Here is a 288,358-nt window from a genome sequence, read left to right on the forward strand (position 1 = left end):
GACGAAGTATACTAGTGTCAAGTTACTGATGTACCACTCCAGCCAAGGCAGTTTAAGGTCATTAGTCACCAGAGTCTGCCCACTGGGTCGTGTAACTACTGGAGCTCCTCGGAAGAGACTGTGCCGTCACTGCTAGTGCTTTTGAGAGCACAGGATAAGACACGCAGAAAAGAAACAGGAGAATGGGAGGGGAGCTGGGGCCAAAATGCAACAAAATGGGGGAAGGGTTCTGCTTACCAAGACAAACACAAAATGTGATTGTTGCTGTTCTGTTCTGTCTCCTTATTAGTGTTTTAAAACATCATTATTACAATTTCAGCTCTAATAAAACCTGGCTATGTAGTTGTCATGGGTACAACTGTTTTATTTCCTGAAAAAATGTGTCTAGGATGCAGAGCCTTCATCTGGCCAAAAGTATGTGGAAACTGTAAGAAAAAAATGAGAAACTCCACCTTCCTTCAGAGCAATCTTGAAAACTTTGCAGAGGGCAGTATAAAACAAATATAAGAAGGGGAAAAGAAAATACAGGAAGAAGGAAGATTTTAGTATGGCAAAGACTGGGATATTGCTAAGGAGCACCAGAAGCAGGCACAGACCTTCAGGTCTGAGAGAAAGATGGGACAATGTAGAGTTGTCTGTGGCTCAGGAAGCCAAAAAAAAAAACAAACCTGAGAAAAAAGCCTGAAGGAAACAACACACTCTACAAGTCAACAGTGGATTGAAGGGAGAAAAATCTTTGGTCCTTTTTACTTCTCTTGGAATATTCTGTTCATAACATCTGCTAAAATAAAATCTGCCTATTGAGTGTAAACATTGTTGGTTTTGTTTGGGGTTTTTTTGTCCTTTTGAGCTGCTCAGATTATTTTGGAAAGGCCTGTAACATTCATCTTCAACCAAGACCCAGTTTAAGGTTTTAGCAGTCTTCAGTAATCTTCGTGTGCTTTAAAAAAGGATACGGTTAGATCTGCCTCAATGCTCCAGCCTGGACTTCTGTCATCACTCTCATGCCAAGAAAATTTAGTGAAAAACAATAAATGACCCTCAAAGACAGGAGGAGGGGAGAAAACATTCTATTCTTGTTTTCCCGATATCTCTGAACCTTTTCTGTCACTATGAGGAACATTACAAGAACCACCTCAAGACTTTCTAATCCCACTTCTTGAGTCAGAGTATATTGCCTGTTTCATAATAAGCTGCTTCTGACCTGAGATGTGGCTTTGTGTTTGTACAAAATGTCTTTTTCGCTTCAGACTTGGCAAGATTTCAGGCCAACAGTACAGGCACTGAGAATCTAGTCCTATGCGTGACCTTATTTGAGAAGCTTGATTAACCTCCGTTTCCACAGTTACACTGCCAATAAGGCAAGTGGAGTCCTGAGAATAAAAGCATACCACTCCAATAACTGTACAGGGCACAAATCAGAGTATAAAGCTCTCTTCCCTTCTGCCAAAAGAATGTAATCTTTAGTATGCTGTGATGACTTGCATACATTTGAAGCTTGCTTTATAACTGTCAGAGGAAGACACGTGATGGGCCAAGGTTCACATTCAGTTTTGTGAAAATATACAATTGTTCCTAAGGTGATCAGTTAGAGAAGTGTAAGAGACTGATCCCAGGCTGCAGTGTTACCAAGATTAGAAATAGTGCATTAATTAAACAGTAAGGCTTTTTATAGGGATATAACTGAATTGAAGGTTACATAAACTACAGCAACAGCAACACACCTGTGCAAGTACAGAGCAAAAGGGAGCGCATGCAGCCATCCCTAACAGAGCTGACTCTTGTGTTCGGCTCATAAAGGCCATAACATAGATCAGCTATCAGATAGAAAGGCAACAGATAAAAGCTTCTGAAATTTCATTGTTCTTAAGTGACAATAGGAGGATAATGCCAAGAAATCCAGGGTTGGGTTAGCAGAAAGGAAAATGGCTTCTATGGAAATGTAGTGATAAGGTCAGTTTGAAGCCTTTGGTGGGTGCAAAGGAAAATGACCCAGGAGGGCAATGAGGAAGGAATTCAGATTCCCTGGAAATATGACGAACCTATGAACTAGATGTATATGCTGTTGCTATGTATGAAATTGCAAGATTTTTAGGTGCTTTCTGTCTCAAAACCCTCTTAGGGTTATTTGTTTATAAAAATTTACCAACATGGAAAAAATAGATCAAAATAAAATTTATTCCACTCATCATTGGAAACAGCGGAAATACAAGACTGTTCTCTATTGAGAATTGGGAAGGCAAGCTATTCTGAAGTCTGTACTTTGAGTTCAAAATGTTAAGTAATACTGGTCCTTTTTCTTGAATTCAAGAAAAAATGTCATCAGGATACTGAGGCTGAACGAAACTGTGGTCTCACAGATATGGACCTCTTAAGGTTGACCAGCTGTTCTAGATGTCTTTCTGCATTGCATGTAAAAATGTAGTTTGTTTGGCATCAGACACAAAGAACTCATATAGTCAGAGCAGAAACATGTATGAATGTATTTAGTTTGTGTGGAAATACTCAAAGCAGGGTTTGATTGTGAAACTGTGTGTATTCACACAGTGTAAGTGTAATTCACATTGTGCAAATGCAATCACCCAAGCCTACCTTATCAAAAAAACCCCACAGAGTTGAAACAAACAAGATTTTCAAAGGTGGTGTTCTAAATTTGGGATTCTTTTTAAAATAAAAAAACAAAAGGGGGAGGGAAGGGGGGAACCTTTCATACTACACTGGAGTTTTTGAAAATAAGATGTGGAGGTTTTCCCCAGACAATTTCAAAGTAGTAAAACAGGGAGAGACAATGACTTTTTGGAAATAATTTTTCTAAAGTTGTAATATGGATGGGATATTGATGAATCGAATGCATGGCTTGAATATCATGTTCTGCCAGTACGGCATTGCCTTTTAGTGGCATTCATAGGTGGCCCTCATGGTACACATTTACCACAGGCTTATTAAGAACAGAAGTTCTGCAGAAATATCCAGGGAGGGCAGGAAAGCAGGAAAGGGTTGTGTGGGAGTGGTTTTGTGTTCTGTGTGAAATGGGTAGAAGAAATCAGGCTTGTCGCCAGTAGTTATTATGCATATTTTTATAAAATCTCAAATTTGAAGCAGCTGTTGGGCATGAATACACCAGTGTGAGCTTTCTTTTCACTGACCTAGTCTATTGGTAAGTGTCAAAAGGCAGCAGAGTGAAGCTGACTGAATAGTTTTCTTGCCTGATTTTGTTTGTCTGTCCCAGCTAACCAGCCATAAGAAAGCTAAAAACCAGTCATTTTTCTAAAAGGACTTAGTTTTAGGATTCAGAAATCCGTGCAAAAAATTCTGGAACAGTTGAATTTCTGTGAACAGAAAATAAGTTGAGGTTTATGTTCTGTTATTGTTGCAATTAAACATACTGCCTGGAGTGATTAAACGTGGAATTTAATGCAGAGTATTCAACAGCAGGAAACTGGAGTAACTTTGGTCAGTGTGAACCATTGGTTAATAGTATACACTACATTTTTAGCATTAATTATTGTAACTATTATACTTGCTATGGAAATTTAGAAATGTTTTTCTTGTAGTGTCAAGCATCACAGATAGATGTTAAACTTAATAAACAGTCTATTTATCTGGATATGTACCTAAGTAAACTTTTTCTAGAATTTTAATCTCTTGATTTCCAACAGCATATATTCACTGTAAATGTTTTACATGTAACCGTTAGAATGCTGTGAAATATTAAATGCAATATTCACATAATTGATAGAAACAGGGAAACAAAAAATATTTTCTTCTCAGTTTTTCTCTCATCATATGTATATAATCAGGAAAAAATATATTCTATAGAATATGCAAATAATGAGCATTAATAACTTGCTATTTATAGAGGGTTGATACATGAAAAGCTTCAAGTATCGTGGTTATGAAGACTATCATCATCCATTGTAAAAGGCCGATATTCCATATTCCACAAATCTGTATAATAATGTAATATGGCATAAATAGGACCTTCATTCTCTATTTTCTCCCAACAATTTAAAGTGCTTCATCATCATAACGATTTTGCCGAGAAGATGATTTGCTGACAGACAGGAGAAAGTATGGCTGGGTTGGGTCTGTTTTGTGAAGAAATGCATTTGCCACCTGGAAAAGAAGGTCTTGCTTTCTCCTTCTGGCTTGAGACACACACCTAGCCTATGATTTCAAAATCTTACTACTACCTTTAGTCTGTGAACTTCTGTTAGCATTCATCCATGCAGCTGGTGTGCGAGTGTGTTGGAATTCTGGCTGAACCGAGTCAGGTACTTGATGGCATCTTTCCTATCACCTGGCAATATACAGACGTTTCCTCTGAATGTATGGAGGATTTCTGTACTGCTTGTCATTTGATCATCTTTGTGCATAACTTTTCTCCTTTGCCTATGTGCATGTATTGTGAAATATTTTATTGTATTTCTGGCAGCTATTATTCATGAAGCAACCCTATGTCATGGTACTACAAAGAGCAGTCCTACTCTGGACAGCGGGTCTGAGGCAACTCGTCTGTAATGAACGCTTTCTCAGGCATTCTTTGAGTATTATCTGATTACCTTACAAGCGCTGATAGTTTTTTCTTCCTAATCTGCCAGAAACAGGGTCATACACTGGGGTTGGGACAATTCTCATTATCAATACAGGCTGGGGGATGATGTGATAGAGAGCAGACCTGTAGAAAAGGACTTGGGAGTACTGGTGGATGAAAAGCTGGACATGAATCAACAATGTATGCTTGCAGCCCAGAAGGCCAGTCACATCCTGGGCTGCATCAAAAGAATCGTGGCCAGCAGGTCGAGGGAGGTGATTCTGCCCCTCTACTCTGCTCTGCTGAGACCCCACCTGGAGTACTGTGTCCAGCTCTGGAGTCCTCAGCACAGGAAGGACATGGACCTGTTGGAATGGAGAGGCCATGGAGAGCCATGAAGACGATCCGGGGGCTGGAGCACGTCTGCTATGAGGACAGGCTGAGAGAGTTGGGGTTGTTCAGCCTGGAGAAGAGAAGGCTTGGGGGACACCTTACAGCAGCCTTCCAGTACCTGAAGAGGGGCTACAAGAAAGCTGGGGAGGGGCTGTTTGCAAGGGCATGTAGCGATAGGACGAGGGGCAATGGTTTTAAACTAGAGCAGGGCAGGTTTAGATTAGACATTAGGGAGAAGTTCTTTACAATGAGGGTGGTGAGACACTGGAACAGGTTGCCCAGAGAGGTGGTGGAGGCCCCATCCCTGGAGACATTCAAGGCCAGGCTGGATGAAGCTCTGAGCAACCTGATCTAGTTGAAGATGTCCCTGCTTACTGCAGGGGAATTGGACTAGATGGCCTTTAAAGGTCCCTTCCAACCCAACACATTCTATGATTCTATGATTCTACGATCCTATGATTGTGAAGTATCATTTATTTCCATTTTACAGAAGGACAAATAAAGGTTAAAGTGAATTAATTGCCAATAACCATGCCATAGAATATCTCTGGGGTTCTCCTGAGGTGAGGAAATGCCAAGGCGGCAGCAGAGAGACTGGCCAGGAGCCGGCAGCTCTGGCGGGAGACGCTGAGGAGGCCGGGGCCTTGCCAGAGCAATGGCGGGATATTTGTACATGGCGTAACAGGAACCAGCAGACAATGTCTGAGGGGACCTGTTCCAGAGCCAGCCCAGCCCGCAGCAGGGTGGCAGGTCTCGGCGCACAGGGGGGTTTTCCTGAGGCAGGGAAATTCCAGGGCAGTGGAGAGACACAACAGGAGCCGGCAGCTCTGGCAGGAGCTGCAGACGAGGCCTCCACCCCTGTAAAAAGAACCCCAGGCAGCGCGAGCGACCAGAGCCAGTAAAAGGGGTGTGGGACGGCAGTTTGCCTGGCAGGTCCAGCAGGGAGGGCGTAGTCACCCCACCAGCTCAAGAGGTGACTTCAATTGATGGCTGACACCCTCTCAGAAGGAGCTTCTCTATGGTATCCGCCTGGCAGAAAGCGGTGTCCTCTGCACTCGCCAGAATGGACGTGGCAACCCAGACAGATCTCCCACAGAAACATGCAGCCATCCTGCTCTTGGGCTGCAGGGAGCGCCAGAGCCTTTCACTGGTAGCAGGTAGTAGTGAGAACCGTTAGAGGTAACAGGCACGAACCTGAGCATAGGCAGTTCCCTCTCACCATGAGGAGGAACTTCTTTACTTTGAGGGTGGCAGAGCACTGGAACAGGCTGCCCAGAGAGGTGGTGGAGTCTCCTTCTCTGAAGACATTCAAAACCCACCTGGACGCGTTCCTGTGCAACCTGCTCTAGGTGACCCTGCTCTGGCAGGGGGTTGGACTAGATAATCTCCAGAGGTCCCTTCCAACCCTATCATTCTGTGATTCTGTGTAACAGCTGTGTGAGGTCTGATCAAGTGGATGATCTGCTCAGCCTGGTGGCAGAGCTATGAGAGGAAGCTAAGGAGTCTGAGAAAGAGATAGACTGGTGGAACTGTACTCTTCCCTCCCTGAGACAGAAACAGGAACAGCCACCAGAAAAAAGCCAAGATCAAGGGGATCCTGTACCCTCCCCTGCCAGGTAGAAGGCAGTAGCTTAAAGGAAAGGAGTGAATGCGTGAATGGAGGCAAGTCCATGCTCGGGACACCAGGCAAACCCCCTCCTTGCCCCGCTCACCTTCCCAGGTCCTTCTGTACAACAGGTACAAGGCTCTGGGTGTGCAAGGCCAGTGAATGGATGACGTGGATGGTGGTCCAGAGGTGTTGCCAAGGTCAGAAAGGCCTACCCCCTGTATCAAGACCACCTGCACAAGGAAAAAAGACAGGTTATAGTTGCCTGCAACTCCTTTCTGAGGGGAACAGAGGGTGCAACATGCTAGCCAGACCCTCCTCTTAGGGAAGTCTGCTGCCTCCCTGGGGCCCAGGTTAAGGACATCACTAGGAAACTTCCTAGCCTGGTAAAGCCCGCAGACTACCATCCATTACTGCTCTGCCGAGTGGGTGGCAAAGAAGCACAATGTGCAGTCCGAAGGCGTCAAAAAAAACTTCAGGGTCCTGGGATGGTTGGTAAAGGGATGTGGAGCACAGGTTATTTTTCTCTCTCTACTTCCAGTGGTGGGCAGCAACACTGGAAAAAAAAGATGATCCCAGTCTATTAATACATGGCTCCATGGCTGGTGTCACTGACACAATTTTGAGTTTTTTAATAATGGCCTTATAATTTTAATAAATAACCATTTAATAATGTTTTTTTAATAATGGGCCTTTTAATAAAGCCCATGGCTCTGGGCTTGCTGGTATCAGATGGGATTCATCTTTCTCAAAGGGGAAAGAAGGTCTTTTCTCACAAGTTAGCAGGGCTCATTGGCAGCGCTTTAAACTAGACTTGAAGGGGGAGGGAGATAATGTCAGATTTGCCCATGACAAGCTCTGGGATGACACACCAAGGTTAGAGAGATGGGGTGCTAGCAAGGGCCCTCAGCCTGCTGCTCTGAGACATGCTGGCTACACTGCAGCACACTTGAAGCCTTACAGAGATGATCCAGGGGCTCCTGAGGTAATCTAAGCCAACAGGGAAACACCAGTGAAATACCTCAAAGGAATTAAGGGATGTTCCTCTAAGAAGGTGACACAGCCAACAGCCCAGATGAAGGGCCTCTACGCCAATGCACGCAGCAAGGGCAACGAACAGGAGGAGCTGGAAGACACCATGCTGCTAGAAAGATACAACCTAGTTGCCATTGCTGAAACTTAGTGGGACGAATCCCATGACTGGCATGTGGCTGTAGATGGCTACAGGCTGCTCAGAAGGGACAGGCGAGGAAGAAGGGGCGGAGGCGTTGTCTTCTACATCAATAAACGTATAGAGTGTGAAAAGCTGTTTTGAAAAACGGCCATGAGGAGGTTGAAAGCTTATGGGTGAGAATTAGACACTGAGGCAACAAAGCAAACCTCGCGGTTGGTATCTACTACAGGCTGCCCAATAAAGGGGAGCCTATTGATGAAGGCTTTTTACTCCAGCTGCAGGAGGTATTGAGCTTGCAGGCTCTTGTCCTGCTGGGGGACTTCAACCACCCTGACATCTGCTGGAAAAGTAGCACGGCAAGCTGTGGGCAATCCAGGAGACTCCTGGAATACATCGAAGATAACTTCTTAAGTAAGGTAATAGACACCAGATGGGATGCAATACTGGAACTGCTGGTCATCAACACAACTGAGCTAATTGGTGACATCAAGACTGGAGGCAGCCTGGACTGCAGTGATCATGAACTGGTGGAGTTTACAGTTCTGAGGGATACTGGTCAGGTGAAGAGTAAAGTCAGGACCTTGAATTTTAGGAAAGCAAAATTCCAGCTGTTGAAGGAGTCAGACAATAGCACCCCCTGGGAAAGTGCCCTCAGGGACAAGGGAACAGAACAGAGCTGGCAGATCTTTAAGAATGCTTTCCATAGAGCGCAAGAGCTCTTGATCCCCACATGTAAGAGATCAGGAAAGGAAGGCAAGAGACTCGTATGGCTGTGTTGAGACCTGCTAGTCAAACTAAAAGGCAAGAAAGAAATGCCCCAGCAGTGGAAGCAGGGACAGGTATCCTGGGAAAGGTATAGAGATGCTGCCTGGTTGTGTAGGGATATGGTCAGGAAGTCAAAGGCTTAGCTGCAGCTGAACTTGACAAGGGATGCAAAGAATAATAAGAAGAGCTTCTACAGGTATGTCAGCCAGAAAAGGAAGGTCAAAGAAAGCATACCATCTACTGATGAGCAAGACTGGTAACAATGGACGAAGAGAAGGCTGAGGTACTCAACAACTTTTTTGCCTCAGTCTTCACTGGCAATCTCTCTTCCCACACCGCTCGAGTGGATGGACTGCAAGACAGAGACTGGGGAGAAAAGTCCCTCTCACTGTAAAAGAAGATCAGGTTCATGACCACCTGAGGAACCTGAACATACAGAATTCTCTGGGACCTGATGAGATGCATCCCAGAATCCTGAAGGAATTGGCTGATGTAGCTGCCAAGCCACTTTCCATGATAGCTAAAAGTCAGGTGAAGTCCCCAGTGACTGGAAAAAGGGAAGCATTGCAGTCATTTTTTTCAAAAAGGGTAGAAAGGAGGACTCTGTGAAGTACCAACCTGTCAGCCTCACCTCTGTGCCTGGGAAGATCATGGAACAGATCCTCCTAGAAGCTATGCTAAGGCACATGGAGGACACAGAAGTGATTTGAGACAGCCAACATGGCTTCACCAAGGGCAAGTTCAATGCCTGACCAATGTTGTGGCCTTCTATGATGGAGTGCTTACATCAGTGGGTAAGGGAAGAGCTACACATGTTGTCTACTGGACTTCTGGAGGGCCTTTGACATGGTGCCCCACAACATGGGGGATTTGATGGGTGGATTGCTCGGTGGATGAGGAACTGGTTGGATGGTCACATCCAGAGGGTATGTCCAGATGTCCGAAGTCCAGGTCAATGTCCAAAAGGAGATTGGTGACAAGTGGTGTCCCTCAGGGGTCTGTATTGGGACCGGTAGTGTTCTATATCTTCATCAATGACATAGGCGGTGGGATCGAATGCACCCTCAGCAGGTGTGCAGACAACACCAAGCTGAGTGGTGCAGTTGACATGCCTGAGGGACATGATGACATCCAGAGGGACCTGGACAAGCTCAATAAGTGGGCCCATGTGAACCTCATGACAACAAGGCCAAGTGCAAGGTCCTGCACCTGGGTCAGGGCAACCCCCAGTATCAATCCAGGCTGGAGGATGAAGAGATTGAGAGTAGCCCTGCTGAGAAGGACTTGGGGATACTGGTGGATGAAAAGCTGGACATGAGCCAACAATGTGTGCTCACAGCCCAGAAAGCCAACTGTATCCTGGTCTGTTCAGCCTGGAGAAGAGGAGGATCCAGGGATACCTTATTGTGGCCTTTCAATACTCAAAGGGGGCTTATGAGAAAGATGGGGACAAACTTTTTAGCAAGGCCTGTTGTGATAGGATGAGGGGTAATGGTTTTAAACTAAAAGAGGGCAGATTCAGGCTAGAAATAAGGAAGAAATTTTTTACACTGGGGGTGGTGACAGGTTGCCCAGAGAGGTGGTAGATGCCCCATCCCTGGAAACATTCAAGGTCAGGTTGGACGGTGCTCTGAGCAACCCGCTGTAGTAGATGTCCTTGCTGATTGCAGGATGACTGGTTGGACTAAATGACCTTTAAAGGTCCCATCCAACTCAAACTGTTCTAAAATTCTATTCTGTAATTCTGCCTCTGAAAATCAGTGGATGATTCTAGATCTGCCAAATCTCAGCCAAGTGCCCTAGTCATCTCCTTTTCCAGGACAACTCTGAGAAATGATTGTAGAGTTTTCAATGTTATGGAAAAGTCACTTTTGTGTTTTGTGGGAAATAAGAAAAAGAGAGCCTTTCACTTTTTAAAAATACTAAGAAAGTTCTCACAAAAACAACTTTAGATCCTAGTGTGAATGGCTTCGGAGATTCCAAAAAACTCAATAGTTTATCTACAAATTGCCAGGTGCCTGTGCTCAAATAGCAACATCTGAGAAATCTGGCCTAAATCTGGCCTCTCACATTCAACAATGCTATGAGGTTGATCTGCCTCTGTATTCTTCTATTGACCTCCCTAAAGAGAATGAAAAGGCATAGAAACTCAAAGACAGTTTTTATTAGATCATAAATTAAGTTCATTAGCTTTTGTTATAGAGAAATATGAAGAAAATTCAAAGTGCGTAAATGAGAACAGAAATCAAAAGAAGTTATAAATAACTTCCCTACTGCCCGTTGTGTCCTTGCGGGGCAAGTGCTTGCATTCCAGCAAGGTTTCAAACAACTCAGTGGCTTTCTGTCTTTTTCCAAGTTCTGCTCACTTCTTTCTGGTTGTGGGAAGATTCTTCCCATGAGGTCTGGCTGTCTGCACCCTGCTCAGCAGTTCATAGGTTCTGCATGAGTTGCAGGCTCGCAGGACCTTGCTGATGCTCTTGCTCCTCTTCTGCTGTTCTGTCACTCTCTGGGAAAGACCCATTTCCCTCCCTCCTTTAGGGGACTCCCAAACTGGCAAACTGTCTAGTGAATGGCTGATGTTAGTTCTAAGGGCACTGAAGATCATCATTATCACTGTCTTCATTCATAGTGGTAGCTCTAATGGACAGACTTACAAATAACACTTTTCAGAGTCATTTACTTTCTGAATGGGATCAAAATAGAACAGTCCCTTGCAGTGCAAAACACAAACCCATGAGGTCTGTTTCTCAAACCCAATTCCCCCACACATTAGGCCTGTGAAAAAATTATGCTTTGCTTGAATAGCAGCCTGCTCTTGGATTGCTACTGAAATCCAGGATGCTTGAGGTTTAGAGCTTTGCTTCCCTAACAGGGATCAAGCCAAGGTAAAGGGGGTCAAAAAAAGGGACTCCCAGGAGTGATTCCCAGGAGTGATTTTTGGGAACCAGTGACAGGGTTTGAGTTGGAGGAGCTGGGACTGCTGTTGTAGAGAGGAGTCACAGAAAGGCTCAGACTGGTGTGACTGGAGGATGATGGGGGCTGTTTGGGTGTGGAGGCACCAGCAGAAAGGACCCAGCAGGGACAGCACCATCAGCCGGACGGTGGTTACAGCACCTGGATTAGCAGGTCTTCAGGACCTGCAGCCTCATGGCTGCTGCTCAAAGGGCACCTGTCCTGGTGCTTGGAAGGGAAGGCTGGGAGAATAGAATTGATGCCTGCTCTCTGGCAGCACTTAGGTTAAATAACGTGACTGCTCCCTCCAGGGAATTCTCCTACATTGTTGGGACAACACTGGAAAAGTATTGCCTGCAATGGGATATTCATAGAATCATAGAATAATAGAATGGTTCGGGTTGGAAGGGACCTTAAAGATCATTGAGATCCAACCCCCTGCCCTGGGCAGGGACACCTCCCACTAGACCAGGCTGCTCAAGGCCTCATCCAGCCTGGCCTGGAACACTTCCAGGGATGGGGCATCCACAGCTTCTCTGGGCAACTTGTTCCAGTGCCTCACCACCCTTACAGTAAAGAATTTCTTCATGATGTCTAATCTATGCTCTTTCAGTTTGAAACCGTTACCTCTCATCCTATCATTACACTCCCTGTTAAAGAGTCCCTCCCCATCTTTCCTCTAGACCCAGTTTAGGTACTGGAAGGCCGCTATAAGGTCTCCTCAGAGCCTTTTCTTCTCCAGACTGAACAACCCGAACTCTCTCAGCCTGTCGTCATAGCAGAGGTGCTCCAGCCCTCTGATCATCTTCAGGGCTCTCCTCTGGACCCGTTCCAACAGGTCCATGTCCGCCTTCTGCTGAGGACTCCAGAATTGGACGCAGTACTCCATGTGGGGTCTCAACAGAGCAGAGTAGAGGGGCAGAATCACCTCCCTCGACCTGCTGGCCACGATTCTTTTGATGCAGCCCAGGACACAATTGGCTTTCTGGGCTGCAAGTGTGCATTGCTGACTCATGTTGAGCTTCTCGTCCACCAGCACCCCCAAGTCCTTCTCCTCAGGGCTGCTCTTAAGCCACTCTCCACCCAACCTGTATTTGTGCCTGGGACTGCCATGACCCAGGTGCAGGACCTTGCATTTGGCCTCATTGAACTTCATGAGGTTCACACAGGCCCACCTCTCAAGCCTGTCCAGGTCCCCCTGGGTGACATCCCTTCCCTCCAGCATGTCGACCGTGCCACACAGCTTGGTGTCATTGGCAAACTTGTTTAGAGTGCACTCAATCCCACTGTCCATGTCTCTGACAAAGATGTTGAACAGCACTGGTCCCAGTACTGACCACTGAGGAACACTACTCATCACTGGTCTCCACGTGGACATTGAGCCGTTGACCACAACCCTTTGAGTGTGGCAATCTAGCCAGTTCCTTATCCACCAAGTGGTCCATCCATCAGATCCATGCCTTTCCAATTTAATGACCAGGATGTTGTGCAGGACAGTGTCAAACGCTTTGCATAAGTCCAGGTAGATAACGTCAGTTGCTCTCCCCTTATCTACCAATGCTGTGGCAACATCATAGAGGGCCATCAAATTTGTTAGGCACAATTTGCCTTTGGTGAAGCCATGTTGGCTGTCACCAATCACCTCCTTATTTTCTATGTGCCTTAGCAGAGATTCCAGGAGGATCTGCTCCGTGATCTTGCCAGGCACAGAGGTGGGACTGACCGGTCTGTATTTCCCTGGGTCTTCCTTTTTTCCTTTTGAAAATGGAGTTATGTTTCCCCTTTTCCAGTCAGCGGGAACTTCACCAGACTGCCACGACTTTTCAAATACAATGGAAAGCAGCTTGGCGACTTCATCTGCCAGCTCCCTCAGGACCCATGGACGGATTTCATCTGGTCCCATGGACTTATGCACCTTCAGGTTCCTCAGATGGTCTCGAACCTGATCTTCTCCTACAGTGGGCAGTTCTTCAGTCTGATAGACCCTGCCTTTGCATTCTGCAACTTGGGCGGTGTTGTTGGAGCCCTTGTCGGTGAAGACACAGGCGAAAAAGTCATTCAGTACCTCAGCCTTCTCAATATCCTGGGTGACCAGATCTCCTGTTTTCTTCCAGAGAGGGCCCAGATCTTCCCTAGTCTTACCTTTACCCCTGATGTACTTATTGAAGTGTCTCTTGTTATCCTTGATGTCCCTAGCCAGATTTAATTCTATCTGGGCTTTAGCTTGCCTAATCTGGTTCCTGGCCACTCACACAGTTTCTCTGTATCCCACCCAGTCAACTGGTGCTTGCTTCCACTCTCTGTAGGCCTCCTTTTTTTTTTTGAGCTTGTCCAGGAGCTCTTTGTTAATCCATGCAGGCCTCCTGGTATTTTTGCCTGACTTCTTCTTTCTTGGAATCACCGCTCCTGTGCTTGGAGGAGGTGATCCTTGAACACTAACCAACTTTCTTGCCCCCCTCTTCCCTTCAGTACTTTTTCCCATGTTACCCTGCCAAGCAGGTCCGTCAAGAGACCAACGTCTGCTCTCTTGAAGTCCAGGGTAGTGAGCTTTCTGCGTGCCCTCCTTGCTGCCCAAAGGATCTTGTATTTTACCATTTCATGATCACTGCAGCTGAGGCTACCTTGAGCTTCACACTCACCACCAGCCCCTCCTTGTTGGTAAGGATAAGGTCCAGCAAAGTTCCTCTCCTCGTTGGCTGTGGGACCTCTCCATGGCCATGTTCCTCTGGAAGCAGGCAGGAGACCCTGTCCTCTTCCTCCTCGTCATCTGCTGGTAGCACCTGCAGAACACGATCGAAAGGCCACCTGCAGAATGGACACAGAGCTCTCCTTGCAGCCCACGCTGGATGCAGCCAAAGCAGAAGTGATGGAAGCACAAGGTCATGCAGGATGCGTTGTTCACTGCTCCTATGCAGATGGGGCATGGGTCATCTTCTGATGCCTCCAACTGCCTTGCCCGCTGCAGCTGGCTCCCACTTGCCATCACGGCAGAGCTGCTCTCCTCCGGAGCTTCCTCAACATACAATACCATGTCCTGCACAGACAGACATGCAACGTGCCTGATCTTTCCTCTCACAGGTGGTACCTGAAGACAGGGAAGACAGAGGAACTCACTGGGAGTCTTCAGCAGGGACCACATTCCTGGGACAACCACTGAGTGGGACCCCCAGCACCCCAGGGCTGGGCAGTGGGGAGAGGAGCACGGGAATGGGTGACCTCAGCTCAGTGCCCAGAACTGCTGCGCTCCCCAAAGTCAAGACTCAAGCCAAAGACCACGGTCCTTGTTGAGTCTGCATGCCATGTGTGTGTACCCACAGGAGCCCTGAACACAGTGTACTGGGACAGTGACGGGGGCTGCTAAAGAGCAGTGAGGTCACAGACAGTCTCAGGTGCTCTGCAGTGACATCACAGGTGTCTCTGGGGCTGCCCCTCAGCCACTGCCCAGTGAGGATGACAAACATCTTAAGGGTGAAAACTCTGCTTCACAGGATGTTTGACATCTTCATGTGGCCTTGCCTTGTGGTGGGGCAGGGGTTTTACCTCAAGCTTTTCAAGTCCTGTGATGAGAGGCTGGTGCCCCTGAGAACAAGGGCCCAGCAATGGGCAGCCCAGCAATGCAGGTGGGGAACCCTGGTGACCTCCTTGTGGCAAAGAGAGTGCTCTGACTCTGTTCCTCCAAGGGCTTTCAGGGGAGAAGGACTCACCCTTTGACAGCACTGGGAAAGCCCCAGAGATGATCGAATCGTTGACATTGTCAGGGACCTTTGAAGATCATCTGGCTCAAACACCTTGCTCAAGCAGGACCACATAGAACCACTTGCCCACAACCATGTCCAGTTTTGAGGATCTTCAAGGATGGAGACTTCACAGCCTCCCTGGGCATAATGGGTTCCTGTGCCTATTAACCCTCACAGGGAAAAAAGTTTTCCTTATGTTCAGGAGGGACCTCCTGTGTTTCAGTTTTTGCCAATTACCTGTCAGTGGACACTACTGGAAAGAGCTTGCTTCTGTCATCTTTGCACCCTCCCTTCAGCTCAATGAGATCTGCCCAAGATTTCTCCAGGCTGAACAGTTCCAGCTCTCTCAGCCTTTCCTCTTATGGGAGGTGTTCCAGTCCCTTCATCATCTTAGTGTCCTTCTGACTCCATCTCCAATATGTTCATCTCTTACATTGGGGATCCCAGAACTGGAAGTGCTGCTCCGGAGGTGGCGTCAGCAACGTTTGAAAGAGGGGAAAGATCCCTTCCCTGAACCTGCTGGCAACAGTCTTCCTAATCTACCCATCTACAAGAAGGGTTGGAAGGAGGGTCTGGGGAACTACAGGCTTGTCAACCTGACCTTGGTACCAGGAAAGATCATGGAGAGGTTCATCTTGAGTGAGCTCTCACGGCAAGTGCAGGGCAGCCAAAGGATCAGGGCCAGCCAGCATGGGTTTAGGAAAGGAAGGTCCTGTTTAACAAGCCTGATCTCTTTCTATGACCATGTGACCCGCCTTCTGGATGTGGGGCAGGCTGTGGACGTTGTCTATCTGGACTTTGGTAAGGCCTATGACACCGTCCCCCACAGCATTTTCCTGGAGAAGCTGGTGAATCAGGGCATAGACAAGTGTACTATTCACTGGGTAAAAAACTTGCTGGATGGCCATGCCCAGAGAGTTGTGATTAATGGAGTGAAATCTTCTTGGCAGCCGTTCACCAGTGGTGTCCCTCAGGGCTCAGTTTTGGGGCCAGTTTTGTTTAATATCTTTATCAATGATCTGGATGAGGGGATTGAGTGCACCCTCAGTAAGTTTGCAGATGACACCAAACTAGGTGGGAGTGTTGATCTGCTTGAGGGTAGGAAGGGAGGGACCTTCCTGTAGGACCTTCCCCCTACAGAGGGACCTGGGCAGGCTGGATCGATGGGCCAAGGACAATTGTATGAGGTTTAATAAGGCCAAGTGCCAGGTCCTGCATTTCGGTCACAACAACCCCAAGCAACACTACAGGCTTGGGGAAGAGTGGCTGGAAAACTGCCTGGCAGAAAAGGACCTGGGGGTGCTGGTGGACGGCCAGGTTAACATGAGCCAGCAGTGTGCCCAGCTGGCCAAGAAGGCCAACAGCATTCTGGCTTGTATCAGGAATAGCGTGGCCAGCAGGAGCAGGGAAGTGATCGTGCCTCTGTACTCGGCACTGGTGAGGCCCCACCTCGAGTACTGTGTTCAGTTCTGGGCCCCTCTGTACAAGAGGGACACTGAAGTGCTGGAGCGTGTCCAGAGGAGAGCTACCAGGCTGGTGAGGGGTCTGGAGACCAGGTCATATGAGGAGAGGCTGAGGGAGCTGGGCATGTTCAGCTTGGAGAAGAGGAGGCTGAGGGGAGACCTCATTGCCCTCTACAACTACCTGAAAGGAGGGTGTAGAGAGGTGGGTGTTGGCCTCTTCTCCCAGGTGAATAATGACAGGACCAGAGGAAATGGTGTGAAGTTGTGGCAGGGGAGGTCTAGATTAGATATTAGGAAGAATTACTTTACTGAAAGAGTGGTCAGGCACTGGAACAGCCTGCCCAGGGAGGTGGTTGGGTCACCATCCCTAGAGGTATTTAAGAAACGTGTAGATTTGGCACTTCAGGGCATGCTCTAGTGACAGAGATTGTAGGGGGTTTTTTTGTGTGTGTATGGTTGGCCTCAATGATCTCAAAGGTCCTTTCCAACTATGAAGATTCTATGATTGTAACTTAGGGCAAGCAGTACTTGAGGTCGTTACTTAAGAACTCTAGCCGTTACTTAACAACTCTAAGAGAAAAGAGAAACCAAGGGATAGAGAAAGGAAAAGATGGAGAAAAAGGCAGAGATAAAGAGATCAGTGGTCCTGGTTCCAGCGTCTTTTTTAGGGAATCTTCCCAGGCATAATCTTCTTCTTTCTGGGGAAAAATCTTCCCAGGTACAGTCTTCTTTCTTGGGAAGAATCTTCCCAGGCATGATCTTCATTTGTTTCTTCTTCTTTGTTCCCTCTCCAGGGGCACTTGTTTTCCCCTTTCATGTTTGCTTAATTAGCACAGTCCACCCGCCTTGCCAAGGACAACCTCATCTCAGGTTTCTCCCTTCTCCCAGGTGATGTGTAGCATGATTTGTGTGGAGAGATGAGTGCCACAGTCATACATGTTTAGCACGATCTCTATAATCTTCATTAGCATATGCAGGGTATGCGCTTTCATATGCATTTCCTGGATAATGAAGGAAAGGTCACTTATTGGACACAATGGCCTCGAGAACAGAGAACTGGCAAGCTCACCACATGAGTGGCAGAACTATTTTTTCTTCACAAGACAGTTCTGCCACACTTTCAGGCACCTTAACTGATAAGGTGTTAGCCTTATCAGTTCTTTGAAAGCCAGGCCTGCATTATTTATTTCCTTGCAAATGCTTGAGGCATTCCATTGAAGGCTTGGAGGACCTTCTGCCTCTTGTCAGGAAATTTACAGTCCATCTCTTATATCACCCCAGGATGTCTCGGGGAAGGCACAAAGGTGGGAGGAATAAGATGGGCCCAGCTGGATGGGAGAGGAAGCAGTACGGGAAGAAGTCTTCTCAACAATGTCTTTTCATAAAGCTTGGATCAGAACAACCTTCAGATATGTTATGGGTTCTGTATTTGCTGTGATAGCATCTTTAGATTATAATGATAGGATAACTGAGATAGGAAGGGATCTTTCACAGTCATTTAGTCCAACCTTTGCTTAAAGCAAGACTTACTTCTGCATCTTACTATGTATGTTACTCAGGGCCTTGTTCATCTGAGTTTTGACTGTCTCCAATGATGGACTGTCCTTAGTCTTTCTTCTCTCTTTTTTACTAAGTTTCCTTTATCTGTCCTGGGCTGCATCAAACGAAGAGTGGCTAGCAGGTTGAGGGAGGTGATTCTAAACCTCCACTCCACTCTGGTGAGACCCCACCTGCTGTATTGCATCCATCTCTGCAGCCCTCAGCACAGGTTGTTCAGCCTGGAGAAGAGGAGGCTCCAGGGAGACCTTATTGTGGCCTTTCAATACTCAAAGGGAGCTTATGAGAAAGATGGGGAAAAACTTTTTAGCAAGGCCTGTTGCGAAAGGATGAGGGGTAAGGTTTTAAACTAAAAGAGGGCAGATTCAGACTAGAAATAAGGAAGAAATTTCTTACATTGAGGGTGGTGAAATACTGGAACAGGTTGCCCAGAGAGGTGGTAGATGCTCCATCCCTGGAAACATTCAAGGTCAGGATGGATAGGGCTCTGAGCAACTTGCTCTAGTTGAAGAAGTCCCTGCTCATTGCAGGGGGTTTGCACTAGATGACCTTTAAAGGTCCCTTCCAACCCAAACTATTCTGTGATTCTGTGATACTCTTATTTCTCTACCATTGTATGTAATAATTACAAATAAGAATGGCTATAAATCCATATTGGTGAGTGATGTTAATTATCTAATTATTTGTATGTGCTTAGCTCTTAATTAATGATAAGGATCTGAAATTGCATTTTCTCAGGTTATTAATTGCAGTACCTCAAGGCTAACAATAATTTAATCAGAGATTGTAGAGACTTAATGAAAATATCAGAAGTGTGAGAATCAAAGGTATAGACAATTTGGAAGGAATGTAAAGTGCAGACTGAAAAAGCAAATATGTCATTTCAGAGCCTGAGAATTTTCTCACATCATTCTTTAAATTGTCCAAGTGTCGTTATTTTAAACAGAAACCAAAACAAAAAAACAAAACAAACCTAACAAACAAACAAAAAAGTCCAAACGTAACAATGCCTAGAAATTCAATGACAATTAGTGCTGATGAATGAGTAACTCCTTAATATCGTACTCTAATGGGACATTCTCTCCCTATAGCACAAATTCTCCAGAAACCTGTCTGTTATCGTTGATTTTTGTGTATGGACTCAGGAGGTGGTGGAAATGATACAGCACAGTAAATGCTTATACTATAGTAACGAATAGTAACACCGAAAACTTATTTTTGCTTCACCTTTTCCATTTCTTCAGAAAACTTTAAGCTTTTTTTTGACTGCACCTAAGTGCCTATACCATAGGGATTTCCTCCATTTATAAATCATGTTGTATGGTTACTGGGATTAAATATAGGAAGTAACATATTTAAGATCTATACAGTTGTTTCTAGATCCACTGCCTTCTGAAACTGACAGATCTAAAAGAAGACATTTGTAGAAAAACTACTAATGGTAATTTCTAAAGACACCTCAAACATACTAAAGGATTTCCTCTTATTTATTTTATGTCTGAAATAAATAGTGGTACAAGGCACATGGTTTATAAGGAGATGAAGCTTTGTAGTAGAAAGAACTACAAAATCTTGGAAAGGAAGCAATCCTCTAGTAATGGTAAGTGTCTTCAATATCGGCATATGGGGTACACTGGCACATCACCCCATTTTTACCTGGAACACAGTGCATTGTACTGATGATTAAAGCACAGCAGAGCACATATATCTATCAGGAAGGTTAAAATTGAAAATAGGTCATGTGACATTTAAGGGAACGTGAAGTAATTTCTTGTGGATCTTACGATAGGCCCTAATATATTTGAACCACCTGAAACCATTTCAAAGGCAATAAAAGAATGCATAAACATTTTATATCTACCTTCAGTAGAGTTATTACAAATAATGAGACTGCTGTGCATGATTTAGCAATGATATAAAGCCCGCAGCACTCTATATTCTGCATGCAAAATGACTGAGGATAACGTAGTAGTTTCCTTTTTTAATCTTTTTACTTGTCTCGCTTTGAGAGAGTAAGAAGCATAAACTAGACAGACAGATAGTGAAGACTTACTGCCCCCAGGCGTCTGTATGAGGATTCATTTGATTAGGAGGCAGCAATATCCCTCAAGGAAACATCTTCCTTTTTCTGTCAGAGAAACTGGATTCTAGCCTTCTATCTTAGGTATCCAAAGACTTTCACTTTGTTTTAGGATGTACAGTATCATTGCGAGAGTTAGAAATAGTTGAAATCATGTCTCGGGCACTGACCAAATACCTGAGTTGATTTTTATCTCAAGAAATAGTTTGTTTCTGTTCTAACTGGGAATGTCCAAACTTTGAATACATAATCTGCATATATCTATGTGAATATATAATCTGTGCTCTCTGGAAGCCTCATGCAAAGGTAGATTTTAATGCCAGCTGCACTTCACTACCTCAGGACTACTCCCCTGTCATCTGGAGGCACATCTGCTGTATCCAGACCCAGCGTGCCAGCAGTCTGTCCCACCTTGTGTGGTATCTTAAAGGTCCATAAATTGAAGTGCCTTTACCTGCGCTCATGCTCATAGGCTCCACTAATTACTCAAATAACACAAGCTTGTGCTGTGCGGTGTCGAGGGTCTCTGCCAGTCCCATCTTGCCATCTTGATAAAAGAGCAGTAAAGCACTTTCTTAAATTAATATACATGTATATTTATTAAAGATTGCAAAAGCATACATGAGTAATGCTATTCCAGATTACTTTAGGACAAGTTCTTTGTGATGCTCACAGGACAGCCCAGCTGGCACAGGACTTGAATGGAAAGGCATAGTTTGCAGGAAGCTGTGATATATCAGGTGGCATTCTTCCCTTGAGATATACAAAACCTAAAATGCTCACCAGCATAAGACAGGGACCCATACGTAATTCACTGTTTTTTGGGTGATAGATTAATCTACGCTCTTTAACACTTGAGGTTACTAAAGATTTAGATATTTTAAGGTTGGGTAACTGTTAAATCATGTTTTCTAACCTATGAGAATGTGTTACTCTGACTATGATCCTGTTCGCAAAATTTATAGTACTTGTCATAATGACCTGACCGAATTACACATGGAGTGTTTACACTCTATTTAGCAATTTATTGGCAGTTTCAAATGGGTACAATAGTCTTAGTTAATTATTTAACTAAACTATTAAGAAGTCTTTCATAAGAGCTGTGCTATATTCATTCTAGAGGTATTTCCACTTAAAGAATCATTAAATCTATCCTGTATAGGGCTAATTTGAGATTTCCCTGGGATGAAAGGTACTGCCTATACTGAAGATTTTATTCCCTAGTATCTCTAAATCTAAATAAGAAATGATACATACATATTTAATTCTAGATGAGAAAAGTGAAGGCAGTAAGGTTAGTAGAGGATAAATCCCTACTCCTAAATTTTTAAAACGAGAGAAACAAAAAGAAACTCTATATTGACTAAATACAGTATTACAGCTCTGACGCCTTTATTTGCCAGCACTTTTCTGCTTTCATCATCCAATTCAGGACTTCTGTAGCTCTTTTTAAGTGCATGAAATTAAAGCTCTAGCATTAAAAATAGAACACAACAGATTATACAAGTCCTTTTTATGAAGTTCACAGAATCATGGAATGATTAAGGTTGGAAGAGACCTCTGGAGATCATCTTGACCAACCCCCTGCTCAAGCAGGGCCACCTAGAGCCACTTGCCTAGACCATGTCCAGACAGCTTTGGAGGGTCTTCAAGGATGGAGACTCCACAGTCTCCCTGGATAACTTCTTCCTGTGCTCATTCACCCTCACACAAAAAAGTGTTTCCTAATGCTCAGGAGGACACTCCTGTGTTTGTGCCCATTACCTCCTGCCATGTCAGTGGACACCACTGGGAAAAGTCTGGCTCAGTTGACTTTGCACTCTGTCTTCAGATATTTGTACAGCTTAATGAGATCTCCCCTGAGCCTTCTTTTCTCTAGACTGAACAGTCCCAGCTCTCTCAGCCTTTCCTTGTACAGGAGATGTTTCAGTCCCATCATCATCTTAGTGGTCCTTCTCTGGATGCTCTCTCCAGTAATTCCATCTCTTGTATTGGGGATCCCAGAACCGGACATGCTGCTCCAGAGGCGGCCTTACCAGTGCTGAGGAGAGGGGAAGGATCACCTCCCTTGATGTGTGGTTAAGACTCCACCTAATGCAGCCCAGTTTACCAGTGGCCACCTTTGCCACAAGGGCACATTGCTGGCTCATACTCAACTTCATGTCCACAGGGCTCCCTGAGTACTTATCTGCAAAGCTGCCTTCCAGCTGTTAGGACCCTAGCACATACTGGTACCTGGGGTTGTTCTTCCTCAGATGTAGGACTTTGCATGGTCTTTTGTTGAATTTCTTGGTGTTCCTGTCAGCCCATTTCTCCAGCCTGTCAAGGTCCCTCTGGATAGCACAACAACCCCCTGTTGTATCAGCTACTTCTCCCATTTTTGTATCATCAGCGAACTTGTTGAGGGCACACTTCGCACCATCGTCCAGATTATTAATGAAGATATTGAATAGCATTGGACCCAGGATGCACCCCTACAGTACCCTGCTAGTTACTGTCCCCCAACTAGACTTCATGCCACTGATCAGAATCCCCTGGGACCATCTATTCAGTTTTCAGTTCACCTTGCTGCCTGCTTCCCTAGCCCATACTTCAGCAGCTTCTCTGTGAGGATCTTATAGGGACAGTGTTAAAAGACTTAATGAAGTCTAGGTAGTCAAGTGGGCAATATCCACTGCTCTCCACATATATGTGTTGTTAAGTTGGTCAAGCATGACTTCTTCTTTGTGAATCCGTGCTGACTAGTCCTGATCAGCTTCCAGCTCTTCATGTGACTGGAAATGGCTTCCAGGATTTGCTATTTCATCACCTTCCAAAGTGTTCCCAGGAGTTGTTTAAGTAAGCATAACCTAAAGATTGGTGTATGTCTGGGTGCAGATATGAAATTTGTGTACAATAGCTAAATTGCACCATAATTTAAATGTGGGGAAACTGTGCTGAAAGTAAAAGCCCCAGTCCCTAGCAGGTAGTCAAAAGTGCTGTCACACTTTTTAGTAAAAAAAAAACAAAACCCAATTGTTTATGTCTAATAATCTTGCCTTACTAGATGAATAACATTCCCAAATGGGCTTTCTTCTAAGGATTCCAGCATTGCTTAAATGGGTGTAGACAGACACGTGCTGGGTGTGCACAGGAGCAGCCATTTGGAATGTGGTTTGTTAAAGACAATAGGTGCTGTCTGGAGGCTGGTGGGGAACAGCAGATCAACCATTCTTGGACGGCCTCACAGGAGTCAGTGACAGTTTCTGTGGATGAAAGGCAGTGAAGGGATCTTCTGACAGCAATTCAGCTGGCCTTTGCCCATTCGGCCTTCCCCTGTCAGCTCTTCATTTTGTGGATTTTTTCACGTTTTGTGAGCTCTGTGGTATAGAGGGAATTTAACTGTAGAGTGATATTAGGGATCAGTGACAGATCTTTCCATGATTCATTACAGACACTGGAAATAAGACAACATGCTTGCAGAAAGATTTGTGATCTCTCACACATTCCACTGTTATTCTGCCGTATATTGTACAGAAGGAACTGCATCGGAAGACTAAGACAGTCGCTCACTCCTTGTTTTTCCTTCATATATCTGTATATTGTATACCTTCAGGATATTGTACTTAGGAATAGGGATTTAAGTCTTATCACAGTATGTAACAAATTAAATTGAGTCATTCACCCTCCCTATCTTTCCAGCAGGAATTTTGGAAAACGCCCAGTCCACAGGGTATCAGGATATGCATTTTTTTTGTCCTTTGTACAGAGGCAATGAGTTTTTACATTTTGCATGCATCAGACTAGACAGAGAGAGTAAAACAGCACATTTTTGCTGACTGAACTAGAGATTTGCTGGTGATTTGTGTGTGTGTGTGTGCACTCACATGTGAAGTTTCCAATACTTGTACCTGCAAAAGTTAAAATTTCTTCTCTGGGTTTTGGCAATTGGTTTGAGATGTTTAGCAATCTTGCAGTCAGAATTACATAATCTAATGATGGTTTCAAATGATGGTTGAAATGGTTTACATAAGATGGCTATTAAAAAAGTCTTATTCCAATGATACAGAACAGAATATATAGATAGATTTTAACATATATCAGATTGCCCTCTGTGCATAAATAGACTAGTCAGTTAAAAAAAAAGGGAATTAGGAACGTAACAGATCAATGTGCCTGTAAGAGAGTTTTTGTGCTTACAAAATACATGATTTTGACTTGATTTTTTGTTTGCCACAATTGTGTTCACAATAAATGCTTCTCTTTCTAAGTTTGCCACCAGTACCAATTGCTTGTTACAATATCTAATATTTTAGCATGGCTTTGTGACATTTTTTCACTTACTTTAAAAGAACTTGAAAATATTAGTATCTTTAGTTAAAATGGTTGTGAGCTAAACAGAAATATCACTGAGAACTATGTGAATTTGTGACCAAGCTTTCTTAGTATTAGATGAATATCTCAGAATACTCTTGAGAATACGTGAGACTATTTTTTAAACACAGTCATACTTCCTTATTTCTCTTGAATACATGTAACCTGGTTTATTCAGAGTTGACCTTTGACTTTTCCAGACCTTTTTTGTCACCTGATCTGAAGTCTTTCCTCCTCTTTCTTACTTTCAAGATCCCAATTTTTTTAGTCCCTATGTGCACACCCTCATACTTTATCATACAACCTTTATGTTACTTCATTTCTAAAGATCACTCAGTTCTTCTGTATTCCAGAAATATTTGAAGTTATGCTATCTTTCTAGACAAAATCTTCCACCTTTACAGTCTATTTCTGTATGGCTGATTCTAGCAGAAATTTCATCCTATTTACCTTTGAGCATTAACCTATCCAGTGTACATCATGTTCTTTTTATCACAAGCTATTAATGTGATTATTACAAATTAATTTTGTCTTGTCTCCTATCAGAAAAACCTGTTCAATATAATTTGCATTATGTGCCACAATTTTGCCTCTGAATAAATTAAGTCACTGCTTATACCTAGACAATTTACCTATAGCTTATGATAGAGAAACTATGGAAGGGAAACTCTTTACTTACTATGAAACAATTTATTTTCTTGTGATTTATCTAAACTTCTTTCTGAAGTGGCCCTCTCATTTCATTTGTTCATGTAAGATTATAATTCAAGAGTCTTTGCAAGGACTTTTAACCATCAGTAATCTTCCTCTAAGATTTCTTACCGCATCATCTTATAATTCCTAACAAAAGATTTGCAACACGAGAGTCCTATTAAAAAATTTAGTTCTGCAGAACCACCAGACATATTCCTAGTACATTCTAGCTGCTTCTCAGAAAACAGACAAAAAGTATGACTCAGCTTCTACAGCTCATCAGCTTTTAATTAGATCTTTGAGTTGAAGTAGTTGCTTCTGCTTTTGAGCTTGAGTCACACAGTAGTTCTAAAAGAGATACAGAAAAACTAAAAATGTCTAAACAATTTACTGTCCTAGTTGAAGAACTATAAGGAAAGAGAATCTGAAAATTAGCCTTTTGTTTGTTTGTTTCTGCAAGACCATCAAAGTATTGTCTCTCCAATAAAGCATATTATGCTAACCTTCATATCAAAATGAATTTTTTTAAAAAATTGAAAAATAAAATGAAAAAGAAGACTAAAGGACTATGTTTACATTCCTTATTATATACCTCTCTACTATCAATCAGTGCAAGAACTATGTGGTGTCCTAATGACTCAGTAGGTGTATATAAAGAGTGAGCTCTGACATAATCCCTTCTAGGAAGGAAAGACCTCCCTCCTGTTGAGATAAACTAGACAAGAAACAAAATATACCATAGACACAACAGTTTTCAGCTTATTTACTATTTTTTGCTCACCACAAATGATCAAGAAAATTATGATGCATTAGGCCCTTTATTGCTCTTAATAAGGTTATTTTTACTTTTACTCCATGCCTGCCTTGGTTTAGCATATTTTGGTTTAGGAAAGCAAGAGAAAAATGGTAAAAGTAAATCACTATTTAGCAAACTCATATGACTCATTCAAAATTAATTGAGGCCCCAAAGAGCCCAAAACCCTGTAACACAGGTTATCAAAAGGTATTTCTTTCTCAAAAGAAATAATTGTTTGAGAGAACCAGGCAGACAAGTAACCAGAGAAGATACAACATGTATAGCTTTTTGCGTTAGTATTTTTTTTTCCTTTGAGAAAGCAGTAAATCCTAGCTCAACAGCAAATCCTGAAGGGACCAAAGAAGAAACAAGATGAAGACTGGGTAGCAATTCCCCAGGATACATTCCCAGTGTTTCGTAACTAAAGGTCTGTTTGATTCACATGTTGTATCTTCATGGATTTTTATTGACTAAATATTTATTCAGTTGTTACAGATCCTGCATAAGGTTTTAGCATCTACAATATCTTTCATCAAGAAATTTGAAAGCTTGACTACAATTACACAATGACTCTAATTTTGATACTGTAAGAAACTATGAATAGTTCTGTATTTGCCTGCTTTATGCCACTCACAATTCAAGTTTCACATACAAGGCTCCATCAAATCCTTCTTACAGTCACTTCTGGACTGAAGAACCCTAGTGTAAACACTCTCCTTTGTTAGAAATCCAGGAATGGGTATACCAGGGACAAATACGTAGACTAAAACTCTCCAGCCTATGGAGACCATATTGTGGGATGGTGAAATCATGAGAGAAAATGAATAAGGAATGACTGTACATTTTATTTTCCAATGTACACGCTAGGAAACATTGAATGAAGCTATTGTGAAAAGGATGAAAACAAACCAAAGGAGGTGGTCTTTTGCATAACGTTACGTTAAACTGTGGGATTTTACTGCCACGAGCTGCCATGGACAGTGAAATTTTGCATGGATTCAAAAAGCTTATGAATAAAACAATGGGGAGAAAATCCCCTGCAAGCTATGAATACAGACACATTGTGTTCAGTCAGTAAGCCCTAGACCTCCATGTTTTTGAAGGTTACAAAAGCATTTGGAAAAAAATACTGTATGCTCATTCTGTTCTAATTTTCCTCCTTAGGCTTCTACTACGGTCAGCTATTAGAGCATGTATAATGGGTTAGATGGACCCCTGATTTATGCAGGCCTTTGGATCAGCACTCTGATGATTTTAATTTGGCATCATTTTAGCTTCTTCTGGCTTTACTTTCTGTAAGCTTTTGCCAAAATTAAGAAAACGTGAAAACTCAGATTAGCATCATAGTCTTTTATCGGGAACATCTAGAGTGACGATTGCCTTCTAAAGATTGCAGAATTGTTTTGGTCTGTTGACCCATAAAGTGGGCATAGTCTTCCAGCTGATGTGGGAGCTGCCAGCACAGTTAATTTGAGGTCTTTTAACTGAAAAAACCCTTTAGCAACATGCGCTCCCCTCTCTGCCAGGTCACTTGCCTATGAAGCGTGGATGCTGACAGTAATATCTTTGAAACCAAACTGCCCTTCGGAATTACTGCAGCAAACGTTGTTGTTTCTTATAATGAAATTTTCCACACTAGAAAGTCTCATCTGGCAAATACAGCTCAAATGCAACTTGCTGTTAGTGATTATTTCTCCCAAGATTTTAAAATTAATGGTGTGCATTTTATTTATAGGTTTAGCAAGAACTAGAATGCGTACAAATGCAAATAGAGATGCTGGTTTCTCAATATACAGAAAAGTCCCTTTTTCTTTCAAAATGACATTCATAAAATACTATGAAGCCATCACATAGATTTGGACATATTATGTCTTCGTAAAACTGCAATTTGTAAGGTGATTCCTCCAGTGCAGGTATTAAGTATAACTCGGGAAGATAACATTGTTAAGCATTGTTTCATTGTCCATTTTAAATTAGATATCTGATGCTGTAACTATAGTCGGCACTCTGACTGTAGTAGATCCAGACCAGAGAGGAGCGGATGACAATGCCCAAATTGTCACATGCCAATGTCTGAAAGCTTGAAGAAAACAAACATCAATATTTTAATATAAGGGTGCATTTAAAAACTTGTTTACATAAATACCATTAAAATCTTTGAATTACCTGTTACAGTCTTTTATGCTAGCACAGTTTAAGAGTCTGCGATTCCCACGTCTGTCAAGATATTCCCTTAGAGGTTATTGCCTCTGAGAAGTCTGCCATTCAAAAAGTCAAGGCCATGGATGTGACTTTTTTTTTTTCATGCTGTTAACCTCATTAATGAGAAAAGGAAGTGGTAGAAAACTATCATGACTGGGGACTGATTTGGTGCAACAAAGCTGACCTTCTAGCCAGCTACTATCAAGAGGGGTTCCAACCCCTTTGTGTGGGCTGCACCCTTATTCCCCTGATTTTCACCAACTGTCTGACTCTCAAATGCACTAGTCTCCAAACTTTTTTGATGGTGGACCCCATCAGTAAAAAATTTTTGAGCACATCCCCTGATACATGTATGTATGTATGTATATATATATACATTTACTACTGTATTTATACACTATGTACACTATAAAGCATGCACAAAGATAGAGATTAGAGAGGATGAGACTAAGAGGAAATAAACACTTATTTTGAAATAAATTTTTAAAAACTTTTTAATTAAGATTATAAAAAATATTTTATTCACAAAACTCAATGGACTTGCCTATGCACGCACCCCACTTTGGAGACCATGCCCTTGTGAGTCAGTTCACAGAGAGACTTTTAGAAAACTGCCCTTGCAAAACAAGTGATTGATTTTTTTTTTTTTGCTGGATGAACTCTCTGAACGGGCTGGCTGAGAGCTCAGAAAAGCACCAGTGGGATAGGAAGGGTCATGCCAGAATCCCAGAGGTGTGACCATGCCATTTGTGGTAGCTAGGTCACCGCAGCCAGAGCACCAGCCTGCACCCTACCTAACTGCAGGGACTAAGCCCAGAGTTTTAGGCTCTCTTCCCATTTTCTTCTTATTTGCAAATTCACTCTAGTTAACTCTTCTCAGGAAAAATTTAATTCCCCAAGGACAGCACCCTGTGTCAGCCTTAGTCCTTGAACCTTGGCAGAAGCACGTCTTGCAGATTTGCAGGCACTCAAAAAACTGGGATTCACATTGAGAATGATACGGTATATCTTTATGTCCTGATCTCCCTAAGAAACAAAGCTGTGTATCACAGACAAGGTTTAAAAGCATAACATTAATTTTTTCTATTAAGGTAAAGGTTAAGAACATCATTCCTCATTATAAGGCTAGAGTATACAGAGACTCCTTTCACTGGTTTCTGTCACCTTTCTTTGCACCTTCCTGCATAGAGAAGTGTATCATCATTCAAGCCAGAACTCCTCTTTTCCTTCTATCTATACTTTTATGAGCCTTCCACCTGGCCACAGGGACAGAGTCAGAGCCACAGGACATGGGCTGATGAGCAGGAAAGGGCTTCTCCTCATGGTTGCACTTCTGTTGTGTCTCAGCATGCCCCCACCACCACATACACAGTAGCACTTCCAGGTGTCACTACTTCTGCTGGATTTGTTACAAAGGTGCAGTCAGCAGTCTGAGCCTACCTGGAAGCTTAGACCTACAGGCACTGCATGTTGCAATGTCTCCTTTTTAGCATTGACATTACATCCCTCAAAGAAATTCACAGGAAAATTCATCATGCTGAGTTAGGAACCACTTGCACCACATAGGTCATATTAAGCTTTCTACTAGGAAATACTGAGGACAGTGGTATTTGGAAACCTGCTGCTACCGTATTCAAAATGCGTAACTGCAAGAACTGTCAGTGAGATGAACTCAGACATACATATAAACTAAGCTCATCTGTTTAATTTCGGCAGAAGCAAATTGGAAAAAGGAACCTCTGTCTTTGGAAATTGACACTGTCCACAACCTAATTCTACTTCCTGACCTGTAACAAGACATATCTGTTCTTACGGCCTTATCTACACTGAAACAATATAAACTTTCCCATGGAGACAAAACTCCAGTTTTGAAGGACTGGAAAAGATAATGTCAAAATGGAAGTACAAACATCTTAAAAACAGACAGACAATTTCATCTGTAAACTTAGAAAATTTCTACCTGCACCCTTTTTTATGAAATTAATTTCTGTCTTCTGATCTTGCTACTTCAGTTCTGCAGTCAGAAAATAATGTCCTTGTTCCGATATTTCAACTTCCCGTCTTTGTTCGTTCTTTCCAGATTCATCTGTTTGGATTGAGAAAGCTATCAATCATGCAGCTTAATCCATGTATGCTACTCCTTGCAGCTGTCAGTGCTAACCGAAGTGAGTCTCATGCATATTAATGTTGTAATTTTATTAAAGCTTTTGAACAAATAATATGATACCTGGTGGGACACTGAGGAAGAGAATATAAGACATCAGGACTAATAAGTGAGAGTGGTGTCTACTACAGAATGGTGGTGAAAGTCCTTTAATCATTGTCCAATTTCTATTTCCTCATAGAGAAACAACAGTACAAAAAAAAACCCCACTCAAGCCTGTGAGTAACTTCAGCTTCTCTTCAATAAATCATTACCAATTTGATATTTCCCTGTTTAATTGCTGATGCACCACATAAAATATTAATTACTGTTCCTGCATATTAGGCTGGACAGCTGTGAGTCCCTTAAAAACATACTGCTGTAAGACTTGGGTCATTTTGAAAAGGTGTCTCTGGGGACATGGAGGAGTTTTCCTAAACTGCTGGTAAATTGGAGAAGACAGTAGGCAGCAGAGTGATTTCATTGGTTAAGTCAGCAGAGAGAGGTGGCTTGCAGGCTGCACTCCAATATCTACGCTGCCTTCAGGTCTGTCAGCTAAAATTAATGATTCGCTGCAAACTAGAAAGGACTGTTTTCTGTGAGCTGCTAGGGGATAAAACAGCTTTGCAAGGTCACATTTTGTGCACGCTGTGTTCCTCATTAACCTCCGCCTGGCCTAATCATCAGTGAAAAACAAAATCCCAGTGTAGACATACGATAAAAGGCAGTAATAACTGATTAGATCTGGGAGACCAACAGGAGGTAAGTGAGCTTACTCTACAAACAACATATTTAGCTAGACAAGACTTTGGCAGGCAAACCTGGGTTTTAGTAGAATAAAAGGAAGCAAAATACAAATATATTCCACAGCTAACAACAAAATATGGTCCTATAATATTCACTTTATAACATGCATTTCTTTTTTTAAAACACATATTCCGTATGTATTTTAGCTTGTTTTCAATATTAGCTATACATAAAAGTTTTCTTTATCTAAAATGATAGTCATATAAATTATCTAAATTGTTAAGACAACCACTTTTGTTGTGTTAATTTTATGTGGGTTTGACCATTGAGATGGCTGAAAGAGAGTTTGTAATTGGAGGAAAGAGAGGAAAAAGAGCAGAGCCTTTAGATTATTTGCCAGAAGAGAGTATATTTTGACCTTTAGCCAGGACAGTTGTCCCAAACTGAGTCAAAAGCTGTATTCAAAAAAAGCATCACGCTGTGTCTTCATTTCTTTCAGAAACTTAAATTTGGTGTAAAATTTTTTCAAATAAGAAAAGAATTGTGTTTCTCTCAAGGGACTGAGAGAAGCTCATAAAGCAAACTTTAAAAAAATTCCATAAACGTTTTACAACTAAAGATATTGCAGACTAAAAGAAAAAGCTTGAATAAAGCTAAAATAACCAAGATTTATTTCAAATAATAACACATGCTTAGCCAACGAACTAGAACACTTACATAGTTCACACGATAGACATTGGTATAATGATGGTACACTATTTGTCAGCAAATTATGCCAGGCACTGTACACACAGTAACACAGTCTGTCTTCCAGTGAGCTTAGAGAGCTGCGGAGCGGCCAGGTTTTGGCAGCCCCTTGGAGCTGCTGTCTTTCTCGGAAAGGAAGAAGCTCCCGAGAGTTCCTCAGGAGTGTGTGGCTTTCTCGTTTTACAGTCTCCCTGGCGGAATGCTGTGGGGTCAAAATACATTTTGATTATGCTAATATTTTTCAGACTTCACCTACCATACCTTAGGAAATAGATACACTAAACTAAGCTTGAGGTATTACATGGTTCTCTCCAGAAAAAAATCATAAGAACCTGATATTTAATATACTGCATAAAGACAATGCTTTCCTTGTATATTTTCCACACCTTTTAACATTTCCATAAAGCATTAGACATTAGGGAGAAGTTCTTTACAATGAGGGTGGTGAGACACTGGAACAGGTTGCCCAGAGAGGTGGTGGAGGCCCCATCCCTGGAGACATTCAAGGCCAGGCTGGATGAGGCTCTGAGCAACCTGATCTAGTTGAAGATGTCCCTGCTTACTGCAGGGGGGTTGGACTAGATAGCCTTTAAAGGTCCCTTCCAACCAAACACATTCTATCATTCTATGATTACTTAAGATAAATAGCGAATTACAAGAGCTCTCTGATATTCTTTTAATATAGGTATGAGCCAGAGAAAGAATTTGACACTTTCTTTAACACACTGGACGGGAGCATGCGTACTCAAAAGAAGTTTATTGTTGTTCCTAAATTGAAATATAGGGAGCCATTTTGTTGTTAGTTATCATAAAGAGCGAAAGCATACCAAGTAGCAGTTTTTCTGCATATATTGTACAGTATATGCTACACATTTCTGCTTTTATAGAATGAGTATGCTTTGCCTAATGCTTTGTTAGCTCCATTCTGGAAGGTCATGTCTGTTATATTAGCACAGCACATCATGAACTAGCATGGCTAGTGACAGTGTGTTATAATGTTGGAATAACACAGTGCTGGTATTCACAATGATTCTAATCGGATCTGACAGGGACAGTGTGTGAAGGCGGTGCAGAAGGTGACTATCTAAAAACCGCTACTCCCCAGAATATTTGCAAGGGAGTTTGCTCAGATCTGGTACTTGCAGTTTCCTGCTGAGTACCCATGTTCCTTTTGGATAAAATCTGTGATGCTGGAAAAGTTGTGGAAGCATGTAGAGCCTTGCCAGGGAAAAAGAGGTGTGCACCTTTTATGACTGATGTAAGTTGATGTTTCAAGCCTTGCATCCTTGTCCTTCCTTGTTTAAAAGGGCCAGCGAAGAAAAGATGGTTCTGATTCATCACAGTGCTAACGTCCAGCATCTTACTGTGATGCCAAACGAGAAGTCCTTTAACTCAGGCTGCTTTATAGACAGAGGGCAATTTTAAGGCTATCTTAAATTTGAATTGCCACTGGAGGCATTTCTCTCTGTCTCTCCATAAAATGCAGAGGGAGTAAGGTGAAAAGATGGCTAAGTGGGGAGGCTGAGTTAAGTGCCTGGTCAGGAAAGAAAACTTCTGGTCTGAGAACACTCTGCCGCTGTTGTGCTTCTCTAACATCCCGCTCGCTTCTCAGTGGCATTGCTGTCTTTGGTCACACGCTTCCCTGACATCTGTTAGCTGCCAAGAGCAACACTGTCTCTTGTCTTTTACAACAAAATAAAATGATCCAGGAATTTAAGTGACTGAATTCTTTGTACAGAAAGCAAGCACTATATCTCCTGTGATGTGTGTGTGTGCGTGCGTGCGCGCAAAGTCAACAGCAGTCTCTGAACGCTTGCAGAACGAAAACTGAGTACTAAAATGGTATAGAAAATTGGGCTTACTATGTAATTCTCAGGTCAGAAAATGAAAGAGAAAACTATCAGAACCGAAAACGATGGGCACGCTTGCAGTGTGAGTGCCATTTCGCCTTCGCTGTCAGAGGCCCGTCTGTGTGCAGGCGGTGGGTGGCCCTGCGCTGGGGGCATCCCGGTGCTGGGGGCAGCTGTGCTCTGGAGTCGCTGGGGCCAAACACCGCGGGGCACCGCAGGCCGACACCGGCTCGTCCTCGACCTGAAAGGGCTGCAAACGACGGTGGGAAAGTGACACCTTCCGGCCAAAGAAGAGATTTGCACAAACACTTTCCTAGCTGGGGTGGTGCAGAGGTGGCTACGGAGTAATTATTGCCTCTTCTGCAGTCTCCGTTTGCTTTTAAAATATTAATACCTAATTGCTTTCCACTGATATCATTGAACTGCCTAATGCCGGCAATCTTAATGGTGTACTGCTGCTCTTTGGACACTGATGTTTTAGAACTGGGCTGAACTAAATGAATGTACTCTTGAGAAGGGAAAAACACCTTTTTCAACCATTTTTACTTTAAAAAAACACAACAAAACCACAAAACAACAACACAAACAAACAAACAAACAAAAACACAAAAAAATCCCACAAAACTAAAAAAAACCCTAAACTCCTAACAAATATTCAATACCTAAGGGAATGAAGAGAGTAATATATCTCTAGTGACGCATGGTAACAGTATCTTCATTACCTTCTTCTAATGCTGTGTGGCAACCAAATAAGTGCTCAGTGACACAGAGACTGAACTTCTCACACAATGTGGGTTTTCATAGATTATGACAGCGATGGCAAATTCCAACACCCAATTTCTTTCACTGTCTGAAAATGGATGGAAAAGTTAGGCTGCTGGGTGTCTGAAGTGTGCCAGGATACTCTAGTTCAGACAACCTTTATATTATTCTTTCTACATACTGAATTTACCGTAAGTCTTTAGAAAGTCACCATAAGATTTCCTTGATTGAAGGGTTACCTATCAGTATAGACACCGATGTATAGAATTGGTGGTGAAAGCAGAGGGAATAGAATAACCGTGGTTTTTGTTGGTTGACTCTGCTGATGTGTCAGTTCTGTACCTTTAGATCAACTGAGACTTTATGAACTGCTGAAAAGACTTGCTCTCAAAAATGGCCTGGCACTTAATAACTTGGGCAAATTGTTGATTTTCTTTAGAGTACTTGGCCTTAAGGTGTGACACCAGAAAAAGGGAAAACGAAATTGATCAGCACCTCATTTTTTCACAAGTAGGGTGGTTGGGGATGTCAGTGATTAAAAAAATCACCCCAAAAGAAAAAGAAAACCATTCCATTTTACTAGTATATTGATAAGCAAATAACAAACCTTGTTTATGCTCCTAGTTAGGTATGTTGATGCTTTGCCATTGCCCTTAATTTAGGCAAGGTGTGCTTTATATACCTTTCCCCTTGAGGATCTTAATTTATTCACCAAACCACTGTACAGAAATCTCACTTCTCCTTATAGGATTTTTTTCAAATGCTGTGTTAATATTGACTGCTTCCAGAAATATTTTCTGCTGTAGTCTTCTCAGCAACAATCTCTATCTGCTCTCTTTCACTAAGATCACTGTACCACGTCTCATCCTAGGCTGTGTTTTTGTTTGTTTCTCTGGTTCCTTCCATTCAATGATAAAGATGATGATGAGCAAGTCTTTAAGTGACATTAGATGGTTTCAGTGAGAAATTGGGTGGCAGTATATGTGCAAGTGAAATTTCATCAGCTTTTTCTTCACCATTATTATTGTTACAGTAATAACAAAGAAGCAGCGTTTTTACTTCAGTTACCAGGTTTTGATAAACAGGATGTAGGTTTTCCTTCATTGGTATTTCTCCTTTAGTTTTCCAACACTTTAAATGATTTCCTGACAAATTCACATCAAGTGCCATATCATATTTCTTGACTGGCTTCACCCTGTCAAAGTAACTTCTCAGCTGGTCCCTGCAGTTTGGGAGTGCACAGTTTGCAGCACTCAGCATTGTGCCACCTCTTCAGAGGTTGGGAGTCACCTGTTACTCAGATTCAGGCTCACAGGGGCAAGGCGTGAGAAGAGAAAGACCTGCTTCTATTTACAAGTGAATTTTTGTGGGCTTTTTTGGCAATTGCAGAAATAGTTCTTCTCTGATTTATGCAAAACAACAATACTTTTTTTTTCTGGATAAATATATTCAAACATAGGTTACCATGGCCATTGAAATCATTGGATTGACAAATGAATCTCTAGAGTTACACCACCCAGCTCCAAGCCTGAATTTATCTTTTGATGCCCAAGATCTAGTAAGCAACTGATGACCAAACACATATTGCACCACTGCCTCAGGTGCCTTTTCTGTGATCTAATTATCATCAGATAGGAAAATCCACTTACATCTTCAAAGCACTGTGCAACGTGAGGTAATTTACTTTTATGCATAATTTTGTTAAAGGAAATTACAATCTTGTATTCCCATCTGCGGAGCACAGAATTATGAGAATTTTATTTTCCTTGATTCCCTCCCACATATATAGATGATAATCTAGCTCTTTTCCGTGCAACTGACTGGCAGGAAGGTACTTGGGAAATACGGCATTGCAAGATGGACCACAGATCGATCTCCCAGTTGGGCCCTAAACTTAAAGCAGAAGATCATATTTAATCTTCTGCTAAGGTTTGTAGAAGAAAGATGAAAAAGCAAGTAACAGGCTTAAATCCACTATATCTATGCTTCATCTTGGACGAAAAGTGTTTAGTTGTAGAAATCCCCCAAATCTTGAAAACTATCAGTAGCAAATACAGATTATTTGAAAAACTGTAAAATCCCAAACGAAGCATGTTTGTCTTACCTATTGCCAAATATTGAATGACTTATGCCTGAAAGAATGATAAATTTCATGGTCAGTGTTTTCAGGGGGAGGAATATTCATTGTATTTCTTAAATACTTGTTCTCATTACTTAGACCACTGGGGTTTTGACTGCTGCTAGAAATTCAGAATCAATTAACTTGGACAGCAAGAAGCTTTGTAAGTTTATGAGTTATATGGGAAGGAAGAGATTTTGTGGTCTGCTTCAGGGCCAGCGTTGCAAAGGAGGCTCGTCACTGTAAGACGCTGGTGTACTGGGTCTGGCCGGGAGGGAGTTAATGTCCTCCATAGCAGCCCGTATAGTGCTGTGCTTCAGAATTTTGGCTGAAGTGTCAATACACAGCAGTATTTTGGCCACTGCTGAACGGCGCCTGCACAGCGCCAAGGCTTTCTCTTCCCTGCTCTGCTCCCCCAGGGAGTACACTCGGGGTGGACAAGACCTTGGGAGGTCACCTAGGCAGGACAGCTGACCCAAACTGACCAAAGGAATGTTCCATCCATACAGCATCCTTCTCACCCATGAAAGCTCAGGGAAAGGAGGAGGAAGGGGGGGACACTTGTGGTTATGGCATTTGTCTTCCCAAGCAGCTGTTAGACACGCTGGTCCCTGCTTCCCAGGAAGCCTTTGGACATCTGCCTGCCAATGGCAGGTCGCGAATGAATTCCTCTTTCCGCTTTGCTTGCACACACAGCTTTTGCTTCCCCTATTAACAGTATCGCTGACTTGATTTGAGAGTCTTTTTGCCTGCCTTCCATTTCCTCCCGGTCTCACCGGGGAGCGGAGTGAGTGGGCAGCTGTGTGGGTGGGTGTTTGGTTGTTGGCCAGGGTCAAACCACCCCCGCAGCTGGCTACCTACCAACATGAGAAGCATAGACTTCGGGGCCACGTACCCCTAATACAGCCCTTCTAACATAGGAAAGATAATTGAAGAAAAGAAGATCAATAGCATTTTAACCGTCTCTTCTGAAATATTTAGTGTACCACTTACCTTTGCATGAAAAACCCACTGAAATCATAGAGCAAATATGGCTAAAGACTCATACTTACACTAGTAAAAACACTGGTGGCTCAATCAAGTACATAAATGATTGCTAGATGGTGTTTTTCATAGGGAAAAATTAAAAAATGAGCAAAGTGTACCTCAGTTTTGCTTGATCTCAAGTCTTTTTTAGTCCTATGCAGTGATAAAACACAATCTTGAAACAAACAAATCAGTATTATGCAGTTATTCTATAATTATTGCAGTATTAATGCATAAGTGAGAGAACAACCAAAAATTCAGCATGTTTCTGCTCGCAGCCCTTAGCAGATGGCCAGGAAAGGGTGTGACAGAACAGCAGGCAAACAGTGATATGCTTCAGGGATATCTGCCACGATTTGAACCATCCTTGGATCAGACCGTCCTTGAGACAAAGGCTGTAATCAGTACTTCTTACTGGCAGACTTTTCATTTGTGAATTTACATAATTACTTTTTAATCTTTGATATTCACAATATGCTGCAGCAGTTAGTTCTCAGTTTAATGACATCTCATGGGAAAATTACAACCTAACAACAACTAGCTGTTGTTTTGCTTTTATCAACTTCTGTTATCTGCCACTTAATCTTGTTTAAAATGTTATTCTTCCACAATTATGAGAACTCATTTTCAGATTCATAGTTAGGAACTATCAGCAAACTTCCTCATCTGACTAAGCACCCTATTTGCTTTTATTAACCTGTTGAAAAACATGGATCTTAGCATTGATCCCTCCTTACACTGTGAAAGCTGAACATTATGCATGTTTCTTCGTTTCTTGTTAAAACAGCTATTGGTCTACAATAGGCCTGTTGCTTTTCCCCCTGCTCTTTTCAGACATCACTGGTATAGTACCTTGTCAAAACATTTTTGAAGGCCAGGTACATCATTTCACTCTTTCCACAAGTTTATTGATTCCTTCAAATAACTCCTACAGATTTGTGTGGTGACACTACTCCCATGCTGACTCTTCCTCGTTATATCATTTATACTTGTATCTGCTAATGTATTTACTGCTGATTCTTTACTGATGTATCAACCAATTTACACATGAAGACTTAAGACATCAATCACCTGAAAGATTTCTTTCCAGACATTTTCCAAACTTTAATAATGAACAGAGCAGGCTCTGATCTGGAGGACAGGTTTTCCTGTATCTGCCGCGTATGTCTCTTGGAGAGAGATGCGCTGCTTAGATGCCTTACCTGGTTTATTCCTTTTTGCACTCCTGAGCTTGCCTGGTACCAGGGAGGAGCACTTTTCTAAAGGAAGTGTGCTTGAATTCACCACCTATGTCAGCTTTTGCCACCTATCTCCCTAGGAATTCATCAAACACCTTACGCTTCTTTGGCACACATCTTTGTCCATGCCCGTTCTCTCAGGCTCTTCTTCTTGACATCCTGTCACTTCTGCCCTTCTGCCCACTTAACGATGTCCTAAGGTCCGCCTTCATTTTCCTCTCTTCTCCTGAAGGTTATGCTCTCTTGCTTGCCTTACCTATCTGCTGAGAGGATGGCCAGCAGCATGGTTCAGCTGTAGCATGGTTTATCCGTGCTGTGATGGATCAACATCACAGAGTATACTTTCCATACACGTTTTTTTAGAAGAGTCACTACAAGGACAAGATCAAAGGCACATTATTCAGCTTTCATACAGGGTATCTGTGATCTTGCAGAAGCGTACATAAAGTCTCTAGATTTGAAGGAAAAGTCAAACAATCCACTGCCGTTTTGTTTGGTTTTCTGTCACTCAATGTACATATTGCAGGCATGATCTTAGAAAAGGACATTAGGATGTGCAAAGAGCTTTTCCTAATGAACTGTGTAACTGTCACCTAGTGTATGTTGTAACTGTACATCTAGGATGTGGCAGAAAAATTATTAGCCTCATTGTCTAAGTCTGATATCTATTTCATCCAGCAGTAAACCATCACATGTCTTCTGCGGTAAAATTTTGCACAGAAGTGATGGCTGCACAGTACCTAATAGAGAACTTTTCCTTCTCTATAAAGCCACAATTCTTCCCATTATCCCCCCATTTTCTAGGACCTTTTTCTTTGTATGCAGGCTTTCCTTTGCTCTAAAGTAGACAGATAACTTGACATAATGTCTATGCTCCTGTTGAATGAACAATGAGCATGTCATCCTTTACTAGGTCTGATGTACTCCATTACCAATACAAGCTGAAATAGCAGATGTCATTCCTTCTAAAATGTGAGTTTGGAGAAACCTTGTTCTCCCTTCTCTGCACACACTTTTGTTACTTAATACCAATGCCAGAAAACAGCCAAGCAATGTAAAACTCTTCCAAAGGTGTGTAAGTCTAAAGGGTTACTGGAAGCAACTTGGAATATTCATTAGTCCATATGCCTGCATTGGCAATAACTGAGTCTTGGTAGAAGTGAAAATCACCTGAACTGCTTCCAGCCATAGTATTTTATTTCTTCATGATGGCAGTTCCTTCTGTCCAGCCTGACATAAGAAACATCGATCAGGAAGCTAGTTTCCCCAAGTTAACTGATCTGACAGTAATGCTTTTATTTACTTCTCCAAAAGCAGGCTGTGTCAAATTGCATCATATTTTCTCAGTAATATCTATACATATTTGGATGGAAAAAGGCCAGTAAAAACTTTAATATACACTCTACTTTTCTGAATTGGCGGTTATATCTTCTGGCATTTCTTTCTTCAAAGCATTTTCCTGATTGTTTTTTGTAGTTCTTTTCCTTCTTTTCTGCATCATTAAAGCTAATGGTCGCAGAGATTTGCATGGACACTTGCTGAGCAGGACCACTGCACCTCAACCTAGAACCATCCCAAGTCCCAGCTGTGCAATTGCTCGCAATGGTTGAGCTACGTGGCAAATTGACATTAGCTCATCAAGAGAACTACATCACCATAAAAACAAAGTCTTTCCTAAGCTTCAAAGAATACCTGCATGACCTTATTCCTTCTGATGGTCTTGGTGGGAGCTGAGAATAATGGTGTAGATACCCATCTATCAAGTAGTTTATAAGCTAATGTATTTTAAAATGCTGGACATGATTATCGCCCCTTTATTCACAGGAACAGTAAATTAAAGGGATGAAACAACAGTTGTTAAACAACACGGAAAGGCCACTGCTACTTTATTTGCACTGTGAAGATGATTTTCTTCTAATCCACTGTATCTGTTTGAGCTGTCGACTCTTTTTTTTTTTAAAATAGTATTGTTCTATTTCTCTTTATGGTTTTCAGAAGTATGCATGCATTTAGAAGATTCTATGACCATCAACAGCAAAGGATATAAATACTCTTACTCCTCTCTTTTGGAAGAACTCCAAACTTTGCCTCACTCTGCTATTACTCTCTCTCTTTTCTATATACTGCCTTTTAAATTTCTACGGCAAAGTTTTTTAAAAGACAAGAGAGAAGTATATGGTATTACAAACATGTGGCTTTGCTCTTTTATTCTATTCCAGTAAGCTGTCCTGCAGGTCATCCTGGATGCACATCCTACATCTGCTTAGGATGGGACTGTTTATTGGTTGCAGTTAGCTTTAACCTGTGATATTTTTGCCTAGATTGGTACTTCCGTACAAGAGGGTCCAAGTGGCAAAAATACAGCTAATGGTACCCTGTCCTCTCCCGAAGGTCTGCCTAGCTATCTTACTATCTTGTGCTAGGGGGAAACATATGATCACAAACATTCAAAACTGCCAAAATGCGTACTGAGTATACATTTGCTGCTGTGTAGTTCATTTTAATTATGTAATCTCATTGGAGCTCTTCAGGCGCATAGGGCAATAAGCAAGGATGAGATGTGTTATTTACCACAGTAGAGACAGCATTAGTATGTACTAAGAAAACGTCATATTACATCTGTTTGTGATCACAGTAGAAGGCAGCCTAATGAAAGATTCTTAGGTCTCCTTTAAAATTTGTATATATTTCTATTTCCAAGCCAAGTGTGGAGATTTGTCTTCATGGGAAGACTAATACCATTTTAAATATGTTTTGACACCTTGTGCTTTATGAAAAATTAACACTGTCTCAGAGTCTGGGATTTACCCTGGTAGATTTCAAATCCCACTTAGACTGTTGTCTTCTATTGGAAGAGAAGAACAACAGAGGCAACAGATTCCTAACTTAGATGTCCAAATGAGAAGGGAAGAATCTAGGCCAGATGCCGTATGTGCATTTAGAAAAGAATTACTCGGACATCACTTTGTCTTTGGCAATTTCTACCTAGAATGTTACAGATGGGGGTAAAGACAGTTGGGTACTCAAGCAAATGAGCAGTTTAGGTCTAAAATAATATCTATGGGAATAGAGAAATAAAAAGAGACACAGTCTGATTTTGTTTCTCTAAGACATCAGGCATAAATTCACTCTCCACTTTATGGATTTTTCATGGTTAAATTTATTGGAATTATTTTAAGTACAATATTATCAATTCACACTACTCACAACTACTCTCCTTGTTATTGGATATATATCAAACATACAGTGGCTACACATCTTACTGCTCAAGCAAAACAATGACACTGTTGAGTGACCACAGAGTATAAAATCAGAATGTAAAACAAGACAAGCGTGATAAAAGCATTAGGCACAGTAGTCTTTCACTAGAAAAATAGATTTTGCTGTGAAGTTTCCTCTGAAACTTTTAAGAAATATATTGCAAAAGAGAAAAAGTGAACTTCAGTCTGGTAAACAAATTTTTTCCTTCAAGGCACTGTTACATAACCTTTAATGTCAATTTGAAAATAATTCAGGAAGTCAGTTGATAGAAATACTATAATAATAAAAAAGAACAAGAAAATCTTTATTTGTTCAATGAAAGGCTGAATAGAAGAACAAATCAGATGAAATTTCTGTATGGCAGAAAAACAATTTTTGAACAAACAATACAAGTCTGAGGTCTTATAAAAGTCAACTACAGGAATGAACTCATTAAACAACAGTAAATTTAGACAATCTATTTTAGTAACAAGTTGTAAAGTGTGTAACAGGTTATTTTTCATAAAGAATTTTTTAATGCATTACACATGCATGTTCTGGCATAAGAAAGTAACAAGACTGCAAAGCTATTTAAAACCAGTGCAGAAAGACTGTCAAAGGATGTAACTTCCAATTCTCTTACAAACAATATCACTTAGCTCTGTGTTTTCACCTGTGCAAGTGCCTAGCAATGGCAGATTGATTTCAGTCACTGGACAGAACTTCCTACACAAGTGGCACAGCTAAAAAAACCCACTCTCTCTCCTACAGATTCACACTCTATCTTCATGTACGCATCTAATTGCAAGTCATCTTCTGCTGTCTGTCCCTCAGAACCCCTATGGAATATCTGGAGGTTCTTCCTATGTCCCTGCAACCATTCTGAACTGGTTTCTTTCTCACTCCTGCCCCTTCGTATTTTTGGGAGGTCCAAGCTAGAACTGCAACATAATGTGCCTAATTGTGGTCAGCCAGCATATGCTCTGTAGCTCAACCCTTAAGATCACTCAACGGAAACACTCCCCCTACAGAGAAGACACCAATCAGTTTCTTCCTAATTTTAATCGCTCAGCAGCATTGAAAAGTTGTGATGGTTAAATTAAAGGCAGAATACAAACCTCATTTTCTTTGGCTGAAAAACAGTTAAGAGGCATACAGATGCTGATGTCGGTATCAATATCAATACTGATGGGTTTTTCCTCTCTTCCTCAGGACTGTGTATGTCAAATGACCTATAGCTAATCACTTATTATCTTCACCCACAATTGGGTAATTCTTAGGTCTCTAATCTAAGGAAATAATCATACAGTTCTATTTGAGCTCACAGTTCGGAAACTCTTCTAGTATTTGTCATGCTTCACTAGAAATCTGGTCTCACAGCTGCTTGTGTCTACTGCAGACCTATGGAAAGGAGGAATTTGCAGTGACCAGTTTGGAGCATTGGGAAACAGCCTTTCAGGATTCTTTTGCAGACTTTCATCTTTTCCTATGAAACGGATAAGGCTTTTGTTGGTATAGAAACCAATAACATATCACTTCTTGCAAGAAAACAAGGATCTGATCTTTGGAAGACAAGATTTGCCAAACAAATGTAACAGACTTAGCCTGCCCATATGTCCATTATTACAGAATAATGTTTGTTATTAAAACTAATTTTGTGAATCCTTACACTTAGCTCTAATTGCTGTTTGAAGGAAATATCTTCAGAGTTGTTTTGGTTCTCCTTTGGTATCTCTTGGCTTGCATAAAGTAAAAAGTCATTGCCTAGTTTTGTTTTGTTTTTTTTTTTTTTTTTAAGTTGCCCAATTTTTTTTTCTATTGAAGGCTATGTTCGCATAATAAAACAGATAAACAAAGCAACACATTAGGAATGTTTGAACATATACAACATGTATTTCTCAAAAAACCTACGTTTCTAGATTTCCAGAGCTTCCTATGTGGTATCGGGACTCGAAAAGTAGTGTTTATGCCTTTGAAGTTATGACCATTTATTATGCCAATTATTTAATATTTATCATTTAGTACTATTTATTATTCCCCTCTGCAGAGAAACCCAAGAAGGTTTGAACCTCGGCAGACACATAGTGAATAAAGCCATTTACCAAGAGAAAACAGCTACTTGCCAACCTAAAAATAAACACCAAACACATTGCAGACATGGCATGCAGAACATGTTTAGTCAAGACAAAACTACAGATACAGCAGCCAGTTTGACTAAACTCTAATACAGTCCTGACAGGAGGAACACATCATAGGTCTAAAATCCATGCTCAATCCAGGTTTTCCAGTTCCTGCCTGCCTTCAGCACAGCCCTTGTTTGCTAACACCAAAAAAAGTATCTATTCATGTAAGTCTCCTATGTTGGCTAAGACTTCATACCACAATTTTAGATCAGGTAGGAATGCTAAGTGAAGGTAGATACAAGTTGTTACCACTTCTGTTTAAAAGGTGGGCTTTTTTCCAGCTAGTACCTAGCCTTGTTTTGGTTGCAAAATATATTAATTCTACTTTATTCAGAAAATGATTCTTAGATCTATAGGCAAGCTTACTTTTTTACTACCAAATTTCTACAAAAAAAGTCTGTTTTCTAAAAAAATAAAATGATGTTTCAAACAATTAGTATACAGCAGTAAGTCTTTTTAAACTGCAAACATTTACGTGCTAAACCAAATAACATTCATATAAAAACCTGTAAATGAGTTCTACTTTTTATAGTGCATAGAAACTCCAAGGCAAAATACAATAAACACAGTATATTAGCAAGGGAAATCTTTATCAGTGGTCAGCCCTTACAGTCAATCACTTAATGCTTATATACTTTCCAAATAAAAAAAAACAAACAAAACAGTGGGCTTCAACTTGTAGTTATTAAAGCTGCAAAATAAATAATGAAAACCAGAAAAAGCACAAATCAGATGGATTTTGTTCCTCATCCCCAACAAAACAGCCAATGATAGGCTTCTGATATTTGTAAACCCGTAAGAACAGTAAAATAGAAAAAAAATAAAAGGAGGGAATTAAATTGATTTTAACTTCTATTTTTCTGTATGTCCTTATTTAAGTTCAAAGAGAAATGACAAGTTTGAGGAAATTCTGTTTAGATGTTTTTTCCTTTGACTTCCCTAGGTAACTTACAAATGTTGTCTGTTCTTCTGTACATTTTTTGTTGAGATAATAAGTTCTTTGAATACTTTACTTTTCCCTTCCTTAAAAAGGAGGTTTTTCTTATTTTTCTTTTGGACTAGTAAGCAAAGGCTGAATGCATAATGTAACTAAACGGTATATTTAGAATTATGGCAACTACAATATTGCTTTAGAAGAGCTAAGTCATAACAGCAGTGTCACAATTTATGTATAAGAGAATAGTAGTATTCATGTTGCTTTATCCTATTAGCCTGAGAATTTTAGCTGCTCAAGACCTTCTCTGTGCTGAGAGGAGTTTAAGCCACAATACAGTAGGCTGCAAGAAGTAAAGTACCAACTAGACAGAATGTATAAGAACCATACAGATATATTTTTGAAGTTTCTATGTTTTGTATAAATTATAATCACATAAATTGTTTTGCAGCCCTCAGATCCTGCAGTAATTTGTGCAAGCATAAGGAATTATCTCAGTTATATTATGATATGGTACTGTATCCCCTTTGTTTCTTTTATCTACTCTGAAATACTGCTGAAATCTCATCAGTACAGTATTTAAGTGTTTAGTCTATTTAGAATTACAGTACAGTAGCACAGACATATGGCCGGATATCTTAAGAAAATTCATATCTTAAGTATTCAGAATATACCTGTATTCCTTTTTCATTTAAATGAAGCTAACAAAAGTTTGAATGAAGACATTTTACTGTTCAAAGCAAATTGCAAAACAGTTAATGTTTCATTTAAATCATGATAAAGATTTCCCTTTCACTGTTTCTTTGGTAAAAATGTCTGTATCACATTAATTTAATCTACTCGTAAAAGGCATTTTCTTTGGTGGAAATACTTTATCTTACAAGTCCAGCTTTATAACATGTAGATAACAGGACCATTCTATACTACCTGCTCATTCAGTGAATGCAAGGTTAGTTTCAGTTTAGGACATAAAAATCAAATAGCTCAGTCCTAAAACAACTGGAAGTCTGATGACATAAAAACCACCTTTTAGCAGCAAAATGACAAACAGCGTTACAGGCAGCAAAGGTCTAAATGCAGTGTATTAGAATGCATTCTGATCTGTGTAAAATGAGCAGTTTCACAGCTATTTTAAAAGCATCTTACTTCTCCTAAGCATGGAGGAGTTTACTTAGAAGCACAGTGGATGTTTAAAATGCATAGCCCCATACATCTTCTATAGCTTTGTGATGATTTCCACTTCAGTTGGCTTAAGTTTCCTGAATTAAAAGAGAATAAACACATTTCCTTATAACATGAATTCTGTTATTTTTCTGCTTAATATTCTCCCCACTTCATACTTTCCCATGTCTGTTTGAAAATAAACTTCATTCCAATTTATATTTTCCAATTTTTTGTCAGTGGTCTAATTTACAAATCTGAATCCTTAGTGATTTACTGAGGGTCATGTGCCAGAAGAACTTTACAAGAATAGAACCTTAGATCCAATATCGGATAAATCCTTGGGAACTTAAGTCACAGTGATCAACAATAAGATGACAGAGCAGAGAATATACTCTTGTAAAATATTTTTTCTTGATTGTTTTCTGGTTTGTTACTCTCTTTATGTGAGCTTTACCTGACACTTCTCTTTCTGTTCTTTAAAGCAAAGGGTATGGAAACAATGTTCCTTCAGGTAGATGGCTTTTGATGAAGAAAAACAGTAACAGCAGTGACATGAACGCAAAGTCACTCACACCTCTCATCTTGAGAGGAGACCAGGGTGCCAGATGCAGAGGGTGAATAGCAAGGGGAAATAGCTAGAGTGTGTAGGATTGGTCCTCAGCTGACAGGCCATCCTCTGACAAGCATTTCCAGCTGGCATAAGTAGAAGCAATTAGACTGTAAAGAGGGCAGAGAATCAGGGAAGTTCATTATATAGCTTCCACAGGGCTACATATCCTCTGCTTGCTTCTGCTACCACTAATCCCTTCAGTCACCATCTATTAAGCTCTGTCTTCTTTCCTAGACTCCTGTAATCCTTTGTTTCATATCTCTGGTACTGTCGCATTCCCACTTGCTATTACACTTGCATTCTTCCTCCATAAACTCACTCAACACCCAAAATACAGCCTGAAAGAGCAGGATTTCAGATACATTAGCAATCCTAATGCATCTCAGCACCTACCCTGGTGTTCACAGGAATGTTTCACAACCAGGAGCCAAGCAATTAAGGAGGTTAATCTTGGTCTGATTTTAAGGACTGCATGGGTAAACTGAGCTATTAAATCACAATGATGGTCACAGCATTGAATTAAAAGGTTTTAGGCTCACTCTCTTGCTGATATTACATCATGAATGACCATATATTGTTTTATCTAAAGAATGGTTTTATTACTATGTTGTTTCCACAAAAAAAAAAAAACACAGATGGGGATGGTACAGTGGATTTCTTTGTTCTTGTATTAGGCTGCTCAGGAAAAGAGTAAACAGTGGTCTGTTTCATCTCTTACTTACCTTTTAGGAACAAGATTAAGTTTTCCTTTGCCTAGTGCTACTGTTTTCCAGACCATTGCTTTCTTCCGATTTACTGTAAGAAAGAGAGGTTAAAATCCAAACCTCTACTTTTACATATAGGGTCAGCAGTCATTCTAGTCCCACAATCCAATCACAAAGTACATCCAAAGTGTATTTCATTTACTCTTCTAGCATGTGAAGTTACAAGAAAAAAGAGAAGATTAAACAAAATTTAAAGAAACAAAGTAACTCCTCAAGTCGTTCAGCCAAGTAGTGAAGGCTCAACTCAACCCCCCTCAAAAATCCCACAAAATTCTGGGCAGAAGTCATAACAGTGATAGTATTCCCAGAAATGATTGCTATACTATCATTTCATTCAATGTATAGAATTTATATATGAAGTGAATGCTCAAATAACATACAAGCAAGACACAGCTCAACATCCTCAGAACATGGGCTGAAACAGTCATATGATTGCTCTTTCTGGAGTACCAACCGCTAATTGTATGGCGGTGGTCACAATCAGACAAGAATTAATGATTCTCTTGCTAAAAAAGATTATATTTCTAAATACTGGACTCCCACCTAATGCACTGTTGGATATGGCATTTTAATTATAGCCTCATCAACCAAGTTCAGCTGTATAATTAGTCATCACTTGACATAACAGACTAGAAAAGTTCCTTTGGAGCCATTCTCTCTGGTACACAAATCTATCTTCTACACAGTCAGTAATTGAAATAACTTTCCGTTATTAAAATTAGGCAAGTAGTACATGGTTTAACATATTTTCCTCATATGTATTTATCTAAGATAGAACTCCAAAGTAAAAAAATCAAGCAACTGATCAAAACCACATCCCACATCTCATCAAGCATGAAAACATTATTTTAGTCCACTATACTGTTACCATCCTATTGTAATAGTTTCAGCATGTTTATGAGAAGCAGGGCTGTGCAACAAAGGCAATTATTCAATTTTCAACCCAAGACAGATCCCCAAACACTCAGTAGCAGAACAACACACTATATTCCCAAGACATATCCCCACTTTATAGTCTAATTGAATTATAGCTTTAAAGCTCTTTAGACAAGGGGAAAAGCACCGAAATATGTTTTCATCTAGCACTGGGAAAAGGAATGCAAAAGTGAATACAACACAGGGAAACAAAGAAGGTCACTGCAGCAAGAAATTCAAAAAGGGAAAGACAGTGCTACTCAGAGGGGAAAAGAGGTGGATAGACACAGGATGAGAGAAGGGACTGAGGGGAAAGAAAACTGGAATAGATTGGATGCATCTAAAGAGAAGATGCTAGGCTGCATCTTAAAACAAAAGGAAAGCTAATAGGCCAACGCAACTGGGCTTCAAAGGATGAGCAGAGGGAGAGAACTATGGCTTATTTCCACAAGCAAGCTTTTAGAAATGCATAATCCTAAACAGGGGTAGCCACCATGGGAGCACTGACCCTCCAGCAGCAGAGCAGCGACAGAAGTGCCTACACCTGCTCCTTTGGCTCCAGTAGTGCAGCCGTTCCTGTGCCCAGGAGCCCAAGCCACCAGCACAGTAAAGGGCCCTCACACAGAGGTTGGAGTTACCACCAAAACAGCCGACAATACCAGGTCCCAACACCCCAGCAGCTACAGGCTTACCTAGGACAGTCAGGGCTTTGACCACGTGCAAATGAGAGAAATGTATGTTTTGGGGGGCAAAAAAAAAAAGAAAAAAATTGAAAGCCTCTTCTGTAAAATTTCCACCTGAAAGGTGTTTTCCTCACAGTTAGAGCCTTTTAGAATGAATTTATAATGAGGACACATGGTGCTCCCACCAAAAAGTGAAATATCTTCCAAACACCAGAATCAGAAAACAGCATTCTGCACACTCTGGAATTAGGAAGTTTTAAGGAAATAATCTGTACTTTCACATTCATCATAATCCCTTACCAACTGGGACAACAACAAGGTATAATTTTATACCTTGTAATACGCACATTTATACCTTGTAATATACACATTGTAATACGCAAAAGAGCAAATATTTAGCTCTATATATAGTTATATATATATAAAAGAATAAAAATTCTTTACTTACAGTTGCTCAACTTGGTCAAATTCTTTTTCATCTTCTGCACAACAGAAAAAGAATTATATAAGGTCTCAATTTAACAAACACTAGTTCTGTTTATTATTTCCTCCATGTATAAGCCAAACAAAATTTTATTATTTCATTTTATTAGTTTTCTTAAATTTGTAAATTAAATCATTTTGTTCCTCTATTCAATGGAATTACCCACAAATTTGTCAAAAAGCTTACTTCGATTAAGTTTTATTAATCTGATTTTAATACAGATCATGTTATAGAATATATATAAAAAATATACATATATGTATACATGTATTTTTCTATAATACAGACATAAATATATATTTTATATATAACTTTTGTTCCATCTTGCACATCTAGTTTGGCTCACTTACTTGTGCCTTAGGTTCAGCAACCAACATAAATACATTCTGGTTTAATGCATTTTTCCTTCTTGCTCAATTTCTTGACAAAAGTTTCGCCCACCAAGATGACTAACAGTTGCTTTCACTTCTAAGCATTCCCCAAATAGGTATAGCCTCTAAATTCCTTTGTTTTGTAAGGAAAAAATAAGGACTGTATCAAACCCCTCATAGAAAAGTATTGCTTACTGAAAGCATTTTGTACCTGAAGTCAAGGCTCATGAAAGAGATTTAAAAATCTAAAATAACGCAATGTTCTAGAAGAAAGTATTTTATCAGAAAAAATACAGATGTAAAAATCACACTGAACTTCATCTATGAAGTTCATACCTTTCTATCTTTGGCTGCAATTTCAATGGAAAGCTAGAAGAGACTGAAAAAATACTTACCTGCATGTTTCTCTTTCTTTTTTGAATAGATCTCATAAAGGAAAACAACAGTTACTAAAATAACAGCTTCAGCCACAATTGCTAGAAAGGGTTTGAGAGGCACCATGAAGGACAGAACTTTAAGCATCAGCTTTCCTTTACTTTTCCCTAGTTCAAAAGCAGCTTCACACCAATATACACCATCATCTTCCTTGGTGAGCTTCAATATCTTCAGGTGGGTTACGTTGGCAGATATTTTATTAATTGCATACTTGTCTGCCAGCAAAGAGTCATTAAGGGCAATCTGAAAATAAAAAATACACAGAATCACACACAGATGAAAGTCTTATTAATGCAATGAAAATGCATTCAATCAAATTATCTATATTACCAGATAGTTCTGCAGTGAGAGATGTAAACCAAGTTAAGAACAAGTAGCATTCGTGAAGCATGTTTAGTTTACCTCCAAGGGAAGGATTTATCTTAGCTGGCATCCCTGGTTTCCTTTACATTCAGTGGAGGAAAATATGCACTTTTAGTGAGCAAGCTGTCTGACTTTTTTTAGTTTATTTAAGATCAGATGAAAGATAGCCTTGACTCTCTTGACTCTCCACTGACAAAGGCAGCCTTCGGTGTCAGGATCTAGTGTCCAGGTTTCACCACAGCAGAAAGCATACATTTTCAAGGAAGCTGAGCTAGGAATGCTGCTTCACTGGAAAATATGTTGATAGTCTTACAAGTAAGTCAGTGCTACCCTCCAGCAGCACAGAGGAGACTGGTCTGTTTACCTCCTCTCCATTGACAGTGCTTCCCCAGGAAAAGGCTAGAACAAAGTGGCTGTGCTTCCCAAGGCTAAGTGGCATCCTGAAAGGTGGGTATGCGAAGGAGGAAAACTGCTGAGTGAGGTTTTTCCTCACAGCTTTTAAGGCAGGAGCTGAAGTGAGAAGAGATTTCAGCTCCGTCAGAATCAAATGACACAGCCGTCTTCGCTACAGGATGACCTCCTTCAGGACTCCATGGAGGTCATACAGGCTGGGAAATACAGAACTACTTGTAGCTGGAGGAGGAGGAGAACAGAGATGCTCCTGTTCTCCCTCAAGCCTCCAATACCTTGCATGTCTTTAAAAGTGTCCTGCTAAGATAAGATTTTTTTTGATATCAAGTAGTTAAGATTTGAGCAATATAACCAAAACAAGTACCTCAAGACTTGTCTTGTTTGTTTTACTCTTATCTCAGCTGTAAGAGTATGGCAGGGACTTTTTGGAGAAGAAACATCACACAAACCAGAACAAAAACTACATCCCAGTAATAATGATTACTTTAAATATAAGAGATTTTTTTTGCATGTACAGAGATTTACATTAACTTTAATAAAATACAATTTGTACAGCCTAATGTGTCTCTACTTGGTTTTTGCAACATGGTTTTGTTTGGCCAACAGATGGAAACCTTACCTGCTCACTTCCATTGGTCATATACCAGGTCCAAGCAATGGGAGTATAGCCAGAACTTTTACAAATCATTACAGCTGTATCTCCTTCATAACTGACTATGGGTTTTTCTTTTCCTTCAATTGTTGGTACTAAGAAACAAGTAGGAAAAAGTTCACCAAGTGAGATCTACAGGTTTTAATTACAGTATTACAAAAGATAAAACATATTTAGGTACGTGTTTATAGTAGTCCATTCATTTCCTTTTCCTGTAAACACAGATATTCTATCATTCATGACATGACCTAAATGAAGAGTCATTTCAGGATGATATTCCACATGCAGAATTTGTGCAGAAGACTGCAGGATTCCTGTTTCAAGTTGCTATATGATCTTGAGTTGCCGATTAATACTGAAAACCAAGTGATAATCAAACTGATTTCTACACCCTTGCTCATTTCCTCTTTCCCATCCTTGACAGCTGTGAGCTACATGCGTCAGTTCTAGTACACTAGAAAGAAACATAATTTTTCTGCAATTTCACTTAATCTGCAAAAAGTGATAGAAATCTATTCCAGCCATAATGCTACCGCATAGTGCTATCTGACAAGTTGGACATGCAGAGAACTTTTTTTTTGTAATTATGACAAAACTGTAGATTGAGGGAACTTTGAAGTTACAAACATTTTCTAAGCCAAAGAAATGACTTGTGAGTGCATGTCAGTAAAATACACTTTTGGCCCAATCTTGCTAAGGACGAAGCATGGCCACAAAGCACATGACCTCAGATTAGATCTACTTGTCCTAGCCATTTTAACTGCAGATGCCCCACAGCCTTCCAAGAGCAAAAGCCAAAAAAAGGCTGTTGAATATGTTGAGGCATCCCACAGGTATAGTTAGACCTGAGCAAATATATCATGATGGAGTACGTATTTCCTCTTCCCCCTTCTTTCCATCTTTGTTAAAATGTTTACCAGCATTTTTCCCCTCAGATCCATTTATAAAAGTTTTACTTCGAGTTTCATTGCTGTATCTTGTAAGTACATACCCAATACATCTTCTAAATTATATCGGTCACACAAGACTAAACAGGACAAGAATTTGCTTTCAGCAGTTATGATGGAACAATTTCTTATAAACTAAGATTGTTCTTGTTCCCTCCCCTTCTTGACCGGCTGAGCAAAAATTAATTGTCCTAAAGAGTTCACTTCTCATGATTATTCAAACTTAAAAATTTCCATTTCAGAAATATGTATGAAACCAATTTGTTAATAAGAACATTGCTTACAACCTCAAAATTTTCTGCACCATACATTAATCCATCCTCATTACTAGTGAAGTCTTCTCACTCCATACGTATTTGTTTTAATCATTAAACACTATTCTTTTAAAGAGTAGTGGCAGAGTATCTTTACTACTGTCAATAAAAGGGACAACTTTACTAATAACTGCTGCCACCTCCTTTGCAATTTATAGAAGACAAAACCAAAAGCAGACTGGGAAAAAAGAACGGAACACGTGAAAACAAATAAAAAACCTTATACACAACACAACAGGTTTATGTGGCAGTCAAAAAGATTTAGCCATGCTGATCAGCGGCAAAGCACAGCTACAGGCATACCAGCAATACATGTGACCACACTAGCCATGATTAAGGACATGAATATCCACCATGAGTTCTGGGATCTGGCTCTAACAGACTGGTTAATCCTTGAATCTGTGCAAGGAAGTAATATGCTTTGTCCCAGGTATTTTTGCAGGTAGATCACCCAGAATTTGGTGGAAAAAAAAAAAACTTGCTGCTGCACAGAAAAAACACACCATTTAGGAAATGAACAGAGAGATAACTACACCAACATTTATACCAGTCAGATTTCCACACTGGTTTAAAGACCAGAGTTGTTTCATAATGCGTACACCTGGACAGCTGCTTAAGGATCCCTTAAAGGCCTAACACAAATTAATCTATTCTACCCTTTAATATAGCTATTACAACACTTCACACCATTTAAAAATGCCCATGAATGGTCTCCCTGTTTCATGCTTTGAACTTCCTATACATATCTCATTGTTTTCTGCAGACCTGCGTAAAAGCTTAACTTCTCAATCTGCAGGGTTATGCCAAGCCAGGATGGGGGAAGGGAAGGAGAGGCAACACATCCAATAATGCTGAACTGCCTAGTGGAAAAGCTATTGCAGTTAGTTACAGCAGTGATGACTTTAGCCAGAGTCTATACCAACACATTACTCATATTTCAGTTTGAGAATTGTTCTCTCTGCATTATCGACTGGAAGATTCAAGGACTTCTCTTTCCTATTTCCTTCACTCTTGCATTAATCTTGGAAAGTGTCAAGCCAGTACTTTTTATGGCATCAGAAGTGGCAGCATTCAACCATTGTGAAGCAGTTCTCCCATCTTCTTGTGATAAATCAACCAACTGTTCTGGAAAAGATTACTTCCCTGTTGAGTCATTCCTGTCCTTACTAAAATAGTTATTGTATACTTTCAAAACAATAATGTCTCCTTCGACTTTTTAATCTAAACAGACTTGGGTAGCCATTCAACTACACCTTACCCACATGTTGACAAGAAAAATATATAATAATTTTTAGAGATTAAAAGGTCTCAATAAGCTACAATTTTTGTCCTTCTTCAGTATTGCAAGCTAGTCTCCCCTGGCTGAAGGTCTGAAAGCAGATATCAACATTAGTATTCAAGATTTGAACATACACAAGAGAATTTCTTCAAGTGATATGACCAGATACCCCGCTGAACAAAGGCGCCTTACAGCACTGAGTTAAAGCCCTGCTGGTTAGTTCAGCTGAGGTTAGCGTAGTTATTTGAAGAGTCACAGTTTTTAGGAGCCTGTGTTCAGGAAGAATCTTCCTTATATATCACAGTCTGTGGAGCTTTCACAGATCAAATGCTTGCCTTCCTCCTTGTAAAATTTGGACAGTGCAAACAGAGAAGGGAATAGCTCCCATTAGAGATGAGGGTTCTCAGCAGCTTGTATTTATTTCATTTCCACATGTCTTCTATTCAACTGGACTTCACCTACTACTGTCAGGGGTAACATTATTGGAGAAGAGAATACAAAACAGAAGGGCACTCATACTGCCCAATGAAGCACACTAACTTTTAATATAAGTTCTGTCCTTACATTACATAGATCAAAAGATGCATTAAAGCAATAATTTGGTGTTTCAGAAATACAACTGAATTTGTTCAAAAACCTGCCTCCATTCTGCCAATCATTGCTTTTCTTGTAACACCACATCTCAGGCCAAACTTTCAAGTCATTAGCTCTGCTTTTTGAAGAATTTATCTGAGATACCATCCTCTCCTCCCACCTCCTAGAAAGTGATGAGTATTCACCACTGCTGTACAAATGGAGAGGGATGGGGAATCAGTTACTCATTTAGAAAAAAAAAAAATAGGCTTACATGCTCTTTTGGTTGTTAGCAAGTTCTTAAAAAGGCTTTTAGTTTTTGCTTCAAAGTTCTTCCCTCCATGCTACAGAAATGCCTTTGATAGTGATTCTCACTTAGCTTGACCATATGAGTCATTGCTTATCAAATTAAGTTGCAATTTCCATACTATGCAGAAACCATAGGAATACAGGATTTCAATGGTCAAAGGAAGCAAAATTTAAAATAAATTAAAATTAAATAAATCTAAATTAATACAATTACCTTGTAAATGAAACATAGCGCTGATTTCTTCTTCACCTTTCAGAGTACAACTGTAACTTCCCAAATTACTGTTATCCAAGATCCTCAATCTTAAAAAAAAGTATTTCAACAATTTGCTTTTTAGCTTGTATTTTCTTTTGTCCTACAACTATCAGTGACTGCTAATTAACATTCTAAAGAAATAAGTAGAGATCAGTAAGAGGAGCAGAAAACATACATTGCTGAAACACTAGGATCCAGGTTTAGTGCAATGTAGAACAGTATGACATCTTTAAGATAAGTAAAGCACACCTGGGAACGTAAATATCATTTATCATCCTTGCTACTCACAGAAGATCATCTTTAAGCAGTATGATCTACAGGTTACTGAATTAGGCATGGGTTCACCATGTGAACTAAACAGCACATGTTATGTAGGACTTCAGAAGGGATTATTTAAATGGTTTGTTCTTTCTAAAGCCAGTCAATCAATGGCTAGCATAGCTTCAACACAGAACAGTTTTTTAAAGAGCTGCCATCTAATGAAGTCCAGCATCTTCTCTGCTGGCAAACTATACATTTCACAGGCACTTTGAAAAAGATTTACATGGTTGCGTTTGTGTACACGGAGTAGCAGAAAAGTGGCAGTACATTCTCGTCATGTTCTATCATACAAATTTTAAATAAATATTATTGATGTTAAGAAACCAAAGCAATACAGAAATCAAGTGGAGGCTACCTGGTTAAAATTAACCCATTCACAGATTTTTAAAGTCTAACAATATATTGTATCAACTGAAAAAAGTTTTCTACAATATTTCTTGAGTCTCTGTAGAGGTTTGAAAGAGTTAAGCAAACCTTTAAAATAATCCACAACATCTTTACTGTAAAGCTAATTTCTTTGCTCTCTTGTGCTAATTATGAAGAAAAAACATGGCCGTTGATGCCTTTTAGATTTCTGCAAAGCAGCACTGAGGTGTAAAAGAGAATGTGGAAAAAGGGAATGAAGGTATTTTACCATTCTCAGACTGAGATTACTACTTTACTTACTGAACAGAGTTTTGGACCTAAAAAAATTGTGCCCTTATTCTATATCTGTATTGAAGAAAGTTTGTTTTCCTAACACTGGAGGAAGAACAGGAACTCTTCATCCAGGCTCAAGGCAATTGCAACCTTTTTCCTTTCCTGCAGTTTCAATGTTGATTATGGGCAAATATTAATACCTGCATTTGGCTCTTTTCTAATATATACATGGTTAGTACTGGGCAGTGTATATGCATGTGATAACTCATGACAACCTGCAAGTAAAATTGTAAATAATGCTACTTACTGGATGCTCCAACTGTTTTCAGTTTTATTGATGTGTCTGATTGTTTCATTTCCTCTCTTCCAAATCACTTGAAGACTTTTCAAATGAGAATATTTATTGTCCAATCTGCATGAAAGCTCAATTCTAGTTGCACTGTCCAAAGTGACATTTTTTTCTATGGAAGTACCAGAAACACCTAAAAGAAGTCAAAAAAAGCTGTTTAAGAAAAACATACTTCATTCTGTGGGAAGAAGAAATTCAAAGATTGTGTTTTACATATGCTGGATTACAGGTAGATACAGAGGGCTGCTGTTATACTTTCCAGGGTGTAAAACTGCAAACTCAGACCATCAGTGTTTGACAGTAATTTTTTTAAGCCATAACTGAGTTATGATATACATCCATGACAAAAATGACAGTCATTCCATTCTCTAGGTAAACTTCCTAGGGGGCTCTAATATAGAAACATAGATATTCATTTTACTGAAAGCAAGGTAGACTTTTACATAATTTAACCCAAACCAAAATATATTAAGAACTTAGCTCTCACCAGAGGGCACAATGTCTGTTCTCAATCTAAACTTTCTTTCTGACTCCACATTTAGTATTAAAAAAGAAATCAGGATTTATTGGATTAAAAATATTAGAAGTATATACAAAGTTATATCAATATAATAGCAAAAAGTTAGACTTGTAAATATCTATAAGCATTCAAGTTTTAGCCAGCTGATGATTTTCATGATACTATGAGATCATAAGTAGTGTCCTGTTGCTAGTGAAGTTGTTCATAAAATCCACAATCTTAACATTGTTGGAACTGGCCTTTCATGCTACAGCTACTCAATTTGGCAACAAATCATCTTCAAACCCATTTATCACTGCCTTTGCCTTCCTAGTGGCAAGCCAGTAGAATTACAATGTGAAAACATTCCAATACAGTAGAAAAATCCAATACTTTCTTTGCTTTTAACAAGCTCTATGAGCACAAAATGAGCACATCCAAGAAACAGGGCTTCAACAGCAGACAACTTCTCTGATCCATACAAACAGATAAAAAAACCTGACTTTGTACCCATTAGCACTGAGATTTTATTTCATAATTGTTTTTTCTTTCATGCCTTCCAGACACAACTGTTGTTAGTCCATCTGATTACTCCATGAAAATTTACTCCAGGCTTCACCTCAATCTTAGACCTACCCTGTAGTACTTGATGGTCAAAAAAATACATCTGTATTTCACAGCTCAAATGCTTTCAGAGAGGTACAGCTCACTGACTTAGTAATTCAAGTCATACCTAGGAAGCAGCAAAGTCTGGCTGAAGTGGAAGCACCAGATACCCCCATAGAATATTTGAACTTTACTGGGTCTGGCAGAGACATTTACAGCCTGCAGAACAGTGTGCCCAGAACTCCAAGTCCCAGCCAAAATAATATAGATCTGCTGAACTGGAGTTAAACTTAGAGGTGCAACACCTCAGTCTTTCATAGCAGAGCAAAGTCAGTTACTGCAACTCATTTATTAGAGCCATTACACTCAATAAGCCAAGCATAACTAACCTTGTTGAGATTGTTTATGATCAAAGTAATTTTGCAGATGGAATTGTTTCACAGTAGCAAGTTTTACAGTCAGATTAATTGCACTGGCTGAAAATAGAATTCATACTTTTTGAGACTATTTTAAAAACAAACACTTTAGATGAGTGGAACATGAAAATCCTACACTGTTGAAGATTAACAACTAGCAAGACTGATATCTGGGGCATCTCTGCAAGAGTAGATGTACCAGAACAAGAAATAGATATTACCTTAAGTTTCCTGATAGAAAAAAAAAAATACAGCATAAATGTTGGGCAATTATGTCCTGAAGATATTGTACCTGTATTTTGCAAAGGAGTTCTAACTGCTCTCCTCCAATTGAGAGCTATTTTGATTAGATCGGTTTTTCCAGTTCTCCAAGAAATTAGTTATAAATGATTATTTGGCAACTGGGAACTTCACATCTACTTTAGGAAGAGGCTTCTCTTGCCTTTTCTCCATGCTTTAAACCCTGTAATGCTGCAAAACTGACTAACACCTGCTGGTTAACAAGTACCCTAGCTCACATGGTCTCTCCAAGTAGATTCACTACTGCAAAGAAACTGTCACTTGAATTTATTGGGGGGAAACAGATAGCTATGGGTTGTTTTAATAAAAAAGTAAGAATCACATTGTCCACTGCAAAATAGTTATTAGAACACAATAATTAACAGTGCAATAAACTTATTCATCTTCCCTGTTACTAAGCTCATTACATGCTTGCTGTGAGCATCTTAACTTTATCGGGAAGTTGGCATCCTAGATACTTAAACAACTCATATAAAAGACTGTGTGCAGTCACAGGCATTCAATATAACATAACTGGAAGAGAAAATAACACACTTACCTGGTAGAAGTACCTCATACTCCACAAAAGTAACGTTAGACACACTCTCTTTGGTTGCCTGCTTCAACTCTTGTGACACAAGATCTGGTGGGGGAAGCAAAGTGATATGTTATGATCTTAATAAAGGTAATCATATAACTGAGTGTCAATACAGTATTGCAATAATTTCTTATAGTAATCCTAGGGAGGGGAAAAAGGACCTTGCCAAATGCTGACTACTGTGGCGATCCTTTCATGTACCTTGTGTGTTAACAGCCAAAACCTTGAAGCAGCAGTGTTGTGTAGTCACTGTTATAGTAATTATGTCATTTTAAAAGACTGTTTCTACCTTTAATATAATGTTGTAACTGTAAATGTCAATTATCTAAAGAGCTCATAACTATACATCTCACAGCCTGATTCAAAGTGTCACACACAGCTTAGAGGTGGGTCCTAGAACTGTACAGGACTACATCAATGTTTAAGGAGAGCTTGGAAAAGTAGTAATTTCTAGAAAAAGAAACAGAAGGAAAGAACACTGCCATTCCCAAGGCCACTACAATTTGACAACACAGCCAGAAAGCTGGAGGTAGACTACCTAATCTAAATGCAGCTATAATGAATACAGAGGCAAGAACACCCTGTGCAACATGACCTGCAACATGGTCAGAGTCCCTCACCACTTCACAAAACTCGTATTATACCGCAGGGAATTTTCTTCCATACATAAAAAAATATCAATATTGACCATCACCTGCCTGACTAAAATATACTCCTTTCTTTCTGTGATGGAAAACTGCATTTAAAAGACTTAATATGGCCAGCAAAATCCCTTTTCTGTAGAGCTACAGATAGCCTACTACTCAGGTACTACCTTTATAAAGCTCTACAAAACTTGATACAGCTATCAGGCAGGCCATTAAGCATAAACAGTCTGTTTACACCACTATACTTGTTCTCATGCTCTGTGCATTTCAAGAATAGAGCAAGAAAGCAATTAATGAGCTACAGCTTTAACAACAGAGATAGCCCAGCTAAGGAAGCATCATCCTGCCACATCTACACACATAACTGTTTCATTAGTATTGTACCACCTGCATAAAAGTTCCTACTAAACTGAAGCACATCATGGGAAAAGATATTAGAAATTATGCTTAAAGGGAAGGTCAATTCAATACAGTTATAGCAATTCTCATTTTTTTCAGTTTCCACAGTTACTTTCCATACAGCTTTAAATATCAAACTTTTATCACAGTAATTATCAATTAATATAAATGCTCTATGACCCCTTGATTAAAAGATAAAGTTAGAACCTTAGGGTAACTCAAATTTAGGAATTTGAGTAGAAGACAACATGTGATTGCTTTTACCAAGTGTAGATACATTATGTCCAAGTGTCAAAAGATCTGAAGGGCTCCCCTGAGTTTGCCAGTTGACAGTTTGTGTAGTTATCATGGGCTCTGAAAGGTGAAAAAACAAACCTGTTACAAAAGTTAGTTTCCCTTCAATTTAGCGATGAGACAAAAGAAATAGAGGTTTCCTACCCCCTGCTCCACAGCAGATAAAATACACCACTTGTTTTGGATGCTTGCAAAGTAATTTTATTGTCAATTACTATTAATGCATCTCAGAAATACATAAATAGTAATTATGGATTGAATCTGCCAAATCATACAGCATTATATAAGAAAATTATTCTAGTTTTTGTAGAAGGAAAGGGGCTTCATTATCTCTCCTGTCCATGGGTTGAGAAGGTTCCCATTCACAATTGGGAAAATAGAAAAAACTGGTCTACAGCTTCAGTCTTCTCACTGAGAGAAGCACTGGGTGGCAGAGTTGATCACTGTGCAGTAGAGATAGTCATCTCTGAAAGCCTAGATCTTCTCAGAATTACTCCTTCTCTTTTCCTGCATAAAATACTGAACTTTACCTCAAAGTACTTAAACACATCCCCTCGACTACACTTTAGAGAATCTGGCTGTGCTGAAGGAGGTCCCTGCTAGTAGTTTGCATCAAAAGGTCTCTAAGCAAGCATAAACCAAGGTACCACATGCCTTCCAAGTTGCTGGCCTGTTCTGTAAAGCAGTGTTTATCAACATGTCAGCTCACAACACAAGGAATGCCACACCACAGGCAATCAGGCTTTTGCCTAACTTGTTACATCTGCATTTTCATACCTTCCCTCATGCTTCAATCAGTTTAACAATAAACCTGTATATTAAGGTGGACAATGTGGAAAAAATAGAGCTTCAGGCTAGTTTGTTTGGGGGTTATTGACAGTAGACTGTTGTCAATCTCAGCTACTAGTCCAAAATGGCTTTGTAAGCAAAAAAAAAAAAACAACCCCTGAAGCTGTCTCCTAGACTAGATAGGAAGTCCCATTCCTCTAGACGAGAGCACAAGCAAGCTTTGATCTTTGCTGATGGAGAAACAATCTCCTCCAAGTATTTACCCCTAAATAAGATGAGAAGGCTGAAAGAGTTCTGGGGAATCCACCTCTGTCTGTGTGTGCAAACACCTTGACAGCATGCCAAGGTTGTCACGGATCACCTGAGTTTATGTCAGTCTAGTACACACATCACCTGGTTCATTACTAAAATCCCTCATGATGATAGATTCAGAAGGCACCAGTGCCAGTTCATATGGTAGTTATCCACCCACAAAAAAGGAAATGTCTTGTGCACTAATAGGATCCTCATACTGACTTTCTTCTTCAATTCACAAATCAAATGAAAATAGTCAGGTGAGGTCACGTTATAAAAAACACTTACACATTTTAGTTCATATGCATTTGTATATTTATATATGAAAAGAGTTACTGAATCTATTACTTATTGCACTTCCTCTAGTTCTCACACACATTGTGCTAAAAAGCTCTAAAGATGAGCACCAGATAAATAGCGCTCTCATCCCCCAACAACAAAACTGTAGATGGAATAACTTGTCAGAACTTGCTTGAGTTCCTGTATAAATATAACTTAGTCCACATCTGACTTGCATTTATCAACATAAACTTTGGTACGCTGCAGAATTCCTGCTGCTCTGACCTTTATGGAGAAAGGAGAGGTGGGATCAACAATCATCGCTTTCTTCTCTTGCCTGGAACTTATTCTCTGCTCCCCATCAAATCCACAATTGAAGCCCAAAATATGGTGAATAAAGTGTGGGGACAACAGAAGGTTTTGACACATCCATAATTAAAAACAGACAGATTAAGCTAGCAGGCTTCATTGATGCAAGGGCGTTATTGTACCTCTCACTAATACAAGAGCATAAGGAGGAGTCCTCACATAGAAAAATTATCAAGTATAAGTGCTATAACAGAACCTCCCATGATGGTTCTAGTTTGGGAGTTGTCCCATGTCCACGGTCGCTGCCTGTTTCTATGGCTTATAGGCATAAGGGCAATAGATCACGCAACTGGCAGTTGGATAGCTTTTTTCACAGTCCTTGAGATGCTTAAAACACTTAAGCTCTTGCAGTGGCTTTGAAAGACCTAGATGATATATTTATTTTTGTTCCTTATGAAAAGTCACAATCTTATTTCAAAAGACTTCAGTATGAAAATGTAAACTCCATGTGATAACTTAGTATCCCTAGGAAAAAGTATTACAGCTTTGTGTGTACTGAAATAAAATAATTACCAGCAGATGATTCATTAAGTCCACCTTGCATCTTAGTCAAAAAGTTTGCCTGAGGCTGACTGGTATCTTCTGTTGTCATAGCTGAATCTAAAAAGAAAAAAGGTTTAAAGAAACTTTATTCTCTCTCAGTTGAGCTGAGTTAGAAGGATCTAGTTCACAAAAAGAAAATCAAACAGAACTTCCTCAGCCTACTACTGCTGGGTTTTTTTTCCCCTCAAGTTCTGAGCATATACAGCCAAAATGTGCAAGAACTACTTTTCTTCAGTTCTTTAGCTTACTTTAGGCAAGAAACTATTAAAGAACAGAGGCAGTATTTGTTTGACCTGTAATTTCTATGTACATATCTTTTCCTGTAGTTAGTCTGTAGTCAGGCAAAGCCATTCTTCAGAATAGTCCAGCAGACCAATAAACTTTATAACCTGTACTCAAATCCTGTCTTGTTTGCGGTGTTAGACCACCTCAGCTTATGACACTGACACTAGCTGATTATTTTTAAACATAGATTAGCAGATTCACTAACAGAAAAGGACCACACTACACCCTTACATGTCTACCCTGTTTTGCAATACAGTGAACAACCTCCTTTCCTTGTACTATCACCTTGGTGAGCAAAACAAAAGGCATCTGTGTCAACCATAGACTTCACCCAGTAATAATAATAACTATTTACATCTTCCTGAACACCACTACAAATTTGATTCTGCTCCTATAATACATTTTTTGTAAGAGCCAGGTGAGACTAGGCTTCTGCTTTATGTTCCTGACTGGAGAAAGGACAGCAGGGAAAGAGGCAGAAGATTTGCTTAGTTTATGTTGCTGTGTCACTCTTCTATTAAGAATTCAAGGTCCCTAGATGTTTTATAAAAATGGAGATGTTTGCTCCTTCCTTTCTGTTCCCATGTTTGGGTGGCAGAATTAGTTAGTGTAAACTAAACACTGTGTCTTCACATGCTTAGGTATTCCAGGACATAATCTACTCCCACAGTAGCAGGATGCACTCTTCTCTACCTCAAATTCAGAGCAATTTCACATTAGTAGCTTTTAAGACATTTGGCCAGTAGTAACACAGGGGGGAAAAAAGGACACGCATTTTGCGGCTATAATAAAGTTTGGGGCGAGTGTGCGGATTATTACAGGATGGCAGAAAGCACAGATGAACAGTCAAAATCTACGTCATACTTTAAGCATGTTCAAACTTGTTGAGAACTGTGTGCCTTCAGCAGAAGGTAAAGTCAGCACTCTGCCAGTACAAGTGAACAACACTACAAACAGTCCTGCCTCATTTCAGCACTATGGGCACAGATAACCTGGACTCTCCAATCAGCACCTCCAGCACGCAGGCACTCCAGACTATGCCGGAGTCATGCCCAGCTTGCACCATCTGCTTTCTCAATGAAACCATCATACTTCAACCAGTTTGGACCAAGAGTAAAACGTGGTAGTCAAAGGATATGATTACAAAATTAAGCATTAGTGGTTCTTAAGAACAGGCTCTTCATTTTTCATACTGGTCCACTGGTTCCACAGGCAAATGTTCCCTTGCAGCCCTTCACCCAACCAAAGAACTTAAGAAACCTGCTCTGAGTACCTGCTGGCTTATGACCCAGTAATACGACTGAGTCTTATTCTCTGATTGACAGAGGTGCTGAGAGCAGGGAGAGTTATTATGCTGCTGATATCCATGGTAAGGTTGAAGAGAGGTCCATGAATTTTTACACCTGCAGCATCTTGAGGATGTCATGGATCACCTGACTGTGTCAGCTTAGTAGATGCATCACCTGCACAGTAATTAAAATCCCGAAAGATGATAAATTTAGAAGGTGCCAGTGCCAAGCTGAACAGCAGCTCTGTTATCTCTCTGCAAGGAAGGCAGATAACCTGCAACATGGTTTGCATACTAATAGGGTTCTCATCTTGTCTTTCTTCCTTGATTCGCATACCAAGTAAAAGCAGCCAAGTAGTGTTATTTTAGTCACCACTGCTTCCACATCTCAGGTCTTATCTGTCCATATGTCAAACTACATAGCACAGAGATAACATTGCAACCCTTTTCTCTCAGATACACCTGATGAATAGCATCAGAGATCAAGACGATCCAGCACCACATAATTAGTGTCATCAAGCCAGGTCATGATGTAAGCAAGTCAAGTGGACTTACGTCTCAAACTATTGAGTCATGGCTGCATGCCTTAGCCTGTAATTGATTTGCATTAGATTTAATCAATAGTGTGGTAGCTTACTGAGTTCTTGTTGCCCTGATCCTTATGTAGAAAGGAGTAGGTGAGAGTATGAGGTCATTAATTTATTTTTCTACCTTACCTCTGCTCCCTCCGGCAGCCAATATTTGGGAGATGAAGTGTGGATGTACCGTACTTGTCATCATCAGAGCAATTTTAGGCTTTAAAATCTATTCACGCTCTTTTTCAGCCAGAAAAGTGGCTGAATAGGAAAAGGGTGAGATACAATTTGGTTTAATTTAACATCATTAATTTAATAATTAGTGTCAATTAATTTAATATCAATTTTATACTCTATGCAAGCACACAAGCATTCAGCAGTATCTAAAACCAGCCACCAGAACCTCCTAATGCTGCTATAAAAGAGAAAAGGTGCAGACTGAGCCACATGATCCACACGAAGGACTTCCAAATGCCCTGACAGAAGCCCCTCCCTCAGGGCAAGCCATAAAAACTCAACCTGGAAGCAAAGTCTGTAAGAAAAGAGATGTATCCTCTACTCATATAACTCCTTGGTATCTTTAGGGGCAGAAGCTGGGAGACAAGACGTGATGCATTTGCTTTTCCTAAAGGAACCTGGCAGCGCGTCCTGCAACCAAATTAGGCAGCCACAATGGTAACCAAACAAAGCAGCAAACTCTGAAGAACAATGCTATGACACTTAGTTAGAAATTACCCTAATAAAAGCAACGGTTTAAATTTTTCAAAACAATTAACCAAGCAGTTACAAGACTAAAAGACAGAAGGAATAATAAGAACTCTCCTCAACCTACTTATCTCAAAACAAAAATCTAAGGGGCCTCCTGTGATAGCCACCTCACCAACTCGAGAAGGCTGTGCAACCCCCGTTTCCTGCAGCTCAGTCCTTGTGCACCTACCACTCCAGACGGTTGCTTTCACTGCAAACATTCCTTTTGCTTGAAGAAACGTGCTGAACCCCCACATCTCCAGAATGCACACTGATTGCGGACTTCACTAGAAGACAGTTTTAGTTCTCCTCCCTCCAAGGGAGCATGAACTTCCCTTTGGTGCACCTGTGCAGAGAGTCCCTGTGCTTGACTAGCTTTTTGCACATTTGGTTAATAACTAATGGAAGAGTTAAATACTCTGCCTCACATTTAAATCATCGTGGAAATCAGTGTGACGCCTCCTTACCTAGTTCATACAAATATAAAAGCACTTAATAGAAGCCTGAAAAACAGCAGCGTGACTTTGAACAGATAAAGGATACTAAAACAGGTGGCTCAGTTCTGATGTCTACACAAACCCAGACATGATATCCACCTCTTTAGGAAGATGGCAGCTTTATGGAAATTTTGGAAACAAAAATAGGGGTTTTGTTGGTTTTTTAGTTGGGTTTCTGTTTTGGGTTGGTTTTTGTTTGGGTCTTTTTTTCAGAAGAGTATATAATTTCACTGATGGCTCTGCATAAACTTAGAATTGCTTCAACCACCATTAGGTACAGCTTTCAGCAGTAATAGTCATCAATAAATAAATACCATGTGGCTAACTTGCCATAATATGACTCACAGGTTCCTACAAATATCAGGCCATTTACAGTCACAAAACCTTTCGATCAATGAAATAAAACTGTTAGAAAGGACTTCCAAGTTCTTTTTGTGTGTATATAAATACACATACATATTTTAAAGAAGCTTTAAGAACTATAGAACAGATTTTTCCCCTGTGTACACACATAAATACATGTATTTTAAACAAGCCTTGAGAATTTTCTGTCCTTTCACATTATGTGAAACTACTACAAATTTTACGCAAGTTATCATCACACAGGGAGCACTATTGCTCCTCTCAGTACTAGGAAGACCAACTGAGGCACGAAGAAGCATGTAACTAGTTACCTATCACCCACTGAAAATGCAGCTAAACCACTGATGGGTAATGAAAGACACAGCAATATTGTTCACACACATGTATTGGCAGAACATGCAGCCTTGGAAAGACATGCTTCAAGCACATCTTGCCCAGCAAACACCAGCAATCTGGTATTTCCTTCCATTACCATCCAGTAGTACTCTGTGATGCTTCAAAAATAGGGATTAACAACAGAAATACGCTAGTTTTAGAAATAAGCTCCTGTTTCCTCCGGAGTGGATGGCCTGCTGAAAGCTACTAGAGGAAGAATAGTGTCACATCTAAAGATGCAATATCCGATCCTCCAAGCAACGTTCCTCACAACCTGCTAGGCATAGTCACATTTTAGTCATGTATTTACTGATACCGTTTGTGTTTTTTTTTTTCCCCCCTCAGGACTTAAATAACGCTTTAATTGATAAGGAGAGGGCAACAAGAAAGCACTGTGCCTCAGCCTCCGCGTCCCGCACCCGTGAGCAGACCGACCCCCCCCCCCCCCCCCCCCGCACCCCCCACCCCGGGCCGGCGTTAGGCCAAGGGCTGAGCATCCCCGGGTGCGGTGCCGCGCCGCCTCCGCTGCCGGCGAGGCACCGGCCGGCGGCCGCCTCGCCCTTCGCCGGCGGGCAGCGGAGGAGGGACCCCCCCGCTTTCCAGCCAGCCTGCAAGGAACCCCAACGCCGCTGTTTGACGCTAAAGAGGAGGGAGGCCGGGGCGGCAGGCGGGGAGGAGGAGGCAGCGCCGGGGAGTTGCGACCCCGGAGAGGGTCGGTGCCGCTGAGGAGAAGAAACGCCTCAGTCATTTAAAAAAGGCAGGGCCGAGAAGCGGCCGCCTCGCCGCGCCACCGCTCCGTCCCCATGAGATGCTGCGGGGCAGGGAGGACCTTTGCTCGGCCGCAGCTCCCGGGCTGCGCCCCCGGTCCCCCTCGCCCCAGCCCACCTCGACGCTGAGGGGGGCGGCTGCAGCGTGAGGGACGCCCGGCCCAGCCCGTGAGCGGAGGGAGCGTTTACCTGTGGGGCTCCCGCCCGAGAGGCTGAGGCAGAGCAGCAGCAGCAGCCGCCCCAGGCGGTTCCCGGAGAAGGCGGCCGGCATGGTGCCCCAGCCGCCGCCGCCGCGCTCCCACTGCCGTTCCCCCCGCCGCCGCACAGGCATCTGGCCCGGCCCAGCACCGCCCGCGGGCAGCGGCTACTGAGGGAAGCCTCAAGCGCGCCGGAGGGGCTGTGAGGGAGAGCCGGCTGCTGCAGCCCCAAATCCACGCACAAGGCAAACGCCAGGGAAGGAGCTGCAGGCACCACTGTTCCTCCTCAGCCGGAGGACATAGCCCTGCCAACACGGCCCCGCCGGGCTTTATGCGGCGGGAGGAAGGGCGTGGGTGAGCACCGGTGGCGAATTGGAGCGGGGCCCTCGCCGCTGGCCCGGCTGGGAGCTGATAGGGCACGTACGGAGGTTGGGGTTGTGTCTCCTTTTTGGCCGACAAGCGGCCGTTGCTGCAGGACCACTGGCACCTCGGCTCACCGGCCCGGTGGTGGGGTTTGCCCAGAGAAGGTGGCTACGGGCGGAGTGTGGGCTTGTGGCTGCCCTTTGGCTGGTGATCTTCTGGAGAGCCCAGCTTTGAGGGTCAGTGGCTCCAGGGCAGCCGGGTTATACTGTATGAGAGCTGCAGCTTGGCACATCTGTTTTTCTAAATCTGCTGGCCTGGGCGGCGGTGCCTGGGGAGCACCATTTCTGACAAGGGCTTCTCAGGACTTTGGTACTGCTTGGTGCCTTTAAAATCACAATTTAATTGATGAGGCTGTTTTAATCTGTATGTATATGTACATGTATAGTAAACCCATTCATATATATATATGCACATTTCTGTTTGTTGCTTGATAAATAACTGCATTTGGATTTTGCAGCATAAAATCTGGCAGGGTGGCATTCTCTGAAGGAAGGTCTCCATGATGGGGTACTGGCTGCTGCTTTCTTTCTATCAAGATACGGTTACTTCACCTAATGCAAAAGTTGAATTGTGTGTAAGGTTTGTATCAGTAATGCAAAAAGGTCACTGCATCTAAGCCTTTACATCATCTTAGCTCTCTCGTGCTGACAGAGCTGTAGGAGTTTATGGAGAGCAGGAATAAGTCAAATGCCCTATGTCTTGATTTTCCAGGATTGCACATGTTCATGCATGTCCTCCCACACCAGTACAGTGTCCTTCAGATTAAAATTTTACGTCATGAAACCTCCCGATAAATAGACCTAATGGCAAATGACTGGGTACAACATTGTTTCGCTAAGCCCTTGCTACGCGTCTCAGGAAGACTCAGTATTCCTGCTGGCTAAATGGGACTATGTATATAGATAGGAGCCTTTTCTGCTGTTGAAAGAGCAAACGCCTTTCATATACATGGAGCAATAGGATGGAGCCTTCTGGGCTCCAGCTCTAAGGTTGTTTAGCTCACATAGAAAAGCAGGCAGTCACGTGAGTAGTCAATGCACAGCGGTGCCTATACAGCTGTAAATCAACTGCTTTTGAAATTTAGCTGCATCCTGTAGTTCTGTGGCGCGGTGTGATAGACAGGCAGTACCAGTGTGCTCTAAGGAGAGGCTGAACCCCCCAAATTCTGTTAATCTGACAGCCTGCGACAACTGCAGAGAGGATGGGATTCAGGGAGAGAATACAATTCAGATAAGGCTGTTTGGGAGTGGCAGAAGGTCTTCAGCTTTTAATGGGGAAAAAAAATTGGCTGGAGCTTGAAAGCTGTTTTATCTGAACCAGTTAGGCCTGAAGAGACTTGCGAGGGGGGAAGGGACATAAAAGGGTATGTCGACTACCTTTAGGTATGAAGGGGCTGGTTTGTAGCTCCAGTTAGCTCTCCCTGGAATGGGGGAAAAGAAAACCTTACGTTCACCTGATTTAGCAGTTGGGTATGCAGAACCTTTTGGTGAGGCAGATTTTAACCACCTGGAAATCACGTGGATGGGTTAGTGTGGGGCAAGTCTATGTAGAAATCTATGGCTAACCTCTGCCAGCTGGGAGGAATGGAGCTGCTAGGACAGTCTGATCTAGGACCTAGCTATTGCTTAATCAGTTCTGGCTCAGGGGAAATTGTAGAGGGTCTGACAGAGATGATTTGTTTTGAGTGACTTGACAACATGTCCTTTTTAGGACTGGCTTCTGTCTTTCCCACCAATCATCTTGGGTAGAGCATCAAATCAGTCTGAAGACATGATGAATACCTTTGCAGGATTCTTCTCAAATCTTCTTCAGGGCTTGTTGTCTGCTAATGGTACATCCCACACTTACCTGATGCTGAATGGGAAGAAAACAATTATTAAACTACTCCTGAGGGAGCTGTTGTTTATTGTAAGGTATGAGGTGCAGAAGCTACAAAGCAATGGAAGGGGGAAAGGCAAAGAGGGAGCAGAATTTAGAGGAACCACTCAAGCAAAGAACCAAACAGCCCTTTAAGGGTTTCAGTGCTCCAGAGTTTGCTTTACCATAATAATACGCTCATACTAGATTATTCCCCAGGTACTACAGCTGGATTTGGTAGATCATTGAAAGTGCAGGAGTGAGAGATTTCAGAAATTACAAAGTTAATGATAATGAACTATGAGAAAGTAGAATATTGGGGATATTAAAAAAAAACGCTGTCATATTTGCCTGCATTTGGAAACACTGACTGGTGAGTAATTAGGAATTTCAGGAAAAATACCTCTATTCAAATTTTACATACTAAGACTAACTGCTCCATCTATTAACATCGAGCATATTTTCTTCTCTCTCAAGCTAATTTTTTTCTCTCACTTCCAGAGAGAAACTTTGACTTATTCTCACATGGTAATTACTTGGCAAATGTGACAGTCGTTTTGGAACGAGGATTCACATGTTGAACCATATTCTTACAAGAAAACTTTTATATTTAATAAAACCTTTAATACAGGGAAATTGCTGATTTATTCAGCTGGAACATATTTGCCAAAACTTTTTGTGGCAGAAGGAAAGTAAATGAAACTCTGAATATTGCTGTGATATGTTGATTATTGGCTGAAGAAAAAATCTAGATGATAATTTGTTCTTTTACAGCTCCTTTTCTCCAACAACCAAGTCTATGTTCTCAAAGCTCAATCTTTGGCATTCATTTATTTCTGTTAATAACTAAATAATAACTAAACACAGTAAAATAATAACTAAATAATAACTGAACAGTAAACTAATAACTAAATAATAATAATGATGACTAAAACAACAGTAAAATAACCAAAGGACATACCTGATTCAGCAGTTTCCTTGGATGGAGATTTGCTTTTTATTAAATCCACTCAAACTGTGAGAAGTTAACTAACGTGTATGTGAGAAGAACTGGGAAAAGGAAGAAACTATCAAAAGGGACGGAAAATCTCTTGAGGTGGTGGTTCAGATGTGTTTCAGGGCTGGTGCTTAGCAGCTTTCAGTATCTGAAGCTGAATCATCAAGACATTATTAGACTCTACCTAGAATTTTCTAACATTCAAGGAACTTTAATGAGGGCAGATTTTTTTATGTGTGTGAAAATTTTAATTGGAAAAGCATGAAAATAAGCAGTGGGAAATAGGAGAAACAATTTAGAATTATTTCAGAAATAACTCTTGCAAGCATGGTCAGGAGATAATTTTGCGAGGCCAGGAGATACTGTGTTACTAATCTATGGACCACTACCAAAAAGATGTGCCAGAGTAGATGCTATGCAACACCTCCATGCACTCCCCATTCGACAATAACAGTCAGGTTATAATAAAATAAAAAAGTAATGCAGAATGCATATGTTTCTGAAAGCCAAAACAATATGTTGAATGCCAGTATAAGACTACAAAACGGAATTTTATTGTCTTCCTCAAACATTTATCTTTTGCTTGCTGTCTTTGAAGGATTTAACTGAACTGACCTCTTGGCTAGATTTAAAATTACAGGCCAGATTATGCAATCTGCAGACTCTGCAATGTCTGCATCCTGCTGGGTGGCTGTAAATCCCAGTATTTCCTGTCACCTCCTTGAAGGCAATTTGCAAGATTAAACATATAATCTCCATTGAGAATTCTGCCATTTATCAAATGTTTAATGCCGTGTTCTAAGACCTGCGTTGTAGATGAAACAGAAATTTGGGCTGTAGTGCTTTAGAAACATATTTCTTAAAAATCATAGGTTGCTGCCAAAACCAATTACTGAGATTGGTAATACTTACCATACAAGATACAATATCAATTGTTATTGCGTGGGGTTTGATTTTGTGCAGGGTTGCAGATTATGCAGCATGGCTCTGCTCAGAAAAGGCTTTGTTCACCTGGCAAACATACCGCCATCAGAACTGGCAACCAGAAAGTCGGCCAAGTAAGATTTTTGGCAAACAGTTCTTTTTGCCTTTCTGTCCTGCCCTCCACCTCCCACCTCCCCCAAGCCTGAACAAAATTGGTATTTTCTAATGGAAAATATAATGAAAAAAAAATATTTTGTTTAAAACTCTATTTAGATTGAAACCTTATCTACAGACATCTAAAGAATTTTCTACAATCTGTTAAGTTAATGTAGAAATAAAGTTCACTGTGATGCCAAACCTTGCCACCCCGTCACAGTTTGTTTTGCAAGCTGTTGCTTCAAAATGTGCAGAAAATATTTTAAATGTCTCACACGAGACCAGACTTTGAGGGAGTTAGTATTTTTCATTACAGTAGTGCACCTGGAAAAAGAAAGCCAGCCTCTGATCTGAATACAATTTGAGAACAACTACTTTGTGTAGTTGAAATTATGCTGAGGGCACGCAGTCCCACCTACTGCTTTAACAGATGATCACCTTTGGTAAGTTTTTCATGAATTCTCCATTTTCCAGCCTTTCAAACTCTTAAAAATATTTTCTCTTTTGTTGCAAAAATAAAAAAAGTCATGAGAGGCCTTGTGTACAATAAACTATACAGGAAAGTCTCCTCCATGCTGCTACTGTGTGTGCTCAATTATTAGCAGCAATAAGTGCCTTGTTTACAGCATTGAAATTGGGCTATGTGGGGCTCCTGCTCTGGGGAAGTAATGCGTGTGCTGCTCAAGATAATGGTTTTTCTATTTTTTTGTGGATGTGGTGACAGAGTGTAGACTTTGTCTCATTCAACTGACCCGTTATGGTTTTCCTCTGCTACGGTTGTTTTTTTTTCAGCTAGTTGACACAAAGTTAGTTTCTCTGAATTGATTTTTTTTTTACTTGGAAATATGTTCATAATGTTGAAGATAAGATCTGAAGATCAGACAGCGTAAAATAAGTAACAAGTAAAGTGGCCTAAGCCTTATTGATTATATTCGTGGTGGAGGGAAATCATTCAAGTTAAACGGCACACCAAGTATTTATTAGTCAACTTCAGTAAACTTCAGAAACTCTACCTCTAACAGCATTCTTTCACTTTCAACATTGTTTTTACTTCAGTCTTCATATATTTATTATTTTAGAAAGAAAAGAGGGCTTCAGGAAAAAAAAAGTGGAGAAAGCTATGTAAATAAAACTGTTATTTGTAAATTCCATTACAATTGTAATTTCAAATATTCAGTTTGAGTATTTAAACAGTTTTTATTAGTCTTTTACTATTTAATTATTTTCTATCTTAAATGAAAGTTAAGGTTCTATTCTGATATCACAGGACTCCAGGAATGGAGCAGAAAAGAAAGAAGAAAAACGACTGCAAATGTTGTGATAAAATCATCGGCATTTTTACTGACTGCAGAGTCATCATAGCCAAAACTGAAGAACTGAAGTGGGTAGAACTATGCTGCCATTTGATCACTTTATAACTTTGCGGAACACAGGTAAAGTATGCCCCTGTCCTCATCAGCACAGAGGCAGAGACCTCAGGCCATCTGCATTGGGAATACCTGACAGTAGTGACTCTAGTGAACATGAATATTCACTCTCCTAAATCTTAAGAATCTGTGTTGGCAGAACCACGCCATCTAAGACAGTGCATGCAAATGCACCCTGGCATCTGCATGCTACAGGAATATACCCATGTTTCTTTTACCGTACTATTTCTGTAAAGAGAAAATTCAGTTTCAGGGCTTACCGCAGTGATAATTCTCATAGCTTTTAATCCACACAAACAAAACATTTATGTAACAGGTACAGAACTATTTAAATACTCTCTGAAATGATGTATACTCAGAACTGGATAGCTTAGTTCTTTAATAAAAATAGTCTGTTTGTCCAGAGAGAGGTGGTCTTGAATATTCTTCTTTGAGTGGGAAGGAAAATACCATTCTAAAACAAAACAGCCTGTAAACATTGCCAGTTCTTTGCATGTGGAAGAGCTTCTTTCAGAAATGGATTGTTTTCCAGTCTGCAAATATCTTGTTGGAGAAGGAGGAACAGCATGTAGCAAACAAAGTTCAGACAAAGGAAGGAAAGCCACCAGAACTACAATAAACTTACTTGTCTGCAATAAGAAAGACTATCAGGAGTCAGGCTTTACGTGTCTAGAATTTTTGGACTACTTGTTTGTACAAACCCATTTTCCCTCCTTGTATTTTTCAGTCTGACTATGCATCATAATCCTACGGTTTTTCTGATGCCTAAAGCAGTGTGCACTCTGTACTTCTCCATGGGAGACATTTTCATCCAGAGCTGTAAACCGCCCCATTAGAAGTGTCCAGTGGAATCTGTGAGAGAGGAACTTCTGGGCTGTGAGACAGTCATCTTATGTATCTTTTTTAGTCCTGTTGATACATAAATTTTATTTGAAACTGGTAATAATGGAGTTAAAATGTCTTTTTCAGCTTACGTCACACCAGAAGGGTTCAAAGATGAACTTCTGAAGGTGACTTTTTAACAGCAGATTTGTTCTCTGAGGCATTTCCAGAAAGGATTTATCAGGTTATATTATAACTTGGACAATGTTATCAATATTTCCAGGAAAAAAATACATATATATATATATATATTCTAAGTGAAAGAAGCCTAAAATATCTTAGTGTGTAGAATGTGAATTTACAAGTGAAAAAGAATGGTAATAAGTAGTTTTTACTTTTAGGTCTGATTCAGAAATTGTTAATGTATTTCCAAATACTTCTGCAGCCAGTAAGCTGGGGAAGGATTATGCAAAGATAACTTACCCTAATTGAGTTTTACCTTTCGATAAAACAATTAAAAAAAAAAAAGAGTTCCTCATGAAGAGAAGAATGTGCAGAACATATCAATAGTGACAAATCTACAAAGGCAATGTAAATTTTTTCAACAATAACGTAAATCAGCTTATCCTGGCTGATCTATGGAGTTTATTTCAGGTTTTGTAAGCCCCATAAATGCCAGAAAAAAGCATCTTATTGTTTGTCCCAGCTTCCTTGTTTCACCTTCATTTGGTTATGAGAGTTACTGGAACTAATGGTTTTGTAGAATTTCAATGTATAGTGTAAGAATTAGCTTGTTGTAATTATTGTGTTTTGATTAATTCAGCCACAAGTTAGAGTTAGTAACACTCAGACAGCTTTCTAAAAGAAAAAATAATTTTGTTTAGTTTTTAAATAACTCAGATAAGGAGAATAGGTAATAAATTACATGTGTCATCGGTAAGACTTTAGAAAGCGTATTGCTAAGGGTTGCATAATTATTAATGGAAAAATAAGGTTTCAGAGAAAAATGTAGATCGGTCTACTGTGAGGAAGTTGGTCCATTCTGACTATTTAGATGACTTATGTTCCTCTCACTGACTTCTCATAGTGTTTGAAACAGGTCAGAGGAAAATGTGATCTCTCCACATGGACCCTTTTCCTATGCTTGACAACATTTAATGTGTTTGTCCTCACATCAGCCTTGTGGGTAATGTTAACTCCGGTAAGACACTAAGTGGGTCACCTGAGATAACCCAGGAAAAGTGTTACACTTGACTGTTCTTTTCTAGCCTTTTCTGCCCTGTGCCAGGTTCTTTTTAATTCCCCAGGATAAAGCTGAGTAGGTAGAAAACACTAGTCAGGGTGCACTGAAAAAGTCAGAGGCATTCCCTGCTGACCTGTTTTATTACTCCTCTTTCTTTTAGGAGAGAGCAAGCCATGCCCTTTGTACAGACAGCATGTTTGGTCTTGGCTTGGGAAGAATTTGAGTTGCCCTCTCTAACACACAGCACAGATTGCAAGGTGAGCATTTGAGACTGCAGACAGCTGCATGAACATGGTGATTTTGATGCAAGCAAATGTTTAAGCGCTTTTACACATTGGCATTATGTTGGAAATTAGATTCCAAGTACAAATGACCTGCAAAACTGCTGTTGTGCAACAGGTTCATTATCCTCTAGGATTTCTTCAAGGGATTTGATTGTAGATCTCCAGGACTTGATGGTTACAGGTCTCCTGGACTTAGAGCTAGTGTATATCAACTAGGAAAAACACTATTTTTTAAGCTGAAGCTTCTTACAGAGGTGTCTTTTCTACACTTTACAGATAAATACAGCTTTGCAGTAAAAATGGTGTGCTCACTCCTACGTTTGAACTGCCCTGGGATATTCAAACTGGAAGTAAAATTTCAATTACAGTTTCTTACTGGTAGACACTTCTTTTAAACATGCTTGAAAGCTTCATAAAATTATTTAAATCTTCTCATAAAGTTGCGAAAACAAAGCTTATTAATTCTAAATTACTTAAAGGCTTTTTTTCTTCCCTTGATAATACACCCTTGAGGATGATGGTGCCTCACTATTACAATGCGTCAAGCCAGGGGCAGCGCAGGTGTTAATTACATTTTTTAAAGTAATCATTAAATAGTTTGTACTTCACACAAAGACCATGACCTCCATCCAGTAAGTTAATTGAACTTAGTAGTAGAAAAATAGGAGAATAAATCCGGATTGCAGAAGTCCCTGACAGAAATCTGTGACTAGAGTGGTTGGAAAATACATTTTCCTCTCTTCACGTGCCTTTCTTAGTGACTGTTGTTCTTAATCTTGTTAAGTGGGGTTGCACTAGATGACCTTTAAAGATCCCTTCCAACCCAAACCATTCTATGATACTGTATGGGAATGAACAAATCTCCTGCATCATCTAGTACATACCAGGTTATCAGTGCAGTATAATTCGTCACCATTTCTACAGCTTCTCTAACCAGTTCTAAGGCAGCTCTCATGACAGTGTGCTACTTTTTCCAGCTGTTGTGTGCTGCAGAAGTTGCTCTGCCCACTGAAACTCCATGAATCACATCTTTCCTTCCTAGTATGAAAAGAAATTACTTGTGGATTTATTACTTTTTTGGCAGGTTCCCCTTTAGGCAATATATTCATTCTTGAAAACCTTTGCACTCTTCAGCAGACCTTCGAAGCATGCTCTGTGATGTTGCAGGTAGAAGCAATACAGGTGTTATTACTGAAGAAACAGAGATCCTTGCAAGGAAAGCCCATCTCTAGATGGGTTTGTAACAAGAAATATGATACGGTCCGTACAACACTTAATTTAGTCTCACAAACGGACTAATTGCCTTTCTATTACTTCATTTCACACTCTTTTTTTTTGCAAAAAGATTAATCTCCTTTCACATACTTCTTGGTGTTAAGTTGATGTCAGAAGAAAGGGGGATATTTTTACTGTCCGCGTTTATCCTAAAGCACATACTACATAACATTGTGTAACACACAAAAAAACCACACTCAAAGCTTTTCAAAAGAGGAACTTTTCAAAAGAGGAACTTTTCAAAAGAGGAACTTTTCAAAAGAGACAGGATCTTGTAGTGGCAACCTGAAGTCAACTGAAGCCGGAAGCATCACTGTTTCCAATTCTTTGTCTGTATGCCAAGTATGCAGCTTATCTGATTCATAGTATGACTGTCCACATTTAGTTCTAAACAGGCATCCTCTGTAGTTCGAAACATTTAACTTCTGGGCTTTTAAAAAGGAAGCAAAGTATAAAAGGGAGATATCTCACAAAAGGACTGGATTTCTCTGGGAACTGAGCAAACATTTTTCCAGAAGATTCCTACTGAGAACAGCAGTGCTATCAAGTAGCACTTTTATGACTCTTGTTCAGATAAGGCCTTTGTGCAGTGTTTGCTACTTTTTCACACTTACAGCAGAAGCTAGAGAATAATGTTTATCAACTGCATGTTTGTTTCTTGCTCTCTCGGGGTTACCTACCTGCAATAGCTTTTGACATTCTTTGTGTGTGTGCATATGAGTATTATCTGAATGAAGAAGTACAGTTATCAGTTGTATTTCTTATTGGAGAAGATGAGATAAGAAATGTGAGTACCATCTCCTTAATGCTAATTTTATATAGGGTTTTTTTCTTTATCGCTCTTCTTCCTACATAGACCTAGATGGAAAATGCTGTCTGTAGAATACAACCAGATCATGAACTACAGGCACAAAAATATGGCTAGTAGGAAACATGCATTAAGTTCTTCACACTGTCTCTGAGGCAGCAGTTTTCCTGTCAGTAGGCACTGATCAGAGAGCAGGCAGGAACGTGCTTGGGATCATACTAAACAGTAACATTTGATGCACTGTCCTATTAGGAATAGTCGAATCTTGACCAAAGTCCAGGGACTTCTGGCATGGATGAATTTGGACTTGAGTGCAGGTTTGGGTCTGTATCTGGAAGGCAGTGTAGGCATATCCAAAACAAGCCATGTTTATATAAAACCAAACACACGAGGAATATGCAAATTGGGCTTAAAACAAAACAAGAAACCTTTCTCCAATGCAAAATTAACTTTTTGTGTGATAATGACAAGTCATTAGTTTCCTTTCACAGATAACAGTAATCTGCCCTGGGGCACAACTCTGCAGGAAAGAAAACCTCTTTATAGGTTCTGCCTCATTATCCCTAGGCAATTTCACTGCTGATATCGACACTTGCCAGGATGCTGGATTCAGTGACAGTAGAGAGGGTAGATGGGCGGTGGCAGCTATTTTATTTTGGGGAAGAAGGTGATCTCTGCTTAGCTGGGAGATAAATTGACTTTTATCACAGTCTACCATTAAACATATTTTTAAATCACGGTCTCTGTTTTTCAAATCACTAAGCTCTGTAAAGCTAACAAGAAGAAAAGCGCACATATCTGCAATAATTCAGTGGTGGGTTAAACTCGTGTATAACAGAAATCACTAACACATATTAAGAAAAGGCTTTCCCTTTTAAGGACAACGAAAAGTAATATCCATCTTAAAAGATGGATACAGAATCTGCCCTTCTCTGAGTTCTCACCAATTCTTGTTACAAGTATTTATCATTAGAAAATGATAAATTAGAAAAGAAAATTGGATTTGTTTTCACTTCTTTGCACTTTCTACTATGCTACTATGCTTTTTTTTTTTTTTAGGTAGGGCACATTTATGCTCTCTGGCTAGGCGAGTGCATATCTGAACCTCCGTTCTGTCTAATGAGCTAGAGGGATAACTTACTCCTGGCACGCCATCTAGTTTCTTCTGTATTTATGACTAGAAATCTTAGAGTAGAGCCAGCCCCCTTGGGGGAGCTTGATCTCACCCTGATACTCAGCGTAAATCATGAATCTCCTGAATTCCTGCTCCAGACAACAGAGGTGCAGCGCCTTGCGGCAAAGGTCCCTGCAGCCAGGCTGTTTTGGACACCAAATGCCAGCAGGTTGTAAGCTGCAGCGTGTCGATGCTAAGCGGGCACTGTGAGCCCACTTTCAAACAGCAGTTCCCTTTTTCATGTTTGACTTTGAGACTGCAGGGAAACTCCTGGGACTACAATGTCCGGTACTATTTTAAACATAGCTAAGAATCTGATAGCATTCCTCTATTACAATAAATAACATTCTTGTACTTTTTTGTGCATAGTCTCCAAAACACAGATTCCCACTGTGTTTTATTACTGCATTGGACGCTCGCACATTTAGTCCCTTTATCCTTTCGTTTTAAAGCCATATTCCTTCAAAAAATAGGTGTTCAGACTATGCTTATTTTCCTTTTTCTGAGCTTGTTATTTCTTCTATAGGTAGGACATATCTAAAGGCAAATATCCAGTTGTTTTTAAATGTGATAAAATTATCTCTATAGAGTACAATATGGTTGCACTCCATGTAGTGCAATAATGTTTTGGTATAAAAAGCTCTGAATGCAACAAGACTTTATAGTGCATTTTACAGAGCACTGAATACTTTTATGAAGGTAACAGCATTCACTCATTGCTGAGACAAGCTAGTTTTGAACTGATGACCTGTAAGATAAAAGGAAAGGTGATCATTTTCTGGAGACCCCTAAACAACTATTTAGTTTTAAATGTAAAAAATTTTCATTGATCCTTGCTAGAAGGTACCATTTGGTTGTTTAGGAGATCTGGGTTTTTTGAATAGAGGTGACAGGAGTGAGGTGAGACTGGTTGTGGTAAATCATACGGTTAGTGGAATGTCATAGTCATAACATCAGTGTTCCTAATAACTGAATTTTACTGATAGTATTGAATTGCTGAACTGCCAGTTCTCTCTGACTTGCATTATATTGTTCTGCTGAGTGTTGCATAAAATAATTAAAGCAGTGATACAGTGTACAAGACATATTAAAAATAAGAACTTTATTGTATGGGTGGTTTAAAGGAGGTGCAGAGAGTTTGTGGTCAAAACAGAGGGGGGAAAGGCTAGAATAATAAATGAGCTGTGTGTTTTTATAGGGGTCCTTTATCCCTAGATTTGAATGCCATTTCAATATTGATTACTTCCACAGTGAGCTCTAATAAAGAAACAGCACTGGCACTTAAGCTTACAGAGAATTTCAAAGAAGCATCAGAAATACCATGGTCATGAAGAACTAGTGCAACCATGAAGAAACAAAATAAACTTTGTTAAACAGAGTGTTTTGAACAGAAGTTTGAAAAGGAGAAAGATTTTCAACTGCTACCAAACAGTGTGTATCAGACCCCTGCTTTTTCATATGACTAGATCAAGAAGTGTAAATATTTTAACATGGTTGATGTGATTTTTTGCTGTTATTTCTGATAATGCTTAAATCAACTGAACATTTCAAACCATTATTCACCTCTCTCATGCCTATTATAGTAGTAGGTTGGATGGTGACAGTGTTGGGTCTGTTTCAGGCACTTAGAAATCTGAGAGGATACTGAATAGTGAATGTTGGCAAAGAGTTCTTTTTTTTGCAGTCAACACAAAATGAGGAGACGGCCTTGGAAACAATGTCTTAACTCTTCCTTGTGAACATTGAAGTGCATGATTTCAAACACTTGAATGCTATAGTTAATCCTGGCATATCTGCATACATGTTACTGAGGACATCCCTGTAATCTGGTAATTACCTAAAGCAAAGCCTTAGTTATCTAACTGTAGTTGATAATTCCAGAGTTCTAGTGCTGGTGATAAATACATTGTGAAAAATGTCAGCACAAGAGCTTTTGAGAGGTTTCATTTCTTTTAAAAAGGGGGGAAAAAATGCAACAGCATGAGTCAGGTCCTTAAAGGTTTGTTGGCACAGCACCTCAAATATCTTTAAGTGATAGATGCTTCACGTTGTAGGCAGCATCTAGCAAAACCACTGGGAAAGCTAGGGAAACCACTTTTTGCAAAAAACTTGGTTGTTGTGTATTACTACTACTTTGCATGTCTTTCCCTGTGTGTAAAGTCAGCACCTACTTACTACTGTTTTTTTCCCTTGCTGTACCTACCCAAACCTCCATGAATTCAATGTTTTCCGCGTTTCCCTTCATGGTGAGAAAAGGTGCAACTTGAGAAAGTTGCACCTCAGAGTAAGACTTGTGTCCTTTTTTTCCTGTCTTTGCTTGCACCAAGTTCTCTCTGTTTGTAATCTAAATGTTGTTCTAGATTTTGTCTCAATTGTTTATTTTGTTGGAGCAAGGAATTCATGTACTCCTGCACATGAAAATCTGCTCACCTATCGTTATGCTAAATTTAGAATATTCAGTACTACAGTCAGCAGTTTGACTATGTTTTTATGCTTGTAGTCTGTCATCATTTGTATCTTCCCAGAATTCACACTTCTCCCCTTCAACAAGGGATTGTCTTTTCTTTTCCCTATCCCTCAGGCTTGTCCTGACACTCTTCAGAGCTTTGTCCTTTTAACAGACTCCCTTCTGTCCTGGGTCCAAGAATGGAGACAATGCTTTTATTTTTGTACCTGTTTGGCATTGTTTGTGAATTTTTTTCATTGTTTCAGTAGCTATGCTTGTACAGACACATCAGAATATATTGATTTCCTTAAGGAAGAAGGTAAATCAACTCTGCTTTTGTCTCTCTAATACGGTACTTAAAGTACATAACTAGATATTGCAAGCTCATTCTCAAGGCAAGAGTTATTGATACCAACATCCCAACTAAATTGTCCTTTCTACATTTATAGTTAGAACAGTTGTAGAGATCTGTCTGTCCTAAGGATTGACCCTGACCTAAATTGGTTGATGAATGAGAAATTGTGAAATTACATCCTCTCAACATCCAGAGTGGGATAAAATCCCCATGTTGAGGCAGCACTGAGATGGGACTTGCTTTTTAACCATGGCAGGATACAGCCCCATCCCTCGTTCCCCACCCCCTCTGCAATAGCTCTTACATTTGTCTCAGTGTAATTAAAGATTAATTGGATCAAAGAGACAGACTGAAAAGGAGCATGAATCTGTGTCCGTGCGGTCAGAGCACTCGCTGGGGAGTGACTGGAAATGCTCTACACCCCATTTACGTACTTTGTTCAGTAACTGTTCTTGAAACAGTGTTGGGAATCCAATTTTTCATTTCATTGCGTATTTCAAATTTTCCTTTCAAGGTGAAAGTCTTATCCAGTAGGTATCAAGCTGTGTTTTTCCTACAGTGAAAACATTTTTCAGCCCTATGGTGGGAAGCAAAAGAAGCCCCAGTGGTAGGGGAAGGTGCCGAGCCCCAGCACTGAGGTGTTCATGGTGCTCTTGGTAACTCCAGCACCTCTGGGTACAAATTTGAAAATGAGCATTTCCTCGAAAGGTCAGAGAGCAGAAGGCAACTGCAGAATGAAGCCGCATAGGCGGTGCCCTCCTCTTCCCACCGGGTTCCTGTGTGCGCCAGGCCCGGAGGACACCAGCAGGTCCTGCCTGGCCCCCCAGCCGCCCCAGCCTGCCCGTGCCCCCCTTTCCACCCAGAGCAGGCTGCCAGTCCCTGCCTGGGCTGTGTCTTCTGTGGCCTGTCTCAGGTCCTGCCCGCAGGAGGGAGGTTAGGCCCCTGTTGCCGCTTGTCCGCAGTCTCACTCCTCTTGCTCCTGACGGGGCTGCCTGGAGGGTGATGGCCGCTGTGACCAGACATCTGCCTCTTTCAGGTACGTCTTTATTTCTCATTTTGTGGAGGTGGGCGGCTGGGGTGGAGGGGCATTTCTGTGGCGGAGCCCATGAAGGTGCAGAGGTGTGAGAGGCCACCAAGGCAGGCAGCACGAGCAGGCGACGGTGCCGTTGGTGTGCTAGGCCTTGCTCCAGTCGTTACATGGGTGTTTCATCTAATGACAGTTTAATTAATAGCAGACCTTGGAGCAAAGACCAGGAAAAGGCCCTTGTGAAGTTAAATTCCTTTCATGACACTGCCAGCCCCTGCAACCCGGTTACTGAACAGGGACTCTGGGCGGCAGAGAGTTGGCCTTGAGGGCGAGGTGAGACGGGCGCTGAGGACATCCCCTGGGTGAGGGACTTGGAATAGCAGCTCTTTCTCCTGCTTATGGGAGCGTCCTACCTGCTGATCGTTAACTCTGGCTCCTGGGACTTGCTATGGGGCTGTCTCCAAGCTGTCCTGTAAGGAGCTGGTGTTGGGGGACTCGCTGTCCTCGGGGAGGGAGCTGGTTCTTAGCAGTGCTAAAAATAACATCCCGAAACACAGAGGCACACGCAGGGATTATAGTGCAGTCTGGCCAGAGAAGCCGAGCACCTCAGTCCCATCAAAACCAAAGCAGGATGTACGGACATAGCCCATTTGAGGCACGCCTGTCAAAGGCACAGCCCATAGCACCCTGTGGCATTTGGGTGTCTCCAAGGTAACATGCCAGCTAAATGGTGTTTTCAGGCTGAGTAGCTAATTCTTCTCTGAACGCCTACATGAAGGACCTCTCTCTTCCCTGGATCTAACCCAGGTTCATACTAGCTGTCGTTTGACTGTTACATACCTCCTAAGGGTTACATTTTCTCTAAAGGACTCACATAATAATCTATTCAAAAAAAGTAATCTTTTGTTGCCTCAAGACAGGCAAACTCTTTTGTTACTGTCATTGTGAATCTCCTCAAAACTGAAGCACTTTTACATAGTTCAGTCTTTAAATGCCCTCTTTTATTCTCATTCAGGGAAGTCTAGATTTGGTAACGGTCCAGGATTTTAGCATTTCATTTTATCTAAAGAAAAAAAAGTCCAAGGAGAAGTATGGTAGGTTGTATTCCTTTAATTATGATTTTGTTTTCTGAAGTAGAGCAGCGAATTCTTGCTAACAGCATATAACTGAACGAAGTAAAATCATCCTACCTGTAACTTTAGTGGTTTAGCAATTCTTGAAATAAAAATACACCTCTATGTACAGTTTTGCTCACCCACTAATTTTAAGCCTCAGTAAGAACTGCTTATGTTGTACAATAGTCAGCATTTTGCCTGTATTTTTATGCATGCAATTTGTCATCAGTTTGTGCCTCTTTAGGGCTTGGCAATGATTTCTTAAATAGTCTCTTCTAGTTGCAGCGTTCCTTTCAAAAATTACTACTTTCAAAAATTCCTGAGGCTCCTTGGCAGAAAGCAGAAGAAGGTATAGTGGCAGAATGATTATAAACTAAAGCAGATGGCATTTCAGTTTCGGATAATATCATGAAGTTTGCACACAATCTTAATTGTCCTGTAACGCAGTGCATTTCTTGCACTATGTTGAAAATCAAAATAATTTAAGAAGGTATTGTAAAACAACATACAAACAAATAGAATAATTCCAAACTGGGAAGACTTGGAAAGGTCAATAAATTGTCTAATATAAGCACTTTGGCTGGCTGATACCTTTGAAGATGTCTAGTCCTTTCTGATGACCATGTTTAAAATTCTCATGTAATTCAAAAGACGGTTACGTAATTCCAAGTACTGAAACATCAAGATACAGAGAAGAGTTGAAGAGACTCATCTGCATCTCTCCAATCACTTCCTTTGGGAACTGTCAATAACATGATGAAATCAGTTTTGACCAATGCATCGTGGTCATTTAAGGGTAGATTTCTCCACCATCAAAGGTGAAATAAACTTTGTTGTGGCAAAAATTTAAACGTCTTTTCAGATCAAAGGGTAATTTCAGTGGGGTTTTTTAATGGTCTCTAGTACAGTTTCAAGACTTCTATTTCACCAGAGAAAACTGCTTATAGTTCACTTTGGAGAAGGAATAAACTATGTGCTACTGTGATACAGTAAATAACACTCGTAAACGAATTACTTACCATAATCAGCTGTATTTTTAGGGATGAACAGAATGCTATTAGAGCTGAGATTCCAATTTCTGGAAGAGGCATCAAAGAATATTAATATAACTACAGAGGCAAAATTAGTGTCTTCAATGTAAAACAATAAATCAGCAAGATGTCCCTTGGTTGTTTTTAAATTTTATGCTCTTACTAGTCTCTGAACTGTCTTACCCCTTGCAGTCTTTCCTCTCCCATTTTTTCTGTCAACACATTCTTGGATTATAACTCTTTGATAAGATATATATTATAATCTATTCATTTTTTTTCATTCTTTAACATTGCATTACTAAATTGTATGCAATATATACTGTCAACCTTATATAAAATACAGAAACAGTTATCAGTGATAAATCTTGCATGTGCTTCAAAATTGTATAAAGTGTTTATATCTGATTTTAGGCTGCCCTCCAGCATTATTAAGCGGAACAGTTATTACAACCCAGTACAGCACAGTCTGTATATACGGATGGCTGTTTATTAACCACAAGATGATAGTTTAACATAAACCCCTCCTACTTGGTTTTGCTTAAACTACAAGTGGTCATGTTTCTTCAAATACCCAGGAGTCATTTTTCTCCTTCTCAAAACAGAAAGTAGCACTATGTAGTAATGATCTAATTCAGAAAGAGGAAATCTCTCGTCCATATGAGAAAGTAAACTAGTATTTGGAAGATATGTACATGTATTTGAAGCTATATTGGGGGAGGAGGGGGCAGTTATCTCAGGTGCTTACAGATATTAAAATGTATTATTTTTTGAAAGATAATATACTTTACCAATGAAACGCTATCAAATAAATACTAAGGTTAAACTAGAACATCAAGGTTAAACTATGACACCAATAAAAGAGAGTCAGACTCCATCTGGTCCTCCATACAGTGTCTGTAGGAGACTTTGCTTGCTTAACCTCAAAGCGCTGACTTTGACTGTAGCCAAAAAGGGTATTTGTAGCTTCTTTCTGCAACTATTCCTCCAGTGGATTTTCTACCAGCATGGTAATTGTGCAATCACATTGTCCATGCCTTTGTTTTACTGCATATTTCAGCTGTATGAACTTCATGTCTTTTGAAGAAAATCCGTCACTGCTTTTTGTTTGTCCCCCCTTATGATACTGAAGGAAATCTCTTTGCACAATGGAGTTTAAGCCTTCTGTACAACTGCTTGCAGAGCTCGCAGCCTGGCAGACAACAGGAAGGGGAACAGTGAAGAGTGTAAGAAACTGAAGGTAGTCGAAGGCAGAAACAAGCAGCTAGTCTGGGGACACCTCCAGCCCACAGCAGAGGAGGAGGCTCTGCTTACCTCAAGACATCTGCAACTAGTCAGACAGTGAAAATGGGTTTCAGAACATACGCATGCACTTTAGTAGGACAGACTGCTTGCCTCCAGCTATTGAGAGAGCAGATGAGGCCACATACAGGTGCCTCATCTCCACAATTAGCTATGCCCCAGCTCTCAGTGTTCGAATAATTTTTGTCATGTGCTATTACCTGTAGCAGTGATCAGCACACTGATGAGGAGCCAAGGGGAGCGTTTCTTGGAAGAAATATATAAAAGCATGGTTGCTTAGGAAAGAAAAAAAGAAGTATGATGGGAGGCAACTTTTAAATGAAAACTAAGCTATCCACTTTGGTTGCCCGCCTACCATATTTCCTTTGTGTTAAACCCCCTCCCATTTCTCAAAGCCCTTAATCCCACCCATCTCCCAGAAAAGCCCAAAGAAAACAAAATTGCACCAATAAAATGAGCTGTCCTAAAACCCAAAGAATCTGTACAGCCAAAAGCCAATTTTTAGCTTTCAAAAAAATTGAATATACAAGGCCTCGGATGCCTAACTTAATAGTTCTGATTATACACAGTTGTAGGCCTGTGGTACACACTTGCACAATTACTTTCTCATTTGGATGTCTATTATTTGCTATAATCTCAGAGATAATTAGATATGAAGGTATGATTTAGCAAATCCTATCACTTCAAATCCCTTTTACATTTTGTAGTATGAAGCTATGAAGCATAAACTTACTCCTTTTTTCCCAGTGATTTCCGGATATGTATCAGAAAGTAAACGCACAGAATATTTAAAGAAACCTGCAAAAGGCCACATAAAATGCTTTATTCTTTGAAGTGACTGGGAAAAATTTGATTCCAATACACTGTTTTTACCAGTACAAAATATTTCAGGATAACCTGGGTAAACTGACTAAAAACTAAAGCTGAATACCGCAACGGACAAAGAATGAATACAAGTATATAGGTCTCCACACTCATTTCTTCCTGAAGAATTAGAAATGCTACATCACTTCCTTAAAATGTAATATGGCCATAGGACAATACATAATTTTAAAATGTGAACGAATTTAATGGGCCATATGCTAATAAAGGAAATTAGTTTCTGAAGTTGTGATCAACTGCTTATGTGGAGAGTAACTATGCCTTTTTTTTTCCTGCAATATATTTTCTGAATTATATTCCTACACAGTGGTGTTTAAAATAATTTATTGGATAGTATCACCACTCCTCCCTGGGTAGGAGGACAGAAGTGAGGGATGGTCTTAACAAGGGTTGCTTCTATGGATCACACAGTGGGGAGGCTCACCTCATCAAAAATGCTGGTGTCTGTTTAGGTAGAATGATGACATTTGTTATTCCAGGCTGTGAAGAGGCAGTTACTTGACTTGTGGCTCTGTGCCCTCATAAACTGGGACCCACAAATCTGTTCCTAGACTATCTGGAAAATGGTTTTGAGACTGCAGTTTACATTATCACGGTGAGCATTCCTTCCTGGTTATTTTGTGTCCTTACCACTTGGCAGTGTCCCCCTCTCCAGGTCCGAGCTATCCTTGTCACCTCTGTGGTAAAGAAGTAACTGAGATAACTGCATCATGTTATTTGGCCTTCTGTTTTCTAAAACTCCACTTTGTGATGAGTTATTGTGTCCTTCTCACATCAAGTGTTTCATGCAGTACAGCTCAACTGGCATTTTTTCGCACCCCTGATGTGAAGTGACATATTCCGTACTTTAGTAGAAGGTTTACATTTTAGACTATATGATTTCTGTTCTTGTGCAAGGGGTAAGTAGACTACTTGACTATAATCAGGGTATGTGAGATCAGATTTGGACTTGGGAAACTTCTCAGAATAGCTACAACCTATCAATAGGATTAGCTGTGGTGCTGTCCCCTCTTTTGAATCAGCAGGTCACTTAACATTTTGAAATAAGCCACTTCAAGAGCTGATCTTGTTGAAAATTGCTTTTTATTTATACCCGATTTTTGGTTTCATACCCCGCACCAGCTCAATGTGGGTTTGCACAAGCTCCAATGCTGGTCAAGCAAAGGGGCTTGAAAAAAACAGCCAAAGGCAGAAGGTAAGTGGACTGTGGAAGCTTGAATTTAATCTGTGAAATTTCATCATTTTCAGTGGAGAAAAGAGGAGGGTAATGAAGGAACTACCTTGTACAATATATTGCAGTGGCTGTTGTTTACATTCAAATATAAATTCATATTTAAAGTTTCATCTGAGTTGTTTGTTGTGGTTTTTTTTATCTCTTTATCCCCTTTTGTATTTTTCCCCCGTTTGTTTGTATGCTTAAAAATCTTCTATTTTACAGCCACTTAATTGATCATATTTTGACCATTTGAGAAACATGGCCCTGGAGAACACTAATGACAATGTCAATCAAATATTTTTCTCAGATTTAAGGATTTCCAAACTCCAGAGGTGCTCAAACTATACTATATTAAACATTTCTCATACTTATTCCTTATTCCTCCTTAGGAAAGTATCAGAGTGATATATGAACAATTGTTCTTTTTATGAAGTAACAAAAATGCCCTCTAAGGGAAATCTTGAATTATTTATTCCGGTTAATTTTATGGATAGATTTTTTTTTTCCCCAGCAGAAAATAATCTCCTCCTTCATTGAGTAATGTGGATAGTGCATTCACTCCAGATATGGGAAAGTTGAACTCAGTTCCTTCCTCTTTGGGAGATGGATCTTATGCTTCTCTAACAGAGTGCCATAAATACTCAGCTCTCAGACAAGTGCTCTTGCTCTGCACTTGTAAAGCTGTTTCTCTTTGTCTAAACCAAAAGTACATTGAGCAAGGTCCTGGAATTCTCATGAGTGACTGTTCAAACAGTGGAGCTGAACGTTCATTACTTCTCTGTTCCTATCGAGGCAAGAACAAACCCAAACCTGGCTTCTGCCAAGTATTCTAGCTAGGAGCTGGGGGAAATCTCTAGGGTGGAGTGCTCTTGTTGAAGCTGTTTGACCTTCTATAAGATACTTTAATAAATGTTGGGAGGCCAAGATGTGAGACATCAACATGAGGTCTCCTCAGGACTTGTAAGCTACAGAATGTTTCTTCATAGTGCAGTCTTATGACTTCTGGTTTTTCCTCAAATGAGTGTCCCAAAATGAAACTTTTTGTTTCAGGCTGAAAAGATCAATTTTGTGTTAAATGGATCAGAACTTCTCTATGCCCTATTTCAATCACAAAAAGAGATGACAAAAATAAGTTTAGCTTGATAGAAACCAGATATGATTTTCCTTTTTCTTTGATTCAACAGCAGAAGTCCCGGTTGAAAGGACCTTAGAATGCTGAAGCCCTTTGCCCTGCCATTGTTATGACCGCATTTATCATTTCTTCATTATTTATGTGAACATTATGTGTTCTTCCTCACAACTTTATGTGAACATCTATCAAGTACTGTATTGCTTGAAAAGTGCTCACTCTAATATTTTGAATAATTTACAATACTGTATGATATGCATTGGACTTGTGTTACACAATATTGGGTCTATCTTGACAGTCAAAAATAATTTTCTGGCTCAAACGTAAATACTGATACTGTTACCAGAATTATCATGGCTGCATATTGACATCATCCAATAAAAAAATCCTGCTGAATATTTTTTAAAACAAGAAAATATAAGGGGTGGGACTATAGCCAAATTGTAAGGGATTTGTAAATGTCTCCATGAATAATTTTTCCTACTATTTACCCAGCTCTGCTCTTGTGACTGAGCTTACTGAAATGCATAAATCAGCGCTGAGTATTTTAGGAGCCTATCCAGCTGTATTTCTCTTTTAGCATTCTCTTGTCAGTATGAAATATTGTGCCAAGAGCTATATCTGTGCAGTTTACAGAATTTAGATAATTATGTAGGAAGATGAAAAATTAATTTAATAAGAAAATTAAAATAGGGTTTATAGTATACAACCGTCTGTAGCTGTACAAAAAAATCACCAAGACACAAGAACTAAGACAAATCTCCTTATGTAACATTTTATAACTGTTCTGCACAGCAAAACCTCATAGAGCACCTCAGTAAAACTGAAATGGCTTAAAGACAATGATGGACATATTAATAATTTATTTCGGGGCATGGCAAACGTATAAAGAAAAGTTTGCTGAAACATTATCAACTGATTATTTTTTTTACAGGAAATTTCTTTTCAGCCTTGAAATATTTTGAAAAATTTACATGTTAGCCTCATGGTTTTCACCATTTTGAAAGAAAAAAAGGAAAGCATAAAATGTAAAATGCTATATAAAGATATAAAATAACTGAACTTTACATCTAGAAATCAGTAACAATGACCTAGATTCAATTGTGGCTGTTTTTCTATACTATTCCCACAGAGCAAGGATAGTTGTATAATTGTGTTAGTTTACACAAGTATATACTTTATGTTGTGAATGTTAGAAGAAATTGGTCTCATACCACACAAGTTTTAGTATAAACACGCTGTAAGCCTTGTAAAACAACCTTATCAGTCACAAGACAGCTCATCTACATCTTTCGATGTATTTAATTAGTGCTTATGGGTGTTAGATGGGACAAAATAAATACAAAGTTCAACTGAAACAGATGGGGCTCCAACAGGATTTGTGAAATGGGTTACTTCACTGCTGGCAGCCGAAATCTCATTTCAGAGAAAAATCAAAGCAGCATTGAGGAAGAAGAGGGAAGAGAAAAAGGTCACACAGAAGATCTCAAAAACACACCTAATCCAGAAACTTTTTTTTTTTGCATGTTTTACCTCATTAATTTTGTGATTTTGAAGTAATATGGCACCCCGCAGGGCTAAGGCAGAGGAATTGCCAACAAGAGGATATTTTTGTTTTACTTTCAGAATAGAACCTTGGTCGTATCGCAAGTTTTATGTACCAGAGAAGGAATTGAGAAGCTAGATAGCACTGTGAGTGCTCAAACCCATACAATATAGGTATTGCTTCATTAATGGACATATACCAACCTCCTTCCTCACAAAGGCATTTATGAATATTTTCAACAATGACAGTGAATTATTTTGGTATTCTTTTCAAGAATATATTGTATTTAAGGAAACTTGCTTTTAATATTAATTTAAATAATATTAGAAATATATAGAAATAATATTACTGGAATAGGCAAAGCTTCACTAGGCTTACAGAAAATGCCTATGCTGCATACAAACTTAAGGGTTTTAAAATCAAAGTATGGATGTGTCACAACTAAGACCTGTGTTAAAAAACTAATTAATAATTTCATTTTAATTCATACCTTGTCTTGTTCACATCACTGGGACTAGTCATACTGAAAGCTTAGATGTGATTTGCAAAATCAATGTCTTCATTATTAATCGTTAATACCCATGGACATTTTTTTTAATAAGAAGAAAGAATACTGACATGATCTCCTTTAAAAAGAAGATCAAGTGAAGTACTTAAATTTTTTTCTCTTCCAAGTAAAAGCAATCTTACTCCTTTTCTCCCAGTTATTTCTAAACTTTTTTTATTAATTTCCCTACCTTTTTCCTCCCCTTTCTCCCTTGCCTTCCCCTCGCCAGACTGTAGATTAACCTCCAACGGATCTTTTTGTTGTAAATATTGCACGCTTTTTTTTTGCATTTGATACATATGTCCTTGAGGGGTGTCAGATTTTGTTTCATTGACACTGCTTATGTTTTACCCATTTCCTATTTTGTAGGCATCCAGCAGTCTCACCACTGGACCTCTGAAGCTGGTCATCTACTGAAAAGCCTTCTGAGGTTAGCACAGGGTTTTAAAAGGAAAGACATCTACTTGATACGTGGTAAGCATGATTTTGTACACAGTGCAGCAAATACATGAAAGGGAGTGGATTTATTTCTCCAAATACTTTGGTGGTTTTGGTTTATAACTACACAGACTTTTTGCCTAACATTTTTTGAATTGTTCCAGTCTGTTTGGGTCATAGCAGAGACCGCAGATTTTTACTAGTTTAGATTATGGGTTATTTAGTTAAAAGTTACTTCTGCATTCTGGATACCTTTGGCTCACAGTGTACTTCAGTGTTAAGATAACAAGGAAACCAGGGAATGGGATGACTTGTAGTAATCATGAACATGGCTTGCATCAAATTATCTGGGTAACTACCAAAATAAATGGTCAATGGGATGAATACTGGACACGTTTGGCTGTGTTCCGTAGCAGCTGAAGAAATAAGCAAAACCCCACACAATGTGCTCCCTTGTAAGAGTTTAATGTTAAATACCATGTCAACTATTATTTATAAAGAAAAAAAAACCTACTCTGGCTCCTGCAGGTTACACAACTGTTTTACCAATAGGAAACAAACATAAAAGATGGCCTATAAACAGGTAAAAAGCCAAAATCCTTTTCTTAGCCATAGGGGCACTGGACAAGAGACTGTGGGAAAGTGACTAAGGAAGACACCCATATGGAGTCTGAAAGTTAGGCTGTTGTATGCAAGCTTGGGATGCTTTTGGTAAGAGTTAAATGAGACAGTTGCAAACGCTCATTAATTATTGTAAATGTCACTTTCTTTTATGTTTAGTTCCTTAAGATTAAAGAGTGCCTTTGTTTAAAGCGGCTGACTGAACATTGCATTAACCCCCGGTTCCAGTCTTCTGCAGGGAACAAATGCAGGCACCCAAGTCTAATTACATAGGTGAGGTTAAACACAGTTGGTTGTGCAGCAATAGCTGAGCAAACACTAAATGGGTTTGCTTGGGTACAGGAAGCAGCGTAGTTGCAGCAGCGTGAAACCCTGTATGTGCTAATTTTCCCTCTTTTTCAGCCTCTCATTTAAAGTTTGGTCAGAGATCAAAACAGTACCCCACAGCTTGCAGAATGAGACGTGGTCTACCGATGGAATTAGTCCTCAGTTTCTAAGGGCTAATCTTGTAAGGTGCTGAGTGCTTCCCACCCTATCAATGTCAGCTAAACTAGGAGTACTTGACAATTCCTTTTAATTTGGGGTTACAAATTCTTAGTTAAGATCAGGCACAGGTTGGCTGCAATGGAGCTTGTTACAGCAGGAAAGCATTGGTACCTGATAACAGATGGTGACATGGTGAATCATATTTACTGTTGCAGAAAATGGACTAAATGGAATATTTTTAGCAGGTAAGTATTTTACAGTGAGTACTTTCTGGCATGACTATTTGCAATTAAGAAATTGCAATCTGGATATAGGCAACAGAGGAGGGTTTTTTTAAGGCTTTTTAACCATGTATGTGCTCAGCAACTGAGAAATTTGCCAGGTAATAAGTTCAGCTGCAGTAAATGACATCAGTAATACTACAGATTTCAGAAACAGTCTGCGTACCCTGGAGCCATTCACTAAACATTATTGTCTGGGACTAAATGTGAATTGGGAGAAGCAGTGCTTACGTGCTGTCCGCAGGCCGTAAATGCAGGTATTCCATAAGCATAGCTAAGCCATCTAGGTTCCCTGCGCAGTGAATGGGATCAGTAAAGCTCTCGGGAAGGGGATTTAGAATAGTTGTAAAGGGAGCACAGCCCACGGCCAAGTAAGGAATGGAACGGAGCTGAAATTCTGCCTATTGCCTGGGCTTAGGCGCTTATCTGCACCCCTGAGATAGGTGCCTCAGACTGACTGGAAAGCCATTTGTTATGCTCAGGCAGGATGGTTGTACCTTCAGCACTGATCACTGCTTGACCTTAGGGTGTAACTCTGATAAGAGATAGTTGCGGAGACAATAAGCGTGAACTTAATGTTAGCCTATGAGTATACACTCACAGCTCTCAACTTCTAGAGAAATATTCTAGCTACTGGGCTTCAGAGTAATAGAGATGGACACCCCTGTTATTTGCCTTGCTGAGCAATGCCAGTGTGCAGCCAGAAATGTCCACGTTTCATGGAAATAACGAGGAAGCTGGCAAGAGGCAACTTGCTTCAGGAGCTGGCAGGAAACACAGGGTTCCCCCTTCTGGATTTGTCTGTGACTGACATCAGAAAGTCATGGATAAAAGGTTTAGAAATATTCCTGCTTGCCTCCCCTGCAAAACTCTGATTTCTCCCATTGTGTTATAGCCCTCTTCCTTGAGCTGCTCGTGAAGTGAGCTGCCACGAGTGAGGTGGAAGAGGGAAACTGAATGGATGGCATAGACAGAAGTAAGAGTTCAAAAGAGGGAATAATAAGATGCACTAGGGGAAAAAAAAAAAAAGGCCTTAGTGGTGTAAGAGTTAGTGAGGAAAGGAAAAAGGCATATGAGAAATGAGGCTAACAGGCAGAGACCGAAAGATGAAATGACATGATATTAGCGAAGGAGGCAAAACAAGAATAAGAGTCAAAATCATCATTAGAAAGTGTAATGCTAAGAGTTGCAATAAATTGTGGTGTCATTTGGGACTCTGACTGCATGATTTATTGACATGACTAGGAGCATTTATCATGCCAGCAGCCATAGCCTGAGCTACTGTGGGCCTCAGTGACATCTGGAAGGATGAGTACTTGGTCTTTGATGGAAAGTTAGAGGTCACTGTCATAGCAGTCCACACATCTGTGTGTAGCGCCTGTGCATCCTTTTGTTTTGTTTGCAGTGACTATTACTGCTGTTTAACATATATTTAAAAAAAAAATAAAATACAATTGCTTTGGAAATTTCAGCACTGAATTGAAAAAGTAAGCCTTGGTCCTCTGGTATATCACGTCAATGCTTTTTTTTTACCCCTCCATTGCTATCAAAAAAAAAAACAACCCCAAAAAGCAAATAAAATATGTAATGTTAAAATATGTTAGCTGAAGGTTTTTTCATCCCCTAGGCTAGATGAGATGGCTTGAAATGATTTTTAAAAACTTATGGAGGATTGGACAGGTGATAGTTTGAGCTATTGTTCCATGTTGTAATCTAAGTCATTACTTAAGATTTTATCATGCAAAAATATTTAAATATTTTATTAAGAATTACACAGTATTTTAAATCATGCGATTAATTCCATTTTAACTGTCATTCTTTTTTAAAAAACAAAGGCTTTTTACCAATGGACCAGTGCTAATACACTCCAAAAATCAGTTAAGATGCTTTATTCACCATGAAATCCACACTTAAATCATGATAGGTCCACCATGCTAGTGGTTTTTTTTTTAATCAAAATCATCACAGATTTACAGTGATGACCCAAAGAAGACAATCTATTTATAATTTCACCATGATTTGAGTGGCTTTGTATTCTAATATGGACTGCTCTGGCTAAGGATTGTGGCTACACAGAGTGGCAATGACTACTTGGATGGACAACTAAGAGCAATGCCGTAAAGGACAGCCAATTTGTTATCTGTCTGAAACTGGAACAGGCTTACAGGAAATGAACTATAAACTCAGTGTATTTACTTGAATATTGCATTGAATATTAGATTGCAACTGCTAACAATAGAGTTCTAGTGAAACTTAAAGCTTTTCTTTATGCTTTGTGTCACTTCTTTGGTGGTGGGGACAGCTAAGCATTGCTCCTACATCTCCCACAACTTAGTGCCTATGTTTTCAGACTTTAATGCCACAGTGTCATTTAGAAATGATTGTGTCATTTTGAAGCAGCTTACTGGAAGGGTAGCATTGTGTTTTATGCTGCAAACGTGGAATGGTATTGATCCTTTAAACATTCCACCTCCCAGAGCTCACTGCCTACAGACATCAGCGAGCTTTGCTGTATCAGTGACTGACAAATAGTCCTTGAAATTGGAGAAAAGCAGAGGTTTAGTTTGTTTTGTGCTACAGTTTCGTCTGGAGCATGTAAAAGTGGAGACAGGTTTTTGTTATTGTTTTGGAGGGTTGATAGAAATTTGGTGTTTTGGAGGGGTTTGGATTCTTTTCCTTATCTCTGCCCTTTTGAATGTTCTCCCATATCAGAAGTATGGGAGAGATGCCATGTCACATTGCCCTGAATTCTGTGTATTCCCTATAATGGCAAGTGTGCCTACTATTATTTTTTTTAAGACTTCTAATATTTGTTTATATGTAACAGGAACATGTTTAGAAAAATACATAAAGAAGATACTTTGGGACAGAATAGGGTGTCCTGATGCTTACTGAAGCATTTCTAACAGCTTTACTAATACATGGAAAGTGTGGTTTTTTTCCTGGCATAAAATGAAAAAAAAATCGCTTAGGCTAAAGGAGGCAGAACCCATCTACAAGCAGAAACTGTATGACCTATGCATTTCCTCAGTAACTTTCTCCATCACACATTATTGCAACACATTCACTGTGTTGTTTCTCTTCAGATAATTGTCCCCATTACATTTTGAGCCAATCTTCTCACATAAATTTTATAATCATGTAGCTCTACGGATTTAAATTTCATTTTACCTCATTTACACCTCCATAAATGTTTTCAGGTTCTCAGGAATGCAAACACAAAAGTTACTTGTGTTTCTTTTTTACTTAATTGGGGTAATCAGGTCAGTTAATCTAACTGAGCTGAGCTGAACTTGAGACAAAACTAGAAATTGACATGGGACACTTTTTAAGGTTGAAAAAGCAACTGGAAAGACATACATTGAATTCCCTTGAGCCACGACCATTACTTCCAAGACCAGCTGTCCTATCGTTCATGGAATTACTTGTAAAGCTCTTCAGAAAGTTTCTTCAAGAGGGTGGTATAATGTCCATCATTATAGAGATTACAGCACGCATACAGATACTGTTGCAATAACACAATAATCCTACCTGGATGTCAGCATCTTGTCAATCTTTAAAAATTTAGGGATCAATTCCAAAGATTCACCTTGATTTTCCAACATTTCCATTTTTGGTATTTTAATCAATAGAATGACCTCAATATACAATCTAGCTTTTCTGCACTGAAATCAGCCATTCCTGCTGTAACAGTACTAGAGCCATCAGGTAAATCAAGGGCCAAATTGGCTAAGAATCTAGAAATTCAAGAGCCCCTTACAATAGATAACAATAAATGGGATAAATAACCAACCGTATTTCTAGACTTCTTGTTCTAGTCCATTGATGCTGCGAAACCAGATACCACCCATATTAGTTTTCTTGAAAACAGTGGTGTTTCTTTGTGGATGACTTTTCAATTCCCTGTTACCAAGCCTATGAAAAATAGTCTGAGGCTTGAAAAGGCAGCCAAGAATTGTGTTAATTGACATGACACTGAGAAGAACCCTGTGGTCAAAATAAGCTGTGAGCAGAATTGTCAGCATAAATATCCTGTAACTGTCTAATAACCTCCCTCCTTCCCAGTCCATGCGGGAGGGATAACAGAGACCTTTTCCTACAAGGTTCAGGACCAACACCCGACCAGAATAAATCAAGTTCTGATTACATCTTCTAACTATGATTAAGGGGAAGGCAGCAAACATGGCTGCTGACGTCCTATCCTGAATAGCAAAAAAAAAGCCCTCTAGAAAAGCGTCACTCGTTGACCAAGCTGGCGTAACTTAACAGAATGACAGTGTCTTACCATATTACACTGTATGTCTGACTACAGTGACACGTTCTGTGTCCTGCCTTGGAAAGGTCTTGCTGTGGTAGAACGGAATTTAGTGAACAGCACCGAAAAGTCGTCTGGAAACATCCCTTCAAAGATAAATTATTTTCTTAGAGACAGAGTCCTATCACGTGATGGATTTTTGTTCTCTTTAAACACTACCTGCTTTTCTTTGTTATTTCCCTTCTGGTCCTTCCTTCAGATGCAAAATCTTATCTACACAGGAATACATACAGAATATTTTTATCCTCACTTTTTTAGCTATTTCCACTTAACAACAAATAAGAAAATAATGATTTGTGTTTGTCCAGTGTTTGAACTCAACAATACATGATTAATACAGACTTGCTTAATGAAAAAACACTAAAACAACTGAGCTCCATAATGAATAATCCATGGGAGCTGTTTACAGACGGCTAAATATGTAAAAAATTAATTTTGTGCATATTCTTTCCATTTTTTTAATCAAAACTGTTCCTACTACATTCACACCCGTTTGGGGTGGGTTTTTTTGGTTGTTTTGGGTTTTTTTGTTTTTTTTTTTCCGCTTTGCACTTTGATGAAAAATGCTTGGTTTTGCAGACCTGGCCATTCTTTCCGAGTTGTGCTAGGGCTGTCCCCTGTACGGGATCAGTGCCGGCCGCCTGGCGCTGTACCGACATCCCGAGCCCCCTCCCGCAGCCCTCAGCTTCGGGAGATGGCTCTGCCGGAGACGGCGGCGACAGGGGCGCGGCAGAGACCCCCGGTGGCCGGAGAGGGTCTACAAACGCCTTCCTCCTCTTTCACCGTTCCCGCGGGCTCGCGTCCCCGTCGATGGGGCGGGGGCGGGCAGGCACGGGGGTGGGCTGCTCGGTGTCCCTGCCCGGGGACGGAACACCGCTCCCCGGCGCCCGCCCGCGGTGTCGGGCCGGGACGCAGCCGCCGCGGGGGCGGAAGGGCGCGGAGGCCAGCGGAAGGCGGCCGGCGGCGGGGAGAGAGAGCCGGGCGGGCGCGGGGGGACGGCTGCCGGGGGAGGACGCGGCGGGACGGCGATCCCCGCCCCGGGACAAAGGGCGAGCGAAGCCCCGCTGTCCCGGCCCGGCTGGGAAGGGAAGCGCCGCTCTTCCCCGCTTCCTCCCCGGTGCCGGCCCGGGAACCGCCCCGCCGCCCAGATCACTTGCCATTTGCATTTCTCCGATGCTGGGGAGGAGGAGGAGGAGGAGGAAGAGGAAGAAGCCTATGCCCAGGGCGGTGAGGGAGAGGAGGAGGCGAGAGCCGGCGGCGGGGCCAGGGCCGCCGAGCCCGCCGCCTCCCGGGCCGCCCGCACGGCTCTTGTGCATCCGCCTCTTCCTTCCCCCCGCGCCGCCTCCGCCGGGGGAGCCGGCGGGGGCCGTACGTGCCGGGCCGGCAGCGAGGGGAGGGTCTGCGGCTCGGCGTCGCTGCAGCAGCGCCGGCCCCGCCGCGCCGCCAGGGACCGGGTGCGGGCGCCGCCGGCTCCGCGTTGCTGCTGCGCGGCGATCGCCGCTGCTGGCGGGAGGGGCAGGGATGTGAGCGGTCGGGTCGGCTTGCCCACCCTCCCCCCTTTATTTTTTTTTTCCCTTCCTCTCTCCTCCAAAAAAAAAAAAAAAAAAAAGACCAAACCAGCCAGCCAACCCCAAAAAACCCAGAGGGCGTGGGGGGTGGGAGGGGGGGGTTCCCGTGTCGCCGCCGCCACCCTCCGCTGCTGGATCCGTTGTGAGGAAATTGCCATTCGCCGGCAGCGGCGGCACATCTGGGCGGGCACATCTGGGCATGCAAGATCGGCTCCCGCCGCCTTCCTCCTCCTCCGTCCTCCAGCCGGCCGAGCGGATCCCTCCGGGCCGCCGGGGAGGCTCCCGCCCGCCAGCCCCAGGGTCCATCTTTCGGACTGAATATTAAAAAAACTGGCAGCGCGGGGAGGGGGGGTGGGGTGGAAATAAAGGCTGCTTTTTTTCTTCCCCTGGGATTTATTTCATGGGGATGTGTTCAAGACAAGAGAGGATTCAGAAGGATATTGACGTTGTGATCCAAAAGTGCAAGGCGGAGAAGGACTGCCTGTTTGCAGGTGAGTTTCTCTCCCGGGCGCCAGGTTGACGGCGCGGAGGCTCTGCCGCCGCCGCCCGCCCCGCACCGGGCTGCCGCCGCCGCGGCGGCCGTGCCCTTCGCCGCTGTTCCCGGCAGCGAGGGGCCACCGCCGAGCCGGCGTGTGCCTGCCCTCGGCCCCCTTCTTCCTCCTCCTCCGGAGGGCATGTGAGGGCAGATGGGACCAGGCGCCGGCCGGGAAAGGTGGGGGGGGACGACGACACATCCCGAGCAGGGATGGTGGCAGCGGCCACACGCAAACCCGGGCGGGTGTGGGCGAATGTGTCCGTGTGCGTGGCCCCCCCGCTGCCTGGCGCAGCCCCTGTGCTTTCTGCTCCTCGGTGCATGCCTTTATCCCCGCTCGGCCGGCGACAAGCGTCCCACCTTTCCGTGGTAGCACCCCCCTCTCCCCCCCGCCTCCCCCTGGGGTTTCGCGGTGCCGGTGCGTTGCCGGCGCGGTGCCGGCCGCGATGGGCCGTCGCAGGAGCCCGGCTTGTGGCTGCCTGTTGCCGTTTCTGACAATGGAAATCCCTGCCGTTGCCATAGTACCAGGCACTTGTTGCGAGGGGCTGGGGCGGGGGGCGGCTGGGGGATGCTGCATTTCGTCTGATTCACGCCCGACCACCCCCCACCCCCCTTCCACCCACCCCCTTGTCGGCAACTGAATGCTGCTCTGTAAAACCTCGGTTATTTCAGCCAAAATAAAGACAAGTTGTAATAATGCATCTCTTTGTCTTTCAGATTTCAGGTATTCAGACTCCACCTTTACCTTCACCTATATTGGAGGCTCCAAAAGGTACTTTTTTTTTTTTTTTAGCAAAAAATCATTTCCTGGTGGCAGTGAGGTGCAGTGGTTCAATACAGTGGCAGGCTTCTTTTGTTTCCATTCCGTTTGCAAGGAGGATCAGTAAATCATCTGCCTTCGTGCAAACGTAAACCGAGGAGGAGGAAGTGTGGAGGGAGGTGATCAGAAAGGTGATCCTACTTGTCAGAGGCTCATTCCTCTGAGTGCTGCTCTGCACTGTTTCTCTTCTTTTCATTTTTATGTGGATATGCAGAATTTCTGCTTAGGTATAAACTTAACAGAAGCATAGCAAAGGTGTCAACGTGATATAAAGTTAATTCATGTTAAAAAAGTGCGAAAAGTTACGACTTTAATAACCAATAGGGCAAATTTCACATCAGCACCTTATTCTCTTGCATGAGAGCCATATTTAGTCCCATGACAGATGCAAGATTGTGAGTGATTGACCAAATCAGATTCCTGAGACATTAAGTGAAATGTCAGTATAGCTTATAAGGCTAAAAAATGCTGTTATTGAATGGCAGTTTAAATATTATTTCTAAGTGGTTCTGAGCTTTTGGTTATAAACTGGATTGTGCATGTACACATTTTTAATTATATTTCAGCATTTGTTGTGTTTATCTGTTTTCAGAAGGAAATACATGTAAAAGCGTGAATGCACATCCTTTTCATTTCCCCGTCTCTTCATTACCTTTTTACTTAATAAGGTGTTAACAGTATATGTTACGTCATGCTCTTATCTTTTAGCCAAATTTTATTAGACTTGGCAATAAGTCTTGGTTTGATTCCCCCCCCGCCCCAGTTCATCTGATATCTTTGGCAATTGTTTTTCTTTCCCGGGGTATGCCAGGTTAAAGTACTGTATTCCTTGCAAGGGAACCTTTCAGTGCAGACAGCACTCCCGCAGCCATCGGTTCTCCCCCGTGCATGCTCCGTGGGCTGGCTGCAGGACCAGGCTTGCAGATGTTCCACAGGCTGAGAGATTGCTTGGAAAAATGCTTTCCCAGTTTGCTACCCTGCCTCTTCCCACTAAAAGAAAAGACAACTTCTGTCATTTTTCAGTGGAGTGGAATAGTTCACCCAACATCTGAGAATCAATGCATTTTTAGGTTGCTTGTAGTATACTCTTTCATTTAGGATTTTACTACAAGAAAACATACACTTCGGTCTTGTTTTAAAAGACAATTTTGAAAGGCTTGATACAGTAAAAATTATACATCAGAAATATTATTTATCATGTAACTAAAACAATTTAATTTGAAAGTTACTTTGCTCAGCTTTCTAAACCAAATATTGCAGCAAGAGATCGGGAAGTGAAACCTGTCTATTGTTTCCATTTTCCAAGCTGAATATAGTGAAAAGCCTGAGGGCATAACTGATGGGAAACAAACTGGTTTATAAATATTGAAACAAAACGTTGTCACTTGTACGAGGAGAGACGGAAGACGACCTTACATCCCGCGGCCTTGAATTTTACCTGGGGTCAGCATTTGCTTAGGAAACTTGACTGGAAACTAGTCTCAGGACCTTGAAAATACAAACTGAATTGAGAAACAAACATTATGCTTACAGAAAATGGTGGAAGTGCGTTATTATTTAGAGCATACTCAAATTTCACTTTCCTTTTCACATTTTAAGGACATTTAAAAAGTATCCTCTGAGATACGTGTTCCATGTTCTCTGCTTGTTTGTATTGTGATTTAGAAAGACTTTTTACAATATTCTTAGTGTAGAGTGGTGTACTGAGTGGCCAATTTACGGTAGTAAGCTCTCTTGTGAAGTACATAAAACGAAGACCCTAAGCCTTGACTATTAAGAGCCAAACTTCATTTTCTCACATGGAAGATGAGTTATTGGTTTCTTCTGGGAGAAGGTGCTGCCATACTGCACTGTGCAGCATTCGGGCAAGTCTCCAGTACAGGGTCAACAGCAGTCACTGGTATGCGGTATTGGGGTAGGAGAGCACAAGGCTATCTAAGGATCTTTTTCTTGCATTTGGCTGTGATTATTTTCTTCTTCTTCCTGCCACTGCTGCAGCTGTGAGCTGCCTGAGTGGTGACTCCCATTTTTGACTATTGCACTCAGGACTTGTTCCTGAATTACAAAACCTCTGTTAGCTCATGATCATAGACTTGAGTATCATCCGCAGGCCTTGTCCACCTACTTCAGATATTCATCCTGATTACTTTGTTTTTCCAACTGACAGGGATGCGGGCTTTTGAGTAATGGGCAAAGGGGTGGATGTTCACTGGGTGGATGTTCAAACCAAGAAACAGATTTAAATGAGTAAGACTAAAAATGGTGTGTAAGGAAGATTACAGGACTGTAGCACTCATTAGTCGTGCTTGGAACTAAGTCTTTTTTATGCTTTATTTCCTTTTGATGTTCCTTTAGGTCAGTGTGTATTATGGCTTTGTTTTAGCCATAGCGGTTAGATACAAGAGTGGAAGCCCTTAAAAGAAGGCAGTAAGTTTTCTGTTTGAGAAGGTGGATTTTTTCTTACCCTTGTCAAAAGGCAGGTGACAATACTCGCAAGTTAAACATCACTGAGCGTTGTCCTCTGCATACTGTAATTGCATCTAGTGCCTGTTAAGTCCATTTATCAGTAGTCTTATTTTATAAACTGAGAGACAGATTCTCAATAAATCAGTTTAAGTCCATGGAAGTCAGTGTACCAATATTATTTCAGTTATGGTGAAGACCTAAGGTTTATTTGTGTTTGTTCTTTAAACTGTTAAATTTATCTGTGTGAGATTTTTCTTCTTGGGGCCAGCTTCTCTGTCTTTATCTGATTTTCCCCTGTTGCTTGCATTGATTGCACAGCCTCTTCCTACATTAGTACTATTCAAATATTGAGGTAGTACATAACCACGCTGCAGATCAATCCAAATAGATGGGCCTGATCCAGAGCACATTTATCATCACTTCAGTGGAGTTAACTTGTATTCCCACAGTAAAGTACCGAACCAAACCCCGAGGGCATGACTTAGCTTTTGTTCAAGTACAGAAGTTCCAGGGAAAACTATTATTTTTTTATTCTTCATATAGACCTGTTCCAACATTTGACCGTTAGGTGATATTAAGCTATTATATTGTGTAAATAATCTATGTGTAAATGATCACTGGATGGGCATAAATACGCTTCATGGAGATTGTGCATTTGCAGGATTTTTCTTGAAAAGTTAGAAGGGCATAATCTCTGTAAATACAAACATATTGTGTGAATTATCATAAATGATCTCCTGCCTATGTAGTTCAGTTAAACTTTTTGGACTGTATTTCACTATACTTCTTTAAAAATAAAAAACACCACAGTGTTCACACTTCCAAACAATTAGAGTTGTTTGACACTGCAGAGGTGCTTCCTAGTTTGGGAAGGCTGTAATCAGCAATTTATTAGCGAAAGTGCATATTTGTGCATAATGTGGGCACTAAATATGGGGCAGATTATTTATCAATTTAATAATTTTTAATTTAATTGTCAGAAAGCACTAAGTAGGGTGATAGATTGCTTATAAAGTGAGGTGTTCATTTGGGCGCTGTGACTGTGCAAGATTTACTCTTCTTTAACTACATCTGGCAGAAAGTCAGAAATGGCTGGATTTTTTATGCTTTTTACTGCAGGATCTAAAAAAGGGTATTAAAGTGTGAACACGTCAAGTTATCTTTTTTTCAAAAAAAAAAAAAATCTCGTTTCCTTTTTCCTATTTTCTGCCCCTGTATGAAACATTGCTCCTCCAGAAACCGTGCAGACTGAACAGAACTGTTGAACTGTCATCTTTCAAATAAAAATGCATGATGCCCTGAAGTTGTTTTCACTTGGTATGTCATTTGACATGGTTTACATAGAAGCAGTGCTTGGTTGTCCTGGAAAAAAAGATGTTTCCTTTTTTTTTAGTGTTTTTCTCGCCTCTCCCCCCCTCCCTTTTTTTTTTTTTTTTTTCTGAGGCTAAACAAGGACATCATATCAGTCCTGAAATAAATACCTCTTCATTCAAATATGTACTTAACTTCCATTGGCAGAAAGGGATGATGACAATAAGGCTGTGCATGAGAACAGATCAGATACTGCAGCATATTGTAAAGAAACTAGATAAGACCTGTAAGAATGGAACACATTAATTTTGTCAGCAAAATTCCCATCTCATATTTGCATAGAGGACTCCTGTGTTCTGCTTTCCATACTTTAGCACAATGATTATAACAATGGCAGTTCTGAAGAAGCAAGAAAAGTTGAATTTTGGTCTGAAGTAATTGGTGTTTTTTGCTTAAAATAATGACAAATTGTTAATTTAGGCTGTTTTGATTTTGAATATTTGGCTTTTTGTTTTCTATTTAAGAGGTTACCACATAGTGCTTAATATTGTAGTATCAGAAATTTTCATGTAAACTGATGAATTAATTCCCACCTCACTGTAGCAGTGAAATATTTCACAGCTGGGGAGCTATGCCTCTGAAAGAGTAACTAAATTGCTTGTGGCTTTCTATAGCTAGAGATGAAAACCACTATCGGCAGTCATAGCACATTGTGTCCACCAGGTGTTTGAACCACTTGATGATAAATAGATTTTTTTTCCCCTGTTAGTGGTATGCCCTGTTGCTGCTTACATGAATTAAATAAAACTGCCTACATGAGAGATTCAATTTGGTGAATAATTTGGAAATTCTGATGTCACTCTCATAACGCTGAAAGTCTTCAGTACAAAAAAAGCGGTGAAGAAAAATGGTTTGGGGGTAACTGATGAGTGTTTTTATCTTAAAATTTATGTTCAGTTTATATATACTGTAGCAAAAGAGAAAGGAGAGAACTGAAAAACATTTGTTAAACCGAAACATAAAATTGTGTCCATCAGAAAATACCGAAGTGGAATAGTTTTCTGAGCATTTTCATTTTTTTCTTTCCTTTCCAAAATGATGTAATTTAAGACCAGCCTTTTTTGGATAGGTTAGTTTTAACCTAGCTGCTCTGTCGTGTTCATTGCCTGGCAGTGTTCATTGCCTGGCTATGCAAGGTTTGGGAAGAGAAGGTTGGACTGTTCCTTTTGGAAGCAGCGGTGGCTTACATAAGATGAGAAGTATCCATGAAAGTATGACTTAAGAAGATGATTTTTTTGGAATCCATTGCTCTGAATGGTTTTAGTTTAGCTGGAATCGGATTTATACAGGGCTTAGGAAGGGCTGGCACAAGCACAGTTCATCTTCTGTTGCTGATGGCTGTGCTTAACTTTGTGCTCAGGTTATTAAATATGTAATTACATTCCTAAAATATACCTCTACTACAGTAAGAGAAGGGTGAAAACTAGGTACACAGCTTGTACTTAGCCATCTGTTTATTGCTATTTCAAAATACCTTGATAGTACCTCGTCTTTCAATTTTAACTTTCTTATCAAATACGGCTTAACATTTTTCCTGTGACCGCACCATTTCCTGTGACAGAAATCTGTGATATGAGACAGGAATCTAGTTTAGATATAACATGGCAAGCATTATGATTTCCATTTCTTAATTAAAGATTCTGTAGATTAAATAAGGTTGAATACAGCCTTGGGTACTTTTAAAAACAGTTTTGTGTCAGGTATTAATTAAGTTTCAGTTTTAAAATCAAAAAGCATTTTCCGTTCTGTGAATTCCTGCTACCATACCTATTCTGACTTTATACTACCTTCTAGTATTGGCAGAGTGCAGTATGTACATGAAACCTACCCATACATTCCTATAGATAGTTTTTTGATAGATACTGCAAGAATTTCAGTAGGTGTGATTTAACAAATGATTCATTCTAAAAAGAGATCTAGTACAACACCATAGTAAAAAAGTCAATGTGAAAAAATGCAACGTTGAGGGTTTGTGAAAAGCAAAATCAACACCATTCTACTCACGGTCTTTCTGAGCTTGCCTTTTTTTTGATGGTCTTGTGTCTAACAGATTCTTCTCGCCTTGCTGTTAGAAAACCAGCTCTGTCTGAAATTAACCCAGTCCCCATCATTGCATCTTGGAAAAATCACATCCTTCAGGGAGAGCATGGTTTTGTGGAGATGAGTTACTGGTTTGGTGAAGTGAGTGGCTGTCCTCTTTTAGCTGCACCCTGTACTGATACTTAGAACAATACATTCAAATTGTGAACATCTACCTTTCTGTGAGAAAAACGTGTTTTTAGGCGCTTAAATGAATGGCCTGGTTTTCAGATGTGCTGAACTCCCACACCATGTAGTGGTCTCAGTATTACTGTGCCGTTGCTTAGCACTTTTAAAAAGCATCACAATCTTTATGCAGGTGTTTTTGCTGCCATACAAATGTACGCACTGCTGTTTGAATGGTTCACCAGCACAGAGTTGCTTGAGTGCTTGAACGTCTTTACAGAAAACGTTTTCAGTAACTTCTTCTTTCTCTGCTTTCATCACATATTTTAACATATTAAGTACCTAAAAATAGACCTGTAGGCTGTCATTGTTAAAGTGTTAATGTGATAAGACAAATAAATTTGAAAGCAGAGTCCACTCTGACAAAATTAATTTAGATCACTTTTCTCTGTATTGGGACTAATGCCATTTCTGGCTTTTCCTGTTAGTCTCTAATAATTCCCCGTATTTTTCATTGCTCATAAATAAAGAGCTGGAGATACCTGTTGGCATATTTTTTCCATGGATTACTTACTGTCCAGAATATGAATTCTCATTTCAGTCAAGAGTCTAATCACTCAGAGTCAAAATACTTATTTTAAAAAGCTTCAGCACCTAGCTGGAAAGTAAATTTTAAATTGCTGGGATAGTTCACTTTAGTTACAATTAAAACTAAGAAAGGGATGAAATGTGAGTAAATCTAGAAAAACTCCAATGTATAATTCTGCCTTGGCATTAAATAAATCCCACTTAAGAGGACAGCTCTTAAGAATTAATGTCCTCCTTGCTACAGGAGGGTGCAGATTTTTACAGATGTTTCATTGAACTGGCCTCATCTGAGGAAAAGCAGCTCCTTTAAAATTGGTAAGGGTAAAATTGACTCATAAAGATAAGCCTACTATCCTGTACGGCAGTAGCTAGAAAATTTCACTGAAAGAAGAGGGACTAAACAAGGTACAGAAATAACATCTCCTTCCTCTGACAGCCTTCTGCACGCTCACACAAGATTGCATCCAGCCTGTTTCTATGGGAGGAAGGAGCCTTGCCTAAGGACTGGGAACAATTGTTGCTTTTATGAGTCAGACTTCTCCTGGGAGGACCCATTATCTCCAGGGAGGTTTATGTCAGACATTGTGTTCCCCTAGTGCAAGGGCCAAGCACCATTGTGCGTGCTTTTGGCACGGTGTAATCCTGTGGGACTAAGTCATGGTTCGGCACATGCTCACCTAACGTAACAAGGCAGAAGACAGTCTTGGGGAAAGGCTGGAGGGTGAACATCTTTCTTCCTGTAGCTTGCTTGAAGGCAGGTACCTGCCCGAGCCCTCTAGAAGGCTTTGGCTTCTCCTGGCTGTTGCAGAAGACCACGGTGTGTCCTGGCAATGAGGACTGAGCTGAATCACTTTCTTCTGAGGGAGACTTCTGCAGTGCTCAGTGGGAGCCTGTCTGGAGCAAAGAATCGAGGGCAAAGAGGAAGCTCAAAGAAACTAACAAACCCTCTGGATGTCTGCTTCCAGCCTCAAGGCATTGATCAGAAAGACAAGGGACAACAGCGTGTCTCTTGTGTAATGAAATGTTCTGTTTGCCAAAAGAGAGTACAAAAAATGGTGATATACCATTTGTAGAGAGAAGTATGTAATTAAAGAATAAGTTCCTTTCAAACTGTGTAGCATTCTACATTTCATCTCATATATTACAGGTTGCCATCTTGTCATCTTGTTGCTTTAAATGAATGTTCCATTTTATGTTTATAGATAAGAATTTTTCATATTTTAAGAGCCAAGCTAGAAGGCAGGATAACTTTGCACCGTTCAGCTGTCATGCTTCTATTCAATAAGGTGTTTGTGACAGACAGCATTTGCTCTCAAGTGAAAAAAAACAGCCTATGGGTTAGACGTGGTATTCCAGGTCATTAGCTTTTCTGCAAATGGTAGAATATTTTATTTTATTTTATTTTTGTGGCGTTGCTCATTCTTGCTTGTTCTTTTTCCTTAATGTTGAAAACCTGGTCTTTGATGGGGAGTTCTCACCCCGTAATAATCATACATACAGCAAAATATGAAAATAATTAGGATGCTTTTCTGTCAGATTAGTACCTGAGGTTGATAAAGGTGTTAAAACCAGGAGGCACTTCGTTGTCATAAAAGTACTTGCTGATACTCAGCTGCCTGATCTCAGTTACAGCTGTATGAGTCCGAGTAATTCCTCTGATGTGATGGGGCTCGCTTGGGTCCACAGCAATACTGCTCAATTTTTTATTTGACCCTGCTTGCTCTTAGTGAATGGCAATCCAGGTCATTTTTTTCACCTGGAGGGGAGCTACGAAGACCAGAGTTCTGTTTTCTGCCATCTTTCCAGATGTATTCTCATTTTTCAGTACCTTTCTGGATGGTGGGAGAGCTGCAATTTATCCAAGGAAAAAAGCTTGCTGTCATGCATTCTTACCAAGTCGCTGGTGTTGCAGAGGGCGCAGACAGAAGGCCAGTTGTCAAAACCATGCTTTTCTTCCTCTGTCCTTTTAGCCTTAGCATCTGAAAACCTGGTTGTCACAGAGTCCTCTTTTAAGAACATAATTTGCTAGGCCACATGAAAACCTCTTTATCTTTCAGCCACTCAGTATTAAATCTTAAACTGAGTCCCAACATGGTTTCAGAGCTTTTTGTATAGGTATAACCATTGGTCGAAATAGAAACGGTGATTTCTTAATGAGGACTATTATGTGGAAACACCTGAAAGGAATATATTGACTTTGTCCAGAAAGTGAAATCTGGCCATTGCAGTATATATTTGTGCAAAACAGTGGAAATGTTAAAAAACAACAAAAAAAATAGTTTTATTTCAGTATTTCAGACAAAAAAATGTAACCTGCAAGTATTAAAAACTTTTGGAGAACATATATTTGGCTAATGTCTTGGTATGGCAGTTATGGACACTGTAAACAGCCTTCTCTTATAGATAGGGATTTATATAAATTAAGGTAGTCTACTGCTTTAATACAGTTCTATGAATATTACATGAAATCTTTTGTGCATGGTTGTAGCTCTAATGGCGTTACAGCTGAAAACAGCTTATTAATTCTTTTAAGTTAGAGAATTGTTTTGCTATAAAGGCTTCTAATCATCCTATAGAACAAGGCTTGTTAGGCTTGGCATAAAATTTCAGTAGTAGGATGTTGTAGGCTTCTATGTTGAAGGAGGACTCATGTTTTGCCAGTGTGTGACAGGAAGAGTGAAACCGGATACGTTTAGGTGGCAATGAGAGGACCATAACCTCTGCAAGAATCTCCTTGGGCATATACTAGTTTTGTTAACTCAGGCCAACAGAAGTTTAAAATTAGTTTAGTATTGGTCTCTAGAGCGTGAAGTAAAGTGTCAGTCAGCCCACCAAAGGTGCAAGCTCTCTTGCCTTTAGCAGACCTATGTGCCCGTAGTTGGTTTTTTTTTTCTTTTTTTTTTTCCCCCCAAATACCTGTATAACACAAGCACAGCGTCGCCTCTGGCATAGAGTCCTGCTTCTACATGTTCACTGTGCCAGATTTAGCTTTGCTGGACTTTGTACATCAAACTTCAGTGTTGGTTACAGCTGTTCTACATTCATTACTGAAGTAAAATTACATGGATTAGCAGCCACCAGTTTAGTTCTTATTAAGGTATTTTGCTCAGTAATCTAAGGACATCTACAATTCCATGTTTTGGCTATTACATTTTTTTTTATTTGCTTTGGTATTCTCATTTAAAATGACAAATTGTGAGAAATTCTAGTGTTTATTTGATTTTAGCTATATAGAATGAATTAAAAGAAATGTATTCTCCCTGTGAACCGTACTATAAGGAGTAGATGAGTTGAAGGAGACTTCAGGCTCTTCTGTAACTGAATTTATATTTTACTGATAAGCTTTTATTTGTTTTATATTGTCCGTCTCGTGGTGAATAATTGCTTACTGTACTGTTTCTGTGTTTAAACATCAATAACTAGATATTAAAAAGCATATGCCTTTATTTTAAGGCATGAAGAAACACATTCATCCTGTGGTTCAGCTAAAAACTGACCTTTGCCAAGGACAACAAACACACAGAGATACGAAGTGCAAATACCTTTTACATCTAGCACTGTCTGGCTTCAAGGCTGGCATGGATGTGTGGAAGACGCTGGCCTCCCAGTGTGCTAATAAGGATTAGGCATTTGCTGTCTGTGAAGAGACCAGGAGTTGAAGTTACATGAGTCGGGATAAAAATTACAAAAGCTATTGATTTCACTCGTGGAGCACATAAACCAGTCATCATTTAGGGCCAAGAAAAGCATTTACCGTGCTTACAAAGTCCTTCCTCATTTCCCCTATTCACAAGGTGTCACCAGCCAACAGCAGAGTGGGTCAAGTCTCTGGCTGCAAGGCCGTGTGAAAGGTGTCACGTCTTGTCTGGCATGGCAATTTCTAGAGTGTTTCCAGCATATTTCAGTTCATGTAACAGTTGCAGAACTTTTGACAAAAGTGCCCAGCAAATCATCATAAATTGCTAGTATTAATGAGCCTTTCACCATTCCTCTGCTTGCTTGCAGCTTATTCCCATCTGTATTTTGTCCCAGGTTATTTCTCTGTTGTACTTTATGTGATGTAACATTATTACCATATTCTCAGCTAATTTAAATTGACAAATTGCCATGGAATTCAGTAAAGTCGTGCCAACTTATAGCACTGAGGACCCGTCTATAATTATATTCATCTTGTTAAGGAAGTTTAAATAGAGCAAAGCTAAATATAAATGCAGTATGTTATCTTCATTGACTTCTAGTGGAAGAGTTTAATATATGCGTGATTAGTTATATACCAAAGTGAAATTACACATTATTTGTGTTTGAATTTTAGCCTACAAGGTAAGGACAAGTTTCATGGAAGCTGATAAAGTGAGATCTAAATTATATTCTTTGGGAATGGCTTGTATTGAAGGGGAGGGATGACAGCAAAATAAGGCAGAGATGCCTGAAGTGATAGAGACCTGAGAAGTTCTCCTGCATAGCAAACAGGTGCTCTCGGCAGTGCGGCACCCAAGTCTCGGGCTTACACGTGTGGTGCAACCCCATGAGCAAAGGCACTAGCCAAGACACCACGCTGGTCTCTTTTTGCATTTTCAGTGCTAGGGTGAGCTTGACACAGCACTTGCTTGTCTGTGTGCAACGCAGATGTTCCCACAGGATCCCTCTGGCACAAGGAAGGTCTTGTCCCACAGAAAGTACCACCTCTGCACTGCGTCTTGAGAGATCATGATGACTTTATTCTGCAGAAGTTAAAGAAGGTTTCACACCAACCCTGACCATGCCATTTCCATTTCAGCCACGCTGATGGAGAGTGTAGGCAAATTACAGTTTTCTTTCCATTCCTTCTGGCCTTTTGTTTTCCAGAGGTGCTCTGCATACTGATTGATTCTGGCAAAAACTGCGATCTGTTGTGTTCATATTGTTGAAGACAGATGTGAAATAGTTGTTATTAAACAGCTATACTATGCAAGTTAACAACATGGAGCAGCTATAGATAGCTTATCTCCCAGTTCTCTTCAGATTATATGTATAACCTGAAGTTCTGGTTTCAGTTCTTGGGAAGTTTCACTATACTAACAACGGGTGCTCAGACTGTTAATCAGAGCAATCACACGTTTGTTGCTGTTCGTTATTCTGTTTTTGGTGTCTAATATGTGGGTGGCTAGAAAAAAAATCACTACTGAAATAATTGCAGCTGCAGCCTGAGTTGTTTGCTGATTTAGGTTTAAAAACCTCTTTTACCTGGGATGTTTTTGAGATTTCTGTTGTACCTAAGTAAGACTGAACAGAGGTGTTTAGAAAAAGCATGTATTTCAGGTCTTTCACTGTAGATGCTGCACAGGTCTAGGAATGCATTTTAGCTTGAACCAATAGAAGCTGTATGGTCTTATGTGTTACAGGAAATGTTTTAAATAGAACTGCAAAGCAATGAAAAAAAAAAAGGTGTTGCTTTATACGGTTTCCCATTCTTCATTTTACAGGCTACTAGCCTACTTATTCTTTAAAAAAGATTCTTTATGGACCTCTGGGAGTCTCTCTCCAGTAACTATCTTCTAATGCTGTTCCCCCAAATATAGGAGACCTTCTGGTATTTCCATCAGTATCAATGCATGTATCATTAGGTGCATTATGCTATTAATTGTTACTCCACACTTCACAGGGTGTTCAGTACTTGCTTTGGGGATCATCACAATGTTCTTTTAGTGTATTTGTCCAGTAATATGACTGATTGAGGGTGACCTTTTACCCTCTATGGTACTACTTGAGGGTTTCGTTTGTTGGTTTCTGCTTTGATTTATAATGATGTAAGTGACAGATCATAGAATCATAGAATGGTTTGGGTTGGAAGGGACCTTAAGGACCATCTGGTTCCAAACCCCCTGCCCTGGGCAGGGACACCTCCCACTAGACCAGGTTGCTCAAAGCCCCATCCAGCCTGGCCTTGAACACCTCCAGGGATGGGGCATCCACAACCCCTCTGGGCAACCTGTTCCAGTGCCTCACCACCCTGACAGGAAGGAATTTCTTCCTGATATCCAATCTAAATCTACCCTCTTTCAGTTTAAGACCATTACCCCTCATCCTATCAATACACTCCCTGATCAAGAGTCCCTCCCCATCATTCCTGTAGGCCATCTTTAGGTACTGGAAGGCCGCTATAAGGTCTCCTTGGAGCCTTCTCTTCTCTAGGCTGAACAACCCCTACTCTCTCAGCCTGTCCTCATAGCAGAGGTGCTCCAGCCCTCTGATCATCTTTGTGGCCCTCCTCTGGACCCACTCCAACAGGTCCATGTCCTTCTTGTGCTGAGGACTCCAGAGCGGCACACACTACTCCAGGTAGGGTCTCAACAGAGCAGAGTAGAGGGGCAGAATCACCTCCCTTGACCTGCTGGCCATGCTTCTTTTGATGCAGCCCAGGATACAATTGGCTTTCTGGGCTGCAAGAGCATGTTGCCTGCTTATGTTGAGCTTCTTGTCTGCCAGCACCCCCAAGTCCCTCTTCTCAGGGCTGCTCTCAAGCCATTCTCCGCCCAACCTGTATTTGTGCCTGGGATTGCCGTGACCCAAGCGTAGCACGTTGCACTTGGCCTGGTTGAACTTCATGAGGTTGGCACAGGCCTACCTCTCAAGCCTGTCCAGGTCCCTCTGGGTGACATCCCTTCCCTCCAGCATGTCAACTGTGCCACACAGCTTGGTGTCATTGGCAAACTTGCTGAGGGTGCTCTCAGTTACACTGCCCACGTCTCTCCAACAAAGATGTTAAACAGCATTAGGTCCCAGTGAAAAACTCATCCTCTTGCAAACCTGCTGGTGGAGTTTCACAAGGGTGAGCTGGACTCCTGGGTCATTCCTGTGGTTTTTTAAGGGTCAGGCTTGAAAACCGGGTTTGCCTTTGTGCAGATCACCCACCCTGTAGGCACAGGCCCTCAGCACACAGGACCTGTATGGCTAAGGAAATCTGGTGGGGAAGTGTGCCAGTAGGTACAACTGGAGGAATGGGCCATGGGCTGTGCCCTGGACAACCCTGTAAATGGAGGGAGGATGAAATTCTTGTGCACATACCCTCCCTGAAGGCTGCTTCTCCACACCTCAGTCAATGTAGCACTGGGATTTACCTCAGTGACCATCTTTGATGGGAGATGTTTGAGAGCGGGAAGAAGAGCTGCTCCCAGCGATGCAGTGCAGTGCTGCGGCTGTGGGTCAGAGCCTGGCATCCTGCCATGGGACCAACCGTGTCTGAATGACTGCTCTCCTCCCACGTCAGGACAGGTGTCACTCCTGGCAGACTGGCAGGTAGCAGAGCTCCACAGGACCGTTTGGCGGGAGTCAGGTCAGGTAAAATTAATATTTAACTACTTCAATGAAATAATAGGTATGTGTCTGGAGGAAGCCCTTCTGTTGCCAGCAGAAAGCTTATCAGGCAGATGGAAGGAATTCTGTGAGTTCAGTATCTGTGAAATTCAGATGAAGAGTTGAAGACGGATCACAGACCTTTCTCATTGCCTCCTGGAGGGCTCGGTGTCCTTCAGCTTAAGCATAAAATATTTTCTCTTGGAGAGGACCTAAGCTGAGAGTGTCTCTTTTCCAGTGCTAATTTCATACAGTAATGTAGCATGCACAAAGCTGCAGCGTACGCAGCCGCTCCAGACCATATCTGATGCATGCATGCACGTTGATTTTAGACAAGTGGTGTCAGCTTTCTCTTTAGCACTTTCTCCTTTCTTCTTCCTCAGAGGTTTTGTAGCTCTGAACACATCTGAGCTCTCCATAATGAAAGCTGCATTTTTCTGTGACTCAAATAGGTGTGCGTTTTATACATGTGCATGCAAATCAGTTTTGCCTCTCCGTTTCCTGGTGAGTTGCCACAGTGGCCAGGAGGGTGGCAGGGGTTCTGCACCATTGCCTGGGGGAGCGCTAATGTGTGACCGAACGTGGCGGAGCCTCCTCGCAGGAAGAGGTTCGGCATTTCCTTTTCGGCGCTGCTGCTGTTGCGTGAAGGAGGGCTACAGCAGAGAAATCTGGAGGGAGCAGTATAAAGAAGGAGCATGGGTTGGCGTTCAGCTCTGAGTGACATCAGTGCAAAGTGGACGCCTGGCTGTATGTGGAAAGGCGTCTTTATTAGTGTGTTAAACGGCGAAGACAGAATAAGATGTTATTTGTTGCCATCTAATTTCACCTGCAATTGAAATACTTTAAAAGACAATATGCACGATGTAAATACCTGTTTTCTCATTATCTGTTTACCTCTGTATTTTCTCTCAGAGTTGTTTATCATTTATTTTTAATGATAATGAATAATTCTGGCAAGAGGTTGAACCCGGGCGTGTTACGCACTATGATAGTGTTACTTCCTCCAGAGATACAATGCCAAGTTTTGTTTCATTTTATTTAGAAGAGCTGAGGATGGCCAATACCACACCTTATTCCAATATTTCTAAACAAAATTTTAGAAGAACTAATTTATGCATCTGACTGACATGCATTCAAAGCTCAGGTAGGTAAAACGGCTGAACTGTTCTGCCCCTAGTATTTTGAAGTTCCTTGTCAGATGCTGCCCATGGCTCTGCAGTGGCAGTACATTGATGGGACATTAGCTGCTCCTGAGTGAGAATCCTTTACGGCTCTCAGGCTTCAGTGATTTCAGTGTCTAATGATTGCAATATGCTTATGATTAACTAGATAATACACTCTATTGAAAAATCCTTGAATTGTGAGGTGAAGGTTGAGTGGGCTGGGGTGACGTTGGGACTTCCCTGCATAGATTGTTTCTGTTTTGAAGTCAATCGGTCAGAACTGCTGAGGTTTTTATTGCTGTACTTGGTAAGTTTCAGGAGTTTATTGCATAAACATTTTCATTTTGCTGCTGATCAGTTTTTTGACTGAAATGAAATGCATAAAAGGTTTCTACATTGAGCCTGTTCCTCCCCACCTCTAGACTATATAAACTGATGAGATGACATAAGCCTAACTAAAGAGAAAGAGCAGTTCAATTTCCTTTACATGGTCATATTTTTCCTTTATCATTCCATTTATTTCAGTTAGAGATTACTGAAGTAATTGAGGCAAATATTTAATGTTTGGCCAAATTTCATTTGAAAAGAATTCCATTTATAGTTCAAATTGCTTTGATGTGTTTTGCTGTTTTAATACCTGTAGCTGCAGTCATCTGCGTAAAGCTGAAGCAATGATACTGTTTTTATTTACACTCAAAGAACTTAACCCTGTGTATCTGCCTGGCCATCTATCCAGCTAAAAACCCTCCTTATGTGTGTACATAATGTATATTTATTTACAGAGGCTTCAGGTACTCAGTGATTCCTTTGTTCGTATTATTTGTATTAACATTGGCCATCTCACATGGTCGATGTCATGGTCAATAGTATTTTGAGAGAAGAATAACTGGTATGAGGACTATCCATTAATTAAACCTGTGAGGAATTCTTTGTCTGAGATTTCCATCAGGTTCCTCCAACACGTGACATTACCATGTTTATGTTCCTCATACAAGCACATATTTGTGTTGATGATGAGAAGTTGGGTCACTGAACTTTCAGCTTTCATTACTCCATAAGCAGCTACTTCACAGTTACACTGGTAAAATGGCAAATGACCCTGCGGAGGTGTGTTGAGGAGCAGCATGGTAAAAACATTCATCTTTTAGAATAAAATCTGAGAGAACTTCACCAGACCTTTTGTTCCAAAATACAACTAAATGTTTTGTGTCAATGGTTTCCTTTTCTTCAGTAGTGTGTGATCCTGCTCTGGTTCCAGGGGGATGCTCAACTGTGAGACTCCACAGCACATCCAGCCCCACAATTAGGCTCCTCTGGCCTGAACACAGACCATAAATGTTTCTAAAAACGCCATCATTGTCCAGGCCCTTTCTCCTTTGTCATTCAGCTGCGGAGGTTTCTGAAATTTGGTCTCACGATCCCTAAATCCTTTTGTACGCCTGTGACTAATTGTGTAAGACTGCTTGGACCCCGGCAGCTTGGATGCAGGGTCCAGAGCAGAAACGTAGGTGCTTAGGGGACACGGCTGGTTAGGAACGGAGATGTCAAAAGACTTCTTAATGAGCATTCAATCTTCTGTCTCCTGGGTCAGCTAATGAGTTCCTTTTGTGAAGTGAAACTCCTCTGATGTCAGTTGACATAGCTTCATGTATTTTTCAATGGAATTTTGCTCTAAATCCATCTTTTAATACAAAGCAGTTGTGAGATTCTTGCCTCACTGTGGTGTTTTCAGTAAAATGACATTTGCAGCTCCAGCGTGCCTTCTGTGTGAGATTTGGGAGCCACTGAATTGTGAAGGGTACATCAAGCCCTTGACATCTAGGATATATTTAATCAGTAAAGAAAAATAACAGCTAATATTTTTTTTCACTGTTAAGGTCTGTGTATTGTGATCCCCAAATAAATATATCTCATTCTTACAACTTAACCTCAAGCTGCTGTGGTGCAACGGGGGTTGTAACCAGTTTCTGATCTCATACGTTCTCCTTCTGAGAACCTCTTCCTTTTAAAAAGGTTAGAGATAATAGAAGAGAAGGTCTAGCTTAGATTATCTTTCACAGATGAAAAGATGTAATCCAATCATGAGTTTATGAACCTGAACACCTGTACTGTATGAATGCATATACTTGCATTCAGATATCTGAAATAATGTTAAGGTGTTACTTAGTGGCACAGGGAAAGGTGACATACAGTTGCATCAGCATAGGCATCTGTGTATCTCACTGATGACAATGCTGTCAGGTCAATTTTGAAGCAATATGATTATGCAAGTCTTGCCCTAATGTAGCTTTGGCGCACGTCTCACAACTCAGTGAAGGCTCTTGTCTCGTTTCATTGTGAAGTCTACAAATGCAAAGGTTTAGTGACATCAGGGTGTGTCCCTGCCTTTGCTGGAGAGCTTTTGGACCTTGCAGGAATAATGCTCTTTCACTGCCCCATGTCCAGCTTCATGCCTTCCAGCAGCTTTGCAGACTGGAAATTCATAGCTCAGCCTAGATAGACAAAACCAATCCTCAGCTGGGTGTGCTGGAGCTGCCTTGCCCCATCAGAGCCAGCACAGGTGTAGAGAAGAGGGTAACAAGGAGATGGTGGTGGAGAAACAGGGCGGCGGGGAATGGGGAGCTGAAGATGTCTGGATGCTGATAGAAAGGGTAGAGCGAGGGACAAGGAGATACACACATGCTTTGGAAGGGAAAATAGAAAGACAGGTGTGAGAGCTTGAATCAGCGAGAAAACACCGCCAGTGAGGGCATGTGAGGAAAGATCCTGTTGGGAAAAAAAAAAAAAAGGAAAAAAAAAACCTCTTGAAAAAAAAAGGAGAGGATTTAAAAATGTGTTATATGCTAAAGAAACATACCATTCCACATTGAAATGATTAAAATAGGCTAGGAATGAAGGGGAAGATACATTTTGTGGCTGGATTTACAGGCATAAAATAGACTACAGAAAAATAAAATAGGGTTAAAAATCAGAACAGTGTGTAACTGTGTATGTATTCAGTGCAGCTCTGTAGAATAAGGCAGGTTTTATTAGTATGTATTATGGACAAAAGTCCATATAGACTGAAACCTTGCCTCTCTCTTGCCAGTCATCAAGTTCTTGATCTAAAGCATGGGGCCTCCAGGTCTTGCAAAGATGTGGTTTTTTCATATGGGTAAAGAACGTAGTCTTTATTAGTCTCATTCTTAGAAATTATAGGCCCATTTTAGATTTTACTCCTTTTGAAAGAGAAAACTCGAGATAGATAATCTGTTGGGGAAGCTGCCCCTAAAACACTGCAGTCTGATAAAATCATAGGACATTTTTAATAGTGCCCATGCTGTGTACCTTGATCAGATTCAAATTTGGCTTTAAATTAATTTGTGTCCCTGTAACGTATGAGTCTCATTGCAAACTGTAATAGCAATCACTGGATCTAACTCCTGGCTGAACTAGCATTTTCATTTCAGGCAAATTAAATCTGTGTTAATTATAGAATAGCTTTTGGATGTATCTGGCCTAGGTTTCTTATTAAAATACTTTACTTTTTGGCTGCAGTCTGAAAACTAAATACTTGCATATTTGCATGCATAAAGATGGAGGAGAGGTTTGTAACATCTGTCTAATTGTCAGTGGAGTTTTAAATATGGATTGCAATCCTGATTCACATAAATTTACTCATATAAAGAGGTTACGGCGGGGGATGCTCAGGTAAGGATTCAGAATGAAATCTGCAGAAGTATGTGGGGACTGTGGTAGGCAGAGTTACAGACGGGAGCTGCAGTGGCATATGGGCTGTTGCTGGTCCTCTTATGTGTATTTTAAAAGGAGCTCTCGTGATATTCCTGCATCCCTGGGCTGCATCAAAAGAAGCGTGGCCAGCAGGTGGAGGGAGGTGATTCTGCCCCTCTACTCTGCTCTGGTGAGACCCCACCTGGAGTACTGTGTCCAGCTCTGGAGCCCTCAGCGCAAGAAAGACACGGACCTGTTGGAGCGGGTCCAGAGGAGGGCCACGAAGATGATCAGAGGGCTGGAGCACCTCTGCTATGAGGAGAGGCTGAGGGAGTTGGGGTTGTTCAGCCTGGAGAAGAGAAGGCTCCAGGGAGACCTTATAGCAGCCTTCCGGTACCTGAAGGGGGGCTATAGGAGAGATGGGGAGGGACTTTTTATTAGGGAGTGTAATGACAGGACGAGGGGTGAGGGTCTTAAACTGAAAGAGGGTAGATTTAGATTAGATATCAGGAAGAAATTCTTTCCTGTGAGGGTGGTGAGGCACTGGAACAGGCTGCCCAGGGAGGCTGTGGATGCCCCATCCCTGGAGGTGTTCAAGGCCAGGCTGGATGGGGCTTTGAGCAGCCTGGTCTAGTGGGAGGTGTCCCTGCCCAGGGCAGGGGGGTTGGAACTAGATGATCTTTAAGGTCCCTTCCAACCCGAACCATTCTGTGATTCTGTATTCCTGAAGTCAATACCTGAGACAAGACTGGACATCACTGAAAAGGTAATATGCTTGATTCTTTTCAAAGTTCCTTTTAAACTGGAGATGTACAGTCTTGTTGAGACCCACCCAAGTTAAAATAGAGAAGAGGGAGAAGAAAAGTGGATCTGGATGCATTTAAATATTTACAGAAACACTCAAATTTGGAGATGTCCGTACTGCTACAAGAAATCTAACTTCACAGCACACACCATCTGGTGCCTGTGGTGGTCAGCCCCGTGGGGCGGCTCAGCCCCCACAGCTGCTGGATCTCCCTCCCCAGTGGGAGCCTCCTGGGGGCAGCCGTCCCGGCTCTGTTCCCTCCAAAACTCAGGTCCACCCCTAGCCTACTTGCTGGTGGGGCAGAAATGGCCCTGAAGCTGTATAAGCACTGCCTACTAAAACATCCCTGTGTTATCAGCACTGTTCTGGTCACGCATCCAAAACACAGCACCATACAAGCCACTATGAAAAAAATTAACTGCATCCCAGACAAAACCAGTACAGTACCATACTTTCATACTGGTAATGCAAGAAATATCTAGCACAAACTGAAATATCTAGCACAAACTGAGAGGACGTATGTCAGTCTGCACTGACACTGGCATTTATGGGAATTTTTCTCCCTACAGGAAGAAGGAAATAAGTTGCTAATTATTTCGCAGCTCAGCAAGTCCCTTTCTCCCCTCACTAATGACATTTAAATTGTGAACAATTTCCTTTGAAATCAAAAAAGTTTGATGGAACTATAACGAAGCAAAAAAACCCCACCTCTTTTAATCTTCTTGTATCCTTTCTTTCCCACATCTCAGACTATAGCTCACTTTGATCTTAAATTGTAACAATTGCTACCTACCTGGATTTGCATAAAATCCATTAAATGTTTTAAAATGTAATTGAAGCATGTTAAACAAATATTTGTTCGTAAGATTGCTTTAATTTATATGCCTTGTGTTTCATATAGGTGTAGACATTAAATCTGCATGAAACAAAAATCTGTGGTGAAGTGAGACACCAGGGCCACTCTTCCGGGTTCAGGGAAGTTAAGTCAGGTCAAGATGTCATTCTGCATTTTATTACTCAGAGGATTTGTTTACCTGACCAAAGGTATTTTCCTCCACTGATTCACTTTAGAATAAACCTTTGAACATTGCTGTTCAACAGTCATGAGGAAAAAAAATGTCTGAGGGAGAATCTGATTTAATTCAGATCTTCCTTTTTAATTTAAGACTTACAGTAGCAATGGGAACTCAGATGTTCAGCGGACCTGAAAGAAAGACGAATGGCATTTTTATGCTGTCGTGTATTTAATCCATGAGTGCTGCGACACTTTAAAATTAAAATATATGGTCCCATTAACTGTTTTTCAGTGTATACATTTCGTAAAGAAGAGTGTTTGGTGTGCACCCTCAGAGCAGCACAGGGCTGTGGGTTAGAGCCAGTCATCTGTGTACTCTCTGGAGGCAGCAGTGGGAATGTCAGCCCCCTGGCTCCCGTTCTTGGAAGAGTTTCCTCTTTTCTGGAAGAGGAATAAGATTTATGTAAAAGACTGCTGCCAATGCTGTTTCTTAACAGCATCCCTTCCAGAGTGTTTCATTAAGATCTGCTGCTGCTGAAACTGCACAGCCACTGAGGTCTGTCGGTGGTCACGTTTGCAGGCAGAGCACGAGCTCTGTGTTCTGCCGTGCAGAACTGCTCTGTCTGAACGGTGGGATGTACTGGTGACACTCCCAGTCTACTCTCTGCCGGCTTGCATAGGAAGCCCCGGTGTATAACCAAATATGCTCAGACTATCCTAACGTTCCTCCCGTTTAGCATAAGTGCCCTGATTCTGCTGTGAAAGTGGCCTTTGTCTATCTCTGTGTGTGTGTGTATATATAAACATATATATATGTGTGTGTATATAAAAACTCCAATGTCTGTAGATACATAATATCTGTAGATATTTGGCTTCTTTTTCTAAGGAACCTGAGGCTCTTGTGTACAAGGTAGCTCTTGATACTGAACACTTCTCCCTTTGCAAGAAGCATTTTGACTGCTGTGCCTTCTGCATAGAAGGCATTTTGTGTTACGAATGCTGTTTTGTGTGTGTTAGAAATGCTTTGTCTGACAGGAAAGGGTTATCACGTATCCTAAAGATGCTCAGCGTATGAATTCAGCTGATCGCCCCTAGGGAAGTGAGATCTTCCCAGGTGATTGTTTTGACCGTGGCTTTCATGTACAGGTCTACCTGGTCACCCATGGTGTTTTTGAAAAGCGCCATTGTCTGACCAGAGTCCAATAGGTCTCCCTAGCCAGATCCTCATCTTTCAGAGAACGAAGGCATTTTTTTGGGCCATACACTTTATAACAATAGCAGCTTTTTAGAAACAGGTCAGACTTACTAGCTTTGTCTCTTGACTGTTGTGGGTCCTCCTCCAAAATTAAAGTGGTGGTGAGGGCAGTGAGAAAAGGGTAAACCAGGAGAGGGAATTGGATGGAAGGGCACGACAAGGAAAGCTTCAGGGCTGCTGTTACCTCTGCCCCATCCTGTACTGTCAGTGGGAGGTGGAGTCTGGGTTGTGTAATTGTAGCTTCCACATTTCTTTGAGTTTTGTAGGGACCACCACTCTTTTTTTTTCTTTTCTTCACACGTTACCCGGGCACAGGCATGCTGTTGTTACCCTTCCAGGCTTGGGACCACGTAGCCTGCAGGTCCCAGTGCTGCTGCTGATGCCTCAGGCTCTGCACTGCTCATTAACATTTGTTTCCAGAGCTTCACCTCCAGGGTGGGTTTAGGCTTTAACTAGCAGCTGTGAAGTGAGAGGTAAAGGAAACAAGTAGAAGGGTAGGTTCAGCATGGGTTTCTTGTCTCACATTTGCGTAATTTAGCCCATATCATACGCAGAGGCTGGTGGGCTTTTGTCTTTGCTGCTGTGAAGCATCCTGTGGCCCTGGGTCAGGGTCTTCTCTGCTGGCTCTCATCTGTGTACACCACCTTCCTGGAGCCCAGGCTGACCCCCAGACTTGGGTCTTGCCTGCCTGCTGCGAGAGCCCTGCTGCCTCTTGGCCCCTCTCAGGCTTGGAGCTTCTGTCCGTGATGGCAGCATTGGAGCCTGGACTCTTTATTTTTTGTTGCTGTGGAAGTTATTTATTTCCATGCTTAACACTTTTTTTTTTTCTGAAAAAAACAGAAAAGACATTTTGTGTTGAGGTAACTGTACTTATTACTTACTAGCACTTAATTGCTGTGGTGTGTTTTTTTTTCCCTGACAAATTGGTAGTTGTTATTGCTCTTCTTCTAGCGGAAGGAGCACAGTTCAATATGCTGTGAGAGTGAAATGCAGCTGTTAGACATAAAAATAGAGGCAGTTCATAAAGGCAAACCAGAATTTGTGTGTTTTATATACACAGATTCACCCACGGCACTACAGACAACATTTTCAAGTTTTGCTTGTGCTGTCTCCCTCTTTCTGTAAAATTTTTGTCATGCCTCCAGTTGTACATGCATCTTTTCTATATGAAAAAAATGCAGGCTTAAGATGCCCAATGGAGATACTTTTTTTTTTTTTTTTTCTAGGTGCTTCTCTCTTGCATGTTGCCTTCTGCTGTCCTGGCTTTTCTTTGGGGTTTTTGTGCCTGAGTGGAGACTTGGAACTTGGAGGGGGGGGATGCACCTAGCATTGTGCAGGGTTCATCTCCTCGAGCTGCAGTTGCTGCCACCTGCACGGCAAACCCTGCGCAGAATCACACAGCTCCTGTGTGTGAGGGCTGAAGGGAAGGCCGCCATACTTGTCAGGGAAGATGATACCTCTGGGCAGCAGTTTTGGAGGAGGAAACTATCAGTTTCAAAGGGATTCCTGTGTGGGTAAGAGCTCATTGTGTGTTGCCAGAAATAATGTGATGAGCACAAAATATTTTTTGAAAGGCTACTTCTTCCATATGTGTAGGTGTTCACTCAGTGACTTTACAGTAGAGATTTGGCAGAAAGGTTAGTATGTTTTAAGCACCTATTTCGTAGTATATAGTATTCAACTGTGTTGGCAAAAATCGAAAATACTATTTTTCTTTTTTTCTGGCTCTCAGCTGTCACATTCTTAATCTTCGTATGGTCAGAGAACACATGATCAGTGTAGTGAGTTCAGTATGTTGCAGAAAATATTTTGTTCTTACAAAAGCAAGCCTGGAGTACGTGCCCGAAAGCCAGAAAATAGTGTCTTAACTGTCAACTCTTTTCGTACCTCAATTTCACCAATATTGCATGGGAATAATGTTACTTTACCTTCTGGTAGTATTCTGAGATTGATTAGTTTATGGTGCTTTATCAATATTAAATCATAACTGTCAAATTTTGCCATCATTACTGCAAGAGCAATTGCAGTTTCAGCGCTAGATGATTTCTGCTCCCCCATCTGAACTCTGTGTGCTCGCCTGCCGTGGCTAGTGAGAAAATTATAAGGTAGTCCATTTACTTGCCTAGCAAACATCACCATGTTTTCTTTTTTCTTTTTTGCCTTTGCTTGTGCAACATTGACATTCGTTTTTTCTTTGAACTACGTATGCAGTTGGTACTTTAAGTCTTTGTGGATATGTACCTTAGGACTTGACATTTCAGTGCTTGGCTTTTCAATGATTTACAAGAATTTACAAGGATTTACGTTCACAGTTTATGCTTGTGGCCGTGCTCGTTATTTTCCCGGGTGCTTTGACATCCCTTGATATAGGGATATAGGGATTAGATGGGGAAGACATCTTCATAATCAAGATGGTCTCTCGTGTGTACAGCTATCCAGTTTGGAAAACTGAAGGAAACAGATGATGCAAATTCAAGATTGAAATGGGTGAAACATTTAGGAAAGTGTGGGTGCAGAGGCTGGGCAGTTCCCGAGTTCGATTCCTCATTGTATGTAATCCAAGCAGCTGCAGGCTGCTGCCCAAAGGCAGCTTTTTCGTTGCCCCCTAAAAAGAGGCATATGTGGCTATGCTAACATCCCATCCCTTCCACCGGTGCGTTGATTTGTTAGAGAACTGATGATTATGGCTGCACAGACGTTAGGTGCAGCACAAGGGAGAGGCTACATGGGTAGCTGGATCTCGAAAGCAGTGAAGGTGGTGAGAGGAGGGGAGAGAAGGGGATGTCTCTTTTTGGTGGCAGCTGCCTGTTTAGGTCCAACTAAAGGCAGTACAAAGCTGCTCTCTTGGGGATCTCATATTTAGTTAAGTGTGAGATCTTTCAGTGCCACTATAACTTGTTGTCCTTGTGTGCACATATCTCCCCTGTCAGTCAGAACATTTCCCTCTCCCTTGGTTTTGGCTTGTTTTGCTTCATTCCCTGTATTTATACATTTGTCATCCCAGGCGTAGCTGTGTGCCATACGCATTCCGATAGAGAAAGCCATAAGCATCTCGCCTTGTGCCCCGGTGGTCTGGTTTGGATTTCATTAGGCGTACACCTTCTGGTGTTCAGTTCCAGTGACGCCAGAGAAGAGGTGATGCACACTGTAACATTTGCTCCTTCAGACTCATGTTTTTATGCAGAGAGCACGCTGAGACAATCTCTCACTGTCTTGCAGCGGCAGGAGCAGGCACATCCTTGCTGCACGCAGAGCAGTTAAGGATTCAGGAGCAGTTCCGCTCCCACTAGGCTCTGGTTAGAGCTGACAGGTTGAGAATTAGCTATCAGAAATTTTCCTTAGCCTTAATATTAATCACTATAGGGCAGCAGCGATGGTATTATGACTTCCAACTATCTGTATCTGCCAAAGCAGGTAATTGTGGTAACTAGGCTGCGAGCCACGTCCTCACACATAAAGACAAAACTGGGAAAGGAGCGGGTGTGTGTTAGATGTACTTTGGGGTTTGCCTCCCTAAGAATACCCTGAGAATGAGACGGGCTTTCTCAAGATGATGTATTCTGGTGACAGACCTGGCAGAAGCTTTGAATATAAAACTGAACAGATTCTGTTACACTGAATCCAAGCTGTCCACTTGGATAAGATGTATAAATCTTGATATAAGGTAAATTAATGATGTTGAGGGACAGTTTTAGACACCTTTCTTTTCATTGTTAGAAACTTTTGCCGTTTCTGACCTAACTGTAGGTAGTAAAGCAGCACCCACCCTCTTGTTCTTGCACAAATGTTTTCCTCTAAATTAAAAGGTTGCTCTTTCTGTTGGAATTTTCTCAGGGACAAGCCAAACTTATCTCAGCTTTGTTTTTTCTTGGCTTCTGTGTTTGGATCCCTCTACCTTATCATTCAGTTTGGGAACCTGGGACATGACTTCTGATTTCAGGCTGCAAAATAAACTCTTGTCTTTGTCTTTGTGCTGCAGCTTATTGCATTAGGTAGGGCCTGTTAAATCAGTAGTAAATTTACTATTAAAAAAGTAGTAAATCAGTAGTGCAGTAAAAACTGCACTTTTGACAATTATATATGATTAAAAGAAAGAGAATTCTAAATTAGAGATTCGTAAGTGAAGGCCATAGCTTCTTGTTCATGGCTGCATTTCATTTATTCTGCTCAGCTGGAAAAGATTTCAGCCATTTAAAAAGTGGCAGCCATTAACCTGTCATCTCATAAGGGAATGTTTGCATTTTCTCTTGAACCATCTGTTCTTAGTGTAAGACAATAGTATAAATGAAGGAACTCAGTGTTCCTTGGTATTGTCTAACAGTCTCGTTTGTTGACCAGGCTGTTCCATTATAACAACTTATTTACGCTACAGTTTGTTAAGTTGTAGGTTCACATATGGTAGAGGTGGAGGAAGAGCCCGTGGAGTGAAGAAGTTTCTCAGTACTTTATTGCAAGCATGTGTTGCCCTGGGTTCTGCTAATAAAAATTGTATCTGGAAAATCTACCCTAGTGACTAAGGGGATGGATATCCTTTTCTTCTATATAAAAAATGGATATGTTAGGATAAAAGTAAGGCAAATGCAAATATACATGAATACTTTGTAATTCAGATGGCTGGTTTTCTGACCTTGGTGAAAAGTATCAATATGTGGCATATAGACATAGCTCAAAAATGGCTGTAGCAGTACTTTCTTTTCCCCTGAGGGTAAAAATAAAAGCTGCATTACTCTTTTTTTTCTTTTCATTGGTGCGTATTTTGTGCTTGCACCTGATACACTAGGTATGATAAAGCTATACTTGGGTTTATATTTACAGATTACCAACTTCTGCTTTGTGTACTGAAGGACTGGCATAAGCTGGTTCTGCAGGCTTCACTAGAGCCACAGCGATGTGCGAGCTGCAGACCGGGCCCGCCGACAAGACTCAATTCACATGTGTGTGTCTTTGTGCAAGGGCGTGCCTTCGTTCCTCAACGCGTGTCTTCAAATTTTGTAGGATCTCTTGACATGGACACAGATGTATTCCACCTGGCTTTAGGTACCTACCTGGGACTGATGCTTCTGCTCCACTTGGCGGAATTGATGTGAAGAGTATATTATATGATATGACTTTCTAACTTACTTGAATTAATATTATTCTTTCTTACACCTACTGTCTCATATTTTTACCTTCTGGCTTTGGTCATTTGATTCTGTGATGTTTGACTGTGTGAAGGGTGAATGATCAAAATGAGCTATTTTTCTCCATGCATTCTCTGTTCAGCTCTTCTGTTTTCCTCAGGGAAAAGATCTATTTTCCTCTCGCTCTGCATTTTAGAGGAAGTGAGGAGTTAGAAATCTCTCTCTTTTTGTGTAAGCCTTTCAGATTCCTGTATTCAATAAATAGGTGCTCTTCTCTTTGAAATCCATGACTTCTGGACTATTTTTGAAGTGGGACCATTTAGCCTGGCATGCCGCATTAAATGATGTACTGCTGTAGCTTTTGTTTCAGTTCTGCTTTGCTGTGTAATGAAGATAATTTAGCATTGTTGACACAGTATAAACCTGTGTCTGAGTCGTGTCAATAATATATTTCCATGTGTAGAAAGATTCATTAAGGAAGCAATTTTAATAATGCATGGAGAAAGCAGGGGTTCTGCTAATGAACGGACTCCAAAGTAACCAAAACAGTAATTTAGCTGGGATACATTTCAATATATTTGTAAGTAGGCAAAAGGTGAAACAGTTGTGTGGAACTCCAGGAGGATCATATTAAATGGCCTTAATAGCTTTGCACTAATATTATAATTTAGCCATTATGAGGACAGTGGGATTTGGGTTCTGTGCTTTATTTTGTTACTTGACCAATATAGCCTATGTGGCAAGTCTTTCAGGGGAATAATAAATATACCTTCCATACCCTCAGATTGTGGAGAGTCTCCTGTGCTTGCAACTAGCATTATTATTATTTTTATTATTTATTACCATTGACACGTAGATGGGAATTATTCTGTGTCCTAATAGGAATGGGGAAAAGAGGGAGAATATTAAATTAATACAAAGTCTGTGTATTCTATAATGAGGCTTATGCATCTCACCCCCTTTAGTGCTTTTGAGTAAAGACTCTATAATAGTTGGAAGTATAGCCCAGGGAGGATTTTAATTGTGAAGTGCAATTTTCAGCTGAAGTTTGTTTTTCTCTCCCACCAAGAGGCAAAAAAAGTCCCTGGTGGAAGTGGTGCTGAGGTAAGCGTTAGAAGGACTGAATAAACTGAGGGCACGGAGCAGTACTGGCTAGGCCTCCCTGACAACTTATGTCAAACTTATTTTGCCATATACCTTGTTTCTCGACGGCATCGGCATCAACTAAACTGTTCCTAGTTGTATAACAGGTTTTTTTTGTACGGAAATACTCACTGAAGGCTATTACCCTTCTTTCACTCTTTATTCTCCTATGGTATTGGTTATCGTGGTGAGGATTTGTCAGTGGTTGTCTGCAGGAGTTCTAAAAGATCATCTTAGTGCCTCCTGACACAGCATAGGATCTCTCTGCTGAGCTTTATGGCTGTCACCGTCAGGTCACCCATCCTAGCAGGATGGAAAATAATTGGACGGTCTAGGTCAGACATCTGTCTAACATATATAGGTGAACCTACATTAAAGTCAGAAAAGCCACATCATCTTATGCATTATGTATTTGCAGAGTCCTAGTATGGACATTCCCTCCCTGCTTACATGCAGGATCTCGTATCTAAATCCATGACTTTTAGTCCAGTTTTGCTGCGTATTTGTGTGTTTTTCTAGTATAAGACTTTGATCGAATGTGACTGTAGCTTTGCTTGGGTAGGTACTCTCATAATATAGATTTGTGCAAGGCACAGGGAGCCTTACTCTTCCCCGAGTTAATGTTGTACAAGTAATTAATTTAAGCTGTTCATAATTAAACTCAATTAAAGTGATTTTTTTGGTAATAAATTGTCTAATTATAAAAGTTTGTAAACATCTCAGCTTAGATACTGGCCAGATATTATTTCTTGTCTTCCTTATTGTGTTATTGGCAAGGCAACGGCAAAGCTAATGAACATTACTGTTCCTGGTGACCCCTGGGCTGCTGCTCCCACGCCCTTCGGGCTTGCCTGGCCTGGCAGCTCCATGCGGCAAAGTTTAAATTGCTTATTTTGGCCGAAGACATTTTGCACTTCAGCTCCCATGGCGCTTCTGCGCCTGTTTTCCCTCTAAGGTTCCTTTTATAATCTCTTTGCAATGAAATGTGTGGTTGGTTGGTTGGTTATTTGCCTGGGGTGGTGGATCATGTGCAAGAGGGTCCAACACCGTGTTAAAATATGGGATGCTTACTCCATTCAGGCCACAAAGGACATGAGGTTCCTCAACTACAATTTCCAGGATGCACTAAGGATGTATAACAATATTTCAGTGGGAAGATGTTTACCATTTTGAGTGACAGCTCATCTGTTGGAAGCATATGCTTCTCGTGGAATTTTTTGGTTTACTGTAGGCATGATTTTCAGTGGTTAAATAAACGATCAAGAATTTTTAAACCCATTGCATTTAGCATACTAACTATAGCCCTTTTAGAGCTCTGTGCAGGCCTGGAGAGGAGAAATGGCTGGGAAGAAAAGGTGAGAAAATAAAATGCAGAAGAAAATTGGGAAGAGGAGAGGATCTGATAGGCAAATCAGGAAGAAAGACCTCTTAGGGGAGAGAGGGAATGGAGGCTTTAATGGTCTCACCATATTAGAATCAAATGAAGTTTGTCTGTATATCAGTAAGTGATTAAAAGAACGGAACAAAGAGAAACAAAAGATTGCCTCTTCAGTAATTTTAAAGTAATGTAATTTGAAGTGCAGGAATCCTTAGCAAAAGTCATTTTAATAATTTCTTTCATAAATAAATGTGCACTTTAATATTGTAAACACAAACTATTAAAAATGCTTTGGAAATCTTAGCTTTCCACAAAATCTGCAGACTTCTGTTTTCATGGGTGACAGTGCTTTCCTAGTGTTATTTTGTATTTGAAATTTAGATTTTAGAAACTGTCAAATTAATGCCACCAGATTTTATTCGTATGCTGAAAATATAGTAACATACACATTTTTAAGTTAAAAATAGTCCTGAATTTATTGTCGCTTAGTTTTTTTTTACAGGATAGAGAAGCACGTTGGCATGGAATATGAATAGTACTTTTTCAGGCTGCTCAGTCCTGAGAATTAAATTAGTTGGGGATGTGGAAAACAAGTGTTCTTCTGTCTGCTGGATGAGGATGGCAGAGGCCCTGGGTCACCCGGGCAGAGTTCGGCTGGAATTCTTCTCGCCAAGCCAAGTGTTGCACGTCATCTAAACAAACTGCTTTATAGTGGGGCAGAGGGATGAGGGTGTTTTTTTTTTTCTTTTAACCTTAAAAGTATTCTCCAAGACCCCTACAGGATTGTGTGCCATGTTTGCCATTGGGTTTCTTCTATTTTTATTCGCATGCCTTTTCTTTCCTTTCTGTTTCTCTTACTGATCATTGTGAAATACGTATCAGCAAAGATACTTCCACCAGACTTCTGACCTCGCCATATCTAAATAAAGTGCCAAGGGTGGAAAGCTTATCTCTCTGTAAAGGACGTAACAAGCTATCACAGAAAGTACCAGATTGTCATCTAGATGAGTTTGAAATTGAGGGAAAGAGAAATAAACCTTTCTCCATTCTTGTTTGTGTGAGGGTGTAGGGCATGGATGGATTAAAAAACCCTCTGAGACAAGAATTTGCAGATCTTTCATATTTTGCCTGAGGGTTCTGTTCTGACCTCCAGTTAAAAGAAATAAAGTATAACACATTACCTTGAAAAAGTGATGAATCTTTCAGCCCCCTGAGGACAAATCTTGAGTTCTTCAGTGATATATTGCTTTGGAGGTTCTCAACTAAGGAGAGATTTGATAAGCCTGCAGATATTTTAGATCAGTTATGACTACTTACGACTAGCATGAAGTCTGAATCCTGAGTGAAGATGCTGTCCTTGGACAGTGGTCCAGTGAAACCTGAGCTCTTTGAAGTTCTAAAGATCTTCTGAAAATAGTTGCCTCTTGTTTGGTGAATGATCTGTGTTTACTTAGTGTTTCTGCACTACAGGCTCAGACAGACAGGGACAGCTTATGGCTCCTGCTTATAACAGTAGAGTTACCTGGTGAATGTACTCTATTTATCGTGGTTGTATTCCTAATCCTGGGAGATACGCCGAGGGCAGTTGCTTCACTGAGGTCAATATAGGGTAGTAACTCATGCTAGCTTTTCTTGGCTTAGCACCTGCATTTGTCAAGATTTCAGAAGTGAAAAGGTTCACCAAGAGAAATAACCGTCCATACATGACAGCTGTCAGCACTTCGACTGTGTCAGCAGTTTCAAGAAAGTCATGCTTGGAAATGTAGTGAGCAGGAAACCTTAGTGCTTCTTCTGATGCACTGTTTTGCAGTTTGGGAGCACTCATGCCTCTGCTGTTTCATTTTTTTGTTTCTTCATCATATACTACAAATATTAGTGAATCCGCTTGGTGTTACCCATCTTTGGGTCTGCGGTCAGTAAAAAGTTCATGCTGGGAAATCTGGGAGATACATTTGTAGCTGCATATTTGGTATTGACCTGAGAGATGAAGTGTGAAACGGCATCTTCAGATCTGCTCTCAGATGAGCAGCTGCTGGGTTGAGGAGTTCATGCACACAGAAGACTCATTATTCTGTCTATATCTTTAGGGCCGCTTGCACAAATGCTCTCTGAAAGCCCTACTCGTTTGGGTATACCTGTGGTCGCTTGGGAACATTTTGGTCTTTGCCTGAAAGCACCTGTCCTCTCTCTTTGTACGAGCAAACCTTGATCCTTTCCCCTTATAAATATAAAATCAAAGTCAGTCTGCAAGACTGTACTATCTCTGATAGAGATCTGTGAACCATGTCAAATATTTGCTATTGGACAGGTTTAACTGGACACCTGCGTTTTCAATGGTTTTAACAGAGCATGGACCTACCGCTGTGTAATGTTTAAACCTGAATAAATAAATAAGTTTATCTAGCAAATAAGGAAAGAACACAGTAAGGAATTCCTTAGTTGTCACAGACAACCCTGTAAATTAACGCCTTTTGCAACACAGCAAAGTATTAGAGAAAATTGTCTCAAAATAAGAAGAGGCACTTGAGTTTAAATTAAAATATATTCATATTTCACTGCAAATGAGTGTAAATGCCTTCCCTTTTAAGCTAAGAACAAGGCAACTCTTGATTTACGTTTATGTACAAAGCGTAGGACATGTTGGAGCAATCTGCGTTTGGGTGGCCCCTGTACAGAGGGTTCCTCTGCCTCCTTCCCCACCCAGATAAATTTCTTTTTAATGCTTGCTGCTTCCGTGGTGGCAAGGAACAAGGTGCACTGGCCCTTCCCTCGACTGGCCTCGTCCTCTGCCCTCCACGGCAGGCAGGGAGGCGCAGGCGGGTGAGGGCAGAATGGATGCTCAGAGGACGGTGTGCAATGGGTCTCTCCGGCTCCTGCTGGAGGGATGCTGGGTACTAGAGGTGTATGGGAGCAGGGTGGGGCATTGGAGGGCAAGAGGTGCCCAGTCTTTCTTACCATCTCATGAGAGCTCTCTGATCCTCCTTGAAACTAGCTTCTCCTAGCCCTCTACCTTTAAAAAACCCTCAATTTTTCTGTCATCCCCTCTCAACCCACCAGAGTTTCCTTACAGCTGCTCCCAGGATGGATGCTTTGCCATCACTGGGAAAGACTCTGTGCTCGTGCTGTTGAGAAACCATGAGTCAGCTTGCTCAAGGGAAGGAGGAGGAGGCGAGGAAATCTCTTTTTATGATGAGTCTTCCCACACTTCCTGCTGTTTCTGTTTTGGGCACCCTCTTCAGAAGCTGTGGGCTGTTTTCTGCCCGCCTTCTGAATGTACGAAAGTTTTTCCTTCCCTAGGAGGATGCTGGGATCACCTACTTATCCTGATACTAGGTGTCAGTATTCCACGCCTTTCCCCATCTAGAACAAAAGGGATGATGTACCATCTCCACTTCAAGTGTAGTGTAGTAGGGGAGCACTGGGACAGGAGAAAGCCCTTGCAAAGCTCTGTAGAGTTTGGTGAGAGTCCAGCAACGTTGCAGCTGTTTTCTGAGGCACTCCTCCCTCTGAGAGGCTGCCATTTAGTCCAGCCCTGGGCAATAAATATATTCTCATTCAGTGCATAGGGACTCTGGTCCTAACTTAACTAAAGCGTGATTGGACTCACAACACTAACAGCGAAGAGGTTTTTGCAAATAACACACCATCCATTTGAGTAGTGTATGCAATAAAAACTCCACTTCTTCCTCTCTGTTTGGAAGGTCAGATTCTGAGGGGGAACATAACAGTGCTGAAATGATTTGAATATAATATGCATCTGGATAAAAATGATGACAAAAGAGGTAACAAAACAGTGCTGTTCAGTTCACTTGCTGGAAACATCTTGTAAGTGCTTCATTTCTATTTCATGCTGGAGTTTAGAGCTGCTACAATACTGACAGGAGGAAAAAAATAGAATTGCTTCAGCTCTGTTCTCCCACCCACGGATGTTCTTTAGTGTGGAAAATGAGTCATCAAGAAAAGATATTTTTACTTTGCAACAGACATTAGAGAAACATTGATCTTCAGACAAACCCTGTGTCAATTGATTTACCAGTCAAAAGGTCTGATCCTGCTTGCATCCCCTTACACAGATCTTATTTTCTTTGGAACCGCCAAGTAGTCACAGCAAGAAGTGACCAACGTGGGCTGCCCAGAATTCACAAGCAGCTCAGACGTGGCTCCCATGTTGGCAGTTGTGTGACACGGCTGCTGTGAGGGCTGTGCCAAGCTGCTGGGCTATCCGAGTCCGTATTCGGAAGAAACTGGGGCAGATCCTCAGCAGAGATTGATTGTCCCGGGCCCTTTTGCAAGCCCAGCCTGCGGTGGCATGGTGGCTCTGCCAGGACAGGGCTTGCTCGCTGGCTTGGCCTCAGCTCTCTTGGATGTGCCCAGGGACCTTATTGGTTTTGCAGGTGGAGGCTTTGACATAGCACAGCTTTGCAAGCAGTTTTTGAGAAGTTTCCTGTCACAGGTGAAAAGTAAGAGCTGTTTTGTGAGCCAACCTCTTCGTTTGAGAAAATTATCAGCTGGGATGGGGAGGAAGCTGCTGTTTACCATCTGAGAATTCGGATGCTAATTTACTTTTATATTTTGTATCTTGCTTTCTTTGGAGTATAAGGCTTCAGTATAGTGTCTAATAAAGATAGGCTTTTCATCTGTAGTTTTCAAAGCATTTTGCAGAAGGGGAAGAGGAAGCATGAGGTTCAAAGCCATGTAAAGGAGTTCATCAGTTGCCAGGTGCACAGCTCGTATTTCATCCTCATTTGTTTCCACTGGACTACGCTTTTGTCAGTCTCAGCTGTTCAGAGGTGCTGATGGCTCAGCTGAATGTGAAGCTGCAAACCTACAAACACAGATGAGTACTTTTTGCCCCAAACTTGTTTTCTGGCAAGGCAGTGTGACTTTGAGTTAGTATTTTACCCCAGTAGAAGGGTACATCGTTTGTTACAGTTTCTACATCATGATTACACCTTTTATTTAGATTTGTTAGTATTAACTCTCAGATACCAAGCTTGCACAGGTAGAACATCTGGAAAGCTTTCTATATTGTTCCATGATAACTGATCGTTAGAAGTTTGTGAGCTGTGAGGATTATAGTTAGGATATCCATAACTGTACTTTGGTAGGTATAGAGTTCTTTCTATTTGGATATCAAATGAGGAGTCGACAATTATTTGTGTAAATCCAGCACAAAGATGGTATCTGCCAGGAGTTGCCAACCCTGGTAGCCTGACAGAGGTGAGGCTGCCACAGCTCTGTGTCCCCAAGTCCAGCTGGTAAGCAAGGTTGAGCATGTACTCCCAGTAGGCACAATATGGTCCAGCCTGGTGCTCATGAGAGGCCATCCCACACAGCCATGCAGGGCATGGCCAGGCAAGCATACTGTTATGTCAACTCTTTTATCCCCGTGTCCCTCAGTTTTACTTTGCTTATTCCCCCCTAGACCACCTTTGCCCACCTTTGGTCTTTCCCATCATAAGTCTTGGGCAGTTGCCAAGTGCTCTTGTCCGGCACCTCATAAAGTGTCCCATGTGCCTTGTCAGGAATCCCTCAGATGTTGCGGGGAACCTCTCCCATTGAACCCCCATGTTGGGTCTCAGCCCATAACTTCCCTGGGGCCCCCTTGCTCCGTCCCGTTCCTTCCCTGGCTAGTGTGACTGCGTCTGGCAATGATCACCTAACCTGACAGCAGCTGGAGTGAAGTGCTGAGTGCCTCTCTTTCCATCACAGCTGTTCAGCGCGTCCCACCATCAGCTCCACAGAGCTGCGTGCTGGCACTGGGCCTTCAGCTGTAGACCTTGTTGTCACAGGCGGCCATCATGTGTGAAAGCTGTGGAGATCTCCCTCTGCTGCCGAGTTGTACTGACTCATCAGGCCATTTCTGGATGATTTTATCTGTCTATTAATAAACCATCTTGCATTACTTTCACTTGTGCCTAGGCAGAGCTGAACTCCTTGAACCCTTGTGTCTGTTTATTTAAATTAAGTGTGATTTGAGTGCAAACTGATTTGGGCAAATTACGACTTTTTTCTCCTTTTTTTTTCTATATGGCTAGATCTCTTAATAGTTCATAAAGCAGGCAGTTCAATTGCATCTCTCATCCTGGATGCTCACTTACTGAAACCTCTCTTTGCCTGAGCCTTTATGGAGTTTGTAGCCACACGGAAGCTTTTTTGCCCTGTGGAAATGGATGTCAGGGTTCTCATTGGTTTTAGGAGCCATTTGGTTGAGAAATGTTAATTGCTAAGCATTGCTAGTTCACATCGCTCTCCACATCTTCTAGGTCCCACACTTTCTGGGTTAAAACATACCGTCTCCTTGCCCCTCTCTTCCCCCGCCCTCTCCTACAGAAGAGAGGCCGGAATGTTGTTTTCAGTTCTTGCTTAAGGAAAGGAGGTTCATTTGTGGATTTGAAAGAAGAGGGTGTACAGGCAAACACAAACAACCTTTGACTTAGAATTCTGTTTTTCTGAGGGCATAAGTAAGATCCACCGAGGTCACTGGGGGGGTTGCATGACCCTGAAAAGAATAATAGATGCCTAAATTAAATAGTTTACATGCCTAGACCTCTAGTTGTCTGAATGAGCTGTACCATTTTTGTTTTCCATTTCAGATTTAGATTTAGGCTGTAGTTTCTGCTTACACAAATACTTTGATGAAAACAAATATAGCTCACTGGAAATACATTGTGTAAGCTGTTGATGCCTGTGTTTGCCTACTTTATTAGGCACATTTACAGTATGCTGCTGCATTTCCATTTCTCTCCTGATCTAATAAAGTAAATATAGTACATCAAATGAAATTAGCTTCATTTCACACTTACTCAGTAGTGGATCCAGTGTTCTGCAGGATCTGCATTTTATTTTTAAAACAAATCAAACAAACAAAATGTTATTTCTCTGTAATTTCATTTCTTTCTAATTACCATTTTGGGAGGCAAGTGGTTTTGATGTTAGAGAGATGTAGGGTGCGTTATGCTGATGTTCATTAGGTTAGAATGACATGGTAAATTCACAGAAGGTGAGGGACAACAAATTGTTTAAGAGATTGAATTTGAATTACTGTAATTTCTCATTAAAGCTAGGATTCATTAGTGAAGTGTATCATACAAGAGCGGTTTTCTTTCTCATATTTCAATGTGATCCGTGTTGCAAAGAATGTTTTTTTTAAAAAAAAAACAAAAAAACAAAACAGAAGAACATCTATAAACAGAGGACTTGTTCGTCTGTAAATTAAAGTCACTTAGCTGTCTCTGTGTGATTTTTTGTCCAATTTTGCTTACCAGTTTTCTGTAGCGTTCCTGTATCTGTGAGCTCTGCATTGGCTTTGCCGCTGCTGTAAAGGTTGTGGCGATGGTAGGATCGGTCCCTTTGGTAGGACTGTGCAAGAGTGCTCATGCTCAGTAAAGTCTTGTATAAATGCATTGTCCTAATTATAAGAGGTATAGCTACACCTCTTATTCCCAGTGGAATTACCTCCTGTTCCCATTGCCGCTCATACTACTTTTAGGACATAATGTTTGTAAAATTTTTAAGCTTTTAAAAAAACCAAACTGATTACTACTCATCTACTACTCATCTACTACAACTATTTGTAGACAGTTCAGCAACTGTGAGGCCGGTAAAATCCCCTTGCCCCAGAAAGCAGCGACAATTGAATGGTCAACTGCTGTGACTACGTTTGGTGGAAGTTTGGTAAAAAATGTATAGTGGGTGATCCAAAAGTAAAACTCAAAATCTTTATTTTACTGGAAATGCGTAGCATGTGCCTTCATGTAAGTCTTTCTACTTTGTTGTTTCAGAAAGGGAAGTGGCAGGGTTTTGCAGTTTGCAGAGGAGCAAAGCTGTGTTTTCTTTACTAGTTGGAATTTCATTGCACCACATATTCATAGTTGGATACACCTAGCTAAATCAGGCAGGCAGTAGATGTAACATTTTTATTACATATATTTTATTATATATATCTGATGACTTGAAAAAATGTAGCAAAACCTCAGTCAACTTTAAACCTTTTCTTGAGATTGGTAATACCTGTATTTGGCAGGAGGATGTGAGAGAGTCATGTATAGCAATAGTGTTGCCAGCACTGAAGAACTTTATATGAGAAAGGGTGGTCTTCCAGCTGGTGCCTGTGGTGGAAAAGATCTCTTGTTATCTACCACTGACTATGTGTGAGCTGAAACAGTTCAGCGTTATTCCTGGACATTTGTTTCCCACCTGTAAAACAGGAGGGCTATGAAACAGGAGGTCCCAGCACTTCTGATGGTGTTTCCACAAGTGCTGAGGCGCAGAGAGAAAGCAGTCAAGAACAAGAGCAGTAGGGATGTCCTCTGGTGGTCCACCAACTAGACAAGCTGGTGGGGGCTGTGTGGAAGAGAGGCTTATTTCTGTTTCCTTCAACTCAACCAGAGTTTTGCTGCTGAGTAACATGGGAGGAGAAATAGTGCTAAGTTGTTGTGTGGTGTTGGTTTTTTGCTTGTTTTTTTTTAAAAAAAAAAAACCTTGAAATTTGTTTGCTTCCATCACTAACTATGTTCTTGTTGAAAGTTAATTAAAGCTGCTTGATCTGATTGAGTCATTTAGCTCAAATTTAGGTTAGAATTTCCTTTGAGCACTGAGGGCTCTATCCTGCAAAGTGCTAAGCATCCTCTGCTCCCACAGCCTTCTCGGCAGGAGCTGAGGACACAGCACACCCTGGGAGGTGGCCGGGTCCTCGCGAGGCTGGGTCACAAACAGTCTAGCGTAATTTAAAAATACGATGAAGCTTTTCAAATGTGTTTTGATTAATACATCATGGACTCTCCCACAGTAATAACTTCTGTGCCTTAATATATCACTGTAAGTACTTTGTTAAGCAGTAAAATCTTGCTATATTTTTCAGGCCCTCTGCTATGTGTGTCCTGGTGTGAAAGGAGATGGTTATTTTTCCTTTTAATTTCTCTGGTGCAAATAAGTGATACGGCTTTACTGTTCCATTTCACCCCAGGCAGTAATTTCGAACAGTTATCCCACTTCTCTTGGGCTTAATGATGCTATCAGGTGATGGAAAGTGAGTGACCTTTCAAAACGGAGTGAACTGTAATCACTCTGCCGCCAGGCTCCTGGGTTTCTGCTGGGGAGGGCAGCCTCTGCAGCAGCCCCGTAGCGCCTGGGGGGGCTGTGAAAGAAGTGGGGGTGCTTTATTGATCGCGGTGGTCGCATGACTCGTGTCGCTGGTGACTCCGATGATAAACAATCATGTGAGCAGCGTAACCCATGTCTTCTGGTAAGTTTTTCGGGGGAGATTTTTGGCGGAGATTAAAATGCCATGTGCCCAGCCACTTGGGGCAGTATGTCTGAAGGTTTTTCTTTGTGAACTCTCCTCCCTCAGGAAGAACCCAAGACCCCAACCCTCAAACAAAAAAAAATAATCTTCCCTAGTGTTCATATTTATGTTATTTTGACTCTGCCTACTTTGAAGTATTCGCAGTTCAGTTGTCCAGTGGTAAGTACGTTTTATGTATCCTGACATGCCTGAGAAGACAGTTTGGATCTTGGTAAAACTGGCCCAGATTTTATGATGTAAATGGCTGAATCAGATTTTTTTATCTCTATATTTAGGTTCCTCAGTACAATGGCCTCAGTTAACAGGGTGACAAGCACTTGCAGCTGCATTACTGCTTCCATTGACGCTTTCTCTGCAGCCTGGGGCGCTGCTGGCTGAACAGTTCTTCAACTCACTGCAAGTGCATGTGGTGTCAGTGAGACATCAAGAAGGAAGAGTTATTCTCTGGTGTTTGATCCATTTTTCTTTCATTTTACAGCTTAATGGGTTTTGTTCTCTTTATACCATCTCACTTTTCCTTATGTTCGTAGCTCTGTCATTATTAAAGGCTCTGAGGAGATCTTCAGATCAAGAGCTCTGAATTAGTGAAAGATTTACTGGTTTTAATCTCATATTAGCAGAAGACTGAAGTTTTCTGGCCATTTTTACTTTCATTCTCTAGACTTATTGGAAATACTTAATAATAGAACGTCTGATTACAAAACCTACTGCTTACAGATTGTTTCCCATCTTCAGGATGCTTTTCAAATTTTGGTGACCATTGTGGTGGCCGAGTGTGCTAAACTGTACAGACGGAGCAAGGATTAAGGAAGCGATGAAGGGATGGATCATCTCTGACATTGTTTCATTGCAGTTTTGCTGGTGACTGAGACAAAGATAAACCTTCCCTTTTTTTTAAGTCAGTGAGTGTTTTGCCTATTGAATTTAATGGGGCCAGGATTTCACTGTCTATTTTGAAAGGTATGTACCAATTTTGTGTACCTTAGCATGAGTGTTACTTTACCAGTTTCTCAGAGGTACTTACATGCTGGCCTCATAAAAGTTGCTTAGGTAGCGGAATCCCTTTTAAGATACCTAGATTTTTATAGAAATCTATGATAAAATGGACATTTTTATACCTTTGTGAGTATAACGAATTATCTAAAATGGTGGATATGTACTGATGGGATTTTCAAGGGAATATAAACAGTTTAGGTGTCTAACTGACATTTCTGCACAATTATTGTTGCCTAATTATTTTTAAAGTCTGGACTGTAAGGCTTACTTTTCAAAACTGCTGATGGTTCCCACTGATTTCTGCTGGAGATGTAGAGGTTCAGTGCACATGAAAGGTAAATCAGTGTCTAGAAAGCTTTGTAGTTACTGATTGCCTTTTGAAAATGTATGCGTTTTTTCTTGCTGGGAGGCATATAGCAAGTCACTGTAACACAGCTGGGAATAGAACTACATCTGCCTTTGCAAGAATACAGGGGCTTCCTAAGACAGTGCTTCATCTGACATGTAATTAATTTTTTGAGAAGACAGGGATCTAATTAAGACTAGTGGAGGGATTTTTTAATTGTATCTTTACAAATTAAAATGCTATTCAGAATCTAACTACATGTTGGGGGAGGGTACTAAAATTATCTTTTGTTATTTGTTCTATAGTTTACTTAGGATTCTCTGTAGGAATGTCCGCCAGACTATATTAAGGTATGGTTGTTTGGGTATAGTATAAAATTAATATTCCATGAGCAGTCATGCATCTAGAAGCATTCTTCGGCCCCAGGACAGCACATGTATTTAGAAATTGTTCCTTATTGGATGGGCTGTTATTAAATATACCTAAATGCAAAAAAAAAAAAAAAAACTAGTGCAGTATGCCTTCTATTGCATTCTGTCATGAAGAAGAAATCAGTGTGTGTGATGTTCAGGAACAGCTAAAATTCATGAGAAGTTGGTGGAAGAACTGTTTCAGATCTTAGCCAACGCTGCCACTTCAAATAAATAAAAAACGCTTGAACTGAAATTCCCTGCTGCTATTGTTCTGCATACTACTGAAATATAGTACAGGGGTATGCTTTGAGTTCTTCTCCATGAGTCACATTGAGAGTCATCAATGTCATATTCAACCTACAACTTCGTTCTCCGAACTACTCTCTGAGAAAGGCAAGTAAAGTTTTACTCATTCATAACTCATTGAAACTAGTAATGGGAAACATATTTGTTACTAACGTGCCAATGCAAAATGTTTCCATTAATCTTACTTAAGCTCCTGTTTTATCCTGACTTTAGATGTCTACGTGATTAGCCCTCTAACCCTTCCCTGAGAGACTAATTCACTGTATAATGGGGTTCTCCATTTCTGATTTTCAGCCAAGTTATACTTTTTCCTCTAATTTCACCTGAATATGGCTTGCCGTTTTCCTTTGCGCCATGATGTAAATATGATATCCGTCTTCACGTTTGCACTCTGGAAAACATGTCTCAGCAGTCATCGCATTTGCTGCCACGCTTGCTCATTGCTTTGCCATGCTCTCTATACCTACCTGTCTGAACCCATTTAAATTTTTTTGCTTGCTGGCCTGTTCTGCCAGATCGGTGGTTGTTTCTTGATGATTCCTGCACTCCCCTCAGTTTACTGACATCTTTCTAATGCTAAGGACACACAGGACTGAACGTTGCATTTGAAGTGTACCTGTGCCCTCAGACTGAAACTGCCATATTTGGAAAGAAAGGAAACAAATAAGAAAACCTTTTCTTGTTGTCATCTGATGCTGAATTTTCCACGTTATTTGCTGTTCATGAGTACGTCCTGTTCATGACTGTGGTATAGCGTCAGAGACGTTACAGGTGTCCCAGTGAGGATCCAGGGGTGAGAGTTTGACCTGGTCTCGTGCTTCGTGTTGTCCCTTGCACCACTGTCATTCTTGGGTCTTTGGGGCCCAGGAGGCAAAGCCCACTGGCATTGCGGCTAGTACCTCCTTTTGAGTCTCCAACCACCGAAAACGGTCTGGTTTTGGCCATTTTAGTCCATCTTTGGACATCAGGATGAGCCAGCCCCCTCAGGTTTGCAAGCAACCCTTGCAGTTCCCCTGACTCCTCGGGGGGAGGAGTTGGGAACAGGGATCGTGGCCTTGGATTAAAATGTGTGCGGGGTGTGGGTTGGCGGTGTATCTTCACACAGCAATGTTCAGAGGTGCTGCACACCGCCTTACCAACTTGACAGGAGACTGGGTGTACCTGTAAGCAATAGATAAATGACTGGCTGTAGGTATGCCAGTGGTCATGAATGACGTGAATGCATTGTATCAGCATGAATAAACTGGGTTGGGCAATTTCATAGGTGACATCTATTGAAAATCTTGCCCTATGGGATTTTGTTATGTTGAATGCGTGCAAGAATATGCACTTGTAGTTTAAGACTGTTCCTAAAAGCTGTAGTTTGATGTTCAAATGCTATATTTGGAAATATACTGAGTTTGCACTGATGTTACTGGAAGCTGTATGTGTGGAACTTACAGAAAAAAATAGTTCTAGTCGATAAATACAGTATTTCAGGTATACCAAGAAGTACTGGGGACTTTATTGGGGGGGAGAGGGAGAAGGGTAGGGGGAAGGGAAAAATTTCAATTCTGTGAGATATCTCAAAGAACAGAAGAGAAAGAGTATTTAAATTTGTTACTTTTTCCCTGCACAGCAGTGGCTGTTGCACACCTCATTAGATAAACAAGCAAAATGCCAACTAATTAATGAATTTGCAGAGTGGTCGAAGAAGGATGCCTGGGACTTTTCTCCATTGCCGAGCAATGCACATAAAAGAAAGGAGCCATTCCACCTGTTAGGGACACAATGAAATTAAACTAATTTGTCCAGGGATTTATATGGGCTTTTTTAAATTTTTTTTTAAATGATTGGTAAGGTGCTGGAATTATCTACTAAAATGATTGGGTCCTATGGCAAGACGCTCTCTTCTGTTGCTTGGATCACTGTGACTGTTCAGTTTGCAGTTTGCCTTGTGTCTGCCTTGGGATCGCGGTTGCTCCTTTTTATGTCCTTTTATTTTGAAAGATCTCAACACAGAGGCTTCTTGTAGGGGTTGGACAAGGAGTTTCTGTTCAATTGATACGAATGTAAAACTGAGTTACTAGAATTACATCCACAAGAGCCTCAGAACAGCCTTCCAATAGGAACAATGTGGATCAAAAAATAACTTCATGGCTTTAAGATAACTCTTAACCGGCCCCATAAAGGGCATATCATGGTTGCTTCTGACGGTAGCACTCCAAAATGAAAAGAAAGAAGCTGAAGAGACGAAAAATTTTCTTCCTTTTTTTTTTTTTTTTTAAAAAAAGGAAACTGTAGAATACACGTGGTGGGAAAAGATGGGCCCAGCCCTGGAAATAAGGAGCCCAAAGGCTTTGATCATACATGCTGCTCTGGCTGCAACTGAGCTGGGTCCAGAGGTTACTGTCCTGAGTTTGCTTTGCACTCTGTGTCCTGGGGAAGACTGAAATTGGATGAAGAGCGAATGGGTAGGATGGAGGGGGAATTCTAAACCAGTGGGACCAGTGGAGAGAAGGAAGAACACAGGGGTTTAAAGAGTATCCGTGTGGAGGGGAGGGAACTGGACCTGGTCAGACACAGGGTGACTGCAAGAAGAGGTGGCTTTTGTAGTTCTGGGTGGAATGGCATGATTCTGGTGTAGTCTGATTGTGGACAACCTGGCCTTGCACACGTAGCCATATTTTGATGTAACTCTTTCTAGAATGACACACAGGATGCACTTTTTTTCCCCCGAGTGTCCTTGATTTGCTTATTTCATAAGTGCTATTTTTATTTTTAGGAGTGCCCTTGTGTTTGTTGGAGTGATGATTAATCCTGTAGACTTTGGTGCATTTACTAGAAGTTGCTGTGCCTTTTTCATTGGATGCTTTGCAAAAGGGAAATGGTTGAGCTGCAGTCTTCTGTAGCCCCTTTATTTGAATAACATGCTAAATCAAGCGGGGCTTTATGAGTAACGTTCACTATTTGATTCAGATGCACTTTGTTTGTGTGAAAGGGCCAGCAGCGCAATTATTCTTAGTGACAAATGCAAACATGTAATAACTTTGACTCAGTGCCTCTGTTCCTCCAGGTTATGTCAAGAAATGAACACAGTGCCATTTTTGACGCTTTGACACTGCTCCTCTCTCTTTGGAACAGTTCTAATTTGTCATCAATAGATGTGCCTGGGACTTTTCATATGTCATCACACACGCACATTCTCCGACATCCAGAGGAAAAGATTACTCAGAGTCACTTGTTTCTCTGTTCTGTGTAATTGCTGGTGCACCAGGGGGAGTTTTGATGTATAGTGAAAAGAGCATGTGAACGAATTTCAATTCTTTGCAAGCACCTGGCTCTATCTGGCAGCAAAAAATAGCTGTGACTGATGCTGGGTCATCAGTTACTGGATCACAAGGGATACGGAAACTCATTGAACTAATGCGTTTCAGGAGGAGATTTAAGGTGGCCTGTATATCCGAAAACAAGTTGCTGAGAACCAGACACGCACATTCAAAACACTTTAAAGGGTACTTCAAAAGCTGCTTAGAAAGCCATGAAGCTTGTTTTAATCAGGAATCCATAAAATAGCATGGATGTGAAACGGTTCACAGTACAGCAAGCTGCAAATACAAAAACAAAAAAAAAGAAAAAAAGTACTCACCAAAATGTGCACTCTTTGGAATACATCTTGAAATTTTCAGCAAAGCAATTAAGTACTTGTTTCTAGAAATATCAGGAGTGTGTGAGGGGCCAGAAGTCTTGTATTTTCTGTGCACCTTGTCTGTAATCTTTTTTGTCAAGTGCTAAAGTCTCCATTGGACTTCAGTGGGATTTAATTCAAGTTCTAAATTCTGTAACAGAAAAGAAAATAGATTTTAAGATAGTGAGATTATTCTTGCTGCCCTTGATTAACAGTCGCTTTTTCCGTAGCTGTACTAATATGTGCATGAAAACTTAGGTCCACCTCATTTTAATTTTTGTCTCATTGTGAAGACTTCTACTTCTCTTTTCCAGAAGATTATAAGGTTATTTTCAGTAATTGTTGTTTTATTTAATGACGTCAGTTTTTATTTCACTGCTTAAAAAAAAAAGCACAAGTCCTGTGCTTCAATAATTGCTTCACTGTGCGAAAGAGCAAAAAGCCTGTATATTTATTTGAATTTTAAAAAGCCATATGCAAACTTTTACTTTCAGAACTATGTCATGTGTTGTGCTATCTTCCGTATTTCTAACTCGTGTGATTCTAATTACTGTTCGTCTGTCTGTCTGTTTGGAGATGTATGCCACTTTGTGGTTACTGTTTTACGCAACTGGAACTTTTTTCAGTTCCATTTATGCTTTTGTCACATTACTGGGATTGTATTGTAAAGGTACCATGAATCAATGGAATGCTGATTTGTATTCGCTAATAGTAGTTACTTCACTCATTAATGTGATTTGCAGTACAATAAAATGTGCATTCTATGATTATAAATATACATTTATAAATATATTTTAAAAGTCTCCATATTTTTTACTGAAGACATCATGGATGTTAGCAATAGTTGATTACAAAATTTACCTGGTAAGAAAATTCAGAATGCTGCCATAGTTTTAGGTATATTTCTGAATATGAGGTTCAGTGTAACACTTCCTCCACTGATGTGTCCTGGGTGGGATGGAATCTTTCAAACGCTCCAGAGTGGGACAGCAAGATTATTTATCCTGGAGTGTAATTGCTTTGTTTTTTAAGAGCTCCATTGAAAGGTAATGAAGTATTTCATAGCACAGTAGTCATAGATACCAAGTGATGAAGTATTTTGCTAAGTCACTTGTTCATAAATTGTCAAAAACCCTAATATTTATCATTCACTTATGGTTGTGTCAGTTGAACATCAAAAAGAGTTTACATTAAGTTTCTTTGTCCTAGCTGTAAATAACACAGTCATAATTTTTGCATATTTTTCCATTGCTTTTATAGTTATTTTGGTTTTTTTTCTGTTCTCAGCATAGAACAAAATGGTTGTTTCCAGGCTGTGACTTTGGAAAGCTTGTCTTTTGGTGGTGTCCATTAAGCAGAAGAGATCTTTTTGGCATAGAAAAACGCTGCTTATGGCTGCTGGGTCTCTTCTGCTGTTATTTGCATGCATGTGATCTTCATACAAATTGGAAGGAAGACTTGACATTGAAGACTTTTGCAATGTGTTTAACTATTAGTTTTGAATTGTAATTCTCTTCAGAGAATTTCCTAATTCAAATAAGGTCAACCACCAAAAAAAGAAAAAGATTAATGGACTTTTTTTCTTGTTACGTATTCCAATTTTTTTGTGTAAATAGCCTACCTAGTTTTTCAGCTGGCCAATATCTAAATGCCTTCGTCTCCTAACAATTCTCAAGGCACTTGTTCAAAGGTCAGATATTTCAGGAATGCAATTTGAAAGTTTTGTTTGAATAGGATCCCACAGGAACATCATCTGAAAATCATAATTTCCGCCCTGTCTTTGTGTTATGATTTATTGCCAAGATATTAGGTTTCAAATGGATCTCAGACCAGTTACTAGAAAAGAGTGGCCCATGTTCGTTGGGGAATCCTTTTGGAACCAGTTTTCTTTAATTTGAGGAAAAAGGCTGATCAGAAGTAAAATAGTATGAAAGGTCTGGCTTCAGGATCAAACTGTGGTCTTGTTGAAGTAGAAGAGGAGGCTGAAGGCTGTGAAAGTAATAGGAATCCATTGAAGAATTCGGAAGCATTTTCAAAGATAAGGAAACAAGGGAGCGACGATGAGAGTGGGAATATTTTCTATATAAGTGGATATTTATGAAATGTTTTTCTACTGTGGCACATTATGTGTAAATACGGAAGATGAGTAGTAATTTTGAGAGATGATAGCTAGAAATTGGTAAAAGAATATGATTTCAGTTGCATCTGTTCAGTTGGACAGATGTTCTTATTCCTTCTTACTGCCTTACCTAGAAGAGAGTAAAATCATCAGGTCTGTGTTCATGCTGTGCTTTTTGAAATACTACACAGGTCATTAAAAAGGCCCTTCGGCCCAAATTTTTCACCAGTATAATTTTATTTTTCATATCAAGGCGTGGTTTCACTACCTTTTCTTCAGCTTACTGACTTGTTCAGAAGTTGATCCTGGCATATAATCAATACCACAGTAGCATTTAATCTTATGTATTTGTCCATAGCTTGCTTTGCTGAGTCTTAGTATTCTTCTGGTATAAAGCTTCGTGCATTCTATTAACTTATTGGATTACTTCACTGATAAGCTAGATCTGGGATTTTGGGTAACATAAACAAAAAGTAATCTCTTCTGAATTCTGTAGCTCCAGATGCATTAAGATTAAGGAACTCCTATTTACTCTTTTCTTTTATCTTGTTATAGATTGGCATTAGACTACCATAAGATTCCACGTGACAAAAAATCTTGTTTCCTTTCTACAGCAAGTTTGCAAGCTACAACATTAGCACATGGAGCTCTGGCTCTACTAGAGACAGCTAAAACTGGAATAGGAACTAGATCACAATTTCCACACTTAATAAGGCAGTAAGTTAGCTGTTGCCATGGGACAGAGCTGGCTGAATTGTCATAACCGTTCCATGGGCATAAATCTTAGACTTGTGCCAGATGCTTCACGCTGTTCCTGCTGTGCAAAACAGCTGGAAATTCAGCTTAAAGGATTTCTTTCCTAGAGAGAAACTGCAGGTAGCATAGAGTTGGGATCACGTGAATTTGATGGGAAGATGCATCATGCGCTCCAGCGTCGCTGTTGTGGCTTCAGGACACTCTGATCCTGGGGTTTGTACCACGACAGGTAACAACTGCAGCTCAAGGCACAGGAGACAATCTTACAAATTGATGTAAAGAGGTGAAGCTGGTTCTTTCCCTTTTTATGAATGTCCTTTGTCACAGTAATTTTTGCGTTGCTGCCTTTTCCAGTTTTCATGGATTTTTTCTTTGCCCTGGACCTTAAATTTTGTGGTAATATTTTGCCTGGTAGTATAATCAGTTTGGACTCTGGGCTCCTTTTTAACTAGCTTTGAGAAATTACAGTAATGTCAAATTCAGGTGAATCTGTCCGTTCTGTATCAAACTGGGACAGATTAATCTGAAAAATAGCAGTTACATGGTGGATCCCCATCTAGTTGATGAATGAGTTCTCAAATGCAGATGGACCTTTGCAGGGTAATCTTTCTGAAGAAGGAACAAGTTCGGTTAAATCACATTGGAAAATGCTTGCAAGGAGTCCCCTGTAAGTAGAATTGTTACTAAACTAAGGCCGTGGATCTACATGTTAATATTATTTCAAGCAATAAGGAGATTACATTAAAAACTCATAAGCACTGAAACATGACAGCTCTCACTAATTTCTCATGTGGTGCTTTACTGTTTGTTAAATAACAAAAATTTTACTAGGCCATTTCTAGTATGAAGCTTGTTCTGAGCTTAAGGGTCGAGAAACATATGTGCTGCAGGATGCCTTCTGCGGAGGGTCTAAGCTGAATAAAACAGAAATAACACCATCACCGAGGCTTTGTTTACACCCAAGAGTTTTAACTGTGTCCGTGTAGCTAAAGTAATAAAACTGAACAGGCAAGGACGATGGTTAGAATGTGTTTATGGGAATGGAAATAAATTATAGTGCTATAAGCTGTATTTATAGCAATGTAACTGCAATAGGGTCGAACAGAGGAACTGTATGGCCAGAAGGAAAAATCACATCCCTCACTGGAATAATCACGTTGTACTTCTATGTGGGGGCCAGGCCTAAATTAATTCCAGTTGCATTTCTGAGTACTTGAACGAGAAAGCTGCTTCAGTAAAGGCTTTCTTTGGCTCTGAGAGGATTTAACACCACGAGGCGTTGAACATCTGCATCTTCACTGGAGTCTGTGCTGCGTAAGGTGCTATAAGCCATCGCAGTCCCGTGTTTCTGTCTCGGCTTTAAATCTCATTGAAGTCAGTGGGAAAATGCTTGGGTGGCTGCAGGACAGGAGCCTCGTAAGAGACCTTTGTTAGCCTGGTATATCTTGTTTTCTGACAAACCAGGTGCGCAATCAGTAGGAAGCAGTTTAACCTGAGTGCAGAAAAATGTGGCAAAGTGTGATCCAACGTGACAATCACAGGGGCAAGCTGGGACACAAAACCAAATTTTGTTCTGTTCAGGAGCTTCATTTCCACTTTTTTCTTCCATAGCCTGCACATAACTAGCATAAGATTACAAGCCTGAGCAAAACACCACCACCTCTCTCTGGGGGCTCAAACAAGCCATTTACTCTCCCCGAATATGAGTTTAAATACATCTGAGAGGAATGGGCTATCCAAAAGGCTGTTCCCACAAGAGCCTTTTCTGGCATAATACTTCATTAATACTTCTCAGGCACACTGATCTGGGGACACTGAAGAGAGATCCCAACATGTGCTGAAAATGTGAATTTAGATGGAAGGAAGACATTTAGACATTCCTTTTTTTTTTTTTTGGGGGGGGGGGGAAGGGGCGGGACATGGGCTAGAACTAATAATGTATAGAGTTTTAGATTAAACACACCCAGCATAATAAACCAATAGTTTTGCTGAGTTGAGGACTAAGCTATGTTTTTTTAGTTCCTGATCTGAGTCAGCAGTGTTACTAATAGAAACTACTGGTTTATTTTAATTGGAAGTAAATATCCCATTTTCAGGCATTTTGTTCTTTAATCTTTGGTTCACATCTCCATTAAACGCTTTTCTCTGAAGTGACAGCTCAGGCTCATCAGATTACATTACTATTTCCAACATACTACGATTATGGTTGGACTCGATGATCTCAAAGGTCCTTTCCAACCATGAAGATTCTATGATTCTATGATTTAATTTTGGTTTGGCAGATAGATTTTCTATTAATGCTTTTCAGATGAAGGTGACATAGATTTTTGTGGAAATTTTTTTCTGTAAGGGGACTTTTTATTACTGGGATCACAGAATAATTTTTCTTTACATGATTTTTACCTTTCCTTTCGCCTCTCTGATAATAATATTCATCTTAGTAGTGTGACCACTGCTGGATTCAGTGCGCCCTGGGTCAGACTCTGAATTTGCTTACAGTCATTACCAGATCTGATTTGAGACTATTTCTAATCTGCTTCTTCATGAACGTTTTCATTGTAGTTCCATCTCACAAGACCCAGAGCATATTTTTTTCTCACTAGTTTCCATTTAACGTCCCCACAGCTGCTGCTGACACAGGTACCACATGATGAAGAAGAAGGAAGAGAAACACACTTTCATAGAGTTTCTGCACATAGGCACATAGAGTAATTGGGGGAGAGGGTGACCTGTACAGACTACCTGGTCCACCTCCCACTGAAAGCAGAAGTTAACTTCAAAGTCAAGTCCAGCTTCAACGTTAGATTAGGTTGCTGAGAGCCTTGCACAGTTGAGTTTTGAATATCTGCACTGATGGAAATTCTGTAACTTCTTAAGCCCCTGTTCTTAGTCTCGATATGAAGAACTTTTCTTCTAGTCATGTGTGGAATTTCCTTGCTTTGCTGCAGTTTTTAAATCAGATTGAGATTTTTTTAAAATCAGAGTGTGGAGTTAAGTTCTAGAAAGATATTTCTTTTCTTGGAATAAAAGTCCACACTTGAAGATAATCCTGTATAATAATACTCAAACAAACCCCTACACAGCAGTTCTGGAGGCAGCAGAGAGATGTGCAAGCAGCCAGTCTAAAAGAGTAAGACCAAGGTACCTCTTTCGGTAGTAGAAGGAAGAAGTCATGGTTAGAAACACAGCATCTAGAAGGTGGGTTTTGATAGGAACAGGTCCTTAGTTAACTTCTTGTGGGTTTTGTTGGTGTGGGGTGGTTTTGTTCTTTTTTTTCACCACAGGGCAAAACTCTCTACACTAACTGCACTGAGATAAAACATTTTCTTATTTTGGAATATTTCACTGTTTAATATAGCGATATTTTATGCAGTGACAGATTAAGTAGATTTAAATACCCCAGTCTTTAGGGAAAATGCTCCAAGATGAGGGGATACAGATGTTGCCTATTCGAAATGTGTGAAAAATAATTAAAAGAGAACAATCGCAAAATGTTGAATTCACCACAATGATGGGATTTAATTCTGGCTTGACTGAGGCTATCAAGAGTTGTGTGGCTAAATCTGTTGTCAGCTGTAATAAACACTCTTTCTGCTTCAGTTTATGTGAACATTTGCAGCTGTTGAAGAAACAGCATCTTAGTCAAACAATACATAAAATGAATTATGCTAGAATAGATAATGTGCAAAAACAGGTGACAGAGCTGTGCGGTAACATTGACTTATGGAGGAAAGTGTGAGGGATCTGCTTTCTCGCATTGATTGCCCCCTCCAGTCACTGGATTGTGAAGGTGGAGCTCATTTAATGAAAGCTCTTGAGAGAGAAAAAGAAAAAAAATTTTACATGGTTCTATTTTGTAAGTCTACCTGGAGGTTGTTTTCGGCGATGAAGAGTACATACTAAAGTTTACACAGAGGACTGTGCCATCCTGCCTTCATCTCTCTGCTTAACTCACTACAACAAAGGCAGGATGGCACAGCCCTCTTCATAAATTTCGGCATGTATTGTGCATCGCTGAAAATTCATTGAGTGGATCTTCCTGTCTGCGTAACTCACTACAGACGTGAACACACGCCATGTATTATTTAAATGTGCAAGTTGACACATACGATTTATAGGATTTAGAAGTGGAACGAACATGAATTATACAACAGAAAGCTTTCACCATGCTGCACAGTTGAATGTTTTTAATGCAAAATGAAAACGCACATTAACCTTAAAAAAAAATCCAAAGGACCCGGTGTGTAGTTAGATACCTGAGCCCATCGTGTCCGTTTGTCCTGCCCTCAGCAGTGAATTTAGCGAAGATCTCGCTGGGCGGGAGGGAAAGCAGGCGTGGGCTGAGCTGGGGGACAGGGACGGTGTGTTTGCATGACCCTTTTCTGATGAAACGGATTCAGGTAATCCATGTAGTGAAGCTCCCCTTTAGTGTGAGCGTGGCTCAGCAAAGAGGTATGGGTATCAAATGGAATTGCTGCAACGGTTATAAATATGGGGGTTTGAAGAGAGGAAGGAGCCCCAGCCATCCAGAGCCTTTGCTGAGACCAGCAGGAACATACAGAAGAGCCCCAGCCAGTGAGAAAGGCTCCCTACCGAGTCTTGAGTCAAAAACCAGAAACCAGATGCAGGGAAAACAGGGCTTTTCTAGTTTTGTGGTGTTCAAAGAGCAACTTTTTTTTTTTTTTTTTCTCTAAGGATAAGTATGGATATTGTGAAATGTTACTCTGAAGTGAATATAATGCAGTCTTGATACTCTTTTTAAGAAGGCTGGAATCGGGATGTGCCAGTTTAGCAAAGTAAGCTTTCAAAATGGGCATGACACTTTTTTTTTTTTTTAGCTGAGCACTTCAAAAGCCATCAAAATAGCTGTTACCTTCTGTCCTGGAAACTGTCAGGAACCTATAAATAAACATAAAATAATACAGGAGCAGGAAAAAAATGTTATGCCAGCAGTTAATGTTGTTGTTACTAATTCTGTTGTTTCTTTTTTCTTTTCTTTTTGCAGTGTATCCTATTCAGTGCATGTCTCTGAGGATTACCCAGGTACAGTGCAGTGTTCTTGTCTATGACACGTATCTGCATGTTACCGCAATTTGCTGTATTCAGATGAAAATATCTGAAAGGGCGTTGATGTCTTCCAGGTGCATCCTTGTGCTAATCATTTTCCATTAGTTAGATTATTTTCACACTCATTTCTCCCTTTCAGGCGGCATTTGTCAGCTGGGTCAGGGCGTGAAAACCTGGTTCACAGGTTTACGGAGACGGGAGCTTGTGATGCTTTTCGTGTCTGGGGCCAGCGGTGGTCGCAGTGTGAAAGTGCCCGATTCCTCTTTGGCATGGTAGAGAAAGCTTGATCTTTCAAGAGGCTGAGCAGCCTGGCACGGGGCCAGCAAAGCACTTCTGCTCTAGACCTTAATGAGGCTCCTCACGTGCTTCAAGCTCAGCCTGTGGACTGTTCGCTGATGCTTCTCGGGGTCAGTGGGAGCCAAGGGTTTGTGCGTGGCTATGTCTTTGGGAACGCCAGCGTGCCAAACTGTTCCCCGCTGCTCAGCCCTGCCTCGTCGTTCACACTCCGAGCTGGTCTGGGAAAAGCTTTTGTGCGGACAGTCTGGACGAGGGGATTAATTCACACGAAAGTCAACCAGGCAAGAGCAAAAGCAAGTTTTCAGCTAGTTTATGTCCCCACTTTCCTTCACAAAGAGACTGCGCAGATACCTCAGGTGGCACAGGAGTTAGCAGGAACAGGAGAGAGAGAAGGGGATGAGGGCAGGCAGGCGCTGTGCCAGTAAAGGCACAGGGTAGTACTGTTGGACTGCAGCACATTGTGTATTTTGGACCTGGGAGTATTTAATAGCGTAAGTACCATAAATGATATGAAACCTTTTGGCCTTTTTTGATCTTTATCCATAACATCTCTGTAATATTTCTAAAAGAAATATTTCTTATTTCTTTTAGAATCTCTAAAGAAGTGAGGCTTTGATCTTCTTCACGGATAAGCAGTAGAGTATGTCTGTTCAAAGCACCAGGGTGTTTGAAGCAGATATAGGGGGAAATCGGCATCAGCAGTGATGCTAAATGCAATGGATTATATGAAAGAATGCTAACAACCTTTATGAGAGAGATTTTTTTTTACCAGTAAAAACTGAAGGGAAAATTGCTACTAATAATAATCTATTCAACACGTAGTAAGGGAGAAATGGACATTTATAAAATACGTGGTCATACTAGTGACAAGCTAATTTACTGATTACAACATTGACCTGACAATAAATGGAGCACAAATAGTTGAAAAAAATCTGCATCATATGTTATTAACAGTTTGCTTTATTAAACGTCAGTAATGGATTTATTCATTTCAGGGATTAAGCTATTATGAAGGCACAAAACTTGCTTTCTGGGACCCCCCACCTGGAGTCAGGGGTGCAAGCTGGAGCGCTGAACCACAGCACATGAGATCTCATCTCCTGGCCAAATCCTGGCTGACAGACCTCAGACTTTCCTTACAGATGCTATTTGCAGCATGCCATGATGGCCTACGCGCCTGAGTGACTTTGGTGGCTCTAAAACCTCATGAATATTCTCTGCCATCACCCCCTATATTTTAAAGCCAGACAGAATTTGAGCACTTTACGCCGTAGCTAACTTGGTGAGGGGGGCGTAAACCAGCTGCACATGTTTACTGACCAAGGCTTTGGAAGAGCTGATTTCATTCAAGTCTTGAGCTTTTGCAAGATCTGTGTTTGCTTTGTGATGAAGAGGTGTTTAGTGTGTTAGGAATGAGAATGACTCTTTGCCATTTTACAGCTTTGATCGTAAAAATACTCGTTTTGACTTTGTGAGCCAGATTCTTTGTCCTACATCTCTAACTTAACATGACTGCTGGCTGTGGCTCTCTTCTCTAGCATGTATTTTCAGGGATGTTTCAGGGACATGTCAGGGTACAAGTCTAGGAAGATGTGTGCTGATCTCCTCTTCCTCAACTGGAAGATGATCTTCAAGTATTGCTGCTATTTGATAGAGTTCAGAGCAACATGTGCTCATCAAATTAAATTTCTCATAGGATAAATCTTTGCAGACCAAGGTTTCAGTCCATTAGTGCTTGGCTATACCAAAGTTGTGTCCTCTGGAGATAGCATGTAATACACAGTGGATCAAATTTGGAAATCAGAGAGGAGGCCGTCAGAGTCGATAAATTGCTAATACATGCAATAAATATATGAAAATAGAAGAGACTGAGTTACTATACAAATGATGTTCCTTCGGCTAAAAGTGATACCGCCACAAGTACATTTTAGATACTATAAGAAGAGCTTTGGGTTCTGCGTATCCTCTAGCTCCCTGCATTGCTGTTATGTATGCAGCATTGCCGCTTTGGCACTGGTAACAGTGTGTAGCTATTGCTGAATTGCTTCATAAAGCATCAAAAGATTACAAACAGCTGAGCATAAAATCATACCTATGGGAACCGTAATATGACATGACAACTTCCGATAATGGAAGGTGTTTGAAAGTTTCGTAATTATGAGCGAAAGCTAAAAATATGCTTACAAAGGCACACTGAAGAACTTAATAGGAATAGTGTTGAGACAGTAATGTCTCAAAGTTGTATACACGTTGCTGAAATTGTGAAAATATCACTGAAAATTTTAGAGGCAGGTAATAACAGTTCCAGCAAAATATCTCTGTAACTATTTTCTCATAACATTGACACAACTGGGAAAAAATAATGCTCCTAAGGAGCAGTTATAAAATCTAACATCAATGAGTAGACTAAAGTCCCATTAATATGAGTGGATCATGACTCCTGTGAGAACCATTACAGCAGCAAGCATTTTGCTAATGAATATATGTTCGGAATGATACGTGTTGGCTGCCATAATGCTGTAGTCTTTTATCCCAGTGATTTGTGGGTTACACACGTGTTAACAGGAACATCCTTTTCTTAGACCTCATTAGGCTGCAGCAGAGACGGAGACAACCGGTTTGTCAGCAAGTGGTTTCGTGCATCCCTCCACTAGGTCCAGGCACTGCGTCCTCCGCTTAGGAGAGGTGTAGTGTGTTAGAAACTGCATGTTGAAGAAAGCAAAACAAAACCAGTATCTTAACTTCAAGTTTAATTAGACTGATGGAAAGAAAGAGAAAAAAAACCCTTATGGCTGCCAAATAGAAAAGGAAAACAAAAACTTGGCAGTGAAAATCGTGTTATCCAGCTGCCAAAAAAGAATGACAATGGGCATAAAAATATAATTAAAATCTATAAAAACTGTAATTGAGCAGTCCTTTTTTCCATATATGTATATCTTGGTAATTGTCTATTCTGTACAGCACATATTGTTGTTATTTCTCGCTCTTTCATACAGCAATAAGTTCAGCACATGGATTTCCTTTCTCACATCCGTATATATGGTGTTAGGTATGTTTAGAGCCAAATGGTGGCCTCTGTAAACTCTATAGGCAATAAGTTGCACTCCCAAACCTGTGTGTATGAGCGCCTGTGTGTATGAGCACCGATCGCCGGGACTGCCTGGCGGGACAGCACAGGAGTGGAAGTAGGCGAAGGTGTGGGATGGCGTCAGACTGGGTAGATGTGTGCGAATGTGGCAGAAGGGCTGGTTCCCATGCTGGGAAAGCCCCAGGCGCACGTCCCTGTGCGGCGGCGCAGCTGCGCAGCTGCACCTCGGCAAGGAAAGGGCGGCAGCGCCCGGCATCCCTCCTGATAGCGAAGAGCCTCTGTCATACAAAGGGTCACATTACTGAGTTTACTGCTCAATTAATGTTGATACCATTAACAGTTCACTGGAGCTTTCACTGTGGTGAAAGGCTTTGAGATTGCAGCAGCATGCTTAAAGTCACACCTGAGTTCCCACACTTTGCTGATGTGGGACCGGAGTGTTTGGAATTACGATATATCAAGTCCTTGTTTCAGTTACCTTATTTGTCTCTTTATCTGTGATTATCTTGTCAGCCTTTCTGCTCTACAGCATAAGTTTCAATCCAGCCCAGATCAGTAGGAAACAAAATATTCTTACTTTCATAGACTGTTCAGCAATTTATGCAAAATTAACTTCTGCAGGTATAGTACATAAAAACTTGCTGCTCCTTGTTTGTTGTTACTAAGCATTTGGTTGGGAAGCAAAAAAAGAAACCAAACCAGAAAAGCACCGCACACCCCCCTCAGCCTAATCCCTACATTTTGTAAGGTAATTTATGATAGACTTTCTATATTCATATTCATACCTAACATTTTTGTTAAGTGGGAGGCATTTTTTTTTTATTCCTGAATCAGGCACAAGAAAGGTTATCCACTGATTAGAAGATACTTCAAACAACCTTTATGTGACTAGGCAAAATGAGGAGCAGGTATTTTGCATAACGGGCTATTAACACCCAGCTCCAAATGCAGCCTTCACTCTGCACAGCAGATCTAGCTTGAATTTTGGTGTCAGGCAAAGCAAAAAGCATAGAACAAGTCTTCACTTGGGAAAAGGTTGGCTCAAACCCCCGTAAGCCTTGTGGGACAGTTCAGAGTAGTGCTTGGTGTGATTCGCAAAAGCCATGACATCAGACCCCAGGGGTTTCCTTGTATAAAATTTTCCAAATCTTCCATCCTTTTGGTATTTTTTTTTTCATTAGCAATCTCAAGAGGAAAAAAACCCACACCAGCAAGATGACAGCGCTCCGGGGAGTGGTTCCTTATGGTACCAGGGTGGGACGGACAATGCGGGAAGGGGCTGGCAGAACACAACTGGACTTCACCATCCCGGGTGTTTTTCTTTCGTAGATAACACCTACGTTTCCAGTTCTGATAACGATGAAGATGTGTTAGTTACAACAGAGCCAATTCCAGTAATTTTCCACCAAATCGCTACAGGTAATCTTATGTCCCAAGTGTTTTATCAAGTTCATGTTTTGTGAGGAAAGACAAGATGTTGCCTGCACTTGAAAGGAGATATGTTAATGTGTGCAGCTATGCAGTTTGCTGTTTTCTCACAGTCTTGCTGTAGTAAATTGTCCTACATTTTAGAGTAGAAGAAATTGAAATATTTCTTCTGGGGATCACCATGATTGTGTAGGCAGAATATATTTTATTCTTTTAATGTCTTGCAGCCTGTGCTAAAGCAATTCTCCTTGAATACAGTTAGAGGTGCTTAATACTTCCCAATTATAAGTTTTCATGCTCACTTGCTTAAAACTTCACTAAATCTTCACCACTGGGGATGAAACAGTCTATAACTACCGTTGCCTCTGGTGAATTATTTCAGGAAATTTCAAACAAAATGGTTCAGCTGTTTCACTAAGTTAGACTAGAAAAAAAAATGTATTTTTTCCCAGTTTTTGGGAACATCTCATTTGACATTATTTCCATACTTTCAAAAAGTATTTGATACGTGAAAGGGCATGCTTTTCAGAAATACAGGCACATTTATACAATATATAATCAAGATTTGTGCATACTCCATAGAGAGTTTTTAGATTTTAGCAGCCAAATTCCCTGATGATTTCAGGCTGCAGGAGAAGCTGCATAGAGCAGTCTTAAATCTGGCAGTTCTTCAGTTAGGAACACTTGACTTTGCAGTCTTTTTATTATTATTACAATGCTTTAGGGCTTTTTTTTTTGTGTAACACAGAATTACTTTGAATTCCACTGGAAAACCAATATGATCTTCAGTCTCTGATCTCATTTATACTGATGTAAATCAAGAATAATTTTACTGAAGTCGGTGCAGTGTCACACAAACAAAAACTGGCCATTATAGTCCGAAGTTTAAGATAAATTTTACTTGCAAATATTTCTGTAATTTAAAAAGAAATAAAGCCTGACATTTGAAATACAATAAAAACCTATGTTTTATATAGAATATGATCTGATATAATTTTGCTGAGGGGTTTTGATTTTTCATTCTTTTATAAAGTATACAAAATTAATGAATGACGCTAAATTGTAAATCACAGATTGGGAAAAACAAATCTAGATGGACCAGCTGAGTTTCATTTCACAGTTAAAAATATGAATCTTCTGAGACGTAGGGGCTTCTTAATTTTAGACTGTTGTATTGTAAACTGTTTGATGCTTTTCAGATCTGTAACTTTTTGTTCCTTATTTGTTCTACTATTGCAACTAAGTATTTCAGGTCTGTGTATGCAAAATTATTTCACATTTTTCACAGATGTTCCGTATTTTCCCTTTTCTTTTAAGAATTAAGAAAAACCAGTGATGTTAACTATTGCTTATCCATAAAATCAAAATTACAGAGGGAGAATGGAGAGGTATGTATTCCTTGTATCCATATTTTAAGAGAAGTTATTTTAAGAAACAACAGAAAATAATAAAATATGAGTGTTTACCATAAATTTCCTATCAAATGTGTGCTTACGCAAACTGTACACGTTTACATGTTTTAGAAGATAAGCATAGTTCTCTGGGTTTCATACGTGGATCAGCCAGTGAATCACTTAGTTGAGATAGCGGTGCTCCCATCCTAGGAAATACGGTTTTGATGTTTATTTCATTTTTTGTTCAACAGTGTTATAGATGCTGTCTACCCTAAACACACAGCTCTTGGAGAAGCTGATCATGATGACGTTACCTTTTAACCTACCCTTGCGCATAGGACCGCATCCCATTCATTATCTCACTGCTGCTTCCTGCGGCCCACGGCAGCCCCACTGGAGGCTCTAGACCTCTGCATGACTCTATTTGACATAAGTAGTGTCTGGAGTAGCAAGGCCTTCCATCACGGTCGCATTTGTGCTGTACCTCTGGCATGGGTCCCTGACCAGTCTCACCGAGACATTAACTCAAGAAAGAAGTGACACTAATGTGAAGTCTACAGGGCTTGACAGTGTTGTGGGCTCAAAGAGAGTATCAGATGGGCTCCAACCCCAAGCAAAAAATTGAGTGTTGTATCAAGAATTCACGTGCTTGACTTCAAAAACTTCCCTTGGTAAGGGTGGTGGCTGAGTTTCTTGACGAAGGCTTTTATAGGCTGCTTTATAGGCTCAAATTTGTATTTGAGCCTGGAAAGGTGAGATAAGCACGCACAGATATGCTAATGTATATAGTTGGGTTTTTTAATGGATGGAACCTGATTTGATGTAAAAAGCTGCACTGGAAATACTTTGCTTCTACTGCCTCAACATTGAATTCAGTGCTTGGTAAACTTTAGAAAAATTCAAGTGCGGGAAGAATTTACCCATTTGATTAAAAGCCTGAGATATGGTTAGCTTCTATGGGACAGAATTTGAGCTTTTATTTTGTTTTTAGTTGAAATGAGGTACTTAAATATGAAAGTAGTGAAGGAAAAAAAACAACTTTAAAAAAAGGTTTCTAACACTGACCATTTCTGTTGTCTAGACAGAGGTTTGGTTAGGATAGGATGGGTTTGTGGCTATTCTAATATGAGAGTTTCATTTCTCTTTGTCTTGTGTTGAATTTTTGTTCAGTTGAGTTCTGTTTTCAGACAGACTTCCCCTTGAGCTAAGGTTATTATAAAACAAAGAAGACTAAAGTCACTTTGTTTCTTTTCAGCAAAGTAGAAGCAGAAATTATTTTTATGCCTTGTTGTAGAAAATTGCTGTGAAATTGTCTGAAATAGAATTTTTGTTCTATATATACATACAGTGAATGGAGCACAAATTTAGAGGCAAAGGTAGGGAAATTGGATTAGAATGTCTGACCATAGAAATGGGTGATAAGGGTATATTTGACATTCGTGAATATATGGGATTTAGGGGTAACTTCTATTCTTTGACGTGTACATCTGATTTCTATTCCATTATGGCAGTTCCATGCAGGACATAAATACAAAATAAGCAGCAAGTACATCATGTTCAGGTTGAAGTGAAGAATTGTGATTTTAACAGGTGTTCCTTAGGGGATCCTTGTCAGCATAGGGCCTAGAAATAACACAGGACTGTGGGAAAGAGAATTAGTATCTTCAAGCAATTACATAATTATAAGTAAAGGTTCCATTGGTGGGAAGCAGAGTGTAACACTTCAGCTCATGCTGAGTTGCAGTCTGTACCAGGATCAGTTCTATTTACTTGAGTGCAATTATTCACAGAGCAGCCTATTTAGAGTAGGTTTTACGTGGGTAAGCGTATTACTTTCTAATCCTTGCTTTTCAAAGTCTCAGAGCAGAGCTAGTCGGAAAATTAAGTTTGAACTTTCCTGGCAACAGGCTGGTACTTCTGTTAGAAATAATAATTAAGCAGCAACGTGTCAGTTTTAAACAGAAAGGAACTTAAGAGATCCCATGCTCGGACTTTAATTATTTCCTTAATCTATTAGAATTGATTTACTAGAATAAAGTAAACTACAATTTTATTGTGTCACTGAAACACCGAATTAATTAAATCCAGAACCTGTCTTGGTGGGTAAATTATGCTTTGCTTAGCAAAAGCCCAGTGAAGTATTCCCACATAGTCTACTGAATTCCCCAGTTCCTTAAAATACCACACTGTGTCTGTAGCCAGAAAAAGTATTAAGTCTCCAACGTATATTCACGTTGGTTTTATGTGCCCAGTTAGTAGGTGCTTGTTTTTTTCTGATATTTCACAACTCTTAAAACAGGCCCTTAGTAATCTTCTGGAAAAATGATACTAAAAGATCACTTGATAAAGGGTGCTACGAGCTTATTTGTAAAAACATTATTCCTGTAGTTATAATTGGAACTGTAAATGTAAAATAAGCATATTGCTTGTGTCATTGTTAACTTTCCTTTTCCATTAAGGAGTCATGGCACAACAGCACAGTTGAAGAAGACTCTGAAGGAGATAATGACTCGGAGGAATTTTATTATGGAGGACAGGTAATGGAGGAAATTTTTGCACAAGTTTCAGGAAATTAAATTTGAAGGCTTCTGTTGTTCATTCCATTATAAATTTATGATAATAATTTCTTATGTTTATTCAACGTTGACTAGAATGCCATGTGTATGTCTACACTGTATTTTATAGCAGAAGCATTGAGTGTGTTATGCTGTATAATTACATCTAATTTAAAATAAGATTAGTTTGTTTATATTTGCAAAGCTGTAAGAATAGGAAAAGCAAGTACTCTTCAGAACATTTGAAAACAGAAGGCAGTTGCTTACTTCCAGGAAACAGATACTCACTTTTTAAAGCTTATCCCATTATTGATACAAATGGGAAGTCAGGCTGGATCCAAATCTGTTTCCTTCTGGAGGACTGCAATTTTGTAAAGTCAAGAGCACTGCAATTTAATGGTAAAAATGGTTATTACAAAACAATTTTGATGTAGGCAATAGTCCATTCTTTTTCTGAGCTCTACAGTTAAATTCACCTTGAAAAATGCTGCATATTTTTAGATGAATGTACTGCTCTGTGTCTTTCCTTCTTATTCCCTCAGCAGAACTAGTTATTATTGCATTCTCTTATGTATTGGGAAATAAAATCTCTTCATCTCTTTTCCTTTTGCAATGTCAATAGAGTGCTTCATGCTCTATTCTCTTTATTACGATTTTTCTTATCTTTTTAGTCTCACTATCGCCCCAAAGGAATCATTCCTCACTTATATTATTAGACCTGTTTATTTTGATGAACATTTTAATGAGTGGTGCTTGCTATTTATGAAAGTTGCCACACGGCTGAAGCCCCCATGCCGTGGGTGCGCATTGGGTCGGTGTGGAGAGCGTGGGATGCTGACAAGCAGGACGTCGACAAGTCTCTTCTTTTGCAGAGCCAACAGTGAGGCGGGGTTTGAACACAGAATACATGTTGAGGTGTTTCACTCTAAAAAAATCCAAACAGAGCATGCCCCTAAAGGGCTATTAAAAGTGGTATTGAAACTGAAAGTGAAAGAGTGTATTTTCAGTGTCAGAAACAACTGACATGAGGGATTGACTCATGTTCACTTTAGAAATGACTGCAGGAGAATGGCTTGAGAGCAGCCCTGAGAAGAGGGACTTGGGGGTACTGGTGGACGAGAAGCTCAACATGAGCAGGCAATGTGCGCTTGCAGCCCAGAAAGCCAACCGCATCCTGGGCTGCATCAAAAGAAGCGTGGCCAGCAGGTCGAGGGAGGTGATTCTGCCGCTCTACTCCACTCTGGTGAGATCCCTCCTGGAGTAGTGTGTGCAGCTCTGGAGCCCTCAGCACAAGAAGGACGTGGACCTGTTGGAGTGGATCCAGAGGAGAGCCATGAAGATGACCTGAGGGCTGGAGCACCTCTGCTGTGAGGACAGGCTGAGAGAGTTGGGGTTGTTCAGCCTGGAGAAGAAAAGGCTCCGAGGAGACTTTATAGCAGCCTTCCAGTACCTGAAGGGGGCCTACAGGAAGGATGGGGAGGGACTCGTTATCAGGGAGTGTAATGATAGGATGAGGGGTAACAGTTTTAAATTTAAAGAGGGTAGATTTAGATTAGATATCAGGAAGAAATTCTTTCCTGTGAGGGTGGTGAGGCACTGGAACAGGTTGCCCAGAGAAGTTGTGGATGTCCCATCCCTGGAAGTGTTCAAGGCCAGGCTGGATGGGGCTTTGAGCAGCCTGGTCTAGTGGGAGGTGTCCCTGCCCAGGGCAGGGGGGTTGGAACCAGATGGTCCTTAAGGTCCCTTCCAACCCGAACCATTCTGTGATTCTATGAATTGCCTCCCTTCAGCTGCTGGCTCTTACAGCCCCACAGAGCGCCAGGGAGGACCGTGTACACATACTTCAATGCAGAGTGATGTCTTATTTTAATCTGCCTGAGAGGAAAAGTCTTCTGATTTTGCCCTGTGGTGGTGAGTTGCATGTACTGGCTCCATTTTTCAACTCTGCAGAAAGGGCAGTAACCTCAAGGTGAAGGAAAAGGCAGCAAACAGCTGGGGAGTGCTTATTTCTTGAACAAGCACTAGTACATTTGGTAAAAGATGCCTTCCAGTGCACAGATGAATGAATGAATATTGATGCTGCCTATGAGATATGAACACAGAAAGCATTACATCATTTTGCAAGATGTACAAGAGCTGTGTAATAGGCAGTACTGGTTAGAATGTGGTTGGCTCGTATTTGAAGTGGAAACTACATTGCATTGTCATTTTTTTAAGGTAACACATTTAATTAAAGGAATTATAACTGGCAAAAAAGAAAATACAAGGAGATCAGCGATATAAATAAAATATCGCATCTTTGTGAAAGTCTTGAGTAGAGAATATTCAAAAAGCAAAATAAAAAGAAAAAAAAAACTAAAACAAAAAAAAGCCAAAACAGGACATCATAGAAAGTATATTTAAAGAAAGCGAAAAAAGGAAATTTTGAATTTAAAATTTCATGGTAAAAAAGACAAAATTCTAAAGAAGGCCTGTAGAATTGAAGAAAATATTGAGGACTCAGAAAATAAATAGGAAATCAGGTAAGGAGCAAAGTCCCTCTAGCCATAAAAAGAACAGTCCTTTTTCAAATAAAGTGATTGTAAGAGTTATTAAGTGGGCACCAGATGGATTTTCAGGACAAAATAGTTGGCTGTATATGTGGGGAACAAGCAAGGCAGGCTACTTCATTTGAGACAAGTGTGTGCTGTGCCCACAGAGAACAGGGATAAAAATACCGACTTTAGGAACTAGAGGGAATAGATGCCAGTGCAAAAGTGTGTAATACAGTTGGGGAAGATGGAGGTCAGGGGTAATTCTTAACATTTCTAAGTGGTTACAGCTGGAAAGACAAGAGAGCAGCTGGTGATGAAACAAGGACCGTGGAAGATGGGAAATGGCATTTGATGGGCAGTGAAAACAAGATACGACCTTTTGGTCATAAAGTAAATGTTTGTATCCGCTTCCTAGGCACCTGCTTGTAATCCTCCCTAAGGATTTAGTGGATAAATACTTTAAAGTAGCTAAGTGATTCAATAGCCTAAGTCCTATTGATTTTCAATGGGATTTAGGTTTGTAAATCACTTAATCTCCTTTAAAAATGCAACCTTTTGTCATTATGTGGGACAAAATAATCTGAATCAAGTCTCAGATTAAAAACTGAAACTTTCTAAACACAGACCTTTCAGACACAGCAAAGTTATCAGATTTTTTAGCTTTTATATTCACTTTCTCTGAGACTCTTTGTTAATTCTTGCTTTGAATCTGTGTCTTCCACACTTGCGAACGAGAACAGCAGATTGAAACAGTAATACTACTGCCTTTGGCGCTCTCTCCCCCTCTCTTTTGTGCTTCTGTTACAGGACATACTTGCAAATGCAGATACACAAAGCACTGGCAGTCTCCTCTGCATACATCACTGTGTCTGTGGCACAAATTCAGGGCTGGAAAATGCCATACTGTGGTCTTATAATTTGCCAGAACACTGCTTTGTTTCCTTTTTGAGTTCATAACCTCTTACTATCAGAAAATAGATTGGAGAAGGCATTATCTTGAGCAGTTTAGTGTTCTGTATAGTGTTCCTTTTGGACTTTGGTATTATTGGTACATAAGACTGATTAAAAAATGCAGTTTAGGACCAACAAAGGTGGCAGGTGTGCCACAGCTACAATTTGTGAAATGATTGCTGTGCTCTCCTTGGAAGCAGGACAGCAATTATTTATGCATCTTTAAAGAAATCATCTTTGAGTAATGAGCATGTGAAAAGGATTGGTTTTCTCCTAGCTGAAGTGAAAAAATAAAAATTATAGTAAAGGTTTTATTCCCGTGCTATTCTACTTGGAAAATTGTTCTGACATACCTGCTCAAACAAGGGAGGGGTGCTTGGCTTATGGCCTTCTGGTCATGAATATCGCTGATATCCCCGATAAACGCGTGCCCATGCTGTGCTGATGAGTTCTGTGCCTAAGTCTAATCTAATTATTCTTTGCCAATTTTTACATGTAAAAAGTGATCAGCTGATTATTATTTGAAAGCTATTTAAATTCAGGTAATCAGATATAGATATCTCATATCTCCAGGTAGCAGAGCTGAAAGTGTCACAGCACTGGTCTCCTACAGATTTGGATGTACAAACAGAAGGAGGAATACTGCAGTTAGATATGGTTCTGCAATAGCAAGAATTCTCTGCAGGAATTCCTGTATAAGGAGATCTATATATATATGTGTGTGTCTGAAGGGATAAATTACAGTCTTGTGCCTTGCTCTCTGAACTTTTTAAAGGTAGAAGCCAAATCCTACTCTCATTTCTGAATCTGTTCAAATCTAGGGAGTGCATTGAGTTTTGTGGAATTATGGTCATTCTAATTGTTGTAAAGAAGTAGAATTAGGTTCACACAATCAGGAGCGTAATGCTTAATGAGAAAGTAGTAATAGTCTGTGAATAGACTGTTACAAGCCTGAAGAGGTGTTTTCGTCCTTGTAGAACATAGAAGATAGTAATTATTTTGACTTCATGCAGTCCAACCAAACCAGCTCGCAAGTTTTGCTTTATAATATAACACTAACATAACTGTTTCCATTTTTCATGTAGATTTTGAAAAAAATGGGGATGATATCTAAATACATGTTTCTTTACACCTTCTCTGGTAAAATACTTAAAATGGGAAAGCGTTCATTTTTTTTTTTTTTTTTAATCTGGTAGCATTGCAGTGATGGATAGAATACAGCCACTTGGCAGACCGAAAATGTAATTTAAATGCTGAGACATTTGGCATATAGAATAGTTTCATGCTTCTCTTGTTGAGCCCAAGCCATTCTGTGGCTAATATTTTTGAGACTGTGACAATAAGCAAGAAGGAGCAAACCTTTGTCCTGCAGCAGTTGAACTGGGATGGTATGACTGGGGAGATCCGGTTCTTCCCCTTCTTAACAGTTTTAAAATGCACAAGGGTCCCAGAACAAACTCCAGGACAAGACAGGACAGAGGGATGAGTCCTTTGCAGCTTCTCTTCCCACAAACAGGAGTGGGACCCTCAAAAAATTTCAACGCAGAGGTGCCTGCTTTGCAAATCTCATTGCTTAGCAGAGCTAGACCACATCAGTGCTCCAGGTTATCAACACAGTGTCCTTTCTGAGCATGGCATTAATGAATCTTTATGTAGCATATTTTGCAGGGGGAACTTTCAAGAGCTTAGGTCAGGTGCCAGTAATGAAATAAATAAAAACTCCTAGGGTATTTTTTTTTCCCCGGTAGGTTAGCTATGATGGAGAACTTCACAAGCACCCACAGCTGGAGGCTGATTTGACAGCAGTGAGAGAGATCTATGGACCTAATGCAGTATCTCTCAGGTATGTCATTGACTTTTCCATACCGCAGAACATTTTAACGTTTTGGAGACTGAGTTCTGTGTGGACCCTCCCTCACTTCCCCAAAGCACAAGCCCTTCTAGCGATTTCTGCACATTGTGTGGCAAAAGGAAGGAGCACTGCTGGCTAGCAATAATGCTGGTTTTGGGTTTTTTTGTGGTTGGGTACTGATACAACTGGCTGTGCTGAGAACAAGCCTTGGAATCCTGTTCTAAAGCATCATTGTCTTTTGCAGTTCAGTTGGTATTTGATCAGGATGTTGCATTTTGTTGAAAATTACTGTTCAGCATTACTATAAACCCTTGTTAAACTCCTTTTCTGTCATATTGTGTCTTTTGCCCTGGAGGTGAACAAGAGTAATGTTAAGAGATTTAGTAAATGTTTTGCCTGGGGAAAGATTGAAGGAACTGGATTTGTCTAGTCTGGAAAAAGAAGGGGAAGACATAATAACAGTTCTTCTTCAAAAAAGTTGTTTGTAGATAGGAGGAGTGATCAAATGTTCTCTATTGTCATCATGAGAGAGACAATAAGAAACTAGCTGTGTTAGCAACAAAAAAGGATTTGATTAGATTTTATGAATGCTTTTTAATTGTGGGACTCTAAAGTATCCTACAGAGGGAAGTGGTGGAACCTCCGTCAGAGGTGGATTGCGAGGTGTAATTACACAAAAATTTTGTCAGGCATATACGAGCACGCATGATTCTGCCATAGGGCATAACTGTATGATATTTTTAATGCGCTTCAGGTCTTTTATAACTTCATTTTCCATCTATGCAATTTTAACAATTTCATAGAAATAACAGGTAGGCAAGATGTAACAGACCTGTCAGTTGTATTACAAAGAAAATATCAAAGTTGTCATACAAACTAAGTAATAAACTACAGAGAAGATAATAACCTTAGGCATACTTATATTGCAAGTAACAATTCCCATTAACCTCTAAACAATAAGCTCTGTTATTTTTGTCTAAGAAGAGAAAGCACGTCTACAACTATGGTGTACTATACCTTTTCAAATTAAGTGGAAATTTCATTACATTTTGAGGACCTGGGGAACTGAAATCCAAATAGTTGTATATGGGCTTAGGAAGTGAATGAGATAAATGTTTAGCTGCCAAACTGATAACTGTGAAATTGAGAGTACCTTGATAATAGGCTCCCTCAAGCTCCTAAAATTGAAACATTGTATGTAACCTTTCAAAAACTTTATTGCTTCTAATTTATTGAATCAACTGTTTCATTGGAAGCATTGTGATCTTCTTCAGCTCACTGTAGTAGAAATCGGCATATGTGGCTGCTTTTGGCATGTGGAAAACTTTAATGCTTCTTCCACTCCGCTGTAGTTGAAAATACTCATAAATTCTTGGCAATGACGAACACAGCGTTAACCATTCAATTTCATCCCTCTCCTGCAGCTCCACTTCTCTGTGGAGTGAGAAGTCTGTCTGACAGTGGCACCCACTAAGATGCATATTTCCTAGACAGTTGACCCTCTTTTAGTAGTCTCTTGCTGTCACAGAATCAACTGTACATATAAACATGAAATTCCTATACCTACATGCTTTTCACCACTGCCATTTGAAATCTGTCCACCAAAGCCATGAGAAAGCCCCCTGGACCAACTGATCCAAACTCCTCAGTATCTATTTACGTTGCTTGTGCATTGATGGACGGAGGACCTCTGGGACCTTCAAAATCAAGATGTGTTCATGGAGCCATTGCAGGCGGCAGATCATAAGCTGCATGATTTCTCTCCCCCACACGCCCCCCCCCCCCCCCCCCCCCCTCCATCCCCCCCAGGCCTTTCAGCTTGGGGAAGAAAAACAACAGTCAGCATCATGTGTCTAAAATCCATTTTCTATGATGGCAATGGAGTAGGGGCAAAGGGATTTCAATAAGTATGGAAATTCCACAATTATATCTTATTTTTATGTGATCCTTTCTTCCATTAATATTTCTGTGTTTCATTACTTCAGCTACATTTCTGTTTAATATATAAAATTACACTTATTGACAGCCATTTGAATCTCAGTCATGTGAGTAACACCAGCCGGTGTTCATAAATATTACTGAAGAGTTCATAACAATCTGTTCTTTAGATCTTCTGGAAAATTAACAAAAAAAATCTGAGGCCTCTGCTGTGCAGGACAGTGGTTAAGCCATTCAGTAGGTGGAGAAATTCACTGTCTCAAAGCCAGGTCTTCAGCGAGGTGTAGGAGGTCAGGCAGCACCTGTATGTGTAGCTCTGGGTGAGCAAACCCTGGAGCAGCTGTCAAGGTGACTGTGAAGCCTCAAGGCAGCACAGTCCTGGACAGCCATCGTCCTGCCCTGTGCGTGCCTTGTGTGGACATGTCTGACGTAGAGAGGGGCTTTGGGTTTGCCCTTCCCAGAGAGAACCATTGGGATGCTGAGGTTCAGTGGAAGGGGTTCCCTCCACCAGACTTCGCAAGAGGTCAAGGCATTTCCAGTGTGAGCTACGTCCTGCCATGGGCTGAGAGCCACTTTGGTAGGAGATAGTTATATTCGTAAAAATATTTTTGTATTTCAAAATTACTGTATCAACTTATTTATGCACGACTGTCACTGTGTACTGTCTCAGTCTAGTTTAATAGAAAAGCGTGGAAGTCAATGTGAGAACAAGGATATAAATGCAGTGGAAAGAAAAAAACCTAGTGACTAGAATCTTTGAAAAATTGAGAGTGATTGCACTTTTACAGTATTGTCCAGTTAGGTAATTTAAATGAAAGGAAACCAATTTTTTATTAAGGCGTATGAATGAGTATTTTCTAGCCCTTTTTTTCAGAAGTCTTCAAGTACGTTGAGGGAGGGCAATTAGAACGAGTCAGAAAATAAGAGGCAGAAAATTCACACTTTAAATGTAAGATTTCGGATGGTAATGAAATAATTTAAATCTGAACCCTGGGGACTCCAGCAGTACTACACATAACAGATAAAATTAGGCAGCTATTGCCTTGGGTGCATTACAGGGCAATCTTTATGTTTTGACAAACAAATGCTTGAATGTATGAAACAATCTCGCCGTTATAATATGCCACCCTCTAGGCTAAGTTGTGTTTGTCTTCAATGATTTATCTCAAGCCTCTCCTTAGGTTACTGGCCGTTAACCTGAAATACGTTTGAAAATTAACTAGGATTTTCTTTTGTCGTAAATATAGGAGCAGCACGTTACCATTATTGTTTTCGTGATTTATTTGTGCAATACACAAGGCAAAAATACATAGCAGCAATGGAAAGAAAATTTGAGGGAATTAGTAGAAAAAAAGATTTAGCCTGTTTAAGCAAGATCCACTGAAAGAAAGTTCCAGTGCAGCAGACGGTCACCCACTGGGAATATTGATCCAATCTATGTAAATGTGTATTTTATAACCATTCTCATTTTACAGACAAGATTATCCTTTATAAAATCTTCCCTGTTATAAGTACTCCTGGGCTGAGGAGTATCTTAAAGAGCTCTAATGTAATGTAATTCTTTCCTTTCAGGGAATATGGAGCCATTGATGATGTAGATATTGATCTGCATATTGATGTTAGCTTTCTTGATGTAAGTAATCTAATCACAGAATTACATAATGAACATTAATATCCATTTAATTCTGCTACACATCAGACTCTCTAGACAACCACTGAGACTTTCCTTTTTTGGAGACTTGATCTTCACAAGTGCCTGTCGCATTATTGATTGCTACTCAGCGGAAAGGTTTCCTTTTCCTTTTATGATCACACCATTAAAATGCTTTGTAGGCTTTTATTTACTGCATGTGTATTGCCTTTCAGACATGCTTTGTGCATGGTAAATGTTTTAACTGATATAAATGAAATACATTTCTTTTTTTGCTATCCTAGACATTAGTTAGGTGAAGGCACTTCATAGGGCAGAAGACTTTGTCAGGGGCTCTGCTGTGTGCCTCTCAGCATCTGCAGCTGACCGGGGAGAGGCTCGAGTGGCAAAGGAGACACAGGACAGCGGTGCTGCCGGCTGGCAGCGTGGCTTCTGTAACAGCGGCGCTGTCATTAACTCCACACTTCCTCACCTCGTCTGTGCAGTAACTTCCTGTCCTCTAGATGGAGAATAAAAATTACTGCTTTTAGGGGCATCGTTAGCTTCTGCACAGATATGTCATATTCTTAGCTTAGCACAGCATAAGATGTTATAGGGCTTTTCTAAAATTTAAGAAAATCCAATCAGACCTTGAATTATTTTAATCAGTCTTAAGGAGCAAATGTTTCCTTTGCCCTGTGTTACGGGATAAGTTTCCTTTCCATCTTTATTTGCTCCTTTGCTTCTCAGCTTTGAAGCAGTATCTCTTGATAGAAGGGAAGGCGTCTGCCTGCACTGTAGGTGTAGTATTGCATATAAAGCTGTGCTCAGTTTAAATGATCGTACTCCACAACTGGAAGCAGTCTAACGCTGCTCTTAGGGGTGTCAGCAGGCAATAGTTTGTCCTAAGTCTCGAGTTTAAAGTTGGAGTAGATACTCCACAACTGGGTAAATGGATGGATGATGTTTATAACAACCCTAAGGCAGACTGACAAAATGTGGCAGTTCGTCATGATGGCTAATAGTGTTTGTTGTTTTCTTTTTGTCTTGAACTAGGAAGAGATTGCTGTGGCCTGGGATGTAATTCGCACAGAGCCTATAATAGTGCGATTGCACTGTTCACTTACGCAGTACTTAAATGGTCCAGGTTAGTCACCCGTGTGTTCTTCACGTGCCTTGTATGGTGTCTCGGTCTGAGCCATGTACTGGGTGATAGATACTCGTTCACTGCCAAATCTTTGACCCTGCCTGTGCTTATGTCTACTGCTGAGAGCAGCCCTACTGGTATGAAATTAAGTATACATCTATTTGCGTAGCTAGGCCCTCAAAAATGACATGGGCATCTAATTTAAACGTTCATAGGTTGATTTTTGAAACTTTTTTCCCTGATATCCTTTGAAATGCAACTGCTTCCCCTAGGAACCAGGGTTAAGGAATAAAGAGCTTCAGTTTCTCATATGTGATTTCCTGATTTTGGAAATCAGGGATCATCTGCACAGATGAGATACCACTGATAAGGTATACATACACAGACCTGTGCAGTGCATTAGTATGCGCTTTTTCATGTACCTTTGAAGAATCAGGCCATGATAATTATCCTTTCAGCTTCTGATTTCTATATGATTTTTTTGTGTGTGTATGGTTGGACTTGGTGACCTCAAAGGTCCTTTCCAACCATGAAGATTCTATGATTCTATGATTCTATGACTGTATGAACTCTGGGAATCTTTAGATTTGAATGAGTTGTTAAGTGAGTAAAGCTTCCTCATGAGAGTAACAATGATCAAACTCCTGAAGAATCAGCTGATTTTGAAGATTTGGAAATATTCATATGGAAGAGTCAACTTCAGATATATTATTACAGTGGGAAGTCAGAACTAAGTTGCAGTTTGGACCATAACTTGCCCAGCTTCCAGTGCAAGCTGTCCATTCAGGCTTGTATCTGTGGGAGAATTTTGCCTCTGGAAAATGAACAGATATTTCTAGCCATAATACGTTTAGCAAAATCTGTCCCAGTGAGCTATTTTTGTAGGATATGTTGCCTGCCGGTGCTAACTATAAGCTATATTCTGTTCATTCAAATAAGCATTTCCTCAGATCAATCTATCTTTTTTTTTTTTTTTGCTTGACTTTGGTCTTTTTGTGTGTATTTTATTGCTTCAATCTTTTTTTGTAAATATGCAGATCTTAAAATATGTATTTGCAGGTAGCAGTGTTAGTATTCAGAATATTTCTGAGGAAATGTAATTTAAAACATAAAAAAGTGCACCAAATAAGAGAAGGTGAAGCGTGAAGAGCAGCTTGCAGTAAGAAATGATCTAGTGAAATGAGGAGTAACAACAACATGTCTTCTGCACAGTTGACAAGGTTAGAATGGGAAGCTAAGTTCCCAGTCCTGCAGCTGATTGTGGGAGTGCCTGAGTACCAAGAAAGGCAAAGTCAGGGCCAGAGGCAAGTGCTTCACTGATACTGGTTTTATGAGCTCAGCTGCTGTTGCAGCCATATCTCTTTATTTAGGACAAAAACCAGACAATGATGTCCACCATCTTTTGTGTTAACAAGACCATTTCTCTGTAAATTCCTCTTCCCCTTTAAATACTTCCCCACCTGGAGTACTGCATCCAGCTCTGGAGTCCTCAGAACAAGAAGGACATCGACCTGTTGGAACGAGTCCAGCAGAGGGCCACAAAGGTGATCAAAGGGCTGGAGCACCTCTGCCATGAGGACAGGCTGAGAGAGTTGGGGTTGTTCAGCCTGGAGAAGAGAAGGCTTCTGGGAGACCTTACAGCAGCCTTCCAGTGCCTGAAGGGGGCCTACAGGAGAGATGGGGAGAGGGACTCTTCATCAGGGAGTGTAGCGATAGGATGAGGGGTAATGGTTTTAAACTGAAAGAGGGGAGATTTAGATTAGATATTAGGAACAAGTTCTTTCCTGTGGGGATGGTGAGACACTGGAATAGTTTGCCCAGGGAAGTTGTCAATGCCCCATCCCTGGAAGTGTTCAAGGCCAGGCTGGATGGGGCTTTGAGCAACCTGATGTAATGGGAGGTGTCCCTGCCCATGGCAGGGGGTTCGAACTAGATGGTCTTTAAAGTCCCTTCCAACCTAAACCATTCTCTGATTCTGTGATTCTGTGTTGTTTTGAGACTACTGGGCCATAACGTTATGATACATCTTTTTCTCCTGTAGTACTTTCTGTTGACTGATAAACGGAAATGCAGTGTACTCCAAAGCACTATGGGGGGTATTCATACCACCCTGTAGCTGTGTAATATCCTGATTTTAGATAGTCGTTCTTCTAGTTAATAGCTTCTCTCATTATTGTACTTGTGGGCAGTTTCTCCCACGTGTCTTAGATGAGGATGAATCAGCTTTTGGAGGTACCAGGCTGTCTCCTCTGGCCGTGGAACTTAGACAACAATTGTAGTCTAAATGTCAGATTTTAAGATTGCTGGTCTAGGTATGATGATTCTCATTGAATATATTACACCCCCCCCAATCATGTGTTCTAAATTTGTCGGTCTGAAGACATTGCTATCCCTGATCAAATCATTCATCCCTTTTGAAAAAATCATCAGTTTGTCTTTAAAAGACAGGATTATATTTGAATAATAACGTTAGAGAAAGGGTATCTACAGGGCTTTGAACTAAGTGAAATTGGATAGCCAGGTTAGATATATTTTATTTTATTTTTAAATTTAATTTATTAAAGTGAAATTAAGGGATACAATTTGACATTCTGAGTAAAGTCTGGCTTTCTGAGTGATCAGGAGAATACAGATTTTAAAATACTGATTTACTTTTTATAATAAAATTTGAACCAACCCCAGATTTTTTGTTTTCATTCCTTTTTTATTTTACTGTAGTCATTACTACCTTATGTAATATGAAAGATCAGGTCTATTTGGGCTTGTCATATGTGTTGGCTGTTGTCCTGCCTTGAGGACCTGAGGCTCTCCTAACAAGTGCTGGTTTCCATCTGCCACTTCTATCTAGTAAATGTTATTAAAGGATTTTAGTAATACCAGGAGCTAATTTCCAGACTTCACCCTGCACACTTCCAGTTTTCTGACAGATGAATATGGGTATACCAATGATAGGACGGGTCTTGAGGAAAAGTCAGGGTAATTCTGGGCCACTGGAATTCGCATATCAGGTACTTAGATGACAGTTGTGGATCTTGTATTAAAATGCCTCCAGAAAGAGGCATTTTTACGCCAGTTTTCTTCATAGTCACAGGAAATGTAATGTGTGTAAGGACTACTTACTTGAAAACAAATATAAGAGATGAGGCAACATGAATTACCAATCCAGATACATTTAATCTGATGCTGCTCTAGTACCTGCACAATATTTAAAAAAGAAAAAAAAGACACATTTTTGTAATTAAAATTAGTGGGAATTGGGGGAATTCAATTTCTGAATTACTCGTTTGTAAAATTACTAATTATATTGGGTGATATTCCAAAAAGGACCATTCATTTCTTAATAGGCATAGATGACATGTCCCCCTTTCACCATTTCTTCAATGGCATTGTCTATAGTAAAGGTCCAGATATAACAGGGTCCTTAAATATGACTTACATGGTCATGAGTTCTTGATTATTGCTTTAAGTTCATATATATCAACAATATCTCCTTTTTCTGTAGTGCCAACTGTGGATGTATTTCAGATCTCTACTAAGGAAAGATTTGGGCTGGGACATCAGCTGAAAAAGTAAGTCTAGAAAAGCGTAAACCCCTTTTTTTAGGAGAATATCACATTCTTTTAGTTCCTGGACCGTGCCAAGTAGGATGAAATTCACAGGTTGTCAGGTTGGTTGGATCAAACTGTTTTGAACTTGTTTTTCTTGAAATAAAAAATAACAGGATTTTCTTTTTTAAGTTCAGTTTTGACAGTTGTTGGGGAGAACCTGATTTGTGCTGCCTGCCGGGGGTTTCTGTCACTTTGCTGCCATTTAGGAAGTAAGCTACAAAAGTTCAAAAGACTGTAGCTAGGAGTTTTCAATTGCATGTTTTTGCTTAGATGGTGAAACCTCTGGAGCAGGCTTTTTGAGCATCATGCATACCCTAAGGGGGCTATGCTTTCATGGTCGCCTTTAATATTACCACAGTAATTAGGCCATTCACATTTCGAGGACAAGAGGGAAGAACAGTTGGAAAAATTAGCAGTTTCGTAGTTCGTGGTACAATTCAATTTAATAAAATTTTGCCAAGTCATCTTTTCACATATGGTCGTGTATGTGTAATAAAATGACAAGAATATAGGCTTTAATATCTGACCATAACAACATAAGAATCCCTTAAGAAAAAAAGAATCTTTTGCTGTTTGGTGTTTAAAGAAATTCAGTGCACCACTTTCATAATCTTATAAATGAAGTAATGTTACTAAACTCTCTATGGTCCATGACTTTGAAGAAAAAAAATAAAAAGCTCCCCAGAGTGAATGGTCCTTTAAAATGTTTCAGTACTTAACACTACCTCTGATTTGTGCACCGGGCAATTACAAAGGGTTCCCATAAGACATTTTCAAGGACGTAGCTGCATAATTCACAGTTGAGCAGAAGTCAGAATACCCCTGAACCCCATGGCCCCTCATGGCTATAGCAACAGGATATTCATCTTTGAGGATTCACTAAATTTTCAATAAAATCTGTACCAACTTCCACTTGGATTTTATCACTCAAAGACCCCCATTGCTAGATTAGTCAGAGTACTTTGGCTTGGAAGGAGCTATTGGAGGTCACCCAGTGCAGCCTCCTGCTCCAGGTAACCTCCTCTATCTTCAAAGTTAGATAAGTTCACTCCTCTAACTCGGTTAGAGTGTGAAGAGTGCCTGAAACTCTTGAGTCTCAGGCAACCTAGCTGTGAAATCTCCAGCCTTTGTGGGCAACCGATTGTATTTAACTACTTTTCTTCTGGATGTCTTCTTTTTATAGCTTTTATGTTTTTTAGCTTTCCTTGCTACAGCTATGACCGCAGCCTTCTGCTGTCCATCTCTAGGAGCTGTCTTGCTCTGTCTTCTCTGTAAACCCTCTTTGGGTAGTTTAATATTCGACATCCCTACCTTCACATTTGTGAAGTAGGAGAACATACTCCTACTTGAGCAGTGTGGATGCTGTACCCCATCTCTGTAGTCACTGGAGAGTCAGATGCCTACAGCTGGACGGGATGCCTTTGAATCAGTTTGTCTCTAGATCTCCATGAGAGGCATACCTGTGTAAGTCCTGCAGTAGTTGTTTACCCAGACTGTATTCTCAGTAAAAGTTCAGTGTAAATTAAGTTGTATGTGGAAAACAACCCCAACATTTTTGAGGAGCTGAGACTGCTACAGCTGCCTGTAGAGTGAGGACATCGCATCATATCACCTATGTGGTGAACAGAGAGACACCGGCATTAAAGCAAATATATCTTGGCTAGGATAAGAAAATCTTTTTTTCTTTCTTAATTTGCAGAATCATGCAGACGTTTGTTACACAACAGTGGAAGAACAGCAAAGAGAAATCTAATTGTACGCACAATAAGAAGGTGTCTGACAAAAAGGTGAAATCCCCTCTGCACATCTTTTCTACGTTGCGCAGGTAATAGCAAGGAAAATGAGCTGTTAACACCATATCCTGTTCAAAATCCACAGCAGACTTCACAAGGTGAAACGCTGACTTTTCTCCACAGAGAAGTGCTCTATTTATATCTTACCTCATGGGTTTCCAGTCCTTGCCTTGCATGACATCAAAAGTGAACTCAGTACTACTGCAGTTTCTAAGACTATTTGAAGGCAGAGCATTTCAGTGCCCTGCTGTCTGAAACAGCCATGTTTCATCTAGAATTGAAAATAATTAATTTTACGTTATTTAACTTGTTGTATTTGTATCTTTGTAGCTTGGTAGCATTTGACTGTTACTTGAATAGCAAGAATATAGGTCATATATGCAAGTAATATATAACATATAATATATATTTTAAAAAATGTGGTTGTCTAGCTGTTCTTTCCACAGCTGTGTATATTTTTTATTTTTTAAAACTAGAATGGTCTTTAATGAAAGACTGATTTTTACAGCTGCTGAGCACCCACCCCTCTCCACTGTTTGAGTACGTTAATGTTCACCACTTCTGAAATGCAGGCACAGAATTTCAAAGAAAAAAGGCGTTAAAACCATAAAAAGTAGTTTGTGAATAGTTCATTTGAATTCATTATGACTTCTGCCAGTTACTCATACTCCTAAGTGTATGTAAAATCAGGCTCTGATTTTACCTCTTTCAGGGATGTGACTAGTCTAGCGTGTTTTCCTGCTTATGAAGGGTTGACAGATCACCCCTTCTGTACATTTGAAATGAATGCCTCTTTGAACATTCCTTCTTTTTGATGAATTTTGCCATTCTAAATTCCATGTATAAAAAAGAGAGGGAGTAGAGCGATCATTCGCATTAGAGAAGGGAAGCATGTCAGGGATGACAAAAGACCGTCTTTCCAAAGGTAGCATTGAGGAAGGTGGTGTTTTAAGTAGAGGAAGGTGGTGTTTTAAGTAGAAGGCTTATCCTGCCGTGCCACACGCCATGCCTAGCGCGAGCTGTAGCTTGGGGTTTGGCTTTATTCAGAAAGGGCGTGCAAAAGCCAGCCCAGTCTTTCTCCTCTTGATTTGGCTGCTGCTGGGGTCTCTGCCCAAAGGTGCCTCAGGCCACATGCAAGGACCCTCCCTCTCCCTGGAGCACCATTCCTGCCTCCTGTCTGCCGGAGGGTGGTGGTGACACAACTGCAACAGTGAGTCAGCAACCTGCACCTGCGTCTTCTACTGTCACCACTTGCTAACAGGGTGGGGAAACCTGCCAGCCTCTTCCCTTGGGGTTTCACTTCTTTTCTATTCCATCCAAGGCCAGAAAATACTCCAAAGACTGTGGTTGCTATAAAGCATAAAAAAATTATTCAGCCTACCAGTTACATGCTTTGAAAGGACGGGCAAATATATGTGAGCCTTGTAGAAATGTGACAGTTCATGTGAATGTTGTTTCATAAAAACATTTTGCTCTTTACTTCACGCATTCATAATTTAAGTCCCTCACATTCTAATTTCTAGTGTTACAGAGCTAGAATTTGTCTAAAACAGGAAAGAAGGGCATCAAATTGTCTTGCACAAAGCACCCAGGTCATTATAAGGTTTTTAAGAGTAATGTTTATTGCAGCTGAATTAAATTTGATTTACTACCTGCAAGTTTCACTGCTAATTATATCTTCCATTGATCTGAACATAGAATTTGTTATGCTGGGTCCAGAAGACAATAACTTTAATGGGATTGTGCCATGATTATTACATAGGAAAGATAGATTTTGATAATGAAAATGTGTTATAATCTCCTATGAAATATGTGGATTTCATTTCAAAGATAACTTCCTGAATAACTGGTTTGTTGTGGGACATAGGGGCCTTTAAAAGAGCTGTAAGGTTATAGCTCTAACTTCTACTTCAGCAGTTAGTTGTCTTTTTGATCAATGAGCTTGTGTGTAAATAGGAGTAAGATGTCTGTTTGGTATTGGAAAATTAGTGCTACGTACAATTGCTTATTTTTTTAATGTTGTGCTGCGTTTGTCACTAGTGAAATACGTAAGGACAGGTGACACTTAAAAATTTTTACATATGTGTGGTCTTGCTTGATTTGCACAAGATTTTGATCGTTCTCCAACTTGGTCTTCTCCTTTTTTTTTAAGGTCGCCAAGTTATCCTCCACCTGGCTGTGGTAAAAATAAATCAAAACTGAAGTCAGAACAGGATGGCATCTCCAAAACTCACAAGCTACTGAGAAGGACTTGCTCTAGCACAGTCAAGGCGGAGGATATGTGTGCCACAAAATCTCACAGAACCTTTGGCCGCTCGTTGTCGAGTGACCCGAGGGCTGAACAGACAATGGCTATTAAATCGCACAAACTGTTGAACCGATCTTGCTCTGCAGCCGTCAAGCAGGAGGAGTGCATCACTTTAAAGCCCCATAAGCTGTTAAGTAGGTCGTGTTCTGGGGATCCTCGATGTGAGCACAACAGCACCTTGAAGCCCCACAAACTTTTAAGCAGGTCCTACTCCAGTAATCTTAGAATGGAAGAATTGGATGGATTGAAGAATCACAAGTTACTCAGCAAGACTTACTCCAATGCCCCTAAATCATCCAAAATGGAGCCTTTCAAGGAGTCCACCATAGCAGAGAGCAGGAGGCTCTCTCTTACCTCAGGGCTTATTGGTATCTTAACACCATCATCATCATCACCTTCACAAGCTGCTGTGCGTAATATTTTTTTTTATTCTGCTCATTTTCCTCCTATTATTTTCCAAACATGCTGTTAGCTTGTTATGCAAAGGCATGAATACTTAGAACATGTGTTAGTGGATATATTGGATATATTGAGCGTATTGGAAGACAAGAGCAACGGAGTCAGCTTTTTAAGGAGGATGTAAGCAACTATTCATGCACATATATTTAAGTTATAAAACCAAAATTTACTTAGGTCAAGACAGAGATTTTATGTGTCACGTTGAATACAGCTCAGTGTACCTGCTGGCCATGGGAAAAGTTCAGTCACCCACTTCCTTCCCTGCCTCCTTTCTTGCTGCAGGAAGAAGGGAGAGTGTGCGCTTCTGCGCTGCAGAATGGGCTTTGTCACACAGGTCTTTTCTCATTTCAGTTTGCTTTGTGGGGGAAGCAACCGTCCATTGGCTTGATTGGGTGCCAGGTCACCTCTCCTTCTGGTCTTTGCATCTGTGGTCATCATCACAGGGGAAGGGACGCAGTCATGATTCAGCTCACCTCTTGTGCACTTGTGCTTTGTGAAAGGTTCAACCTTCAAACGTGCTGGTGGCAGCCAGAGGTCGGGGAAGGAATTAGGTCCATACTGCCCCCCTTTCTTTCCCCAGAGACACGATCGATTGGGAAAACAAAGGGTAGCACATATTCTTAAAATTAAGAAAGAGCGCTCAAAATTAATTCTTCTGCCTCTTAAAAGATGGCTTTTATACTTTAGAGGAAAGAGTGAGTCTGTCTGAGCTCTTTCAAGGCACCTGTCTGTTTTCTCTGTTAAATCTGTGGAGGGGCACTTAGGAGACGGCCCTCTCCACTCCCTTAGCCTGGTGGTACCTTGATGTTCTCAGCAAGAAAACGCTGATTCTCACTTGAAATGCCATACATATATTCAAAACAGTGTATTCTGCATAATGAAATTACATTGAGTGTGCTATGTCTCATGGTGAATTAGTTTAATAAGCTGTGAGCAATACTCATCAGATCTAAAAGCAGTGATATACAAAAATGATGTAAGATAATTTATATACATGCTGTGTGGTTGGTTCCTGTAACGTGCACAGCAATATTAATTTAAGGTGAGCCGACAGAATTCTTACATGTCACAGTTGAGAGATGCATTTTTTTCTGAATCAGCAGAGGATGTTTTAACATAGCAAGACTTTTCTCTCCGGAAGTTAGAAGGAAAAGTCCCATTTTTTGGGGGGGTTGATTTTGATAAGATAATGAAAAGTTGACCAAGTGGTTTCATTACTGATGTTATCAGCTGATATGGAAAAAATGCAAACCCTGCTTGGCAGTCTTTAAAAAATACCAGTAATTTATTGCTAGAATGCATGTACTTTGAAGGAAGATCATCACACACATGGTCAGGTGCAGTTTGACTGATGTTAGCGGAAGGAAATCAACAGTCCATCTTACATGCAGGCATCAGATATATGGGTAGCCTGGGTGCCTAACTGCAATTTGAAGTCAAATGGAATATGGAAGCAATGAATTGGGACCCTAACTTCTCCTCAGTTCTCAGCTAAAGTATTTCAATCTGATACATGAATACAATTAGGAGGATTGTTTCTCAGGAGAAAAAAAGGGAAAAGTTTCCAATTAAGCAGAGAAATGAAAGGAAATAAGCCTATAAACAAAACAAACAAAAAAAAAGCTGTAAATGGAGGTGATCTGACTCTTGTTCAAAACAAGGATTGATCGGGATAGGTGTTAGCCTAGAGGGAATTTTGTACCTTACTGGCTCCTGTAATGGAAATTCCTTCTAATTTATGTTGCTGTTGTGTTGAAAGAGTAAGGCAGAAATAATTTGAGTGGGATCTGAGCATGGAGATCTGTTAGCATGGTGCTTATGGAAGTGAGATGTCAGTAAATATAAAAGGAAAAGATTTTCAGCCGTTCTGAGAGTTACATTAGTCTTTCAAGCCTAAGCAGGTAGCCCATATTTGGATAGACAATCCGCAGTTAAAATGTAATGGGAGTTACCAAATGCGGGTTTATTAGAATAGAGTGAAGGCACTGGTGTTTCCATTTGAGAGTAGAGTTTTTGGGTTGCTGAGATGCAAAACCTCATCAGATTTAAGGACTAAGAAGAAATGCTAAAAATATGCCCCACACTTAGGAAACAGTAAAAGGATTGGTTAGTTGTAATGGCTGGCTTATGCAAATGAGAGTTCTTTTTAGATGCAAATATTGGTTAATTAAAATATTTGCATGCAAAAAATACAAATGTTTTATCATTTCCTTTTAATTAGTCTACCAACACTGAAGTTGCCTCAACTTTTTCCTTGCAGCAAAATTATGGTGCAAAATGCATTCCAGTACGAGACCGTGGCTTTCTTGTGCAGGTAGGGTGTCATATCTTACCCATTTATAAAACACTGTGGAACTTGAGCTGACTGTTAATTATTTTTAAGCAGATGTTGTTATTCTCATTTTCATTGTTCTCAGACTATTGAATTTGCTGAGCAGCGGATACCAGTATTGAACGAATACTGTGTAGTTTGTGACGAACCCCATGTGTTCCAGAATGGCCCTATGCTGAGGGTAAGTGGTGTGCTTGCTGGGGTAAACAATGCATTTTCTGATGCCTTAAATAGCAATGGACCATACAAACCTGTTACAAAATTATTGAATTATTATTTCAGATGTGTTCTGTCCTAATATTCTTTTAAGATGCAACAGTGTAACGCATATTAACTAGATGTTGCTGTAAATTTGAAATAAAACGTACTGCAAGCAAGGAGGTGGAAATCAGGCTCGTATAATATGATAGAAACATAAACGGGGGGATGTATTTCACTGAACACTATTGTTCTACAGTAGTGACAACCAGATAAGATAGAGGAAGTGCATTAGAGTGCTTTCCTGGTCCTCTGGCATTCTTTTAAAAGCTCAGGGTCACCTCAGTCCTTGAGCTCTTATCAAGCCATGACCAGCATATTCAGATAGACTGGTGTTAATGCCACAAGGCTGTGAAGTTCTTCTGATCTTCTTTTGCTCACTGGAATGAGCCATCCTCTGTAATGTGATAAAAAAGGCATCAGGAAGAGATGCTCAGTGTCGTGTCTGATCTAGCAGTGACCTCGTCCAGGGCCACTGTTGTGGTTCAGTATGCCCAAAGTCTGGCCAGTGAAGCAGCTCTTCCTTCCTTTCATTCCTGTGCAATGGGGAACCAGGAGTTTTGCATGCTGAAAGTTGTACCCTCACATGCTGCTGGTGGATGCATAGAGTGAAAAAGAGTAAGGTTGGTCATGAGAGACACGCTCTGCCTGGAACTACTGGATCAGTACAGCTTTGTGAAAGAGTATATTAGGAGCATAAGATTCTTACCTTTAGGACTGATCTTGCAGTTTAGAATCCTTGTTTCACCTGTCCTGAATGCTATGGAAACCTGAGTAATCTTAAAAGATTAAAGCCATGGAAAACTGTTTAATAGCAGTGTGTGAATGGTCTGACACCTGCCAATTTCTCCACAGTGTGGTGAGCAACTATACATAAGCTGAAGCAGGCATCATCTGTCATAGTTCCATGGAACTAAATTCAGGAAGGTTCTTGCTTACATAGTAAAAGGCACCTCAGCGTCATCTCCCTTGACAATGGCACCGTGGTCAGGCATTGTGACTGCAAGCAGGGTATGCAAATAGGCTGCTAATAGGATTTGCAAAAGCATCTGCATATTCAGTTAACACCATTTTAAGTCATCATTAAACCTCTGTACTTTTGAAAATCCAGTCAGGTGGGGTTTTGCCTCTTCATATCTACCTTTTAAAAGCATGGTTTTCTGCCAGATTTATCAGCAACCAAACCCTGATTAGAAGCCTGTAAAAAAAGGCATCAGTTCCTTGTTGTTCATCTTTGAATGCACTGCTATGCATATTACCAGTGACAGGATGAGATAAGATGAAGTGAGTAATGTTTGGATAGTGAGTAAAGTTTGGGTAATATAATTATTTGAATTATTGGGTTTTATCTATTGTCCATAGAACAAAGCAAACAGTAGGATTTATTCCTGTTCACATGACGAACTATTAAAAGAAAACAGAATGGAAAGCCATTTGCTCTAAATAAAAAAATCTTAGTTCTTCTTGCTTTCCCACCTTGGAGATTAAAACCCTCAGAATTACTTTTCTCTGTCTTCAGCTTAAAGACGGGTCATTTTTGCTATCTGTTTGAGAGCTTGTCAGCGCTTCAAAACAGAGGAGAGTGCAGACATGTATTCTACTAAGCATATATTCGTCAGTGCCTTTGCGAGCAGCATAAGCTAGCAAGCTTTGCAAAAATGAAAGGGTGTCCTTACATAACCCTGGGAGAAGGAGATAGCGGGAAGAAATCTAGCATGCTCTGCGTATGCTTGAATGACTCAATAACCAATATAGAGCCATTAATGAGTTTGCAGTTCTGTAGAAGGTGAGAAAAGATCTCAGTTTGAATAGAGCAAGAGCTTGCCAAAAGGTCTTAAGGAAATTTATCCTTAACTCTACTGAGAGCTCTGGCAGAGGCAGCCTAAAGTAGTCAACTGTAGGGTTTATTTATGTGCGTCAGCTGCACACACACGTACACATACACTTACATACATATATATAATGTATCTAAAGAGAATAAATCATAGAATCATAGAATCTTCATGGTTGGAAAGGACCTTTGAGAACATTGAGTACAACCATACACAGACACAAAAAAACAAACCCCTACAATCTCTGCCACTAGAGCATGCTCTGAATCGCCAAAATCGCCAAATCTATACGTTTCTTAAATACCTCTAGGGATGGTGACCCAACCACCTCCCTGGGCAGGCTGTTCCAGTGCCTGACCACTCTTTCAGTAAAGTAATTCTTCCTAATATCTAATCTAGACCTCCCCTGCCACAACTTCACACCATTTCCTCTGGTCCTGTCATTATTCACCTGGGAGAAGAGGCCAACACCCACCTCTCTACACCCTCCTTTCAGGTGCTTGTAGAGGGCAATGAGGTCTCTTCTCCAGCCTCCTCTTCTCCAACCTAAACATGCCCAGCTCCCTCAGCCTCTCCTCATATGACCTGGTCTCCAGACCCCTCACCAGCCTGGCAGCTCTCCTCTGGACACGCTCCAGCACTTCAATGTCCCTCTTGTACAGAGGGGCCCAGAACTGAACATGGTACTTGAGGTGAGACCTCACCAGTGCTGAGTACAGAGGCACAATCACTTCCCTGCTCCTGCTGGCCACGCTATTCCGGATACAAGCCAGAATGCTGTTGGCCTTCTTGGCCACCTGGGCACACTGCATAAAAAATGACCCAACTGAAAGAGCGCTATATGTTTAATACTGCTGCCACAGCGGATCTCAGAAATACAGTACTTTATTAAGCAGAATGCAAGGGGCTTTCGTTTAAGGCAAGGCTACATGCAATCTGGCCTTATGTCACTTATTGGATCCCTTATGTAGCGTCCCTGGCCGTCATAAAGGGATTTAGAGCACTTGTACTTTTGATACCGCAGTAACTTCACCAGGTTTCATAATGATCAGAACCTTACTACAGTCTGCTTATATTTTTAGATTCTGTGTCTAGATCCCATTTTCTACAGATGTCTGCATCTCAAAGGCATTACTTAGCTCTGTCTGTAGCTGGTTGTATCACAAGAGATGCCACAGACTAAATCACTCTGGATGCTTCACCAGTCTCTTCCTTTAAAGACTAGCTCCCACACACAGATGCACACAGGGTCCTTTCTGGGTGTGTGCATCCTTAATGATGAGTTTCCCTTCTACCATTTGGGCCTTTTTTCCAACAACAAAGAAGGCATATGAAGTTACTGCTTGAGAAATTATTTTAAAGTGTAATTCGGCTTGATTTTCTGGTATTTAATGGGAGTTTTACGCAATTGCAAGGAACCAGTAAAGAATTTGATTTTGTATTGCCATCACATAATAATTACATTCTTTTAATACTGTAAACTCTCATATTTGAGTGTAATTTTTTGTGCTGGTTATTAATGACTTGCATAATTCAGATGTCTCATCCTGAGGACAACTGAATATAGCAAGTGAAACTGAGAGATAAACTTTTTTCTTTCTGCAGATTTACTCTACAGGCTATGTTTTTATCTTAGTTATAAAGTATCTTTAAATCAGTCTCTCTCAGCACAAGCTTCCTTCTCATTATTGTGTTTCTTTTTCCTAGATAACTTTTTCTGGGAGGTGTTCTGTTTTTAATATCTATTTCAATTTACTTTGCTTTCTTAAAATCTTGACATCTTCTTTCCCATAAGATAAGAGTAACTTGATGACAAGAAGATGCGTCTTTTTATATAGCGTAATTTAGACACTAGATCCACATGGCAGACACGCCATTGTATGCAAGAAGTCTGTTGCAGAGCAGCTGCATAAGACAATTGCGTATGTTTGCCTTTATGCTCTTACAGTGGACACCTGTCTTGCTCCAGAGCCCATGGTACTAATCTAATAATGCAAATTTTCAGGGATCCTGTTGTACACAGGAATCTTTGGATTTTTTTAGGCTATCTTGGTCACCTATTGAGGGTAAATAAAGAGGCTACCGTAGTGACTTACTGAAGATAAATAAGGACAAAATTCTTTGATTTCTCTTGGGAATTTCTTTACAGAGCAAAGTATGGATCTTTCAGAACAACCAGTTTTCTTTTGAGCTCCAAAAGTTCCCTGAAGTACAGAAGACCAGAATTACAGATACAGTTACAGTTCCTGTGTGTATTCCACAAGTGTGTGTGTAGATAAAAACACATTAGGTAGATGGGGTAACTTCGAAATACTCACAAACCTAATGCTGTCACAAGGAACTGCAGCTGTATTACTGTGAAGGGGAAGTGCAGAGGTTCTCTGGAATGGAAGAAGTCCTAGAGAAGTACTATAATGCATCATGAAGCTGTAACACTCTTGTTTTAAAGGTCCGTGGTCCATTGCTTCATTCCATCCTCTTTTTAAAAAAAAAACAGTGAAAAATGCAATGCTTTCCTGTACATAGTCACACCTTTCCCATATGGGATGAGGTTACATGTAATTTCTCATCATAGCATGTTCCTTTAGTATTTACTTCAAGAGCACAGTGAGATCTAATGATTATTTACGGTGCACCCAAAGTTATAAAAGCTAAATTGGATGTTTAGAAATACACACTTAAATAGAAAGCCACCGAAAACTCCAAATTCCCTGGAATCACTGCATGGCATGATTTGCAGTCTTTCTGCAAAGCACAGGGAAAATTCAGTGAATGCATAGAGCCTAAGAAGAAGAACTATTATTCAACTTCTTGCATAACATAGACCATACTATTTCATGGGTTATTCCTAATAGTGATCTGAATCCTACCTATTTCACTCTTCATAGAAGAATTAAGAAACAGCTTTGAAATCATCACCAGGGGTTGGGACTGCAGCCTTTACATCCAAACAGCTCCCTTATCCATGTAAAGAATCACAGTGCATCCTCCTGCAAGGCGACCTGTGCTGCTCGGCTCTCAGGAGCTCTGTCATCAGTCTCTTGTGAAGTAGCTCTTTGCTCAGCTTCGAAAACCAGTGGGAAGTACAAGGTCAGACATAGGTTTTGTGGTGAGGAGAGAGATATGTCAGACCTCGTAAACCTACTGAAAGCAGTAAGGGTCTGCTCATTTGAATCGTTAGCCTCCTGTTTAATGTCTTCGAATTGTCCTCAATAGAGAAGTTGTTTAGATGAGTGAGATGTGGACTACTATTTGCTTGTAGTTAATGGTTAGATTTTAATTGTTTCAAAAACATATTTTGAAATGCTTTTTTTCTGACATTTTCCAACAGTGTATAATTCCCATATGTGTTGTTATAATAGATAAATAGACTATCCTGATTTCTGTCAAAATACCATGTTAGACTAAACATTAGGATTAAACTTAGGAAATTTTAACGACTTCCATGAAGTCAATTCCAAAGTACTGAGATATTCTCCCACAGGGCAGGTATCTCTAGTGAGAAGCCCCTGAAACCAGAGGTTGTTTCATCCACTGTCTTTCACTGGCTTTTGAAAAACTCCCAAGGATGGAGACTCCACAACCTCTCCAGGCAACCTGTTCCAATGCTTGATAAAGCTTTAGAGAAAGCTAATTTTAGCTTTCTCTAAAAGTTCAGATAAAGTTTAGATAAAACCAGACCTCTCTGAGAGAATAAAAGCACTAACTGACCTCCAAAGGTACTTCTCAACCATATGATTTTGTTCATCTAGCTAAAAAATGTATTTTCCAAAGCAGATATAATAATGTACTAAAGAAAGTTCAGCGTTATTTGGTTCTATATTAGAAGGCTATTAACTTCTTTTTAATGCCATATGATATTCTTTCTGCTACTCTAGAGCTGATAATAATATTCTAGGGAAGGACTAAGTTACATTTTAATAATGCAACAGTTTTGCTGCTATAATAGTAGAGAGATACCTTGGTTTAGGAATTCAGCATGTACTTTTGTTACAAACATTTAAATATAACGAGATCATGAATCATTAACAAAAGTTATTATATTTAAGGATCTGATTAAAAGAAGTATAATAAAAGTATATTATCATGTATTATCTTATTCAAAGCATGGAGGAAAGCAAATGTCACTCCTCTTTACAAGAAGGGTGAGAAGCGGAGGACCCAGAGAATAACAGGCTGGTCACCCTCACCTCAATCCCTGGGAAGGTGATGGAGCATCTAAGCATGGAAACCATTTCCAGGCACACTAAGGACAGGAAAATCATCAGGAGTAGTCAGCATGACTTCACCAAGGGGAAGTCATGCTTGAGCAACCTGATAAATTTCTGTGATGACATGACCAGTCTGGTAGATGAGGGGAAAGCTATGAATATTGTCTACCTGGACATCAGGAAGGCCTTTAGCACTGTTTGTCATAAGTTCCTCATAGAACAGCTGTTGATGCTGGGCTGGTTGAGGAGATAGAGAGGTAAAGTGAAAACTGGCTGAATGGCCAGGCCCAGAGGGTGATGATCAGCGGCACAAAGTCTAGTTGGAGGCCAGTAACTAGTGCTGTACCCCAGGGGTCAATATTGGGTCCAGTCCTGTTTAATCATCTGAATGATGGTGCAGAGTGTACCCTTAGTGAATTTGCAGATGATACAAAACTGGGATACGTGGGCAATACTCCATAGCGATGCGGTGCCATTCAGAGGGACCTCGACAGGCTAGAGAAATGCATTGACAGGAGTCTCATGGAGTTCAAGGAGAAGCACGAAGTCCTGCACCTAGGGAAGAACAACCCCAAGCATCAATATATGCTAGGGACTGCCTAGCTGGAAAGCAGCTTGGCAGAAGGGGATCTGGGGGTCCTGGTGGACACCAAGTTGAACATGAGCCAGCAATGTGCCCTTGTGGCAAGGAAGGTTAATGGTACCCTGGTCTGCATTAATCGGTAGAATTGCCAGCAGGTGGAGGTGTATGATCCTTCCCCTCTACCCAGGTCTGGTGAGGCCACACTTGGAGTACCGTGTCTGGTTCTGGGCTCCCCCATACAAGAGAGAGATGGAGCTACTGGAGAGAGTCCAGCCACTAAGATGATTATGGACTGGAGCATCTCCCTTAGGAGGAAAGGTTGAGACAGCTGGGACTGTTCAGGATGGTAAAGAGAAGACTCAGGCAGGATCTTATTAATGTCTGTAATTACCTGAAGGAAGGGTGCAAAAGGGATGGAGACAGGCTCTTTCCAGTGGTGCCCATGACAGGACAAGAGGCAATGGGCATAAACTGAAACACGGGAGGTTCCCTCTGAACATCAGAAAACACTTTCTACCTTTTTCATTTTTTCTGAGGGTGACTGACCATGGGAGCGGGTTGCCCAGAGAGGTTGTGGAGTCTATATCCATAGAGACATTCAAAAGCCATCTGGACACAGTGCCGGGCAACTGGCTCTGGGAGAGCCTGCTTGAGCAGATGACCTACAGAGATCCCTTGCAACCTTAATCATTCTGTAATTCTGTGATCATATTCAGCTTTTACATAGTATAATCTGTGTGACTAATGTCTATCTTACTGTCTATGCCTTCCTGAATTCCTCATTTACAAATACTAAAGCCATTGCTAAACTAGCATCACTGAATGGGTTTTAAAGACCTTTAAAATCCAGAAAATTATACAGGACAAAAAAATCTCAGAATATATTCAATAAGGTGACAAAAAAACCCTCTCTGTATCAATAATTTTTCTTTCAGTCAAGAGATCTTTTTAGAGTGCCATCTTGTGTTGAAACCTCAGACTAAAGCCTTTTTAGAACAAAAGCAGGAAATAGTAAAAAAACTCAGCAAAACTAAATATTGAAGCTAGTATCTTTGAAATTTGTACTCTGGTATAGACATCTCTGATGTTTAAAGTTTTCCCCATAAAATATGAATAGTAAAATACTGTAAAACAGTATTTGAAATATCATTTGTTTGTATTTAGCTGTAAAAAATAAGTACAGTTTGGTCATTCTGATGTATCTGTTCTTGTATTAGTAAGCTTATATTTTTAGAAAGTTTTTCATCCCAAAGTGCTCAGTCATGATTTATTCAATATGGGTGAAATCTTGGCCTTGCTATGTTCCTGTTGACTTGAAGAGGTCTTCAGTTTCTCTGTCATTTGAATATAAGATTCTTAGTCACCACTGAAACACAGTAGCATTGATGTTCCAGAAACAGTACACCACTTAGGGTTGGGAGGTTTTTGGAATAGAATAAACATCATTGAACTGTGAATAAAAGTGTAGGTGTGCAAATATGTTTAGCCAGACTGGAGTTTAGCCAAGATGCTTGAGGAATAACGCCGTGATTCTTCTTATCATTTCTCCACAATATAGGCTGGTTTTATCTCTTTATGAAAAAAGACTCTCCGGTTATAACCAGTACTTTGGTAGAATGGTTTTCAATCACTTTATTTTTTAATGAGAGAGAAAAATGGCTGCAGTATAGCTTTTCTTGTCACCAAGAGCTTACCCATATGCACCTTGCCCAGCTAGCACTCCATAGTGCTTGTCTATTTGCCATCTATTTATATATGTGGGAAGTAAAAATAAATTTAAAAAGTGTGTATAAGCTGTCCAAGAACGCAGAAAAAAGGGAAAGCAGAAATAAAATCTGGAACAGCCAAAACAAAACCAAATGGAACAAGTGACATTTTTCACTTAGCCTCAGTCTACTCTCATCTTTCTAAAGGTTTTACCTGCTCACCACTGAGGTATCGCCTGTGCCTTTCAGCAACATATTCCACATATCACATGAATATTGTGAGATTATTCAGAGAGTTTACCTTGTAGATTTATAGTGAGATAGGGTATTAAATAAATTATTCCTACTCTCTGACAGTCTGTATACCAATATAGAGCTTATTGTAGCTTGACTTCATTGGGCTTATAGCATAGAACAGACAGAACAGACTCTTCCAGTTGGAAGAGACATACAACAATCATCTAGTCCAACGGCCTGACCAATCCAGGGCTGACCAAAGGTTAAAGTATCTCGTTAATGCCATTGTCCAAACACCTCTTTAACACTGGCAGGCATGGGGCATCGACTACCTCTGTAGGAAACCTGTTGCAGTGTTTGACCACCTTCTTGGTAAAGAAATGCTTCCTAACGTCCCATCTAACCCACCCCTGGTGCAGTTTGAACCCATTCCCACGTATCCTATCACTGGATCCCAGGGAGAAGAGCTCAGCACTCCCTCTCCCCATCCCCTCCTCAGGAAGCTGTAGAGAGCAATGAGGTCACCCCTCAGTCTCTTTTCCACACTAGACAAACCCAAAGTCCCAAGCTGCTCCTCATAGGACAGCCCTTTCACCAGCTTTGTTGCCCTCCTCTGGATGTGTCCAAGGACCTTCACACCCTTCTTAAATTGTGGGGCCCAGAGCTGCACACAATATTCAACACGAGGCCATACCAATGCTGAATACAGCAGGATAATCACCTCTTTTGATAGGCCGGTCATGCCGTGTTTGATGCACTGCAAGATACGGTTCACCCGCTTGGCTGCCAGGGCTCGCTGCTGACTCACGTGGAGCCTGCTGCCAACCAGCACTCCCAGATCCCTTTCTGCAGAGCTGGTGTGCATCCATTCCTCTCCCAAATTATACTTCTGCCCAGCCTTACTTGGTCCCAGGTGCAGAATCCGGAATTTCGACTTGTTAAATTTCATCCCATTGCTCAATGCTCCAATCTGTCTAGATCCCTCTGCAAGGCCTCCTGTCCCTCAAGAGAGTAACCAGCACCTCCCAGTTTGGTATCATCAGCAGACTTGCTAATGGCGCATTCAACTTCTCCCTCCAGATTGTTGATAAAGATATTGAACAGACCTGCCCCTAGAACTGAACCCTGAGGAACACCACCAGCCAGATGTGGCCCATGTAGCCCCATTCACTACAACCTTTTGAGCTCCGCCCTTAGGCCAGTTCTTCACCCCGTGCACCATGAACCCTCTCAGCCCACAGCTGGACAACTTGTCCAGAAGGATGCTGTGAGAGACAATATCAAAAGCCTTACTAAAATCCAGAAAAACTACATCTGTCACCTTCCCTTCATCCACTAGGTGGGTGGGATATCCTTATCATAGAAGGGTGTCACATTAGTTAAATGGGGCTTTCCCTTTGTGAACCCATCTTGACTCAGCCTGATGATTGCATTGTTCTTTAAATCCTTTTCATTAGTAGCCAGTATGATCTTCTCCGTAATTTTCCAGGAAATGAGGTTGGACTAACAGGTTTGCAGTTCCCTGAAATAGTTTGACTTAATTTGAAAAATCAGGACACAGGTGTACTTCTTGGTAATTATTTCATTTTAAAGCAATTCCTAAATCAGTGTTAGTGGGTACATACTTAATTTGAATAAGTTTTTTTTTTTAAATATATGTTTTAGTATAAAGCAAAAAGGGTTGTTAAAATACAAAGCTGAATTTTAATTTTAATGAATCTTAGGTTTTTTTAATCCACTATGAGCTAGTGCTGGATGCTTCACTCAGAAGTATAAACCATGGCAGAGTAGGCAGAGGTGCATTAAACTTGCCATTCAAAATAATACTGATAATTAATAATTAAAAATTGCTTAAATTCTGAAGCATAATGAACCTTATGTTACAGTTAAAGGTAATTCTGCATTATTTCAGTAACAATTTAAGTAAATACAGAAATCATACAGTTTTGACTCAAATATTTACCCTGTAATTCTGTGGGAGTGTGTTCTAAAGCACACATTACCTACAAATTTTTATTTTATCAATTTTTAATTGAATTGATGTGGCAATACTGTCATACTCTAGGAAAACGTAAAAGCTTTAAACTCATAAACGTGCTTTGCTCTAGTTCTCTTACAGAGAATGAGAATTTTACATACGATGTTTAAGCAGCACTGGTAGAAAGTATACAAGTGCCTCATCGGTGCCTGGCTTCCAGGTACCACTTTTACCTGTGTGTCAGATACGTAGATGCAACTGAAGGCTTCTGTAGCATTTGTTAATTCATCTGAAAGCGTGGATTAGAGATGTGAGCTATGAGAGAGCTGGAAGAGGTCCTTTCCTACAGCTCTGCATTCTGTTTCAGAATTAGTAATGTTATTCTCACTACTCCAGATATAACTGATCCTTAGGTAATACAGACTCAGGTGGTAGAGAATTAGCAACCAATCTTATTTTGCCTTTTCTTACAAATATAGCTGACATATCTAAAAATGCATAACTGACACAAACTGTAATAAACCTTAAAATCTTGAAAGCTCACTTGCAAAAGAATCCTATACCTACCAGACTTGTTTCCTCTGTCCCTACTCTCTCACCTGCTCCTTCCTTCCTTCCTTCCTTCCTTCTTTCCTTCCTTCCTTCCTCCCTTCCTTCTTCTTTCTTCTGTTTCTTGCTCTTTCTCTCTCTCTCTGTATTTGTCTATCCACATTTTCAATGTTATTGCTGCTGTGTTATATGCTCATTCTTCTGGTGAGTGTAATGAAGAGGAAGAGAGAAGTTCCTCATATGGAAAAACTAACAATTACCATGGTTGAAAGCAGGAAACGGAACAGAGATTTGAAGTTACATTTCATCTCCATGCCTGTTGCTTTTGTTAGGAGAAGTGAGATGGTCGCTAATGGTTTCACCTTTACCATTTGTTACATTTGCTGTAAGTCATACTATGAGCCTTCCCTGAGCTTCTCCTTTTAGATCAAGAGTTTTCAGGTGTGTCAGTCATGTTGCAGCCTCATTAGTGTCGGTATGACATCCCTCAGGATACAGGAAGGGGTGTCACATTGCTCTTTGGAGCACAGCTGCAGCACACGTTAGAAAGTAGCAAGATAGATCAATATTGGCTATGAAAGTTCAGCTTTTTCAAGTTGAATAAATGTCTGGAAAATATTTTAAGTAGTGTATGAGTCCAGGAACCATAATATATCATAGTAACTAGGTGATTTGCCTGTCTGCCATGCACAGTCACTGCTGTGAGAAGTGACACTTGTAACATGTGGAAACCCTCATTGAGCCCATTTTCATCACAGCAGCAGTCGGGTAGGTGCTACTGCACACGCAAAGAATGGTGGTCACTAAAGGAAAAGTCCAAAAACCTCAAAAGCTCAAAAAATGCTTTCTGCTTCTGTCAGTGCCTTCTGCTTCCACACGCTTGCAGTCTCAAGTTAACGGCCCAGCTCTTATTTTCTTCTGGCTTTTCCCCACTGGAATAATTATCCTTCTAAATAGTCTTTCAGCACCAATGATCTTCACTTAGCTAATAGTTTTGTGGAATTCAATGGCTTTATGTTAATTTTCTCTTTTCAAGTGAAAAATAAAGTACATGTGAGATCGCTAGCGGCTGCTTTTGTTGAAGAGAAGTTACAGCTGCCCTCTTCAGGTAGTGGAGAACAAAGTTGCCCAGCTAGTCAGCCCTGCATGCCTTCAAGGAGATGGTTGTAATCTGCAAAATTCTGTGTGCACGTTAAGATGAGGTTCACATTCAGAAATATATACTTAAGTGTATAAGCAGTATTTTGTCATGTATTTTCCATTTGAAAACAGTGGAAACTAATAATCTAATAGAAGTACCTCAGTGGACATGGATCCATATCAGTAAGAACTTGTCTATACTTTCATGTACGTACGCAAAAGTTCACAGAAAGTTCAGCTAGCTGAATAGTACTTGTACTTCAACCAAAACAAGAGTATCCCAAAGTGACATTGGAACAACGTGGCTTTTGTAAGTGTGTTAGTGTTGTGGTTCATGTTTGTTTACTGTGGCTAGGGACATTTCTCATATTTATGATACAGAGTCAGAACAAGACTGTTCCTGTCCCAAGGGCTCACATCCTATTACAAGAGAAGACACAAGCGGACGCCATAAAGGGAAACACACTGGCAGTATGCAAAACATTAGCAGCAGTATAAGAGCAGCCTTGAATCCCAGTTTTCCCATAAAGCTTGTGATTTTCCTAAGGCTCTGTCTTCTAGAATTGATTTATTAACTTAGTTTTTGTATGTTTTCATTGGTTCTAGCATGCACAACTGCAGACAAACAAGAATATGGAGACGTGACACTGAATAGATAAGTCACCATCGTGTGACAAACAAAAGCCCTCCAAATGCTTGCTTCTTAGTTGTAAGCCAATCTCTTCATTTTGGAGGGAAAGAAAGGAATTTAAATGGTTGAACCTAACTAATGACTGCAGTAGAAGACAGTGAAATGGTGATACCAACATCTCTTGAAACACTTTACTAACACTTGTGGGAAATTTAAGTTAAAGGCTTCTGATTTGATTAAATTGGGATAAATTTCAGAAACAGGATCCAAAAGTGCTCTTAAAATGGCTGCATTTTGGGTTAGAAAGCATCCAAGGTGTATATGTGAAGGCAGGCTATTGAAGTGTCTGTATAGCTACAGGGATTGGGTTATTTTCCCCATTAGACTGCAGAGTCAAACTATTCAGTGGGCATAAAGCTTCATCAAATACATAAAATCAGAATAATTGTATAGACCCTAACAGTAATGCCTGTTCCTCTTCAGAGCTCAAATTTTGCTGTCCTGCGTCTCCTTATATCTACAGTTTTCTATCCTTAAGATCTTAGCCCTGGTGTCCACCTGAGAGAAGAAAGGCCTTTCAAATGTCAAACATAAGTAAAATGACCATTTTCCTAACTTCCCCCTTCAGACGCTCAGACATTTCTGGGATCATAACACAGAGGCGGGGGGGGGGAGAAAAAGAAAAAGGAAAAAAAAAAAGAAAAAGAAAAAAAAGCAAAGATGACAAATCCTGTGTTCTCTTTGCCATCTTTAAGTCTCAGGATAACTTACTTTGTTGAGGTTGTAAACAAAATGTCAAAAATAAGCATTTTCTTAACACTTTTCTTCATGGCAAGCATGGCTAAACTTAGATTGCTCTGCTATATCTGCTCTAATAAGGGAGTCTGTGTATAGGGTTGATTATGATAGTCAAAGTGGTGGTGCCACCATGTTTCCCGCCTAAGCAAATGATTTAACCGCCTTCTAAATGTGGAAAACCTAAGAATAATGACAATAGTAAATACTTTTTGTCTCGCGTGCCATGGCACAGCAAATTGGATCATGTTAGGCTTCGTCTGCTGCCTAATGCAATGTAACATAGCAGATAAAATAAGTCAAATGAGTGACACTCTATTAGACTTGAAAGATGATAGCTCTTGTAAAGCAACTGATGTGAGAATATGTCAATGAAGTAGATTTCAGATGTTTATTGAAGTCTTGAGTCTTTGAAACTCAGCAAATGCATATTTTAAGAGCTATGAAACAAGTGACTACAAATACAGCAGTATGCCTATTACTGACAAAGCTGTTGCTTGAAACAGAATTCAGCTAAATGTTATGTTTTCTTTGTGTGCTCAATTCATTTTTTCATTTCTGCAACTGCTTCCTAGAGACATTGGCTTGAACTTCAAAGCATACTGCTACAAATGCTTTAGTGATTGTCATTGTAGCTAAGACTCAGAATTTTACTTACAAAAGTTCAGTAGTCCCTACCAAAGATCATTTTAAGTTTCAGTTAGCTAGGATTTAATAATGCGGATTCAAAGAAATGGTATCCAAAAAATATTTTTGGTTTTTTTCAACATTGTAACAAAAAGTTATTTTTATTCAGGTCAATTTTAAGGAACATTTTAATTTAATAAGGGACATTCTTTCTTGTATTTCTGCCAACTGTTTATCATTTTGAATGCTTATAACAATTCACTGTGTGATTCATTACTTGAGCCTTTAAAAAGTTGATCTGCTAATTATCTTTCAATAAATAAGCATGGAGTTGCAGTAAGGCTTGTAACCAATAAGGAAGCCTATGAAGTCATGCCTATTCTCATTACGTAAAGCTGTGTTCTTTTTTGTTTCTGTTTTATTTGCTATATGAAGGCAGAATGCTCAACTCCCACTCAATATGCAGTTTAAATAAGTTTTTTTTATTTGATCATTGTGATGGCATTGTGAATTAAATTTTTCAAAAATATAGGCAAAAAATGGTTCAAGAGCAAGTTTTTTTACTTATTTTTTTATATCTGAAAAAAGGGTGGAAGCACCTTTATTTATTAAAATAACATATGGCATCCACAAATATGGTGTTTATTTTATAAAAATATAATGCATTTTCCTAAAGTTTACAAATAAATTGTTAAATTAGTTAAAAAATAAATTAAAAGTGCTTCTTCAGTAAATTTATTTTCTAGATCAGATTTTTCGTTGTTTTCTCAACAGCAGAATAACAAGCTCTGAAGAATGAACCTGCATTTACGAAGGGGGTGTGGCCCCATTAGTTTCTGGATTTATCCTCCATTAATTTTTAATTATGTAGGAGGTTTTCAGAGTCTGGTAGCATACTGTTAAGGACATTTGGGTACTATGCTGGTAATTTTGGTTTTGTAATCTACTTGGATTCCCTTCAAGTTTGGCTTCTGTGAGTACTTATGAGTTTTAGAGTTCTTCACGCTTCTTCTGCAGATTATTAAAATACTTCTCTAATGTATCCTCCTCAATAATTTACATGTACTTACAATTTGAAATTAATGTTGCCGTTAATATCTGAAGAAAAAAATTAACACTCAATGAGCTTGGGTTTTGTTGTAGGTATTACCTGATAAAACCAACAAGCCAAAACTGGAAATAAAATATAATTAACTTTCTTTCTCTGTTTAGCCCACTGTTTGTGAACGGGAGCTCTGTGTATTTGCTTTCCAAACATTAGGAGTGATGAACGAAGCTGCTGATGAAATTGCAACTGGGGCTCAGGTAGAATTATCTAAAGTTTATTTCTTGTCTGATTTGCTATACTCAGTCTTCTCAGTGTCTTCTACTATTTATTTTGATTTGTATTCCCCATGTGAGTGCTCTTTGGTAAGTATTATTTATTTGTCCACTCTTACAGCTGTAAATACACTGCTTTATGCATGGCACTTTCAAACAGTAATGAGGTGCTGCCATTGTTTTGCTACCATGTAATTAGAGTAACCCTGTTTTCTTGTTCTGTTTTATTCAATTAGGTCACCTGGGTTGTTAATAAAGACAGCCATTGTCATTTGGAGATAATTCCCATTTATTTTCACCTAATGAGCCATTACTACTCTGGTGCAATTAATAAGCTACTTCCTGTTCATGGTGTTGGGATGCAGCTATCCACTGAGCATCTGTTGTTTTGATCATTAAATAACAGTGGGAAAGTCCTTACTCATGTCGCTACATAGTTTTTTCTCTCTCTTCTCAAGGATCAGGAATTTAATATAAGCTTGCGTTCTGACTCTAAGCTCAGTTATTCATGTAGTTATAATATCATTGTTTTCTTTCCTAATTTTGTATGTACCTCAAATCAAAGTATTTTAAACTATGTTTCCAAATCACCCTTCAACCTTAGATTAAAGTAAGTACAAAAGTTGAAAGGTATTATGTTTAAGATCCTTTTAAGATCTTAAGTTAAAAGTTTACACATCTTACAGAAAAGTGCATTCCTCTCTGATTTCCTACATATATGTCACTCACTGTGCATTTATGTAGTAAGCAACATGGTTTTTTTGGAAGAGCAAGTGTTCAGTTCAGTTAACTTTAGCTAGCATTAGTGAGTCTAGCAACTGGAAAGAAGCTATTCGACTAAGTGCCTGAATACCCACCATGGGCATATCCTCAAAGGAAGAAACTTGCAGTAATGTACATCAGCTTCCTCACTTGAGAATACAATTGCAGGATCTGAACATCAGCTCTTCCTGTGATGTCTGAAGAACGTTAGATGGCTGTATTTGCAACGTCTAAGATACCAAATGCTGTGATACCTGTGTAAGCTTGTCAGAAATGGAGTGAGGTGTCCTGATGAAGTCCCACCTCTTCCTCAGCCTGAAGTCCTCTGAAGACCTCAGCTATTTGTTTCTGGGGAGCTAGAATTTTATTTTTTTTAATTCAGGCACTTACATGGTACATTACACGTACATTTAAAATCACAGAATCATAGAACAGTTTGGGTTGGAAGGGATCTTTAAAGGTCATCTAGTCCAGTGCTCTGCAATGAACAGGGACGTCTTCACCTAGATCAGGTTACTCAGAGCCCCGTCCATCCTGACCTTGAACGTTTACAGGAATGGGACATTTACCCCCTCTCTGGGCAACATCTTCTAGTGCTTCACCACCCTCGTTGTAAAAGATTTCTTCTTTAGATCTAGTCTGAATCTGCCCTCTTTTAGTTTAAAACCATTACCCCTTGTCGTGTCACAACAGGCCCTGCTAAAAAGTTTGTTCCTGTCTTTCCTGTAGATCCCCTTTAAGTACTGAAAGGCTTCAATAAAGTCTCCCTGGAGCCTTCTTTTCTCCAGGCTGAACAACCCCAACTGTCTCAAGCCATTCTTTGTAGGAGAGGTTCTCTATCCCTCTGATGACTTTTGTGGCCCTTCTCTGGACTCGCTCCAACAGGTCCATGTCTTTCCTATGCTGGAGACTCCAAAGCTGGACACATTACTCCAGGCAGAGTCTCACCAGAGCAGAGGGTCAGAATCACCTCCATTGACCTGCTTCTTTTGATGCAGATCAGGATACAGTTGGCTTTCTGTGCTGCAAGCATGCATTTTTGCCTCATGTCCAGCTTTTCATCCACCAGTACCCTCAAGTCTTTCTGCGCAGGGCTACTCTCAATCCCTTCATCCCGCAGCCTGGATTGATACTGGGGGTTGCCCTGACCCAGGTGCAGGAGCTTGCACTTGGCCATGTTGACATGAGGTTCACACAGGCCCACTTCTCAAGCTTGGCCAGATCTCTCTGGATGGCAGCCTGTCCCTCAGGCATGTCAACTGCACCACTCAGCTTAGCGTTATCTGCACACTTGCTGAGGGTGCACTTGATCCCACTGTCTATGCCACTGATGAAGATTTTGAACACTACTGATCCCATTATGGACCTCTGAGGGACAGCACTTGTCACTGATCTCTGGACATTGAGCCATTGACCCCTACCCTCTGGATGCGGCCATCCAACCAGTTCATCATCCACTGAGCAATCCCCCCATCAAGTCTGTATCTCTCCAATTTAGAGAGAAGGATATGTGTCAAAGGCCTTACAGAAGTCCAGATGGACGACATCTGTAGTTCTTCCCTTGTCCACTGATGTAGTCACTCCATCATAGAAGGCCATGAGGTTGGTCAGGTAGGACTTGCCCTTAGTGAAGCCGTGATGGCCGTTTTGAATCAATTCTGTGTCCTCCATGTGCCTTAGCATAGCTTCTAGGAGGATCTGTTCCATGATCTTCCCAGGCACAGAGGTGAGGCTGACACGTCAGTTCTTCCCAGAGTCCTCCTTTCTACCATGTGTAAAAAAGGGTGCAATGTTCCTCTTTTTCCAGTCACCAGGACTTCACCTGACTGCCATGACTTTTCAACTATCATGGAGAGTGGCTTTGGCAACTACATCAGCCAGTTCCCTCAGGACTCTGGGATGCATCTCGTCAGGTCCCATAGATTTCTGTATGTTCAGGTTCCTCAGGTGGTCGCGAACATGATCTTTTCTTACAGTGGCAGATCTTCTTTGCTCCCCCAGTCCCTGCCTTGTAGTCCATCCACTCGAGAGGTGTGGAAGAGAGATTGCCAGTGAAGACTAAGGCAAAAAAGTTGTTTAGTACCTCAGCCTTCTCCTCGCTTGTTGTCACAAGTTTGCCAACAGTCTTGCTCATCAGGGGCTGTATGCTTTTTTTGACCTTCTTTTTCTGGCTGACATACCTGTAGAAGCCCTTAATAATCCTTGCGTCCCTTGCCAAGTTCAGCTCCAGCTGCGCCTTTGCCTTCCTGACCCCATCTCTACATAACCAGGCAGTGTCCCTGTACTCTTCCCAGGACACCTGTCCCTGCTTCCACTCCATGTGCATTTCCTTCTTGCTCTTAAGTTTGACCAGCAGGCCTCAACTCAACCATGCTGGTCTCTTGCCTTCCTTTCCTGATTTCTTACACCTGGGGACTGAGAGATCTTGTACTTTTTGGAAAGCATCCTTAAAGATCTGCCAGCTCTGTTCTGCTCCCGCATCCTGGAGGGCAGTTTCCCAGGGAGTCCTGTTGACTAACTCCTTGAAGAGCTGGAAGTCTGCTTTTCCAAACTCAGGAAAAATTAGGTACAAACTTAGATGGTACATTACATTTAGATTGTATATTAGGTACAAACAAGTAGCTCTCACTTCTCTTTTTAAATACATCTGACAGAAGAGGTGGTCCTAGTTAGCTCTCAGTCTGTGTTTTATGTAGGTATCACTGTTGCAGGCACGTGCAAATCTGCAGAGCTTTGCTGTAGAGTACTGAAGTGATTACAAGCTTAACGGTGCTTAAGTTGGATAAGAGGTTTGGTCAATTGCCCCATTGGACCTAGGTGACTAAATTTTGCTATGTTCCACTTTAGTGATAGAATCGCATCTATCTCACTACATCCGATCTGGTTGAGCTCCCTTCCTGTTTGCAGAAAGAATTCAGCACTTCTAGGGTTTGATTCATCTGAGCTATTTTTGACATTAGTTTAGGATAGTGTGAATCACAGCATAGACTATCAGCACAGTGTTTATTTTCTCCATTGATTATAAAGAGAGCCTAGGCTGACTAGTAAGAGGTAGGTGTTCGCATTGTGAATCACTACATTTTGTCAGGTGAAGCTTCCTCCAAATCATTTTGTGTAGTGAAGGAGTCTAAATATAGGTTCCCATTATTAGAAATCACATCCTGTTTTTTCCTGCTATGCTTTCCGCTAGTTTCCTAAGGTATACACCCCTACTTTGTCACTCACAATATTCTGATGGTTCTTCCTTAATGAGAAGCGATTGTACTTTATAAAACTTTCAAGCACAAACTTACCTTGGCTTATTTTAGTTATGTAGTCAAAATGCCTGAAAGTTAAAGGCCTGATTTGTTGATAGTCCAGACTCCCTGTGGAGAGTCTCTGGAGAGGGAGAGGCACTGTCTGAGAGACTGATGTCATAGGAGGGAATTGTCGTCAGAAAGTGTCATCTTCTCCTTCTTGAAAATATTTTAATCCTTACTTATGTACTTCAGTACCTACTGTTAAGGAAGAGGAGTTCAGGCCCAGGTATAAGGACATTTACTAGATCCACAGTACTTTCTATTATCAAGGAACACATACGCAAGTTTGTATTATAATGTTTGTATTAAACTTGCCTCCCAGTTTAAGTTGCCCTATGTTCCATCAGCTCAAAACAATGATCTTAGGGGAAACCGAGCATTTAACTAAGCCTAATGTGTGCACTTTTCCCCCATGTCAGAGCAATATGCAGGTATCATGGTAAGAAACAAAATCGGAGTCAACAGGCAGTGTAAAGGAGGGCTTTCGGATGATGTTCTAAGAGGAATTGTGCCAATTTTTAGACAAAGTCCATCATGCAAATCATAAAGACAACTTTGAGTCACTGCACTAAGAGATCTGAGGGCTCAAACAGCTCTTCCCTAGTAGTGTTTTGCAACTGGAGACTATGAAGTGTTTCTGAGAAGCAGAGTGTATGAACTTCGGCTCAATTTCATGGTAATACATTTACATGGTTGCAGGCCTGTTGCCTGACCTGGCTGTGTCTCCTTTGCAAATGCTAATGCAGGTGCCCTATTTCGAAGCATTCATCACACTTGGAGGTATTATGAACTGGAAAGTAATCAGAGCACCATGGAGGAAGGGATCATCATTTAAATAACTTCATTTTTCAATATATGTGAGATATTTAGTAACTGGAACTAACAGAGTATTTTTAAACTGATGGAGAAGATTGTTCATACATGCTAAAGGAGCAGAGGAGGAGAATGGCAACAGCATGACTCACTGCAGCGCAGTTCGTTTTCCCTTTCATCATGATTCTTATTTTCATTCTGCTTCTCTAAAGGGCCATCTTTTTTTTCTTCCTCCAAATGGTCAGACACAATGGCAAATACATAAAAACTTCTAGAACAGCTTGAGCTGTGAGATGAGATTTGATTCGTCTGGAGTTGTGGGAGGAACCAGGGGTGCCTACTAAGTACGACTCATCTCAGCTTTTCCTTTCTTTCATCGAAAAGTCTGTTTTCAGACAGGAATGTTTTCAGGAGGCACAGAAAAGACAGGGGGAAATGAGCTAATTTGCAGCTACATTTTTATGTAGCTACTTTGAATTTCATTTTGAACTGGATTTAGTTTTCACATCTGCCTTCTCTCTGGTTTGTGATTGCTGTATTCTATTTTTAATCTCTGAATTACAAATTTTGAAACAGTTATACAGAAATCTGTTGCTAAGTTGTATATCACAGAATATTAGAATCATAGAATTGCCTAGGTTGGAAGGGACCTTTCAGATCATCTAGTCCAACCATCAACCTAACACTGACAAAAACCATCACTAAACCGTATCACTAAGTACTACGTCTACACGTCTTTTAAATACTTTCAGGGATGACGATTCTGCCAGTTCCATGGGCAGCCTGTTCCAATGCTTGATAATCCTTTCAGTGTAAAAATTCTTCCTGATATCCAGTCTAAACCTCTCCCCTGGTGCAACTTGAGGCCATTTCCACTTGTCCTATCACCTGTTACTTGGGAGAAGAGACCGACCCCCCCTCGCTACACCCTCCTTTCAGGTAGCTGTAGAGAGCAATAAGGTCTCCCCTCAGCCTCCTTTTCTCCAGGCTGAACCCCAGTTCCCTCAGCTGCTCCTCATAAGGCTTGTTCTCCAGACCTCTCACCAGCTTTCGTTGCTCTTCTCTGGACACGCTCCAGCACCTCAGTGTCTTTCCTGTAGTGAGGGGCCCAAAACGGAACACAGTACTCTGGTGAGGCCTCACCAGTGCCGAGTACAGGGGCACACATGTGCCTGTGTGTGCATATGTGAATATATACCTGTGTACACATTACATGCATGATCTTACAGTGAAGTCTTGTAAATCATAGATATTCAAAGCCACTTTGTAGTTTTGTACAACAGGATGGAAGGAAGAGGATCTCCCAGTGTGAGCCGTGCAGATGACTGTTAAATCACTGCCCTGTTCTGTCTTTTAACAGAAGCAATATTTACAGGTGTTTCTATGATTACAGTCTTCAGGGGAACAGCAGGCAGTGGTACAGATTCACAAACTTCTTCGTTCTTGAGCGACATTTTTCACTGGCATTCTACTGTACAGAAATACATAGGTCCAGCATGATTTAATTTCCCTAGAGAATTAATTCAATCCAAGAATTAGCTTATATGCGTAAGAGAAAGCAGGGCTGCAAGCAATGTATTTGACGTGATGATACATTTCAGACCAGGTACTGGTGCTACTTATGCGCATGGAATAATGTACCAGGGCTGAATCTGAAGCCTCTTGAGATCAGTGGGAAAATTTCAGTCCTAAACTGTGTCCTGTGGATAACACGGTTTGGGTTATATAAATAACAATGAAATAGGGTATTACTATAATGTGCAAAAAAAGCAAACTGGAAGATACAGTATGAAAGTACATATATTGAATAAATATTTTTCTTTATCCCTAGGTGGTTGATCTGTTAGTATCCATGTGTCGGTCTGCATTAGAGTCACCTAGGAAAGTTGTCATTTTTGAGCCATATCCTTCTGTAGTTGATCCTAATGATCCTCAGATGCTGGCCTTTAACCCCAGGGTAAGTAGCTGCCCTTCATTATGTCATAGTTTGGTTTTAGTCATGCATGAGATTTCAAAGCAAAGCCTTCTTCTGGAGGAGTCTCCTTTACTCTAAAAGATACATCTCTAGACTATAGCACAAACATGTGACTATTTTCAGAACTTTGTAGCTTTTTTAATTGTCGCTGAGAAGGTATTTGTGTATAAACTAGAAGTTGTGTTCAAAGTTATGTTGAAACCAATAAATTCTTTTAGGGTACAAGTTCTAGATGCAAAATTTTATATTCTTAGCGTCTTTCTCTCAGTGTACATTGGACACAAAGATAAAGATGGCCTTTGGGAGGTGTAGACCATGTAAACTGGGGGATTTCCAGTCTATCTTTTTATTCTTAAAGTGGTTATTGCTGTCATCTCATTTTCTCTTTGCAAGCAATTATGTCCTTAAATATAATCTTATCAAATATTGACACAATAGTTTAGTTTTGTACAAGCATCAATTTTGAGATAAAGAATTGTCTTTGCACTACTTGCTTCTCAGCCTGGAAGTACCACCTCTCAGGGAAGCCCTCGAGAGGCCGCGAACTATTGCACATTACATCTCACTTGAGCCATCCCCAAGGGCACACATGAGAACTTTGGATGTCCTGTATTGGGATGCATTTCACATTTTCCGAACAAAGGCCAGTTAGCAGTGATTCTTCCTCTGGAAGGGGCAAGCATGTACTGTAGCATGTGGGAAGAAAGACTTGCCAGGAGGTGCTTGGAAAGGGGCTGACAAGGAGACAGCTAGTCTGGTGGCTGGGCAAGGCAGGAGTTTGAAGCAGACGAGGGAATACGAAAGAGGGTCATAGCGAAAGAGGAATGGAGAGAGCCCGTGGGCTGGCAAGGCGCACACTGCCTCCTCCCAGCTTCTTGCCAGCATAGGCAAAGTGAATGCCATTGGGCAGAAGTTGGCAAGACCTAAAGGTGGGGAACAGTGAAGCTTGTGAAGGCAATGTGACATGCGGAGATGGTGAAGCATGGACTCTTAAGCACATCTATGCAGAAAATGTGCAGCTGTCTGGTAGCGGTTCCCATCAGAAGATAGGCAAGGATCATAGTGAGGCAGAGGAACAACTGAAGGATCTCTGACATTTTATAGAGCTGTTTGCAAAGTAAACACGTCTGTTTATTTAGCATTTTATTTAAAATCTGGTTGGTCACTGCATTATTTAACTTAATGACATGTTATCCAAATAATTGTCAGAATCTGTATTTAGTTAAAATATTTGTTTAAAAAGTGAGCTAATTTTTTCAGTGTGTTGGAGATTCCAATGAAATTCAAAGAAAAACCATCATGATAATACTTTTTCAGGGAATTTTTCTGGACTAGGAATGAGAGTCTGTGTGCGAGGTAGAAGGAGGCTATTGGTAAGAAACGCTTGAAAGGATTGGTTTGCTGAACATTCGTCCTAGCTTTGGTTTTATACACAAGAAATTCAGCTTTTTGTAGAGCCAAAGACTAATATTCTTTTAATTTATTTTCTAATTTTATGCTACATCAGAAGAAGAACTATGACCGTGTCATGAAAGCATTGGACAGTATCACTTCTATTAGAGAGATGACACAGGTGAGTTTAAAAATCTTTACCTAACTTAATCATTATTTCTAGAACTAGGAAAATGTTTCTACTGCTTGCCCGTGATGGGTGGGGAAGTCAATAGTATCATCTCTTTCCTATAGAGCTCTAATAATATTAAAATGTGTGTTAAAAATAACAAACCCAGAGTATCCATAATGGCAGTCAAATAAAAGTGATGAAGCAGAACTCAGATCTTTTGAAGTTTAAATAAGAGATAACATCAGAATGGGACACTGTAATTTGATAATCACCAACTACTGCATTTCTGGAAATATGAAAGCCAAACTGGGTGTTTCATTTCCAAAGCAAGAGAAACTGATTTTGTGACAGCATTCTGAGTGATAGCTTTATTTCTATTATAGCAAAACACTTGATGAACTAAGTATGGTTGGGGACGTGGAAGGTTGGGTCTCTTGGGATTACTACCTTATCATTTCTCAATATTCACATTGGGACAGAATCTGATAGCAATACTTATGTTTATTATTACACTTCATTTCCCAAAAGCCCAGCTGATTATAACTGATTATTGAAATCTCTCCCATGTACCTTGCTTTTCCAACTGCTATACAAATGTCAGCACACAACAGTTTATAAATCTTACTCTATATGTATTCCTAAAATACTTCTAGATTCTGGAATGAAGAATGAGGTGTATAGAGAGGAGTAAAATAAATTAAAAATGAAAATTCACATATTTTTGTTACTTAGGGTAATGTCTTGTAAATATTTAAAAAATCAGGTATTTCTGTTACCTGATATAATGTCTTTTAAATAGAAAAGAAAAATAACAACCATTTTGCCTTTTTTTAATAGTAAAATAATTCTTGGACTGAAGAGTTTTAAAGGGATGTTTTACACTGTGATTGAAATCAAAAATGGTTTTCAAAGGGATTATAAACTGATACAGTATTTTACTTGACCAGTTTATACCATGAAACAGTTAAAAAAAATGGAGTGGATTATCTTGGGGTATTTTGAGCAACTTAATTTTGTGAATTTCCAGTCCAATTTCTTAATCCAAGAGCTGAACATAAATAGATATCTTATGTAGTTCTCCCTGAGATCACCAATGTTTCCTATAATATACTAATTTTTATGCTAATTATATGCTTATTATTTTACTCCAGGGAAAATAATTGCTATATTAATTCTTCTTGTTGTCAAAACACATTTATAACTGTACAACACTAAATGTCAGTAAAACTGTGATTTAAGCCTAATAATGAGTCCCATGTATTCCTTTTAATAGATGAAATCATGGGCAATGTAACATATAAAATTTAACCTTACGATTTCAACTAGAAATAAAGAACGTAATTACTCTTTTCTAGGCACCTTACTTGGAAATAAAGAAGCAGATGGATAAACAAGACCCGCTTGCACATCCTCTTCTACAATGGTATAAAATTGACTCACATAAGATGATAATTATTACCAAGTTTAATGAATAATCACTTCACCAGTGTAATTTGGTATAAGGTCACCCTAAGAATTAACATCAGGGTTGACATTTGCAACTGCAGGTGTTTCTGGACTGTTTCTGGACCTCATCTGGGCCCTCTGAAAACACTGGAAAGACTCCAGCTTATTTGTACAGCCTCTGATCTAATGTCCTAGTCAAGATTTGGTCTACTTCCATCTGATAGGTTCAAAGACCTGCAGCTGGGTGCTTTGTGGTGGCCATTCATAACACATTTTTAAGAAGAAAAGTTCTGTTTGGTTATAATGTCTAATACATCTAACTTTTTCTTATTTTAGGGTTATTTCTAGTAATAGATCACATATTGTGAAGCTACCGGTGAATAGGGTAAGTGTCTGCAGGTTCTTTACTATTTTCTCATTTCTCATGGCTTGTATTAGCATTTTAGGTGTGAGTCTCGTAGCCAAACGTAGGTGTCTACATTCAAAATAATCACATGGACTCCATTAATGGACAGGGGACGGAAATAGGCAGTTTCAGGTCATGACTCATAGAGTCCTGTTGTGAATATCTAAAATAGGTCAAAGGAATAGTGCTCAGAAAAAGCTTATTTGAGGTGAGTAGCTCAAATACAAGTGTCTCCCTTGTAGCCATCTGAGATTGGGTGAGAATAACTGTTTGGTTTTTTACCATATAGAGTATTAGATACAGAATTGTACAGAAAGCAGTACACACAACACGATGTACCAGGAGATCCACAATGAGTACACCTCAAAAAGAGTATAGCTCTTGAATTTTAGACGGGTGGTGCTGAAATTAATTTCTGAGTGTGTGTGCCCCTGATTAAGGACGTGGTTTTTTGCAGCCTTTCAAATCTGAACCTGAATTCAAAGCCAGGTCTGATCAGAATACCATGATGAAATTGTTCAATTTAATTACTTTAGCAGAGCCATATTAGGCTGAAATTTGTTTCAGAAACTTGCATATGTTTCATAAACTGAAAGACATTTTTACTGTTTGATTTCAGGTAAAAACTGAGGTAACGAGACCAATTTCAACTTAGTTCATGAGGTTATTTTTATACAGCCCTGTGTTGTGCGAAACAGTGTGGTATCTTAAGAACTACCATTATGGAAATAGGATGCTTTTGTGTTAATCAACTTCTTTTCATTTGTGCACTGTTATATTTTACAGCAACTAAAGTTTATGCACACTCCCCACCAGTTCCTGCTTCTCAGCAGTCCACCAGCCAAAGAATCCAATTTCCGAGCTGCTAAAAATCTCTACGGAAGTACTTTTGCGTTTCAGTAAGTACATGTATTTGTATTAATCAAAGGTTATCAAAATGCCATCCTATTTTTTTGTTCTTGCCATTTGAGGTTTACAGCTGTGAATTTATTGTTTTAAAGGATTACTGGTTTCATTTTGCATTTTACCCCGTGGATTTTAATGCTTGCTTTTTCATTTTTTCAGTGGTTCACACATTGAAAATTGGCATTCCATCCTGAGGAACGGCTTAGTTGTTGCTTCCAATACGAGGCTGCAGGTAAATAGTAGACTAAGTTGACTTCAGCTAACCTGTGTGTGCTTGATTACATACTAGCTTAGGCAAGTTTTCAGGGGGTGTGGTTCTGGTAGTCATATAGGTGGAAAAAAGGGATGATTCTATGATTTCAAATACTGTCTTGTTTCATGGAAAAAGTACTTTTCCGATGCCATTAAAATAAAATAATACGTCTGCTAAAATGGCTAGAAAATCCCATTGCCGGAATCAGTGTTTCAGTTTTACATTGCAGAGCAGCACCTCCAGGAGGTTTATCTCGGTACTGCTTAAAAGCAGTTTTGGGATTAAAATTTGGTGCTACATAAACTATCTCCATATTACAGGATCCAAAAGCCTACTAGATTTACAGGAACAGGGTTTGCAGCATCTTATCTTCTCTTCTGGTTTCCTTGAGAATGGAAAGATGAGTGTACTGGCCAGGAGGGAGCGATTCCAAACCTTGGTTCGTTTTCTCAGACTGAATGATCTGGAGACCACTATTGCAGAACGAAGTAGGCAGTACCAAAGCGACTGGGGAGCTGTAACTCAGAGTATTTTAGCATCGTGGCTTTGACAGCTCTTCCCCAGAGCTGAATCCATGGTACCTTGGAGGAGGATCCCAGGGTGCTGACTAAGGATCAGGGTACAGAAGACACTGAAAAAAAAAGGAAATGGAAATCTCTGCTGTTCCTCTTAGTGGTTTGAGTGGTTTTATTAGTATCTTTGGAAGATAATTCCCCAGGAAAGCAGGATTTACATACCAAAATTCACCAAAGTAAACCCCTTTGTTTATGCTTACTTTTTTGTTGAGGGTTGAGATACTGGAAGTAGGAGGAAGCAGTAAAGCCCTATTTTATACAAGTCGTCATTTTTAATTCTCTTATACACCTAAGGCATATCCTGAGCCCAGTTCATCCTATTTAAATTAGTACCAGTCAGGAAAAATATGTACTCACCAAGGATTGTATACAACGTTGTGGGATCTGGAGGAGTGAAAGCATGTTTGCACATTCCTATGAGAGCTCTGGCACATTGCAGAGACAATGTAAATGTCACTGGGCCACAGGAAAGAAATAAGGATGAGCATGACTCTGAAGCCCAGTGGTCATAACATCTACCTGGGTAGGATATACTCTGGGTTCTCATTTGTGCTCCAGCAACTACTTGGTATGTATTTCTTTAAAGGCTTTTCCACATAAAGCAGTTGGTCCCTGGTGGAGAAGTGAAACCCATACTTCCCCCTTTCCAGACAAGAAAATGACTGCAGGGCTAATAAAAAGTGCTCACTTCTGTTGTTTAGCCCAAGCTTCATGACATGGAACAGTGATATTGGTGAAGAAGAGTCTTCCCTTTCCTCTGTTCTTTTCAGACAGCTGGTGGCTTTGTGGCTAAAGCTCAGTTCTGCAGTGATGTAATGTGCGTGTCTGAATTGGCTCAGGCAAAAGCTAGATTGTAAGCCATTCCTCCAGTACTCAGGCTGAGATAGTCACTAAATTTTTCTATAGCGTATGACCAGTGTGATCACCATCTCTTCATTTCTTACCTTAAAGAAAGTGAAAGCAGCTGTTTCTGCTGTTGATTCACGGAGGTTGGCTCAGGCTGCGCTTCCTGCCAAGGTGTTGATTTGAGACGCGTGCTGAGGCTGCGCAGCCTTACTAAGGCTGAGGTGTATTTGGCCATGTACAGAAGCACCTTCTGTAGGCATCCGCCATAGTAATGTTAGATTTAAAAACTGAAGATGCTATTTTATATATAAATCTGATGTAAAATTATGTTTGGGCATTTGGACATAGTTTCCAGAATATACTTAAAGACTTCTTGGAACACTACTTATTACCAGGCAATAAATTCATGCAGTAGGGCAGATGCTTATCTACATTATGACCTATGCCTATCATTGTTATTGTGTCCAGATAACCAAATTAATGTTAAACAATCACTGCGCTCTTTTTCAGCTCCATGGTGCAATGTTTGGAAGTGGAATCTACCTTAGTCCATTGTCAAGCATATCATTTGGTTACTCAGGTGATATTTATAAATCACTCTAAAGTTGGAGAAACATACGGGGGTATCTTAGTCTACTGCTTTTCTTACCAGCTTCACTGTTGACAACACTGTATTAAATTTTATCTTTGTTGATCAAGATTTAATTTATTCAAAAAAGAGAAAATATAAATTCCCTTATTAAGTACCTGTCCTTATTTTCCAGTGTGCTGAGTATCTTGAAACTCTGCTTGAAGTAAATAGTTGCTAATGCTGGATGCTGTGTGTAATGGAGCAGGTCTTGATTATGCAGTGGAAATGCAACCTTATGTTTGTGATTTTTTGTCAATATCTGCCTAAGTCCATCCAACATTATCTATGGATCCATGGGCTTTTACAACCTGATCCGACAAAACAAATATTCATCAATAGACATGTTCAACTCTGTATATTTAAGAGTATTCCCAATATCACCATGTCAGGATTACACAGAAAGTACAGAACAGCATGTTTATTTTAGCGTAAGAAGGGGAGGGAACTTAAATTGTCCCACTAGCAAATCCAAAAGTGAGTTGTGCAGATTTCTCCATATAAGAATTAAATCATAAATAGAAACATAATAGAAACAAGATATACCTACATGTACATTAAGAAACTTAAGAGATTTTTTACTTTTTCCTTTAGGTATGCTGTATTTACCATTTCCTCAGATATAAAAGTGCTGGTATAGTTGAATGTGTATTTGTGTGCATGTAGATAATTCTGAGAGTTTTTGTTATGCTTTCTGATTTTCAGTATTTTTAGTTAATGTCACAATTCATCTTAAATGCTCAGCATTTTTTACTACTATTTATTTAATTTCAATATCAATAATCTCCACATGCACTTTTAGCTTTTCAGAGATTACACGAGTATGGAAGCTTTTCAGGACTGACTAAAAGTGCAGGTTGCAGTATCATTATCTAACAAAATGCCCTTCTTTTTGGACAACACTGCTTTGTCAACTCCAGTGTGTTTTTTCTCATCTCTCTGACTTTCTTGGTCCCTTCTATACAGTCTCCTCTAGAAAGGAGGCTACGTTCCTATGAAATATGTAATACTTGATGCCAGTAAAAACCATGGAGTCCTACACTCGCTGTTCCTTCAAAGAGTTAAACTTCCCCATAATTCAGTCTGTGTTTGTGAACTGCCAAGAAATACGAGATAGTGGAAAGGCAAGGAAGCCTGCAGTAGCATACAATACGGGAATTTTACGTAAACCAACATGAGGAATATGAGAGAGACCTGAGGCACAAACATGGTGTTTAGATTTCTGAGATGGAAATTGAACCCAGTGTGGCTGACAAATAATTTAATACTGTTACATGTAGTAAATTAATTAAACCAAGGTAGGCTTTCAAACTTTAAAAAAATTAACTACTCCTAAAAATTAATTAGACCTTTAATGATTCTAAATAAAGTGTTAAAGATTGATATCTAAAGTTCTTTCTCTCATGATTTTACTATCCCACACACAGTAAATCAGACTGTGTTACTTCAGCCTGAGTAGAGTCACTTAGACTCAAGACATGCTGACATGCAGCTCTGTTAAGCAACCACCTAAGAGCGTTCCTGAGCTGAATTCAGTGTCATTTAAGCTTATGTTTATTTGTCTTTGGACCTGCTTAATGCTAACTTGACTTTCCTGAGGTCTTTGCCATACATACAGATGCACTGGTCATTTGCAGGTTTAAATTGAGATACTCTATGACAAAGTTAACAAGCTTTTTGGGTGCAATGCAAAGGACTGTGATTCCCACTGTGCTACCTGTTCATTCTCCATATGTAACTTTGCTTACTATGGTATTTATATGCCAGGGTATCTTAAATGATTTTTAATATTCTTAGGGATGAATAAGAAGCAGCAGAAGGTGTCAGCTAAAGATGAACCAGCCTCAGGCAGTAAGAGCAGTAGTACATCACAGGTATAGTACATCAGTCATCTCTATAAGATTTATGATTTTATGTTTGGGAACTTGATAGCTGAAAAGCAGGTAGTATTCCCTTTGTGAAAGCTAACGGTTTTATTTTATTGAATGAAATCAACAACTTCAGAGACCGAAAACATCGAATACAACTGCTTTTCGTAACAATTTATGGAGTACACTGCAGGTCTCATGCCCTTTTTTTACAAGCAGAATAATCTAGGAAGAGAATGAAAATGAAAGACCGGTTGCATTATGACTTTTAGCAAGCCCTTGCTTTCTGAGTTCTAGACTTGCGGAATAATGATGCAAAAAGAATTGAGAGTGCTTATTTCTGGAAAATGAATATCATTTCATATATAGCAGTTTTTCTTTTTCATGGTTTTTACATGTTAAAGCATTACAATACTTTATGTAAAGCAAACTCATAGCATTTATGTGTGCAGCTAAGTTATGAGAAAGAAATCTTACATCTGTCTCCATAGTTAACACGTAGAAACTGCAGAATAATCTGGCTTCAGAGAGAGACTGGTATATAACAGCAGAAACCATCAGAAATGGGAAGGCCAGTAAAATATCAGGGTAGTGTCCAAAGAATTGGTGATCACGTTCACCTTTTTTTTTTTTTTTGGCTACAATTTGTTTATTGGTAACACTGATATTTCTAATAATATTATTCATTCTGTAAAAATTGGGAACTTTTCTTTCTGGATAAAGGAGTTTAAATCCCTCCTACAATAATCCAAGCAAATAGTATAAATGTTTTTAGATTTTCTATTAAATTTAGAAATAAAATAGATTTTTTTTAGAAAGACTGCCCCTATCTTTGTTTACTAATAAAGCACTGAAAATAGCAGCCCTCTCCTTCGTTACTTCTTCGCTCAGTTTGTCTTACTGCACTAATTACGTTTTCTCATGTTTTTACATCTCAGTCACAGAAGAAAGGACAACAGTCACAATTTTTGCAAAGCCGTAACTTAAAATGCATAGCCTTATGTGAAGGTAAGCTGAAAGCCCTTGAAAAAAGTGTTATAGTCGTAGATACTGTGTTACTGGATGCAAATCAGTGAGACCTTTAGTTCCAGTATTGGTTGGTTTTAGGTAAAGAGACTACTGGTAGGCATACGAGTACTTGTGTAATAGCTGACCTTTATATTTCAGTTCAGAACATTTCCCTCGTCGAACAAAACCTGTAACACATGCTTGATTGATCATCTGATGTGTCTTTGAAATGTGACTGTATTCCTGAGCCATCAAGATAATCTTTATTTGAAGATAGCCTTTTTTTGAAACACTGATTTCTTGCAAGCTCTTTACAAATGCATTAAACACCTAAAAGTCAGAAAAAAACAGCTTTCCTATTGAATTTCCAAATGATTTTTCACTGTTCAAGCAAGTATACTCTTCATCTGGTAGCTAGTCTGTTCTCTCTGACTGTTTCAGAAATCTTGTGAAGTTAAAATCCAGTGCATATGAGTACAGTCATTCTTGAAAGATTTAGCTAGTCTTCTAATAACTAATGAAACATCAGAAAGGTTTGAGACCAAAGAATTACGAAATTTGAATGAGAATTGTACCAGAAATTTAGTGTCATTGGCCAAAAAAAAAAGAGATTATATGAAACTCAGTTTGCCCTTCATTTGGAGCATTTGTTTATTTTTAAAAGTAACAATTAAGACAGACAGTAGAATTTAGTTCAAAATGGAAGCTTTAAGCTATGTATGCTACTTTTGTGTATATATTTATATATATATACTTGAGACTGTTCAAGTGAAATATTTAATGTGATTGAAGAGATGCCAATCGACATGAAAATGCAATTTGATCTGGACAGAAAAATACACAAATTTCATTCTAAAACTTTCAGAAGAAGATATGAAATGAATCTAGGGTTTACTAGAATTTACTTGGCCTTTAATGCCTGAAGTTCCTAAATATAAATCACATCTTTCACAGGGACTTTTTCATCCATGTAATTTTTTCTTCATGCTTATTAATGGATTATTGATTTTATAAAGGTGAATGTAAAATATTTAGTATATTTTACTTCATATTCACTTCATTTTTCTGTGGAAAGAAGTGTTATGGGGAGATGGTTAATATAGATTTTAGATAAAATTAATTACAGGATATAAATATTTGTTAAAAATTACAATTCATGGAAGAAATGGTATGAAAATTGAATATGCATTTACTCATGGTAGTAATAGAATAGAACAGAACAGAACTAGGTGATCTTTAAGGCCCCTTCTAATCTGAAACATTCTATGATTCTATGAATTGAATAGAATAGAATAGAATAGAATAGAATAGAATAGAATAGAATAGAATAGAATAGAATAGAATAGAATAGACTATTTCAGTTGGAAGACACCTACAACAATCATCTAGTCCAACTGCCTGACGAATTCAGGGCTGACCAAAGGTTAAAGCATGTTATTAAGGGCATTATCCAAATGCCTCTTAAACACTGACAGGCTTGCGGCATTGACCACCTCTCTAGGAAGCCTGTTGCAGTGTTTGACCACCCTCTTGGTAAAGAAATGCTCCCTAATGTCCACTCTGAACCTCCCCTCATGCAGCTTTGAACCATTCCCACGCATCCTACGTTACTGTTTTCTAAACATCCTCCTTAGCAGCCCTGTGGCCATTTAAAATCAGTTTTTGATAAATATACTTTTCATTTTTCATTGCAACTAACAACTGGCTCCCATAAGACAAGTATCTGTGTTTTCTGGAAAACGTAACATATTTTGGAAACAAGAATGAAGTTCATCTCCCTGTTTGTACTAGAAGCGAACTCAGTCAGCGCCACACCACAGACATGCAGTGGAAAACAACACATTCACAGAAGACTGTTTGAAGTGTATAAAAAAGCAAATATTTTAAAGCGTTATTTTCCAGGCATGATTTCATCACTATGAAACTTACACTTTCCCTCATAGTGATAACCTCATCCGATCTGCACAAACATGGAGAGATATGGGTAGTTCCCAATACGGATCACGTGTGTACAAGATTTTTCTTTGTGTGAGTACAAAGCTTCTCTTGACATTCAACTTCTTTTCATCCTAGACCTTTTTCCCCATGTTCGCTCCAACAGTTGAAACTGAAGTAGATAATAGACGTTTCTTCCTAATTCCTTTCAGTGCTACTTCATTTTTTTATCTTTCTTTGTACTTACTTTTGTTAGGAAATGTATGGGTAAGCAAGTGACAAAGGTTTAGTAGATGTTTTGTTACAGGATAAATTAATGGAGAGTTACTGATTTTTCCCACTGTATAGCGTTACCTCATGTTACAGTAAGTCTATCCATGTATCATAAAATATCATATCTATTTGGCCGTATGTTTTAAGATGGGGAATTCATTGAAGGCTTCCTGTCTATGATGTGAGCATTTCCCCTCTCACCTATGGCTTGTCCCCTTGGGGTCCTAGCAGCTTATTCAGCCTCGGAGTTTCAATGACAATGGCAGCTTTACCACACTTTGCTCTCTAGAATTTAGGATCTGCATGTCATGGTGAAGTGCAGGAGAGCATTTTAATAGAAACATGTTAACATATGGAATGAGCACTCTCGATTATTGAATGAAATGGAGTTTTGGATGTTTTTAGTTAGATTAATAATACACTAATTTGATTTTATTTTCTGTACCTTTTCTTTTAGTTATGAAGATGGTCAAGTGGGTGATACAAGTATAAATACACAGGAACCAAGCATTCATAAAGAGATTCTTCGAGTCATTGGCAATCAAACTGCTACTGGTTAAAAGGACCACTCTTATTTAATTGATGTGATTTGGAAGCCTTCCTCAGTCTCAAAGCTGGATTTTGAACTGAAGAAGATGCGAAAAACTAATTTATTATTATTATTCTAAGCAAATTAACCCTTTGAATACTTACTGTTTTCTTACTTAGTATTTCTTATCTCATCAAAATACCTGAGATGGTATGAATTAGCAACTGTAGGGGTGCAAAGTCTATTAATATACTACAACTAATAATAATTAAACAGGCATTTGGGTTGCTCACAATAAACAGACTTTAAAAAGGAGTTTTGTGCTGATATTTTTATATTAAACTTCAATTGGAGGTTTTAGTACTGTATACTGGTATTTTAAATTTAGAATGACTGAATTATAGGCGAGAAGATTTTATAGCGGAGCACCTGTATTATGCAGGATACTTTGCAATAAGTAAAATATTCTCATATTTAAACACAAAAACAGGTTGTCTGGAACATGTCAAGTTAAAGAGATTGGTTACTTGCAGCTATCTTTGATTCATTTTATTTTACACAAATGCAGCTAGGATTTAGAGTCAAAGGTTAAAACAACAAGACATTTTCTATTTAATGAGTGAAACAAAGCAAAAAGTAGTGAATGTGATCGTGTATATTTAGTTTTCTTTATCTTCTCTGGAAACACTGTCTTATCCATTAAGCAGCTCAGTTGCATTTTTTAATTATACGAGCCTAGCAAGCATCTGGAAATCCTGAAGCTGTTAACTTCCTTTTGTCAAACTTGGGTTTTGTATACTAGATTTTACATTTTCTTTAGATCAACAAGGTTCTTTAATGTTTTCATCTTAACTTCAGTGAAACTGCTCTGTGGTTAAATCTAGCCACATAATATGTGCTGAATTAAGACTTTTACATGATTGAGTTGATTGTTGGTACATCAGAAAATACAAACAAATGCAAAATTTTACTGATTTTCTCTTTGTGAAATATTTTTATTAATTTATTCCTGAGGGAAAACAAACCAATTCAGATCTCTCTGTCCTTTAAATTAAGAACTGTTTTTTCCAAGTGAGCATGATGGCAACAGAGGTTGGAAGGGGCCCAATCTCCAAGGCATAAAGCATATCCTGCGCCCTAGTGAGTGCCCTTGGTGCCTCACAGTGGCTATCCTGGAGCATCAGTGACACCCTTGAGTACGGAGAGCAGTTCAACTTACCTATTTGTGCAACTATTACAAGCCACCTCAGAAAGCAAAAATAGACCGAATCCTCTATTATGTTATTTTCATAATAAACATACTGAAGCACCAAGTGACAGCATAACAGAGCACGGGTGGGTTTGCTTCTTTTAAACAGATCTGCATTAGAAATGCTGTAATGGGTGATTCCTTCTTTCTAGTTCAAGCTACATTCCGTTATTACTTGCTGCAATTGAAGCGCCCTACAAGTAAAATAGTGTTACTGGGCCTAGGAGTGCATACTTGGAGGTGTATTTTAGCATTACAGACTTATCTGCTGGGGCCTTCAGTTTTTCCGGGTTCATATCTAGACTTGTAAAGTCAATCCTGTTTGCAAATCCACATTTTGCTGTTGAGATTCTGTTGAATTTCATCTCCATTTGGTGGGCCCCTAATTTGAGAATCACTACTCTAATTGTTATCTTTTGTGTTGGGACGCAGGTTAACTTCTTGAAACAAAGAGGATTCCTGAAATTTGTCTATCTGCGTAAGGACTGCCTTACGTTGTGCAGCTGCACAAAATCAGCATAATTCAGAAGTGGAGCTGAAACCCTGGAATGACCATCTCTCTGTAATTTGTCCTGCCATATGTGTCTCAATCACTATGTTTTGCATAACAAAAAGAAACTGGGAAGCAAATCCACAAAGATATCCTACATTTACTTGCTGGGCTGATAGTCCACCACTCTGGGAGGCCTCCTCAAAAAACTAGGAGAAAAGAAAGATGACCATGAGTCAACTGGAGAAGCCAAGTAAGCAGTCATCTTCCCTGTCCCTTCAAGCTGCAGCAGGGTCACAAGTGAACCCCTTGGAGGAAGAAACCTGAAATGTAGCTATGGCAGCGAGTCAGCCTTGGGTTGCACAGTGGGGTCATGATACTGGCCGTGCCCAGTGCCATCGTAAGTATGACCACCGGAAGGGGGAGGGAAAATACATCTGTACCAAATTTTAAGGCTGCTCAGAGATTTGTTTGAGATGGATGAGCAGCAGGAAGGGACAGTGTGGAGGAAAGCAGGGCTCTGAGGTATATGGGGGCCTTGCTGTTGTAAGGTGCCCACTTCAGGGAGCGGTGAGGTGATGGGCTTACGTACTGGGGAGAAGGAGGGTAGCTAAGAGTAAAAGGCAGAGTGTGACAAGCACAGGTGTTACATAGCGGTGGGAGAGGGCAAAACCTCTCAGGGAGAAAGGTAGTTCTGAAGGGACAAGGGGTTTGCTGGTAGGAAAGAACAAAACAAAAAATAAAAAATGAGGAGCCACAGAATTACTAACAAGTGGCATGAGCAGCTCAGGTCCCACACGCTGCTTGGCAGGAAAAGGAACTGTGAGAATGAAGCTGCAGCATGGGGAAACACAGCTCACAGAGGTATGGGGCAGCTTCATGCCCAGGGACACTTGGGAAGGTGTCACGTTCTAGGGGACAGTGCAAGGACACAAGCCCAGTGACACACAAACATCAGTTGAATTAAACCACAGTTCACTTGCTGCACAGTAACTCAGTCACTTTTTTCTTTAGCCAATATATTAACGAGAAGCTTCTTCTAAGGTGTTAAATTATCTGCAGGTGAGCATTGTTTAACAAAGTACTAGTTCTCATAATTTTTAAAAGGTGAGGGTAAAGAGGGAGGTCTTTGGGGATCTGTTACTCAACAGTAAATAGCCTGTCTATAGCAAACTTCACAGCTGAAACAAAGACTTTATCACCAAGAACTGGAATGAAAAAAACTCAAGGATGAGATTTTCTTTAAAGGTTTTATCCAGGGGCAGAAGTTGCATATTGCCAAATTCTTCCAAATACTTGCATTCACAAGGATTCCAGGGAATGAAAAATTAAAAGCCAGGCCCATCTAAGCAAGGACCTTGTGTTATCCCCAAAGCCCTTGCATTTCCTTTTGTCTGTTATCATGCGCATGTATTGGTGATAGAGCAATCTTTGTATCTCCCTCTATAAAGCTGTAGGTTTTCACAGATAGCTTATAATCAAAGAAAATAGACCCCCTAGCTCTTCTATCTCTCTTGGTAGAAATGTCTATGAAGCCATACCTATCTAGCTGTGACCATGTCCAGCACAGAGCAACCGAAGGAATTCTTGGGAAAGAATTTTTAACTTGTTCCTACATCCCACAACAAATTACAAGCCCTCAAATGGGGAAACCTTGATGGGAAAATTATGTTAATAGCTTAATGTTGCACCCTAATTATGAATTGACATATTTATACTTCTGAATATTTTAAACATTGAGAAAGAAATCCAAAAAGAGGTTTTTAAACCTTTACTGAGATTCAGGCAGATATTTAGCATTCAAGGGGTTAAGCAATTTGAGTTATCTTTTGTCTGTTTTCTTCAGCAGTGCTACACTGTTTTGATAACCTGAGTCTTTGGTTGCATATTACTTACCATAAAATGGCCAGTTTGTGTAATGTTCTGCTTAATCTTTTACAGGAACTAGCCAATGACACCGGGACTGTTTATGCTTATATTTTTCCTCTGCAGCCCTTGAAAAACTGTTATTGATGATGTATAATTTTAATATTATAGCTGTTGGTACTAAAAATGCATCTGATGAATAATGCTAAGATTATGCTTTTGTTAATACAAATATAAGATCACTCCAAATGAAGACTTTGTGCTTAGATCAATTACACTTTGCTTGTAAACCACTTACTACTGTGGAAGCAATTAGCATACTTCCAACACAGATGAGTACAAAGTGCGAAAAAAAAAAAAAAAAAAAAAAACGAAAAGGGACAACGGAATGAAAAGATTCATGATTTAAAAAGACACACCTAAAAAAAAAAAACTAAACAAATATAAAAACAGTATCTAGTTACTTAAGCACTGTATTAATTTATATGGATTTCTTCTTGGCTCTAGAAAACGTAAGTCAGATAACAGAAACTATGAGCCACGACCAAGCAGGAGGTGATGCTACGGGAGCAAAAGCACGCTGTAATCTTAGCATTTTCACAGCAGATAGGTTTGGGGCCCGATCCCGCCTTGTGCTGAGCACCCATGGGAGGTGCTGGGTGTCAGCCCTCAAACAGATGTGGGTGGTTTTTGTGCTAGTCGCTCCTCGCTCTCGTGGTAAGTTTTTCAGAAGCCACTGAGGTGAAGGCCTGTGGCCATGGGGTCAGCGTGTAGACACCCACACATTGCATGGCCTGTAGGCCTGGGCAGGAGCTGGCAGGACTCATCTGCACCGTGGCTGTGTGAAACTTAGATTAGATACTAAGAAGAAATTCTTTACTGTGAGGGTGGTGAGACACTGGAACGAGTTGCCCAGAGAAGTTGTGGATGCCCCATCCCTGGAGGTGTTCAAGGCCAGGCTGGATGGGGCTTTGAGCAGCCTGGTCTAGTGGGAGGTGTCCCTGCCCAGGGCAGGGGGGTTGGATCTCAATGATCTTCAAGCGCTTCCAGCCCAAACTGTTCTACGATTCTATGGCCGGATGGCAGCCCTGGTGGCGAGGCTGAGGGGGAGAGATGGACAGCTGGGCCCAGCCTTGCCATGCATGGTTCCTCTGCCATCTGCCGGTGCTGTAGCCATGGCGCCGGCAGCATCGCGGCAGCCCCCACACTATGGCCAGGCATCCACTTTTCTCTGGGGGCACGTAGGGTCTTGCCACGCTGTATTCGCAAAACTGAGGCGTTAATCTGGTGTCCTGCGCAATTTCTTCGTTACAAACGCTACCTCAAGGTGAAAAACGAGCCTGTTGACTAAACAGAGCTGGTTCTGTTGTTTGGAGAGCGATTAAGATACGTGTAGCACTGAAAGTGGTTCTGAAAGGATCTTGAGCCCAGTCAGTCAGGCCTATGATAATAATCAAATTTATTGCTTAAAGCACTCAGGAGTGCATGGACACTTGTGCTTCAGAAGGGGATAAATAAAAATGGGAAGATTTACTCAAAGCAGAGCGGCGTTCTGCGGGCGCGGTGTCATATAAAACGCGCGAGGATGTCTCCAGCAGTTTGACTCCAGACGGGGGTTTGGGACGGCCGGGTCTGGAAGCGCTGACCCCCTCTGTCTCTCCCGGGGTGGCGGTCCCGCAGCCGGGCTCACCGGCTGCAGCAGCGGCCACCAGCAGGAGCGGGGGGAACCCAGTGCCTGCAGCTGCTGTTCCCCAGTATTTTGATGGCGTGGCTCCTGCCGAGTTTCAGTCCGCCGCAGAACGGCTACGATGTAAATTACTACCCATTTCACGTTGCATTGGGGATTTGTATACATACTAGTTGTAAGACTTTTGTCAAGTAGTTTTTAGATGAACATATCTAGTGTGTGAAAAACCTGTTGAAGAATAGATTACATTAAACATTTACCAGCAAGTCAGTAAAAATAGTCGTTATATACAGACGTTCAATATAATTTAATGTTCTAAAAATAATTTTTTAGTTTACCCAGTATGTATTGTATCTTTGAATTTTAAGAAGCAGCCACTCCTTTATGTAAACATAAAATATGCCTATGTTTCTTTTAACTCTACAGCCTTTTTTTCTCCAAATAAATTTATTAAATTCTGTGCACAAAATAGTACTGCAGCCTGCTATTTAGCCTATGGTGCCTTAGAGTTACTACAAATATTTAACAAAATGTACATAATGTAAATACTGCCAGAAGATCACTAAGGCCAAATATTTTCTCTATTCACTTTTTACTGCACTTGCTTTCTATTGCTATTTAAGCCTCTTTTATCCAGCTTTGTAACAGTTATAACATTGTAGCCAATGTAAACGTTTACTTTCAATAAATCAGAATTTGTTCAACAAGTACTGTGCATTTGGGCACTATTTTGAGAGCACTGTTCAAAGTTAAAACAGTCATCTAAGAATGAAACTGCGTCTGAAGGAGATTCTTGACTTTTGCTAATCTCAATGACATCTAAAGGTTATGCCATGCTTTTAAAAAAAAAATTAGTACAATTTTCCTGCAGTGATAATTTTAAAAACACTTAGGTGAACAATAAAACCAGCTTTCCATGCTATGTTTATCTGAATGGGTTACACATCTGGTTCAAAATAGAGATACTGGAATTAAAGCAGTATTTTGTATGTACAATGTCATATAAAATGCATAAGGATGTATCAAGATGCATTTTATAATTGCTTTTAAAGTAGTCCTCCGTTTTTGTGTAGACCTGTTTTTGTCATGAAAACACAGCAAATATATGACAAACCATGTAGTACTTTAATGTGGGTATGTTTAAAGTATAAATGCACATCTGCAGCTCATAAAATATACAGACATTTGTGGGACTGGTTATTAATTCAGTGAGTGTACTATTTTTTTTCACTGCGTATGAGCTCATTTTAATTATATGGGTGGATATTAACTTGTATCTTTTGAAAATTTTAGCTCTTGCTTTGTTAAATTTATTATTTTTTTATTGTGGATTTTGGATTGGAAAAGTCAAGGTGGTACTATTCTTTTGAATGCTGTTAAATATTTTATACAAATACAACTATGCGAGAGAGGAAAAAATACATCATTGCTACTCTAAATGACTGATAATTTGCCTTTGATTGGAGTGTATAGGCTGGAGCTTGAATTCGAAACTGGCAGAGATATTCTGTATTTTGGGGACCTTAAAGTTGGAGGAAACAGTAACTTCCAGACTCGCAAAACAGGAGCTGAATCCATGATGAAATCTCAGACTTCACTAAAACCAGTACCCACAGATAGCAGGAGGGACAGGATTTATACCACCAGCTTTGGCTTGATTGCTACTCCATTTCCAAGCCGCTGCATTCAAAGCTCTTTCAATATGCATCAATAGTCAGTTTTCCATTGAGAAAGTTTATGGCATATTGTATTCACCTGTTGAACACTTCAGTGTGGGACCTTGGAGGTTAACAATCCAAACATTAATTGACAGCAATACAAAATTATTGCAATGGACCAGAGCTGCTTTCAAGTCCACATCCTAGCCTGTATCAGGAATAGTGTGGTGAGCCGGACTAGGGAAGTGATCATCCCCCTGTACTCGGCACTGGTGAGGCCCCACCTCGAGTACTGCGTTCAGTGTTGGGCCCCTCGCTACAAGAGGGACATTGAGGTGTTGGAGCGTGTCCAGAGAAGGGCTACTAAGCTGGTGAGGGGTCTGGAGGACAAACCTTATGAAGAACGACTGAGGGAGCTGGGGTTGTTTAGCCTGGAGAAGAGGAGGCTGAGGGGAGACCTTATCACCCTCTACAACTACCTGAAAGGAGGTTGTAGAGAGATGGGGGCTGACCTCTTCCCCCGGTGACAAGTGACAGGACGAGAGGGAACGGGTTCAAGTTACGTCAGGGGAGGTTTAGATTGGATATTAGGAAACATTTTTTCACTGAAAGGGTTATTAAACATTGGAATAGGCTGCCCGGGGAGGTGGTGGATTCACCATCCCTGGAGGTGTTTAAATAAAGGGTAGATGGGGCACTGAGGGACATGGTTTAGAAGTGCCTTTTGTCAGGGTAGGCTAAAGGTTGGACTCAATGTTCTTAAAGGTCCCTTCCAACCTCAGCAATTCTATGATTCTATGATTCTATTGCCTTTTTGAAAGGAGGAAGAGCAGAAAATCTTCTAAGAAAATATGGCCATTGGAGAAAGTATGTGCTGTATTCATTAAACTATGTTTGCATGCTTGACCAAGTACTTTTTTGTGAATTACTGTGCAATGCAGATTGCAGCAAATATTGTTTTCACAAGTCACACAGCCTGGGCCCTCTCCAAGAGGGATTTGTCCACCTGAAATACAGGGAGGCTGCTTAAATAGAGCTGCATTAAATGAATTAAGCAAATAGTAACCAAGGGCCACAACTTTAGTATTCCCCAGCTCTCATCACAGTGCAAGCTCTTTAGTTATTAAAGAGAATTCTTAAGGAATATAACAAAGTCTTACTTCAGGGCTCATTGCCTTGCAAAAGCCTAGTGTCAAAACAGGTGAAAAAGGAACAGCATGTGAAAAGAAAAGAAACAAAAACAAAACAAAAAAACCCACCAAAACCCATAGATTTTAAATTGGCATTTTTTATTAGGCCACATAATAGCTCCCTCAGGATGATTTTCTTAAATGTGGCAAACATTTTCCATTCACATTCGAGAGGGAGAAGTGTAATTCAACACACAGAAATTGAAGCCTCTGAACGGGGCATAAGACCGTTTTAGTTGCAGCACTGAATGTAGCGAGCCCCTGTTCAAGGCGTCAGCTATTGGATTTCAGCCAGTTCAAGAAAACTGGCATTTTGGAAAATGCTGAAGCAGTGGGAATAACACTAGCAGCAGGAACAGTGACTGCTGCAGAAGCGAGAGCAGCGTAAGTCTCCAGAGATCAAGTCTGGAAAAAAATACAGGAACTCCTGGCTTAAGGTTTGCTCAACAAAAGCCAGAGCTTATCATCAGCAAAGCAATTCTAATTTGTGACCTTTAAAGAGAAAGCTTTCCATTGTTTGGGAGAAATGAGAAAAAAAAATAATGTTAGTTTTCTTCAACCTGCTGTCCTGTAGCTGTACAGCCCAGTCTAATAGCATGCTTGGGGCAATGTCCCACTCTACTTACATGTAGCAGGCTTACTTACAGCACTAGTGACTTTCTTGTGACAGTAGTCAGTGACGTTCTGGGGCAGAATGAAGAATGGCTCAGTTAGTTAGCTGACAGTTCCTTGAAGCCTATCTTGTATTTTATTTACATATTCTGGTGGAGCCTGTACAGGTAAAACAGTCCAGAAAGGGAATAGGTGGCTGATACTTCCCTTCCTGGTTTTCAACTCTCAGGAGATTATTCTTCCTGTGTGAGCTGTTGAACAGTTTTGCCTACGTTTTAAGAAGAAAATCTTGTTCCCTCCATCCCTCCTTGACAAATAGCTTGAGGTTTGGGGGTATTTCTGCTCACAGTCATCTACCAAGCTTAATTCAATATGAAGAAGTTTGAGTATAAGAGGAGTCAGAGCCCAAGCTAATTTAAATGTATATACTAATGTAAGTATGTAAGTATATATTTAAATGTAAATATATTTGCAACTCTATAGGAATGTAAATTAAAACAGTTCTATTTACTCAGAACTAAGGATCAGGATATTATAACATTATTTTGACAAATGCAGATTGTTACAAATAGGGTTTTTAACTACCCTACTGTTGTAGCTTTTGGTAGATCTGAGTTGCTGTCTTTTTGGCAATGACATGTTTTGCTAGAGGCTTTTAAATTCTTGCCCATGGGGAATTTCTAGGGGCCAGTCACGCCTACTCTGTACGTGTTACCACATAGCTGGTGTGTTGCTCTTCATGCAATATTCTATCTGTGTGAAATTGTATTATTCCACTATTTGGCTCTTTATTATCTTCTGCAAACTTAGATTTCATGCTTGCCATGCTAATCAATAGAACATAAATATAAAAAAGCTCAAGTCTGTTCTATGGCTGCTGAGCTGTTCCTACTTGTAACATGGGATTTCAGCTTAAAAACCATCTTGGTTTATGACTATTGTTTGTGGAGGAAATGTCGAGGTCTCCCTTACTGCCTTATTTTTTAGTATTAACCTGTCTTCAGATTCCATCAGATACTGTATGTTTTGGACCTTTGCATCTTTTTTTCAGCCACATCTCTTGACAGTACCAGTAGCATTTGGTCCATTTTATGCCCTGGTTAAAACGGTCTTTGAGTGGCTGCTAAACAACTTGCTAAACCTGAGCTGTGGCACTTCTCTCTCTCTCTGACAGGCTGGCATATCTTTTTTGTCTAGATCTTTGTTTTGGTTTGTTTTTTTTTTAAGTCTCCAGTAGTTTCTTTCACTACCAAAAAGTTGTATAAAAAAGAGAGGGCTTGTTGGGGACATGATCATTTTGCCATTTGTTACATTCAATGACTTCATGTGCTGTGTAACTATGCTAATGTGACCTGAATTTCTGATCAATTGCAGTTCTCTGTCACTCACTCCTTTGCTCACACAGCTAGCCTTTAGAAAAGCATCAAATATTAGCATTAAAATACAATACTGAGGATATTTCAGTTAAAATGCAAAAATGTGTCACCACGAATAATAGAAGTGTGGAAATTGCAGTCCTGCAATATGAAAAGCATGTGTACAAACTATTAACTTATACATGAGAACAAGAATGTGTGCCTGAAAGAGTATGCCAAGAAGGATGCTGTTAAAAGCTAAGGAGTTTTATATACACAATTTCGTCTCATAATTTCCTTTCGTCTAAGCAAAATTGGCACTGTAAGTTTAAAATACTCCCTACCTGTAGTTCTGACAATGCCTTTAAATAGGGTTCATGTTGGATTGATGGTCTTTCCTTCCCAGATTCTTCTTTTCCTGTGTTGTTATTATTAGTAAAGCTTACTGGGGTCTTAGTTACTTTAAGGAATGTTACTGATCTCCTAGATTAATCTACTTGAAAAATGTCCACAATTTGGTTTGAAATGGGCTTTTTCATCAATAAGCTACCATATACATTTACTTTCTTTCCACAGATATTTTTTACGTTTGTAATCCCCAAGTCTATTTACTTCAATCAAACTTTTACTTAGAGGATTGAAAGATTTGGTGGCATGTGCATATGAGACTTATTATGAAAATTTTTTACTTGTTCCTTTGTAAGTGGGATTTCCATGGCCTGAGCAGCAGATGCTTTGGTGTAGTGCAACAATTTATGAATTGGTCCAAATGAGGAATGATTTTGATTTTGGCTTTTAGGGTATCATTGACCCACTAGATAAAGGTAAAAATTCTGGCCATTCTGATCTAATTCTATTATCTGCAAATGATGTTACATTGTGTAAACTGTCCCTTTACGTTGGCTGCTCTGTGGATATTTATTCACATATATTCTTGCCAACTCCAGCATGCATGAATGCAAAGAGAAAAACAAAGCTACACTAAAGAAGTGGTTTATGGTCCATGCTGACTGGAAATTGTGTAGGAGTGTACGTGGGGTAAAATTGTGCATGGGATTGCTCTCGCAGTTTTACGAGCCGTATAGTTGCTTTTCATGCCCAGCAATGTTCTCAAGCCTGTTCAATTTGCTTTGTACAGGCACAGCCGTCCTGGTCAGACTCGAGAGGTTTGTTTGTCTAGACCTAGGTCTTTGCTCTGTAGCGGTAAAGCTATTCCTTGGTGGAAGATTACATTTCCTAAGGCACTGCTGTGCTTGCTTTTCATTTTGTAGAGTCTCCTGTGGGGGAAGAAAATGCAAAATGGCTGAAGGATGCTATTATTTTGATTTGTAGCATCATTCCTACATCCTGAGTAAGTACAAGTTATTCTGCAGCATTTAAGTCAATTATCATTCTGGCCTCTATATAAACTTCTATATCAACAATAATTACCTTTGTTTTCTTTAACTATACATACATACACATGCAGATTTCCTTTTTAATTTTGATTGGCAAGTTGTTGTTTGAATACAGGAAAGTGGGGACCATTGTTTTTATATACACAGAGACTGCCTAAACTTGCAAAGACGGCTGAGCAAGTAAAGCTCAGTCATGAACAATGATTTATTCCCGTGCTCTGCTGAACAGAGACTACTGAATCCTGTGGGTGGTTTTATAAAAAAAATATGAGCCAGCGTCTACTGGAAAGTCTCTGTGATCAGAACAGATTCAAAACCAAGCTTCTTGAGGTGCAAAGTTTGTGGTTTAACATATTCCATCCCACCAGCTCCAAAACAAGGATTTGATTAAATACTTGTACTTGCTCTTTTTTTCCTTTTTTTGTCTTTTTTTTTTTTTTCTACCAGAAACTTTCTCTGGGCAAATAACTATATCCAAAAACTTTTCTAACTGTAAAAGCCATTGCCAGTTAATCACAGCTGCGTCAGTTTAAAGATGTGATTTCCACAACTTAGTCCTTCAGATTTATGGTGCTCTCTATGATTTTTATTTTTCCCCCACATTATGAATGCTTCATTTCTCCTGAGGGCCATAAAAACTTGAAAGGTATAGTAGCAATATGCAACACAGACTTCCTTGCACCCTCTTGCTGGTCTGCATAAAACTTGAATTGAGGTACTCATTTCCTGCAGTGATTAATCAACATAATGTGATCACTTGATGAAAATCATGCTATAGTACTTAGATATTTTGAAGGGGAATGTTGGGGAGCGTTTTTTTGTTTCACTGAGCCCTTTGAGCAGTAAGTGAAATTTATTCTCCCCATCCTCTGCTGGTGTGAGCTCATCTCTGTATCTTTACTTTCGACTTGATTTCTTTAGGTCAGGATGTTGGGCCAACCACCTAAGGGCTACTTAACTGAGGAAGCAATTTTACTTACAGGATTGTTCCTACAGCATCCATACTGGACCATACTGATGGTACGAGAAAGCCTGGGCGAGAACTGCTTTTCTGAGCTGTTTTTAGTGGGCAGGGGTTACCTCCTGCAGGGTGCACCAGAGAGCACGCCTGGAAATTTGGTCATTAACACAAATTCCCTCTGAACCGAGGGCTATCTTCAGTCATACTTGAGCTACAGACTCTTTCACCTTCTCCTATTTGCCCAGCTGCATTTGCCCTTGTTTCCTGGAGGTTCAAGCTGAACTATTTTTTTTAATTCAACTTCAGCAGCTCCAAAGGCTCACATAGTGTAGAGCATGCATTCCTGCTCAAGAAAGCACTTAGTTCTGTGCTCACATTTTAAACATTTTCATAAAAGTTATTTTTTCAATTCTGTTTTGGAAATATACCCTGTCATGGCCACAAAAATGATCAGACAGATGAACACCTCTCCTATGAGGACAGGCTGAGACAGCTGGGGTTGTTCTTCATGGAGAAGAGAAGGCTCCAGGGAGACCTTAGAGTGGCCTTCCAGTACCTAAAGGGAGCCTACAGGAAGGATGGGGAGAGACTTTTTAGCAGGGCCTGTTGCAATAGACAAGGGGTAATGGCTTTAAACTAAAAGAGAGTAGATTGAGACTAGATATGAGGAACAATTTTTTTTATCCTGATGGTGCTGAAAGAGTGGCACAGGTTGCCCAGAGATGTAGATGCCACATCCCTGGAAACATTCAAGGTCAGGTTGGATGGTGCTCTGATCTCCATCTGATGAAGTTGAAGATGTCCCTGCTCATTGCATGGGGGTTGTGCTAGATGACCTTCAAAGCTCCCTTCCAACCGAAACTATTCTGTGATTCTATGGAGAACACCTACTAGGCAAGATCACCTTGCTATGTCTATATTGCCTTTCCTGGGCAATCTCTGTGGGTTGAAAGCTCATCTCCTCACCTTTCCCTGGGTTCACTCTAGACATTATTGCCTCAGTTTCCTCTTGCTTACAGGAGTTTCACATAAAAAACGGCCATGCCACTGGGGCACAGGCCCTGGCTAAGCATCAGAAGAGCTGGCCTTTCTACCAGCTCGGTTTGCCGTATTACCAGAGAAGTCGCCAATCACATGTTTTTGTTCAAATGATTCTTCTTCTGTGTAAAAGGTATAAGCTGATAGAAAAATAAACATGTGTAAACTCCCTGCTGGACTTAGGAAGTGATACTTTTGACATCTAATACTGGCATTGCAGTAGCAAAGCTGTAGCAGCCTGAGCTTTCAAACACTTGTCAAACTCTCTGCTCACCTCAGCATAATCAGATCTAGATTCTCATCAGTGCTATGTGAGATGAATGCACTATACTGTTTCCTCTGCAGTCCCTTGAAATACATGTGTGCATGCTAAACTCAAGCCAGAGCCTGCCTTCTGCACATGCATACAGCAGTCCTGGAAGAGCTCAGCCTCAAAAACTCAGTCTTTTTCTACAGCCGTGCATGCAGTGTGTCATACGTAGGAGAAAATATCACTAGAAAGCTGTGCCTGTGGGGGTAGAAACATCTTTCTGAACACGATGCAGCCCTGTGTCAAAGATGCAGGAACTGACGATAGCTATTTATTCTGTATGGGAGGTGGGATTTGGGTTCTTCCGTCTGTTCCAAAAACCTCTTTTCCATTACCCTCCTCGTGTTGCAGGGCAGTAGTTCTCAACTCATAACTCATGCAAAACCATGGCACACCAAGACACAACTCAAAAAGACAGTGAGGACAGTGGCATACAACCACACATGTAACACACCCCAAAAACAACTGAAAGCACAGAGAATGCACATTCTACAACACACAAAGCTGCTTTTAGTTTGTAAAACTAATTAGCACAGTGAAAGCGAGTATTTTCTGGGGTCTGTCATTGGTCGCACGAGCAGAGAGGAGAGCTCTTCCTCATCACCACGAACAGTGCAAAACAGTCCCCGAGGAAAGCTGTCTCAAGCATGACGCTGAGGACACGTTCCTTCAGCTCCTTTCTGGGGGCTCAGGCCTGAGAGTCCCAGCTGGTATCAGCTGTCAGTAGAAAAGCTCAGGAGAGAGGGAAATTAATCTGTGAAAGATAAAACCATGATTTTATAGAATGAGAGGTGCAGAAAATTGGTAGTATGGGCAATGCATTTTCTACCTGCATACCAGTGAATGACTGGGCTCTGGGTAGTGTTCGGGTGATGCTGAAGTGTGCGTGCAATGTTATGTGCCCAATTATTTTCCATATAAACAGTGGTGCTGTCTTTATAGTTGTTCTTTTCTCATACAACTAACTCCAATGAATCATTCTCATAGGACTTTCTTTAGCCCTGCTTCTGAACTTGAGAATAAACCTGGTTACTGGAATTCCTGCAGCAGACTGGGCTATCGGGCATTTCCTAAAGCCAAAATAAGAGACAAGTCATGCCGAAGAAAGGGTGACAGATGTCCCACACAACCTGGTCTGTTCTTCCCAGTGGAGTAGATATGAAATTTAATTATCTCAATATAAGGAAGAAAACCATAGATCCAAGTCTGTTACTAGTCATAAACTATAGGGCTTTTTCATAAAAGCCAGTGCCATTTTTGGCAACCATTAAAAAAGAAAATCAGATGTGCTCAGTTTTTCTAAAAGAGTAGATATAACACACCTACCTTCCGTACCTGTATTATAGAAACACCCGCCTGCAGCTGCCCAGCAGGCGCTTGATCTCAGGAAATGTACCACCTATTTCATGTTTCTGAATTTTAAGTAAATACTGGTTTGTATATAGATTTAAGATGTCTTCTTACTGGGTGCAGCTGCCTCCACATATTATATCGGAGCATAGTCACTCTGGTTTGACTATTAAGATCCAGCTATCATAGTCATCTTCATGCTTTCTGGCTTGTAATCCCAGTTTTTACAAACGGACCTTGTTAGACTTCCGAAATTATTCTAGGACCTGAATGTTAGCCAGCAGGGAGGGGAATAATGATGGACTATAAAGTTGAAGCTCTGGTTTTGAAGTAATTTATTTCCTTCTCCCAGAATCTACTCATGTATAACTTTAAAAGCAACTCAGCAAATTATTTGTTCCTGTCACCTGAGTAAAGTATTGTGTTTTGCTTGCTTCCTTAAGGAATGACGTATTAAAAACGTATTTTTAACTTTGATCTCTTGCACAGTTGTAATATTTGTTAACCCTGCAGGTAATGGCAAAAAAAAAGTTAAGTCAGTAAAATGAGCATTCCTAAGTTTTATTAGATATTTTTATCTGAGGGGAAATGATGAGCTGTGCAACCATAGTAATTCTCTTCTAAATTTGCTGAGCTGCAGGATTAGATTTGATACTATTTCCTCTTCCTACTACTGTAGATTTTTGTCATTTGCCTGCATTTTTATTACTGCAATGAATTATGTAAACTGATAATTATCATTATCAGCTGTGTTGAGGCATTGAAAAGCGTTATCAGATATGGCATTTCGCCACAAACTGTATGGCCAAAATCCATTTAATGTGGAAGCACTTAAGCACAGGGAGTTTCAAGGATCTATGAGCCCTAAGGTTTAGATTTTGACTTTGTAAATCTTTGATAGTGTTCATCAAGCACAAATGATTAATGCATCTTCTTGGCTGGAGAAGGATAAAATAAATTATCTGTATGAATAGGTGAATACTTAATTTTTATGTCTGTGAAATGGACAGTTCAAAAACCTGTAATGTTACTTGATCTTCCTGCAGCATTAGACTCGGAGATTTGATTCTCTTGGAATATGATATGATTCTTTTTCCGTGTTCTTTCAGTATGACAGTAAGGGTTGTCGTTTCACTGCAGTGTCATCCAGAACAGGGCTGCAAGAGGATACCGGTTAAGGTTCATGGTATGGCATATAACCTGAACATTTATATTTTATATGGCTTACACTTTAAGAGAATGCTTATTTCACAAGATTTTTGTTGTATTGTACATGGAAAGAACACTAGCAATAGTCTTCAAAAAATAAAGAAAATAAACTAGATGTATATTGGCATGCCAGCAACTGTTAAATGACTAAACATTTGTATATATTTAACCCTGGCAAAGAAGAAAAAGCTTTTCCCTGTTGAAACACTGGCCCTGAGGTCAGCATGAGTACACATGGGATGCATTTAGTAAATCTGACTTGCCAAAATGTGCTACCATAGCACAAGGTAACTGAAAAATAGTGATATACAAGATCATAGAATCATAGAATCGTTCAGGTTGGAAAAGACCCTTGGGATCATTGAGTCCAACCATCAACACCACTCTACAAAGTTCTCCCCTACACCATATCCCCCAACACCACATCTAAATGACTCTTAAACACCTTCAGGGATGGTGACTCCACCACTTCCCTGGGCAGCCTATTCCAGGGTCTAACCACTCTTTCTGTAAAGAATTTTTCCCTAATGTCCAGTCTAGACCTACCCTGTTGCAGCTTGAAGCCATTCCCTCTTGTTCTATTGCTAATTACCTGTGAGAAGAGACCAGCACCAACCTCTCTACAATGTCCTTTCAAGTAGTTGTAGAGAGTGATGAGGTCTCCCCTCGGCCTCCTCTTCCTCAAACTAAACAGTCCCAGCTCCTTCAATCGCTCCTCATAAGATTTATTCTCCAGGCCCTTCACCAGCTCCGTTGCCCTCCTCTGCACTCGCTCCAGGGCCTCCATATCTCTCTCATATTGAGGTGCCCAAAACTGGACACAATACTCAAGGTGTGGCCTCACCAGTGCTGAGTACAGGGGGACAATCACCTCCCTACTTCTGCTGGTCACACTGTTTCTAATACAAGCCAGGATGCCATTGGCCCTCTTGCCACCTGGGCACACTGCTGGCTCATATTCCACTCCCAAGCACTCTCTGGACGGTCTTTGTTCCTATGTTTCTTCTCATTTATCCTGTTCCTCTCTTTACAGGTACACAAATGAAATGATATATATTCAAAAGGAGAGAAAAACTAGACTGCTGGCAAAAGTAAAAATAATCTTTAACTGCTTGGAGCTGTTAGCCAAGGCATAAGAGTAGATACGCCTGTTCATTTTAAACATATGCTTGTCTGGAACTATTGCAGAGACCACATATGTAGTTCAGCCTGTTTCTGAGGGCACTGATTTAGCCAGGTGCTCTAGATGGCTTATTGGCAATAAAATTAATACAAACAAAATGACTGCGGTATTTTAAAGACTTTGTATAAATAGTTGGTGGGATATCCCCAACATATCCTGTTTGTCTCTTGTCTTTCTTAATCAGAAGTGCTTGCTGCCCACTACGGTGTCTTCATTGTGGCAATGCTGTGATTGACTGTAACATCTTATTCATTAATAGATATTTCTTTTACTTACATCTTCACCATTATTAGGCAATTCACACCTATGATGTTGAATGCACTAAGAGTTACTTACAGTATTTCTAAGGGAAGTATTATCAAGGCCTTCCATTTTAGAGAAAGGGAAACTGAATCATTGAGCAATAAAATGTCCTCTGGCATGGAGTACAACATGCTGTTCCTCAGAAAGCCAGTATGTCCAGGTAAAATTTGTGATTAATGCAAAGGTGGAAGCAGCAGCAGGCTGGTAGAAAGGACACAGAAGGAACGTGAGGTGGTAAGCTCTTGATTCTGGGCATCTGGATGTCTGACACAATAAGGTTTCATTTGTGGCTGAGATTCCTGGATGCTGGCACTGTGCAATTAAGCAACATAATTAGTTCTCCTGCCTCTGGACTGAATAGCAAGGGAACTTTGGGGATCTCTACTGGGGCACAGGCATTTGGGTCACAACTGTACTCAGCACTTTACCCTTTACAAAGGAAAGGTACCAGCCAGTGTCACAAAGCAGAACAGAACTTTCTGGCAAATCACAGCAAATGAGTGCCCTTTGCTAAATCTTCAAAATGACAGTAAGGTCATCAGTTCTCATAATCACTTTGTGCCTAAATGATTCAGGTATTTAATTTAAAGAAAAGGAAGGGAAAGAAACAGAAGAAGCAGAAGAAGAAACAGAAGAACAGAAGAAGTTGTGGTCTTTTCTTTCCCCTCTTTCTTTTTGATAATGACCAAAAGAAACAATTTCATCAGAAAAACAGAGTAAAAATGTCAAATTCTGCCATGCACAGTGGATGGGCCCTGCCACCCCGGGAGCTACCTTAGGTGGCTGGCAAGTTCCTGTGTGTGAGGAGATACTAGTGGCAGCATATAGCATGACTTAGAAGTCATTGCAAAACACCTTTTCTGGTTACGCAGATAGAGGGAAAAGGAGGTGATAAAGTTTTACCTTGAAAAATACGTGGAGAAGCAGGACATCTTAATGGAAGCCCTGCAAACACAGTAAGAGGCCATTTCTTAGACTTGTTTTTCCTGTCACCTGCACAGCAAGATCCACAGACTACCTGAGCATCATGCTCACAGCTAAACTGCCTCCGACTGCTTCTTCAGCAAGAAAAATTCTGCAGTCTGGCCAAAGATCAAGAGTGAAATTTTCAAAAGATTTTATGTCCAAGAACCTTAAATTCCATTTTAAAAAACATTTCTTCAGCTTGTTGGGTTTCAGCAGAACTGCATTTCTACACATTTTACCACTTCTGGGCACGAGCAGCCAGTTAGGTGTTAATGTACAGAATATCCGATTTCTTATTGCCCCTGAAATAAGACTGCACAGGAATGTTTGGAAGAAAAAGCAATTTTATCTGAAAGTGGCAATTCAATAAGGCTTCAGGATGTTTTGTGGTGATGTATTGTTTTCTGTGAATAAATATTAGAGACAAATAGATACACTGCCAATGCACTGCTGAGGAGTCTGTACTTCCAAATCTCTGTCTCCTGGGCAGCCAGCCAGCCCCCAGCAGCATTAGGGATCTCTGCTTCTGCAGCGCTGCTCTGTAGCACAAAATTCCCAAGGATACTTGGGGATCCCTGGGACTCTGCTAGGGCATTCTGAAAACGGAAACTCCGGAGTATCTCAGGATGCAGAGGCTCCATGCCCCAGAACCCCATGCCCAGAGCCCCAGCCCCCAGCCCTTCTACAGGATGTTGAGCTGTTCATTAAGAGTCCTTGAAACATACCCACATCTAATGCTTTATTTCAGAATTATTTGTGTTGGATTTTCCAATCTGGTAGCAATTTTTTAATGCTTGTATTTCACTGTAGGAAAGAAAATTTTTCCTCACTGAGTTTAGTGCTGAGTGAAAATTCTGGCACTCAAAGTGTTTGCTTTATTTTCCCTCCCTACACTGGTCAAGTCATCTGAGGATCAGCTATACCACAGTCTTCATAAAACAGTTCACATACCTTCTTTTCATGCCCCCCAAAGCCACATTTTCTTCACATTTTGTGCCCCAAACAGGAGTGTAAGTTGATATAATGTACCACCCCCAAACTCTGAAGAGAGTAATAATTCTAGTTTGTGTTGCATTCATTTGTAAGCAATTTTCTGGCCTGCACAGAATACATGTCTTTTTCTACTACCAACCTCTCATTTATTTTATAGATACTTTGTTTTTCTGAAAAAAGAACGTTGAGTTTACAGCTGTTTTTTCACTTCAGGTTATTTCAACACGTGTTAAAAGAAAAATGTCTCTGAACAAAGCGTCTTGGGATGTTAGCCTCTGTTACCTCCTCTCGCTTAGCTATTCACATCTTGTTTTGTATTCCACCTCCTATCCTCTACCTGGTCTGTCTGTGAAAGCATCAAAAATATATGGTATTGGTGAGAACTTTTTTAAAAAATACATTGTTGGACAAAATTTGTGCAGGTGTAAAGCAGAGAGAGGCTTAGTGACATTTACAGAATTGCCTAAATGAGTTAGGAGCATTGCAGTGAGATAAAACTGCATTTGTGAATTCTGCTCGGAAAAAAACTAGCTACTTTTGTAGTAGCCTTCAAAGCCTTATCCCTTTTCTTCCTCCAGACATGCTTACCACTATTCTTGTATGGCTCCATTTTGAAATCTGTACTGATTTCTAAAGGCTTTTGTAAACATATAGTCACTAACTCCATGTGGTCCCATAACATCAGCTGCAACATGTTTGGAAGTAGTAATTGGACAAGTAATCCTTCCAGGGGAAAACAAATCATGTCTGGTTGTAATCATCTGAACAGCTCTTATTTCCCACCCCGTGCAGTGTTCAAGATACTTCAGTAGAGAGAGGGAAGTAGATCTGCTCAAAGGCAACTCATGAATCCATCAGAGAAAGATCAAAACAATTTTGGCCCTAGTAGATGAACAGGATGCAAAATCACACTCAGTTTTTTAGCAGGTGTAACCACTGGGAATGGGGTGAAGTTAGCTGTAGATTTCATGCAAAGAATATACATCTTTCTCAAAGACATCTATAAGGCTTGTTACAGGACTCACAGGGTGAAACACAATGAAATGTGCTATGCAGAAACTCAGATTAGATAGGAAGGTCTATTTTTCACAATATTAAATCTATAAATATCTGCATTAGTCTTTCACTCTTCTTGTGAACTACTTAGAAAAGTGGTAAAAACTGGATCTCGCAATTTTACTGCTACAAACCTCTGCCTAGAAGTTGTTGATAACTACTTGAATGTGCAAGAATTTGCCCACTAGGATCATTCCAAGTCCATTGACTATGAAGCAGAGTCTTTAAAGGGGTGGCAAGCACAGGAATACCAAAACGAATGAAAATATTCCCAGGCGTAACAATTCGTATAGGAGTAACTTCATTTGTTTTTCACAGGAAAAATTATTCATAATGAGACAACCTTTTCCTCAAAAATGAGTAATGAGGTAAGAAATATGCTACTATTTGCAAAGCATTTTCAACAAGAAAGAAATTGTGGGGTAATTGTGGACAATCTTCTGAGAATATCAACTCTCTACTCAGCTGTAGTTTAGAAGACAAATTAAATTATAGGAATTACTAGGAAGAAATTTCAGAGTGAAATATGGAACACCGTACTAGGGTCACCTGTGGTCTGTATACTGTTCAGACACCGAGATCTACAAATTTTATAATAGAGCTACAAATAATGCAGGGGGTTGAATATATGGCTAGATGCTCTGTATGATAAACAGGCTTTGACTCTTCAGCTTATGGGAAAGGTGTTTTTAAGGGGAAAAGCTATGTAAAGTCATCAGCACCATAGAGAAGGTGAATAGAAATGATGCATCGTTATTTCTTACAACACAAGCAGTTCAAGGCACATAATAAAATATACAAAATCAGACATAAAAAATGAGGTGCTTTCCACATGACTCACAATGACATTGTGAAATGCGTTGCTACAGGATACTGTGGAGGCTAATAAAATAAATAGGATTAGATAAATTAAGAGAGGATAAAACCATCAGATGATATGGTGATCCTACTTCTATCTGTAGCTCAGAAAGTCCCTGTAATTACAGGCAGAAGCCAAGGGGGTGAATCAGGAAAGAAGAACATCAAACCTCTGTATTTGCCTTGTTTCTAATACTCTTCTCTACATGGCTGCTACCGTGCATTGCTGTGGGCAGGCTACTGAGAAAACCATGGGCTTCTGTCTGGCCAGATTTTTCTTACCAGATTATACATCTGCTTTAAAATTCACCTAACACTTTCTGATGATATCAGTCTTTACAATTATTTTCCTTTCATATTTGCATGATGGCAGGAAGAAATATTTCCATTGTGGACTGTACATTTAAGGTTTTCTGTTGAGTCTGAGAAAGGAAACATTTCATAATTGCTCTGGTAAATGGATTTCTAAATCTATGTTTTAATTGTTAAATAGTTTTTGGACGGATTGTAGAGAGGGAAACTTAACAGAGAATTGAAGGAAGCAGGTAGTAGCTGCCTCAAAAAATTCATCTGACCTCAGTAGAAATGCAGGGTTAGATTGCTTTCTTTTGAAATCACGTGTGTGCACACTTTCAAAACAATTATTTTATCTGGCAGCTCAAAGGCTGATTTGGGTTTAGATTATAATATAAAAAGAAAAAAGATAGTATATTTCAGAGAGAATGGATTCCTAAAGTATGATGTGGATACATCAGGTGTGCATCCACTAGGCACATGATTCTTGGCTCCCCTATGAATGTAATTCCTTAGTTCACATTTTTTATAAAATCTTTTTACAAGAAAACAACCACTCGGTTTCCAGTTCCTGCCTGTTAGTTCACCTTCCAGCTCTAATGTAGCCAAGAGGAAACAAGATTCTGACTGATTTCCGCAGACTTTGATGTCTTCCTGCATCCTTCCGTCTCCTCTAATTCACTCCTTTCCCTTTATTTCGCTTTCCCCCTTTTCTTCCCCCCCCCTCCACTGTTTCGAAACTCAGAACGGCATATAACTCGATCAGCTGAAGATGCGGTGGCTGTAGGCATAAGGAAGCTGTAACTAGAGAAGTGTAAACACCCCTACTGGCTGCATGGCTGATAAAATTCCAGGCCTTCTGCTCAGACGCACAGAGCCTGATACTTTTTTTCCACGTTATGTAAAAATAAAGCAATCTTTGAAATGCCTCATAAAATAATTGCTTTGAAAGGGCAGGCTCGCATGTCTTCTAAAGGCACTAATCCCACATTCACATTAAATAGTGAGATGAGATCAGGAAGTATAAAGGCTGTAATTTAATATTAATTATATAGAGTATGTCACAGTTGCACTTGAAGATAGGGATATATGTGGAGGAAAAGTTTGAAAATGAGCAGGAAATTGTTCAGAAATTTAAGCTAATATTGAAAGGGGAGTGAAAATTCCTTTTTTTAAAAAGAAGAAAGCATGAAGCACAAATTTTTATAAATTGAAAATGCCCCTGACTCTAAATCCTGGGATGACTCCACACAAAATGGATCCCAACCGATGAAAAATGAAAAGTCTAAATCAGAGAGAGGTGTGCTCCTGGATTTTCATAATGCATACTCTGAGAGAATATGCATACTCTGAGAGAATACGAAACAGCGGGGTGATTTCACAGCTCTGTGCAGTCAAAACAATGGAAAATATTGTGAGTGCTCCTAAGCAGCCGTTGCTCAGCTACTGCAAAACACCTGAGACGCACTACAAAAAGTACTAGAAATTCTCATTTGAAACATGGGAGAGATCAAAGATTAAGATGGCAGAGTGCATTTGATCTCTGTAGCCTCTGTGGAACTGCTCCAAGTGCTGCCCAGGGTTTTCCATGGCAGGAAGGACTGCGGCCACCAAGCAACTGCCTTTGCAGAAGGAGTTGGGGGAGGACTGTTGAGGTGTTTGAACAGTGCCTAGCACAATGACATGGTTGTGGAAGGCTACAACAGTAGGAGTAATAATAATAATAATAGGAGTAACAATAATAATAATAAAATAATGGTAATGTTCTTATGTTTTAGAAGTCAATCTTAAAGCCAGGAATACAAATACTTACAGTTAGTATCAAACAGTACCAACACCATTACAAATAGTATCATCTCTTTTGGGTTCTTCTCAGCACCCACTTCTGCCTTGAGGATTTAAAAAAAAATGCCAAAGCACACAGTGATAAAATAACAAATAGCTCTGATAACCCAGAATAGAAATGGTGATCTTCAATGAGCATATATCTTCCTTTGCTTCTGTAAGGGACTATCGATCATATAGGATTGGTGCAAAAACAGATATCGACTTCAGCTCACATAAGGCAGATCCTGAACGGTTTCCAATAAACAATCAAGTATTACATTAGCAACTTCTTACCAGACCAGCAGAATTCTAAGGAAAAACAGCTTTGCAGTTGGTGATGACTTCAGTAGTGATACTGGAATGACTCATGAAACCCCAAGAATTTGCCCTGGGTACTACTGTGGCTGATAACATCTTAATTACTAAATTGCTCCACAGTCTAGAATCCTGGGCAATGACTGTATCAGTATCATTTCTATGTCTGTTCAAACAGATGAATTTTCTTCAGATAAAAGTAGATAATCCTGATTATAAAACAAACAAACAAAAAACCCCCTCATACTTTAGAGACATTGCTCCCAATTGTTTTTTCCATGCCAGTACTCATTAGCTGCATTAATAGCTAAGCTACCTGGATTTGTTTCAGTAGCTGAAATACTTTGCATGTGTACAGGCTGTAGTATTTCTTCTGTTTTGGGGGGAGGTGGGTTGTATTTTAATTTAGCTGGGATTCTTTAAGTTCCTGTGGAAAGTAGCAATGCAACATTTCTGCAGGAAAATTTACAGTAGGAGGGAAATGCTACTAATAATGTCTCAGCATTGACTGTATTCTGTAAGCCTCTTCCCTCACTCTTTCCTGTGTAGACCTCAGCTGCAAACACTATAGACTTTTTCTTCCTTGTGACCCACCAAATCCCCACACATTTATGAACCTTGCTGTTAGTCCCTTAGAGTGAGAGGACGCTTCTTCATAAAATTAAACCACCTAACTCCATAGGTTCTCCTGCCTTCTCTATTGTTCCTATCTGGCAGTTTAGCTCTGTATTTTTAATATACATCTAAGGCAAACAAGCATAATTCTGCCAACATGAACAGCTGCTGGTACATTGTGATTCATTTTTATGATATGAGTCATTGTAAAATGCCCCATTTCTTTAGACATCATCAAACTCTACCATCAAAGACTATATGGTCTGCTTTGGTATTTATATATACACTCTTTGACTAAGTATCTACAAAACATCTTATCTCTGGCTCTGCTTACTTACCTCTGTAGCACAGTCCATGCTCTATAAATCAGGTTTCTCATTATTATGTTCTGTCGGTACCACTCACTTACACAACAAATCTGGATGTGTCTGTAATGACCTCCAGATTCTTATTGGCATTTTAGCTGCTTTGGTTCCATGGGTCAGTAATGGGTGAACACCACATGCCAATAATGGTTATCTAGCACACGGGTTTTATAATGGGCTATTCTGAAGTCTGCAGTGACAGAAATAATTTTTTTTTACAGATGCTTTCAGTCACAATGGTTTTTGTTAGCACATGCTGTGTTCTTGTCTTCAACCATGTCTACAACCAGGATACACTGTTCCTAGCTGTTCTTTTATGCCTGATGTTTAGATACAGTTTATCCTCTGCCTAATACCTTTTTGTACTATCATCTCATGTCCTGGTTTGAGGTAAAACAGAACCAATTTTCTGTTCAGTAATTTTATTTTTCAGTTAAGTCTCTTCTAACTAACTGAACTCTCTGAAATTAATGGCATATTTTTCAGACAGTTTCTACTTCTAGCAGAGATAAAATCTAATGTTGTTGGTTAATATGAGAAACAGTACGCAGAGACGCTCCTGCTTATACTTATTGCTCTAACAACCAAGGTCAGCTAATTTCGTTATTTGCCTCGTTGGAGGGTCGGAAGCAGAAAAGCATAGAGGGGTCACACCTGCAGGGAGGAGCAGACAGGACAGGGGACCCAAAACTGACTAACAGGGTATTCCATCCCATCTGCATCATGCTCAGTATAAAAGCCGAGGGATCAAAGGGTCAGTTCTCTTTCTTCAGTGGACAGCATCTGAGGAGAACTCTGCCTGTTTGTCTGCCTTTGATCCCGATCTGTGTGTTCCTGAATCCAGACCTGGAATCCAGCTCCCGTCCTTCACTGAGTCCAGCCTGGGACTTCCCCAGTGCCTGCCAATGATGTGATCATCATCCTGGGAGCTTGATACTGGGTTTATATATATTGTATATATTTCATTATTTCCATTTTTGATATTATTATCTTATCTTTTCTGTATTTTATTATTAATATTTCATTGAAGTAGTTAGTTTTCTTTTAAACTCATAAGTCTCTTTCTCTCTCATCCTTTTCTCCCTGAAGGGAGATCGTCTCCCTTCTATGAATGGGAGAGAAGTAAAAGAGGGCATCTGTCATTTGTTTTAGCGGACATCCCAGCCCAAACCGCGATATCTCTGTAACACGTTTAGTCTACTTTGTCTCCTCTTCTGTGAGATTTAGATTTAGTGATGTTTTGGCACTAATGACGTTTTGTCATTAACTTTGGGCTAGGGGTAAGTTCTGTGTGTCTTGGGAAGCAACCTGCATCTACATCTAATGCTGTTCTTACACATTTTAGATTCTGCCACCGGTGGAGACTTGCAGCTTTCTGGGGCTTGTTTCACAACAAGAAAAATGGTATGAGGCAATATTCTAATTTACAGATTGGAAAAGATTGTCTGAGGAAAGAAGGGATAGACCACATGCAGAAGTCAAAGACGACAACTCAGATGTTAAAGGCTGTGTGCATTGCCTTTGTTGTACTTTCAAATATGTTACTTGGAACATATTAACTAGTGTATTGCTAATATGCTAATATGCTAATAATATTGGCTGCATTTTTAGGCCTAAAAGACTTTAATTATGTCATTGGAAGCCTTGCTTAAAGGATTCTGTACAAATTTCTATCCTTCTTAAATACTGATTTAATAGTAGCATCTAATGATGATGTTTAATAATTAAACAAAGCATTCATTTTGGAACATTTGCAACAGGTAAATTATTTAGACTATTTTAAGCAGATTGCTAAAAAAGTGTACCCCTTAAAAAATGAATTCTATTATCTCTGTCAACACCAGCTAAACCAACACTTACCAAACATGCACCTGTTGTACGATGAAGGGGAAGCCAACTTAGCTTTTCTGGCCTTTCTGCAATGTGAGATGTTGCTTCTGTCAATTTCTTGTATGCTTTAACATTTTGGAAGGTTATGTTGCTTTGAATGGTCACGTGTGATGTTTAAACTGGCACCTTACCAAAATTGCAGCGTGGTATTGCTGCCAGCAGTGATCTACCATCCCACCACATGGGGATAATCAAGCGGCTTTCTGGATCATTGGCAGCAGGTCATGTAAATAGAAACTCTGCTGGCTGTGGCAAGTCAGGACTTGCTGGGTATGACTATGTTCACGGCGTGCCCTGTTTGGTGTATCCATGTCGGCAAGTCTTCAGGTGATAACATATCACTCACTTCTGCTGGAAACCATCAAAATCTAACTTTGTGGGCTGCTTCAAATGTTGATTGTGTTCATGGCATTTATTTCAAACGAACCACGTAACAAGCTCTGAAATCTCCAGCTAGTGGGTCTTTTTGGTTTGACAATTTTCATAAAAGCATCACTGAGATTTTGCGAGATTGCTTCTTAAAAAACTCAGCGTCACAGTAATAGTGTGACGACAACAAATCCTGATGTTCCTCTGTGATATTTCAGCTATTCAAGCTAGCAAAGCCATACCTGTGACCCTCTGTCGTGGTTTGGCCTCCGACGGCAACAAAGAACGACGTGCCGCTCGCTCGGGCCTTCCCGATACGGGAAGAATCAGAAGAAAAAGGCAAGACTCTTGGGTTGAGACAAAGGCAGTTTAACAGGACAGCAAAGGGGACAAGCAAACAACAACAACACGGACAGAGGAATATACGAACAAGATTACGGAACCGCCGCTCCCCGCCGCTCGCCGACCGGACCCGGGACTCCCCCGCCCGCTCCAAGCAGCGACTTCCTGCCCCCTCCCCCGGCAGCTCAGGGTGGGCATGGCTCACATGGCATGCGATACCAGGAAAAATTAACCCTATCCCCGCCGGAACCAGGACACCCTCTTAAACAGCGTTTTCTACAACACAAATGCATTGCCTAAAGTTATTCTGGTGTCATTCATGATAGCCCTTCATTGCTCACAGTCAGAGAGAGAAGTTTCCATAGATTGATCTCTGTTCCTGTTGAGAAAATCAGTTTCTGAAATTATGTACTGTAGTTTACTATAGTCAGAGAGACTTTAGTGAAGTTATTTACAATCCTGGTGTGCCAGTAGATAAATATAACCTATTTATTAAGTTCTATGAACTGAAAATTGACCTAACCCCTTCCTCTTTCACCATGAATTTTTCTTCACCAATGAAACCAGTTGCGAAGTCATTGTTTTTGCCCAGTGAATCCAGAAAAAAATATTAATTTATTTTGCTGGTATTCCTATCTGTTGAATGTAATCAAAAACTCTTTAGCAATTTAGAGTAGGGAAGAGAAAAAAAGTAGTAGTTTAGCCTCTTTGCAAGTTGATACACCACTGCCAATGTGTGTCTTTTTTCCACCCTTTTCACTGGTAGCGTTGGAGACATAACATTTATATCATTTTTGAAGATGACATCCACCACTCCCAAAGATCCCTCACTTCATAGTGGTGCCATGAGTGATTTTCCAAGCGTCGTTCCCAAGGCTTCCAATGACAAAACTATTAACTGAGAGTCTCAGTAGGGATATAAGAATGAATGTCTTCTGAAAATGCTGGAACAAGCCAGTCAAGAGATCAGTACTAAAGACACGCCTCCTTGCATGGAGTAAGAAGGTTGTGTTTGGTCATTGAGTTGTTTGCTCATGTTAGAGCATGAAGGAAATGTTGATGTGTTCCCATGGCATAGGGAAAACTGAATTACGATTAGTGCCATCAAAACCAGGGGATTCTAAGAGCCAGGACTGGAAAGGTTTTCCTATAAATTGAGCACTCATTTTAAGAGGCAGTAAAGAGTGAGACAGTGTGGTGCCATTTGATGCCTCAAGAGGCCGCATTTAAATCTTTTATTTCAGTTTTAATTGCATTATTTCATGCATAATTTGCCTCTAAGAGGCTAAGACATTTCTAGAATAAATACTAAAATTTAGATTGCTTTGTGACAGGAAGGAAAAAAAATATTCCTATAGCTGGTTATTTATTTCTTTGTTTAGTACTTCACATAATACATCACTTTCCATCTGCATCTGCAGTATATTATAAAGTAAAAGCTTTTTTTTTTTAGAAAATGTCCTTAGTAGATGGTCCCATGTCATAAGAGACCTCCTTAAATAACAAAGATGTTGTCATCTGTCAGGTACTCTGACTACTCACAACATTATTGATCGAGATAAAAGTCTAAGACAGTTACCAGAAAGTGGAAAACTGAATCAGAGGATGGGGAAAAAAGTGAGAATTAATTTAAAATTATTAAAGTGAATCATTAGGCCTGTGCCATAAAGTATCAGTCTGGGGAACTGTGGCCTATTCAGGGTTATTCCCAATGTCAGCTATGAAAATAGCAGAACTGATTAATGGCACCAGGTGCTGTGCTATAGTCTGGATTAGGTCTAAGGAATGGTATTTTCAGAGGACTTTTTAAAAATAATGAATTGATGTATATGTCTACATGTTACTCTGCTCTGCTAAAATTTTAACAAAAATTGGGCCAAATTCTTGATGTTGTTTTACTCCTCTTTGTCCTAGCAGGCAGAACAAAAACCCCACCTGCCACTCCTGCTGGTTGCCCTCAATGTGGAAGATGTGCCTGAAGGATGAGTCTTCGCAGAGCCATCCTGCTCCAGAGTCCTAGCTCAGTGGTGCTTGCAGAATTTTTGAATTTTTATGGCAATAAAATCTAAGTCAATTTATAGGATTTTCTCTTCCTGTCTTTTGCATATGGGTCTGCTCTGTTTTTTTCAGAAGAGCATCTCCCTGAAGAAAATGCTTTCTTCAAGGACTGTCATGTTCTCTATACCACCTGAGGACATCCAGGAAATCATCTGTTTCAAGAATCCCTATTCTGGTAGTGATCAACCAGATAAATTCTTAGGTTAGTGTACAATTCCTCAGGCAATTTCAGGGGAGGGCTTTATATAAGGTCATTTAATGTGAGTGACATATAAGAGTCAAAGTAATTATTTTCTCTCCTCTGTCAATGGGAAAAAGTAAGAACCTCTATAGAATAATTTAGCCTGTCCTAAATTATGTACATTTAAGTGGAGGGGTCAGCATGTGGAGGTGCCTATTTCTTTCGCCTGATTAAGACCTGTTTCCAGGTGGGAATCAAACTGAGTTCTAGGTGGGAGTTGGATGCCTAGCTGACAAATCAAAAAGCTGAAGTTTTTACCCGAATCTATGTATCTTAACCACATAAATTAAAACAATTAAAAAGCGTCAAAAGGAGTTAGGATCCAAGTCTGCTTTACCTCTTTTGAACCCACTGTGTACCTCTGTGTGCCTAAATGTTTTTTAAACTCCACCTTTGACTTTGCAAATTTTATCTTACAATTTATTTTTGGACATGAGCTTTGCCCAAATTTTTTTAAAGCATTTCATTATCTTTCTACTGAAGATGTGACAGAGTATTAGCAGCATTTCCCCCTCCAGCTGGGTTCTGGCAGCTTCACACCAATCTTAAATCCAGTGTCTAGTATTTCTGGCTAGCTGGCTCTAGGTTCTCAGCCAGAGGGGTCAGGCAGAGCTCAGGGCCAGCTCTTTCGGGTTACTGTGTCCTTTAGCTCACCAACTCACAGAAATCAGTAGTTTCTATGCAGGCTGAAATAACTTTCTTATTTTCCTCCTTTTTTTTTTTTTTTTGTTTAATTTCAGATTTGAAATTATGTTCAGCGTTGCTTGAAAGTTCATTGCCTTAGATACTTCATATCTATGAAATTGCTACTGAGTAATGAGAAAGTTAGAAATTATTATAAAAGCTTCAGTACTGATGTATAGTTTACCTGACAAATACTTACTGGCTCAGAAGGGCCAGAGAAAAAAACATTCAGAGAACACAGGAATAGTTACATCATAATTTTTTTTTTTTTTTGGGGGGTGGGGTGGGGTGGGGTGGGGTGTATGAAGCCAATAGCTTCTTCAAGAGCACCCTCTTTCTGAAAGCGCTCCCCGCTGCACAGCTGGCTGAGCTGCAGCCCACGGTAGATGTCAGGCTCGCACCACCGTGGAAACAGCGGCCTGTGTGAGATGCTCTGCCGAGTCACAATGACAGCAAGTGGTGGCAACCGCCAGGCTGGTACTCAGCGGTGCGGCAGGTCTTGTCTTTGTCTCCCTGAAAGTAAGGCAATCTTTGGGTGGGAGAGACAATCGAGACGATTTGCTGTTTGCTCTATAATCTTCTTTCAAAGTTCAGCCACTTTCTCACTTGATTGGCCCGCATATTGTACTGTCAGACTTTCTCTGGCTTCGCAATACATCAACAGTTCACTGGCACTACTTTTTAATTAAAAAATCATTTTTGCTGAGGATATTCTATACACAAAGAGAGTGTGGGAAGTGTGCAGCCTCGTGCCCTGATTTTAATTTTCTTCCAAACATAGTAACTGAGTAGAACACACGTTTCATCTAACTTTCTATTTGCAGAATCATTAATATAATGCAACAAAGCCCCTTCTTTGAAATTCCTTTTTCTGAGTCCTGGACCATCAGCCTCCCTCACTCTCTTGACCTTCCTACACCTTCTCAACCAGAAATAGTGGCGGTTTGGGAAGATCCTGAAGAACACTGCCAACTGTGTCCAGGTCTTACCACACAAGAGCTCAATGAGTCTATCTGCATAGGTACAACTAAGCATATAACTATGAGCTTTGCTAGTTCATGAGCCTAGCATGAATTCAGTGATCAGACTGAAGCTAGGAATATTATTGCTTGGGAAAATCTTTTTTAAAATCAGACAACAGATAACACTGCAGATACAAAGAAAGAAATTATACATGGACTGGAGCTAAATGCTGAAATTAGGATGCCTTAATGCATTTATGCCAGAGCTCTGTATGAATGCACTATATATTATGCAGAGCAAATGTATTTTGATGTAGAAGTGGATTTATTTTGGTGAATATTTAGTATAATATTTATCTGTGAGTTAGGCAGCCATGCTGGAAGATATCCTGTGTATACATATTTTGTTTATGAAATAGTAAGGCCTTTCAGAGTTTATTTCAATTTTTCATGTTACTTTCAGAACTAATACAGTAAAACAGAGTCTATACTTGACCAGGGCTTGAATAAGACTTTAATTTTTTAAAATGCTACATTTTTAATTAACTTCAACTTCCCCTTGTCTTTGTGCTCATTTGGTGAAGCTCACACTGTCATGACAGTGGCTGACAATAATAGATAAAGTGTTGTAGATAAGAATGAGGTTGATACATTTTACATGAAAGCCCTAAAGCAACTGGGTTTTTAAATCAACTATCTGACTGGGACTCCTTTCATTTTGCTTTTTAGCACCTCATTAGGATTACTGCAATTTTCCTGTGGTACTAAACTGCTGCCCCAGTCACAGTTCATTTTCCTCTAATGTCCAATTACTCTGTTGTCTACTGAAAATTATCATATTTTCATTCCACAATAATTGAATTAAAATATTTCATTCTAGAATATAAATCAGCAACACAGAGCAGCATCATACTGCATCCTCGGGTTCTGGCTCCATGACATCCTGGGAAGCAGCACAGCTGTCACGGCTTGCGGGGAATGCCAGGAGAGTTTGTGCCACCAGAGAACACCACGAGGCTAAAGTTGCTCTTTATCCCTTCCTTGCTTTTAAATGTCACTGAGGGGCCTATGACATTTTTAGGTTTCTTCAGCCCTAAAGCAGTAGCAGCACCTCTGCAATGTGCCCAGAAATCCTGGATGGATATCCAGGTTCCTCCGACTATGACACAGGACACTCCTTTTGGACAGGGCTCCCTTTAGGCTTAGAATTGTGGTGCCTCTCTCTGGCACGTACCCTCAGTGTACCTCTTCCTACCTGTTCAGGCACCAAAGCACAAGGAGATTCAGCAATCTTCAGTACCAATACCTGCGTTTTGCAAACACTTACTAGCACACTTAGATGTAGACAGATGTGCAATCCCACCAAAATCAATGGGTTACAAAAGGTAGTGGAAGTCCTTGTGTTGATACGGAAGCACAGGAATATTTGCAGGATGAGGACAGCTATTGTATTTTTTTTTTCTTCCTTGAGGATGAATATAATTATTCCTATTTGAAATACTTTTCCTTGACATTAAAAATCATTCTAGCAGACCACTGCCCCTTGGGAGAAAGAACTTTTTAAAGGCTGGGATGAGCTAGCAAGCCAAGACCAGAGCTTACACACCTGGTTCCTGCTGCTGTAGCAGGTGTGGTGAGTCCACGGACCTCTCTGCCATCAGGTTTCATAAACACAAAATGAACAGCTTACATTTGTGAGGTCTCTGAAGTAAATCTGAAATGAGAGCCTTTTCAAAAATACACTTAGGAGAAGCTCAATGATGAAATATTTCAATAAACAATCTTTTTAAATGGGGTTAGGAAAAAAGTGAACTAGAAAGGTGAGTCCCTCATAGGAATCTCTGCCCTTGAAGAGCTTCAATCCTTGGCTAGGCAAGGCCCTGAGAAACCTCATCGTATTTTGAAGTTATCCTGGCCTCAGGCAGGACACAGACATGTCTCACCTCCAGACATCCCTTTCAAGCCAGACTTTTATTATGATTCTGTGAATAGGGCACAGTATTTTATTTTTTGTAATAGAGCTAGACCTGACTAGATTATGCTCTGATTTTTTCACTTTTATTTTCTTCACTAAGGTCATTGCCTTCCTTTTCCCATGTTTTTCAATTAAATCTTGGACACAAATCCACCCCCCTTCACAAAGGACATACTTTCATTTGTCAATTTGCCCTTATTCCTTTAAAATGTATAATTTTCCTTACACAAACAGACATTTTCCTGTGGGACAGTAGTCTTGATGTTATGGACCCTAACTTTGGCTTGGGCAATCTCACACTCAAACTGGTAAGACAGCTCACTCAGGACTGGGATGTACTGGTGCTATTGTCAAAGATCCCAGAAAAGGACCTGCATACTATGGCAAGGATTTTTCTCAGAACCCAGCAAATTTGGAATCTTATCAACTTTATTTCTCGTTGGAGTCTGATCAACTTTATTTCCTGACTAATGTGTCTGGGACGTACAGGCCAGTAAGAAAGAACTGATTTACTGACAGCAATCCACTAGGGAGGAAAATACCCCTGTTACTGGGTGCTCTCAATAATCGTTACGTAGTCTGATAAGATAGTACCAAATTTTGGCACTCAGGAAGGGTAAGCCTTTCCATGTGGCACGCACATCAGATCTCCCTCAGTTCAGCTAGGAAATCAAGGTTAACTAGAGAAAAATTATACTTCATGGGAGGTTGTAGCTGTGGAGAAATGGGTTGGAACACAGTCTCTGAATCTGTGTACTTGCTTTTCTTACATACACTTTATACATATATATGACTATATATATTCTTGCCTGATATGTATATATTTATTAAGTATACTTGTTCTTTCTTGTCAAAAGTAGCTGAGACATTCATAAAAGAATGTGAGAGCATTAGTGTATCAGAATCTTAATCCTTTTGTCCGACATGTTTACTACATTACTTTTCATAACACAAATGGTAGAGGTGTTCTTTGACTATGGCTGTTACTTAAGCTCTAACCAGAGTAACACTGCTGGTTCTTAATTACAGAAAAAAATGATCAGGGGTAAGCACTAAAGTTCTGCATCCAAAGTTCATTTTTTTTACAGGATGTCAATACACAGAAAGTATAACTTTTCCATTTTAAGGAAAGAAAACCATTCTTCTAATAAGTAGTGACTTCTTTTTGGAAACAAAACTTCTATTTGATAAAATCAGATTCCCTCATCTATTCATAGTATGTATTTATCCATAGTCTAGACTGCAATTTTTTGGGGTGAATGTGTGTTCTTTTTTAAAGTAGGTTATTTTCAGCAGTTATTGAATTCAGATTGTGTTGAATACTCTTCACTGGAGACATGAATTTTGATCATTTTTGTCCTCTTTTCCCTTGTCTCTTTTTAGTCTAGGTCACCATGATGGAAACAAATCCATAAGAATAGGGTGGATGATGAATAGAGCTGTTCAGTGATTGACCAAGGCAGTGGCCAAAATCCAGAGTACCAAATCAGCTCACTGCAGTGACGATTAGAACACTATAAAAATGTTGACTGATGAGCACCTTCTATTCTTAGACTCCAACACAACATGACATTTCCTCAAACTAGGGCAATTGAAATATGAGACTGTAGAGTGAACCTGATGTGTGGGGGAAGGCGCATGCTGGAGAGAAAGGAAAAGAAAGAAGTAACAAGGGGTATTGTGATTAGGCTCATGAGAACTATAGTGCATGATACAGGTAGTGTAAGTGGTTATTTTTGGGTACCCAGAGTTGGAGTTAAGTGGATGCAATCTGGACCTTAGCAGCTCCTGAACCTTCTACATAAGAGAAGAGAAGAAGATCTATACATGAAATACCAATGTCTGTAGTATCTAGTATAAATAACATTTTAAAAGCCACCAAATACCCAAACTCACAAAAGTCATGATTTTCCAAAGCATTATGAAGTCCCACAGTATCAAGAAGTTCAGCAATGCTTTAGCCTCAACTCATACATTAGCACTCCCAAAAGTGCAAGTCTGGCACCTGGTTCCCTTTTGGAAGATAAACTCCGGGTCACAAGCAGATCCTGTGCCTTACCACCACTTCACTTAACCTGCTAAGTCTTTATGGCCTCCAGTATCATCTCAAATAATAATTACAGCTGCTGGGAAAAATACAGTGGATTGAATTATATAGTTAGTTATTTGCAGGCTAAATAACATCAGTAAGAGGACAGAAATACACCACGACTCTGATATCACCGATGAAGAAGAGACCTAGGAGAAATCTTTTTTGTAACCTACATACAAGCCTTTGAGGAACCAGATCTTTCCAGTGCTACTGAGCTGGCAATCTCGTTCATCTCTGTAAGCATGCTTCTGCATGTTGAATTGACACTAAATAAAGTAATATCCCACATGAAATGAGTTGCAGACCTCTATGCCAAGGTATGGCTGAGGTATTAATTCATAGCAAATAAGTTACCACTTGAACGTTTAATTTAATCTCGCCATCACTCTGGTCTTTTCTCTTCCTTTTGGCATATAAACCTAGCCTAAAAAATAACCTGTTTTGATTAAACAGCATGTGCATTCACTTTCTATGTTGTTTTGCCAAAGAAGAGATGCATGAGGGGAAATACAAAAACTTACACAAAAGCTGTTGCAAAGAGAAAGATCTGTAGTCTGTAACTTTTGAGTAGAGGGCAAGTGCTAGTGAGCTCTGATTGCAATAGGAAAGATTCAGAGTGGATATTATGGAAACTTTCTAACTATATAAATAGTGAAGCGCTAGACCCTGTGGAGTTTCCATCCTCAGAGGCTGTGAAAAATAAGTTAGCTAAACATCTATCAAAAATAATGGGGGTATAATTGATTTTACTGTGGGGCACGTAGGTGACCAGATGACCTTTCAAGGCCTTTTCATCCCTTGGACGCTGTAATCTTATGAAGCTGCTATTTTTAGAACACACCTCATTGTTCCATTCTATCTTAGCAAGGAAAGCAATCATTTTTTTACAAATACTCTATCCACTATTAGATCAGATGTAAGAACTACAGGGAATGAAACTGATTTCTGTGCTGGAACTTCCAAGATAACTGCAAGTTAACTGCAAAAATAAATCAAATACAAGTTATCAGTGCCACAGAGACACAATGGTTATAAATGAATTAGCAAACAAGCATCAGAACCCGTGCAGTACACGTGGCACCGCTTCCAAATGCAAGGTGGATGTAGAATATTCTTTGTGGTCTGGACTGAAACCCTTTGGGACATAACCATGAAGGAAAAGGCTGTGGTTAGCTGAAATATTTGAGCTCCTGAAGACGTGGCCAGGCAGGTAGTCTCACCAACCTGTTCCACTTGTCCCTTTGGGTGAATGTACCACTCCTCCCACAGTTCAACAGTTTTTCTGATTGCTACCTGTCCTGCGATCTTTAATTATTTACATAAAGTGAAGCTGTGACATCTAATATTCCTAAAACATGGGATGGAGGTGTTTCATGTATGACTATTTTTGTGTCAAAGGAGAGGACTCATTTTTTTAACTCCTAAAGTGTGAGATTAATGCTTAAGTCACAACGCCTTTTAGACTGTCTAATTGCATGCTGGACACACAGCTGGAGCTGTTAAACTCAAGAGGCAGAAGTGCACATGAAAGTCGAACATTACAAAACTGAATACCTCTCCTTTAAAGCTCTAATCCAATAGGGCTCGGTTTCCAAGCCTTTGCTAGGCAAAATTTGCCCTGTTGTACTTTGATTTATGTTTAAACAGTCAAAAGAAAGCATTTGAAATTATGATACAGAGAATGCAAGATTAGAAGTGTTCCACAAAACCTTTAACATTTGGAGAGAAAAGGTCTTTTCTGAGCCAAGATGGCTCTCAAGAAGAAAGAAATTATAGCTCTGCACTTGACTTGCTTTCTGTGAAGTACCGTCCAAGCACACACACTTAGGTATAATAATCTGCAATGCAATATACTATTTTATTAGCAGCAAATAAAATGTGACCTCTTCATTTTAATGAAGAGAGACCTGGAAAACTTCCCATAAATGCATCTTTTCTTGTAGACAAATTCGAGGACAATACAGTACACAGCTAATCAAGTACCTTAAACAATAACTCAAAGCTCCTGGCTTTTAAATCATTCCTACTGCTCTTCTAGTGACGTTGCAAGAAAGTGCTGCCAACATCACTCCTTAGCAGATAATAAAAAATTGTTAGCCAAGGAAAACTTTGGACACAGTGGATGTAACCAACATCTCCTAAGGCAGGTGGTTTCTGAATGCAGCTGCCTATCCCATCTGTGGAAATTACTCTCTCCAGGAGGTTGGGAGATGCTGCTCGTTTTGATGGCCTTTAGAAAGCTGCCCTGCAGAAGGCTGTTAGGTTGGTCAAGAAGAAATGAAAGGACTCCAGATGTTTGAGAAATGCTTGGTCTGGTGGAGCAGATTGACAGTAACACTATTCACAGCTCTCATGCAGGGAAAGTCTAAACAAGGCAACCATGCCAAGTACTCAGATTCTTGCAGTCAGCTTCAGATTGACGTTAAAAAAAAAATTTTCAGAAAGTAACTGAGAATAAGAAAGAGAGTTAAATAAACAGGAAGGCTTTGCTTTAGATCAATATTAGAGTGTGAGAACTTTTTTTCCAGTTCTTACAGTAGTCTAACAACTGTGTCATGATACCATTGGATTTTGTGCAATTATTTTAATCCAGATTCCTACACAATAGGGAATAGTATTTCATCGATGTTGATAAGTACCAGACATCTTTCCAAAAGTTGGGAACAGCATTTCAGATAATCACCGAAAAGTGCAGATGCTTTGTCCAAATGTATGCAAAACTTTCCAACCTGTTCCCTCTCAGCCTGATAGATTAGTTAGAGAGATACTCCATTCCTTCTTTCTCTTTGAAATCTTGCACGAGCAAGGCTCCTGTCCCCAGGCAGAGCTTTGAGTTCAAACTGCTTTTGGAAGAAAATGCACTTATAGAAACATAGACAAAGGTAAACTCAACCTGTTCTGTATTCAAAACCCCAAATCAAAACGTCTTTCCATGTTAGAAAACACTAAGATGATCTGAATCTTAAACGTTACAGTGAACTTCTTACTCTTGTAATTGGATGACCTAAAACCTAGAGCCAAATATCCTGAGCGTCATCATGGTTCAAATCTGGATAAGAATCTTGTTTTGAGATTTATAGCTTGGTCTTCTCTCATTAAAAATAATAATAAAAAAAAGCTGAAGTGTTCAGAGTTCTCTGTAGTGTGTTGGGGCAAGGAAAGTTTGGATCAATTTCTGACTCTATGCAAATCGCCTTTTTGCCTCCTTCATTTATTTAAATCCCAATAGAGCATGACAAATTGGATCAACTGTTTGACAAGTAATCATCTCATTGACGATCGCCCACCGATGCTTCAAAAGTCTGGCTGAAACTCAGCCATCTCTTTTATCATCTGTAGCACACAAGAATACTATGAAAGAGAGAAACTAGTGCCAAAAGGTGGGAGATGCCAGAATTTTTATGAGAAATATATAAAGTGTCAGTTCCTAATGAAAAAGCCTGCAGCTTTTAACAGAGAATAACTTTTCCATAGATGTTTTATTCTGACAAATGTATGTTATAGATGAGTTGGTGATTTCTATCAATTATACTGTCTAGTGTTTACAAACCATTCTGAGGATGATAAAATTTAGCAAATTCTGTAGGATTTTAGACTAATATAATTGCCATTCTATTAGTGGTGGTGTTCGTTTGTTTTTTTCTTTTCACAAAAAGATGGAGCAGAAATTTGGAATCCACTGGCTGGATTGGGTCTGCCAAACTCCTATGCAGGCAGGTTGCATGTCACTCAGAATTAAGGTTCTGCTCAGGGGCAGGAAGGAAAAGGAATTTCAACTGCTCCCAGTGCACAGATGAGTGCATGGGTGGATCAGGGGCGCAAGGATTGGATGGAGCAGCCAGAGATTGGATATGCAGGATGGGGACTTCCAGAGTGAAGCCAAGCAGCAAGGAAAAGAAAAACACGGTTCTGCTTCCAGACCACCCCTGGCACTCCTCTTGCCTGTTACTGACTCACATCCAGGTCCTCATGTACTCCACTTCCGGCAGAGACGCAGGTTTAAGCGTCATCCCATGATCCCTGCAGGCTGCTTGTTCCTGCACCCACCCCACAGCTCACCAGGGCTGTGCTGCCAGGGCTCGGTTCCCTGTTTCCTCACCTGCCTCCTTTGTAACCTTGGGAAAGTCACAAAGGAAAGCAATCCTGATCCCCAGATTTAGGAGGCTAATTCTCACTCTCTCTGTTTCTTTGCATGCCCTGAAGTATGTCAGCCTTGTCAGTACAGAGCGGCTTGGTCCCATGCCAAACCCAGGAACACTAGGTGCCTTGTAATGAGCCTCACACATGCCAAGGGGATGGGTGGAGGATCAATGCGAAATGCTGATGTCAGGGGTGTTTTATGTCTAACTCAAAGGCTTCAGCACTCAGCTCTGGGATGGTCACAAGCTAAACCACTAACCCACACATTATTCATTCCGCAGTTTCTCAGAACATCACTTTGTGAGAGAACATCACTTTTGTACTTCAAAAGGGACGAAAGAAATATACTTGTCATTAAAGAAGATGTCCTTAGCATTCTCAGCAGTGAGACAAATTCTTAGAGCAGGGTAACTAGAATTTGATTACATTTCGATGGTGGCAGTTCGCATGGAGAATATAATGTTGATCCTGTTTATATCAAGTCTCAAGGTGTAAGCGAGACCAAGTTAGCTAACAGAATGTGGATTTCTAGAAGAGCAGAAAGAAAGCATTATAACTGTTTACATTTCTATTGTGGTAGAAATAATGATGGGGATCTCTGTTCTTCCAGATACTCTGGAGGTTGTCCAGGGTACACCACTTCTAAACACGCTTATCTGCTGCCTACAGCTAAACTTGGTTTAATCCTGTAGTCAAATTTTAGCAACAATCTTTTGTTTGTGTTCATAATAAGCTCTTATCTGGAATACATATGGTGCTTCAGAGCCTCTGAGTATTTTAACGTGCTGATAATAAAGATGTTTCTTAGTACCAATGTTCCCCTTAGCTAAAACTGTGCTGTTTTTCTCTTGGGTCTTTCTTGTCTAAGACACTGCAAAATATTTCTTAGGACAGTGTACAGCATTAGAATAAGTTCTTTTAGAGCAGTGGTCTCCGAAGCGGAGTGCATGCACTCCAGGGGGGTGCACAAGATGATACATTGCAGTGTGGGAAGAAAACATTAGAACCTCAGTAGTATATGTACATGACTCAAATAAATATACATATCTCTGGGGTGCGCACTCAAAAGAGTTTGGAGACTGCTGTTTCAGAGCGCTGCCTTCTTGCATTGGGGCTTTTTTATTTCCTAGATAGACTTTGACTTGAAGTGGTACTGTACAAAGAAGTTTTTTGGAGAGTTTTACACACAGATGCACCATGTTCCAGCTCTTCAAGTTACCTTCTTCAATGATTCAATACTCATCTACCTTGCAATACATCTTTAGTGGCTGGACCCAAAGGAACAGCTTTTTTCCCTGCTTCCAGGAAAATGATTGCTTGCAAATACAACATACAGAATTAATTTGCATTAGTTGGCACAGCTAATAAGAAGAAACTGAAAGGAGTTTTTTGACACCGTGGCAACTCCATTCTAAACAGGCATGCTTAATTGTTACCCCACATTTAAGGCTGCTGAATGCAGAATTGTATTTAGCAATAGTTTATTATACGTTGTTGGATCTTCATTACTTCTGCAGGTTTTATATAATTCTTCTTGTGAGGGAAGGATTTACCTGGCCTTAAATTAGCTACCTACAAGATGTTGTAGCACTGTGAAAATCCGTGCAGGCTGAAAAACCTCCTATGGACAAACACCGGGACAGTCAGTGTGTCCTGTGCAAGTTTAGCTAAGGGCCTGTCCATGACTGGGAGTGAAGCACAAACATTACCTATTGTCTCAGCAGGGATGCTGCCAGCTGCGCTTCTGTCTTCCTTCCTCAAGACAGATTTGCAGTAGCTGAATTTTCTCTTGGGTTTCACAAGCTCCCGCTCACACATGCCCCTGAGAAACCAAGCCTTACCTCACAGTTCTCTGCTGTTAAAACTGTCTGTGAATTAGTTACAATCTGTGGAGGTACTGTGGGCTTCCTTCTTTGCACAGCAACTGTTTTTACACAGCAGTAATCTCCATCACATGCATTTGCAGATATTTGGGATTTTAGTTATATGCAATTTCAGAGGTACATCAATGATTCTTTTGTGTGGAAACATCTAGACAACTGTTAAACTTTCCAGTGTTTTTTCTCATTTTATTCTACCAGTGTATTGTTTGTTCTGCTGGTTGAGAAGTATGGCACGGGGCACATAATCATAGAATCATAGAATCGTGGAATCATAGAACCACAGAACCATACAATGGTTCGGGTTGGAAGACGCATTAAACATCACCTAGTTACAACCCCGTGCCATGGGCTGCGACAGCTCCCACTAGACCAGGCTGCTCAAAGCCCCATCCAGCCTGGCCTTGAACACCTCCAGGGATGGGGCATCCACAGCTTCCCTGGGCAGCCTGTTCTAGTGCCTCACCACCCTCACAGGAAAGAATTTCTTCCTAATATCTCATCTAAATTTCTTTGAGTTTAACAGAGGAGGAATATTTGTACTGTTCTATAAAATTTTAATCTTCTGATGCATTGGGTTTTGTTTTGTTATTGGTTTATCTGGACAATGTGTTGATTTTATTTAGTCCTAGCTAAATTCCGTAAGGAAGCTAAAAGTAGAGTTTTTCTGATATAATCACGGTGCCTGTAGGAATGCTCTTCCTGAGCAACTGCCGCATGACAGTGAACCCTATTAGTTTCTGGATCTCCCCACTTCACAGCCCTCCTTAGCTTCTGACTCTGGATTTGGAATTGCAAGAAATGCCCAGATCTACCCCAACTCTGTCAGAAAGAGAAAGCAGTAAAAAAAAGCCCAAAGAACAGAATTTCCCATAAGGTACAAGAGACTTCATATTTCAATTATAAGAATCAGTTACAGTGGTTTTCATTGAAGCTATTATTCCTGTAGTTGTGATGCTACGCTTAAGGCCTAAGACCTTCACAGGTTTGTTGGCCATCATTTCTTGTGTCCTGAATTGCACCAAAGCAGGTGCTTGGCTTGCCTGTGGTGGTAACTCCTGCAGTCCCCAGTCATACTCCAAGCCTGTGCAAACACAGATGGTACTTGACCCAGAAAATTTATAATGTAACAAAACGCATGTTCATAGTACTGTCCATAGATGCAAACGTAGACATGGCCATGTATTAAGCTTAGGTTTGATGTATTATCCTGAATAGGTTTGCTTCTTGTTAAAGGGAATCTTTTTCTTTTTTCCCATCTTTGCACTTTTCATGGAGAGCAGATGCTTTGGGCTTTAGTGCACACTGCTTCTTTCTAACTGGCCTGCTCCCAAGCACTCTTGATTTTTATGAAACCACATCCTTCTCAGTCTCTCCATCATGAGAGTGCTCTTGTCACTTCCCTGCTCAGCACTGGTTCGGCTGCTGCACTTAGCTCCTGCCCTCACCTGTGGAAAGGCTGCCTCTTCATGAGCTGCTCTCTCTGAGTTTTGCCCAGGCAATTGTCTCAGAAGCAGAACTGATGAGGCAGCAATGGAAGGAGGGTATGAACCCCTGTGAGGATCCTCCCACAACTCTCTCTCCCAGGAAAAAAGAGCATGGGTAAAAGTAAATGATGTAATAGGCTTTTCTGCCACAGAGGGGAAGGTGTAACTAAACCCTGGGGGACACAGACGTAATGTTGAAATGGCAAATTCTTTTGTAGATCTTTAAGACATCTTGATAAAAATTAGTGGCTGAAAAACACACGTTGCAGAGTGGAAATGTCAGTGATATGGGGCAATCAAAGTGTAAAGAGAGAACGTGAGGCACCAGCTTGGACTTGTTGAATTAGGCAGGCATGTGGGCCAAATAAATTTCTGATATAATCGTGTAAAGAACACCAGCCCACCAGCTACTGAACTTGTCTGGTATTTAAAGAGCGAAGAAAGACATATTAATGGTTATTACTGATATGTCAGCATACATTTGAGAGATGCTTTTGAGAGACTCTTATTAATATTTGTAAATTAATGAATAAAACAAAGGTATATAATGTACAGCCTGGGAGAAAGGGGCTGTTATTTCTATTGTAGTTTTGGTAGAGGTCGCACTAATAGCCTTTACTGTTGATATTATTAATCGTGTATCTAATAATTACTAATAATCTAATCATTACTAATAGTTACTAATCTGCTTGCCTGTAATAAACATCTAACAGATAGCCTAAATGGATTATAATAAACTATGTAACTTTTATAGAGTTACACACAAGACTAGTGGAGAAGGTCTTTTGTCATGGCAAGAAAAATAATTTTCACATATATATATATATATGTGCATACATGTGTGTATAGATATGCATATAGTTTTTCTCCCAGGGAGGTGATGAAATGATCATCCAAACAGTTTCATAGTTTATTTTTATTTTCAACAGCTTCAATAAAAGGAAACAGAGAAGTAGCGGTGACAGAAAAAAAATTAAGGGTCTATTTGCCATTGTATTAGACTGCTGGAAAAAGACAAGTGAAATTTCTGTAGCTAGTTTATTTTGTTACAGATGTTTTCTAGTTGGTACAGCCACATCCTAAGTAGGGGCAATTGCCATAGTGCCATTGACTTTCAAGCTGCTAGTCCTCAATGAGTCTAACAAATGGCTGCTAGTTAAACATTATTAGGAGTGATTCCTGCAGTGATACATTCTAAGAATCAAGGAACACACTCAGGATTTTTTAGACTTATGCAATAATAATGAAGAAACCATTCACCTCATTGTTTGGTCAGCTGGGATCCCTTGTCTTGCCTGGGGAAAGAATCTGTTACGGAGTTCCTAGTGGTCAATAAAGTTCTTAATTTAAATGGGATGATGGGGGATGTAACAGAAGGGATACAAGAGCTATCAGTCTTCAAAGCACAGAATGCCGTTTGCTCTCAGCTTGATAACATATTGACAGGCAGTATGGCTCTGTGTGCAATTTACACACAAATCAGCCACGAATTCTGAAGTACTTTAACGTGAGAACATTTGATCCATAAGTGCCCATGACCTGTGGATTTCTAATAGTATCTGGAAATAAATGTAAAAATTCTGAGCGTGCTCTAACCCTACTTACGTGTGAATCCAACTTTTAAGATTTTAGGAAAGAGCTAATGAAAGGACACCAACATGTGCAGCTAGCAGAGGGAGGCATGGGCTAAACTTAAAGCCCAGTGGATACCTGTAATGGGATTTGTGGCTAATAAGTACTTCGAAGTGTGTAACATACCATTAAGTCAGGACTGGTTGTGCCTTTTGCGTACACAGTAATGGAGGCAAGAAGTACGGCCTTTAGTTCTGCCATAGAACAAAGCCAATCATAATTGACTATGCTAAGCTAATGATGAATAACTATACCAGTCTAATAATAGGGCAAATGCTCATCAACTTGTGCTGCAAGCATACTTAGAAAACCGGTTGTGATCTGGGACCCACTGAAACCTGGTTGCCATCAGGATCTCCACAGTTAACACATCTGACAGGTGAGCCCTGGTTTAACTGCAGTGATCTGCCAGTTACCCACCTCGGACCCTGCTAGGAACCACCGTCGCCTCCCTATCAGCTTAAATGGCTCATAAAATGGGCTTGTGTTCAGATCCTGGATTGTTGATTGCCAGGGCATTCTACCCTGGCACTCCTTTGGCCGGACAGAGTGGGATGAGCTTTATGCACAGCGAGATCCCCAGCTACAGCCTACAGCTGGCTCTACCAAAACAAGCCTGCGCAGGGAGAGACGCAAGAAGTCAAATCAACTGCTCTCAGACTAACCCAAATTCTGAAGGTACCGAAGAGGAACTTCCTTACCTTAAAAGCGAGACAGCATTTTGTTCACCCTAGGTATTGTTAGCAACACTGAAGGCTGTCCCAACTCATCCAGCACAAGACCGAAGCAGAATCTCCTAAAGGCGGACAATTCTAATGAAAATTCAGGTCTTTTTGCTCCTCACCATACCCCAGACTCCTCAAGAGGGGACTATATGGGGTGCGGAGGAGGGTCGCGCCGATCCGCGCCGCTGCCGCGCAAGGCTGCGCGGCGGCGGCCCGCCAGGGGGCAGCAGGAGCCCGCGGTAAAAGCGCTGCCCGCTGCCGGCGGCGGAGGAAGGGGCCTCTGCCCCGGGTATAGCGCTCGCCCCAGCATGACCCCGGGGGGGCTCCGCGGCTCCCTCGGAAGGTGGGGGTACGGGGGTGTAGGAGTGTTGGGGTGCCGCTCCGGGTTTAAAGCGGGTTGAGGAGGGCGGTGGAGCCCAGTCTGCGCGTTAATCTGGTGCAATTAGCGTTATAACCCGCGCCAGCTCTTCCCGCCCGAAAGACAAAAAGCGTTATGCAAATCGCCTTCCCCTTCCCCATCCTTCCCGCTCCCCCCCCCCCCGCTGCTGTCGGGCTCTGACGCCGTTTCCCCGGCCTGTTTTTAATGATACGGTACGCGGAGTAACTTAAAATTAATTACGAGGTTCTCGACTAAAAGGAAGGGGGGAGGCGGTGTCATTAGGCGGGTTTGGTATTCAGAGCCGTTGGCCACCTGCGCTTGGCGGCGGTGGCCGGCCAAGGGTGCTAGCCGTAGTGACCGGGATGCGGACGCTTCTGCCGCTCCGCTTTTTTTTGGGGAGGCTGCGCGGGTCGGAGAGACCGGCCAAGGTACGGTCCCCGGGCAAGCGGGCGAGGAGTGGGGGGTGGAGGGCAAGGCTGTCTGCGGGCCGGGGGGACCCCCCGGGCGGGCGTGGGCGCTGCCTCCTTCCAGGTGGAGGAGTGTTGTTTTGTGGGTTTTTTTGGGGGTGGAGTGTGCGTGTCCGTCTGTGTCTCGGGGGGGCGAAGTGGGGTTCTAGGTCTCCTGGCTGAGGCTCCCGAATTTTCCGTCTGCATACTGTACTTTTTTTTTTTTTTTTTTTTTTGAGGACCTACATGGTTTCTTCCCCTGGAAGCTGGCTTGTTGCTTTCTGGCGTATACTTATCTAACCCCCACCCCCGAAGATAAATGCTTCAAAATACTGATAGGACGTGACTACAAAATGCACTGTGCTGTGGGGAGGACAGCAGGAAGGATTTGAGGGCTAGTGAAATCCTTAAAAATACAGCATCTGACATGAATGTTGTTATACAGAGTTCTGTGTAATCTAGTCGCAGGAAAAATACTATAATGGGTCTTTTTGACAAGACCTTTATCTGCATATCTCTGTCTCTCTCTCTTACATCTTTCTGTTTGTCTCCTCCATATTCTGCTTTTATTACAAGAAGTTTGTTAATTCGACATTTCAGCGTTGCTGGCTTCAGACTGCACCACTGTAGGAACTCTTTTTTACAAAACTAGACTGAAAAAATTGCCCCAAATCTCCACTTAACGGCACAACTGGTATGTATAAATAAAATCTTCATTTTTTAAAGTGACGTGGATGTGGTTTACTCTGTAGCCTCAGTAATTTAAACAGCACCTATCTGCTGCAGATAGAGTTGCTATGCACGTCTCTACTAGTGAGTCTGAAAATTCGAACCCGGCTTTGATTTATTTCCTTTCTATCAGTGATTAATGCGCCGTAATTAGCTAATCTCAAAGCCATTATTTACAACTGGGGCAGACAAAGGGAAAAACTGATGATCCAGCACTTAAACCGGCTTGAAATTATGAAACGGAAAGAAATATTTAGTTCTCGGCTTGGAACTGGACAGCCCAGCCCCAGGGTTTTAATAATAGTAGTAGTAATAATAATAATATAATCAATGTTTTAGTTAATTCATTAATGATAGCTGGTAGTTTTTTCGGCCGAAAAAGTACTCCCATCATCTCTCGAGTTAAAAAAAGTAAGCATCTGCCTGGGAGTCCTCCCTCTCCCCCTTTGTTGCTGTGTTAAGGAAGGGAACTAAACGTGCGCTGCCCCGACGCGCGGGCTGTGGGACGGGCGCGGACGAGCGGTGGGGCTCAACCCACGCGTGCCCGCGCCCCCCAGCCCCGCCCGACCCGGGCACCGGGGGACCCCGAGTGGGACGGGGCTGGCGGAGGTGAAGGGAGGCTGGCGGGGGTCCGAGGCGGCGGTGGCGGTGCCTGCCCGGGTCCGCCGGCTTCGTCAACCTTTTGCAGGAGAGTCCCGGCTCCGTTAAATCCTGAGATGTATTTTTTTTGTTCCCCCTTTCTCTTCCTTTTTGACTGTGGGAATCTGGCTTTCTAATAATATCCTAATCCCCCACCATCACCACCTCCCCGGGAAGATAGGGAAGCTTTCGTTTGATCTGAAAATGGGAGGGGAGGCGGGAAATAATACATCTATGAAAATAGCAGGGAGGGGAAGAAGCAATTCGATTTGGAAATTTAAATATTTAAAAAAAAAAAAAAAAGAAGAAGAAGAAAAAACAGCAGCCGGGGCGCTGGGAGAGGGGCAGAGCAAAGGTGCCTGGTGTGAACAGGCGCTGATTGTCCAAGAGAAGAGGTGCAAGTGTTCTTTGTTCCGAGGTGCCTTGCCAGAGGCGCACGAAAATCATCATTATCGTCAAAAAATATTAGCATTTACAGGAAGGAAAAAAAAAAAAAAAGAAGAGAAAGAAAAAGCTAGCAAAGCAGAAACCTTGGGGGATGTATATAACAAGCTAAACAGCCTCCCCACCCTGTTTATCATTCCTGGGGGAAAAAAAAAATAATAAAAATCTGCAGCCTTTCCAGTTGCTACTCGCTCTCCCCCTCGCTCCCTCCCCCTCGCTCCCTCCCAAACAAACAATGAATTACAGATGATCGCCCCGTGCCCGCTGTAACGCGGCGACATGGAACAAACCGGGAGGCACCGGGCTGGGGAGGGAGGTGAAGAGCTGCAGGGACACCCAGGGCAGCGCAGGACCGGCCCCCCTCCTCCAGGGACAAAATCTCCTCCTCGCTTTTATTCTTCTTCTTCCTCCTCTTCTTGATTGAGACATAGGAGTTATGCCTGATGCTACTTAGCCCTTGGGGAAAAAAAAAAAAAAAAGAAAAAACAAACCAAAAACCGAATCCAGGCTCTAAACTCCAAAGAATTTTGCATGGGATTTTGGTTCTGAGAAATGTCCCTGTTTGTCCTAAATCCAACCACAAGGGAGGGGGGTTGGGTGGGGGGACATCTGTTTAATTTGAAGCAATAAATACGCCGGATCTGTGGCTGTTTGGGGGTTTCCATTTTTAAAGATGATTAATCCCACCTCCACAGAGCCCCCCCCCCTTTCCAATTCGACTGTAAAGAAATGGATTAGGAATGGTATCAAGAAGGATTATTCATTTATATCAGACAGATGGAGCTGTACAGTAGGGTTTCAAAGAAACAAAGAAAATGGTTTCTAAATGGTTGTTTGGCATGAATTATTTGGTGGATTTGCAAACAAGCAAGGCGAAGCACTGTACAGCAAGATGTAGGGGAAACCCATCTGGCACCTTCCCCGTCCTTGTCTGGGGCTGGAGAGGTTTCCAGACAGGTAGCTGCGGAGGCGCTGAGCAGACCTGGCCCGAAGGGAGAGACCCTTCAGCGTCGGGCTGCTCTTCCCCCCGACAGCCGACAGCCGACAGCCTCCAGCCCGCCCCAGCTGCGGGGCTCGGGAATGGGCTGGGGACTGCACCTGCCGGGGGGGTCCATGGAGGGTGGCATCTGCGCAGCCGGACCTCTGTAGGCTCTGGGGGACACGCCTGACAGCCAGGGACGTGGCGGGGTCCTGCCTGTCCCCTCCGGCACCCGACCCATCTCCCCTCGCTCCCTCCCCACCGCGCCCGCTGCACTCAGCCGCTTGCAGAGTTCAGGGCGTAGGGCGGGGGGGACGGGACGGGGGAAGAATAAAGAAGAGACAAACTTTCGGAAGTGTTTTCAGCCCGATCCTCCCCCACCCACCTCCCGCCCTCCCCCCGTGCATTTCTGTTTCTCCCGGCATTTTTCAAGTCAGCCCCGCGCTGAAATCTCTGGCCATTTCAAACAGTTTCAAACGTGATTGACACGTATGTTAATGGTTTGTTTTTGTGCAAAGCGGCTCTGCAAATTTCCAACACAAACACATTGTGTAGATCAGATGTTAGGTATAAAAATGGTTTATTGATTGAAATAATAGAAGCATTATTTTGATTTGTCCTGACATGATGGCTGATTTATAGATTCCTACCTCATTGATTTCTTCTTGTCCGGGCAGAGGGAAATGATCAAATCTCATGAAAATGCCCTTTTGTGCTAATTAGGAACCCGAGATGCACATTATATGTTAATATTTTCTCCCTTCCTTCCTTCCTTCCTTCCTTCCTTCCTTCCTTCCTTCCTTCCTTCCTTCCTTCCTTCCTTCCTTCCTTCCTTCCTTCCTTCCTTCCTTCCTTCCTTCCTTCCTTCCTTCCTTCCTTCCTTCCTTCCTTCCTTCCTTTTTTCTTTCTCTTTCCTTCTTTTCTCTTTCTCTCTCCCTTTCTCCCTTTCTCCTTTTCCCTCTTTTTTTCTCTTTCTCTTTCTCTTTCTCTTTCTCTTTCTCTTTCTCTTTCTCTTTCTCTTTCTCTTTCTCTTTCTCTTTCCCTTTCCCTTTCCCTTTCCCTTTCCCTTTCCCTTTCCCTTTCTCCCTTTCCCTTTCTCCCTTTCTCCCTTTCTTTCTCTCTTTCTCTCGTTCTCTCTTTTTTCTCCCTCTCTCCTTTTTCCTCTCTTTTCTCTCTCTTTCTCTCTTTCTGTCTTTTTGTCTTTCCTTTTCTCCTACTCTCTTACCCCCCCTTTCTCTTCGCCCCTTTCTCTTCCCCTCTCTTTCTCCCTCTCTCTCTCTCTTTTTCTTTCTCTCTGATGGGATTTACCAGATTTATTCTCTGCGCCATGGTCTTGGTGCGTGTATGTGTATATTTTTTATCTTTTATACATCTGTTTTCACTTTGCACTTTCAATGAGCTGTAGCAGACAATAGTGAGAGAAACATCTGAAAATGCAAGGAGACAGAGTTGCATATGTGTTTCATTTCTGCGGGTTAGTCAGAGAAAACAACAAAAGGACAGCTGGAGGGGGGGAATAAAACACACACTTACAAAGAGGATTGTGACCCTGTAAGAAGGAAAGGCGAGTACAACGAAAAAACACTGCAAAAAGTAAGGAAGAACAGTAGAAGTGAAGCAGGAAGGAGTGTCGGAAAACTGATCGAGAATAAGAATAAGAAGTTAAGAGCTAGTCCGACTGGATGTTCCCTAACCTTCTTTAAAAGGAGAGTTGGGGAAAAGACAGCTCGGTTCGGATAAACAAACTTGGAAGGCGCACCTGCCGAAAATGTGTATATGATCTGTCTGCACAGATGTGTGTGTGTTTATCCTTCTATACATTTATATAGGGGGACCTAGAGCATCCCAACACTCTAATTGCAATCGTGCGTCGAAGAGGTAAGTCTCATAATTCTATCTTTTCTGAACGGAGAATCAAATCCCTTGAATAGCCCGCAGCAGGCACATTTCAGGCAGTATTAGTTTGGCTGGACTTTGTGTGTCTGTGTTTTGTTTGGTTTTATTACTTCTTTTTTTTTTTTTTGGTTGGTTGTGGAGGAGACAGGGTTCAGTGGGAGACAACCAGATGGGGAGGGAGGGCAATCCCATTGTCTGTTCACCAGAAGATCTCGTTTTGCCCTGGAAAAGGCGATCAAACGCAGCCAGGGTCCACTCAGGAAAGTAAAAGGGATGGGGGGGGGGCGGGGGGGAGGGGGGCTAGGGGGAAGAAGAGTGGGTGCATGTGGATTTAATAGCAGTGAAAGTATTACAGGGGGATCAGATTTAGCAAGCGAGCGAGAGGGAGCTTTTGAACATCTGTCTAATGCAGCCAATAGAAGTGACATTAGTGATATTGGAGAGAGGGAGACACCGCCGCCGGTCGGGCTGGGATTACGGGAGCCTTCCCAATCCGATTAGCCGCTGCCCCTCTCCTGCCAGCGTCGGAGCCGGAGCCCCGTGCGCCGCCGCCGCCGTGCCGAGAGCAGCCCCGCTCCGCTCCGCGCTCCGCTCCGCGCCCCGCACCGCGCCCCGCTCCGCACCACTGCGCGGCCGGCGCTGCCCCCGACCTTCTCCCCGCCACCCCCGGCAGCCGCCGCGCAGCTCCTGTGCAAAACGCCCCCGGAGGGGCAGAGCCGCCGCCCGGTGGTGCCGACCAAGCCCCTCGGGGTTAATATTCATCGTACACCGCGATGAAATTCCACCTCGCTCCCGGGGAAACCTTTATTCTCCGGCTAATTGTAATTTACAATTACACTTTACACTTCATCACGTCGGAGGTTAGGAAACAAGATTCTTCCATACAATTATTGGCCTCCTTAATCCTATTCCACCGCATATCACCCCGCACCGCAAAGTCCTATTGTTCCCTCCTCCCCGTTTTACCAATCATTTAAACTAGTATAAAAAAAAAAAAAGGAGAAAAAAAGATCCCAGTCTGCATAATTTTAGACATCACACCCACGCCTCTGAGCGTGGAGCAAAACGCATCAATGGGTTGCAGCTCCCGGCGGAGGGGGTCGGCTGGCTGCGCCGCGCTGCCCTGCCCGCGCAGGGCTCGCCCAGCGCCGCGCTCCTCCGCGCCCGGCGGGCCAGCAGCTGCCGGGACCACCGAGCCGGGCTGCCTCTCTGGTTTTGGGTCGTTTGGCAGACAGTTTCCCTTCAGTTCGCTTACAGGGTCGATTAATTTAAAAGCTTTCCTTGATTAACGACGGTCCGGTTAGAGAGAAACACACATTTATGAGCTCCCTGCACCTAAGCAGGTACCCCCTGCCCACACGCACCATGCGCCTCGCAATCCTTGCTTAGCTGTGACCGTAGCCTTTAAAGCAAAGCGCGTCTCCCTGGCTCTCCATCGCGGGGAAAATGCCTGCAGTTTGTACCTCCAGGCATTACAACATGCCTCAGCCCAGCTGAAAGCCACACTGCACCCGCCCGCTGAGGAGTGTCACTGCCTTCAGCTCTGCCAGGGACACTGCCAGGGGCTGCCGTGGGGCTCTCGGGTACTGTCAGGTTCAGCCTTGTGCCTGCCTCCTCACAAGCTGTTTTACCAGCCGGTAGCAGCTACTCGAAGCATGACTCAAAGGCTGACTAGCACCCAGCTCATGAATTACAGAAAATTGATGCCCTGCTTAAAATTCGCAGCAGTGAATTTGTAACGTTCACATTTTTACGTGACAGTCACCTTCCAGGGAGATAATGTCTAACAGCTCCTGAGTTCCTCCCTTGTAACGGTGTGGAAATAACATGGCAAAGGCCAAGAAGTCCCTCTGTCTCTCATTCACGCACACAGAGCACACACCACCATACCATGCAGCAGTTTCATGATTTGTAGCGCATCCATATAGTATCTGTCTCTGAGAATCTACACTGTTGTTGTTTTGTTTGCTTGTTTGTTTGTTTGTTTGCTGTTCAGTTTGGGGGGGTTGTTTGTTTGTATTTTTGTTGTTTTGTTTGTTTTTTTTTTTTTTTTAATGGACATTAAAACCTATCTTCCTGTAGTGCTAGGTGGGCTAATTTTACTGATCTTTCACCTCTGCATATCGGGCACCAAAGTCATTATTAAGTCCAAAAAATCCCTGATTTGATTTTAATGGTAACAGTTTAGTCTGCGTCAGCCACTTAATTAGGTGTAATTGAGGCAAAGAGTTGAGAGTAGCTGAGCAGATACCACTGTTGAAGAAGGCGTCTCAGAAAACCTGTATGAAGTCCTCTTGGTTTGCCAGCCTATCACCTCTGAACTTAGATCATCAAAACAAACAGGCATAGAAGCAATTTATGCAAAATCTTCCACCAGTTCCTGACAATCCTTCTTTTCCACAGTCTTCAGAGGTTATTTTCAGATCAAAAGTTCATAAATTTGACCTAGGAATCCAAACAGTCTTAGAAGAATAAATCCTATCCTACCATAAAGCCCAATGTTTCTTTTGTTCTTGTATTTCAGTTTATTGCATGGTTGTGTTTCTTCTAAGTGATGAACTCTTGAGGTATTATTTTCATATTAAATCTCTGATGTTCTTAATAAAACAAATAGCTTGTATTATTCTGGTCATTCTTTGTTCTGAAATAGAGGGTCTTATACTAGGTGGACACCAAAGGTATTCATGGGCCAGCCAGTAGGAGACAGTGACAGTTTGGGGGTCGTAGCGTCTCTCTATTATGTGCATCCGCAGTTCAAGACGTTATAGAGTTCCAGAATAAATTTCTGCTTCTGGAATAAAGAAGATTATTAATATGTTGCATCCTGTTTTCTATATCCCCCAAATTTCTTATTAAATATGTTTCAAGATTAACATAGAGTGCCCTAAATTGATTTTCTCCATTTTAAGGTTTCTTAATTTTTCATTGGAGCTTTTTACCATATATATTTCTACTAACTTTTAAACACCCATTTAAAGTAACAAAATTGAAACCAAATTAAAATGACGACAGATTCAGTTTATAGGAATAAAAAGGTAAAAATATGCATCTCTACTATTTAATACAATCCTGAATTTTATACTGCAGTAAGCAGCAGGCATTTTTTCTAGTATTTTCCATTATTTTTTATGTTTTGTTTATACATCACAATCTTTGAAAAATGTATCTAAGACACTCCAGACAGGCATGTGGTGGATTCTAGAATGCACCCACTCTGATGTGGGCTAATACCTATTTTAAAGCTCTTTTGTGTCATCAGTGAAGTGTTTGAATTCCTGCTTACAACCATGACACTTCAGAATGGCACATGCCTTGTATTGGGAGCTCTGGGGCTGGGAAAATGAATATGATATTGAATATCAAAATATAAAGAGCAGAACCTGCTGCTCGATAAGGGTAATTTTAAATTACCAATGCAGGTAATATCTGGGCACAATTGTCTGTAGGTAGGACACAGTCAGGCTGCAGCATCCTTTACTGATACGGATTTGTCATCATGAAAGAAGAGCCATCTTTGCTCGCGTTAGCTGAAGACCAGCGCCATACAGTGCATGGATTCCAGAGTGGTCATGGACAAGTGGAGTGGCTTTTAGAGAATAATTAATTGGCAGATTGTGTTTTGAATATTATTGCAGCTGTTCCTGCTGATTCTGTCAGAGGTCAAACCCTGCTGTGCCAGACACTGTTCAAATCTGGAACCAGAAAGCTGGTCCCTGCTTGGTGTTTCTTTCATAAGCAGGAAACCCTGCCTTCTATTTTGGTTTGTTTGGTTGTGCCTCTGGTGCTAGGAGCTGCACCTGAGCTTTAAGTGCAGCAGAATTATCCAAAACTTCGCAGATTAGGTGAAACTTCTGGGGTAAAGCTCAGAAAAAACAGAGAAATGTGAGAGAAAAGAAAGAGATAAAAAAAGTGTGTTAGAGAAAAAAAATGCGTATGATGAAAAGCACTGATCAGAAAAAACGCAGGGCATGTTGACATAACATACTTTTCTTTTACCAAGCAATATTTTCTGGTAGTTCTTTGGAAAATGTTACTCTCTGTTCCACCACCTCCTCTTGTCCCTTAAATCTTTATGGATTCAGCCAGCTGCCATGGCCAACTACGCCAAGGAAGAAAGTTTCAGCACACAGAGGGAAGAGTACAGTTTCAAGTAAAAGTGAACTGGTCTGTATTGTTACCTCTGTAAAACTATCTTTCTCTCAGCCTCACCCATGTATACACCCGCACACAGGCGTGCGCACGCACACACACACGCATGCACGCACTCCACACATGTACTTTGCACTGCTTCTCAGCAAATCTCGATTAAACAGCCTGTTGTGCCAACGTATCATATTACTAGCTGGACTGAGATGGGGGGGAGATCATCGGTGTCCATGTTTGACTGTAAATCAGCCAGGTAAACCTCAATGGTGCTGTCTTAATGCTCCATGCCGTGTAACTGTGATCGTGAGTGGTGAGCATTAGAAAGGGATGGATAAGCTGCCAGGGCTGGATTCTTAATGGTACTTTTTTGTACCCTTTTGAAATTAGGATTTGAAGACTCGGGAAGAACACAAAACGGATAACACTGGTAGCCTTTAGCTCCACTGTGGACAGGGCACCCTCAGGTAGCTGGTGCACCCTTATATTGCGCTGCCAGGGCAACCCCCTAACTTGGAAGGTAACTGAGGAAAGCTGCTTCCTGATTACGCCAGGGTAAATCAATAACAGCTCAATAAAAGTCCACGCGGCTCTACTGGGGCAAACCTGGTGTAAGCGAAATGAGAATCGAGCCCTATTGCACCGGTCATTGCAATGGGCTATTTTGTGGTTGGGGCTGTTCAGCTGCCACGGGGCGGGAGCCTGGGCCCGTGGTGCCTGGGAACTACGGCATCTTGTGCGACACAGGGAGGCGAGAAGAGGGCTGGAGCGGGGTTTGGTATTCCTGGGCACAGTAAGCGGCCGTCCCTCGCAGATCCTGGCACAGTGAAGGTGGAGGCCAGCTCTGAGGCTGGAGCTGTGCTCTGGGACTGCGGGCAGTGTTTCTCTGTCCCTTGCTAGGCAGGCTGCGTAAAGCACTGTGAACGCCAAGATTTCTGACATTTACCAAGTGAAAAGATACACCAGTGTTTTATGATGGTCAGATTAGCTGAAAACATGATCTTTCCCATTTTGTCTGAACCCCCTTTCCCTGCTTACTATCACTTGTCACCAGGGACAGCTTTTCAGTTTTTTTTCCTGGGACCAAACCTCATTTAGATGTATTTTTTTGATTACTTGCAGGAGAATGAATCCTCATTGACAAAAAAGACAAATAAACAAGAGTGAGAAGCTAGCTTTGCCAAGCAATTAGTACCATAATTTTGCAATGTAATTCTGGAAATAGGTTTGGTTTGTGTGCACTGGTCTAAATGCAATTTTAATTTCACCACGTGACTAAATGGAGAAAGGATGACTAAAGATGTGACATCATACTTAACTGTAGGACACAGCGATTCCCTTGGAACAGCATGAGCTGTGCAAAAAGGAAGGACTTGTTTGTAAATAAATTGTGTTTTAGGTATTCCTCGGTTTTGGCAGCAGACTGAGGTGCACCCGAGTGAGATCATTGCAGGGTTTTTTTTCCCCCCAGTTTGTAATTCACACATCAGCAAATAGAAACCAAGTCTCCATTGTCGCAGTGCTGCAGGTAAATAACTGCTTGGCCACCCATTGCAGAAAATCATGTCCTACACTTTCTGTTGATTTTATTCCCATAAATTTTGACCCACACAATTGAAGGGAATTCTCTGTTTCTAACAAAAGACCAAGCATTTGGCAAAACAAAGAGTCCTTTTTAATCAGGTATATTTTTAATCTTGCTACCTTTTTGTGCTCTAAAATTTTTCTCTGTGCAGCACTAGTGCTATTATTTGACTGTAGAAATGGCAGGGCTTGCTTTGTTATTTCCTGTGAATATTTGTGTCCCGAGTGCTTGTGTTTCGGATGTATTCAGAGGTTGACTTTGTCTGTTGTGCTTTCAAAATTCAGGAGATAAGCATTCAGCTTTGGCTGCGATTTATACTGTTACCAAAGATCTTTGGACAAATGTGGAATGTAAAAAAAACAGCCTAGTGACACTTCTGGGCCAAATTCAGCTGTGACATAAATGGCGGCACAAGTTACATGCAGGATATATGTTGATGAGAGGCGGAGTGATGAAGCATACATGGTTACATCAGGGTAACTTGTATGAGGCCGGCTTTCAGCGTGTAAAATGGGTGTAACTCAAGCTGGTGGAAGGACCGTGTGTGTATCTGTGTTGTGTGAACATGCGCATATTAGGGAAAGCAAAGCTTTATCCCACACTGGCAGTAGGAACCAGCCTTATCTGGATGTATTTGTATTTCATTCCCAGAGCGATGTAAAAGAGTCGTAGGGTCAATCTGCACTGCACAAGGGAGTCAGGTGCAGAGATCTCTGTGCTGAGAGCCGGAGGGCTTGGAAAGCAGCCAGCCCCCATGGGGTCGGCACCACTGGGGGAGCCCCTCAGATCCAGCCCCACCAGGAAGGGCTGCCTGGAGGAGCCACCACAGGCTGCAGGGGGGGCTCCAGGGCCACCCCCACACAGCCCTTCCACCACCTGCCTGCAAGCAGTCATCCCTTCTTCCTTTTGCCATCAGTGCCCCACTATTCCATCCCCTTGAGTGGTTTCTTTCTTCTACTTTCAAGCTTTAATTCTAGTATTCCGATGCTTGTTTCCTATCTTCTCTTCCTGGATTGTTGTAACCCTCCTAACCCATCCGTGCTCCAAGCCTGACCTGGGTGTCTGCCTCAGCTGCCCAGTGTTCCCAGGGCTTCCCTGTTCCTACCTGCGCAGTGCCGGTGGGGACCACACACAAGGCAGTTCCTGTTTGGTGTCTCCGACCCATGACTTAACGGCAGAAGCGAGACTTATATGTTCTGGACACGTTAGATGTTGTCTCCTGATACAGAACCTCAGGGTTTGCTGAGACAATGAAATACATATTTATTTAATTAAAAACAACTCCTGCATTCACTGTAGGGCTTTTGTATTGCTGCCCTACCCGTGGTTAAGACAGCCACCACGTGAGCCTTTGAACTGTGGGCAAACCACAGAACAGGTTAAGACCAACAGATGTGTTAAATCCCCTTCCTTCAGGTGAAATGAAAGGCACAACTGAGTGTCTCGTTGTGAAATAGCTGGAAACAATAGAAGCTGCAGCTGGGGGCATATAGGCCTGAGCAGTGTAATGTGCGCAAGGAAGGTTGAGTGAAGCTGTACTGGGATGAGAACTGAAGCTGCTGCTGCTGCTGTAAGAAGTTCCTGCCCCTCCATTCTTCCAGACTCTTACTCCCACCTTTGCACCTCTCCGCTGGTGGCACATGTATTTGTGCAATGGCATTGGCAACTGGAACAGGGAATAGCCTGGCTAAAAAACACCCAGTAAAAAATTCACTGAATCCATTTTAGTTGCATAAAGTCACTGAACCACCAGTACTGTGAAGCCACAGTTATCAAGCTTCCCCGTCGCTAGTCTAAAATCCAGGAGAATAAATAGTTGTTTGACATGCTGTGAGCAGGAGGGCAAGCAAGAAGTAAGAGAGGAATATGGCTCTGAGTAGAAGAAACGGATGGAAATTTTCAGACGCAGGACTGACTAACAAAACATACGGTTGGGGAAAAGAAACAAAGAGAAACAGCTTTATGCTTCTAAGATGCGTGAGGCAGTGACACCTCACATGCATGGGCAGGAACAAGGTTGCAGCAATGAAATGTCTGCTTTGTAGAATACCATTCCTTGGCAACCAGAAACTATTCTGTAAGAAGTTGATATTGTCTAACTACTCTTGTCCTAGCAGTCACGCTAGGCTCCATGTTTTTAAAGCCCACAATCTTCCGACATGGGTGTTCCCACAGAGGGGCTCCTTAGAGCTAGTGTCAGAGTAGAGACCTTTATATGACCCCTATGACATCTGCCTTTATATGACTTGAGAAGTGACCCGAGCCCCAAGGCTCTGGTCAGAAAAGCCTCCAAGACTCTGTTTCCCTCTGCTTACAGTGCTTAGTATAAGACAATATTTGTTCTGTTTTGGTATAAATTTAAATAATATCATTTTCTTAATGCTAAAAAATAAAAAATACAGAAAAGTAAATATTCACGCTTCAGCAAAGATCAGTTATATATAGATGTATCAGGACACTTTTCTCAGTCTTCCCGGAGGCAATCTCTAGTATGCCTTACAGATCGTGGGATGAGATAAAGCGAGTGTTATTATGAAATGATCAGGAGGGTGATGCTGTTTTCTAAGGAACTATAGTCTAATTACTGAATGGCAAGATCTTCTGGCTATTCTTATTTTTTTATCATATCCTACTGTGGATTATTTTCCATGAGCTTTCTGGAAGACATTTTTCCCTTAATAAAATAAAATCATATTAATTTACCATAATGAAATTCAAAGTAACTTTCAGTTTAGGGTTTTACCTTCTGATAACAATTTCCTATGTAAAGCAGATGCTATTTTAAGTCTCTTTCTCTTTCTTACTCAAAGAAGAGTGTAATGGGCTTTGGTTGGCTATCTATAGCAACCCTAGAGTGTTTGACTTTTTTATTTTAGCACATTGCAATGAAAATATTTAATTCATTTATAATATTTAGAATGTTAGCACCAAAGTCCATTTGATAAAATAAATTTTATGTGTTATTTATGAGGAAGACACTTAAGGATTTCAATAATTCTTAAAAATATTTACATTTTTTTCTTCTGACTTTTTGTTTTCACTGTGTTTTATAGGTCTTCATTTCTATTTGATGTAGGTTTCGAACTTCAGATTTATGGCTCAACACCTCGCAACAAATTTTGTAAATATTCTGTGGGGGCTTGGTCCTGAAACATAAACACTTCTGCTTATTGAGGCACTGAGGAAAAACAGACCCCCTCATTTATTATGTGATATCCAGAAGGCTAAGGAGATTTTGATCTCCTTTTTCAGGAACATCTTCTTCAGTAAGAAAAATGAAATGTCATCATGCTAAGGTGAATCATAATAAATGTTATGTCTTGGCTGACACTGAAAAATAAATCAAAGAAAGTTGTGAGAAATATTGGTGACTTTTTTTTCCACAGAGATTTGGACCGGCTTTATAAATTAAACAGTACGCGATGACAGCTTCGGGGCGGTAAGTAAACCATTCAGTAGATAATCTCCATAGTAACAAAAAAAGTTTAACCATCTCAAACCAAAATAGCACATCTGGACTTGGCTGTGTCATATGGCAATAGGGAACATTTTATTGTTGTCAAAAGTCATACACACAAGAAAACTGTGCACAGCTCAATCCTTGTTAGCAGAAATCGGTGAAGTGCAAGCCGTATGTTCGGGAGGATTCTGACTCTGTAAATCATTATCTATTTGCTCACCTTTGTGCTGCGTAAGGGTCCTGTTGTGATCCATCTGCTGTTTGCAACTTAGGGAAAAAAGCAGCCTTTTCCTTCATGAATATGGAGTCCGGTCCTGAAAATTCTTGCTCGTGTGAGTCGTCCTAAATCATGACGACAGAATTCATTTGAGTAATAGCTGAGGCACTGGATTCCTAATTAGCAGTATTTAGTTTTAATTGCACTAAACTTCAAAGTTGAAGACCTACTTTACAAGAGAAATGCTTTTGTGTGCTAAATCAAAGACGGAATAATTTAATTGGTGCAATGCTGTACCTTAGAGATAAAGAGCAAACTGCTGAAGAGAATGCAAAATTTTCCTCGGTAAGGACAAGGCTGCGTGTGGCACTCCATATCTCTGCCTGAGAATAAAAGAGAGCAGGGGCTCCGCTTTGCCTCTCGTTCAAGCTGCATAAACTCCGGGTCAAGCCTTGCTAAGCTGAGTGTGTAGCTGATGGCAGGAGGCTTCCACGGGGTTGCTGGCAGGAGCTGCGTGAGGTCCAGCTGCTCCCTTACCACAAAATTCACTTTTAGCTTCACTACGGGGTGTTAATTCGCCCCTGGCTAAGGCAGCAAATATGCAGGGAAGGAAGCAGATATTATCTTCATTTTGTCTTTATAGTGAACTTGCCGTTCCAGCCAAGTCATTTGCATAGAGGGGATGCAGCAATTTGTAGGTATGGGCTATGACACGAATTGCATCTCTAAGATAAACTGTTTCAGAGTTTGTGCTTCCCAAGGCTTTTCCTGAACTGGAGCATTTACGTACCTCCTTTTGCTCAGAGCTGAGCTCAAAGGTATACTCTGGGCCTTCAAAGCTATGAAGTCCTGCATCACTAGCCATCTCTGCAGGACTGTGTGAGAGCTCTACGTCCAGTCCAGATCTCCTGAAGGCAGTCAGCTCTGCCAGACTTCCCCAGCATGCTTTCAGCTCTCTTCATTCCTACCTCCAAACAGCTAAACCTGTAACACCCAGGAGGCAGCTCAGTCTCCTTGGCCAATTCAGCCCTTTTCATCTATCAGACAGTACCAGGAGAGTTAAAAAGGGCCAATACGGGTTCCAGAATCGGGACAAAAGAGATTCCTAGATTTATGTCAGTAATAGTTACAGACAGCAAAGTTTGCACAGCCTCACTAATTTCTAGCACTATCTCCTTCCTCATGGGGCCGCAGCATGGCCTACGTTTCTATTTATCTGCGCTAACCCCTTCTTCTTAAGGTCAGTCATCTCCCTTTTACTTCCAGGACAGGTCCCTGGACATACCCAGCACCACGAAGTCCTGTGGGCTGGGGATGCTCCTGTGTGAATGGGTGCTTCTTCCCCCTACCCACAATTGTGAGGGAAGGAGTCTGCCCATAGGAAAGCCTCCCTGGGCAAAAATCTTTAAGCATGATTCAGCCATCTCTAAAGAAGAGTTCTAGTAAGAGGGAAGAATCCTGCCTGCTTCCCTTCGTTGCTGAAAAAGTATTCCTCAGTACTGACCTAAAAGGACGGCTGCAGTTGCAAGCCAAGATTTGCAAAGTCTTGGCACAACAATGTGTGTGATAACAAATGATTTGACATAAATCCTTCCAAGACAAAAAAAGCATGCACAGTAGAGACAGGTTTATAAAGCTGGGTGATGAAGCAAGGTCAGTACCTCTAATCTAAATGCAACAATCTTTGCGTTGCATCACAAGAAGCCTCCTAAGCAACCTTTCCACGCCTCACTGAAATCATACACTTCACAATCTTCCCTTTCATGCTCCCTTTGTTAAATAATTTAGTGTGGATATTTTGGATGAGATTCTCATCGGCACACGGTTGTCTTTTAGCACAAACGGTTCCTCCATGTCCTCCCCCTCCCTTTGGCTACGTGAGCGTGCCGGGCATTGTGTGTGCTTGGAGTGGAGAGCATTCGGGTAATTACTTTTCATTATTACATTGTACAACAACATCCTTTACAATTTAAGGTTGCCAGTGCTTCAGCAGCTCTGAGATCCCAACTCAGACTTTAATAATGTGTTGCTAAAAAAGGGGGTTAAATGTTGTTTATACATTACATTTCTGGACGCGGCAAATTTCATTTGCACCTGCCAATGGCTTACTGATAAATATACACTGGTAGAAGTTCAACAGCAGTGGGCCAGTGAGTTAGATAAATACCACATGACACCATAAGCATTGAAGGTTAGTGTTTTCCCAGCTCTCACACTCCGGTAGACGTAAACTCTTTTCTTAAAACAGATTAAAAATAAATAAATCCTCTTCGCAAGGTAAAAAAATTAAGATATTAAAATGCATATTCAAAACACAAAATAAATTTCTCTTAAAGTCTATCACAGTCATCTGCTAGATTTCTTCCCTCTTGGATGTTAATTATGATTTACTTAAGATTTGTGGTCAATTTTTAAGTACAAAAGCATCTCATATGACTGGTTGCCAATTCTGAAGTCTAAAGGCCTTGCTTTATATTGCTGTAGTAGAATAGAAAATATAATCAAAGTTTGACCTTCAACTTTAATCCTATAAACAGAGAATTTGCTTACTTTACCTTGGAAACGGATGTGATTCATCACAGTAGCCCATAAATAACATGTCAAACTGTTAGACTGATCAATGAAAATAAGTTATTGAAAAATAATGTGATTGTAAAGTCTTTATGTAAACTAGCGTAGTGTTATTTTAAAATGAGCAGGGCTTTCAGCTTGGGGCAATTATTTTTTTTTTTTTTTAAGGAGGACAGTTACTATATATTAAATGCAGTAAACATTAAACATATTTGGCCTACGCAAAGCTATTTTTTTTTCAGGAAAAGTACCTTAAGGTAAATAATCATTATGCCTCCAGAGGAAGAATTGGGCTCCACTTGGATCAAGACTGCAAATGGCAGGCTACCCAAACTGCCCGTTGCTTATCACTGTGCCTGAAACAAAAACATAGGGTGAACTCTTGTCCACATGGGAGCCCACAGGAATGGTTCAGTCACAGAAAACCTGCATTACAGACCTCAAAGCTGCGAGCAGAATTTCTGGGACGTGAACTGGATGAACTAAGTCTCCACTTATTCATTGTGGATGCTACCTCTGAAGTCTGACAACAGCAATTTAAGTTGGAAGCTGCTAACTGTTCCAAGGCTTATGTTTTCAACAGGAACACCCAGATAATGGATCATTTCACAAAAGCCTTTCAGGTGTCTGCTTGGTTCCAAAAAGTCTGATTTTAAAATTCTTTGATGTGGTAGCAAAACATCTATTCAAACAGTATGCCTTACACTGAAAAAGAAATATATGGAGATATTGAACTGAACTTTTATTTATAAAAATAAATAACTTTGGTGCAAGTGTATTACTGCATTTTATTATCCAGTCAACCAAAAAGCTATTTTACTGAACAGGAGGCTGCAGCTGATTTTAAGCTGCTGTACCAGAATCAGACCTCGTCCAGCATTTAGAACTACCAGCTGAAGTTTGTTTGCGTTCTTCATATCAGTAAAAATGGAGATATTTCTCATATCTAAAAATTAGGCTGGTTATTTTGATGCCAAAATATAAATAACATTTTTCAAACTACTTTATTAAAAAGATCTTGTTTGTACACAATGTAGTCTTTCAATATAAATAATTAACATATGAATAGACTGTATTGCTGTTCAATGAGACTGGGAGGCAATGGAATAATATCTGATGACAGCTACGTACCTTCCTTTTTCCCTTTCATTGGTGCCATAAAAATAATTAAAAAATAAATTCTTTACCTCATACAGGAAACATTCTGCTGATATTATAGTGTAAATTATGTAGAGAAAGAATACAATACAAACAATGACGTTTATGAGAATAATTTTCTGACAGAGCAGCTCTTTGGTATTTTTTGCACAAATATGGCTTCGTATTTTCTTTTGTTGATATGAACGGAACACAGTTGTATCCAAAAGCATTCTGGATTTGCATCATGACAGCCAGAAGCCTCTTCTGGCCCTTCCCTTTGCCATTTATAGTTTATTCATTTACTTAAACCTCTATCCTGGTGGGAGGAAAAGAGGAAAAATCAGGAATCCCATGTGGACTCTGTGAATCTCTTGCAGTAACAGACGACTCCAAGAATTATCCGCTGAAAGCCTCTGCCTCTAGTGAAACATCACCTTCCTCATCTTTCATAATGCCTTGCTCCACGTGCAGCCTCTGCCTCCCCTGTGCCATGGCCATGGCTCCACCGGTGTCGCACTGGTGGGTGATGAGCTGGGTAGAGCTACAGAGAGTGCAGGGCTCTCGGAGCGGTCCCATCTCGTAGCTACAGTGAAGCCAAGAGGACACCTCTGTTTGTCATCCTCATTACTACTGGAGTGCAGGAGAACAGTAGCTGAGGTGCAAGCATGCAGGACCCTTGAAGAGAAAAGCCCATCCCAAGTGACTCGTAGCTCAAGCAGGAAACAAAAGATGGCGCAAAGACGCAGATGGGGCAGAGCAGAGGAGCAGAGGATGGGCTGGGAACAGGGTGTCGCGCCTCTAACTGAGGCACCTACCTTTCCATCCATGCCCTCCTCCGGAGACGGAGAGGCTGCTGCAGGGTATGACGTGTCCCCCATGCAGAGGGAGCGGGCTGAGGCCCCGTGCCGTCCATCCCCCGGCCAGTAGCCCTGCCGAGCGGGAGCTTGGTTTCCATTGCACCCTATGCATTATAGCAAAAGGCCATTTTACGGAGAGGTTTGAGGAATGATAGTGAAACGGTTTCTGGACTGTTTATGTAAACGTTCCTGCAAATCTGCGAGACAGGAAGAGGGAAAGCACAAAGGTGCCTGCTTGATGATTTAACAAATGGCCTTGCCATTCTTAGCTGCTGGGGATCAACACTTCCATCTCCCATGTGCTGGCTGTAAAATGAACTTAGTACTGCAGTCAGCATTTACAGACGTGCTTCAATATATTGCGATTGAAGGAACGTTTTAAAGAGTAATTTCCACAGACTATAAAGCTTACTGTCTATTTCCTGTTTATGGAATATTATTTTAGACAACTGCATGTTAAAAATCATCTGTATATTCACAAAACTTTTTAACGGCATCCTTAATGTAACATGGCTTAAAACATCCACCACATAATTTTCTGGTTCTGCTTTAATATTGTTTCTGGTTTTGTGAATTTTTATGTTGTGTTTGAAGACTTATTTATGGAAAGAGAGACTTCTGATACGAATAATTACAGTATCGATTCTTCAATCAATGCCAAGCAGATTTAAGAAACTAAATTCCACTTAAGGTAAGGGAGGTGAAAATTTAAATTGCTCAGTCTGTGAATGGAGAAGACACTCTTCAGTTAAAATGTTTTAATTTCCCTTAAAAAAAATATTTTTTTAAAAAGAAAAGTATACTGAACACTAAACCAACTTTTGTTGTTGTTATTACTATTCTTGTTTTATTAAAAGAAACATCTGTTTTAAGACAGAATAGCAGTATCATGTCATTACTGCTTTCGCTTGCATCTCTCTCTTCTCACCCAAACATATGTTATGGGTCAGAAGACTTTTTTGTCATTTATACTGATAATGTAACTAATTCACCCACGCATGCTGTACTGGTCTCATAACACATGCCAGTTTATCTCGCACATTACTCAACATGTTGTGGAAAAAAGAGCCTGAAATATCACAAAGAAAAATTGAACAACATACGACTGTGGCTGAGCCAAGAGAAGTGATGCTGGAGTTTATAGATGTAGTTAATACTACTGTGAGTAGTGGTATTGCTGGCAATCCTATCAGTTTAAACAAAAAAAAAGTCACTTACTGAGTTCCTTGTGTAGGGTTGAGCAACTCACTAAAAATAAATCATCTGTTCCTTTCTACTGCCATGAAACAGAGGAGAAATATAAGCGTGGTAGTTAACAGCAACGCTGACCTTAGAGATTCTGTTGCCCCAGAGCTGATGAGATTATAGGGATGGGAGAGTTTATTGCAGAGATTTTAGAAACAAATGCTTTAGGATTTCATTCCACATTTGGGAAAAAAACACAGAAAAACATTCAGTCCTTTGGGACATCTTTCATGACTTGTATATCTTCCCCCGTCAAGATTCAGCTCTCTAAAATCTCATGCTGTGTTTGTATTGCATTGTTGCCAGCTTTTGCTATTTTACAGCAAAACTTCAATTATCAATAATACTGGAGCAAAGTTGCTACCTGAGCACCTCATTTTTCACAAAGAAGCAGTAAAAAAATAGGTATCCATCTCATGGGGCAGTAGGCAGGATCACCAATCATCCTGACTCCAAAAGAGAGATAAAGCAATTAAATATTGTTTTTAAAATCTAATGTGAATATCATCTTTGTGATATTCTAATTTTTTTTTTTTGCAGATTGTGAGTGGGAAGGTACAAAGTACTTTGTACAAAAGAAAAGCACAGAGCAGCCATCTTTCTCTTTCATCAGAAAGACAACACATAAAAACCAGGCACAATGCTTTAAAGGGGATGCTAGCAAAACTTCATGTATTTCTACCCTAAAAGTATATTTCTACCATCTTTGAATGTACAATCTATCTGTAATATTCCACATTTTGCTCTTTTAAATTGTATTGAGCAGTTTCTATACATTTAATTTTTTGCTTTCAGGAACGAATTAATGAAATTATTTGCGTGTTGAATTAAAACTAAATTTATTTGGAAATTCACAACAAAATTGGTATTCAGCAGGTCTCTCTAACCTATCCTAGCATGCCTGCAAAAGGAAAATACCTATTTTCTTCATACAGCTGAGTCAGGAGTGTACCTAACATATCCTGTAAGTTTTAAGAAACTTTGAAAACTACAGTATAAAAAGGCATCATAACACATTCATATCCAACAGTGGAAGCAAGATCAAACACTCCATGGAATTTAACAACACATGATATTTCTCTTAAAATTCCTCAATCTGCATCCAGATTTTTGTCATGTTTCAAGCCTTCACTACTGTTACTGTTTTCTGGAAAGTCCGGATTGTTTTAGATGAATTGGCCTTCAGTAATTTGTTTGCTGGAAAGTAATTTGAAAGTATATGAGAGGTAATAAATAAAACTGAAATTTCATTCCTTTTTTCAGCTTTGCTGTGATATTTTTGGAAAAGATATACATTTATGACTAAGGATAGTGTCATCAATAATTTACCCTTCAGCAAAATGCATTATGTTATAAATTTAATCACACACCAGATCAGACTATTCTAATTTTAAGACTGTATCATAAAAGAACCCTTTTTACTGAGAGAGATGTAATATTCATCTGTGAGTAGTGCCTTTGCATTCACCCTTAAAGAATTAAGTTATTTCAACAGTCCAATATGCAGCTAAAACACTGAAGTTACTTTTAATATGTTGGAAAATAAATTGAAGTTTTTTTCCTCTGGTTTCTTTTAATTGAAAAGTATAGACATTGCTAATTTGGGGGGGGGTATACCTCAGAATTTTCATTTATTTAATGTTGACATAATGATACACCTTCTTGGACTCTGAAACTCTCTTGACAGATGAAGAAAAGTAATTGAAATTAAAATAACTGAAATATTTGAAATCAAAAGAATGGCATAATTGAACAATTAACAGTAAGTCATTCTCATTTACCATTAATTTGTAAAGACAGTGCTATCTCCTAAAGTTGACATTATAATTTGAAAATGATTATATAAAGTTCAAAATTTTTAATTGTAGTAAACACTTTACATTTGCATATATTTTTAATGCAGTTTCATGTCTTTAAAATAATGAAACGTAAATGGATTATTGCCCTTTTGGCTCTGTAGTAACAAAGGACTTTCATCAATATTTTTATATTTCTATGGTTTCAAGCATCAGTGACGACAGGAAACAAATAAGTCCTTTTCAATCAACTCTTAGATTGCTTCCTTAATTGTAGAAAGGATGAAAACACTGATGGCAATATAGAAAGCTTTAATACGATGAGTCATTTCAGCTACAAGTGAGACTTGGGAAACACACTTCAATTTGCTGTTGTAGTTAATGAGATAGGACGATTCTGCAGAAGACATCTTGCTGATCTCTGAATTCCTTACTAATTAAAACAGTAAACAGAACAATTAGACATTAAAAATAATTTAGTACTTTTGTTCTTAGATGCTGTGATGGAATTATCTTTATGATTAATTCCATTTTCATATTGCCTTCCATCTGATGAAGTGACAGGAATTTTTGAGTAATTTATTTTGCATAAACTCCAGTCAGCCTTATGGTAATTATCCATATGGAAATCTTTGTTCACCCATTTCAGAAAATATAAAACCACTTCTTCTGCAGTAGAGAACTTATCTTGTTTCTAGACTGTTATCATGGGAGTTTTTGTCACTACCGTGATTTATGTAGGACTGCAGCTTAATCATGCTTGTACCATGGTCACTGCTTGGCACTTGTATGCTGGTTACTTATTTCCCAGATCTGCTTCCCATGTAATCCATTATAAAACTGAAGAGGCATGTGGAATAACCGATCTTTAAATACCGGAGAACTGCTGATGAAGAGAAATCCTGATTGTAATAGTTTTAGGTAGGCTAAAATAGTTCTGAAAATACATTTCAGGATTATACTTCTCACTTCATTAGTAGTTTAAGGAATTTCTGTGAAAAGTTTGTATTTCAAGGTACTTGTGTTTCATGGGTGCTGTGTAAACAACAATTATTTGAGATGTCACCCAATCAGATGTCTCAAAGAAAATTCCTTCAGCAAAATAAGCTTAGATTTACTTTCTTGAAGTCTCTCTGTGTGCATGAATATTTACCGTACCTCATTCAATTATTCTGGTATCTTTACCTTTCACTACTGCAGCTACTAGGTTTTAAAGCCTGAGCCTATACACCTCACTTATGTAGCTTTTGCAGTAAGATAAGCATCTGCCCATTTGGCAAGTATTTGTTGTGAACATGAACATTAATTAATTTTTCAGACATTGGATTCTTCTCATTTGGTATCTGACCTTTCCTGACCTGGGTAACAAGTCAAATAACAAGCTTTTGAGTCAACATCATATTTTAATAAGCGAAACTCGCAAAATGCAATGCATTTGCATGTGCTGGTGATACTTCATGAAAAGACAAACCTTTTCCACCAAAGCTAGTTGTCTAGGTTTGTCCTACAGTTAATAAATATATATATAGAGAGAAATCCCTAGCAAGATTTATCACACTTGTCCTAGGGATAGATTGAATTCTTCTGTGAAGGTTTCATTTTCCTGTTGACTGCAGAGGTTGTTAGACAGCTAGTTTAGAGAGACGCCTCACGTTTGGAGAGGTAGACTTAGATATGAGGAATACGAACCTTGGTTTTTTCAACTTAAAATCTAGTCTGTGAGCATGGCAAAATCATCAATTACATTACTTACTGTAACACAGCTTCAAAAGCTTAACTGATTGATCCAGCTTCATCCTTATATATACTATAAATCAATAAGTAAGGGATATTTCCTCTGAGATGGCACATGCTATTTTCCAAGAAAATGCTTTCTGTTATCAGTGGTTATGGTGTGTCTAAAGCAGTAGCGTGCCAGTCTTCCTTGCAAATGTTTGGTGCCACTGTAATGAAAATAAAATTTCACATTAATATATGTTCTGTTACACAGGTTTATCTCGAAACACTTATTAGATCTGATCATCTTCAACCAATGCTGCTTTTGTACTCTCAATGGTATGCTCGTTGTATTCCACTACAAAGGTTTTTGACATTGCAGTCCTAAATATTTTACTATTTACTTTTTAGAT

At 40.6% G+C, this 288,358-nt stretch overlaps 2 protein-coding genes across 3 annotated transcripts; one reads left to right on the forward strand and one right to left on the reverse strand.

Moving 5' to 3' along the window:
• Positions 1-45,415: 45,415 nt before the first annotated feature.
• EMB (embigin) lies at positions 45,416-68,516 on the reverse strand. Of its 2 annotated transcripts, XM_074570651.1 has the most exons (11): positions 68,232-68,516; positions 63,116-63,202; positions 60,842-60,931; positions 59,493-59,576; positions 57,092-57,266; positions 55,783-55,871; positions 52,114-52,241; positions 50,681-50,963; positions 49,879-49,912; positions 47,791-47,863; positions 45,416-46,553 (listed from the first exon to the last, which is right to left on the reverse strand). In XM_074570651.1, the coding sequence occupies exons 1-10, from the start codon at positions 68,371-68,373 to the stop codon at positions 47,806-47,808; spliced, it is 1,170 nt and encodes a 389-aa protein (XP_074426752.1). In that variant the 5' UTR covers positions 68,374-68,516; the 3' UTR covers positions 45,416-46,553; positions 47,791-47,805. The 2 variants fall into 2 exon arrangements, with proteins under 2 accessions (XP_074426752.1, XP_074426753.1); XM_074570652.1 differs by lacking the exons at positions 60,842-60,931; positions 63,116-63,202.
• Positions 68,517-100,292: 31,776 nt separating this feature from the next.
• On the forward strand, positions 100,293-218,394 carry PARP8 (poly(ADP-ribose) polymerase family member 8). The gene is made up of 26 exons (XM_074569774.1): positions 100,293-100,422; positions 101,181-101,235; positions 153,751-153,788; positions 158,527-158,616; positions 159,943-160,013; positions 162,479-162,556; positions 167,808-167,902; positions 171,422-171,482; positions 172,536-172,626; positions 176,129-176,195; positions 177,934-178,059; positions 180,180-180,744; positions 183,055-183,108; positions 183,212-183,307; positions 198,886-198,978; positions 205,699-205,824; positions 207,350-207,415; positions 208,762-208,829; positions 209,189-209,237; positions 210,045-210,157; positions 210,324-210,396; positions 212,349-212,418; positions 214,264-214,340; positions 215,273-215,342; positions 217,286-217,370; positions 218,008-218,394. Exons 1-26 carry the CDS (start codon positions 100,332-100,334, stop codon positions 218,108-218,110), a joined length of 2,571 nt encoding a protein of 856 aa, XP_074425875.1. The 5' UTR covers positions 100,293-100,331; the 3' UTR covers positions 218,111-218,394.
• The last annotated feature ends 69,964 nt before the right edge of the window (positions 218,395-288,358 follow it).

Source organism: Larus michahellis, chromosome Z, assembly GCF_964199755.1.
Source record: "Larus michahellis chromosome Z, bLarMic1.1, whole genome shotgun sequence".
In the NCBI taxonomy this organism is placed as follows: Eukaryota; Metazoa; Chordata; class Aves; order Charadriiformes; family Laridae; genus Larus; species Larus michahellis.

Coding starts and splice junctions, on each gene's coding strand:
- PARP8 (XM_074569774.1), top strand. CDS start 100,332: ATGGGGATGTGTTCAAGACAAGAGAGGATTCAGAAGGATATTGACGTT. Junction 183,109..183,211: donor ACCGTGGCTTTCTTGTGCAG/GTAGGGTGTCAT, acceptor CATTGTTCTCAG/ACTATTGAATTTGCTGAGCA. Junction 198,979..205,698: donor AAATTGCAACTGGGGCTCAG/GTAGAATTATCT, acceptor CTTTATCCCTAG/GTGGTTGATCTGTTAGTATC.
- EMB (XM_074570651.1), bottom strand. CDS start 68,373: ATGCCTGTGCGGCGGCGGGGGGAACGGCAGTGGGAGCGCGGCGGCGGC. Junction 60,932..63,115: donor ACTTAATGAATCATCTGCTG/GTAATTATTTTA, acceptor TTCACCTTTCAG/AGCCCATGATAACTACACAA. Junction 50,964..52,113: donor TGACCAATGGAAGTGAGCAG/GTAAGGTTTCCA, acceptor TTTTATTTTCAG/ATTGCCCTTAATGACTCTTT.